The sequence below is a fragment of the Rattus norvegicus genome, chromosome 1 (assembly GCF_021556685.1).
Source record: "Rattus norvegicus strain SHRSP/BbbUtx chromosome 1, alternate assembly SHRSP_T2T, whole genome shotgun sequence".
Taxonomy (NCBI): Eukaryota; Metazoa; Chordata; class Mammalia; order Rodentia; family Muridae; genus Rattus; species Rattus norvegicus.
In genome coordinates, this window is record NC_141534.1 from 248,336,787 (window position 1) to 248,605,000 (window position 268,214).

The following is a 268,214-nucleotide window of genomic DNA, read 5'->3' on the forward strand; positions in this document are numbered from 1 at the left end:
GTCATTAGCCCTGTGCCATGTGAAAAGAGTCACAAGCTCATTTAATTATTCCTTGTTCTTCTACTTCTGCCCCTCCCCCCATCTTCTTCTTTCTGCCTTCTTCCCCTTCCTAAATGGTAATACATTAGAATATATCTACAGGGAAAGGATTGAAAACTCCAGAAATGGAGACATTGTCAAGTCTACCGCAAAGGGCAGAGAGGAAACAGGAAAGGGGCAAGAGGAGCAGGGAGGGATGGATTGCTTCAGGACATTCAGAACAAACCAATAGCGATATCAGAACAAGAAAGTTATCAGAGACTCACTGTGAGGACCTGAAAAGAACCAGCATGGACCCCCACAGCACGGTGGATGTCAGCTATCTTGTGCCATATAAAGTGTCAACATGTTTGCAAAAGGCTTCTTGAAACTTTGCGTAAAGAGACCAAGGTAGCTGAGTGTGCTGGTTCACAGTTATGTTAATCCTAACCCTTGGGAGGGTGGGGTGAGGATGAAGCAGGAGGATTGCTGCAAGTTTCAGACCAGCTTGGGCTTACATAGGCCAGCCCTAGCTACAATGTGAGGCGTTGTCTCACATAACAAGCAAGAGGCTGGCAAGATGGCTCAGTAGGTAGCTTGCTGCCAAGCCTACTGACTTGAGTTGTTTCTGGAAGCCAAAGAATGGAAGGAGAAAATCAAGTCCCTTAGGCTGTCACATGACTTTCGTAGTGTTGCCGAGGCATGAGAATGCCCCGCCCCCCAACAACTGAGTAAATGTATAGGATCAAACATAAATAGAGGCATAGAAATATATTCACAGACAAGATCAGAGGCCAAATATACCTTCTTGGTACGTAGACTCTCTGGTTTCCTTCCTGTGATGAGGTTCAAGTTCTGCTGCTTAAGTGAGTTGCGGAGAGAGCATTAAAGCCGTTCGGATGCTTGTCTGCCTTATGCAAACATTGGTGAGATACCCCTGTAGGCTTTGGCTTTCCAGAACTTACATTGCCCATCAAATAACCATCTGGTCATTATATCAGCCGAAATGAAAGCCAGGCAGATCCGGATAGCTACAGCATCCGAGTAGCCTTCCTTCGGAGATAAGCTCCCAGACACTAAAGGCGGAGAATAAAAGTTATAAAAAAGGTAAGAAAACAAGTTGGGGAAACCCATGTATAATTCTTAAACACCTACAGTTCCCAAAGTAATACCAATTCCAAAAGTGTGGAGCCACAGAATGAAATGCAATGTGTTCCCCAAAATCCACTGGTTCTGGAAACTTCACGTTGCTCCTTTTTAAAAAAAATGCCCAAAAGATTTGTGATTAAAACAGTCTCGGTTCTGTGTAGACATCGTCTCTGAAAAAATAAAAAATAAAAACGCAGGTGACTTTCAAATGACCTTCATCTTTGAATTCCCTTCTGAAAACAGAGATGTTTCCATTAAGTCTGACCCAGAAGAAATAGAAAGCCAGCGCCGGCTGTCAAGCCTCCTCCCACCCTCTGGGCCAGGCATTCTGCCTTGCATCCTTGGTCATCATGGTGAGATCTTCGTTCCAAACCAGGGACCAAGGAGGCAATGGCTCTGTTCTCATGAAGGCCAAGATTAAAGATTAGACACTAACTCTGTGGACGGCGAAAGGATTCTGAAAGGTGGGCTCTGGGTTGTCTAAACAGATTCCCATCTTCTTTGTCAGTCTTGGTGTAAAAATAAGCGAAAGAACCGGGAACTAAGTTTGAGGTCAATGTGGGGAAAGTGTCGTGTGGATTCAACTGGAGCGCTGATTAGTAGGGCTGACTGGTTCGGCAGAGAGCCTTCTCTTTCAACCAGACATGCGCAGAAGCTGACTTTTTTTTTTCTTTTCCTTTTTTGTCTTTCATATTATTTTTTTTCCCCTTCAAGCCTAGCCAGAGACCTCACGGAGGTCTAAACCCAAGCCAGGCTTGATCTGTTTTAATTCAACCACTGTTGATTTATGGCTTAGCAAAAAATGTCTGAGACATTTTTTTTTAAGCTACATTTTTTTTTTTAACCTCAACTTAACTCTCACATCCCAAACGCAGGTGAAGGGGCTCAGACGAAGCCACTTAGTCGCACAGAGGTGAGCCGTGGTGCTCCAGAGCTCAGTGAGGAATCCCACAAAAACTCATAGACAAGTGAGCGCAGATGTATGGGGGACTGTGGGTATCACACAGTAAATGTCTGCTTGGTTCCCTTAGAATCTAATACATTCTAGAACTGAGTTTCGAATAAAATCGAGGCTAGGCTGGAGCAAAGGTCTGGGTGGGAAGGGGAGGGGAGGGTTTGAACTTGGAAGGACACCTAAGTTCTCTCTTTTTCAACTTTCTCTTTCCTCTTCTTACTATTTCCTTGCCTTAAAAGCAAAGTTAAACAACGAAAAGGAACAGATACACACACACACACACACACACACACACACACACACACACACACACACACACACACACACAGTGTTCTTCTTGTCCAAATGTGATGACTTTTCCTCTCTACCTAATTCTGGAATGTAACTCTGTTACACAACACACACAGGAATTGAAACTCACAAGCAATTACCAACCACAAATAGAAAACCAAGTCCAGGCCACTGGTGCCTTCTAGCTCCGGCTTTTAACAGAGCCAACGGGGCTCAGAAGAGGAGATCCCGTGCCTCATGTATACAGCTCTGGGCTGTGAGACTTTTACCCGTCCTTAGCCATGGGCTCAGAGTTTTTAATTTGACTTCGTTGCCTTTTTCCTGGGAGCACCTACCATCGCCTTAAGGAACTGAGTTCCACTCATTGAACCAATCGTGGATTGGCCTCACTTTTCAGCTGTGATTTCCGGTCAACCTCCGTTCTCCGAAAAGCATGCTCAGGAATGGAGAGATAATTTGTCTTTCCGATGATGCAGAAAACACACACAGGCTCCCCAATAGTTGCAATGCACCGTCCTTTCAGAGATACGTTTGAGAAACTGGGAGGGGCCCTTCTCTGTGCCAAAGTACACATGTACTATGATTCTCGGCCTGCCGCCTCTCTTCGTGGCAAACATCCTGGGTAAGCAGCACTTCGTGTGAGTGCTTATACACATCCCAAACTGGAGTTGCCTTGGTTCAGACTATAGTTACTCATTTTGCTTCTAAAGCTTGAAGTGCTTCTAATGTTGCCACCACTTTCAGTTTTTCAGTATGGAGGTCATGTTTCCACTCCTTCCTCCTGGGACTACAGTTAACTCTTCAGAGACCAGGGCATTGTGTCCACCACACATCAGGTTCCCATGCCCCAGGCATTATCCATTGCACATTACATAATGGACTACTGGACAAGAAGTAGACCTGACCATGGAAAGGGATAAAATGGGGGAATCAGAACTGTGTCCCTGCTGTGGTGGCTTGAATGGGAATGGCCGCCATAGGCTCACTTGTTTGAATAATTGGAATGTTGGGGAAGGATTAGGAGGTGTAGCCTTACTGAAGGAGGGGTGCCGCTCAAAGAGTTTTGAGGTTTCAAAAACCCAGGCCAAGACTCTATGTTCGCTCTACCTTGTGTTTTCGGACCAAAATGTAAACTTTCAGCTAACCAGTGGTGGCACATGCCTTTAATCCCTCCCACGTGGGAGGCAGAGGCAGATGAGTCTCTGAATTCAAGGGCAGCCTGGTCTACAGAGTGAGTTCCAGGAGAAACAAGGTTTCACGAAGAAACCCTGTCTCAAAAAACCAAACCAACCAACCAAACAAACAAACAAAAGTAAATTCTCCACCATTCCTGCTGCTTGCTCTGCCATTATGGACTCCAACCCGTGAAACTGTAAGTTTGAGCTAATGCTTCTTCTTTTTTTTTTTTTTTTTTTTTCTTTTCTATTTTTCGGAGCTGGGGACCGAACCCAGGGCCTTGTGCCTCCTAGGCAAGCGCTCTACCACTGAGCTAAATCCCCAACCCCCTAATGCTTCTTTTATAAGTCACCTTGGTCACAACAATAAAAAAGTAAATAATATACAAGCTTCCACCGAACCAGGACAACAGTACTGATAAACGAATCTGGAGACCAGCCTTGACATTTGTTTAACATCCACCCTATCCTATGTCCTCTCATAAGAGCATTCCATAGCTACTTCTCGTGCTACCCTCATGGTAAGCCTAAGGGCCCTTGCTATGTGCATCCAGATTCCATCACTGTTGAATGTGGACTGCCTGCACGGTCTGCTCCTTATCTGGGGTTATGGTGGCTTCAGTGTTGTTTCCTATTGTGTGAAGAGTTTATGGTGTGTTTCTGTATGCCGTATCTGTGTTTCCTGCCTTAGTTGCTAAGGAGAAAGAGAGCTTCAGGACCAGCTACTTCAAGAACAGAAGCATGGCTTCTTTTCCTTTGTAAGAAATCCCAAGGTAGGTGACGGTTTGGTCACTAGCTACTCTCTACAGGGTCACTCTCTGTATTTTTTTTCTTCACCATCTCCTGGTAGGATTAGTGTTATCAGACCAGAAGCGGCATGTATCCTGTAAGGCCAGGAAGTGTTTGTGAAGCCCGAAAGACCACCTAGGAGCAGTCTCAAGTACAATAGCACGAGGGACTCTTTATTTCAAGCCTGAGGCTTGGGCTCTCCTCCAACCCAACCCAATACAACAGGACAGGAAGGGAAGGCAGAACAGCCTGGGACCCTCAGCAGGACGAGTTTTTATAGGAAAATAGAAGCAAGTGAGGGGGGTGTCCAGTCTGGCAAGCATCTAATAGAACGACTATAAGCTAACAGGTGAGGGCTCTGAGGCAAGACCGTATACAATCGCAAATGGTCTGAAAGTACATCTGAAACAATCAGACTGATCTTTGATTAATTGTTGCTAGGAAGTAGCTAGCGGGTAACTCTGGCCAAGGACAAGTCATGAAGTCCTTTCTGGAACATGGGTGCAGCTTGAGTTCTGCTGCAGGTCAAGTTCTCAGGCATTTTTTTTTTCTTTAAGATGGAGGCCAGTCCCAAGATGGAGTATGTTTGGCCTCTCAATCCCATTTCTTCCTTCAGGAAAAAATTTGACACCTGGGCATATTTAACTTCAAAGGAGGCTGTGTGGTGGGCAGTTAAGAGTCCTTAGTGGCAACAAAGAGCTTTGACTGGACTCTAGTGGACGCTCATTGTGTTCTTAACGGTCATCAGTAAGTATCTGTAAACGGTAAGAGAGCAAGGTCGGGGTCCTGTGTGCTCCTATCCAGGCTTAATCACCTGCCGCTGAAATAACAAACTCTTGCCTCCTCTCCCGGCCCCACCTCCCATGGCATTTATGGCAGAGATCACTGATTAACCATAGCACTTTCCCCTGCTGATCTTGGCTGTGACTCAGAGTCCTTCCCAATACCCTGGAAGCCATGAGCAGTAAGTGGGAACTGACACGGATTCGGAATCCAGCTAGCCCTTCCTGACTGTAGGTATGCAAACATCGACCAGAGAAGAACCATAGTCATCTTCCTTCTGTTGCCAAGGAAACAGATACATTATTTGCTGTTGCTGATTCTAAAATGAGTTTCCAAATACTTTGACATGATTTCCTTGAAAAGGTGGAGTTCATTCCCCCCGACTTGAATGCTGGCCACAGATGACTCATGTCTAACAAGCTCGATGTGGCAGAAGTCTTACTATGCATCTTTTTAGACCAGGGGTTCTCTACTTTCCTAAAGCTGCGACGATGCTTTAATACAGTTCCTCGTGTTGTGGTGACCCCCAACCATAAAATTATTTCGTTGCTACTTCATAACTGTAGTGTTGCTACTGTTTTGAGTCAAAATGTAAGTATCTGATACATGACCCAAAGGGGTCATGACCCACAGGTTGAGAACCACTATCTTAGACCATCTTGAAAAGAATACAACTTCTACCTGGCTCTCTCATTTTTGAAATTCTTACTCTGGGAAGGGTCAGCTACCATGTCCTGAGGACACGAAAGCAGCCTTGTGACATCCACGAGGAGAGGAACTGAGGTTCCTATCAACAACCAATCATGTGACTGAGCTACTGTGGAATCAGACCCACCAGCCTGTCAAACCTTCAGAGGACACAGCCCCAGATAGCACCTGACTGTGACTTTACGACTTCAGTCAGAATGGCTTACTGAGCTGCCCCTCCCCTCCTGCAAGTCTCCATCTATAGGAACATAGGAGAATAATAAATGGTCATTATTACTTGAAAACACAAAGTCCTGGGGACATGCTATGCAATAAATAATGGAGACATATAAATACAATGTGTGCTGTGTTAGAATTGAAGCTTGAAGCTTAGACAGTGTCATGAGAGTCTGGGAGGAGGGGCGGGATGAAGACGAAAATGATCAAGGGCGCTCTCACAAGTGGCTCTGGCCTCCATGGCACACGCACTTACCCACACACAAGGAGTACATGCTTCTGCTTGGCTGTTGGGCTGCTGCAGTGAGGACTATGCCTGACTGGGACTATGCTAGCAACAAACAATCTTTATTAGCTTACAATCTAAGCTAATACCATCTTGATAGCTAAGGAAAAACCATGATACACAAGAGGAAGAAGCACCTGTCGTGTGCTTTTTTTTTTTTTTTTTTTTGGTTCTTTTTTTTCGGAGCTGGGGACCGAACCCAGGGCCTTGCGCTTCCTAGGTAAGCGCTCTACCACTGAGCTAAATCCCCAGCCCCTGTCGTGTGCTTTCTACCAGCAGCTAGATCACAGGAACTGCACAGATCCAAGACTTCTCTTTTTGGCTCCAACACATCTACCACACTATACTCTTAACCCACATTCCCGCAGGTAGGTCTTGTGGTAGCCTTCTTCGACTGCTCCTGAAACAGCCGCTCCTCCCAAGTACTGTCTGGAGATTCTAGTCACCCACCTCTTACAGTAAGTTCTTCAGTTTTCTATTCTAATCATCCAGCAGACTTCACCTGGATGAGCAGGGATAAACTGGCTCTCCCACCACCCTCTCTCCTCCAGGGGTTCATGACCTGGAGCGGTGTTGTATATGAGCTTTCATTAGCAACTCCTTAGGAAACAAATAACTGATACATTTGTACTCCCTGTGTGTGGGTAGGTGTGCATGCGCGGTGGAGGCCAGACCCACTTCCAATAGCGCCCTTGACTACCTTTCACTTTTATTAGTTAACTAGTTAATTAATCAATTAACTAAATTTTTGGACAAGGTTGCACTACGTAGCCCCAGGCTGGCCTGGAATTTACTATGTAGACTAGGCTGGTCTTGAAATTGCAGTAAGCCTCCCACTGTGCCTCCTGGATGTTGGGATTAAAGGTGCACGCCCTGATGCTTGGAATCCATCTTTTTGTTTGTTCGTTTGTTTGTTTTCAGTGATTTGTTATTTTGAATTATGAGTGTGTGTGTGTCTGTGTTTGGATATGTGCACATGAGTGCATGTGTCCCCTGAGGCCAGAGACAGCTGACCCCTCGGGAGCTGGAATTAACAGGTGGTTGTGAGCTCCCTGGTGTGGGTGCTGGGAATTTAACTCAGGCGCTCTGGGCACTCTCTAGTCCTCAACCCCCCTTAAGTTTTGAGATAGGTTGAACCTGGAGCCTGTTGACTTAGTTAGGCTTGCTGGACAGTGAACTCTAGAGCTCCTTCTGTCTCCATATCCCCAACCCTGGATCCTCCTGTCTCCATACCCCAAACCCTGGGTCCTCCTGTCTCCACACGCCCAACCCTGGGTCCTCCTGTCTCCACACCCCCAACCCTGGGTCCTCCTGTCTCCATACCCCCAACCCTGAGTCCTCCTGTCTCCATACCCCCAACCCTGGGTCCTTCTGTCTCCAATACTGGGGTTACAGGGATATATTGCTGTACCCATCTTTTTACTTGGGTGCTGAGGAGCCAAGCTTGACTTCTCTTGATTGCACAGCAGACATTTTACAGTCTGAGCCATCTCCCTACTCCCATTTGAATTTTAATTTTTGTAGTTACGTTTTAAAAATCTTTTGGCCATTCCATACACTTTCTACAATGAAATTTTAAGTCATTTCACCCTGCCTTTTGACCTTTTGCATGCCCCCTTTTCCCATTGAGCCCTTCTTTCCAACAAGTCTCCTCACTACTTTTGTGTCTTATGTTTCCCACTGAGTTTAATTGGGGCTGCTTACCTGAGCGCGGGTCAGAGGTTATTTACTGGAACATGGGCAACTTGTTACTGGCTGCAGCATGAAAGAAACAGATACCACTCTCCAAGATACCATTAACTGTCAACAGTCCCTCAGGGAGGGGTAGGGTTTCGTGAGCCCTTCCTCTTCTCATGATGAATGTTGAGGAGCCCAAGCTTGTACAGGTCTTGTGTGCACCCGTGCAGTGTCCATGTTATGCCCAGAAGACGTCTCTTCGCACAAGTATCCTTTTCTCCTAGTTCTTTCTGGTTTTTCTTCCTTGATGTTCCTTGCCCCTTGCAAGGTGTAATATACACGGTCCATTTAGGACCAAATACGGCACCATCCCTTATTCTCGGCCCTTTGACCACTTGTGAGTCTCTGCATAAACAGCTGACTACCTACTGCATGCAATATGAAGCTTCTCTGAGGGTGGCTGAGAGCAGCGGACGTGTATGGATATAAATATGTGTAATGAGATGCCATTTCACCTGTGGCAACCATTTTGCAAAGTGTTGGTAATAGAGTCCCTTCTGGTGCCTCGAATCTCCTCAGCCACTAGCTCTTGATCAGATTTGCAGGGCCAGGCATGAGGACTGTGGGACAGTTGGGAAATCCAATCAAAACACGGCTGGTTTCCCCCATAATCCTTAACCACTATTCCACCAATGGGCAAATCTTGCTGGGCCAAGAACTATTGTAGTTTGCAGGGTTCACGGCTCTATAAGACTGTTGATAACTTTTCTCCCTCCATGGCCTACATAGCACCTTCTGGCACCATGAAAGTTAGCCAGCAGGAGAATGCTTCTAGCTTGGTTCCAGCCAAATTTCTCCATGTCCTGTGACCAAAGTATATTCCTCGTCAACAATGGGGTCTTACTATTGAGTGTCGGTGGGCCACCAAAAGCAATGACAGTAGCTTGTTTTGTTTAAAGGCTGTCCAGGGCACCTGGGCCAACAATTTATAAAGCCATATCCTGCACCAGCCTCTGGAGTTTTTGTTTAATTACCTGTCTTTAGGTAGGAGCACTTGTCAAGGAATTCTTAATATATGAGCCAAGCTTCACCGAGGGTTGGAAACCTTCCTAGCTGGGAGAAGGGATGTCCATTCCCTCAGTGACTAAGTCAGTGACAAGTTGCCCTTGCTCCTCTAAACAACCTCCCACCCATGCTCTCGAAAAGAATGATAATCTCAGGAGGTGGCACACAAGAGTATCCTGGACAGAGGAGGGAGACTTCTGAGAGAACTAGCTCAGTCTGGCAGGAAGGTCATAAAGACTTTAAAATATACCCACAAAGCAATCAAGTGTCAGTATGAAGGGATGGGGAGAGGGGGATGAGGTTCACAGCAAATCAGCTGCCTAGTGTATGTGAGGTCCTGGTTTTGATCCCACACCACCCAGAGAAAAGAGGAAGGGAAGGAAGGAAGGAAAGGGAGACAGGAGAGGAGATAGCAGAGAGGGAAGAAAAACAAACAAACTCAGCGTGAGTCTCAGAAGAAACAGCTCATACTCAAGTCTTAGCCCTGTATCTACATAGGCCTGATGATGCATCCCAACTAGTGGCGATGTTGGCTGTGTACCCACAGTTTGAAGACCACTGACTTAAAAACCCTTGTGTGATATTCTATTTCCAAGTGGTTATTTGGGGGGGAAACCAGGGCTGAGAGGGTCCACAGGGTGTCAGTGCTAAGCATTTGAATGCAAAATGGTGCGAACCAGTCTCCACAGGGACCATATTGCCTTCCTTTGAGCGCCCCTCCCCCCCACATCCGTACATCTGCTTACCAGCAGCAAGGTCCATGCGTCTAAGACCAAATCAAAGTTCCCCAGAGCCCCCCCCCCCCCAAGCTGTGGCCTGTGAGTCAGGGACTAAACTGCAGAGCAGATGTAACAGGTAGGGTGACAATGGGCCGAGGCTTAATTCCTGCGGAACTGCTTTGCAGGGGTCTGGGGCTGTAGAGGGTGTGCAGCCGGCACATGCCACCCCCCACAGGCACTAACTTTCCTTTCCCTCCTATAGTTTGTTTGGCATTCTCCCTTAATCCTTACTTAAGCCTTACTCTCTTTTAGGTGGAGAGAGAGAGAGAGAGAGAGAGAGAGAGAGAGAGAGAGAGAGGAGAGAGAAAGGGAGGGAATGAGTGAGTTTTCTGCAGTGTTGACTTTCCTTTTAAATTCACGGTGATATGTCCCCAGGAATGGTTGTTTCCCTCTCCTTTTCCTCCGCAGTCGTGTGAATTCTCAAGTAAGTAGCAAATGATTTCGAATGCATGCCAATTGCTGTGGACAGCTGCCAGGGGAGAAGTGAAAATAAACGGGTGACAGGAAGTGTCACAGTTCACGGAAAGGGCAGCGGGGATCCAGCAGAGAGAGCCCGTGACACCTCTGGGTCCGCAGGCTGAAAGACGTACCCGCCGCCGGACGGGGCAGCCACAAATCTAGTAATTCATTAAGTAAGGGGAAATGCTCCCAGAAACAGCTCCCTCTTCTCCTAACACCCTTTGTCTCTTAATTTTCAAACTCCCGGGTTCATTCCTATGTCAAACAAGCCTGGCTGAGCCTCTCTAAACAGCCTCTTCATTCCTGATGATCACCCGAGGCCGATGAGCTTTGACTCCTAAGTGATTTAACAGCCCAAGGCCTGCAAGCTTTATGATACATGACCGGGGAGGACACAAAAATAGCACCCAAACCGGCATGAAGGATGGTGAGAACTGGAGAGACCCGTGTGGAACTCCGCCCAGGGAAAGGGATTGAGAGACTGCCAGGGGAGCTTCGGGGATAAAAATGATATTAAAAGTTAATCATAAGATAAAATAAGATGTCAGAGCTGGGGTCAAACACATCAGTCAGCCCAGTAAATGTAAATGGACTTCATTTGCACACATTGCTTTAAAAAGAAAAGAGAGAGAGAGAGAGAGAGAGAGAGAGAGAGAGAGAGAGAGAGAGAGAGAGAGTTCCAGAAAAAGATTTCCAGTCTGGCTGGGAGCAAAGTCTGACTGTCTACCCAAGAGGCTACTCTGAAGGCAGAGGGTAAAAACAGACAACAGGCAAAGATCTTAAGACAAATGCAAATTAAAGTTCAAAAGCACAGCTTTCAGTCTTGATTTCTGACAAGACAGGGTTGCGACCATGCAAGTGTGGGTGCACATACCTGTGTACCCATATATGCAGAGGCCAGAGAGACACATGTGCACATGTGTACAAAGACCAGAGAGACACTTGTACACCCATACATGCAGAGGCCAGAGAGACACATGTGCACATGTGTACAAAGGCCAGAGAGACACTTGTACACCCATACATGCAGAGGCCAGAGAGACACATGTGCACATGTGTACAAAGACCAGAGAGACACTTGTACACCCATACATGCAGAGGCCAGAGAGACACATGTGCACATGTGTACAAAGGCCAGAGAGACACTTGTACACCCATACATGCAGAGGCCAGAGAGATACATGTATGCATGTGTGCAAAGGCCAGAGAGAGACATGTACATGCTGAGGCCAAAGAGACATATGTGTGCATGTGTGCAAAGGCCAGAGAGACACATGTACATGCTGAGGCCAGAGAGACACTGTGCACATGCGTGCAGAGGCTAAAGGGTATCTTTCTGCCCTGATGTAGGGTTTGTCACTGGACCCAAAGCTAACCGCTTTCCAGCTCCACTGCCCTGCCATGAGCTCTCAGGCAGTGACTCTTAGGTCAGTGCTCCAGTGCTAGGTTACAGGCATACACAGCCCTGACTGGCTTCGCACATGCTGGGGATTTGAACGCAGATTCTCATGTTTATAGAGCAACCTGCATTACCCGCTGAGGCCTCTTCCCAGCCATGAAAAAGAAAATTGATGTTAGGCCACTGCTAGATAGACAAGTTAGAAATACAGAGGTGTGTGTGTGTGGGGGGGGGTGATAGCAGGAACACAAATAACTAAATTTATATATTCCGCTAAGGTAGTCAGTAGAGCGCAGTGACTAACATTAAAAGATGTCAGTGCCGCTCAATATAAAATTAAACGAATCAAACGTCTTATTTAAAAAACAAGACCAGGAGAATCCTGCCAAATAGTCCAAAAGGAAGGGATTGATGAATATGAAAATAGAAATGAATGAATTAACAAATAGGATGAATGAATAAACCCAAGGCCAAAATAATGAAAATAATGAATAAAATACACAAGATGGTCACGAGAACGGGGAGAGGACACAAACCCCTAAAGTTAGAAATACTGGCCTCTCGGTATGCAGCAGTGACTATCAAAGCAGAGGGAATTTGAAGAGCAAACACAAGGGACTGTTTTTCTCAGCGCCACACAAAATATTTGAAAATGTAGATGAAATGGATAATTTTCTAGAATAATACAGCCTACCTAAAATGACAGAGCCATTAGTGGGAGAAAAAAAGAAAGTTCCCCACAAGAAAGCACCTCAGCTCTAATCGTTTTACGGGGAAAGTCTTCCAAGCCTCTGGGGATTGAGTCATATAGTGCTGCTTTAGGAGCCTTTGGGCATAAATAAAGTCACCAAGCAGACGAAGTAAATTTATCCACATGGTTTAATATACAGATACCGACAGAGTATTACAGAACGAAGCAGCAAATTGCACTAATCCCCTTTGAATTATGCCAGGGATTTATTTATTTGGTTGTTTGATTTTTGTTTGTCTTCTGTGGTGTTGAAGGTCAAGCTAAGGACCCACATGTGAGGCAACCGGTTTATCACTGAGCTAAGTCCCAGTCCTGGCTCTTTATTTTGAAAGTTGGCCATAAAGAAAAAAAGAAAAAAGAAAACCTTACACGTCCATCTTGTTTTTTTCTTTGTGAATTGTATTTTGGGATGATGGTACATTTTTCTTCACAGGAAATCCCAGCTAATAAATGGAAAGTACTCATAAATTGAGATCCACAGTCTGTGGGGCTCCTGACACACCACTCGGATCTGAGCTATGCTTCTCAAAGGCTGCTTCCTTCTCAGAAGAAGAAATCAAGAGGCAGACACATATCTCCCAAATGGAAATCCATCGTTTTATTCATAATACAGTTTGGGTCCTAAATCGAATCGGAATTCGACTATGCCTGCAAGACTACAAACTTACAAGAAGCATGTAGGTCAGCAGAGACTACTGGGAAAACCGTAGGGATGCCCTCGGCAATACCTAGAGATGAAACGTCTATAGAACAAAGGACTCTGTATCCTAAACAAACACACTGCCAGGAGAAAGAAGAGACAGAGGGAGACCTGCGGATTAAAAGAAGTTTAAGAAATATTGGGCGGTCCAAAATGTGGGTGCAGTGAACATCTCTGTGACAGCAAGGGAAACATAGACACTGGCAGCATGATATGGGCATATTATAATTTTTAAAGTTGTTGTATTGGTATTATAAAGTTTAAAAGGACAAGGCACACATTTTGAAGGAATATAGCAAACATAGAGAAATGAAGTCACGAGGGGGCTGGAATTTGTTCCAGAAGTTTGAAGGCAGGAGTAAGGGGGATTTACTGAAAAGGGTTGTCCAAAGTCCAGTAGGCATCTCAGGACACCAGGATTCTCCCATTCTCACCATTTCCAGCCTTCTATGTGTGAATGTTTTCAAAGTAAAAAGTGCTTTTGTTTCATTTGACTTAGCTACCATTGGGCCAGCAGATGCGAGCCCGATGACTTAAGGTTTGAGCTCTATAACTGATGTAAAAGTGAAAGAATGGGTTCCACAGATCTGTCCTTTGACCTTCATGTGCACGCTGGGGCATATATAACACCCCTCCCCACCCCCGAGACTGCCTCCAATACTGTGTTGGTTTGAAGTGACTCTCCTATAGCCTCTGGCATCTGAATGCTTGGTCTCCAGTTGGTGGACCTGTTTGGGGAGGATTAGGAGGGTGTGGCCTTGTTGGAGGAAGTGTGTCACTGGTAGTGGTTTTTTAAGAGCTTAAAGACTTTCACTGTTTTGAGTTTGTCTGGTGTACATTCCTCTTTGTGGTAGGAGATGCAAGCTTTGAGCTCTCAGCTTCCAGCTCCAGCCATCACATCTGCTGTCTGCTATCCCCACCATTATGGACCCTAATCTTCAGGAACCATAAGCCCCTCAACCCCACTCCACTCCATCCTCCCAAATTCTTTCATCTATAAGTTGCCTTAGCCGTGGCGTTTTATCACAGCAATAGAAAAGTAACCAATACATACATATTTATACAATGGAAAGTTGGTTTATCTTAGTTACCACCATAGGTGACTGTTCTTGTTCTTTTGACTTACTTGTCTTGCCCAGATTTTTCATGCTGACAGCAATTTACTTTAAGTCAAGAGAAAAAAAAATACTTCCTGCAAGCCACTGCCTAATTCTCAGTAGCTCATTGCGTGAAATTTAGCTCACCTACTGTTTCCCGAATGCTCAGTGTGCAGGGGTATTCTAAGTGGCTTTGTAAATTAGCTAATTTCTCCTTAAATATATTTTCACTTTTTTCCTTAAAGAAAATAAAGGAATGGCAGGGTAGATAGTAACAGTTTCTGGGATTCAAATCACGCTTTCTCTCTTACCTTCCTCCTCTGTGCTTGCTGAGAATTTGTATCCTGTGTGCAGCAGGGTCTTAGTGCTAACAGAAGAGTGCCAAAGTCAATAGTCAAACAGATTTTTTCCAATTATAAATTAATTCGTACTCAATACGGTAAATAAAAGAAAAAAACCAGGCTGGGTGGTCATTGTGCCTGCCTTTAATCCCAGCACCCAGGAGGCAGAGGCCAGCAAATCTTGCCTTTAATTTCTTTAAGGAACAAGGACACGGAAGCCAGAGAATGCAATTAACAACTGGGGGCAGAGGATAAAGGCAGATTTGTTTTAACATGAATTTATTTGTAGGGCACAGCAGCGGGGGCAGGGGAGGGGATGTGTATGCACCGTGACTTATGTATAGGGGACACTTTTCAGGAATCAATTCTCTCCTTCCACTGTGTGAGCTCAGGGGATCGAACTCAGGCTATCAAGCTTGGTAGCAAGCACTGAGGGCCTCTTTGTTGGTCCAGGGGACAGAATATAACCTCAGTTGATCTGCTCTAGATAAGAATACCTGCCCTGCAAGCCTAGTGATCAGAATATGAACCCCAGAACCAGCATAAAGGTGGAAGGAGAGAACCAGCTCCACACAGTTGTCCTCCGACCTCCACACATGCATATCACACACCACACACCACACACCACACACACACACCACGCACACACACCACACACCACACACACACACCACACACACACACACACACCACACACACACACCACACACACCACACACACACACACACCACACACACACACACCACACACACACACACCACACACACACCACACACACACACACCACACACACACACCACACACACACATACACACCACACACCACACACCATACACACACACCACACACACACCACACACACACACATACCACACACACACACACACCACACACACCACACACACACCACACACACACACACACACACACCACACACCACACACAGACACCACACACACAGCACACACACACCCCACACACACACACCACACACACCACACACACACACACACCACACACACACACACCACACACACACACCATACACACCACACACCACACACACACACACACACACACACACACACACACACACACACACACCACACACACACACACCACACACACACACACCACACACACACACACCACACACACACCACACACACACACCACACACAGACACCACACACACACATACACACCACACACCACACACACACACACCACACACACACCACACACACACACCACACACACACACCACACACACACATACACACCACACACACACACACCACACACACACCACACACACACACATACCACACACACACACACCACACACACACACACCACACACACACCACACACACACACCACACACACACACACACCACACACACACACACCACACACACCACACACACACACCACACACACACACATACCACACACACACACCACACACACACACACACACACACCACACACCACACACACACCACACACACACACACACACACCACACACCACACACAGACACTACACACACAGCACACACACACCACACACACACACACCACACACACACACACACCACACACACACACCATACACACCACACACCACACACACACACCACACACACACACACACACCACACACACACCACACACACACCACACACACACACCACACACACACACCACACACACACACACACACACACACACACACACACACCACACACAATAATAAACAAACAAACCACACTGTTATCCTGACTTCAACAATCCCTTACTGAATTGTCATCCCTTTCCCTCCTCCTCAGGTGAGGGCACCACTGAGACGCCACGAGAGTGTTGTTCAGCACAGCTCTGTTCGTTGTGTGTCCTCGGGTATCTTTTTTTTATCACCTGTAAAGTTGGACAGTAAAGTGGATGATTATTTGGTGATGCAGTTAGGCTCTTTGATGCTGACTCCTGAAAGGCTGTGTAGCCTTGGTGAAGCCATGTAGCCTCATGGAGTTTGGGGTTTTGTCTCTGAAAAGGGGATTACTGTTCTGACTCCACAGGTGGTTGAGAAGAAGAAAGGGCACTTGTGACAGATGTGGGACACAGTAGTAATGACGAATGGTGTCTGCCACCATCTTCTTCCTAGAAGGGTGCTAGTCTGGAGGAGCTAGGGAAAAGAGAACGCCTACCCAGGGAGACCCTAGAGGACCTTCCAAGGGCATGCTGGTGACTAGAGAGTCACCGACAGGCAGGGGAATGAATCTCGAGCTAGCTCAGGCTCCATGGCTTGCACAGCCTCAGTAATGAAAGCCTCGCTATTCGGTGTGATTCATAATTATCCCCGCACTTTCCTTTGGCTCCATCTGGCAGGGATGGAGTTCTGGGATTCAAACCATGCTTTCTCTTTTATCTTCCTCCTCTGTTCTTCCTAGGATGTGCACCCTGTGTGCAGCAGGGTCTTCTTATAAACAAACAAACAAACAAACAAACAAAAAGGTGCCAAAGTCACTGGTCGAATAGATTGTTTTTTCCATTCATAAACTAATACATACTCAATAGGGCAAATAATGGAAAAATCCAGACTGGGTGGTGGCTGCTCACACTTTTTCTTTTTTTTTTTTTTCAGAGCTGGGAACCGAACCCAGGGCCTTGTGCTTGCTAGTCAAGCGCTCTACCACTGAGCTAAATCCCCAACCCCGGCTGCTCACACTTTCAATCACAGCACTTGTGAGGCAGAGGCAGGTGAATCTGAATTCAAAGCCAGCCTGGTCTACAGAGCAAGTTCCAGGATGGCCAGGGCTACACGGATAAACTCTGTGTTGACAAACAAGAGAGAGAGGGAAAAGAGAGAGAGAGAGAGAGAGAGAGAGAGAGAGAGAGAGAGAGAGAGAGAGAGAGAGAGAGAGAGAGAGAGGAAATGGAAAGAAAAACAGAAAAAGAATCCAGAAAAGTAGACTGCAAACACAATTCACTTAAAAATCTACTACTCAAAACTCAAGACAATGGAAATTACCATGTTCTTCTAGTCTCTTCTCTCCTCTTTGTAGGTTTTTTTTGTAACCAACAGGAGATGGTTCTTTAGAATCACTGAAGTAATAAAATAAAATGACTTTGGGCTTTAAGATCTCAATATAAAGAGTCGGTGTTCTTTGAGGTTGGTTTAGCTCAGTGGACCTTGACTGTGTTCAACCCTGCCACGCCCCAGAGGACATTTGGCAATATCTAAAGACATTTGTGGTTGTCATTACTTGGAAGAGGGCAGTTGTTGCTTGCATTTAATGTAGAGAGGCCAGGCACGCTTCTGGTCGTCTTGCCATACACAGGACAGTGCCCGCAACAAAGAGCTATCTGGCCCTCGTGTCATTAGTGCTAGATTTGGAAGCCCGTGCTTATCCGATAATCTTAGGTGTAATGGCTTTTGTCGGTGTTGAATACAGGCAACCTGTAGCCCGTGCGTCTCCACAGGGGGGAAAAGTAGAGGGTTCGGTCTGATTATGTTGTGAGAGAGCCTGAAGTTTTGGCCTCACCTCCTCTGAAGCCAGAATCCCATTTCGGCATCTGGTAGGTGTTTGGTGTGGCATAGCACGAATGCTTTCCTGGTGAGACAGTGTCCCACTGCTTTGTCAGAAGTCGGGAGTAAGCCCAGAGGCCTGAGAGGAAAGCCACAGCGCCACTCCCACAGACCACGGGAGGAGTCTGGGGTGATAAACCTGAGGGCAGAGACAGAATGGAAATTAAGACCAGGGCAGAAACACACACGTGAACTCATGCCGCTGCTACTGAGGGGTCACCGGAAGTGGTGGGATCCCAACAAAGCGAGGCTCAGTTCCTACTGTCTTTCGCCTCCTTCCATCCTCAGGGAGCTGCTTCAGGAACGGAATGGGGCTGTAAATAGAGACTTCACGCTGTGAGTTCATCTGCCAGAGCTGCTGGAGTGGAGCGCTACAAGCTGAGAGGCTTACCCAACAGACCCAAGTCTTTTCTCACTTTCTGGAGGCTGGGAGTCTGAGATCAAGGTCTCGGCAGGGCCACGTTCCCTTGGAAAGCACTGAGGAAAAAGCCTCACTCCTGGCTTCTGGTAGATCCTTGGCTTGTGTCAGGGTTTCTCCAATCTTCACATGGTGTTCTCCCTCTGTGCATGTCTGCCTCCAAATTTCCCCTTTTTATAAGAACACCAGTCATGTTGGGTTAGGGGCCCTCCCTGCTCCAATATGACCTCAGCTTTGCTTAATTACTTACATCTGCAACAAACCTTTTCCCAAATAAGGTCATATTCTGAGGTAGGGGGTTTAGAACTCCAGCATATAAACTCTAAAGGCACAGAATCCAATCTATATCAGGCTCAGTGCTGGGAAAGGGGTTTCAAAGTTGCTAGGCAGGAGGGAGGGTCTGAATCAGGCTGGATGCTGAAGGATGCTTTCCAGTGACAGGCACATCCTGTATGGAGTTCTGCTTCCTGGAGAGAATCACAAACCTTTCTGAACCTGGGGATCAGAATAAGGGAATCCGGGAATGACCAAGGGGGACTTAGATAAGAGGACTCTCAGCCATCTATAGAGGTGGAAGATTTAACTTGCTGCCAAGAATCCAGGTGACCTAAACCAAAGTGGAAAGGGTGGATAAAAAGAGGAAGGGTAGACAGTGAGGTAGAGATAAAAATGAGAGTCATCACATCATACTCTGGGATGGAAATCTTACAGGTTGGACACGCACTGTTAAAAATGATTTTATTTGAAACCTTTCTGGTGCCATGAGGCCCCAGGCAAACCGTACCCAAAACAACCCCCAGCCAGGACCACACAGCCAGACAGGGGTCAAGCCTGAGAAAACCCCAAGTCTAGCACCATGGAGTCCAGTTCCAAGAGGACCCTGACCCCAGTGCCATGCAAGCCCAGGTGGGCAGAGAACTCCCAAGATCACCGGCACTCAGGGCCATGTGGCCTGGGTGGGCAAATCATACCCAAGACAACCCTCAGCCCAGTGCCCCCAGGCCCAGGTGGGCGGAGTATACTCAAGATGGCCCCAGCTCAGTGTCCCATGGCACAGGTGGAGCTCTTCTGAGACCGCTCCTGAGATGACTCCAGACACTCATAGGCCCTGGGCTGAGATGAGCCAGTAAGTGGTGGAATAGACGAGAAAGAGAAACAGAAGGATGGGGGCACAATAAAGAGAGGCAGAACTGGAGACTCCAGGGTAGTGAGGAAGGGCCTGATGTGAGTATCTGGTGATGCTACCTCAGGCCATGGTGAGGTCCTGGCCCTTGTTGCCTCCTAGGGCCATAGCAGGAGTCAGCTACCACTAAAGGCCAGGCAGACGTCCCTGGTCTGGGCTGTGGTTTGGGGGCCATGTTGACTTTTGAGGGCTGTGCAGAACTGGCTTCACCCCTTGCCTGGGGAACATGGGAGAGCTGGCCCCAAAGGCATGAGACCAGGACAGTACCTTGTACAGGAAGCACAGTAGAACTGTCCCTGGCTTGGGGAGTTGCAGATGAGTCAATCCCGAGGATGTGAACATGGGAGAGCTGACCCTGCTATTTGTCTGCCATGCAGTGGCATAGAAGAGGGAGAAATGTCACCCCCACCAGTCCCTCACCACATATGGCAGGTGGGAGAGCTGGCCCCAAGGCAATGAAAGCCAGAGAGCTGTCCCTGTCCCTCAAGGGCTGCAACACTCCACAGAGAGGGCCCTGTACCTTGCCTGGGCAGCACAGAATAGCTGGCTCTGGTTTAGAGGGTCTGGGGTGGGTTGGGGTGGGGGTGGTTTTGGGCGAGCCAGTCTTGAAGCCACGAGAGCAGAGAGCTGCCCCAGCCCCTTGCTGGCTGCTGCTTTGGGTGAGTTAGGGAGGGCGGTGCCGGAGGGCTCTCCTGCTGCTGTGGGTGCAGGAGAGCTGGCCGGCTGACTAGCTCGGCTACCACCCAGGCCCAGAACCAGGGCTCTGATTTGGCCCACCCCAACATCTACCCCATCTGATCTGCTGGAGCTCATGAAGGGGCAGGTCCTGCAGATCCAAAGCTGTAGGACCTCCATAACACAGGGCAACAATAGGATATCTGAGAAGTCCCCAAGAGGATCCAATATTGACAACGTAGCAGGAGCCAGAGACCTCGAACCAGACCAATGACTCATTGCAAGTAAAGATGTGTGGACAAAGGGTATACTGTGTGACACATTGTGACACCCCATAACTTTCACAAGATTTTATTTTCTTTTGGGGAGAGGTTGCAAGGGTGGGTACGAAGGGACAGGGAGGTGAATGGGGTTGGGGTGCATGATGGGAAATTCACAAGGAATCAATAAAAAGTTAAATTAAAGTTAATTTGATTTGAAATTTTCTATGTATGTGCCCGACATTTTGTGTGTGTGTGTGTGTGTGTGTGTGTGTGTGTGTATGTATGTGTCTGTCTGTCTGTGGGGTGTGTGTATGTGTGTTTGCGTGTGTGTGTGTGTCTGTGTCTGTGTGTTTGTGTGTGGTACATGTGTGTGTGTATGTGTGTGTGTGTGTGTGTGGGTGGGTGGGTGTCTGTGTGTGTGTGTATGTGTCTGTCTGTCTGTCTGTGGGGTATGTGTGTGTGTGTGTGTTGCATGTATGTGTGTGTGTGGTGCATGTGTGTGTGTGTGGGGGGGTGTGTTGCATGTGTGTGTGTGCGCGTGTGTGTGGGGGGTTGTGTGTGTGGGGTGTGTGTGTGTGTCTGTTTGTGTGTGCACGTGTGCATACCATGTGAGTTCAGGTGCCTGTATGGGAGCAGGAGTTGTAGGCCATCGTGGCTTCCCTTACATGGATGTTGGGAACTGATCCCGGTCCTCTAGAAGAGCAGCCAGTACTCTTCACCTCTGAGCCACTTTCCTACCCCTTGGGAAAGCACCTTTACACACAGGCTGGTTAAATAGAGTGGGGTTTCCCAAAGTGGACCCTGTTCAGTAGCGGTTCTGTGAACTTTCTGTAAAGAGAGAGTCCCATGACAGGATGAGCTGGCAGCAACATTAAACCTGATTTTACTTTCAAGAGCAATATTCCAAAACTTTTAATATGTATTCTCAAAAGAGAGCAATAAATATTCATCCATTTGACTGGATAGGAACTCTGTCTTAGAAAAATTTTGTGGCGTATATTTTAAGAAATATTTGGAGCTGGGGAGATGGGTCAGTAGTTAAGAGCACGTGTTCTTGGAGAATGTGTGAGATTCAATTCCCAGCACCCACACAGTAGGGTTGCAATCCTTACAACTCCAGTTCCAAGGGATCTGAGACTCCTGCAGGCACCAGGCGCACACATGGTGTGCATACGTGCACAGGCAAAAATACTCATCCGAGTAAGATAAATAAATATAAAAATAGAAAGAAAGAAATATCGAACTCGGTGACAAGTGAATGTGTTGTGAGCCAACCCATGGTGGTGGTGGGACTAACAACCGAGAGTCCTGACAGATCGCCCTCACAGGACCACCTTTCCAGCCCCGTTCTACATCTTCCTACTACCTCCATCCCTCTTTTCTCCTGCTTATGCTTCTCCAACTGTCTTCAATTGTTATGTAACCCAGATCAGCCTTGCTCATAGGCCTCTCACTGTAGCCTCCAGCATGTGGAGATCACAAGCACGAAACCCGACACCTTGGGTCGAGTTGGGAAACATTGCTCGTCGATGAGTAATCAGGACTAATAATCCAAACCCTCAACACTGAGTGCAAAACCAACAGCAAAACTATCCCATACATCAGTTTTAAGGCAGAGCCCCTCGCCCAAGCCCAGCCAAGCCCAGCCATCCCTAACAGGTCAAATGCAAGGTGTCTGTGGGTCCCCAACAATCCACTTACATCACGGGAGGGAAAGTGGCCATCAGTCGTTCATCAAAGATCAAAATCTACCGGATGCCCGACATGAGGAGGCCTGAGAACAGACTTAAGGCCCGAGATTCTTTTCTTTCCATCTGTAATCTAAAATGAGCCACTCATTTGAATTCTGACCACCAAAGAGAAACCAAAACCTGGAGAAGGTAGTTTCCACGGGAGATGGTGCTACAGGATGAAGGAATTAGGGAAGGTGATTGACACAGAGAAATAAGGAAAGCCAACACCGGGTGCATTTTAATCAGTCTCTTGTGAGGTTGGAACTCGCAATGTAGACCAGGCTGGTCTTGAACTCACAGAGCTACGCTTGCCTCTGCCCATTGCCTGTTAGGATTAAAGGCATGTGGACTACGCCTGGCTGCACCATGTCCTCTGTTTAGTAACCATCACCTGATGTTATTATGCATTATGATAGAAACAGTGCCAACTTTGGAGTCCATTCTACTTGATTTTTAAACAGAAAATGTGTAGTCATCTCTTTTTTTCTTTTCAGTAGGATCTCATGCCCTCCAAGCTTGGCCTCATTAGTGATGTAGCCAAGACAGAACTTGAACAACCGTTTCTCAGGCTTTCACCTCCTGCATTCTGGGATTACAGGCAAGCACCACCACACCGGGCAAGCCTTAAATTTCAATTCAGTTTTGTAGCCGAACGATCTTGAGCAAGTTGTTTATTTGAATTCCATTTTTCCAGGAAGAGAATAACACTCCGCGATGGCCTTGCCGTGCCCTTCCCCGTCTCCTCCCTTCCCCAGGAAGCATAAAAGGGTCATAGAGATGTCATTAAGAGCATCCCATCAGTGCCAGCTCTGAGGTTCCAGGTAGAATTCCTGTAGTCTAGAAACATCCTCTAACTGTGAAATTGTAAGGCGCCGGGGGCAGACGTGCCCTCCGCTTGACTTGCAGCTGGCGCTAGTGCCTGCCCAGTGTCCCCTGATTCTGTGCACCTCACACTTTTACACCTGGCTCCCATGACTCTGCGTCTGGCTCCCAATAAAGTCCAAATCCCCAAAGTGACACGTAGAGTCTGCGATGCAGCGGGCCGGCTGCCGGGTTGGCATTCCTTTGAGAGGAAGCGCCGACGCCTGCCCTGCATCTGCCCCGTGGCCTTGCGTCTGATCTGGAAACATGGCCACCACCTGCGGAAACGTTGGCAGTCTGCGATGGAAAGGAGCTGGGAGTGTTTCCGTGGGTGCGGTGAGCGGGTCTCTTGTCTGGCTTCTCCTTGACGTGCCAACAGTGAGGTGGTGCAGCAGGTGTTTCCGGGGATGACTTTGCCCCCGGAATCTTTCCAGACTCATCTAACTCTCGCTAGCATTGGTCCAGTGAGACGGAATGCCTGCAGAGAGGGGAGGAGAGTGAGGCCCCTGGGCCCCACACTCTGCCATTCTCCAGATAATGTCCAAAATGGTAGCCACACACTACGATCGAGCTCCTAAAATATGGCCCATAACATCCACTGCACAGAGATGTTTCTGGCTGGCTGGGCCAGGTGCAGAACACCAATTATCCCAGCACTAGGGATTATGGGAGATGGAAACAGGAGATTGGCGTTCAAGGCCAATCTTAGCTGCGTGGTGAATTCCAGGCAAGCCCAGAGTACAGAGAGAGGTTCTGTCTCAAGCAACATTTCCATCAATGACTTACTACATGTATGCAGGTGGTCCCATATGATTCTCATGGAGCTGAAAATTTCCTACGGCCTTGTGTTGCTCTGACATCATAGCATAAAACAAACGAGTGTGCCAATTGTAGAAAAGTCCAGTACATACTTACGCAGTATATAAGGTTTGACAACAAACAGCTCTGTTCTTGCCTGATATATCTACCACGCTATCTTTCTAACAATTATTTTAGAGTTCACTCCTTTAGCTTATTAAAAAATATGGCTCAGTGGGTAGTGCTACTTGATCCCCAGAACCCACATGGTAGATGGACAGAATCAACTCCAACTAGTTGTCCCCTCACTTTTACACATGTACCATGGCACACTTGCCATTCTCTCCAAAATAATAAATGTAAAAAAAAAACAAAACTGCCGTTACATTGGTAGTAGTCCTATACATTTGTGTTTCTAAACATGCCTACTACATGTGTAGTAGGGTGTTCCGCTTTGAACATGGGTGTTCCACTTTGAACATGGGTGTTCATTCAGTGTGGTTCCACCATTGTGAGACCTAACAGTGCACTTCTCAAAATGTGCTCCCCTCATTAAGTTATATGTGGATGTATTTAATTTTAATTTAATGTGGGCTCGTGATTGACTCAGACTTTCACTTTTTTTAACAGTTTTTTTTTTTAAAGGTTTATTATTTATTTCATGTGAGTACACTGTCGCTGTCTTCAAACACACCAGAAGAGGGCATCGGATCTCATTACAGATGGTTGTGAGCCATCATGTGGTTGCTGGGATTTGAACTCAGGACCTCTGGAAGAGCAGTCAGTGCTCTTAACGGCTGAGCCATCTCTCCAGCCCCGGACTTTCACTCTTACCATTGCGGTGTAGAAAGTCAGAGGGCAGGTCGAGTATTCCCAGTGGGATTTTAGCCCAGGAGTGGATGCTCACTGCCAGCATTGACTACTCATTTCAGAAAAGAGCACAAAGCATCTATAATTTCTCAACCCTTGATTACTAGTCGATATGCTGGAAAGGTGCATATAGAGGGCTAAATGAAATATGTTTGAATTATTGTTGCCTGATTTCTTTTCTTCGTTTTTCTTAATGTGATGACCAGAAGATTTGAAATTGCATACATGCCTCACGTTGTATTTCTTTGGGCAGCTCTGTCCCATAAACTCGGGCTTTCTCACCCATGTCTAGGTTCCCAAATAATGACTTGGAGGCTTGCTATTCATTAACAGATTGGCTAGGCCTTAAGCTAGGCTTGTTCTCCAACTAAACGTTTGTTCAACCAAACGGCTATACTATTCTACGCCTGCCACATGGCTGGTTACCTCTCCTTGGTTTCATATGTCCGACTTCCTCTGACTCTGCGTGGCAAATCTCCAGTACCTATTTCCCAGAGTTCCTCTCTCTCTCTGCCGGATGTCCCACCTTCTAATCCTGGCTTATTGGCATCAGCTTTTCATTGACAGTTGATGTTTCCACACAGCACACAGCACACAGCACACAGCACACAGCACACAGCACACAGCACACAGCACACAGCACACAGCACACAGCACACAACACACAGCACACAGCACACAGCACATAGCACACAGCACACAGCACACAAGAGATTGTCCTTACACTATGCTAGATTGTAGCAGGATAAGATGCCACAGACTGGGTTTGGAATCACTGGAATCTGATGCATCTGCTGGGGAAATAGATAGCAGCAGGCATAGAGTCCACTGTGCTCAAGGCACCTGACTGTACAGCTGCCCCTATTCTCCTGTTCTCATAAAAATGACCCACAGAGGCACGTTCCCCCAGCCCTTTCCCACACTCTTCTTCTGAGATTGGAGCCACACCAAACAGGACTTAGGGAGGGGACAAAATCCTTCCAGTCAGGGCACAGTAAGACCCAGTACCTGTGTGAAGCACTTTTCATGGGAAAGCCATGCAGTGGAGGTCAGCCACCAGGCTGCTCTGAGGGGTTTGTTTCTGAGGGAGAAGGCAAACGAAAATCCCAAGCTAGTACCTGGATTGCCAGGAGTTCTGAAATCCTGAAATGAAACCGAGAAAAGGAGGAGCAAAAAGAAAACAGAACAGAAAGGAGTGGGGAGGGGAGAGGGAGGATTAGCAGAAGGATTCACGTGAAGATCAGTGAATCTCAGTGACACAGACCCTAGCTAGCCCTGGTTTCTACTAGTTGACACTTGGACTCTAGAGTTTATGGTCAGAAGGACTTTTTACTATTATTATTTTATCTTGTTTGTACATCGAGCTGTGTACATAGCATACTCATGGGCCCTAGTCAGATGAGTGGATGTGTAATTTGAGAACGCCATGCTAGTAGCTGAGACCCATCAAGGTGGAGATGGTCATTTGTCAGGGTGAGTGATGTGAACTGAAGTTCCCAGGAAGTAACCACACCTACAGTAAAAAATCTATAACGGCTGATTAGCTGATCAGAACTTCTTGGAAGTAGAACGTTGGAATGTTGCAGATCCAGAGACAAATTATCTTGGGTTATTTTTAGTCCTCTCAGTTCATTGCCTACTGTTAGGTAAAAACCCTTTGGAATTTATCAACAGACCAGTAGCTTTCACCAACCCAAAAGCCAAGAATGTCGGCAGACAGCCTGAGACGAAGAGCGTAAGTTGCCTTGCTTTGTTGTGTGTAACTCAACCACCTGAAGTCTGCAACAGGACACTTGGACAACGTCTTGATTTATGACTCCATCTTCTTCTGTGATTACAGATAGAACACATAACCACACTTACACACTCTCTGGGACAACCTGAATCCACATGGTCACACATACTCAGCTCAGAACAAGTGATTTCCTCTCTCTCTCTCTCAGGGCAGAGGGGGAAGCAGCAGGAGTCCAAGGTGACCTGAAACAGTCCTACAGACTTCTGGGACCTTGAGACTGTCATGTGAGGTGAGGGTCTACTGGTAGAGATGCTCTGATCATTCTGTCTGTGTGTCTGAAGGTCATGCATTCTTGTGGTGTAGAGGACTCTTAATTTCAAAACTCAGGACATTTACCCCTGACATTAAAGTATGCAAGACCCCAGAGTGAGGTCATTAGCACCCGCTAATCCTCCCTCTCTCCTCCCCACTCCTTTCTGTTCCGGTGTTTTTTTTTTTCCTTTGCTCCTCCTTTTCTAGGTTTCATTTCAGGATTTCAGGACTGCTGACAATTCAGGTACTAGCTTGGGATTTCCACTTACCTTCTCCCTCAGAAACAAACCCCTCAGAGCAGCCTGGTGGCTGACCTCCACTGCATGACTTTCCCATGTAGTGCTGGGTCTTACTGAGCCATGACTGGAAGGGCTGGGATTTTATCCCCCCCTCTAAGTCCTGTTTGTTGTGGCACCACTCCTGTCTCAGAAGGAGAGTACAGGAAAGGGCTGGGGGAACTTGCCTCTGTGGGTCATTTTTTATGGGAACAGGGGCAACCATACAGTCAGGTGACTTGTGCCCAGTGGCCTCTGTCCTTGCTGCTGTCTAGTGTCCTGGCACATGCACTAAACTTGAGTGATGCCAAACCCAGTCTGTGGCATCTCAAGTCATGATCAACTGCCATGTTTGGCCTGGCCTGGCTCATAGGCCAGGGTTTGGATGTCTCCTACTGAGCCTGTCTCTGCAGCCCGGGCCTGAACACCCTGGCTGCCTATGTTTTCACATGAGTACCAGACCCTAACTATAGGGACTAGAGATTTACCACAGGACATGGTGGGGGGTCCTTGCTCTCCCTTTGAGCCAGAGGCCATAGGATCATTTCTTTTCAATTTTATTTTTATCATATGTGTGCATAATTTTGTGCGGAAGAGGCACGTGCTTGCCACAGCACATGTGTGGCAGCCAGAGAAAAAAACCTAATGGATTTGGCTACCTCCTTCTAACTTTATGTGGGATCTGAGGATCAAATATCTCCAGGCTGTGCCATCTCACTGACCCCGCCATGGGGTCATTTCTGTCCTCTTGGGCTTCTGGATGAGGTGTAGTCTGTAATCAGCTGGCTCTCTGGGAATGAATTGTAAGGGTACCTGAGCCATGGCCATGCCCCTCCCCATCCCCCGGCTGTGTACACTGTTTGCCGTCTTGCCAACCCTCAGCTCAGCTGCAAAGAGCTCACAGACAGCTCTGAACAGGAAGGGGAACTCTCTCTTTCCCTGTGGAAACCTTGAGGCCTTGACCTTCAGTTTTTATACCTAACTCTTTGGGTGCCTAAATCTCTCTTCTGACACAGGCATCAGGGCCTAGAGAGATGTCTCACAGTTAAGAGCACTTGTTGCTCTTGCAGAGGACCCAGGCTCAATCCCCAACACCCATGTGGTAGCTCATAACCATCTGTAACTCCAGTTCCAGGGGACCCAATGCCCTCTTCTGGCCTCCAAGTGCACCAAGCGTGCATGTCCCAATTGCCTTTGTTTAGTCAAAACATTCACGTACGGAAAAAAAAGAATAAATCTAATTTTAAAAATGCTTAAAGGCACCAGTTCTGTTGGGTTAAGATTCACATCTAGAACCTCAATTTACCTTAACAGCACCTTTATAAGTCCTATCTCAGTATACAGCAACATACTGAGGTACTGAGTGTTAGAAATTTAGTATGTTAATTTAGGGACGTGTGATTGGTCATACACTATATTGATGCAATTAGTAAATGATACTAATTAGTACTAATGATAAACTAACTGGACAGCTGCCCTCCTGCCATGTCTGTCTCTCTGATGGGGGTGACTGACCACAATTGGGAGGAAACAAAGCAGTGCTGGAACGGGGGGGGGGGGGGGGGAAGGGGGGGGTGGTGCATAGCAGTTCCTGTTCACTTCTCTGGGTGTGGGGACGGGGGATGCCAGAGAGGCAGCTGAGAGGTCTAAGCTCCCCCTCAGTATGTCCACCAGGAAGGAAGGGGAGGAGGAGCCTGGGACACGCAGGATCCAGTCTGATTGAGAGCCAGGGCTGAGTGGACCAGAGGGACTGGAGGGAAGAAAGACTTCCTCAGGAGTTGTAGGTGTGGGTCTTTAGTTGAAGACCTTCTGGGTACAATCATTAATGAAGCAGCTCTGAGGTGATCCTTGCTTGTTCATACTGGTTTATTTGGTGGCGGATGTAAATGCATACACTTTATCGGAGGTGAACCAGGGACTAGATACCTTTTGTGAGAAGGAATACCCGGGAAGGGAAGCTCATTGGCTGAAGGCTCAGGGCTCTCTAGATACAAGGGCTAATATCGAAATATTGGCACGGAGAACTCAAGGTGCTATTCTAAGTGACTGAGTGCCCATGGTCCTCAGTGGGTGTCATGGTTATGTGTTCTAGGGCAGGAGTCTCTGAGATTGCTGGGGTCTGAGCTCACCCGACCTTACTAGCTCTTACGTCTGTCTGGTAACATGGTACCACATGTGCCTCAGACAGCTATTGTGGGTACCAGTACTTGTTCTTGAGACAGAGTATCGTGGAAGACACTGGAAGATCTATAGCACTCCTAACCCTATAGCCAATTCTGGAACATTCTGTGTTTCTACAGGTCTTGGGTTTTCAAACAGATAGAGCATCTTCTCAGTCACTGTGCGGAACTGATGTCTGGGTGAAATGAACCCCGAGTGTGAAAACATTTCACAAAAGGAAAGAAGGGGGCAACTGCTTATTTGCTGCCTTCTGCATACCCTTGAGACTACATCTCCATTTGGACTCTGGCTCTGGAAACTGTTGGGCACCACAGCTCTACGAACCTTCTCTGCTCAAACTCTGTATTTTTTTAAATATTTATTTATTTATTGTATGTATATGAGTACACTGTTGGTGTCTTCAGACACACCAGAAGAGGACATCAGATCCCAGTACAGATGGTTCTGAGTCACCACGTGGTTGCTGGGAATTGAACTCAGGACTTCTGGAAGAGCATCCAGTGCTCTTAACTGCTGAGGCATCTCTCCAACCCCACACTCTGTGTCTTAACAGTTCTATTCCCTGGTCTGACTGCAATGGTTCCCAGGAAGCGCCCTAAACAGGAACATTTGCAATACCTAGATAATTCCTCCTCCCCTCCTCCAGCCCCCCACCCCCCATGTAACAGTATGGAATTATTGGTGGTTCCAGATCTTGCAGAGGAAAGAAGTTTGGCAATGGGCTGCGGGTGGGTGGCAGGTGGTGGTTGGGACACACCCAGCAGGATGGAGGAGAAAGCTTTGGGCAGGTGAGAAGCCAGGGACCTTCTCCCAGTCCACATTAAACTTTAGTTCTCTGGGAAGGAAATCTGTTCTTCAAAATGCTACTAATTCCTTTCCTGCAAAAGATAGATATTTCCCCAGCCAGAGGCTCATGAACTTTCCCCTCCCAGGACATCCCGTATCCTGGGCACCATGCATCAGACTCCCTGGGAGCCTCAGCCTAGCACTGTTTCAGAGTCTAGGATGATCTGCTCCAGCTTCAACACAGTGTTTTTCTCACCTGAAGACGGCTCCACATCTGCGGGCAGTTACAACAGTGGTTCTCAATCTGTGAGTTGCTACCCTCTTGGGAGGCGAATGATCCTTTCTCAAAGGTTGTCAAAGAAGAGGTCAGGTGGCCACTGGAAGACAGATATTTACATTATAATTTATAACAGTAGCAAAATTATGGTTATGAAGTAGCAATGAAAATATTTCATGGTTGGAGGGTCACCACAACATGAGGCATAAAGAGTCGCAGAACCGGGACCCAGGTTCAATTCCTAGCATCCAACACAACATTTCACACCTGTCTGTAATTCTTGTTCTAGGGTATCTGACACCTTCACACAGACATATATGTAGGCAAAACATCAATGCACATATCATATAATAATAATATTAATAATAACAGTAGTAGTAGTAGTAGTAGTAGTAGTAGTAGTAGTAGTAGTAGCAGTAGTAGTGACAGACACACACAGTCTGTCTAGGGCTGATCATCTACGAAATGTCCTTCGGTCACTGCTCAGACCCTAAGAACCCTGATCCTTCCAATTCATGATGACGAGTCATCTTCAAGTCATCCTAAACTGAAAGAAGTTGGATTGCCATCTTAGCTGAAAAGATCTGCAGACTAAAACCCTGTCCATTAATCTAGGTTGCCCTGAGTGGGGAAAACGCAGCCCACCAATGTTCCTGATGTGCTTGAGCCCAGAGGAATGACAACTTGGGGTGTTTTCATTGCCTTCTTTTTGAATATGAAGGCTTTGAAGAAAGGAGCTTAGAGAACGAGTCACAGGACATCAGGATGTAACTCTGCCAAATGACACTCTGAACTCAGACCCCCACTACTTTAAAAGACTGGAGAGGTTTCTAAAGTCACTAAAAGCTTTCAAAGTAACTTTCTCTCAAAATACTAATTGAACGCAATCAAATTAAATAACGCTAACAAGTTTACAGTATCAAAAAAAGCAAAACACAGTTAATTTTGTCTTATGTTGAGCCAAATGGTGCACTATCCCGATATTTATTTTCTTGTATTAATTTTCAGTTTCCTGGAACTAATTATTGTTGGGTTTTTTTTTCTTTCCTTTGCTTGGTTTTCTTTGAACTTTTGAGTTACTCTCCTTACATCCTTTAATACCTTTTTTTTCTCAGGGCTAGTTTCCCCATTAGTAGACCTGTCCGCTCAGCCTCTCAGTTTGACATATTCTGGAGGAGAGCACTTCTAAAGTCACCCTTCCTTTTAGCACCTGTGGCTCTCTAGGCCTCTTGATTACCTTTAACATAATGAGAGCAAGCTAACAGTGGTTCTCAACCTTCCTGATGCTGCTACCCTTAAAATACACTTCCTCATGTCATGGTGGTCCCCCAGCCATAGAACTATTTTTGTTGCTACTCCATGACTAATTGTGCTACTATTATGAATCATAGTGTAAATATCTGTTTGCCAACACCCTTAGGTGAGCACCTTGGAAGGGTTGTTTGAGCCTTAAGGGAACGAGACCCACGGGTTGAGAAACACTGACGTAGAAGCCAACCATTCCATTCCGGCCTGAGTCTTCAGTTTCCATGCCTCTGTTCAGCCACCTCCTCTCACGTTTCCTTAAGAGGATTTTGCTGATAGTAAAAGACAGAGCAAAAAGTGAGTGGAGGAAGAGATGTGTTATTAACTTTGCCTGCACCCTGGCCATGTGCAGTTTTGACACTGTTGGCGTATGAGGTGGTTGAGGCTGAATTTTGAGAGATTTTTTTTGGCCAGGTTGTTATTGAAAGAAATGTTATGGTATGTCTGATTTTATTCAGAATCAAAGGTTCTATGATAGCTCGAAAGAGCAAATTAACTAAGAACCCTTCGCTATCTCTCAACTCTCGCTTCTCTATTCTGAGCCAGGCTTCTGTGTTGTCTGCAGCACTGAAGACCGTTCTGAAGACCACCTGGCCCTGAATATAAAGTCAGGGAAAGGCTGCCTGAATCTCTTGTCGTGCTAATGGCTGGACCTGCAGATTCCTTATGGAAAGTTAACATTTCTCTTGGAAGGGTCATACTTTACCATTTCGTTTTAACTTTAAGAATGTATTCATAAAGACATATTTATATTAATCTCTAGAAGATGCCATACAGATGTCTTTAATCATATTAACCCCCTGAACTCCTCCACCCCAACTCCCCTACCCACCCCAAACTTTGTGTCCTTTTTTGGTTAGTTTTAATTTAATAACCCATCAGCTACTATTTAGAGACATACCACACTTTAAATTGCCCTCGAGATTTTGCTTTAGGGGAATAAGTGTTAACTGCTTTCTGTAGAGCAGGGTGTGGGTGTAGAGGCAGAGGAAAGAGCTATCCCACAGGCCAGCAGTCAGCCCCTCAGCTCATACAGAGGGCTGACAGACTTCTCTTGGCAGGCTTGTCGGTGGGAGTGTGGTACCAAGATGAGGTTGATGCATATGAATGTCTCCCTGATGAGGTAATAGTTCCTCTGTGCCTCTTCACCCTCACCTGGGCTTTCTCCTCACCAACTCACCTTTGGAATTGTCTGGCTTCTTTTTATGCCGTGGCAGCAACAAAACCAAACCAAACCAAAAACCAGATCCCAGAGTGAAGAGATTGGGTCCTTTGCCCCTGCCCAAGGCAGGGGCATGACAGTGAAGAGCCCTTCTTAACCAGAGTTGCTTCTCATCCAGGAGAATCTCACCCTCATTCTCATCCTGCTGACACAAGGACTCCAGCACCACCCTGTGGCACCTTGGTAACAGGGAATCCACCCAGTGCCCACACGGGAGAGGCTGCTGAGATCTCTCTGGACAGGGCAGATCTGGTCAGTGTTGGGTATGGTAGAGTACCTGAAGTCTTTAAGCGGCTCCCAGCTGTTGAACTATCCTAGACAGGAGGAGTCATTCTCCCAGTCCAACTTAGTACTTTGCAAAGAGAACTGAGAAAGAGGTTAGATGGGGCTGAGGCAGTATTGGCTTTACAGGGTACCACACGCCCATATGTCAGATGCTTTTCCTTCTCTCCTTCACAGCAGCCCCTCTCTTGGCCCCCTTTTCTTCTCTATGGGAAGCTCTAAAATAACGGGACAAACTGACCTCTGAAGGTGGAAGCTGGACACTTTGCTTGGCTTAGGTTCTGCAGGAGTGTGATATATAGGGTCATTTTCCAATATTTCCTCACATTTTCACATCATGTGGCAGAGGAGGAGGCCTGGGTCACCTCCCCAGTGGGCTCCACTGCTCCATCAGTGACCTAAAGAGTGGGTTCACATCGAATTAGCCACACACATTTTTATCCTCTGAGAGAGACTGCCTATGACCCTGAGCTCGTCCTCAATAATAAAAATAATCAAACTCAACACTAGATCAAAGTTATATGAATGTGAAGAAGAAAGACCTAATCAGAAAAGGTCGGGAAGACAGTCGCTAACTGCCCACCCTGTGGGAGCAGTGCTGCCAAACTGTAGGAACCTTTACTTTCTCTAGGTGTCTTGTGATAAAAGGTGGTCACGATGAAGTTCTTCCCAAACGATCCTGTGCATACCATAGCCCATGAGTACGCAGATTGGTGCCAGGAGAAACTAGGGTTTTACTGTGGGAGAAGATGTGGGAATGGAATGGGAAGAGAAAGCTGGGAGGTTTGTCAGGAATTAGCAATATCAACGGAAACCTTTAAAAATAGACTTCTATTTCCCAGTTCCGCTCACATCAAAGGCGATGACAGGCAAGGGACGATAAGCCCAATGACTCTGGAGAAATGACTAAGTCTGGGGCTGAGAAAGGGAAAACACAGGCAAAGCTGCAAAAGCACTCAGACCTGCTAAGATACCAAAAGACACCTTGAAGCCCTCACCCTAGTTAACCCTGAAAGCACTAAGACCGTTGAAGGCTCTGAGCGAAGCTCAGGTGCTAAACTGCTTGCCTAGTGTGCCTGAAGCCCCACGGTCTATCTCCAGCACTGTATAGACTGGATTCAGCGGTTCACAACTACAGTCTCAGCACTCAGGCAGGGGGATTGAGAGTTTCAGGCCAGACAGGGACATACGAAACCCTGTTTCCAAAGAAGGAGGAAGGAAGAATACTGAGAGAAATAAGTAATGATATAGGGGAAAAGCAGAATGTTTAATAAGATTCCCAAATAACACTAATCAGATACCGAGGTGTGAAATCTCTTAACGGAAGAGCGCCATCGAATAGTTGAAAAAAAAATAATACTGCCGTTAGAAAGTAGTTGTTTTCCGACCATTTCAACAGTATAAGGGTAAAGCTGTCGGGTAAAGGCACTGGCTGAAACCACTAGGGAATAAGATAGTTACACAGTCTCAAAATAGCATCCTGCTGAAGTCTGTATTAAGACGGAAAAATAATGTGTCAAGTGATCAAACTCGCACGTCACCCACAATCAGACAAACTGACCGCGTACGCCTCCTGATGGAGAGGCGTTGTGAAAGACACAAGGCCACCCCTCTCATGTCCTTGCCAAAGTGTTCTCCTTGAACCTCCTCACAAAGAAGCAATCAGACAAGCCCAAAATTGAGCATATTTTACAAAATAACTTGTCGGTGTGGCTTAAAAAAATCACAATGAAGAAGGGGGGGGAGAGGCTTTTTACATTAATTAAATGTGAAGTGTGTCTCCAAGTCTTGTTATTTATTTGATTTTGTGACAGTGGATTCACTACATAGATCAGGCTGACCTTGAACTCATGGAGATTCATTGGCCTCTGCCTCCTGAATGCTGGGAATAAAGGTGTGAACCCCAACACTTGGTCTGGGTTTTCTATATTTACATACATTTGTACACACACACACACACACACACACACACACAGAGAGAGAGAGAGAGAGAGAGAGAGAGAGAGAGAGAGAGAGAGAGAGGGAGAGAGACAGACAGACGGATGGACAGAGGGACAGAGGGACAGCTGGGCAGACAGAGAACATTGTGGAGACAATACAGATTTGAATAGGAACCCATATTATAGAATAGTGGTATATGCTATTAGGTTTCCTTTTCGGCAGGGATGACAGAAGCCTGTGCAAGCAGTGTTTGACTGTCGAGCATCCTGCGTCTCTGGTCTCAAATGAAATTTCTTAGTCCCGTGTGGTAGCATATACCTTTTATCCAGGTACTGGGGAGACAAAGGTAGGCAGATGTCTACGAGTTTGAGGCCAGCTTGATCTATATGAGTCCCAAGCCAGGGTTATAAAGTAAGGCCCCGTTTCAAAAGAAATCCTTCTCTTTTTTTTTCTCTTCAGTGTGCTTGTTATACTTACAAACAAAAAACGTTCTTGTCTTTTGGAAAGAAATGCTTGAGTTGTTAGGAGAGTGCTGTGGTGTCTGCTACTTTTTTTGCTGTGGTAGAGGGAAGAAGCATTTATTTGAAGGGAACAGAAAGTAAATATCTCAGAAGACTATGCTACACGTTAACCAAGATTTCTAGGTGAAGAGTTTCCAATGTAGGCTGTCCTTTCCCCACACACAACTTTTCTGTAGGCTCCACGGTGTTACTATTGATTTCGTACAATATTTTCTGAACAGTTTGCACCTCCAGCTCCTCCCAGATCTTCCCCACCGCCCACTCCCTAATGTCCTGCACTTTCCTCTTTTCTTTCTTTCCTTTTCTCTCTCTCTTTAAAAAAAAACAAACAAATAATTAACTAAGAAAGGCACACACGAAAACTCCAGAAACCAAAATACATAAGCAAAAGACCAAAAAGAGAAATGAAAAAAAAAATGCTACGCCAAGCAAAACGTCTACAAAAGAGGAGACAAGTCTAAAGAGAAAGAGACAAAAAGTCTACAAAAGTACTATTAAGTTCACTTTATGTTGGTCAGCTACTCTCGGGCATGCGGCCTACTTTGAAATGTGGTTAATATATTCAGTGAGACCCCGAGAGTAAAAAACCAGTTTTTCCTTTGCAAGTAGGCATCAGTTAGTTTCTCGGTCAGGGGTGGGAGCCCAGTTACATTTTCCCCCCTCACTGCTGGGATTCAGTCTGTCTTGAAGCTGCGTAAGCCCTGTCTGTGCAAGCCACCAGCGCTTTCGTGAGTTCATGTGTGCTCAGTCTTGTGTTTGGAAGATACTGGTTCCTTGGAGTTGTTTATCACCTCTGGCTTCTAAACTCTTTCTGCCTCCTCCCCTTCTGTATAGATTCCCTGGTCTTTGAGGGAAGGAGTTTGGTGAAGACATCCCCTGATTGATTGATTAAATTCTCACTGTCCAAAGTCTGGTTGTGCGATCCTGTGTCATCTCCTACCTGCTGTAGAAAAAAGGCTCTCTGATAATGACTGAGCAAGGCACTGATGTATGGGTACAGCAGAATGTCACTGGGAGTCATTTGATTGCTGCATTCCTTTACTAGAGCAACAGCATTTGATTTTCCCGTAGGTCCATGGCCTGTCTAGTCTCAGACGCTCGGCCACTGGAGCAGCTTTGGTATGTGTTCCTTCTTGTGGAGTGGGCCTTAAATTCAACCAGAGAGTGGTTGGTGACACTGACAGTGTTTGTGCCACTATGGTACCTCCAGAGCATCACCCGGGCAGGCCACAGAGTTTGTAGCTGAGTTGATGATTACCCTTCTTTGGTAGTGTGCAGTAGTACTATGAATGCTAGCCAGTAGGGATAAAGCCTCTAGTTAGGCACTAGTTCAACTTAATGATATATGAAAGCAACCAATAGGCTTCATAACTTTAAAAATCAAAAGTCAACCAGGAATGTAGCTTATGATAGAGCACTGGCCTGAAATTTCCAGCACGGTGGCGGGATTGGGGGGAGGCATGGAATGACAAGGTTCTGGGAAAGTGTAAGTAGGGCTACAGATGACTCCATAGTAGCCTGTTCTGCACGTGGCAGGTTATCTTCGTACAAGGCCGGCAAGGGTGTGCGGCACCACAGACACACTATATAAGAACAGAGGAAAGATCTAAATCTTCCCATGGATGAGCCCCCAGGTTAGAGCTCCTCAGGCTGACTCCCTTCAGTCTGGAAGGTGCAGAGAGCCGTCCTCGGTGAGTGTGTCTCCTTCTGCCCAGCACAGGGACATTCCCAGGTGCTATGTCACAGTGGGTTTCTAGAAGTCTCATCTCTACTGCAGAATGCTGAAACTATCCTCTAGGGATATCCCCATAATTTCAGGATGACAGCACTGGCAAAGTGTCTTTATCCCAGTTGGTCTCAGGATCCCTTACAGTGCCCTTAAAGCAACCACACATCACTGTGTTCTACACTGTGTTTCAGTCATCCTGAAGTAGGTCCCAGAAGTCACGTAATGAAAGAAATGTCCAGGTCCACTGAACTTGGTAATGGAGTATGGAAACCACAGGACATATGACCTTGCGGGAGCTGCCTTTTGCTGGATGTAACTTATAAAACAGCTATAAAGAGGAAATAGGGGATTGGTATGGCCATATTTCATTGCATATATGTATGGAATTATCAACTGTAAATAATTTTTTAATTAAAGAGTATATACTATTATATAAAATAGTAACAAATGAATAGTAAACCACGATTTAAATGAAAAATAGGGAATAAGATAAAGACACACGTAAGAAGCAAGAAGAGAGCCTGAGGAAGATACCCAACATCAGCCTTGTACCTCCGTGTGCATGTACACATATGTGCAAACACATACTTGTGAACATGCATGCACATACACATGCTTGAAGCATGTATACCACACACACAGAGATACATACAGAGAGACATACACACACACACACACACACACACACACACACACACACACACACGAAGAAACGGGCCTCATTCTAGCCACACAAAGACAAACATCTTCTGCCTACAATTAAGGCAGCTGTATAAAGTAATACTTAGCGCTTCTGAGTAGGTTAACCAGTCAAGCCTCAACTTGGGGCTTGAGGCTGGAAAGGTACTTTCCTGTCGCAGACACTGGGTGTTTGATCAGGAGTGTGGTCTGGGAGCCTTCCAGGAGAGACTGTGCCAGGTTGGCCGGTTCTCAGCATGGCCCAGCACCTCTCTCCCCAAGCTTCTTGGAGGGAAGGAAACATTTAAGTCTAAAAACACCTCAAAGCACTGGATCTATCTGTGGACACAAGGAGTCTGGACTGAGAGGCTATTAGAACTCACTCCAGACTAGTGCTGGCCTAGCTTTCCTCACTGCATAAGAAGTAGGGGCTGAGACATCCAGAAAGCTTCACAACATTTATGGGAAGCATTAAAATTGGGTCGAGCCATGACCAGTGCACCTCATACTCCATACTCTATACTCCATACTATCTTATCTCTGGTCCCGACATGCCTCTGGCTGGGCATAATAAAAGCAAAGCTTTGGTGGAAGTGGAAACTGCTGAGAGCGCTTAAGCCAAGGCAAAGGGACCATAGTCCTACAGCAAAACTGTGCTTTAGTACGTTTTGGGATTTTCTCCTCTCTCTACTTCTGTTAGTCTCTGCCCCAAGATCAATGTTTTGAATGTCCGCTTGTCCTCACAAGGCAGCAACATTTATGTCTTTGCGATAATGGAAAAAGCTTACTTTTTATCAGGTTTTTCCCTGATTCGGATGAATTAAAATTAAAACAGCAGTGGATATGGTAGCGCACGCCTTTAGTCCTGGCACTTGGGAGGCAAAAGGAGAGGCAGCGGGATCTCTGGGAGTTTCAGGCTAGCCTGTGCTACATAAAGAATTCTAGGCCATCCAGGGAGGCATAGTGAGACCCTGTCTAAGAGAGAGAGAGAGAGAGAGAGAGACAGACAGACAGACAGACAGACAGACAGACAGACAGACAAAAAAGCCAAAAAAAGAAAGACAAATCCCAAAGACAACATCATGTATAAAATCTTAAATTGTTCATTAAACTGCATTGAAAAATAATTAATCAAATAATTGTGTTTTCAGTATTATTTTAAGTACTGAGGATACAGAAGCTAAAAACAAACAACCCTAAAACCTAAAAATCTGAAAGCTTTTTAACTTTTAGATACTGCAATCCACTAGAGAAAAGGTATGAATACATCTGACAATTTGTAGTAATTGTCTAGATAAATAGAACTTTACCTGTTAGCATCAAACACAGTAATACTGTGTGGAAACTGTACCACAGAACACGCTTTCTTGTCCCTTATTTTTGGTTATGTGTGGGTATTGAATCTTCTGCAAAAACGGTACATGACCCATCTCTCCAGACTCCATTTCCTTGTTCTGAAACAAAGCTTTGAAATTGTAAGATGCTAGATAAAACTGTTGAATAAATTTGTACATCTCTGTTTCTTTTTAAAAAACTATTAATTTTTAAAAATTGTTTATGTATGTGAGCGCTTAATTTACATGCATACCAGTATGATAGAAGAGAGTGTCAATCGTGGTTGCTGGGAATTGAACTCAGGACCTCTGGAAGAGCAGCCAGTGCTCTTAGCTGCTGAGCCATCTCTCCAGGCCCTGTCCCTTTTTAAATAAAAATCAAACAGAAGAAAAACTGTGGGGTTTTTTGGATTCCTGAAAATATTATTTCTCTTAATAAGACTTGTGGGATTTAAAGAGATGGATAATGCGTGCTTTGGTCTGTGTCTCCTAAGGAAAGACACTTGTCTTTAGAGCTTAGAGGATCCTGGTCAGCATTCATCTGTCTACAGAGAACAGAGACCCACCTGAGTCTGCCTAAGAAAGGAGACCCGGCCATCACAGCCCCAAAGGAAATACTGAGACATCTGTGACCAAGGGTCCAGCATGGGGTCCTTCCTTGACCCCTCTTGACCTCTCAGCTTTCCCTCAGCAGGTTACTTCCTCTCCTGTTCTCCCTTGCCTCTGTCTGTGTTGTAAATTCTGTTCTCCCACAGTCTCACAATGGCTGCCCACACTCAGCTCTGCTAGACAAGGACACCGTCATCTGATCTTAATAACTTCCTTTCTCTCTCTCTCTCTCTCTTTCTTTCTTTCTTTCTTTCTCTCTCTCTCTCTTTCTTTCTTCCTTTCTTTCTTTCTTTCTTTCTTTCTTTCTTTCTTCCTTCCTTCCTTCCTTTCTTCCTTCCTTCCTTCCTTCCTTCCTTTCTTCCTTCCTTCCTTCCTTCCTTTCTTTCTTTCTTTCTTTCTTCCTTCCTTCCTTCCTTCCTTTCTTTCTTTCTTTCTTCCTTCCTTCCTTCCTTCCTTCCTTCCTTTCTTTCTTTCTTTCTTCCTTCCTTCCTTCCTTTCTTTCTTTCTTTCTTTCTTCCTTCCTTCCTTCCTTCCTTCCTTTCTTTCTTTCCTCCTTCCTTCCTTCCTTTCTCTCTCTCTTTCTTTCTTTCTTTCTTTCTTTCTTCCTTCCTTCCTTTCTTTCTTTCTTTCTTTCTTTCTCTCTTTCTTTCTTTCTCCCTTCCTTCCTTCCTTCCTTCCTTCCTTCCTTCCTTTCTTTCTTCCTTCCTTCCTTCCTTCCTTTCTCTCTCTCTCTCTCTTTCTTTCTTTCTTTCTTTCTTTCTTTCTTCCTTCCTTCCTTCCTTCCTTTCTTCCTTCCTTCCTTCCTTCCTTCCTTTCTTCCTTCCTTCCTTCCTTCCTTTCTTTCTCCCTTCCTTCCTTCCTTCCTTCCTTCCTTCCTTCCTTCCTTCCTTCCTTCCTTTCTTTTGGAAAGTCTTGTTTTAACTTCTCAGTAGGGGAATGCTCTTCCTCATTCAGTCAAGCTCAGCCATCTAAGACGGAGGTTTCCGACTGACTTATGGATGACTTATGGCCTCCCTTTGGGTTACACATCACTTCTTGTTCCATTAACTGTGGTCAGAGGCAGGTGGTACAGAACGCCCACTAAGGACAACTGCCACTATGAAAGAGGGTGATTCCTCCACAAGGCAGTGTTTAGGGACATGTATTATTATGTTAGCTACTTTTGTGTCACTTTGATCAAACACCGGACAGAAAGAACTTCAGAGGGCGATGATTTAGTCTGGCTCACGGTTTTGTGTGGTTTTCGGTACCTTGTGTCAGAGAAGGCACAAAAGAAGAGTTCTACCCATGGCAGCAGGATGCAAGACAGCTGCTGTTAGCATGGCGGCAGACCAGGAAACAAAGAATGAAGGAATCAGAAGGCCCACCCTAGTGATCTACTTCTGTCAGCTAAGCCCATTTCCTAAAGCTTCCATGAATTCTCTAGACAGCACAACTAGCTGGTAAACAAGTGCTCAAAGCATGAGCCTTTGGGAGGCAGGGGCAAAACGTGGTTAGAAACGTCCACTGCGTGCTCATGTTTCAAGTCTTAGTTCCCTGGCTGGTAAGGTGATGGAGCCCTTAGTGGACCCAGAAGTGGACCGGTTAGCAGAAGTGGTCACTAGGGAGGGAGAGGCCTTTTGGGTTATAGCTCTGCTCCTGGTTCCCATTGCTCTCTGCTCTCTGGTCCATTGTAATGTAATAAGCCCCTTCTCATGCTCCTGTTACTATAGACAAATCTACTTTTCCATGTCCTCCCAGTTAGGATGGACTGAAGTCTCCTGAATCTATGAGCCAAAACAACTCTTTTCTCCCTCGGGTGTTTCTCTGTCCAGTATTGATGACAGGGTTACAAAAGCAATAAACTAAAAGTGGCTTAATATAGTATTGGCATTGATTATTGAATCGGAACCTTTGGGGATGGCTATGCTTGCTCCTGGATCCCATGATGTTTAACTCTGTGTGTGAGAGTACGAAATTAGGAGATGGGGGTCCTTCCAAGAGAAAACCAGAAATGGAACCAGGAACCCAGTCTTCTTTCTCATTTTAAAAAGTCCTCATTCGTTCATGCCCTTTGTGTGTGACTCATTGACAAAGCATGGATTTTGTAGACACATATGAAAACAAAGTAGGAAGAGAGAGGCTGCCTGGTTGATATTCCCTAACATCCTCAATATTTAATTACTTATTTTATTATAATTGTGTATATGTGTGCATGTGTGTGAGTATGTATGTGTGTATTTGTGTGTGCATGTGTTTGTGTGTGTGTGTGTGTGTGTGTGTGTGTGTGTGTGTGGGTGTGCATACATGAGTACAGGTTCCCATGGAATCCATAAGAAGGAATTGGGTTCCCTGGAGCTGGAGTTACAGATTGTTGTGAGCTATTCGCCGTGGGTGCTTGGAACTGAATTCAGGTCCTCTGTAAGATAAATTCATGCTTCTATCCATTGAACCATCTCTCCAGCCTCTTCAATCACTTTGGAAAGCACAGATTTATCTCAAACATCTTATTCAGAGTAAGATGGGGCCAGGGTGAACCCTTGTTGAGGTTAAAAAAGTTACTTCATTAGGTAATTTTTAGGCTGAGATCATGGTAGATGGTCAGGGTTGTCAACACTGGTATTTCTACTAAGAGATTTCTGCTTAGAAATGGGAGCAAGGGATGAGATAATAGAGTTTACAAGGTCACAGTATAATCAACCTAGAGAGGATGGTGGGCCATGGCAAAGTATAAAAGACTAAAAATTAAGCTCTGAATATTCTTCTTGGTGGAGAGAAAATAGCTGAGTATTTCGTCCCAGAAACCCAAGTGATCCAAGAAAAAAAGGAGAGATGATGAAAGGGCTGTAGTGTATCCCTTGAGGGAAGGTGACAGACAGCAGGCTTTGAAGATCTGGTAATCAAGACCTGCGCAGACACTGGGGGATGCAGAGCCAAGATGAGTGCTAACTTTGGGTCAGACAACATATATGTTACTGAGGGTCATGTAGGACTTAGACTCCTTTTCTGGAAAGGCAGAGACAATATCCACTTGTTAGAGTTGTTTGAAGGGTTAAACATGATGTCATCTGTCAAGTTGAAATCTTAGCTCTTGCTCAACCAACTACAGACTTCAGAATATTTGCCCTTGTCTTCGACAAAACACATCATCTGACAGTATTTTACTTGGCTTTGGCCATTCAGATCTGTAGTTCTTGACACAACAATGAGCAAAAATCAAAAGGGAAGGAAAACATTCATGTTACTTCCTTTGAGGTTACCTCTTCTTTGTAGAAACCTCTTTAATCTGGGCTCCAAGCTTTACTCTTGAGTTGAGGGCTGAAACCTCTGGGAAAGGCACGGCTTGGATTAAAAGGCACACTGCAATTCTAAGTGTCTAATAAAACCATTATGAGACTTTTTTCTCATAGTAAGAACATGGATGGTGATGAGGAAAACAGCGTAAAGAAAACAACAGTAAATGAAAATACGAACTGGAGCCCAAGTCTTCATCTTCTCTTGAGACAGCTTGGCCTTCATGTTTTTTTAAAAACTATTCTTTGAAGTTGTGACCTCTCTCAGAAGTCCATAGCATGGGCTGCTGCAGTGATGCTTCTGAGAAATTCTGCAGCTAAAAGCGACCTCTGGATGCTTCAGCTTAGATGGCCCAACTTGCTGTCCACAGAAGCCCTTTTAGCAATGAGTTCTCTCAGCCCCTGAAGGAAGTTCTGCTCCATGTCAGAATAAGGAGAAAAATGCATACAATTCCAATTCTCTGTCCAGTTCATCTTCTTGAAGGGCATTGGGTAAGTAAGCCAACTGCCTTCAAACTCATGTCGGGGTGCAGTATTCCTGTCTGCTCCACGCAGCATCAAAAATTCAGTGAAGGCCAGTGGTCAGACTTAGGGAAGTAGATGCCATTTATTATTATTTTTTAAATATAAAACACATGATACAAAATTTAACAGTTGTTATCATTAAGTAAAATGGGGTTCATGATGCATTTCTAAATGGCTGATAGAATAGCCACATGGAAAAGCCACATATTCCATAATTCAGCTATCTCTAGGCTTATATTACCAGAGAAATTCTTCTATATCTGTATCATAGGTGCACTAGGATGCTCTGGGAAAAACAGTAAGCACCAGATGTCTTCCAATGGGAGAATGGGTAAGTAAATTATGGTATTTGTATAGAATATAGTGGTATATAGCAATGAGAATGAAAACAGTAGACACAGGCAACATGGAGACAGGGTTGCTAAGAGACAAATTAGAGCAGCTTACAGATAACCTATATAGTTTTCTCTTTGTTTGCAGTGCTGACTGTCAAACTCAGGGCCCAAACACATGGGGCAAGCCCTCTGCCACTAAGGTACATCATCACTCCATCATGTAGGTTAGGTTTATTCTGCTTTTTGAAACAGGTTTTCTATAACCCAACCTGATCTCAAACTTACCAAGTAGCAAAGGATAACCTTGAACCTCCTGGCTCCACCTGAGTGGCTTTCCCATTCAGAAATGTATTTCTTAACACAACAATGATTGCATTGCTAAGGTTACAGATGTTTGCCACAAGGCCTGGAGGATAGTTTTAATTCAAAACTATCCCAAAATGAAGCAGATAAAGCAATACATTACATAAGGATGTTTATATAGTAAAAATTATTTTTGAAAGGCAATAAGAAACATTATTATTTGTAATGTGACAGAGCAAGACAATGCAAAGTTTCTTCTATCTTGCATTCTTGCTGAGGCCATTTCAGGCTTAACTAGAATTTGATCCCCTTGATGGAGAATCCCATGGAAAATTACCAAACTCTATTCTAGGCCCTAAGGTCAGGATGCCCTAGCTAGCTTATCTTTGCTTTCTAATAAAACTGACTGCTTATGTATAATCTCCCCCTCCAACTAGCAGCTTGTCTAAGCTTCTGTTAAACTGCTGTCTTGTGCAAAACTCCCTGTGTGGCTGCTGGGTGAGATAACAGAGGTGGCCTGTCTTTAAAAGCTTTGCTCTAAATGCTTGGGGTTACACTTTGGTCCCTGAAATTCTCAGTGTAATCCTAGCGGTCTAGGGTAAAGTCTTTCAATTGGCTATAAACTGTGGCAGAGTAGTTATCTCTGGTGGGCTCCCTGTAATATTAATAGTTCCAAATTAGAAACTATTTTTTAGTTGTTGGATGGATGAATAAAATATGATCTAGTCACAAATGGAACATACCACAATGTACATGAACATTCAAAACATCACACTTGATATGACACAAACAAGCTAGTGACAAAGAACCATGACCTAGCACATATATTGCTAACATTCTGCTGAAGATAGCTATAAATGCAGCCCAACCCAAAGCCATAAAGTTACTCAAAATATTGTGAGGCGTCTCAGCAATTGGGGATGTGTGTCAGATTAATCATACATAAGATTATCAAGTGTACACTTTATAGATGACAATTTTGTTTCATAATGTCAAGAGGCTGGACCCACCTAGCACATGGGATTTCTGATTAAGAAAGAGAAAAATAGATTCCTGTTTGTCTTGATGGCTGGTTGTGAGGATATAAAGGTGACTACTGTTGGGCATAGCATTTCTTGGAGTCGGGATGTAAGGATCGAAATTTGATTGTGGTAACAATTGTGCAATTGTACAAGCATTCTAAAGACCATTGAACTATGCATTTCAAATGGGAAGATTATGTGAGATACAGCTGGTTTACATCTCAGTAAAGCTCTAAAGAATAGCAAGAGACTCTTAGACAGGAAATATAGAAAGGGATAGTGAAAGGATTGTTGTGGGGACAGGCCACATGCAGAGATGAGACAGGGTAAAGAGAGGTGGCAGATAGGCATCTGTCCTACACATTCATCAGGAGTAGGTGCTAGCCTTCTTGATTTTTTTATAATTATACCACATAACTTATACATATGTTGTGTGTGTAAACACATATAGGTATAACCTCTGTAGTTAAATAGTCCGTAATAAAATCCTTTTATAACATGGAATAAGTAGGAAAGCGAGTCTCCTTCAAGTCTGCCCAGCCACTCTTCTTAGTTTCCAGCATGTTCTTCAGGAGTGTCACTCACTGTCTTCCACAAACTACACAAAAATGTGCATTTCCAAAAGTGGCTGTGTTCTCTGCAGTCCACCGTCCCCACTGTTTGCTTCTCATAGGCTTTGTAGAGCTTTCCAAAGCTGGGCAGAGTAGCCTCCGTTATGCTGATGGGCAGGACACTTTTACTGTTCAGGAAGGATGTCTGGTTCAGAGTCAGTCTGTCCTGGACAACCCACAGCTTGCCCATTTACACCATTTATATTTAAGAGACAAAAAGTCTACCCGAACCACAATGGCACGTTCAATTATTCTCTACCCTGTAGCCAGCATTGTTTCTTCCTGGAATAACTTGCCCCACAGGTCTATGTTTGCTCAGCCAGTTCTATGACAAGTCCCTTCACCATGTATACACAGAATAGTATACTGGCCACACATATCAAGTGCATCTAGACACTGGAAACTTTTAGAACAGGGCCTGGCACAGTCACATGCACATATGTGGGATCTTGCTACCAGAGGACAGGGGTGTCTTGGACTCTAACTGGCCTTCTGGATAGATCGTTTATGCTGGGGGGGGGCTGCAATTCAGATATTTATGTATAATGCCACCTTGTATATGAACAGTCCTAGTTGTTGAATACATTTCTTGAAATGAAGTAACTAGGGCCAGAGAAGCACAGACATTCAGTTTTAAAAGATAAGGCCCGAGAAGGTCGAGGTGTGGGCCTCTGGTCCCAGCACTTGGAAACCAGAAGCAGAAAGATCCTAAGTTCAAGGTCATATTCCCTTATATAGTCAGTTTCAGTCTAGCCCAAACTTTGGAAAAACTTGTCTCGAAACACCACCACATAGAGAAGATGGGTAGTCAACTGAAAAGATAAGGTAAACAACGAAAAGAACCAGATCTGGAAAGTTCTACCTGACAGGAGACATACTTGATCACTAGGCTACATGGCCAGGTCTCTGGGCTGTGGGAGTAATTCCTTCTACAGGTCTAGACTGGACTGTGTATTCAGCAAAGCTCCTTCACATCCAGATGTAAAGGAATGGTCCTTGCTACCTCAGATCCAGATGTAAAGAAATGATCCTTGTTACCATTGGCCGAGTGCCAGATCTGTGTGTACAAAACTCAAGGCTACTACATTGTCTGTCCAACTTGCAGTTAGGAAGAGAGAGAATCTTTTAACTTAAGCCCATTCTTATTCTGAATTTTACTGTTTTCAAATTTCTAAGCCTTTTTTTTTTTTTGGACATTTCTGAAGGTATTTGTTGTAAAAAAAAAATGTGAAAACATCCAACATGCCTTTAAAAAGAAAGTGGGTTCTATTATTTGAGCTTTCCCTATACAAATTAAACTTTTATATTATGTTTGGGGTGGAAGGTAGGTCAAGGAATACTGTATTTCTTTCTCTCTCTTATTTTTTACTTTATTGGATCTTTTTTCCTGTTGAGTCTAGTCAATAATCCACATTCTTCAGCCACTCAAATGTCAAAATGTTTCAAAAAATATATTAAAAAAAATAAAGAAACGAATAAAGGCAGTCTTGTTCTTTAAGTTAGTTCTGTGTTCCCTTGAACTGTAGGTGAACCCACCCTGTTTATGAAAGAGCAGCTGTCCCTGCAACTGAAACCATGGCTCATTACAAGCTGACCTCGGATTCAGGACTAAAACTTCCTCTATTTTACTACGACTATTCAGACAGGGACGGGAGATAAACAATAATCAAAATCAGGATGGAACTTGACTGGGAAGCCCTCTATGTTCTTTGGCTGAATTATAGCAGCTCGCGGATTGCCAGGAGTGAGGCAATGTGAAATGACCCCCCGAACATTCCCTTTTGAAACGCCGTGGTCCAGGCAGCCAACTTGAGCACACAAAGACTGATTGTAGCAACTGCTTAAGCATATACTTATAGAAACATTAATTATCACCAATCCTATTTTAAACATTCATAGAGTTGAGATGAAAGGACTCCTTTATATAATGTGTGTGTGTGTGTGTGTGTGTGTGTGTGTGTGAGTGTGTGTGTGTGTATCCCCCCTTGTTAAAAAAAAAAGTATGATTGCAGAGTGTTTGGGGTTTGACTCTCCTCCTTGGAAATGTCTTGTTTCTAGGTCTCATTCCTAAAATGCTGAGCTCAGTGTGAGGCGTACATGCTATTCAAGTTAGAAGTGAGAAGGCGGCAGAAAAGTGAATGGGGAATCAGGTGTGATGAGGGGCACCGGGTCGGGGCTCATGCAGTGTGGGAGGTACGGGCACCTTCCGTGTGGAGAGTCCGGAACTTCAGGGTCCTAGTTTGGAACTGGAAACGTTCAGTTTGTTACGAAGATAAATCTAGAGCAAAGACAATGGCTCTCAAGCATTAGAAGTTCCTTTACAAATCACATAATAGTCGGGTACGATGATGCACTACTTTAAACCCAGTACTCAGGAGGCGGAGGTGATAGGAGCTCTGTGAGTTCCAGGTCAGCCTGGTCTACTTAGTGAGTCCCAGGCCAGCCAGGGAACTGTAATAATTCTTTCCCTCCTTCTCTGTGTATACACTAGCATGTTCTCTCTCTCTCTCTCTCTCTCTCTCTCTCTCTCTCTCTCTCTCTCTCTCTCTCTCTCTCTCTCTCTCTCTCTACCAGGTTGATGAGATGCTTCAGTAGGTAAAGGCACTTGCCCTGCAAGCCTGCCTACTTGAATTTGATCACTGGATCTCTCATAGAAGACAAAAGGCAGAAAATGACAGAACAGACTCAAAACTGTCCTCTGACCTCTACAAGTACAAGAACATGTTTTGTTCTCCGACAGATAGATAGATAGATAGATAGATAGATAGATAGATAGATAGATAGATGATTTGAAAAGATACACACTATGTAGTCTGTCCTACAGAATGTGTTTTGCTTGCTTGCTTGTTTAGGATATGATGTCACCATGTAGCTTAGGGTGGTCCAAACTGACAGTCCTCCTAAGTGCTGAGATTACAGGTTCATGTTAAAGTTGGCTTTAAAAATGGTCTGTGGCAAGGTGCATACAAGGCGTCTTTACTCTTAAGGAATATCTTGGCCTCCTGAAGTCGATCATTACCCATCACGGGGTGAGGGAGAGAGCAGCCTGAGCTATCCACTGACAGGGGCTAGCTGTCCTTGTCGTGTACAATGTGGAGCTGGGCATGGTAATGCTGATGGTTTCGTGATCATTGTGTGGCTGTGGAGACCTAGATATAAGTGGAGCTGCTTGAAGATGTCACACAACTGCACAGATTGCTCTGAGTTACAAACTGAGACCTGGCTCTGTTTCAGTTTCCCAGGGACCTTTGCTTCCCTTCCGCCTTCCTTTCCTGTCCCTGCGTCTCCAGAGAACATATGTCTGCTGAAAGATTTTCATCTCATCCTTGGACCTGAGCATGTGAACATGAATGATTGGAAAAATAAGGTGTCAGGAGGCCAGGGTGAAACACCATGACCAAGGCAATTTATGAAAGAGGGCATTGAATTGGGGTTACAGTTTCAGAGGGTTGGAGTCTGTCTTAGTGAGGGTTTCTGTTGCTGTGATGAAAAACAGTGACCAAAAAGCAAGTTGGGAGAGAAACAGTTTATTTGGCTTACACTTCTGTATCTCTGTTCATCATCAAAGGAAATTGGGACAGAAACTCAAACAGGGCAGCAACCTGGAGACAGGAATGGATGGAGAGGCCATGGAGGGATGCTGCTTACTTAGCGTGCTCTCTTATAGAACTCAGGACCACCAGCCCAGGGATGGAACCATGCACAGTGTGCTGGATCCTTCCCCATCAATAACTAATTAAGAAAATGCCTTACAGATGGACCCTATGGAGGCATTTTCTTAACTATGGTCCCTTTCTTTCAGATAGCTCTAATTGTGTATCAAATTGACATAGACTAGCCAACACAGAATCCATGATGGCGAAACATAGGTATGGTGGCAGAAACAGCTGAGAGCTTGCATATTGATCCAAATGTAGGAGGTAATGAGTTAGCTACTGGAAATGACACTTCAAAGCCCATCCGTAGTGACACACCTCCTCCTACAGGGCCATACCTCCTAATCCTTCCCAACCAGTTCTATCAGTTGGGAACCAAGTATTTAAATATATGAGTGTATGATGACACTACTTTAAACCCAGTACTCAGGAGTCGGAGGTGATAGGATATCTGTGAGTTCCAGGTCAGCCAAGAAATTATAATAATTCTTTCCCTCCTTCCCTGTGTATACACTAGCATGTATACTGATGAGATGCTTCAGTGGGTAAAGGCACTTGCCCCTGCAAGCCCGCCTACTTGAATTTGATCACTGAATCTCTCATAGAAGATAGAAGACAGGATGACAGAACAGACTCAAAGCTGTCCTCTGACCTCTACACACACCAGAACATATCTTGTTCTCCGACAAATAGATAGATAGTTAGATAGATAGATAGACAAATAGATAGATATTCAAAAACCACATATTCATTCCATGGTACCCAGCTTCAGACCCTTCATTCCACAGCAACCAAGGGTGACCACCAGACCAAACCAGCACAGGCTGCTGCTCTCTTCCCTTCTTCAGCTATCTGCATGGGACACCAGTATTAAATCAGATGGGAATCTGTGTCATTCCCTATAGGATCAAGTTCCTTACCATTATTGCCAAGGGCAATAGGTTCCAATTTAAGATTGAGAGAGGCAGCTATGGGTTATACCCTACTTAACTGGGTCAAGCACATTGTCTTCTGATTGAATTTAACCCTGACAATAAACCTGCGAGGTTATTTCTGTCACAAGTGGGGAACATGAGAGGCCGGGATGTACCTCAGCTGGTGGAGCGCTTGCCTAGTAAATACAAAGTCCAGGGTCCCCAATGCTGAATACATTTAGCATGGTGGTATATGCCTCCAATGACAGCATTCAGGAAGTAGATGAGAAATTCAAGGTCATCTATAGTTACATAGCTAATTTGAGGCCAGACTAGGCTACAGAAGGGTCTCTTTCAAAAAAAGGAAAATATGGAAAAGGCTGTGCCTTTTCCTGGGTTGTATCCTTTGAAGTAGAGTAGGTCTGGTAGAGGGAGGACTTTATGGTTTTATTTCACGTTGCTATTTTGGGCGTCGAGACAGGGATTCTCTGTGTTGCCTTTGCTGTCCTGGAAATCACTCTGTAGAGCAGGCTGGCCTCGAACTCACAGAGATCCGATTGTGTTTGCCTTCTGAGTGCTGGGATGAAAGGTGTGAGCCACTACTGCCTGGTTCACGTTGCTTTTGTGATGTGTCCAACTCATACCTTCCCTGTGGTTTTTTTATTTATGCCCATTTAGGAAGTGGTATAGAATAGGGAGGGTTCAGGGTGTGCTCTGGAGCAGAATTCCTGGGGCCATGATGCTTATTTACAGGTTATGTGTATTAGCTGCTCTTACATAGCTGAGAAAAACACCATTGAACACATTTACACAAGGGAAGCATTACTTATTTTTGCTCAGGGTTTCAGAGATTTCAGTCCCCGGTCCTGGTGTTGTTTGTGTCCTCATGGTGAGGAAGGGAGTCATGGTGGTTTGAGGAGCACATGGAAGAGGGGACAGTTAACTGTACAGTGGGCAGGAAGCAGACAATGAGGAAAAGAGTAAGGGCCAGGCATCATCTACACATGGTCCATCTTTTTTACCCACCTCCTCCGACTAAGTCCCACCTTCTAAAGTTTCCGAAGTTTCTCCAAAGCACCTACCGGCTGGGACCCAAGAATTGAATTCACTAGCCTGTGGGAAACCTTCCATGTTTAAACCACGATACTACTCAAATCCTGGCACACCTCCCTCTCCTTTCATTTCTGGGGCAGCAACAGCAGTAGCAACAAGACTAACGCTTTATACAGTTAACTGGCCAGGGGCAACTGAATGCTTAGCACAGGCCCTAGACCAGGAAGAGCTAATTATCTTCATTCATTATCATCACTATCATCTTTGCAAGCTCAGTGCAAGTTGAAAAAAAATGGAGAGCCTTCATGGAGCAAACACTTGAACAACACTTGTAGGAGCAGAAGAGTGCAGGTAGTAGTTGGCCAGTGGGAGGAGACTTGGGTCACAGGACGCTCAGGTGCAGGGCTGGGCTCAGGCCTCCTGAGGTAGCTCCATCTCTCCAGTACAAAGAACACAGCAGGAAGTCTAGATGATGGAGGTCAAATGAGGCCAGGTCCCTGCAGGGGTTATTCCTTGGGGCCTCAGGAGTCTAGCACCAGTTAGGAGTCTGGAAATGACCTCCACAGCTGGAGTTTCAGGTTCTTGCTGGGCATCTGGAAGTGGGGGGTGTAGAGGTGTGTATGGGGGTGATTCTTAGAGATTGAAGGGATAGGGAGTGCCTGCTTGCCCCACTGGGCAGATCCTGGGTCAGCTTTCTGTGTCAGAGATCTACTGTTAAGAGACTGAGTCCTGGCCCGGGTACCCTGAGGAGGAAGACCCAGACAGAACCAAGAGATTCTTAGTGGCTAATTAGACCAGGCAGAGAAGGTTTGCTGGGTAAAAGAATTGTGATTTCACATTTTTGTTTCATTCCCCAGGTGGCAAGTCAACGATTAGAAAACTAAGTCTCTTACTCAGAGAGGCAGAGCCCTGAGCTGGATGCTTAGGGACCTTCCAGCCCCTAGTCTCACACTGCCCAATCAGCTGTATCTCTCAATATCACCCACTAGAGATTTGTGAAGATATAAATTCTCTACCCATGGTTTGAAAGTATTTATTGTCTAAGACCAATTGCTGCTTATTACATTTCTACTTTGTTCTGGGCTAATTAATTAGATGTGCTTATGATCAAATGAATTGTTACAATTGTAATGAAGTGACTTGTTTTCTGCCAATTTGGTAGATAAAGAAATAAGTTTAGGGTGGCCTGCTAGCCACTGAATACATGCAACTTTGGGTCAGTGCCAAAGTCACGATTGGTACCCAGATTCTGGCTAACTCAAAAGTTCTGTTCTTCATTATTGGTTGGCTGGGGTGTACATACATTGGTTGGTAACCAAAGGTGGAATTGTATCTGACTCTGAAGACAGCTTTGTACATTGAGAAGGATGCAGGAAAGAAAGGCCCTGGAGCTGAGAAAAGATGAGTTTGACACAGAAGAGTCGGTGAGGAGGATCAGGTCAGGAGGGACAGAGAGGATGACGACAGATGCTATGGCCTCCACTGATACATGTTTAGTAATGTGGTGGCATGATGCGGTGGGAGGGGGTGCCTCAGCGGGCCCATGCTGAGGCATCCTCCCACCCCAAGTACCAGCCACATGACCAATCTAGTATGAAATGAAATTTATTGGATGGGGCATAGGAAGGGAGGGTGAGAAGGGAATGGAGGCAGAGAAAGGGTTAGGGTTAGAGAAAGAGGGGGGACAGAGAAGAACAGAAAGAGAAAGAGGAGAGAAACAAGGGGAGAGACTGGCCGGGAACATGTGGAGAGAGAGAGAGAGAGAGAGAGAGAGAGAGAGAGAGAGAGAGAGAGAGAGAGAGAGAGAGAGAGGACACACAGAGAGAGTGCGAGGTGAGAGGACAAGAGCAGCCAAACGGTCCTTTTATAGCAAGCCAGGCTCTTACCTGGCAGTTGGGCAGATGGAGCCTAGAAGAAATGCTAACACCCACTGATTTCCCCACCAGTCCCAGGAAGAGAAAAGATCCCCAGGAACACCTGCTCCTGAAGGACCACAAGCTTAGAGACTGTGTAATTTGCCTTTGGGACCTAGCAACTTTGTGATGGAAGTCTGACTCCCGGACTTCTAGCTGCAAGTCCCTGAGACAGAAGGATCGGTAAATTAAGTTCACCCTCAACTTAGTGAGTTTAAGGCTAGCCTAGGCCTCACAAGACCGTGTGTGCATGGTGTGTGTGTGTGTGTGTGTGTGAAGGTGAGGTTAATGACCTACTTGTATCATTAGATATGTATTTCTCGCATTTCTCTAAGAACATTTTTGTTAATGTTGTGTGTGTGTGTGTGTGTGTGTGTGTGTGTGTGTGTGTGAAGGTGAGGTTAATGACCCACTTGTATCATTAGATATGTATTTCTCGCATTTCTCTAAGAACATTTTTGTTAATGTTGTGTGTGTGTGTGTGTGTGTGTGTGTGTGTGAGAGAGAGAGAGAGAGAGAGAGAGAGAGAGAGAGAGAGAGAGAGTGAGTTTCCTTTGGCAACCTTAAAATTTATGGATCTTTGGTCAAAAATTTGTTTTAAAGCCCTGATAAACATGATAAGATCACACAATCTCAAAACTGATGAGTTTTTTTTTTTTTTAGCCACTTGGGCTCATGGCTCCGGGCAGGAGTTTGCACCTTGTTCTTGTTCATTCAAAGCTCCTTTGTTTTGCAAAATTGAAAGTCTCACCCAGGAGACAATTTCCAGCACCCACCACCACCCAGTCTCCCTGGCAACCATCATTCTATTTTTGGTCTCCAGAAGGGTGATCGCCGTGGGTGTCTCATCTGAGTGGCATCACACAGGGTTTGTCCTTTGGGGCCTTGGTTCACTACACTTCACATCAAGACCGTAAGAGACCTCCATACTGTAGCAGGGGTCAGAATGCCCTTCTTTCTTAGGCTTGAAGAGGTGGGTATTGTGTCCCACACCTGTAATTCCATCACTGGGGAGGCTGAGGAAAAACAATAATGACTGGTTTAAGACAGGTCTGGGTTCAGGTGGGTATACAAAGAAAAGAATGTGTTAGGATGAAAACAATAAACTAGGACCCCTTGGAAATCCCCCCCCCCCACCTAGAACCTTTATGACAACAGCAAACTTAGAGTCATGGTGGAATGTAGCCCCAGAGCTTGGAAGATGGTGGCTCTATGGCCCAGGTTTATCTAAGTCACCAACCTCATCTAATGCAGAATAGAAGGCTTTTTACACCTTTGGTTTCCAGAACCTTGTTTCTTCCTGCCTTCTGGGATAAACAAAGCAAGGAGTCCAGACCCAGCCTGTTCCTGCCAGCTCAGAGCAGTCTTTTGGCATCCCATTGTCACAAAACCTAGATAGTATGAAAGTTTTACATCTGGGAGGAGGAGGTGGCAGAGACATAGGGCGTCTGGTTTCCTATCAAGAACCATAAAAGACCAATGGCTACTGAAGATAGGGCATCAGCAGGGAGAATCTTAAACAATGGGTGGGGGGAGAAGCCACAAAGGAAAAGTAGGTGACCAGGCATGTTATGCAACCCTCCCCCAAGATAACTGACATTAGCTGCTCCCAGAGAGTTCTGGTCGGCTCCTTTTAACATGGGATGTTTCACATTGCAGTACATCCTCACTGCCTGTGAAATGCCAATAGCAACTGTTCAACAGAGATGGTGTTCGTGTGAGCCGCTGTCCCGGGATGGGCTGGGACGAAGGAACAGTTGGGTCTCTCTGGCCTCCTCACCCCAGGCTGTTTGCATGAGTTGATGCTCGTGCCTCACTTGGACTCCTGGAGGAAGGACACTTCTTTCTCGGAATGCTTGGAGAAGGAGGAAAGAAGGGAGGAATGAAGCTACTGTGCTTCAGGGACAGACGAGTACTGAACAGAGAGGGGGCTGGCCTTTTTCACACATAGCCCTTCCATTCTGCCCTTAGAGACTACCAGTAGACTCTCTAGGGATGGCCAGAATGTAGTGGGGACTGGACATGGCAACTCAGAGAGAAATGGCATATACAGTGCTGTATATGTGAAGACCAGACTCCCCTGGGAATTCTGGAAGATAAGTGTTGAGAGAGCCAAAGCCGAGCAAGGCCTAATTTAATAAGCAGATGGGAGATGAGGAATGGCAAGACTCAACCATAGGCATCATTAAGTCTAGGGATGTAGTTTAGTTGGGAGAGCGCTTACCTCACATATACAAAGCCCTGAGTTCACCGTACTAACTATTGAGACATGATGACCTGAACCTATAACCCCAGCACTGGGGAGGTTAGAGGAGGGAGGATCGGAGTTTAAAGTCGGCTTTGGTTTCAGGCTAGCTGGGGCTACAAGAGAATACCTTTAACTCTTTTCTTCTCCGTCTCATTTGCAACACTTTTACTTTGAGAGTAGGATCCAATAATAAAGCATGATTTCCATAGAATGCATGGAAAACGGGCTGAGGATATAGCTCAGTGATGGAGCACATGCCTGGCAGGTATGAGGTGCTGGGTTTGATCGGAGGTATCACTATACATGCATGGATATACACAAACACACCAGCAAACACACATATACAAACATTCATACGTGTTTGGATCTAATCCTCAGCTTGTTTGTCTAGCCTATCTATCTATCTATCTATCTATCTATCTATCTATCTATCTATCTATCTATTATCAGAAATCCAGAGAAACTCCTTTCCATTTGTGAGTGTGGTATACAGTAATATATAATATATTAATAACTAATATATTATATATTATATTATCTATGCTTCCTAGTAAGGTTGTGGTTACCAAGGTATTAAACTTGTTAAAATTACTTGTTTGTGTGTGTGTGTGTGGGGGGGGGTACATATGAGTGTGGACTTACGTGAAGATGTTGGTTCTTGCCTGTCTCCATGCTAGGACAGGTTCTCTTCATACTCCGTGCTAGCTGGCCCATAAGCTTCCTGATTATTTTCTCATCTGTACCTCTCATCTCAGGTTAGCAGGGCTGGGGTTACAGATGTGTGCTACTACATAGGGCTTGTTCATGAATCCCCAGGATCAAATTCTAGTCATTAGGCTTGAGCACGTTGTGGTTTCATCTACTGAGCCCTCTGGATGGTCCTTAGTCTTTTATCACTGGGTAGTAGACAGGCTAACAAGGTCAACAGGCTGCTGGCATAAAAGCTGGAATTTGATCAGGAAGCTCTGGTCCCAAAGGCCATCTCTCTTCATTCTAAGATAACTTTCCTCTTAAAACTTCCTTCAGGCAAAAATAAAATATCTTCCACAGTCAAATGGCAAAATATAGTCAGCTGTACAAAGTGGCCAATGTCTCTGGGCTGATCCAAAGCCTGTTGGGAACCTTCATACCTAGCTAGAAGGCAAGGTCAAAGTCAACAAGGAGACCATCCGGTAGCTCCTGGAGGAAAATGATTGGCTGGTCTGCTGCTGCCTGGATGATGAGAAGCAGGGCTGAGTGAACAAGTGCATACAATTGCCAATGTGTGTTACACAGAAGTTGTGTATGCCAACATGACTGGTACTTCAAAGGCAGTGGAGTTATTTTCCCGGAGGCAGTTACAAGGATTCTCTATTTCCTATGGAGTAAAGACAAGATTGCTGCCTGCTTAGCTGGTGAAACATAAGTGAAAATTCTGTGAAGAAAGTTACTAACTTCACTGACTTCTCAACCATTTTATTTATTATATTATTTTAGCAATTAAACAGATCTCTCAATAAGATGTAAGGACCATCATGTATGTGACACCATCATTATCAGCACGAACAAAGTTAATAGTGATTCCTAATTGCTATATAAAAATATTATGAGATAGTAAATTATGTACACTTTTCTTCAACATAAGAAAAATATAGAGATACAATGTGTATTGGCAATTCTATTCCCAGGATTGTAGCCAAAAGAATAGATAATCAAACAGGAATTGGTTCAGTGGTTGAATATATGCCTGGCATGGGCAAGGTCTTGAAGCTTGACTTCCAGAACAGCAAACACCAGAACTTGCTCACTTGTCAATAGCCACTCTATTCGTAATAGTCAACATATGAAAACACGGCTGGTGGGATGGTTGAGTGGGTAAAGGTACTTATCACTAAATCTGTCAAACTGTACCTCTTCCCAGAATTCATATGATGGAAAGAGAAACCTATACTTGTTGGTTTGTTCTTTGACCTTCACTCTAATGACATGGGTGTACACATACACACACACCAACACACACACATACACACACACACCAACACACACACACCAACACACACACATATATGAACACACACACCAACACACACACATATATGAACACACACACAAACACACACACATATATGAACACACACCAACACACACACACCAACACACACACACACACCAACACACACACATACACACACACACACACCAACACACACACACCAACACACACACATATATGAACACACACACCAACACACACACATATATGAACACACACACCAACACACACACATATATGAACACACACACCAACACACACACATATATGAACACACACCAACACACACACCAACACACACACACATATGCACACACACCAACACACACACACAAATAATAAAGAAAATGTAACAAGAATTGTGCAAATAACACAAGTATCTAGAGAGGAGTGGAAAGCAAAAATGTAATATATCCATGGTGTAGAATAATATTCATAAAATGGAACAAAATATTGACACTTTATACAATACAAGTTAATTTTGAAAACATGCTAAGTTATCAATCCGGTCCTGAATGATATGCAATAGATACATAGTTCTAAATATGCTTTGCCCAGCACAGGCAAATCCATAAAGACCAAAAGCAGATTAGTGTTGCCAAGTTCTGGGAGATGAAGAATAGTGAGTGACTGCCTAGAATTTCTTGTGGAAGTGATAAGAATGTTCTAGAACTACACACTACTAGCATGTCATTGCACAACTTCTAGATATACTAAATGCCATCAAACTGTACACTTTAAAATGGTTAAGATAAGGGCTGGGGATTTAGCTCAGTGGTAGAGCGCTTACCTAGGAAGCGCAAGGCCCTGGGTTCGGTCCCCAGCTCCGAAAAAAAAAAAAAAAAGAACCAAAATAAAATAAAATAAAATAAAATGGTTAAGATAACAGAAGTATAACCTGTCAATATAAAAAAAAAAACATAGCTCTCACCTTAAGAAGAATAAGAATTAGGTTTTTTCCTGGGACCGTTTTGAGTGGCCATGGCCCAGGAACACAGATTCAGGTCACCCCAAATTTCATGTTCCGATATGGAAGCAGTTTTATAGTTTTATAGAACAAAGAAACTCACAAGTTGAGACAAGTTAAAATGCACTGGTAGATACATCAGAGGCACAGTTACAGCAAGATGGGGGAAGCTTTTCTGTAGACTTCAGTTGTTATCTGATGATGTGCTATAGCCAGAGAACAAGTTGTGGGAATTGGTTGTCTCTCTATCACCTGAGAACCAAACTTAGGTCATTGGGCTCGGAAGCCGTTGACTACCTGCTGAACCATCTTGCTGGTCTTATTTTTTTTGAATTATTCAGGGATTTTGAAGAAGGTGTCCAAGTTGTTCAATGTCCTGGAATCAATACTCAAAAAAGCTGAGCTCCTGAATTACCTCAGAGTACATATCAACTGCCTTTAATCTGGGTGTGCTGTGATCTGGGTCACTGTGGCGGAGACCCAGCCCGTTACTGTCCCACCACTCCTACCACTACTGCCAAAGACAGTCCTGAGCCTAGAGCCCAGCTGCTTCTTGTAAGTAAACTCTTCAAAGGTTGAAAGGAACCTTGTAAACATTGTGTTTTGAAAACTGTAACATCCAAACACATCCATGTGAAACCCAGGTTAGGAGAATCAGGCATCACTACTCTGGGGGCTTTTTCCATAGGTCTACTACTATCCACTGGGACTCAACTTGAGGGTTCATGACCTCTATAAGCTTCCATTTTTTTTATTTTTTCCTTTTTCCAGAGATTAATGAACAGTAAGTCGTGAGGATGCCCCCTGAGAGCAGCCAAGAGGAAGAGAAGACAAAGCTGAGGCCATCAAGATCATAACATTGGAAAAAAAATAGAAACGTTGTTTGAGGCTGACAGAGGGAAGAAAGAGTAAAAGGAAGAGGGATAATAAAGTCAGGGGTTGTGTTGCTGTTGTTGTTGTTTTGTGTTGTTGTTGTTGTTTTGTGTTGTTGTTGTTGTTGTTGTTGCTGCTGCTGTCTTGTCAGTATTTCCCTCTGAGATCCTCAGGTAAGCAGCAAGGTTCTGGGAAAAAGAGTAGGAAGGCAGGAAGACTCTCTCAGGTCCCATGTCTAAGAAGATGAAGAACTGAGCATCTGGCTGCATCATGGAGACCAGAGTTCTCCCCGGCAGTTGGGTGGCATTAAGGCCTGCCTGTGACCTGCGTGTTTTGTATCTCTCCACTTATCCCTTTATAATCACACCTCTTAAGCAATAGAGAGCCTTCATTCAGAAGGGTAACATTGATTTCTCATTTCACTGAGTTTAAATAGAGATGACAGGGCCTATTCTTAACATTTAACAATCAAAAGCCAAATGTGACTTTCTTTGCCTCCTGCAAAGAACACACTATCCCTTTCAGAATATGGCATTCCTCTCTGTGCCATCAGCAGGCTGTGAGAACAATAATAAAGTAATAAAACCTTCCAGGGAGATACTAAATATACTCAGGTAAGCCCTGAGTTATTCAGGACTGCGGAATAGCAACATGGACGTGAAATAAAGAATAAAAATAGTTCAAAGGGCCATGCTTGCATGGACATGGGTCAAGCACGCTTGGCTTCAGCCCAGTGATATGCCACTTGGAAAATCTTCACTTCTGCTCCATGGAGGGCACTGGCAAACCATTGGATACTCCCAAGTTCCCAGGACTGTCTAAGCCATATTCTTGCTATGTAGTAGAGGAAAACTGAGTCAATAGCCATTCTGAGGGTTTGGGAATGTAACTTAATTGGTGGAATGTTAACCTAGTTTGAGTTCTTCATAAACCATTGAGTGCCATTCCCAGCACTACCTAAAAACTAGGCCTAGTGGTACATGTTTGTAATCTCAGCATTTAGGAGGAAGAAGCAGGAGGATCAGAGGTTCAAGGCCATCTTTGATTTCCTAATGATACTTTAGATTCTGTCCAAAGGGGGCGTGAGGAGGAAGAGGAAGAGGAGGAGGGGGAGGAAGAGGAGGAAGAGGAGGAGGAGGAGGAGGAAGAAGAGGAGGAGGAGGAGGAAGAGGAGGAGGAGGAAGAGGAGGAGGAGGGGGAGGAGGAGGAGGGGGAGGAGGAGGAGGAAGAAGAGGAGGAGGAGGAGGGGGAGGAGGAGGAGGAAGAGGAGGAGGAGGAGGAGGAGGAGGAGGAGGAAACAACCAAGTTTAGCCAATTGCCCAGTGGTCCTTTGAGTGACACCCACTTCTTTCTTCTGCCATCTATTGTTGAGCTCCCATCCTGAAAGCTCTGTCCTACCCTGGAGTTTACTGCTCTTTGAAGCAGATCTTCTTCAAGTCAAGAAAAATTGCACTTGTGCACCTTGAATTTAAATAATCATATTTAGGCTACAGTCACAGTTCATTAATAGAAAGAGAAACTATCACAACCGGCATACTTTGGCACTAAGGAGTAAATTTGTTCGTGTAGCATTAAAGCTCTCGTCTGAGGATTAGACCAGTTGTGAAAGCATTTTCCATGCAGAAAGCTGTCAAGATTCCTGAAGACGTGGTGGTGGGCTGTCAGAGGATGAAGAGACAACCTGCTCCTCAGACCCCAACCAGCGTGAGGGCAGGGATTCCCTGTGTTATTTTCAATAGAGCTCACACATCTTTGCTTAATTCATAATAGCTTTTGATAATAGCTTTTGCAGTCTGCCTGTGAAATATTTGTAGCCCCCAAACTGCCAAGCCATAGAAAGCATATCAGTTTTGAAGTAAGGAATCTGAAGTCTGACTTCTGGCATGCCTGTTTACTAGGTATGAGCTGTGAACATCAGTTTTCATGTCCTTAAAATGGAATCAGTATAAATTCCTGTTTATCACTATGCACAAAACTCAACTCTATGGATCAAGTGCCTCAACGTAAGACCAAACGCCCTGAATCTTATAGAAGAGAAGATGGGGAATACTTTTGAACTCATTGGCATAGGAGAAGACTTTCTAAACAGGACTCCAATAGCACAGACTCTAAGACCAGCAATCTATAAATGGGACCTCCTAAAGCTAAAAAGCTTCTATTTAACAAAGGACATTACTATTCATGAAAAGTGGCAGCCCACAGAATGAGGGAAAGCCTTTACTAATTATTCATCCCGTAAAGAATCAATTATCAGATGCCATGATCAATCTTCATCAGAAAAGTATCCTGCAATGACACACATATGAACTCGCAGAGACGATGGCAGCATGCGCAGGGCCTACACAGGTTCAAGCCAGATGGAGTTCCGGCACTGAAAAGGGCAAATAGAAGCTGGGTTCCACCCATAACAAGAAGCTACGTATACTTGATACCTGCTGACAAAGGGAAAATGTCCATTTTCTCTGGTGGGTTGTCAATGGGAATATCAAGTGTATTTCAGGGTAGGTTCCATGCTTAGGAGCTGCTGGCCACAACACCAAACCAACTTTTTTGTTGTTATTTTCATTTTGGCATTTTGTAGTTGTTGTTTTATTGGTTTTTTGTTTGGTTGGTTGTTTTGGTTTTAAGACTGTTAGAGGGGCGGGGCAGAGGGAGAGGGAGAGAGAGCAGGGAGTTGTGGGGTAGGGAGGATCTGGGAGGAGTTGGGAGAGGGGAGTCATGATCGAAACATTGGGAAAAAGAACACATTAAAAAATAGGATCGATGGCATCCAGCTCACAGAGCTACTGGCAGAAATAAGAAGGCTCTGGCACACTGCCTGGGGCAGTGGCACGTGCTTAAGGGATGTGGAGTCTTTGGAGAAACAGTGAAGGACTCTTAGTGACTCTGCAAGGAGGTACCAGGCTGTGAGTTCCAATCCGTGGTGGAGCATTTGCTTGGCTTAAGCAAGGCCCTGGGCATGACTCTGAGCACAGAAACAAACAAAACCTCAGCGATGGAATAGTAAGAATGTACTAGCTGCACTGGGCCTGGTGACACAGGCCTTTAGTCCCAGCAACATGGAGACAGAGGAAGCAGATCTCTGTGAGTTCAAGGCCGGCTTGGTCTACAAACTGAAGCCCTGTCTTAAAACACACACACACACACACACACACACACACACACACACACACTGAAAAAAAGAGCTGAAATTTCACAAGTTTCAGCTCTTTCTGAATGACAAAGACATCTCATCTATAATCCTAGCACTCAGGAGGCAGAGGCAAGCAGAACTCTGCCACCAGAGTCTGACACCAAACTGATCTACTGAGTGAGTTTGAATAACCAGAGTTACACAGAGAAACCGTGTCTTGTAAATGAAGGAGGAGGAGGAGGAGGAAAAGGAGAAGGAGGGGGCAGGGGGAGAGGGAGGAAGAAGTTAAAAAGGGAAATCAATGGATACAATTTTGTCTGTGTCTTTAGTAATTTTCAATGTTAACTGATATCATGTGGCCAACACAGCTTTCCTGAGTTATAAATGATGAGTCATTATGACTTGCTTTCCAGGCAGAGTATAGCTGGGCTGTAGAATCCATGCTTAGCATATGTGAGGCCTGGGATTGATTCCCAGAGTTCTCGTTAAGAAAAATTAGCCCAAACTTGGGAATAACCAAAAAAGTTATTGCATGCCTTTTTTGAAATGACACTGGAGAACTATCTGACAAGCTCACCTGTATACTTCCTGATGCTATGGGAATTCTCATTTTGTTTAGCTTACTGTTGATTCTCTGCTCAGGTCTGGATATTTGTATTTCTCTCCAAATTCATATGCTGAAGTCGTACCTCTCAGTGTAATTGCACTTGGAGGTGTCCTGGTTTGTTCTCTATTGCTCTGATAAACACCATGACCAAGGGCAACTCAGGGAATAAAGGGTTTATTTCTTCTTACAGCTTATAGTCCATCAGAACAGGAAGTTAGGGCTGGAACTCAAGGTAGGAACTGAAGCAGAGACCATAGAGGATCACAGCTTACTGCCTTGGCTCACTCAGCTTGCTTTCGATGCAATCCATGACCACCTGCCTAGGGATGACACTGCCCACAGTGGGCTGGGCCATCCCACATCAACCATTAATCAAGAAAATCGACCCTAAAGACTTGCTGCCTACAGGACAAATTCTCAGTTGAGTTTCCCTCTTCTCAACTGACTCAGGTCTGTGTCAAGTTGACAAAGAACTAACCAGCACGGGAGGTACATGATTCTAAGGAATCAAATTAAGCTGAGTAAGGCTGAAAAAGAAAGGCTCTGATCTAACAGGACTCAGTCCATACGAAGACTCCATTCTGAACAGACTGAAGAAGGACTAGGTGAGGACACAGCAAAAAAGCAGACACATGAAAGGAATAGAGTCCTCACCAGAAACAGTCACCAAAACCTTGATCTTAGAATTCTGAATTTTTTGTGAGGGTGCATTTCTACGAGAAGCCACCCAGCCTTGGAACCTGGTCTTGACGGCTTGTGTCGACAGTGCACTATTGCTTAAGATTTGGTTAGAGTGCTTTGGATATTAACTTGTTGAAAATTGATAAGTTGTTTGTGAGCTGTTCCAGTAAAGACATAAATTGTTTCTGTTTGTAAAATGAGAGCCTCCAAGGCCACTCTTGATGTTTTGGTTGTGAGCCTAACCTTTAACAGATGAGTCATCTCTCCAGCCCTGAGGTCACTTTGATCGGCATGTAGAACATTAACCAGTGTATCTAAGTTCGTAAACTAAGTCTGTTTTTCTGCTTTGTGAAATGCCATTGACAGTCTCACAGGACTGGGCACAATGGTTTGTAGTCCCAGATACTGGAGCTCAAGATTTCCTGGGGCCAGCCAGGTCTGCATGGTGAGCCCTTCCTCTACCTCTTAAAAAAATTAACAAATAAATGGCTTCTCTTTTCCAAGGTTGCTTTAAGACTGAGCAGAGCACATACAACACTTGCTGGACACTGTTGCACTCAAAGTAAGCTCTCAATCAAATGACAGCCACTGTACCATTTAGAGAGGCACACAGGTACATTTACAGAATTCTGTACTGTCAAAGATATGAATGGTCACCAGGTAAAAGTTAGACCATTTCATAGTTTGAATTTCAAGCTCTTTAAAAAGTAAAAGACTAGGGGAATTCCAGGCTCAGTTATTGTCTGACATCCTACAAGTCTAAGTGGGTGGCATCTGGGATGGGTAGGCCCTGCTCTATTTGCTGCCAGTCACACCTAAGTCCCTTTGTTCCTCTGCATTACCTGCCTGGCCCTCGGGGTTTTGGTGCCCAGTGAAGAGCATCATCTTGTTTCCTAGTTGAAATAACCTTTGGCACAGATTTCAGAAGCCGTGGAACCAGGACCGCCTAAATGGGAGCCTCAGAGCTTCACGGTTTAACCTGCTAATGTGGAGTGTCTTCTCATTACACTAGCTCTTCTGTTCTCCACGAAGGGCATGAAGGAGTGCACAGTATACTTAGACAAGGCACAAGGTTGGGAAAAGCTTCTTCCTGGGGCACGCTAAGGTCAACTCACCTGTGAGATACTCTCCATGACTTGACAGTTTAGGAGGTTGTGGAGCAGCAACGGACTAGCCAATAGTTAAAGTTGACTTGAATATAGAGATCCACCCAGCCTATCAGTGCTTAATGACTGAAGGAAGACTTTTGTGCCTGTTTGTGTGTGGCAAGGCTCTAGAAACTAAATTCAGGGCTTTGTATATGTTGGGCAAGCACTCTATCACTGAGCTATACTTCTATCTCCTTGAACTTTCCCTTGAGACAGAGTCTTGCCAAATCATCTGGGCTAACCTCTGACACATGATTCTCAACATTTCTGGTAGCTGGGGTCGAGGGCATGTACCCAGAAATCCCATGTCATTTGGAGCTTGGTAGGTAGTTTTATAAATTTATAGCCTAAAAATTTGAAACTGCAAACATGCACAAACACGCACAAACACACACACACACACACACACACACACACACACACACACACACACACACACGGCATGGGGGGGGGCAGTCTCCTGTAGCTCAGATTGGTCCCAATTTCAACTTACTATGGAGCTGAGTATGACCTTGAATTGTTGGTCCTCCTGCCTCCACCTTCAAAATGCTGGGCTTACAGATGTGCACCACTGTACCCAGGTCTAAAATTGTCCCAGTCCCTGTTGTGAAGACTAATATAAACCACACTTTTCCTCACCACACCACTCACCTTTTATTTTTCCCGCTTCATGTAACTGCCTCATATTTTCCTGAAGAAATACTGATGGACTCGATCCCTGGTCTTGCTCTGGCCCTTCTACAGGCTTGAAACCCAGCTCTGAGGGCTTCAGAGAAAATATTGGCAGTATGTATTTCATAGCCCTTCTGCAGATGAAGACACCAAGTCTTTGAGAAATGGACAGTGTGCACAGTGCTTCATCGTGACACTGTACTGGGCTTCAGTAGTGTTTCCCGAATGCTGGGCAGCGTCACGAGCTGTGTGCCATACATTTACAGGACTGGGGATGGGGGATCATTCCATTCTTTTAACACCATACTACAACAGGGGCATTACTCTATCTTTATTTTATGAATGAAGAGACAAGTTTCCTGAGGTTCTTCTGCCAGTCCTGAGTGGGAGAACTGCCCCATGGACCAGATCTACCACCTTTGTGGTCACTGGGTCCATGGTTCTCATAGGTATGAAAGTAATCTTTATTAAACACATCTGCACCAGACTTCTTCACTGAAAAATTAAACACCTGGCCCATTCTGTCTCTGAGTTCACCCATGCCAGCAGCCAGGACTCTGACAAAGGGGATGGGACATCTTTGAAAAGGCTGTTTACTGTCTCCTACCTGGTGCCTCCAGGGGGAGGGTACCAAAATGTCAATTTTCTGGCTATTGGCAGCATTTTCTAGGACTTCACCTCAGTGGCCTGTCTCTCTAACTTCCTGCTGTAAAGAGTTCTACAAGTAGGTGTGACATTTCTCTACAGGCTTTTAACCCCAATAGGTCTGAACCCAATAGACCCAGGCTCCTGTTAATGAGGTCTGTCCCTCCCCCTTCCTCCCATCTTTCCTGGATGATTGTCCTCACCTCAGTTGGGGGACACAGGAGAAATCACAAGAGTTTCTGGCTTCCAGGTCTCAGGGAACCCTGGTTTCATTTAGAAAGAATTGAGCTCTAATTCTCAAACCATTTCAGCTGGCTAAGGCAAGGTGGCTCCTTCCATCAGCAGCCTGTCTTCCAGCCCAGTGCCCAGCAGTGCCATGATTTAGGAATTCAGTTTCCTGTATCATGAGCAATGGGAATCACCAAACCAAGGAGGGGCCTGGGGCAATGGAGGAACTCATGGGACTAGCATCCCTGTTTCCACCCTTGACTCTTCTGACTCTGGGCAAGACATGCCTTTTGTGGGCGGGCTTCCTTGTTTGGCAACAGGTAGGCAATAGGGGGATGGCATTAGTAAGGGTTTTGACAACTTTATATATATTACATACAGTCATCATGTAAGCCTGAGGGCAGGAAGTGAACTATGGCTCAGAATGGAAGAGTGAGGACCACAGTCAGCTGCAGAGTCAAGATTAAAGCAGTAGGCTGAGCTGCAACAGACTTTGATAGATTATTCTGGGGTCTGACATGTGTATTTTCAAAACTTTTTTTTTCCTGCTTCAAGATGACTGAATGGTCAAGACTTAAGAATGACCAGAGAGTTTTGTTATCATGAGTCATTTGAACACATTTTGTGTGATTTAAGATTGTGGCTGGGGCAAAAAAAAAATGTGATGAAGCTAAAAATTAAGGGGAGTAACACCAGAAGCTGGGCTAAAGTTTAGTGGTGTAATTTTGCCTAGCATAGGCCCAGGCCCAGGTGTGTGTGTGTGTGTGTGTGTGTGTGTGTGTGTGTGTGTGTGTGTGTGTGTGTGTGAAAAAGAGAGAGAGAGAGAGAGAGTGAGAGAGAGAGAGAGAGAGCATATCTACTTCTGATAGTTGCAAAGATGGGCTACAAAATGCTTCTTTACTGTACAAATTACTAACTTGGACATATCATAAAGGACTAATGTGTGGAAAAACAGTTGTGAAGTCGCGAAGAAAACAAAGATAAATGGAACTTCCAAATAGAACACAGAGCCATAAGTACGTCTGAGGCTTTGTCTTATTCGAAGAAGATGAGAGGCAAGGTCCCATCATAAGAAAGGCCTGGTGTGACTGGAACTATTGGGGGAGCAAGGAAGGGAACATGGATGAACTAAGGATATCCCAGGCTAGCCTCATACCCAAGATCCTCTTGCCTCTGGAGTGAGGATTGCAGGTGGAGGCTTCCACAGTTGTTTTCTAATTTTAGATGCTTAAAATTGGAGCCAGGAATTCAGGAAGTTCTCTCAGGAGGCAAAATGGTTGTGAAACTGAACATTTATATCAGGTCCTGTCTGGCCTTTGGGTGGAGATTTAGTGAAGTGAACAGTTGCAATGAATGAATGGACACACACACACACACACACACACCACTTATATGGTTATCTATAAATTGCAATCTATTTGGTGAATGGTGAGTTGGTAAGAGTTAGTTAAAGAACAAAAATGTGAGCCTGCTGGGAAAGTCTTAGAAAAGTTGAATGTCAAAGCATACTATATCCAAATACTAACCTGACTAGACCCTACTTAGCTTCTGAAGCCAGGTGAGCTTGACCACTTTCGTTGTCTCCCATTTCTATAATAAAGTACCCAAGGCAGTGATTTCTAAAGAAGAGATTATTTTGGCTTATGTTTCAGGGGGATGGGAATTTCAAAATCATGGTACTGATATCTTGTTTTCTGGTGAGAATTTCATGATGCTTCAATTCATGACAGAAAAGCCAAATAGGTGTGTGTGTGTGTATGTGTGTAAGACAAAACACAATTGATAAGCTTGTTTGCGTTTTCTTTCTTTCTTTCTTTCTTTCTTTCTTTCTTTCTTTCTTTCTTTCTTTCTTTCTTCCTTTCTTCCTTTCTTCCTTTCTTCCTTTCTTCCTTTCTTTCTTTTTATATGAGTACACTATAGTTGTTCAAAGACACACCAGAAGATGGCATTGGATCCCATTATAGATGGTTGCGAGTCAGTATGTAGTTGCTGGGATTTGAACTCAGGAGCTCTGGAAGAGCAGTCAGTGCTCTTAACTGCTGAGACATCTCTCCAGCCCCCTTTTCCTTTCTCTTTCACTTTTTCTTGTGGCAACTATTTCAGTCCTTACATAATCAATCCACTTACCCAAGTAAGAGGACATTAGGTCTTTCTTGGTCTAAACATCCCTCAAAGTTCCCACCACCTTTGAGCATCAACATGAATTTTGGAGGGGATAAACCAAGTTTTGACTACAGCACATAGTGACCACAGATTATGTGAAGAAACAGAAGTGTTCTTCAGGTTGGGAGAAATGTTATGAGCCAAGGGAGAAAGGCTCCACAATTGGTGAAGCCCAGACATTTACTCAGCCTGCATCCTGGATCAGGCTCAGTTCATTATCCTGGTGGCTGGTAAGGGCATAGGAGACCGGACTATCTGTGAAAATTCCATGACAAACTTTTGAATACTTCTTCATATATTCCTGGGGAAGAAGACCAGTGAAATGGTCTGGCAGACTAGCAAGGACAAGGATTTCCAGCTGTCAGTCTTGTTAGAAAGCAGAACATATCTGGCCTGGGGTGTCAAAGACAGGTGAACCTTCATGTCACATCAACCTTCCTATTCATTCTTGGCAGCAAGATTCTGAACTGGCGATAATGTTGTTTCAGTACTAAGCCCCTGATGAGAAAGCTCCCTTCCTCCTGACATTTGTGGTCCACAGACCAAACAGATCAAAGTGATAGAATTGTGGATACCTTGGGATTCTTCTCTCATATTAGCGTTTTCTACAGTACCTCTTAGCTATTCATTGCTTTTGAAATTAGTAAAACAAACAAAACTTAATTTTATAGAGCATTTAAGCTACTGTCAAACACATTGCTATAGAGCAATGTCCATAGTGTAAAGGCACACAGCACCATCTCATTACTGTAAGAAAAGAGCCTGCCCTGAACTGTAGGGGTGGATTTCTGCTCTCTCATCCTTTTTGAAACTCGAGTGTGATTCTTGTGAATTTTAAGACACACACACACACACACACACACACACACACACACACACACACACACGTTTTGTCTTCAGGAGTCCTTCATTGCATTTGTTCTGTCAAGGGCTGAATTAAGTCCCTGCACTTTCTCCTGGAGGCTTCCTCTGGTTTCCAGCCTTTGACTGGATTGGACCATCTTCCGCCCTTTGGATCTTCCTTTACAAAGCTTGCACATCCTCCAGGTGTGGTCATGCTTGAGAAGCAGATGACTTGGGCTGGGGAGGGGTGCTAGGGGTTGTGTATTTTTAGGCCTCCTTTGCCCCCTGACCAAACTTTCTTTGCCTGGAGACTTGTTTGCAGCGAGGAAGGTGCGTGGAGGGAGCCACAAGCACAGCCTCTGGCAAACCCAGATTAGAGCAGGGGAGGATTGGAAAACTGCCCTCACTGCTACCTGGGCCCTCACCTCTGGTTAAGGGTCTTACCAGGCTTTGTTCATCAGAGTCCTTCCCAGGAAGGAGGTGATCGTAATTAACACCTAAGTGGAAATACTTTAGTGAGGTTAAACTCCTCCAGGAATTTGCATTTGAAAGCCTGGCTGTTAATTGCAAAATGCCAGGCTTTATCTTCCTGAGAGGAAAGGCAAGCTGGAAGTCTGGTGAAGAAAGGAAAGGGTCCCCCTACCTCTCCATCCCACTTTCACTAAGGTCAGTCTACTTCCAAGCCTGGTGCAGGAGAAACTGGGGAGCAGGTGATTTCCCCAAGGAAAATATTGATTGTCCTCCCAAATCCCAGAGTTTCTGAAAATGAAGTCTATTATAGAGATAGCCTGTCTTTGTAACCGGGAGCCTTCAGTTCTACTCCCAAAGCAAGCCGGGCCAAGTGTGGCACCCAGCCCCTAGATAGTCTATGGTGTAGATAGTAATTATTATTAATAGTAGTAGTATACCTGAAACAGCAGCAAGAGGATTGCTGTGGTTGATCTGCAAAATAGTGAAAGTAACAACACAGAAACACACACACACACACACACACACACACACACACACACACACACAGAGTCACTAGAGCTGATTTCTTCAGGGTAAAATATACCTTTTGTTTGGTGTTTTGGGTCTTGGACAGCCCTGCAATCAGCCATTCCCTGTGGCAGACCGGACCTTGTCTGCAATCTTTAGTGTGCAGTTCTCAGAGGAACCTGCAGACACAACGTTGATGGAAGTGTATATAGAATTAGGCAGGATCCAGGAACATCAGATCAATTCTGCTAAGTAATGAGGACCACCCTTTGGGAGAAGGCTTCCTGTCACCACAATCCTGGGTTCACAGGGCTCTAGGTAGCCGAATCCATGCAGAGTGTGAAAATCACCAATTTCCCGGGGTGCCAGGAGCCCTGGGGTGTTAACAAGACTGGGTAAAGATGCCATAGAGGATGGGCTCTCCCTTTTCAAGTGTGGATAAGACAGCTATGGTCCTTTCCTCTTCTAGTCTACATGGGCTAGGCCAGGAAGCTCTGTGTTGTGCAACTGACCATTTCCTTTAGGCCTAGCTGTGGATTTCTAGGGAGGCTTTTCTTCCTCAGGAAATGCCTAGAACTCTTCATACTGAAGAGCTGGTTCACAGAGAGCAAAACCAGCAATGAGCACCCTAAGCAAATGCAGAGTTAACAATCCACCAAAATATCAATCACAAGAGACATTGCCTAATACGCTGGAGTGGTACCTTTGAAAATTCTGCCCTGCAGCCCTGGTTCTTTTGTTTTGTGAACAGCCTGATCCCACACTAATTCTGCTGTTCTTCTGTTGAGCTGTATACATAGATCTTACTGATCGGTGTGAGTTCTTTGTAAACCAGGAAGCCCTTTTCTATGAAGCCCCCAGCCTCCCAAGTGCTGGGATTGCCTGATCATGGAAGACAATAAATTCTCACCAGCCTCAGATTATAAACACGTTCCCTAGTTTTATTTATTATCATTTTGTTGATTGTATACATTGCTATCATATAGACATTACACTTTGTTTTTTGTTGTTTGTTTTTGTTTTGTCAATCCATCAGTTTTCTGGGCAATGGTAGCTGAGGCAAAGACAACTTTGAATGAGTTCCAGGCCAGCCTGGGCTACATAGTAAATCTCTAAGAAGAAAAAATGAGAGAAAGAAAGAAAGAAAGAAAGGAAGGAAGGAAGGAAGAAAGAATGGAAGGAAGGAAGAAAGAAAGGAAGAAACAAAGACTGAGCATTCATTCTTTTGGGTTTGTTTTCTTGAGATCAGTGTAGACAGCTCCTTTCTACGCTGAATTGACCAAATTGACATATTTTCACCGGCACATTTTGTTTTCATTTTTAAGATTTAAACTTTAATCCATCTAAAGTTTACTTGATGTTGAAGACTGAAAAGTGTAATTTTATTTTGTTCCCTGAGATTATCAATGAGCCTCAGATAATTTCTCACTAAATATCTTCACTAAATGTACCTTTCGTCAGAAGTAAAATTTCTAGATATGTTTACTCTCCTCTGGCCCCCTCTATTTTGTCACACTGCCCTCTCTCTTCTTTTCATCTCCTCTCCAGGCTGGGCCTTACTATGTAGCTTAAAGGGGCCTGGATCTCTCATCTTCCCTGCTTCTGTCTCCACAGGGCACCATGATGCCCAACCGTATCTACATTTCCTGTTCTATATCCTATTTTAATATTTAGTAGGAAGACTCTTTCCTCATTATCTCTGAACTTTTTCTAACTGTTTCATACATGTTTGTTTTCCCAGTTAAGTTTAACACCCTTCTATCAAGACCTCGGTTCTCTTAATATTTAACTGGAAGGGAGGTAGGTGAGTTGCAGGTTAATTCCAGGAGTGTGATCTGAAAAGGGGCTGCTTTCCCAACCACCTGTTTTCTTTTTATAGCCCATTGGACCTTTAAAGTATCCCAGACCCCTGACCCCAGCTCCTGCACACTCCTTATGAGAGGCATCCCTGGGACCCTTGATCTTTTCAGCTCCTTCAACAATTCTGTGTCTGTTGTGTGGTGCCAGAGATCTGAACCAAAGCCTCTTGCACAGCATTTGAGGGCCCTGTCTGAGCTGGGTCTCCCATTCAGTCATGCTTCTCTTGTTTTCTGACTGGGATGACTTTAAACAGGTCACTTTCTCTGGGGCCTCAGGATCCCTCCCTTGTAAGGAAGGGAGCTTAGAGGTTATGTACAGGTGCTGTTCTTTTAGAGGACCAGAGTTTAGGCCTCAGCATCCCAGTCAGGTGGCTCACAACTGCTTGTCTGGCCTCTGTGGATACCTGCAGTCATACGTCACACACACACACACACACACACACACACACACACACACACACACACACACACACACACACACACACATCCCTGAGGGATGCTTTTCAGCATCCCCTGAAGCTACCTAGTCAGGAGCTCTGAGGTGGTCCCTCTGATGGGATTTTTTAGGGATAGCTTTGCCCTCATTGCATTTTCATGAGAAAGACCCTGGGTCAGCTCAGTGTCTCTGCTCCCAGCTGTGCAAACAAATACCTAGGTCAACCTTAATTGGAGCCCTCTGTGAGTCACTTTCAGGGACCATACCCAAACTCTCCCTCAGGGGCACCCCAGCAGGATGGTCAACAGCTTCTCCTGTGGCTACCATCCGTCAGGTACCAAGGCAGCCTCTGAGTGAGCCCATGGGCAAGATGAATGGCGTAGGGTCACTTGGACTTCCAAGTGTAATTTGTGTTTGGGAGTTGGTTTGAGATTGCTTTTTGTTTTGATTTTGTTGTTTTGAATTTTTTTTTGTTTGTTTTATTCAAAAGACCCAAGTAAAAGAAACTTCCAGGTGTTTCATTCAGGGGAAGACACAGACTGGATTCAGGAGACGCTGCACCTTAGTAGGCCTTAGGAGAAGATGCCTTGAGAGAGTATTTCTCAGAGAAATTAAGAATGTCGGTTGGCCAGCTGGCCAGGTCACCAGTTCAACCTCCTACCCAGAGTGGAATCTCTTCCTTGCTTTCCCGCCTGCCTACCGTTGCACCCCACCGTGTTGATGGCCGGGTGACAGGCTCACACTCCCGGCTAATTCCAGCAGAGACACATTTACCATTTAGTCTAATTGTCTCCCTAATTGAAAGCCAGCAGATAAGCACCGAGTTCTTTCCCATGCAAAAGAAGCTTTAACCAGAAGAAATGGACCAAAGGCAAAAAGAAAGCAAGGGCTGGCCCGAGCTGGCTTTGGCGACTTGCATCATAATGCATTTGAGTTAATTTGACTGGTGGGGGTGCTTAGTTACCCAAACACTTTAATAGGATTGAGGTTGGCTACTCTCAAGCCTTGCTCGGATAAGAATGGACTAGCTAAGCCCTCTTTTCTTTAAGCAAACAGCTCCCACACTTGTACAGGCCAAAATAATTAAGTAATTAGCTAAGGCATTTGTCAAAATGCCCGGTGGGGCTGACCAAAATGACAGCTTTGAGAAGGCTGAAGAACTTGCAAATGGCATTTTCTTGGAGCCCCGAGTTGGGGGTCAGGCTTGGGGTTCCTAAGTGAGTGCTTGCCTGGGACTTTGGGGTCCCAGCACAACCTTTGGGGTTCAAGTTCACTTCCCCATGGCAAAAGCCAAGCTCCTATTTCTAAGGAGGCCTTCTTGAAAGGCCTTTGGAACATCAAAGGCCCCTCACTCTGCAGAGACTAAGTAAAAAATAAGGGAGTCGTTTTCCTTTTCAAAGGATTGAAACCGTTAGGCAGCCAAGTCCAGGGTGGAAAAGAACATTTGTGGTTTATTAAAATTAAACTACAGGAAATGGCCGAAGGTTACAAAGCAGTCTGCAGCACTCATTTCATACCTACTGTGTGCACAGAAAGCCCCTAGGTTTTCTGGGGTACATAAGGGTCTCTACACCAAAGGGGCTTGTGTGTCAAGAGAAATTCAGGATCAGGGAGAAAAGTAACACTAACATTAGTGACAATGGTACTGTGCACACAGCGTCTTCAGAGTTCACAGTAACCCACTGTGTGGTTCTTTCACACCCATCATGAGGGCCTCAGCCCTAAGACAGGTCAACAGGGATAAAAACCAGACTTTGGGTAAAACTCATAGGATACAAGAGCTTTGGCTATGGAGACCCAGAGATTAGGGAAAACTCTCTTTTTGTGCTTGAGTTTGACGAAGAATGTACAGCCATATTGAAATGTGGTTGGGCAAAAGATACATGATCTGCTGGGCAGAGCTGTGGGTGTGTGTAATCTCAGCACTTGGAAGGCAGGGGGTGAGTTTTTGCTAGCCTGGGCTATATAATAGGAAGACCTTGTCCAAAAGAGGGGAGGAGGGAAGGAAGGGGAGAAAGGAGGAAGGAATGGAGAGGAGAGGAGGATATGACGTAAGGGAACAGACAAGGGGTCACATTCTCCTAGGTCCCTCTGGGTGCCATTTCTTCTACCTTGTTGGGAAGAAGTGAGAAGGTCGCTAGGTTTAGGCGATGAGGTTGAAGAGTGGTATTTCTGGAAAGTCAGGATATACAGACAATCTTCCAAAGTGGGTAAGGTGTGCCTGTAACCCCAGGATTCAGCAAGTTCAGGCAATAGGATGGCCAGAAATCTGAGCCTAAACTTGGGCTATACCTAGCTGGCTACGTAGTGAGACATAGCCTTGAAAGAAACCCAAGCCAAGCTGGGTATGGTGGCACACACCTTTAATCCCAGCACTCAGGAGGCAGAGGCAGGAGGATCTCTGTGAGTTTGAGGCCAGCCTGGTCTACATAGAAAGTTCCAGGCTAGCGGGGATTACATAGTGGGACCTTGTCTCAAAAGAGAAAGAGAGGGGAGGAAGTTGGGGAAGGGCAAGACTGACAGAGATGGCTTGGTAGTTAAGAGCACTTGGCTGCCCTTCAGGAAGATCCCGGTTTGATTCCCAGCACCCACACAGAGACTTTCAACCATTTGTTGTAACTTTAGTTCCAGGGTATCAAACACCCTCTTTTGACTTCTGAGGGGCACCAGGTCATGGTGCACAAACATACACTCAGGCAAAACACTCACGACACATAAGATAAGAGCAACTAAAGCTTTAAAAAAGGAAGCGGAGCAGCTCCGAAAAAAAGAACCAAAAAAAAAAAAAAAAAAAAAAAAAGGAAGCGGAGGAGTAGTTGGTCCGCATAAGCTTTGGGGCAGGCAAAAAGAGACGAGAAGCCTGAGGCAGGGGCAAGATGGCGGATGTGAGTTCTGCGGGCGAAGGCGAGGAAGGACTAGGAACCATCTGGAGCTCAGGGTGGGTAGGCTGAGAAGAACAACCGAACGACAGGTGATCAGCAGGTGGTTCAGGGATGGGGCGATAGGGGCTTACACGCTTGGTATTCTAAGTCTTGGAGGTAGAGTTTCTTCATAGGACATACGTGGTGTCTGGGCTGGAGGGGAGGGAGGGGCACGATTAAAAACTGCAGGACCTAGAGGGCCGGAGGTCAAGGGGTCACAGAACATCGCCATTTGTTTGGTTCTGAAGTTCTCTAGAAGCAAAGGCATGCACGGTGGAGAGCATGGTGAGGCGTGAGATGGGAGAGCCGTGTTGGAGGGCAGAGGAAGCCTTTGCGTTTAAGCTCATTTTAGGGGAGGTTGAGAAACACTGGGCTTCTGAGAGTGGGTGTTATGGACTGAACGTTCATGTCCCCCCCCAAAATCTACATGTTGAAAACCCAACCCCTGACACAAGGATATCTGCAAATAAGGCCTCGGCGGAGGGTCTCTTCCCCTCAAGAATGGGGTTAGTGCTCTGTATTAAAGTGTAACCTTTGAACCAGGAAGCCGATTTGTAAGGGTGCTTTACTCAGAAGTCATCCCCCACCTCCTGAAAAAAAGACTGACTCCTCAGCTGGGCTCACAAGGTAACTGAAAGCAGGATGACGTAAATAAAGCCAGCTCTGCCTGCATTTCGCCCCTGACTCCTCTGCCCTGGGTCCCGTGCTTACTTGCTTACCTCGGCACATCTGCCTGTTAATCACTCACAGAGCATCTATCTGGGAACTGGTTTTACCTAGCCTATCTTAGTCCCCCTCCAGGTTGAAAGCACAAAGATAAGAGTAACAGAGGAATCTTACAATGTCCTGTTCCAGACCTCCAAAAGGTGCCTGAAGGTCGCCAGTCCAAATCCTAGCCCTGCAATCACCATGGATTCCAGAAACAGCAGATGCTTGCAGGATGTACTGCCCCAGATGACCGTGATTATCTTTGAAGGCAAGACCGGCCTTTGGAGCAGGGCTAATCATCTCCCAAGAAGGACAAGCACTAAGGGCTGCCTCAGACCACCTTGCAGGAACAGATATGCCATGTCCCACGAGACCACACTTTGACCAGGGCTGCTTAATTTCCCATGTTATTTGCTATCTGTTTCTTGTCCCTCTCTGATACATTGATCAAATCTCCTTTCTCTGCTAATTTTGACATTTCCCATCCCTTTAATTGATATATTGGAATTAGAACAGGACAGAGCCGAATCCTCTGGGACTCCTGAAGCTGAAGTTTTGCTCAAACACTCTATCAACAAACTCTCACTAGTCACAGAGAACCACTCTCCTCCCCATCCCAACCTTGGACCTCCCAGCTCCCAGAACCTTGAGATACAAATTTCTGTTGCTATAAAACCACTCAGTTTTTGGGTATTTTGTGCACTAACCCAGAAAGGCTCAAAAGGGTCATTCCAGTTGGTTTCTGCTGATGACTTTCAATTTGTGCGCTCCTGGAGAAGTCCTGGATTCTTATCTCTAAATCTTGTTTATCTACAAAGCCCTCACTGTGTGTGTGGGAAGAGGGAGAGAGACAAAGGTTGTGAAAACCTAAACCCACCCACCACCTACCTTGGTGCAAAGTACATGGGTCATAAATTGTAGCCCTGAGAGGTGTCTCAGGTCAAAGAGATCTCAGGTCATCTGACCTGATAGACCAGGTAAAGGAGACTCAGAGAGGTCACAGGTTAGGACAAACAATGACGTTCCAGTGCTGGTCATGAAGTGTAGGACTCTGATCGAAGCCACATGCACAACTTCAGGTTTGGGAAGGAAATTCTTGATTCTAGAATCTTTGAGGTCCCTAGTCAGTCCGGCACCGGATACAGAATGGTGTGAGTGTGTGCGCATGTGCACGTGCATTCGTGCGTGCATGTGTGTGTGTTATTATTTTTAGTGATGTGATTGGCCAGCTAAGCATGCTGTCTGCCTGTGAAGACACTGACCATTCATTTGCAGTTCATCCGAACACTAAGGACTGGCTTCCCTCCCTGGTGCACGGGAAGTGCAGAGCCAACCTAAGTTGGTTTCCAGCTTCTAAGAGTTAAGTTTGCCTGAGGACAAGTCTCACTATTCACCTCTGTAGTTGGCTGTCTGTATGGGGCAGAGGAAGCCAGGAGTTTGACAAATGAGGTTCAAACCCCACTCTTTTCTTACTCCAAAGATCCCTCATCTATGATGACTGTAGTGCCGTCTCTTTCACCATAGAGGATCGGATGCTGTGTCTACATCAGCACCAGTCTGTCCAACACTTTCATCCCAGGCCAGGTATGACAGCATACACAGACTCACCTCTCGATGGAGTCTTTGAGCTCCATTCTGCCCTGCCACATTCTAGAAAGTGCTACAAGAAGGGGACTAAGAAGTTGGGCTTTCAGCAGCAAACCACTGAACTGAGAACGGGGGGGGGGGGGGGCGTTGAAGGAATCTTAGAAAGGACTGGAAGAGCTTGAAGGGGCTCGAGACCCCATATGAACAATGCCAAGCAACCAGAGCTTTCAGGACTAAGCCACTACCCAAAGACTATACATGAACTGACCCTGGGCTCCAACGGCATAGGTAGCAATGAATAGCCTAGTAAGAGCACCAGTGGAAGGGGAAGCCCTGGGTCCTGCTAAGACTGAACCACCAGTGAACGTGATTGTTGAGGGGGGGCGGTATTGGGGGGAGGATGAGGAGGGGAACACCAATATAGAAGGGGAGGGGAAGGGGTTAGGGGGATGTTGGCCTGGAAACTGGGAAGGGGAATAACAATCGAAATGTAGATAAGAAAGACTCAAGTTAATAAAGATGGAAAAAAAGAAGTTGGGCTTTGCACTTCCCTCTGTACCCCACTAACACCCATCTGGTTTGGCACTTCAGAGGGAAGACAGCCATTCTTGGCAGCTCCAAGGTGCATCCTACCAACCTCAGGTGTGGTGGCCCCGAGGATTGGGAGACAGGTCACAGCTTGCCGCAAACACCCTAGTGTTTTGGGTGCTCACCGCCAGCAGAAGAAACCTTCTGCGTGGAAATTACTTTAATTTGCAGTTGACAAAAGGCGAATTGCTGGCATTTTTCTGCTAGGGGCCTGGAATGTAAGCTTGCGCTACTGCCCCAGACATTCCAGGTGGCCACTTCCATTAGCCGGCACAGATTTTTAACTTCAAGCAGGGCTACAGAAAAAAAAGAACTTAAGTCGTTTTACAGGTGGGCAAACCTGCAGTGGTGGATTTAACTCCACAGGTTCTCTCCCTTTGAAGCTGTTCTTGACAGCTTAGAGAGCAGAGTCCTTGTGAGCATTCCATCGCGGGGTAGGTTTCTAGTCTTTATTGTGCTCTGCTGCAGTCTGCAGGATGGTGATTTTGAATTGGACGGAAGACCCTTCTGTTTTGCGAGGCGGCGGGAACAGGTCTCTGCTGCACCCCTTTGCAGGAAGCATGGGATTCAGCAAGATCTCAGAACGCGTGAATGAATGGGTAGTTTCCAGTTTTTCTCAAGACCGGAGCATTTTTTTGTCTGTCTAGTCGTAAACTTCCAGAGCATTCCAGAAGAAAGGGCATCCTTTCGATGCGGTGGTGCTGGTCACCTTCCACTTAAAATATGTCCCAGAGATGCCTGTCTTGGGTGGGGTTCCGGGGAATGCAGACTGAATGGAATGCCTTTTGTGCCAACTGAGAACCTGAGGATGCGGCTGCCATCTTGTGGACAGTATGTGAAATACACGTCTGTGTCCTCCCAAGACTCTGGCCCATTCTGCAATGGAGTGTAGAGTAGTTTCCTTTGCAAAGCATCAGCCCATGTTTCCAGAGCCATCCTTAACTTACTTCTGTTCTATCTCTTCATAGTGATATCAATAAATATCATATTTTTTAAAGTTTAATAAGACCAAGATCTGACCCAACCTATCTGCTTTGACCTAACTCTTGTCCATTTCTGCCTCACTTTTCCTTACTGTCTCCTTTTCCTTCTTCTTGCACTAATTATGTATAAGGTCCTGTGTTAGATTAGAACAATGCAAAATCTGTTAAAGTGGGGTTTGGAAATGCCAGGTGTGTGTGTGTGTGTGTGTGTGTGTGTGTGTAATCCACAGGAGAGGTACAAAACAAGTTCCTAGAATATATTCTTGTGTAGCTCTGGCTGGTCTGGAAATCAATATGTAGACAAGGTTTGTCTCAAACTCACAAAGATCCGCTGCCTTGCCTTGTATTGGGTTAAAGACATAGGCTACCATGTCCAGTCCTTCCAAAATATATTCTAATTGAAGATTGATATAGACTTTTTAATGGGGTGTAAGCTCATTCAGTCTCCCCAGAACTGCCCATTTGAGCTGTAACCCTTATTTTAACTGTTATTTTATTATTTTAATTACATGTATAGGTCTCTGTGTGGGTATAGGCACTCCGCAGGTACCCAACAGCCCAGGGGAACTTGTGAGTTGGGATCACAAGTGGTCATGAGTCAGGTTATGTGGGGGTTGGGAATCAAACTCAGGTCCTCTGGAAGAGCTAAGATGTGTGCTTAACCACTGAGTCATCTTCCCAGCCTGAGCTGTAACCATTATTAAATTCAGATCTGTACCCCTATTGGAGCTCTTGACGAATGATTGTTCTTGTGAGAAGCCATTTGGATGTACCTGGCGGTGGGAGGGAGGAGCAGCAGCCCATAATGGAGACACACAACCAGTCTCACATATACCACAGAGTCTGCATTTTGATCTGAACTACCCAAGGGCAACCTCTGTGTTTGATGAAGACTTTTGAGCAGTTTTTTTATTACACTAAATGGAGTCAAATGTTAACTTTTTAAAAGCCTTTGGAACACAAAATTTAGAATATATTTATAAACGAAAGATACAGAGAAGCTTTAGACCTTCAGGCACACACATTGTGGGTATAACTGTGTCCCTGGTGTTAGTGCATCTGGAGAAAGCATTTCCAAAGTGAGCCTATAGCGTGCTGTCTCCAGTGAGAACTGTCTTGGTACAGAGGAGGCTAGGTCCCCTCGGAGGCCAGTCCCAGATCACATTCCAATCTGCACACAAGCCTCATGGAGACGTCTGTAATCACCAGCAACTTGACCTTGAGGCTAGGTCTTCCCGGAGAGCGAGGCTTTGTTCTCCTCTGTACCCTCCTCACCCGGTGAAAGCCTGGTGGAAATGAACAGTACCTTGGGAAGAATTTAGAAGATGGGCTCTTCATCATAGGATCAGCAAAACCCTTTGAGAGATATTTTGCTAGGATTATACTCTTTGTTAGTATGAAGCCCTTCTGTACTGTACGTATAACATACCAGCCAGCCTTGGAACTGTAGGAACTATCTGGAAATTTTGAGAAAGAAATCTTACCTTTCGTGTGTGTATGGGTGGGGGAGGAGTGAGGGCTGTGCCAGCCTGTGTGCCTCCATGTGGAGGACAGAGTTAGACATCAGGCGTCTTTCTACCTAATCTCTCTCTACTTTAGCTTTTAAGCCAGCTTCTCTCACTAGACGATTTAAGTCACTTAAAAAAATCTAAGACTGAAGAATTACATCCAACTGTTGTACCCACAGTCACTTCTCTCTCTCCTCCTGCCTATTTTACAGTTGATTCTGCCCCGCCCTCTTCCTCTGTGCGAGCTAAGCAAAGGGAAGCCCCCCCTTTAAAAGGAATGAGCACCTTAATTTTTGTTTTAAAAATAAAATGTATTGTTTTAATAATTGGTCAGACAATAAGACGAGTGTGAAGATCTTAGTATAGTGGCTAGAGTCACTTCCAGGGCATTTAAAGGACATTGAAGTATTCTTGGGGTGGGGATTGTTGGGGAATCACATTTTTTTTTTAAGTGAAAGAAGGCTGCATGCTTCCTTTTGAAAGGCGTTAAAGGATTTCTTTGCTTTTCCAGATGAAGGGAGACCCCAGAGGCCATGGAAGACCCCCAAAGCAGCCCCAATGGTTGCTCTGCTTTTTAAGATGCTCTTGAGGTCCAGCAATCAGGTCATGGGGCAGGAAGGACTCACGGGATGGAGCAGGCTCAGGAAAGAGCACCGGGTCTGGTTGGAGGGTTGCAGACTCTGCTGGGAGCTGTGTGCACACAACTGCCAGGAAGCAATTGGCAACTTGTCTTTAGGGCTTGGGCATTTCTCTTCTGGAGATTTGCTATCTTAAAGAATGAATGAGAAAGTCATTCACCCCTTCAACAATGACTGCTCCATCTCACATATCAATTGGACATCATCTCTGCGCTTGTGATATTAATGATTTAAGAGATCCAAAGCCATCAAATGTAAGTATTGATCTTTGGCCATGGAGTTTAAGGAGGGACTGTAAATAGCAAAGATTGGAAATGAATATGTCTGACAATAGAGAAAGTAGTTAGCCTGGGCAGACCAGTATGAAAGAATTAATATTTTAATAGTTCTAGGGATCGATAAGATGGACTATTAAGCTACTATTCTGCATGCTGTGGAAAAACGCTTATGAAATATAATTTTGAGAGGGGGAAGAAAAACAAGACATAAAACTAAAGTATTATGAAAACAAATCCTGTAAAGTCCTGGCGTAGGACTCCAATTTTATGTCTTGAAAAACAGAATAACAGAATAGAAGGAAGTACTCTATATTACAAAATATTAATGTGATTACCTTATATTAATGACATTATGGGCATCTTAATTTTCTTAAACTTTTTTTTTTGGTGTGTCTTTTCAAGTTTCTGCAATGACTATAATTACATTAATTTAAGCATTTATTGTGTATTGTATGTGTGGGTGTGAGTGTAGGCGGGTGTGTGGGTATGCATATCTGTGTGTGAGTGTGTACCTGAGTGAGGGCATCCACAGAGGTCGGAAGAGGCCTTCAGGTTTCCTGGAGCGGAATTTACAAGTGATTGAAAACTGCCCAGGGGAGAACTGACAGCTCTCAGCCCATTGGCTCTGCTGCGGAAGTCCCGCCCCTACACGGGGACCAGTGTGAGCAGGACCCATGAACAGGACTGAATGCAAATTACAGTAGAACTCAGAGATACAGTGCTTTGGGAGAATTGTCCAAGGTAGTTATGCGGTAGCAAGCTGAGCAAGCTGAGGGAGAGTGAACCAGCGAGCCGCGTTCCTCCACGTCTCTGCTTCAGTTAATGCTTCCGGGTTTCCGCCTGGAGTTCCTGTCATGGTCTGCCTTGATGATGGACCGTGACCTATAATCCAAGCAAACCCTTTCCTCCTCAGGTTGTTTTCGGTCACAGTGTTTATCACAGCCACGGAAAACAAAGCGAGGTAGTTGTTAAGTAACTGAACTTAATCTTTAGATTGTTTTTCCTTTTGTTTGAATCTGTTAATAGTTCATCTGACTTGACTATGATTTCAGAGTGGTGTTAGCAGATGAGAGGCTTTGGGGCCGGATTGTTCAGGCCCAAGCCTTAGTTTCACAAGTAAGAGGTTTATGAAATTTGTGACCGCTTGTGTAATTCCTCTTTGTGTGTAGGACGGGGATGGGGGGATGTACTGACACCATGTACACCAAGTGGCTGGGCTCTGTAGCTGCTCAGGTGCTCCGCGCCTGGGCGTGCTCAGGGCATCCTTACTCTCTGTCCTTACCCCAGGCAAATGTTCTCAGGGTTGGTTTGGCTGGAGGGGAGTGGGTGGAAGGGAACCCAGGGCATTTCTTGCTCCCTCCCACTGCTGTGGGCATTGTGTCTGGCAGTATTTGCAAGTCATCTGAAGTTCTTGTTCCTACGAAGCAGTACACTTCTGTCTGTCACTTTCTCTGCGTGGGGGAGGTGCCTTTTGTAATCAGTTACTTCTGCTGAAGTCCCTCATAGGACCTCTGCTTCCTGGCCAGAGCTGACACTCTGGTCTGTCTGTCTGTCTGTCTGTCTCTCTCTCTTCCTTTTATTGTATATTTTATTTACATTTCAAATGTTATCCCCTCTGCAATAACCCTCCTATCCCATTCCCCCCCCCCTTCTATGAGGTCCCCCTCCCACTCACCCACTCCCTCCTCACCACCCTGGCATTCCCCTACACTGGGGCATCGAACCCTCACAGGGCCAAGGGCCTTCCCTCCCACTGATGCCAGATAAGGCCATCCTCTGCTACATATGTATCTGGCCTTTCATCTGCCTGTAGCTTCAAATGATCACAAGACCAAAGCTTGTGGTTTATTTTGTTCTTAGGTCACCTATGTAATGTATTTGTTTACTTAAAAATTAAGTATTTATTTGTTTAGAGGCAGGACTTCACTATGTAGCTTTGGCTGGCCTGGAAGTTGCTTTTCTAGCTCAGGCTGGTCTAAATTCAGAAATCTGCCTGCCTCTGCCTTTGAGTTCTGTGACTAAAAGTGTGTATCGCCATACCTTGCAAGGTCTTTATTTCTAACCTTAGTGTACTGTTCAGAGACCCAGTTGTTTTAGGAAGCAACTCTAATCTTCTCAAAGCTGAAAATTGGATGCAGACCGCTGCAGGATTCATGCAGTATAAGAAAACGTCATGATGCAGGAGCTAGCCATGGAGGTGGGTACCTATAATCAATCCCTCACTAAGGAGGCAGATGCAGAAGGCTTGAGGATTTAAAGTCAGACTGAGCTACATAGTGAAACTCTGTATCAAACATTCCAGGCCGGTGGCTACAGTTCAGTAGCGGAATGCTTGCCTCATACATGGAAGATCTCAGTGGCGTTGATTCCCCAGGCCCATTCCTGATATTCATGCAATTTGTTAATTTGTGTGATAACTCTTTGCCATTTACATTTTTCTCCCCCTTAACAAGATTGGGCATCTGATCATATTGATCATATGAATTTGCATGCTGACACACCTGCTGGACTCAGTGAACTGCATTTCCCTGGAACCTGAGGTCATGGTCCAACTGGGGCGCCTGGGAGCAGACTGAGTGTCTAACAGGAAGGGAGATACTTCTCTGAAGTCTAGAGTAGATTGATGCAGGAGCATGACTGCAATGGCAGAGACAGGCTGAGAGCTGCCTAACCTGGGAGTTTCCAATTCATTCTGCCTTGGATGGAGACCACTGTTCTGTGATGCTGTGAGCAAACTGTGACTGAGTCCCACACCCAGAGTCCTGAGGGCTTGGGTATCAAGGGTCCCTGGTACAAAGGTCTATGTTGACCTGGTGGCACATTTCTCTAACCCATTTTGTACTGTGGAGTTCCGGCAGATCTTTCAATATGTCAGAAAATTTTTAAAAAACAGTCTAGTAAGTGCTTTTATAAATGTGACTTTACCCAATTCTTAAATACCAGCAGCTGTCTTTAAAAGGGAGAAGGACAGCTGGGGTCAAACAAAGAGTATCTGTGGGTACTGCATTTAGCCATTGAAAGACCGGCAAAGACCTGTGTGTTGAAACAAGATTCCTCTCAAGTCAATCAACACATACCACCTGTCCTTGGGAGCCTGAACACGGGCTTTTCTGTAGGAAATGAGAGAGTAGATTCCTGGATTCACAGAGGGGTATGAAGAAGAACTTTTCATCACTTATAACGATTTGGGGGAAAATACACATAGGGTAAGATTTACTGTTTTCAGTGCATAGTTCAACCGCGTGAAGCACAGTCATTCAGGTAAACCATCACAGCCTAGCCACAGAACTCGGAATCTTAGAAAACGGAAACTCTATCACCCAGCTCCCTCATCCCACTTCCCCCTGCCTCCGGTAACCACCACTCTATTTTATAAATTTCCAGTTTAGCCCACCAGGTATTTTATCTATGAATATTTGTCCTTCTGGGCATGGCTGACTTAGCTCTCTCAAGCTTCGTCCCTATTGTAGGATGTCACAACTCCCTTGCTTTTGATGGCTACACTATGTATCATTGCACGCGTATGCCACCTTTTATTTGTCCATTCATTCATCAGTGGAGAGTGCAGCCCCTTGACTTTCTATATCACAGCACCATTGACTTGGAAGCTTCTAACCCATAGAAAATTTTTTCTTACAGTGATGGAGGTTGGGAAATCTCTGCTCAGGGCACCAGCAGATTGTGTATCTGCTAAGGACCTACTTTCTGTCCTTAGCTGGCCATCTGCCTGCTGTGTCCTCACAAAAGGAAGGGAAAGGAACCCATTCCAGACTTCTTTTAAGATGTATTTATTTTATGTATATTAGTGCTCTATCCACATGTACACCTGTGTGGCAGAAGAGGGCATCAGATCCCATTACAGATGGCTGTGAGCCTCCCTGTCATTGCTGGGAATTGAACTCAGGACCTCTGGAAGAGCAGCCAGTGAGCTGAGCCATCTGAACTGCTAAGCCAGCCCTGGATTTCTCTTATAAAGACACCGATTTCCACCCTTGCAACCTAACTACCTCTTGAAGGTCCCAACTACACCCTGACCCTACCTGCTTTCTTTAATTAGGACTGAGCAGTCAGAATTTGGGGGTGGTCTCACTTGGAAGAAAAAAAATGATTTTGCATGACTTGTTTCTTAGAGACAGAATCTTACTAAGTAGCCCAGGCTGGCCTCCTCGACACCTCTTGCCTTTGCCTCTTGAGTGGCTATCTTTGTGTCACTTTCTATGGCAACACTTGCCACATGTGTCAGTTCTGACTTATATCTGTTAGGCAGATCTGTTTTCTCATGAAGGTGCCGCCCAGAATGACAGCTAAAGGACAACGAGGGCTTACTCTGTCCCAAACACTTCTGTATATTAAATCTTTCTGTCTTCACAATCTAGGAAAACTGTTGTTCCAATTTCACATACAAGACAACCGTGCCCCAAAGAACCAGATGTCTGAACTGATGTGGGCACAGACAAGAGCATTGACCTCCAGACTCACTTTCTCAGGGAGGGAAGCGTGGACCCCTGAGGGAGATGCCCCAATTCTTGGGGTTATGTTATGACCGATCTGTGCTGAGCTCATGGGCTTGCAGACGTCTGGAATCCCCCGGCCCCCTGTTCTTGCTGCTCTAAGACAGGATTCCATCATTTATTTTGTTTATCCCGCTGACCCAGGTGAAACCTTGTCTGAGAGGCTGCCGTGCCGCATCTGGATCCAGCTGGATATCCCTGGTCCTCCTCCTGGTAATTACCCAGGCAGGACTTCGCTGAAATATGAGGGGAGAGGATTACAGGTTTGGCTCTCAGACTTTGCGAAAATACATGGCAGCGGGACATTAATACTAGTCGGAGGCTGAAAGAGCCTTTGTGAGAAGTTGAGATGAATTTTTGGCAAAATCAGGTTGCCCTTAGAAGCGTTTCGTGTGCTAGGAAGGAGTCCTTCTGAAATTTATGATTTTTTTTTCCTTTTCATTGCTTCTCAGCCTTTTGGTTGAGATCAAATGCAAAAGTTACACACACACACACACACACACACACACACACACACACACACACACCCCTTATCCAGTTTATTCAGATCATTAAATCCTAGGGCTGAGCCTCTCTTGGAAATTTGCACCCTCGTCATCAGAGCACCCCACACACATGGGCCTGCGTTTCCCATTATATCCCCTCACTCTCTAGGCCTCAAAGTTAGTCCCAGCTACATGCCTCTCTTGTGTTTTTCTTGAACTGCATGAACTCTGGCATTTCGCTTCACGGATGTGTATCCAGGGGGAGAGTGGCCCTCTCTTTCATCTTCCTTGGGACCTCATCATGTTTAACTGAAGGAAGATTAGGGAGTTCCCATTCAATGCTGAACAAACACAGTACTCAGCTTCGAAGATGGTGGACGCTTAATCTCTTTACAACGTTGACTCATTATGAACTCATTCCACATAAGCAGCCTTTACAAAGCACCCCTCTGAATGGAATTCCCATCTGCCTGCAGACTCTGCGGGTTTATGTTCCAGAGTGCTCTGTGAATTGGCCCCGCCAAAGAAGCTCTTTAGCACAAAATGTCTTTGCTGTAGAGGGTTTAAAACTTTGAAATTGGGTTGCTTTCTCATATTTGTCGGCAGTTTGTATTTTCTGCTGCTTCTCTTCTCTCTGGACTGAAAGGGAAGTTTCTAGAAGGCTGTCTCTCTGTCTCTCTGTCTCTCTGTCTGTCTGTCTGTCTGTCTGTCTGTCTGTCTGTCTGTCTCTCTCTCTCTCTCTCTCTCTCTCAGCTTTCATGAAATTATTTGTTCTTCAGTCAAATGAGACAGCCCCAGTCCTTAGGCAAATGACCTTAGAGGCAGTGTGGGACTCAGGAGTGGTACAGGGCTGTGGCATGGCCAGAACCTGGGAAACCAGGTGGACCATCTCCTTTCTGCCCCATGATGGGTTTCAGAACTTTGCCCACTTCTTACATAGCTCTTTAACTAACGGGAAAGATGACATTTTCCAACCTTAAAATAAAAAAGTGAAAGATAAAATCAAACCAAGCATTAGCCTGTCAGAACCTCCACTTCCCTCCCCCTCCAGCTCCTAATAAAGGATCCATTCCTTAATGGTGGTACTGGCTTCATTCAGTTAGGACTGAGTGTTATTTAATTCACAGTGAAGGGACTATCTGACTGGATGGGGATTAGTTCCACCTTTTAGCTGTCATTTATAGGTCACCAGGCCACTAACAACCTCAGCTGAGGGACCATTATCTTTTGACAAGGTGACGCTTTTTTTCTAAGGGAGAGAAAGAAGAGGTCTTCTATCCAGAAAGCCTCCTCATGAGTCATTTCATTCCAGCCGACCTCTGCTGACATTTACTCCAAAGGAGGACGCAGTGACTCCAGGTAGGCATGGCGAGGGCAAGGAAGAGACTCTCCTGACAGCCATTCACTCATCTAGGTGGCAAGTGTTCACCCAGTGAGGAATTATGGAGAATATGGTGGCATGAGTTCCCCTTGCTGGCTGTTCTGGAATGTTAAATACCTTGTAGTCATCATGACAGGCAAAGACATTCTTTCTGATTGGCCCACGCCAGTATTATACTAATGGTGATGTCAGGAGCAATGAAAACTCTTTTGTGAATTGACTTTTCTTTCCTCTAAGGATATATCACCTTAAAAAAAAAAAAGTCTTGAAATTAGATGAACGCCATGGACCCGCATCTAGATCTAAACAAGACGATAGGATGACGCAATTGTCTGGTTGTGAGTTCATTATGACTCGAAAGGTTGGAAGGCAAAGTATACCTAAAGCCCTCCTGTGGAGTGGAATTTATGGAGTCAAAGGGCACAGAGTCTAGGTCTTTCCTTGTCCATATTTCTCTAGACAGGTTAAAGTAACCAGCTCACATCTGAGACGGAAGAACCACTTGAAGCCTAGGTGTCAAGGACAGCGTGGTGGTCAGGAGTTCTGTGGATGAATAGGAGGGGTGACCTTCTTGAAAGGGTGACTGCCATACCATATGCAGCCTCACTGGGGGGAGGGTTCAGGCGACCTGGGTCTGAGAAGCGTGTCAATTCAGCCAGAGCTGTCGTTTCTTAACAGTTTGTTGTGATTGAGTACACTTGGACTGCTAGGAATTTTGGCAGGACACCAGAGGGAATTAAAAAAATCAAAACCATGTAGTGAGGTGACAGTGAGGGTGACAGTCACCCTTGCTGTGCAAACTGGCTGAATTTCTAAGTACATGGAATCATTGCACCATTTCTTGCTCTTTAGCCTTGAGCTGTGGCTTGACTGCACTTTAGTCCTTTGCGACTTTACGACCTCCTCTTAAATACAGATATGAACGACACAATGTTCCCACTTGTTCTTGCAACATCTTTGGTGTTGGCATGCAGTCACACTGTGATGTATCTGTCTTTTCTTTCTGTAGTGTGGGTTTAAGAGATCTGCATTTTTGTTGTTTTTGTTGTTGTTGTTTTATTTTGTTAAGACAGGGCTTCTTTGTGTATCCCTAGCTATCCCTGGAACTTGCTCTGTAGAAAAGGCTGTCCTTAAACTCATAGAAATCCACCTGCCTCTATCTCCCAAGTGCTGGGATTAAAGGTGTGCGCCACCACAGCTCTGCAGTGTAAGAAACCTTAAGAGAGGCTGGGATGTGCCCTGGTTGGTAGAGTACTTGCCTAGTAGCCATGAAGTACCATATACATCAAGGTGGCAGATCTGTAATTCCCGGGTGTCAATCTTGGCTCTATCATTTATTAGTTGCGTGGCCTTGGAAAAGCTACTTAACTTCTTTGACCCTCAATTTCCTCTTCTGTTAAATAGGACTAATGGCATCCTTGGCCTAAAGTTGTGGGCTGTCTTGCAGATTCACCGAGCAACACACACAAAGACGTGAAAGGCAGTCGGCTGTTACAGCGCTAGTCATCAGTGTTAGCTTTATCACTGGACACACAGGCTCAAGTTGGCAGCATAAAGAGCTTCTGGTTGTAAAGGGCTTGTGGTCAGTTGGAATGCTGAAACACTGCCCACTAGGACCAGAGAAACTGAACCCACCTCCCTCCCAATTTGGTCAGAATAGAGGACAAACATCTGTGTGTACAAGTTTGAGATAGTTTTATTTACACTCAAGTTGCAAAGAGTCTCATGACATCTGTCCATACAAAATACCGTAACAATGGTTACAGGCACCGGTAAGAGCTACTCTAACTATGAGCCCTGTCTTTTTTTAATGCAGTCTTTTCTTTTGATTACAAATAGGATATATGACATTAAGGTACAAGACACTTCAAAGTCATTTCACCGACTTCCCAAACTTGACTCATAGAATGCAGAGCACATTAAAAGATTTTTCTTAAAAAAAAAAAAAAATGGAACCAGCCACCTTAGAAATACTCTGCAAATATGCTTACAAGTTTAGAAAATAATGCTTTTTTAATATTTCAAGAGATAACATGATAAAAATGTTGCCTGCTGTCTGACTTTCTGGGATTCAGCCCCTCTAGGAGCTGGTGTGCCTTGGTGGAGTCGCCTGAGACTGTCTCGAACGTCACACAGACGTATGTGAGGCGAGAGTTCTCCGTCGCTGGGTGACTGAAGGCTTTGCTTTTATCATGCATTTGGCCTCACAATCTTCATGGATAAATAGTTCTGAAAGGGAAACAAATGGTGTCAATACGTGGATTTGGCTTCTCAGTCAGCCATGTTGGCATTTAGCATGGCTGGGCAGGCCTGGGAACCACTGGACAGTCAAAGCCACTCCTGGCCTCCACCTGTTGAGTGTCCCTAGAGTTCTGGGTGTCTCTAAACACTGGTAAACATCCTCTGGGTGACATCAAATGAGAGGCAGTGGTTCAAATGGGTAGAATTTGAGTCACGAAGAAACGACTATATAGGTTTCTTTTTTTTTTTTAAAGTCAATAAAATTAGAAAACACCAGTCATATAATTAACATCAATTTTGACAATATCACACGGGAGAGAATAGAAGACATCCATGCAGATGCTACTGTGGCTGTATGACCATGCCTCCAAACTCAGAAGGTACAGGGTCAGTAGGATAACGGAAGTGAGTTGGGGAAAAAGTCTTTGGGATGCAGGCTGCTGCTGCATCCAGGGTCATGAACTTCGCCTCTGCTCATGGCTTCCCCTGCCTGCGCCATCTTGTCTCCCGTGACTAAACTTCTCGTAGGCGCTTCCCCAGTGAACATATCCTTAGCAATGGGCTACTACAGGCAACCGTTCCTAGCTCTCGGAGACCTCCCTGCCCATACTGACAGTAGTATGCTGCCTTCCCTCGGGCTGTTTCTTCTCATCTCTGTATTCTGATTAGATGCTCCATGAATTCCCTGAATGGGGGAATAAAAGTATAGCATCAGGGCTGGAGAGATGGCTCAGTGGTTAAGAGCACTGGCTGCTTTTCCAGAGGTCCTGAGTTCAATTCCCAGCAACCACATGGTGGCTCACAACCATCTGTTCCAATGTCCTCTTCTGATATGTCTGAAGACAGCTACAATATACTCATATACATTAAATAAAATAAATAAATAAATAAATCTTAAGTACAGCATCTATGCAGTCAACTCTTCAATTTGGATTCTTGTTTATAACTATGATATCCAAGAGAAATTGTTGGTTTTTTTTTCTTTTTCTGTGATATAGGCTACAAAGAATAAGATTTTGAAATCAAAATGTAGTCAAAAGTGCCCAGAGAGACAAAAGCAGTAACTCTTAGGGGTGGAATGTGAGACCTAGTGTCTAGATCAGAACTCTGAGTACAGGATGGTTTGGAACAAGAAGGGTGAAGGCAGGAGCTGGGGAGATGGCTTTCTGGGTAAAGTGCTTATGGTACAAGCACAAGGACCTGGGTTCAGATCCCCGGCACCCACATAGTATCAGGGCGTGGTGGCTCTGGTGCAGAGACAGCGGACAAGTGGTATCATGCTATCTAGCTCGCCATCTTAGCAGGCAGAGTAAGCTCCAGGTTAGTGAGAAACCTCCATCACAAAAATAAGAGGGAGACTGACAAAGGAAGGCGTGTGTCATTGACCCCTGACCTCCATTCATACATACACGTGGGTGAGCACAGGTACACACACAGATGTACACATATGCAAACCCCCCCCCCACACACACACACGAAGGGCATTGAATCACCTGGAAATACTCCCCAGATCTAGACAAACACTGATAGCATTAGGGACTTTCTAGGGACTTTCTCCGAGAATTCTCAAAGCCAGTGGCTTTTTGTTGTTGTTTGTTTTGTTCGTTTGTTTGTTTTTGTTCTGTTTCGTTTTTAACATAATAACTGTTGGTAACCCGTTAAGGCCTAAGGATGTATCTTCTACCATCGGACATTGTGTTAAACTTTTCAGAGGAAGAAGGGTTACGGCAGGGTCGCTGCCTAGTGGATGTGGTGCCACCGGGCTGCAGAGGCCAAGGCTCGGGGGCGTCATACCGGCAGCGAGTACAGGAGCACAGCCACGAACAGCAGCAGGATGAGCAGCAGAAGCAGGCCGATGATCACCCACTTGAACCGGCGCCACACGATGAAGCGCATGGTCTTGCAAGGGTTCGTGAACCAGAGGAAGGAGGTTTCCGGTCGGCTGCAACGCAAGCAATAGTTTTTCTCCTTAACTCAGGAAGGACTATCTACCAGACCGTAGCAGTTCAGGAATAGTGAATTCATCAATTTGGGACAAGATACAATTCAACTATCAATTTCAGCCTCCCCTTTCTAATATGCCCTAACACCTTCCCAGTCTCTGCTGCGGCTTAGGTCCCCACACCAGTTTCCGAGATGCCAAGGACTCCAAACTCTGGTTTAATGGGGAAGCGGAATAGTTAAAATGAGACCACGACCCCTACCACTCCATCCCCCACAGCCCACCATGAAGAACGAAATTAGAGGGCCAATAATCCAGCCCATTAAACCAATTGGAAGGGGGCTTTCGGGCTGCAGGTGTTTGGGGGAGCAGACAACATGGAGAACAAAGAAGGCCTCTCACTTTGGTGGGTCAAGCTTGGGGTTCATGTTGGGTTCACTCCGCCCTTTCCCGGCTGGCCTCTCGTCGGCCTCCCTCTCGTTGAGGACCTCCAGTGTCATCTCCACTTTCCCCTTCAGTAAAGCAGAACAGGTTAAACACATGACATCACGTTTCACAAATATTTTTACTTCAACCCAAGGAATATTCCCCGAGCCACGATTTTTATTCTTGTAAAACAATCCTTAGATTGCCTCCAATTTTCCTCCAGAGGTTTCTTCACATTTCCCCTCCCATGCGGTACTAAACCGACTCCACGTGGGAAACCGAGAGGACAAATTGCTTCCCCTCCTTTGGCTCCCCTCTTTCAGCATCCCTGTGGCCTCAGCCCTCGCACATCAATCTCCCTGCCTTCCTTCTCACTTCCTTTGTAACTTTACTGCTAAGAACAACACTGGGCATTTGTAAAGGTTCCCAGAGTTGGGGCCATGTTTCTTCTTGCTTATCCCTCAGCCCTACAGTGTGCAGCCCAGATCGTGCTTAGTAGGAACTCAAGGTGTCTTAGCTGCATCGGTGAGCAGGTGGAGGCTGCTCCTGTGCAGATAGGTCCCTGCCTGGTGTATCCTCACAGGGAGGCCCCCTGTGTGGGTAACCTGTGCAACGAATGCTTGTGTGGACAGAAACTTGTTGTCTCCATTTGCAGAAGGGGATGCTAAGGTCAAAAGAGGTCTAACACCCTAACTTTTTTCTTTTGAGACAAGGTCTTACTATGTAGTTCTGGCCTGGAGTTCACCATGTAGACCAGGCTGGCCTCGAACTCACAAAGAGCTGCCTGCCTTTGCCTTCAAAGGGCAGGGATTAAAGGGTGTGTCGACACAGCAGGCAACATTCCAACTTTTATACCCAGCCTTCACTAAGTTGTAGCTGACATCCTAGGACCTAGAAAAGCCCTCTAAGTCCTCAGTAACTTGGGAAACCTGGCACTGGGATTTATTTACGTGAAGGGGCCCAGGCAGCACCTCTGTTTCTACTCCAGGGTGAAACTGGATGCCTGACCCTGCAAAGGGCTTTATCTCTCATGTTTGCTTCAATCCACAAAACAAGGGTTCAGTCTACCTCACAGGTCTGTTGGCAGATTCCAATAATAAGGAGAAAACTAGACTCTATGGTGACAGGTCACCATCAACAGTTTCCTGAAGAACTTCTGGGGATTAATTAGCCAGACATGAGCATATGATCTCATATGTAAAAGCACTACAGCCTCCCCCCATGCAGACAAAAGACTAGAAAGGGTGCGTGGTGGATAAGATAGGAAAGGGAGGTGGAATTTGATCAGTACATAGTATACTGCACTAATAAGCCATTACCATGCTAATATTCAATATATCAAATTCCACTAATAAGCAATTAATATGGACTGGTAAGCTACTGTGGAAACGAGATCACACATGTAAGAGGAAACATGTTACCTGGTTCACAAATGTTAGCTAGTAACAACCCATACTGTACGAGGTTGTATTAATAACATGGCGACCTGACCTGCTGTTTCTTTACAAAGCTGATTTTGAATTCTCCAAGATGCTTATAAAATATGGGTTTTGTTTCAGCACCCTAACCCTCTTCTCTTAAAGGTGTGAGAAGCTCACCTGAGGGGTTCTGATTCTTACTGTAAATGCTCAGCATAAAGTAACTTCCTCGTAAAGGACCCTTAAGGGAATACAAATACCACCACTTGGTTCCTGGGATTTTGACCATTCCGAGTCATGCCTGTCCCCAACTTCAAGCTCATGCCCATGGTGTCTTCTATCTTTATCACTGTCTTGTCTTATTTGGAATCCATCTACTCCTAAGAAATAGACATGATTCCCAACTAGAAATACTCATACAGCCATCACGCGGGAGCCATCTTTGTCTGCGTAGCATGGCCACCAGCCTTTCATGGACTTCTGTTCAAAGAGAGAAGCAGTCTTAGCCTTAAGAGGGTCCATGGCTTTGAGGTCTGGAATCATGTCCAAACTGCATTTCTCCGAGGTCTTGGCTGGGATGATCGTACGATGCAAGTCGAGTTCCAGAAAACCTGGCCAAGAACATAACACGAGATCCAGATAAGTTTCAAGTGGCTTAGCCATTGTTCTTGGGTGAACAGAATGTTCTTGTCCAGAGGAAACAGACAGTGATTTTGAACAGGTGATGGGTGAGCTAGCAAAAGGGATCATGCTAGATGTTTAAATTCTTTCCTAATAGAATGGGAGATGGCAGAAGAAATAGCCATCCACTGCTCAGTGTCTCGCAGAGGACTCCATGCTTCCTTTCTCAAAGACACGAGCATAAACAGTTCCGCTATAAATCCCAAGTGATTAAACATCTACATACAAAAATTTCCACTGAACCCAGGCCTCTGCATTTGAGAGGTACTAGTAGAAGTCATTGTCTTGCGGGAAGGACAATTAGGTGCTTGAGGCATGGGAACCATGCTCCTTGGAACCATTCTGGTACAGCTCTCTCCTGGAGTAACCCCAGGAACGGGATCTTTAAAGAACGTAACACAACAGAAAAGCCCCACCAGGGAATGAGAAATCCCAGCCAGCATCAGGGTGTCTGAAGAGATACGCTTTCTGCTGTGGCTAGGAAGGAGGCATTAAGTCTCCAGCCCCTGAATAGTTTCATATGGGTCTCTGTGAAGGAGGAGAGGCTGGGTTATTTTCCCTGGTTTAGGAGCCACGCATAGTTTGGTGATGGGTGAAAGTCGAACTTTACCCTCAGCTCAAGTGCAGTGTATGCATCACTGGGGTCAGGGGACTGCAGAAGAGCCAGGAGACTTTCCAGGAAAGAGTGGATTTAAGATGTGGAAGGGAGAGAGAGCAAGCCAAGAAGGGGAGGGGTCAGGTAGAGTGTGTGCATTGAGAGCCTCAGGGCCTGAGGAGGGTGGGCTGAGGGAAAAGAAAAGTGTGAGGAAGGAGATGACAAAGAGGCTCTAGGTGACCTTAGTAACTGGTGAGAGTGAGGAGAGGTTTGGTGAAAATAGTTCCAAAGTACCAAGAAGAGAGAGAAGGTAGGTTGCTTGGAAATGCAGGCAGAGCTGTGGCAATCTCTCTGTGCCCAGGCTGGCATCTAATTCACTATTCGGCCAAGGATAACCTCGAGTTCCTTAGCCTCCTGTCTTCACCTCCCCAGTGCTGGGGTTATAGGTATGTAGCGCCATTCCCTGTTCATGAAATCCTGAGGATTGAGCCCATGACTTTGTTTCATGCTAGGCAAGCCAAAAACTTGCCTTTCTAGCTTATTAATGAGGCCTTAAGAGTGAACAGGGGCCATGAAAAGGGGTGACATTCACAAGCAGACCACACAGCTTGGAGGATCCCCAATCAAGGGACACATCCCCTGCCTCCCCCCATTACAGGTGTTAGGAAACTGTTTCCAAATTGTAATTGGTTTCAGCAATTAATTCCAAGTGCAGCGTTAGAGGGGTGACTAGAAGGCAAGCAATACCCAAGTAGTCGTCCAGGGAAAACTTGTCATTGTCCCATATCTGAATGATCAGCCGAGGGGGCACTCGGAATTCTGTTTGATCAATACTCCAGAAATGCTCCTACAAGGAGAAGAGACACGAAGAGGTCAATACGATCACCGTCAGACCTTACTTTTAGCCATAGACACAGCACTGAGACTGAGGCCTCTGCCTCCACACCCTGTGGAACAGCCTAACCCTTCTCTCCACATATTTGGAAGGCCATCCGGCTCCCCAGGTAGTCCCAAGGCCACCAACTGTGTGACAAAAAGGACTGTCCCAGGCAGTCCCTAAACACCAGGTTTCTCACCACATTCCTATCAGTGTGACTTCCAGCTGCCACTCCTGGGGTGGGGAGAGCTTAAGCTTTCCCCTGAAGACCACTGTGACTGTCTTAAAGCTGGTGTTCTAGGCCAGCCCACGGTGTCATTGCTGGGTCTTTATCCCTTTGAGCAAGTTCCCACCCCATTCTCCAAGGTTTGATTGACAGTCTTTCACTCTACATACGGTGGATTTAATCTGGGGCTCAGGTTCTACTCTTGCCTCAGTACAGATTCTAAAATGTCCTGAAATTTTTAGCTTTTGAAAAATACCACGAACTTTCACAGACTTGTGGCCACCTAAGACCCTCCGTTCCTTCCACCTTGAAGGTAGATACACAGAGGACCAAATTCCCACTTCTAGTTTCTGCTTTGGCCCAGAGGCTAGTTAATAATAACCTCCACAGCCAGTTATACCTAAGTGCCTCTGGCCTGGGCAGACCAGGAATTCTCCCAGTGATTTGGGAATTCTAAAGCTCATGGGGTCAGTTCTCACTTTTCCTATTCTTGGACGGGTTCTCTTTCTAGAGCTCCTAAGGCTCTGGAAAGCCCGCCCAGATAGTCCTCACCTGGCTGTCCTATGTGTGGGGTCAGGCTCTAAGCACCACTGAGGGAGTGAGGAGAGGTCTAACCTTAGATGTGGATGAACAGGAAAAGTAACCATCTTCCAGGTCCTCTCTGACCCCAGATATCCCCACCTCTGTCCTGCTCTGCTTCACCTCTGAAAGGATGCACAGTTAGACACCATTCGAGCCTCTGAACCTTTGGAAAGTATCCCCCTCTCAAACCCCTATTTCCCTGTCGACTCCATTCCACTCATCACAGGCAAATTGCTAGCTATAGCAGCCATAGAAAGGAGGATATCAGAGGGCAATTGGGAGTCAGGACGGGTGCATTTTTGTAGGTGTAGGGAGATGGTGTGAGCGGATGGAATAGAAATGGCTGATGGGGTGTGAAAGGCAGGAATGGGGCAGGGCACCGATTGGGATCATAGGATTGTCTACCTAGGTTGCAGGCCCCAGGCTTTCATAGGAGACCTTTTCCTTCCCCAGTTGGTACTGTCTGGGCTGGGGTGGGGCAGGGGTGGGGCAGGGGCGGGGTAGGGCGGGGCAGGGGCGGGGCAGGGGTGGGGCAGGGGTGGGGTTGAGGTGGGGCTGGGGTGGGATAGTGTAGACAGACTGACTCCATCTCTGGCTGCGCAGCGCTTGGCCTGAGCAAGGCATCCTGGGAAACAGTGCTTGGTTCAAGGAGGGACACAAGCCTCTAGATAGACAGACACCCTAGAATGCTCGCTGGTGTCATCCTGGCACAGTTCTGTCTGTGCTGAGGTTTGCTGGGAATACAGGTGATGTCGTGGGATGCTGGCTACCATGTTTTCTCTTCTAGAGAAGAGCCTGCCTAGAAGTGAGGTCCACGGTGGGCAGAGAGCAGAGGGAGGAGAACGTGGAACTAGCTTCCAAAGACATTGCTTCTCCACGGGCTCCAGACGTCCTTAAAATGAGCCAACCCTGGACTTGCTAGGAATGGGAACCAATAAATCACATTTTTTTTTTTTTTTTTGGTGTAAGTTCTGTAACTGAACGTCTTTCTAATTAAGTCCACTGGGGCCTTCAATTCTCCTAGAAGTGTTTCTGAGTGAGGGAACACAGATGCCGAGGCTTAACAAGGGAGGCAAGAAAGGGACACTTCACCTTTAATATCTGGCTTGTGTTTGGCTTAAGGCGGAGAATAGCCATCTATTCGTTCCGTAAGGCACACGTGTGTGTGTGTGTGTGTGTGTGTGTGTGTGTGTGTGTGTGTGTGTGTGTGTGGTGATACAAAAGCCTTTGTTCTATAATGTCTCTCATCTTGCCACCAATCGCTTAGCAGAAAGGAAGCCGCATTCCTCATAGCCCTAAATAGGCAAACAAATGCCTGTCATAGCTATGTGACCATGGGCAAGGCTTTACCCCTCTGTGGGTCTCAGATTCCTGGTCTGTGCCAAAAGGGAGCTGGAGTCAGTGACCTCCCAGGTCCCAAGCATCCCTGACCTCCTCTGACTTAGTCGTGCAGACCTGAAATGTCCACATCCCGCCCACATATTTCAGGGCTTACTTTTTTAGCGACGATACAGAGCTGCTCAGCGGGGAGGTAGTCAAATGGGAAAACAAATCTCCAGTTAAAATTGCCTTCGCCATCCAAGGACCTGTAGTGGACATCTGTTTTCTGTTTGTTTTCTTCGCTGCCGGAAATCCAGCTGTAAAGCAGAGGCAAACAGACTCAGCTCGCTGTGACTGACAAGGGATCTAACTGCAAAACTGCAGTGATTAAGGGGGTGGGGGCGGGGAAGAGCAAAAGTGATGCGATTTCTCTGGGCAGGGTCCAGTGATCCGCAGGCTAGGGGTGATTTATGAAGGGGAGGCACTCGGTTGCATCCAACCCAGCTTAGAGCCAAATAAAATAGAATTCCTTTAAAACCAAAGCAGGAAACCCTTTAGACTGTAGTTAGCAGGGCTAAGGTGAAATTTTCTGGAAAATATCATCAACAATGTAGCTTCTATTTTGGGTAAGCTGCAGCTTGCTGGCTCTGATTTTGGGCTTCGCAACTATGACTCATTAGCATCTGTCATCGGGGCTGGTAGGCTCAACGAATGCAAGCTAGCTCAAAATTTTAGCATTTCCCTCCACCCATTTTACTTAAGCAAACAAAAAGGAGCACCTAGCAAGTAATCTTGCAGCTTCCTTTTTTGTTATTCTCAAAAGTCACTATGATCTCATTAATGAGACGAGCAAGGAAGAGGCAAGCTGTAATTTCCACATGCCGAGCTGAGAACACTCCACTCATCAAAAGCGTCTTAACTGATGTCGCTGGAAACCTTCTCTTCTGCTTGTGCCTGGCTCCCAGTGGATATAAGATAAACCGTCTGTTGATGGAATGAATGGTGTGCGGAAGGAAGCTGCCGCTGCATCTGCCTGCCTCTGGTTTAAAACTAAGAATTTACTTTTCAGCCAGGCATGGTGGGACACACACCTTTAATTACAGCATTTGGGAGACAGACAGGTGGATCTCTGAGTTGGAGGCCACGCTGGTCTACAAAGTGAGGAGTTCGAGGACAGCCAGAGAAATCTACACAGAGAAACCTGGTCTTGAAAGCAAATTTCAAAGAAGAACAAAACAAAGGGATAAAAGAAACTGATACTTTTCAATGAGCAGAGTGGGAGGGCTGCTCAGGCCACACGGGGGAGCTTTGAAAAGTAACGATTCCTAGATCCACAGAGAAGTCTCAGGTCCCACCTGTCCTCTCAGACAGCGTTTGAGATTGTCACTCAGGGAAGCCGATCCTCAACTCGGGCTTACAAGTTTTACCTATGAACTTAGTGTCATTCCATCTCTCCCAACAGCCCAGCCACCGTTTCAGGAACTAGAACTTCAGAGCTGAGGCGAGACTCATAGCAGCTCATGTGGCCAGGAATGGACGGAATGAAGTATTACTCCCCCAGGCTGGTCTAATTCAAAGTGTGCCACTGAGAGTCTCCTCTGAAGAATAAGGCAACACCATCTGCTGACATTAAGTCCTATTGTTAGTGGTAAGAGCAATCTCAAGAGTCAACCATCAGAGCATCCTTTGTCGCTAGTTAATTGACTAGATGAAGATTCCTGGGCTGGGTGTCTGAGATTCAGACCCTCAGGAACGTCCCCATAGCCCTGGACTCATCCCTTCCCCTAGTTTTCCCTTCCTTCTCCACCACAATCCCCTCCATCCTCCGTCCCACCTCACTTCTTTTTGATCACTACCTTGAATATGAACCTGGTAACTTGACCTCTTGGCCCAGCCCTAAAACCTCACCATCACCTGACCCAAGATCTCTAACCCTAACCCTAGCCCTAACCTTGCGATACAGGTGCTTGTGTGTGAGCATGTATCACTTCATAGGTAACACTAACATGTGTCATGCTAGACACTGTACTTTTACCTCATTCACCTTTTCAGATGCTGTGTTGAGAACTGTTCCTCTCTCCTTTTCCCTCTCCCTCTCTGGAGAACAAAACCCTGATTCCTAGGGATTGAGGATGTTGTTCTGTTGGTACAGTATTCGTCTAGCGCGCTTAAAATCCCAGACAGAATATCATGGTGGCCTGAACTTTTAATCCTAATACTTGGGAGGTAAAGGCAGGAGGTATCAGAAGTTCAAAGCCATCCCTGGCTACATGGGGAGTTTGAGGCTAGCCCAGACTGTATAAAATCCTATCTAAAAGAGAAACTAATAAGCAACTAACCACACCCCAGATCCTCAAGCAAGGTAAGCTTTCAGTCTCCGAGCTATGCTCGCAGTCCCGGTATTCAGATTGTAATTGCAGCTCTACAAGTTACATTAGGTTGAGTTTTCTTCTGGTATTAGTTTCCTCTCAGCCCGTCACAGCTTGAGGTTGTTTCCCTTGATTTGAAAAAAAAAATTCTTATAGCAGTCAAATAAATATGCACAGCTATAATTAGCCGGGATTAGTTTTCCTTGGGGAATGGTAATGATGTCCCGAAACGACAAATAATAATGAAGAACTTGATGAAGCTTACAGTGAGTCTAAATGATAGTCATTGTGTCTGTAACTACGTCTTGATTGAGGTTCGCTAGGGATCAGGGGGGAGACTTTGTTCTCGCTGACGAACACATTACATTTCAACGCGCCTTATCTTCTGTATATTAAGGACGAACTTGGCCCGTGTGGAATCACAATAATTCTAACACCCACGTAATGCACACCAGCTGCCAAGTGCTAGCCCACATGCCTGGGGTGGTGGACTCTGCTGGTTATCTCCAGGAAGAAGTACTGTCATTATCTCCACTGAACAGATGACTAACAGTGAGCGCCCGACTTCCCCTAACCAGTGTGGAAGGTGCCAGGATTCTAACGCTATACGGTTCTGGCTGTGTAGTTGAGCCCCTATGCAGGACCATTCTTTGCACCCATGAATCTATGATCACAGCATAATAGAAACTAACATCCACACACAAACCACCTGGAATCGAATTATCCAAGGAGATAATAAGTTTGATATATTGAATAGCGACACTCAGCAGATGTGGGGGCGGGATGCGTTATTTTTTTTTTTTTGGTTCTTTTTTTTCGGAGCTGGGGACCGAACCCAGGGCCTTGCGCTTCCTAGGTAAGCGCTCTAGCACTGAGCTAAATCCCCAGCCCCGCGTTATTTTTTTTTAAAAGCCTGTCCGCATACCCCACTTTTCACAAGCATTGGCAAGTGTTGATACAATGTACAGGAAGGAAAGTCTGAGAGCTTTACTGGGCTTTTGGTGTTAGATGTCTGTAATATCATAGAGGAAAAGAATTACATGGCCGAGGAGTGCCAGGGAAAACTCTGCTCATAACAGAGTTATAATAAGCACAATCTGGATGACTTCCTCTTTTCTCCACTGCCCTATTGGCGTTTAGCTTTCCTGGCACCCCATAAACAGATTGCACTGTAAACAGTAGCTTCCGGTAACCGAGAACATTGGTGGGCACCTCGAACACTGCCAACTGCGGGAAGAGGAGGTCTGCTTTGTCCCCTGTGTGGGGAGTCTCTGTCTTCTATCCTCACCCTTTGACGTAGATGTCGCTCATGTCCTCCCCAGTGATGCTCTTCTCATCCAAGATAACGTCCTTGGTATTCCAGATGATGACACGCAGATAGTACCTGAAACACGCACATTTTAAAAGTCTGCCTCTTCTGCTCCTGGACCGAATCCCCCTGCAGGGAAGCATGGTGTTAGGTCTACTCACGTCTTGGCTTTCCTGGGAGTGATGTTGAAAGGGGGACCTGGTGGTCCTAGACTCTTGGGGAAGACATCCACCCACATCTGAAGTTTTCCCTAAACCACACACAAAGGAAAGAAGGCTGGAATCACGTATGGGAGAAACCACGCTTTTCCTTTTTCTTGGCGACTTGTCTACAATGTCATTAAGGCCACTCACTTTCCATTCTCACCCAAGAGCTGCATTCAGCCATTTGTATCCTGGTCTAAAATGGCCTTCATTAATCAAAGGAGGGTATTCCTATTACTAACCTAACTGCTAGTGCAAACTGTCTCTGTCCCTCCCTGTCTCTCTCTGTCCCTCCCCCTCTCTCTGACTTAAAACTGGTCCCCTTACCCCTGGTGCCCCATTCTATCCACTGTCAAATTGTGTATCCAATACAGTCTCTACCCCAGCAGATTTCCCACTTACCTCAAGTGCTTAAAAGAAATCAGAGAAACAAAATAGCAATTGGCTTTATAAAAGAAAAACAACACAGTTCTTTGAGGAGAGCTAAAACAGTGAGGATTCCCTGTGTAGGCAATGTCACCACCCCAGCAGAAGCTCACATGAGAGGAAGAGCGGGGGCTGGACTGACACTTGTGCAGCCATCTTGAGGAGGCCCTACACTGATCTTTGACTAGTACAGACTCAGCCTGTCTACTTCACTGGAATGTTCTTCCAGACAGGTTATGGATGCCAGTAAAAAAAAAAAACAACCCACTATCCTACCATTCAAATCAATTTATAGTCTCTACTCTATTTTTGGATCTCGTGTGGACTCTGCCTTTAGACAAACATAGACTGGTCTTTGAGAAGTTTGCCAAGGAAACCACTGGATTGGCTTCCTAATGCGTTGCGATCAGGATGAATTACCTGGAACCCTTGAAAGGGAATATATTTTACTATGAGGCTGACTCTATTCCAACTGATCTCTAGGCTTGGGCCTCTACTATACATCAGGCAAACCGCAGGACACTAAGCATCCAGGCGTCTCCTAAGATTAAGCCACAGACTGCAGGCAGAAGCAAAGGCTGGCTGGTACCTTCTCAGGGAGAAATCTTCCTTACTTTGTCAGCTCTTGAGACTCCATCTATGATTGATGGGTGGGAGGAAAGAGAGGAGGATGAATAGGCTTTGAGTAGAAAGAAGAAGGATAGGAGCAAGAAGAAATTGAAATGTAGCACAAGGTAAAAGCGAGCTGTGACAAAAATTACCTACAAGCCGTGGCCACTTCTGAATGATAAGTACGTTATAGTCTTATAGCAGGTACTGATGGTATTTGTTTCTAGTAGATTAATATTTGTAGAACTGTGAGTTCCTGCCTACTTATATCAGAGTCCCTCGAGGTATGTATTAAAAGCCACACTCTTGGCCTCACCCCAGACCTCTGTGGACAGTCTGGACATGGACCAGGCTTCTACATGGATTAATTTGTCATTTAATGTGTCTTGCTTTCCTTCTCTACAATGTCATTAAGGCCACTCACTTTTCATTCTCATTCATTGTAGAACTGGGCCCCATTTTCTCAGAGTTGACTCCACCCCGTCATCATGCCCTATGACTTATAGTTTGTGCACTGTGCTCGAGCTTCCTTGGCTCTCTACACTCGCACGGCTTCTCTGCCTCAAGTGAGGCCAAGCGCAGCTGTTCTGCTAACAGCTGGCTGCTCCATTGGTAGACAACTGGGCCACACTGGGACAACCAATTCCCCGGTATACACAACAGAATTGAAGACTCAGGAGCTCTCTGCCATCCTCGGACTCATAGAGAAGTAATAACAGCAAGAGAGATGGACTAGGACCAGGAACAGGAACAAAGACAAAGACAAGGGGAGACCCTGACTTTTTATTCTGAATCTCAGGTAATCAGTATTTTCCGAGACTCCCTTAACAGCTGCACAACAGGTTCCTTTTGGTGAAGCTAGTTTGAGTTTCTTTCTGTTTCTTGTGCATCTAAAAGTACTCGGACATGTTTCAAGAGGCAGGCACATCGGTGACTGGTGCTGTGTTTGAGGAGTGGGCTTGGGGCTTCCCTTTTTTACCTGGGAAATATTGGGCTGGAAGGTGCTGTGCAAAGTCCTTGTCTCCACGTGCTCAGGGACCAGGCCCTGAGTCCTGAGAATATGGAGGGCAAGACGCTCTTCAGGGGCTCCAAGGTGCTGGTGCAGGATTTTGTTGGCCTCTGGAATGCAAAATGGCATTGGCATAGGAGAGATAATCGGGAACGACGCAGCCAGACGGCTCTCAGCAGCTTGCAGCATGTCATCCCAAACTTTGTACAAATGGGCAAGCATCGCCAGTACGTACAGGGTCAGTGTGGACTTGCAAAGGGCTAAATAGACAACAGCTCTGAACTATGGGTCTTCCATACCGAGGCTCATGGCCACCTTGTAGCCTGCCAATAGCAGACCAGAATATGCTGGAATTGGGTGAGTGTAGGCTGCTTTTACTTCTGTAGTACAGGCTCACAACCATCTTCTTTCCTAGCCTCCCTTGTGACTAGTCAGATGTGGCTACATGACCAAGTTCAACTGGAAGATAACACAGCTAGAATGACATGAGTATCACCCTGGGACTCGGGACTCAGCCCTCTGCACAGGATCCAATCTGAGCCTTTCTCTTCTGGGTGTGGAGGAAGATAAAAGCCTAGACGAGTGTGCTGAAGAATGAATGGCAGGGCTGTGAGAGGACAGCACCCCACTGCATGGTGCACTTGCTCAGGCAGACCATCACCCCAAGCTTCTAAAGCAGAACAAGCCCCTGAGAATCGAAAGTTCATCTCTCGCAGTAGCAAGCACCACCGTAGCATTTAAAAACATGGCTCCCCCCAGTGCCCAGACATCTCTCCCGGGACAAAGTGCATTCTGTGACTTTTTCCCTTTTAATCCCCAGACAGAGTAAAAACAGAACAAAAGAGAAAGGAGACTTTGTGTTTTCTTTGGGGGACCACGAAAGGCCAGGAAGTGCCTGCCTGGTTCTCTTGGGTTTCTCTGAGGGAAGTGGCTCTTTCCGTGACAAGCCTATGGACCCAGAGGCCAGAAAGGTCCGAGGAGGTACTCTGACCATCAGCTCCAGTGACAGGAGGCAACAAGTTTCAGCTACATGCATGACCTACTGTGGCCAGTGTCCACCAGGGCTCTCAGATGACTGCAGCCCTCTGAGAGATGGCAGGGAGGAGTGCTGAGCTGAGCCCTTCCAGAAGTCCTGACCCCTCAAAACTGTTCGAGAAACAAAACAGGTCTTTCTGGTTGCTAAATTTGGAATCAACTGAATAGTCACCATGACAAACAGAGATTTTGGGGGCTATCTGATAATTTTGGGGTCACTTTTCACCACCAGATGGTGATGACTTCATGCTTTTTCATTTACTCTCCTCTGCTTTCACGAGTTTATACATGAACCGTAGCATTGACAGCTCACTGAGCATCTAGTCAGCCCTGAGGTTGACGACACTGTCTTCAAAGCAGAACGTTTCTTACAATGTCAAGAATCAAGTTGAAGATCAGGAGCCACTTTCATTCCCACGTCTTTACTCAGATTCCCCACGCATCTTTGAAGGCCAGACCTACCATGACTCTTTGGGAGCCCCACCCCTTCTCTTTCCCAGAGACCATAGGAGCATCCTATCGTTCATATACTAGGATGCAAATTCCTACCGCTGTCCCAGTGCGGCTAACTGGGTAAGTGTAGGATAGATGTGTCATGAATGAAAGGGCAGGACCGTAGGCTTGCGCTTGAGACCATAGGAGCATCCCCGTGGCTTCTCAGGCAAGGGCTCAGATATGAGTCCCCCCCGCGCCCCCTTCTCTCTCTGTCTCATGGTTTTGTTTTAGTTTTAGTTTTAGTTTTAGTTTTAGTTTTTGTTTTGTTTTGTTTTGTTTTTTGTTTTTGATGCAAGGTTTCTGTGTATAGTCCTGGCTGTCCTGGAACTCACTGTAGACCAGGCTGGCCTCAAACTCAGAGATCTGCTTGTCTTTGTCTCTTGAGTGCCGGGACCAAAGGTGTGCACTACCACTGCTAATTATGAGGGAGTCTCTTCGGGACAGAATTTCTTTCACTGCCACTGGAACAAATTTGAGCTAATTATGCGATACACACAAAAAAATGGCCAATTATTAGAACTTTATACAGTTAAAGTTCAAATGACTGTGGTCTGAAAAGAGCAGGTGAAACGAATGCCAGACAGATAAGAAAACATGTCCACTGGAACAGCTGATGGACAGACAACTCTCTCCCCTCCTGAGGTCTTTGTTTCGGTAAGGATGGACATACGGTCTCACAGCAAAGCATCGAGGTGCTGCCTTGGCTCACGCTCCTGCTCCAAATGCAGCACAGAAATGGGCTATTATATTGTGCTCACAGTTCCCCGGCTTTGTGCTCACCAAACTCATCCAGATGATAGTCTCTTCCTCCATATTGGATCCTGCTTCCATCTTCAGAAAGGACTGGTGGCGGGAAGCCTTTGAATCTGGCTACGTTTTGAAGCAACTGTGTCGGTCTCAGCTGATCTCGCCAGGTGTTCACTCCAGAACTGTGGACGACACCAGAGGTGCATGAGGTTGCACACCAATGCACACGTGTCCAAGCACACCTGTCTAACTGGGGCGGGACGTGTCTACCCACCTCGACACCCGGATACCTATCTCTGAGGTGTGAAACACACAGATTGTCTTCAGGCAACTTATCATGTCTATTTGTGTGTGTGTGTGTGTGTGTGTGTGTGTGTGTGTGTGTGTGTGTGTGTGTGAGAGAGAGAGAGAGAGAGAGAGAGAGAGAGAGAGAGAGAGAGATTTGGTAGTTATGAATCAATCCCTATTCCTAAAGGCTAGAGAGTCCCTGTTATAACACCTGCTAATCCCAGGAGCTCGAGAACAAGAGGAGACTGTTTCTCTGATCACTAACACTTGTGTTACACACAGGGCACTGCACTGTTCCAGGCACCACCCTTTCAACAGACTACGGTATACATGAGGCAGTGTTCTTGCCCTGATTTGTTCCCAGATAATCCTATCAAACATGACACTGGGTGGACCAAATGAGCCATGGTACACTGAGGGAGGCAGAGCCCCACAGCCTCCCCAGGTCTGAGCCTCGGGTACAGCAGACCACCTCCACTCACAGAGAAGCAACTTACACACAGTACTGCTCAGGGATGCCGCAGTGAGACCCGAACCGGGACAGGAAGCGGTTCTCCAGGTCAATGGTTGTCTCTCCCACCTTCTCATCTCGGGTGAAGGTGTCGTAGTCATAGACAGAGATCTTCAGGTCTTTCTCTTGAGGTAAGTAGCAGCTCAGTTCATACATTCTAAGTAAAGGAACGCACACACAGAAAAATCAGCGGCCTTCTGGGCTGCTCCAGAAACCAAGACTCGAACAAAGAGTTGCCAGGCGTTGGCGATGTTGGGGGAAGACAGCTGTGTGGGCGGGGAGCGTTATAAACAGTAGATGCGAGTAACAAGACGACAAGGGAATGAAGGAGACAAGCACGGTGAATACCTGTGTTCAAACCCCAGAACCCCGTTCTGTTTTCTTCTCTGTGAAATGATCAGAACAATGCATATCACAGGCCGGAGAGATGGCTCAGTGGGTAAGAGCACTGGCTGCTCTTCCAGAGGTCCTGAGTTCAATTCCCAGCAACCACATGGTGGCTCACAACCATCTGTAATATTATATGTATATAATAATATCATATATAATAAATCAATCAATCTTTTAAAATCCATACCACCTATTTCATTCTAACACCCAATGAAGAAATGTTGAGACACCATTCAGTAAAAGTGTATTAATTAAAACTTAGTACTATAGCAATAATACGTTATATTGCTAATTTTAATATTATCACCTGGGATACCTTTCTCCTCACTCCAGGAAGATATTTGCAGTCATTTTTCTGTACCCCTTTCTTACTCTGATCATCAGAGGCCCTGTCCCTGGAAACAATGACGTCCCTCTGAAAGGGTGCAGGGACTGGCATGAGCTTGTATAGTATGCCATGCACGGGGCCTGCCAGACATCCGGCCTGCCTCAGACTTCATTCGGTTCTCAAAACTCGTCTATGGATGGAACCTACATTAAAATGTAAATTGTTCTGAGATACAAGGAAATGGTCCGGCAGCCATTCTGTTGGTGGGTGAACTGTGTGGTCCCAGCGGTGGGGAGGTACACGCGTCAGCGGCAGACAGGCGGGGCTTAGCTTTGGTATTTGCATTGTTCCTGTAGATCCCTCTCATTCCAGGTGCTCAGTTTATTCTGCTGACAGAAAAACTGGGAACTCTCTCCTCCCCTGGGCTCTCTCCTTTTCTTGTTGCACTCTGGTGTGAGGACAGGCTTTTTAAAGTCAGGTGAGCCAGGGATGAGTGGCTAATGCACTCTGGAAGAAAGCTTCCTGGATGTCTCCTGTACCAATCTCTGAAACCTCCCTAGATGCAACAGCTACAGGGAAAGGGGTACTTGTGTCACAGTTACACACAAAGCTCCTTGGCCAGTGCGGGCACCAGGTGTGCACATAGTATACAGACATACATGCAGCACCAGCACCCCTGCACATACTTATTTAACTAAAAAAGAAAAGAGCTGGGTATTGTAGCATATGTTTTTAGTGCCAGCAGTTGAGAGGCAGAGGCAGGTGGACCTCTGTGAGCTGAAGGCCAGTCTGCTCTACGGAGTGTAGGGCTATGTAGAAAGACCCTGTCTCAAGACACAACAAGAGCAACAAAAAGAAAACTGGCTGGGCATGGTGGTGCGCTCCTCTAATTGCTACACTTTAGAGGTAGAAGAGGGTTGCTGCAAATAAGATTCCAGTTTGGTCTATATAAGCTTTAGAAGGACCTGGACTGCACTGTGAGATCCGGTGTCAAGGAAAAACAAAAAGCCAACCAACCAACCAAACTGACTCCTAGTACGTTGGGTGCTTTGGTCTGATTAAGGAATATTTTTCCTCCCTTGAGGCATCAGTTATTATTTTAAAGGTTTTAAAGTTTGTTACTATTGTGTGGACGATGCATGGATGAACATGGGTACCACGAAGCATCGATGGAGGTCAGAGGACGATATTCAGGACTTGGACGTGTTCTAGAGACGGCAAGATGAACAACGGCCAAGAATGCAGGAAACTTGGCTTCTTCCTCAAGCCCTGCCTCAGGGTCTCTCTGCTGAGAAGCAAGACACTTCCCAAGACTGAGGTCCCGGCCTGGAGCCACTCTGATGGACTGGCGGAAGTCTGTGATCCCTCTAGACAGCCACTGGCCTCGCTGAGCCTGACAGCATCACTTCCTCCCAGCGTGGCTCTGAGCAAGGCTTTTCCTGCCACTTAATTAAGCTTGTGCTTGGCACCTCTGAAACAAGCCATTCAGACAGGGCCGCCTTTCTCCCTTCAAAGCTGGCTCTGCCTGCTTCCCGGTCTCCCTCACATGGAGCCCTCCTTCCTGCCCTGCGTGCCTTTTCCTGTCTAGACCTTGGGGCTGGATCAGCGGAAGAAAGGGAAAATGATCACATTGCTCTGCCAGAGGATTACTTCCCCTCCCTGGGCCCTGCATTGGGCCTAGGGCTCTGTAGCATAGAGGGTTTTCGAATTCAGGTGTCTGAGTACATGCATGTGTGTGCATGTGTGCAAACATGCTAGGGGCCAACTGGGTGGTCCTTTGTACATGCATGTTCCTGCCTATAGGGATGGCTTTTTCGAACTTTAAACTGAATGACCAAGATTTGAGCCTGTGTATATGCGTGCGTGCATGCGTGCGTGTGTGCGTGTGTGTATAAGCCTGCATGAGTGACACACAGACACACAGAGAAGCAGAGAAAGACAGAGGAATAAACACAAGGCATAAAGTAATGAGCATGTCAAGGGCAGGGCAAACAGGAACAGAGCTCTCCCACTTGGCAACATTTTGAGAGAATAACACCACTTCCCCTTTTGTGCTTACGTGTGTGTATGTGCACATATATGCACATATACAGATGTGCACACTGGTGCACTTGTCTGTGCATGCAGAGGCCATAATGTCTTTCTTTGTCATTTGCTACCTTTTTAAGAAGTTAAGAACGAATATATTTAATTCTTGACTTTGTGGTGAGGAGGAGGACAGATGTGTGAAACAGCTTGTGGGTTAAGGTCAGAGGACAATTTTGGGGAGTCAGTTCTTGCCTCCCGCCCTTTTGAGGCAGGATCTCTCCTGTTCTGCTCTGTACTGCATATTCCAGGCTAGCTGGCCATAAAGTTTCTAGATGGTTCTTCTGGGTCTGCCTCCCATCTAGCTGTAGGAGTGCTGGGGTTGTAGATGTACACTGCTGCATCTGGAATTTGGATTGTCGGAATCATCTGGCCACATCCTGTACCCACCGAGCCATACCCTCTGCCCTCTATCTTACCTTACAGCTAGAAGGGTTGGGGATCCAAACTCAGGTCCTCCTGCTTGCCCAGCCTTCACCCACAGAATCCACCCCCCCAGCCCTTCCTCAAATGTTTTCCCACAAAGAACATTTTCCTCCAGATGGAGGTTTTGCTATGCACATGAAGTACTGCTGCGAGTTTGGAAAAACCTCAGAGTGGTCATGTCATGAATGTATACCTCCTCTGTGTCAATCACTTGGCTTACAGCTTATTAACAGAGATGTGAGGCCCCGTGTCCCTCCTACTGATGCTTGGCTAGTGAGTCTAACACAGAAGAAAATCAGACGAAAGCCTTGACAGAGCAGAATACGGTGCTGAAGCCACGCAGACACTGCTATCTATGGCTTGGGATCACGGCCTCTGCCTGTTATGAGAAGGATGCTAGGCACCCATTCTCTTGGGGCCTTAGTTTCTGTTCCTGTTCTGGGAGATTTCTGAGATGTCTTCTGCAAAATGGCCCCCCAGAGGCAGGACCTGCTCACTCTGAATGCTCGGCAAATATTATTAGATATGGAAGGTGCTCACAGCTGAGTACGGCTGGCTTTACTTAGTAATCACGTTGGTAACAAGAAACAGCTCTGATAAGATTTATATAATACGATTCACGCATGGGCAAAGGCTGCTGCGGTCAAGCCTGACAACCTGCGCTCGGTCCCTGGGAACCACATGGTGGCAGGAGAGAACCAAATTGTCTCTGACCGCCATGTGCACACTCGTGTTCGCAAGTGACAATGAATAAAAATGCTTTAAAAATATACATATTCCAGACCAGAAACAAGTCAAGGCTGTAACCATGAAGGAAACAATGCTGTGTCAAGGCTCTTGGGAGACATTAAAGACCCATAAAACAGAATATTTGTCTTGTCACTTGGCATTCTCCCTCAGTGAAATCTTTACTACATCAAAAGGAGAGAGACCTGTAACAGTTCGGTAAACAGAGACCGCATTATCCCCTGTATGTGCAAACAGGATTTTATAGCAGCTGAGCCCCTCCACAAACTCAATCCTCCCCGGGGTCTTGCTTCCATTCCCCAAGGACTTGGAATAGATCTTGACTCAGAGAAAACCATCTTGTGACTTTTCTTCCTCGTGGGACCTTCCAGTCCTCCTTCCTATTTCCCAGACAAAGGTATCTGTATGTATCCCTGGTATTAGGACCTTGAACGGCGCAGGCACATTTCATGAAGAAGGAAGGCTTTGAACTGTACGTTACCTGCCGAACACTGGGTTGATAGTGTTGGGAATGTAATGGTCTCTGTCTTCAATTACTTTTTTGCCCAGGGTTATTTTTATGTAAGGATCACACTGTGGAGACAAGACAGGTGAGATGTTATGTCATCCCGGGTGCAAACTGAAGTCAATTTCGGGGATAGACTTGACTTGGCTTCTATACTCCCAACTGATGACAAAAGTGGCCGCTGGAGGACCTGAGGGCCTAAGATGAGTTCAGTGCAAGGTTGTCCTTTGGGTGGCAGTGGGCCAGCGTGCCTTCGAAGCTGCTGTGTGGGTGAAAAGCTGGGGTGGGATGGAGGTAGGGACAACCTGATTCTGTTCATGCTGGTCCTGTGACTGGAGCAAATCTTGTCCTGGGTCACATCAGTAACAGGAGAAGGATGAACTAGAGAGCCCTAAGCACACCCCCCCACACACCCCAGCCAAAGCTCTTGGGTAAATCCCCATGGGGACAATCCTTCTGTTCACATTGTTTTGATAGAGTATCTTTCTCCTTGTGAGATAACAGACGCCCAGAGAGAAAGAAGGTGACAATTACCACGGCTGAGGACTGTAATTATCCTGCTACAGGAGAAGGCCCCACACCCAAACTCTTACCAGGCCATTGTTGTCCTGGGGCTGGAGCTGTAAGCCTTGAACAATGTAAATCCTAACCGTGCATTCCTGCGGGACACTGTCAGGCAGTTCCCGAAACTGCCTGGGAGGGGCCGGCACACTGGGGTCATCCGGCAAGGGGTAGATTCGGAAGGAGCCCTGAGAGAAAGAGAAGAGACATGTACTGATGACTTCAAGGGCCCTGGCTACTGGGTAGAGGGTGCTTGGGAAATGTGCACCCTATATCTCACACGGTTGGGTGATGTGGAGCTGTCTTTGTGGAAGACACAAAACGTATTGGCTCTTGTGGGACTCCTATAGGGAACATGCCAGCAATCTGTAGCCATCATTTCAGAAGAGGGCACAATAGAAAGTGACTGATAACCTGGGCGGGAAGTGGAGGTGATTGGTCAGTGTCGGGGGAGGTGGTGGCAAAATGAGGTAAAGAATTGAGATTATTTTTGGAGACTGGAATAAGTCCTGAGGTGATTTCACTGCTGTATCTGCCTGCCTGCCTGCACCCCACTCCCAGGAAAGTCCATGCTCTGCTTCAGGTCTCAGCTAAAAAGACTGCACACTTTGTCCTGAAACCAGCTTAACAGTATAGGGAAAGGAACTGAAGTTGGGATTAGGATGTTTGGGCCTTTACTCTGCCCAGCTGCATTCAGAAACATGTCATGAAGCCAGCACCCACAGAATACTGGGTGTGGAGCACCCCAAAATCAAGTGTGGCATAAGAGGCTAGATTAGCTTGACTCTATACCCTATTGTGGGCTTAGTGGGAGGTTGGGGTGGGGAGGATTTGAGACCCTGTGTTGGGTGTAATCCCCTGATCCATTAGCCATGTCTGCTATTGGTAAAGGATTAGGAAGAGGCAGTGTTAGGTGCCCTGGCCCTGCCAAGTGTGCTTGGGAGGAGAAGCAGCAATCAAACCTGACAGGGGGTGAACCCAGGCCTGTGGGAGCCCAGAGCATGGGTGACTCATGCTCCCCAAAGCAACCAGGGGATGCTTGACAAACACTGACATTTGAGCTGTCTTAGGGCAGGAGCAGGGTTTTGTCAGACTACAGAGAGGCAAGGAAGGGCACTCAGGGAAGGAAGAGTAGCCTGACCCAAGGCTCCGTGCATCCATCCAGAGGACTTGCAAGGTGTGTTTGGGACTTGGGAGTGGTTCTTCCGTGTGTGGGAGGGACCCATAGCTTGTGAAAGGCCATCTCAACTTCAGAAGGAGCTGAGACCTGAGCTGTGAAATGCAAGATGTGTTTAAGCCTTTCAGATGGAGGATCAAATTTGGTTACGGTGAGGAGACATAGCTTGGAAGCAGAAAGGTGGCAAAGATCTTGACCTGGGAATTTGCCACAGTGATTCTGCTAAAACCTCAGCAGGGCAGAAGAACAGAGGAGGAAGGAGGTCTTGGGAAGGTTTGACCCTGGAGGATTCGAGTCTCACTGGCCCAAGCAGGGAAAAGCAATACCCTGGCTCCCCTGGGCATTTTCCTTCCTGCAGAGGACATGTCCAGTTGCAGACATCAGCTTTCTTTCATCAGAGATCAACAAAAGAAAAAGAAGATGGATTTTAAACAGGACACACACACACACACACACACACACACACACACACACACACACACACACTTTACTCACTTTAAACTCTCCTACCACGGACGGATCTTCATTCTCATCGGACTTGCCTCTGTACAACTTGAAGGTATCTGAGAAATCTGTCAGGCCTTCAAAGTCAGCTACGTCCTCCAGTTCACAGTCATAGATCTGAAAACCATCAGCAGACTCTCAGTTTCTCCTTAAAACAGAGGTGGAGTCTCCAGCCAAGAGGACTGAGCCCCAAGAGGAGAGACAGAACTCCCGGGACCCTCATGGGTGCAGCCTAAAACAGCCACTTGGAAAAAATGTCACACTTCCTTTAGGGCGTTAAATATCCAACTATCCTAGGATCCAGAAATGGTGTTTCTAGGGATTTACCAAAGAGAAACAAGAGCATGTCCATGTGCTCAAGACTGTCCAGTGTTGGGAGAAGGAGTCAACAAACCGTGGAGAGGAAAGAGGAAAGAAGGGGAAAGAGGGGAGGGAGGTGAGATAGGGTGTGAGTGTAACCCATCCCCAAACCTAGGCTGAACCAGTTCTACTCAGCAAGAATAAACAAATTTGTGCTACCCACAACAACATGACAAGTCTTAAAAGCAGACTCCTTTGGGACCAAAGGAGCCAAATTCGGAATGAATATGGTATGAGTTTAGTTATCTGGAGCTCACGAGCAGGGGAAGCTATTAGAGTACCATGGTAGCTATCAGATGAGCTGTGCACCAGAGGGGTGCAGTCCATGGAGAGTTGGCTTGACAGGAGCACAGAGGAGCTTGCTCTGTGTGAAATGCTCTTCCCCTTGCTGTGGCGCTGCTCTACACGAATGTGTACAACACCAAAGCTTTGTGAGAGGATCACCTTATGGGGTATAAATTATACCTTGGTTTTGAAAGGAAGTTGGACAAGAGAGAAAGACGGAAGCCTGTCTCCTCACTCCAGTCTCATCATTTTTTCATGTGATCTCTAACATGCTGGCATTCCTTACACAAATACGTTATGCCACCAGTAAGCGAGACCATAGATCCTGCTTTGATAGAGGAATAACTTTAATAGCTAGATGTTTCCTATTTAATTTCATTTTTCTCCTCTACCTGGTTCTGACTACTTTGGATTGGTAGCTGACAGAGTTAGCAACTGAACAAAGAACTGGGAAACTCAGAACATGAAGAGAATAATCCAGATAGCCACCCCTGGTCAGCCCCACAGCTTACTCCTGCACACACATGCCTCATGGCCACGATGTGACGAGGCTTACATGTAATAGAATCAACTTTTAATTTAGCAAAACTGATCGCTGTTTGGAAGACAAAATTAAGCACGTTGACATCTTTTGTTCGTCAAAGGGCAAAGTGACTTCTGGGTCTCCCTGAGCCAAACAACTCTGGATAATGGTTGGCCCAATTAGTATAGTACTAACCCATTCCTAGCCCTCTGCCAGATGCCCCCAAGCCCCAACGTGGCAGTCACGCAACCATAACTCAGCAACTTTCCTCAATCCCTGGTGCTTGCCAAACCTGTTGCAAGAGGGCTCTCCAAGGAGAGCAGAGGCATGCTTGGCCCCTCTCCATCGCCATCCACCAGGAGGCCTTGTAAAACCTAGGGCCTAAGGCATGCTGGAACTGGCTTTCCCCACCCATAAGAACATAGGTCCAAGTACCTTGAGTTTGGAATAGCCTTTCTGAATATACTGTCCACATTTTTCATGCTCCCCCGAGGAAGCATAAAATTTACTCCACCAGTCAACGATTTCTTCCTCCTAAAGATGCGTCCAAATGGAAAAGACATTTTATTGACAGTCTGGATTTCTGATATTTTACAGAAAAACTGCTATGGAACAAATGAGGGAGGGAAGGCTACCAACGGCTCTGAGGTTACCTTACTCTGTTTATGTGCATGGGGGGTGGGTGTGGGGGCAGCACATCTACAACTCTGCTCAGAAGCAGGAGACCTCAACCAATGGCATGGATGTGGTGTGTGTGTGTGTGTGTGTGTGTGTGTGTGTGTATGGTGTGTGTGTGGTGTGTGTATGGTGTGTGTGTGGTGTGTGTGTGGTGTGTGTATGGTGTGTGTGTGGTGTGTGTGTGGTGTGTGTGTGGTGTGTGTGTGTGTGGTGTGTGTGTGTGTGTGGTGTGTGTGTGTGTGTGTGTGTGTGGTGTGTGTAGATGCCTGTGTGTAGAGGAGTACACCCATATATGTGGCGGCCAGAGAACGGCCTCAGGTGACACCGCATGAATGCTGTTCACCTGCTATGAAACAGGGTCTCATTGCCTGGGGCTCACTGTTTGGGTTAGACTTGCTGACCAGCAAACACAGTCATCCTTCTGTCTCCGTTTTCCCAATGCTGGAATACAAGCGTGTGTCACAACAACACTCAACATTTTCATGTGAATTCTGGAGAGAGAACTCCAGTCCCTGAGCTTGTGAGCTTCACCCATTGGACTATCTTCCCAGCCCCAGATGAAATGTGTCTGCTTCAATGCCCACGTCCATATTATGTATTTTTCTTAGACCTGATACATAAGATCTATTAATTTGTCTCCAAATTGTTTCTTTACTGTTAATAGTGGTATCCATAAATCAATTAGAATGGTACTTCTAGCATATGCTTTCTATGATCTCATCTCCTTAGCTCTTCTAGCAACAGTACAGATCTCTCAAGAGTTAGGTAAACTGACTCTAGTTCTGGCCCATTATGTTATAAGCCACAGGGCCTCGGGCAAGTCCCTCTCCAGTGCTAAGCCTCAGAGTCTTCATCTAGTGACGACTGCCTCCATCTGCTTCTAGAATTGATTTGGAAATCAGAGAAGATCACTAAGAGAAAGGACTCGGAAACCTTGAAAGTGGGAAGCAAAGGTGTAGCGGGGATTGTGGTTCATGTACACGAGTGGCTCCAAGCCCATCCCTTAGATTCTGATTCAGTCAGTGTGTGCTGCAAACTGGGTATTCATTATGGTTGCATAAATCCCCCAGGTGATTTCATAGCCAGAGTCGTGAACCTCTTGTTTTGATGAGCGGTTCTTGGTCAGGCAGAAGAGATAATAAATGAGGCACTCGTAGGCCAGTGCCTGCATAGTTCCTCACATTTTCTCCTTTTCTATTTCTTTCCTTCTCTTCCCTCCTTCCCTTTTTTCCTTTCCTTCCTTCCTTCCTTCCTTCCTTCCTTCCTTCCTTCCTTCCTCCCTCCCTTCCTCCCTCCCTCCCTCCCTTCCTCCTTTTCTGCACAGGATCTCAATATATAATTCAAGCTTGCCTCAAACTAATCATCCTCCTGCCTCAGTCTCCTATGATTACAGGTGTGAGGTACCACACCCACCCTCCACCCTGATTTATAACAGGGACATATCTGCATGACACTCACTTACTGCTTTTCCTAATCTGCCTTAGAAAGTGATGCTCTAAAAATAAGCATCACCTCTTGTAAGCCTCCTTGTTCTGTAGGACGGAGAGGAACAATTCATAAGAAAGGCCATTTCAGGTTGGAGAGATGGCTCAGACATTGAGAGCAACTGTTGCTCTTCCAGACCATCAGAGGCCAACCCCTAGCACCCACACAACTTAAACGCCAACTCCAGGGAATCTGATACGCTCTTCTGGTCACTACAAGTACCTGCGCAAATGTGTGCATACCCCCACATATACACACACGTACAAATGAAATAAAAACAAAAAAAGGTTGTTTCTCATTTGTGCATGGGGCAAGATTTATAGATGCATGTGTATAATTGAATGCTCACATACATGTGTATCTTTGAATATGTCTTTAAATTTATATGCATGCATACAAGTGGGTGCATGCATTCATATGTTTATGTGTGTGTGCATGCACATGTGCACGTGCACACACAATTATAATGAATTAAATGTCCTTTGCAGATCATCAATACATCCTTAGAGTTAGGAAAAAAACCATTACACTCCAATTATAGGAGGAAATACAAATACTGAAAATTGGACCAAGAACCTTGCACATGCAGAAGACAAACTCTACTCCAGATCAGTATCCCTCACCCCATAAATCTTAGACACGCAAACATATATACAATAGTTACCTTTTCTGACAGCTATGCATATGAGGTCAGTAGCAGGAGACATCGTACATATGAGTCACATGGATATTTGGTTTAGGATCCCATGAACATTGGGTTTGGAGAGAAAGAGAAGAAGAAACATTATTTTCCTGCACAGTTATTACCAACATTTAACAGATTGTCTAATTGTTCTAGCTAAAATCCTCTTAATTGCCCAACACTTCTTAGCTTTCTTCTCTGAAAACACACAGAATTTAACACAGCACTTGAATGGCTTGGGTTTTTAGTGGGGTTGGACTACACTGTGATCACCTAACACAGTGGGTGCTCAGGACGGATGTGAGGAAGCCACTCATCTTCCCACCCACAACCTCTCATTCCATGTAGCTCCCACACTACCATGTTCTAATCCCTTCAAGATCTCTCCTGTCACAAATCGTGCACGGCTGCAGGTCATCATGTTAGTATCTTTCCTGTGTTTCCCCCATGCCTATGTAAGAGTGCCACTTAAATACTGGTGGAGGATTTGCCTCTCCTGGTGTCCAGGGACTGTCTAGGAGTTTGCTGGAGTTTGAGCTTTCTCCTGGGACGCTGGTAAGCTAACCCCAGGGCTAGTTTGAGAACACAGTGCCCCTTTCTGAAAAACCAATCTCTCCCTACAGCACTTCTGAGGCTGCTCTGTGGAGTGCCACGCGGCTTCTTCAGGTCCTCGGTATTTCTATCCAGACTGACCCTTGTTGTAACAGAACTGCCAAAGGAGGCAGAGAAAGAGACGTATCAATTCTTCCGGTTAACTCCATTCAAGCAAAGCAAGATTAGGGTTAAGGAATAGCAGTTTAAGTGAGATTTTGGAGAGAGGAATTTTTAAAAAAAATCTTTTGATATTCTCAATGGTTTTGGATTCTTATATTTTAGTCTGTTTCTCCACGCTTACTTTCAGTTATAAAGAACTGATTTAGGGAAAGGAACAGGCCATGTTTAAAGAGTATTCAAGACAAGTTGCTGACTTTAAATCTCAGGGTTGGCCCGGGAGGATTCCTTCATGCCTGATTGCTCACCATCCCCTGTGGAAAAGGAAGGACAGCAACTCGTTGACTTTCTTTTTTTTTTTTTTTTTTTCATTCTAATAAATGAACTTGAAAATTCAATTCAAAGTACTACATGGCCTCGGGCCAGTCTTCCCTTTGGCTTAAAATGACATTATTCATCTAAATATCATCTTTCACTCCAAAATCTACTAGCAGAACCCAGAGGAATTCAAGCCCTTAGACCAAGCTGCCCCAGTCCCGTGCAGCTTTGTGGGTCACATTGTATACATACATGCACTGTCCTTGGAGAAGCCATTTTGCTGAGTGCTGTTGACATACTGCTTAAGCACTGGAATTGGAAGGTAACTGTTGAGACGGCCATGAAGAGTGTTCATGCTGTCTGCCTGGCCCTTGACCAACCCGCTCCATTTCCTCATCTCCTGCTTTTCTTCAGATAGCTCATTCGTTACGAGTTCCCACAGACATCACAGATCGTGACGCCACCATGGAAAGACTCGGCCTCCAGCCCTCAGCAACAGCAGTTAGTGTGTGGACTCATTCGGTTTATCCAGATTAAGAAGTCTAAATCAAGTTAGTGGTCACACGTGCACATTACATGTACACGTGATACATGTAATCACGGACGTTAGTAAGCTTGCCATTGGTTCTTCCGAAGTTCCACCTCGCTCATTGGACTTTATAGAGAGATGCAATGTCTGCCCTGACAGAGGGACTTGAGACTTTAGAGGAGACCCCACCTTTTCTTGTTGATACAGTGTACCCCAACTGGGCATGAGGGGAGCAAGATGATTATAGTCATTTATAGTGTGGTGGAAATGACTCGACATTATCCTCTCCAGACCTGCTACTCCTCCCGGTTAAAAGCTGATGCCCACGGACCTTCATAGTGTGCTGCTAGAGTGGTTTAGCTCCAGCACTGTCAAGAAAGTAGTCGTACTGACATTATTTCCCTTGTTTCCCAGTAGTATGGGGGATGACCGAGTATACAGAAGACACACAGGAAGGACTGTTAGGCATGTTATCGAGTAGGATCTTACATTGCCTTTTCCCAGAGTAATTGTGAAAATCACCATGAAAAAAACCTTAAGTTTATCATACATAACTTCTCCTTAGGTAACTACTGTCTTATTGAGACTAATTGGGGTTATTTTCAATAAGTGAACATAGTCATGTTGCCCTATGGGCTTGGGAATTTGATATTGTCATCTGGGACCGTGCAGAATTGCCACACAGTAGACTCAAACACACAGCAAGCCAGTGCTGGCTGTGGAGCCCACATTTAACATGGTCCAATTGTGAGTGAGTTTAATGCAGTGGGGAAGAAGTGGTTTTTTAAAGAGGTACCGTTTATGGACATAACACATTAAAATGCAATCATGTGAATGTTCCAGTCAGTTTGCATATTAAAACATGCTGTGAAAGTTTACCGCAAATGCCAAGAGAAACAGTAAGCTATTTGGTGTTTTCTTTTCTCCGGGTTGGAACTTTCTTGTTCCTTTCTGAAGAGGTGGCTGGATGGTGGGAGTAAGAATTCCCACGAACTTCTTCCACAGTGAATATGAAAACCCAGGGTGTTCTTTATACTGACAAATAAGGTCATTTCAAACCACGACAAGCCTGCCTAATGCAGGCAAAAATGTTGACATGCATGTTCGGATCGATGCAATGTTTCGATTTTCTCTAGAAACTTTTAACCGATCACTTGGACCTCCTCCTGATTGGTTCTCAGTAGCTTTTTAAATTGTAGGTTATGACCTCACTTGGGGCTGTGTAACTGAATGTGTAGGTAGCACAGTGTGTGTGTGTGTGTGTGTGTGTGTGTGTGTGTGTGTTTGTTTGTGTGTGTGTGTGTTTGTGTGTGTGTGTTTGTGTGTGTGTGTGTGTGTGTGTGTGTGTGTGTGTGTGGTTACAGAATGAGTGACAATAATAAAGGGTTCCTGAATGTGCAACAGGTAAAAATTAACTAAGAATAAGGTGTGTAATGAATCCAAGTGCAGCATTAAAGTGCAGTCAATGATTTGCTAGGACACCTAGAAAGGGGCTCACCCATACTGACCAGGCAACTCCATTGCAGCCTTGGTTTTGAACCCACAACTCATGCGCTTTTGCACTGTGCATGTAGTCACACCACACAACACCAGCGAACACCACCCGAAACACCTCAGCTCAGATCTGGGTCTAGTGTATGCTACAGACTGCAGTAACCAAACATATCGAGTTTTCTGCTCTCATAGAAACACAATGGTTTAATTATGGAAAATAAAGATTCGATAGTTTCCACCGTCATTCTTTACCATGTAAGTATGAGGTTAGTATATCTTCAGATCAACTGCATTCATTATGTTAGAGTGTTTGATCCCTTAAAGATTTCTCTTGGAGTTTCTGATTTAAGTCTCATTAGAATGCAAGTTTGATTTTGTTTTAGACAAATGGTAAAACTATATCTAGCAAAGAATTATTCATAAAATGCTTTGTAACTAGTTATTGGTATATGTTTGATTTGTACACCTTATTTTATATACCCACATACCCGAGATTGTGTAAAGATTTCTCAGGTCTTTTCACCTGAGAAATATAAATGGAAAACTTAGGAAGCCCTGGTTGCTACAATTTCAATGCTAACTGTGGATGAATACACGGTTTGGGTCTTGTGTCTACTCAGTCCTTGTACGTTGGTTTGATGAGCAGGGTTTTAATGGCCTTGAACGGCTGTTGGAGTTCACCAGTCGCTCAGACATCTGGGGTACAACCTACCTTAGAAGCCAGCAATGGTTTGGTGTCTTCTATTTCAATAATGACATCCCGGCATGGGGGTGCAGACATAAGGGAAGCTGCAAGGCAAAAGAGCTTCATAATCCAGGACACTTAGAAGAACAAACTGGAGAATGTTCTCTCCCACGGTCAAGTTGAGCAGCCACGGGATGGATGAGAGTTAACCTGGGTGGAACTTTTCAATGGAGGACTACACCTGAATGTGGAAAATGACCCAGCCACTTGCCACATTCTCAAGTAGGATAGGGTTTTAGACATTGGGGACCATGTGGCCCATATTTCTTGGTTTGAGGTAGTTAAATCGGTTCCTACGCATAACGAGTACTTGGAAAAGAATTGTGTTGAAGACCAGAGAGATGGCTCTTCAGGTAAAGGTGCTAGAGGCCACGCCTGCTGACCTGAGCTTGATTCTCTCAGCCTACACAGGGGAAGAAGGAGAAACTTGATTCCTGCAAGTGGCCCTCTACCTGCCACATAAACACACACACACACACACACACACACACACACACACACACACACACACACTCACACACTCACACACTCGCACACTTTAAAAGGTCATGTTGATCATGTAGGAAATAGGCATGGAGACAGTGAATCTAAAAGAGCCTCATTTTCTTGGGAAATGAGAGAGAGAAACACAGAAGACGAGTGGAGGAAGACGGGATAGAGAAGGTGATTAGAGAGTGAAGGGAAGGGGAGGGGAGAAGAGAGGAGAGGAGAAAGCAGGGGCGAATCTCTTCGGCAGTCTGAAGCTGCTGTTGTCTAAGCAGCGCTTGCTCTCCCATGGCATGCAGAGGTAGAAGACCCATGCCCTCGTCTTACGTGCAGTTTCCCAGATGTACGTAACTCTGGACTTTGGAGTGTCAGCAATTGCTTGGGAATGGGCTATGGAGTGACCTGGTTTATTCCAGTTTAAGCTGGGGGCCAAGGTCGAGCCTGATGCAGGGGTGGGGTCTCCGGAGCATCATTTTTTAAAAATCGATATCCTAAGAGATCCTAGGTCAGAACCCAGACAGAACAAACTCCACCAAGTCCAAAGACCTTCCCGTAACTCACCCAGACATTGGACATGTAAGACACGAAGGCTGGGGAGGAAGCTACTTTTGGGGTGAGGCTTATCTACTATCCTTACCTATTGGGCTAAGTAAGCACTTCGTTTATATGATCTCACTGGGTCCTTTGATGATCCTTAATGTGCTATACTCTCCATTTTAAAGATAAAAACATAGACCAAAGCTACAAGGCCATTTGCTTCAGGTTAAGCCCTGGATGGAAGTAAGTTCATAGCCTAGATCTGTCGGACCCTAGTTTCTTCATTATCACTCACCCCAGAGCCCAGGGAAGAGTAGGTACTCAATAAGCGTCAGAGAAACAGTTCAGGTAGAAGAAGGAACCTGGCATTTACTGAGCATCTATGGTATACTGGTTGTTTTGAAGTGGAGTTTTGCATTTACCCCACACCTTCAAATAGCTGGGTTGCTTAGAAACTTCCAAGATAAGCTCATCTGCAACTGCAGGCCACTTCAGTCACACAGGACTCAAGGGCCAAATGGACAAGGATGCATGAATACCTCCACATGCAAATTTATTCCTAAGCGACAGTTCTCCTCTATCCTTACTATCCTCCAGTAAGCGAAGTCTGAGGGACAGGACAGAAAACACTGCCTGGGCCTGGTTTCTTTTCTTCATCTTGTAGATAGGTTTTAGAGTCTCTGTTAATATCAATACCACGCCTTCTGGTGGTTTAACCAGGACTGGCTTGTGGCTTACCTGCTTAAACAGAAGATATCCGTTTCAATCTTGATACCTTGAATAGAATCTTCAGTAATAAGTGAATAGAACTTTCTAGTCCTCCCTGAGGTCTAACCTCATGAAGCCAAACTGTCTGGGTTTTTGGACACTAAAGCTTGAGCCTCGAGCCTTAGCACAATGTTAAGTAAGTGAAAAACAAGTGTCTATTGAATGGGAAGGAGCAAAACACTGTATCACCAGCTATTAATTATAGACTCTAAGATAAATATTATAGCCTGCCCTATCCTTACACAATGACTATATGATCTAAGGTAAATCATTTAATGTTTTCCTGTATGTGTAACAATGGAATGTCTTTCAAATGACCTCACAACATCTTCGTTAAACATGGATGGAGTGGGCCCATAGACACTTAACTTGGTACTGCAATCTCCTCCTTAGAGCTGGTCAAGAAAAACAAACCTAGCATTTAAAAGGGAGAAGTAGGAGGAAGCAGACTCCAAGGCCTTTCTGTACTATATAAAAAACAAAACAAAACAAAGCAAACAAACGAACAAAAACAAAACCAAGAACAAAACAAAACAAAAAAAAAAACCCAACAAAACAAAACAACAACCCAAACCAAAACACCCCTGCCATTTAGAATGAAACATCTTTTGAGGCTCATGGATGGGATCTGTCTCCACACATAGGAAGCCCTGAATCTCTACACCAATGTATCCAGACCACTGACCTATACATCCTCATGTTCTTGCTGGCCTCTTGCACTTTGAGGGCAAGATTGGTTTGGTCCCTTGATCTCCCCAGCACTTAGATCAATGAACGACATTCTATGAATGCTCATTAACCACTTGTTGGAGGCTGAAGGCCTCCATCCCTGTTGCTGATGTGGGAACAGCATCCTCTGAATTTTGAGAACCTTTCTTCAAAGGCAAATAGGAAAGGTCATCATGTGGCATCAAAGGACATCCTGTGTTTATGCAGGACGAAGGCATGCCAGAGGGTGGCCTCTTAAGCACTGGATTCTGCCCCTCAAAGTACCTCAAGAGTCCGGGCTGGCTGCACCACTGACTATCAGTATTTCCCTGGAAGAATTACCTAGTATACTATAAATTGGACCTTCCTTTTTCTGTAGCATCTAGAATATTGTTTGTGAAGATTCAGTCAGACCAGGCCTAACCAAAGCTAACCGTAACATATGGACTTGCCTACAGACTTACCTTTTAGTTGCGGTACAATGTCCTCCTTTCCTGCATATGGATCACACCGAAAGCGGTCCAGGTGGTCAATGGTGCATTGGCCGACCACAGGCTTCCGCCCGAACTGCCTGTGATCAATGACCTTGATCACCAGTGGTGGCATGTACAATTCTTCCTTGGGCAAGAACTAGGGATCACAAAAACAGATGTCCTTTTTCTTTTCCAGATCTGATAGGAGCAGCTTTGCCAGTCAGTTCCCCCAAGGGGTGGACCAACCCAGATTCTCTTTGCCCATTAAGTACAACCCAGGGGGGACCTTCCTTAGGTATTTCAGTGTCTGAGGTGCTTGGTAATTGGCTCAGAGCTTATAGCATCCTCTTTCAGCTCAGGAAGAGCAAATCCTACCTCTGCTGTCACAGGGTGCATGGCCTCAGGGAACTTTTCTAACCCTGTGTGCCAGATCACCTCATCATTAATAGTAGAGTTGTGGGATCCATGTGTGAAGCGCTTAGACTGTGTTGGCAGGCATAATGTAGAGTGAGATTTTTGTCACTGAGCCCATCCCCCTCCCACAATCTTCTTCCTGGGGGAGAATTTCAAGGGACAAGATCATTTTGGTCCATGGATCTTGCCAACATTTAGATGAATTGATTACATTCCATAAATGCTCAATAGCCACTTGCTGGAGGCTAAAGGCCTCCATCCCTGCTGCTGATGTGGGAGCAGCATCCCCTGAATTTGGAGGATCCTTCTCCAGAGGCAAATAGGAAAGTTCATGCAGCAGGTAGAACTTTGGTCATTTACTAGCCAGGGCTTAAGCGGAATGGCAGAGCTGCAAATGATCCTTCAAGGGGAGTATTTCTTATGTGCTAGAAGCTCAAAGTCAAAATGGAATGTTCATTTTACCTTCAGTGCTCTTGGCCTTGAAGACACTGCCCTGATTGGAGAACATGGGCTGGCCTGGAAGCTTGACTATGGTTTAGGTTAATGTCTGTCGCTGGCTTTGCACTGGAGTAGAGGATGGGCCACTCCCCAGTGCCTCCTCTCACGTCTGCTGACCACAGCTAGGTTCTATACTAGAAGTGGGAAGGGGTGGGGGGAGTGAATGAGGATGGGCAGTTTCTTAGCGGTAACTAATTAGGGATTCTGCTTCTACCTGTCCATATGGCTTCTCATCTGCTGCAGAATCATGAAATGGAAGGACCCCAGTCCAAGCTCTGGCTACTCGCTTACTGGGTCCTTCTGTACACATTACTTGACTTTTTCATTTCCTCCAAAGCGAAGAAAGGAGTTGTAGCTGAAGTTGTACCACTGGGCTGGAGTTGTAGGTGAAACTAGACCATGGCCCCCAAGCACGGAAGGATGCACACTTGCTATGAGGCCAGGCAAGCCATCTCTCCTTTCTCGGATAAATGAGCCTCAACTGTCTCAGATGCAAACCGAGAGGTTAAACCACATGGCCCCAACGTTCAAGGGCAGTGTGGTGGGGACATGAGGGAAAATGACTGAGCTAGGGAAAGGAATTGGACAATTCCGGTCTTCACTCAGTAAGTTAAAGAAAAAATCCCTATTGAGATATTTTGTACAGCAATGTAAAGACGATTTTTCTTTTTACTTCTAAAAGCTAAGGATTGCTGGGTAGTGGCACACACCTTTAATCCTAACACTCAATAGGCAGAGGCAAGCGGATCTCTGAGTTTAAGTCCAGCCTGGTCTACAGAATGAGTTCCAGGACAGCCAGGGAAAACCAAAAAAGTTAAGGATTTAATTTCTTTCAAAATGGACAAGTTGGGTGGTTTCCTCTTGCTCTAATTCTAACAGGTGGAGCTGCGAGTCTCATCTGACACCACACAACTCTGATAACCAGAGGCAAACTTCAAAGGAGCAGAGAAGGTTCCACGCCATGGACTCAGACACAGACTACTAGGGCTATGTCCCATCCCTGGAGTCCCGCACTATGACCCACACTGGAGTCCTTCACAGCTGTTTCTTTCCTAGACATCCAGACCCTAGCAGGAAGGTTCTGGTCCATGTGCAGTTACACTACTCGGAGTCAACAATCTGGCCTTGAGGGGTTCACCAAGGGCCTATAACAGAGGCCCTGGATAACTGGATAACTGGAGAAACAGGTACTGCTCATAGACACATCCCCATCACTGGGGCTGTTTGGAGCTTTCAGTAACTGGCTACAGATGATCTAAGGAGAGCGAAGCCTCTGACCCGTTTACTGAAAGGCTGGGTTTTTCTGTCTGTCAGATTCTGGAACTGAGACAACTGTAGGGAAGCATACGTTCCCAGACAAGCATGGGCTCACGCAGAGTCTAGATTCCGTACCACTTTCATGAAGAGAACAGAACTTGGGAAGTTGGGTGTCTTCTTGAGGCTTTTGATCACCACCGATTCTACTCTCTCTCCTCCGCACTCCACCACGAGGCTGGGCGAGGTGATGGAAGCCATCTGGTAGTTTTTCATATTTCTTAAGCCCCAAGCTAGGATCTGGGAAAACAAGTTAAAGAGAAGGGAAGGAAACCTGCCACATCACACACGCACACACATGCACACACATGCATATGCATATGTGTACACATGCATACGCCTACACACATGCATGTGCACACGCACGCACACGGTCACACACACATGGAAAAATCCAATCTCCATCACAGTACGGTCTTTAAAATGGAGCAATGCATGTTCGCCTAAAATACCAGTGCGTAGCATCTTCAGGGGCCTGTGGGAGTGCAGGGAAAGTGGTTTTGCCCCTTTCCTCCTGCCAGTAGCTAAAGACAAAGCAGAGCAGCAGCTGTGAACGCTGATCAGTCAGTCAGCATCTCTAGATCTCATCAGCAAACGGGACCCATGTGATCGATCTACTGTGGGGCAATTAGGAGGATCAAGTATAACCTCTTGCACGGTAAGTGACGGGCAAGCATTCCAAACTGGTAGCTGCCGTTTGAAGCTCCCTGTGTCTGTTTTCGAGAACACCCAGCAGAACAGAGGAGCTAACAATGCTTCTCTTATCAGGACCACAGTTATCACCACCAGCCTGTGTCTGCCCTGATTATCTCCCATGTCGCCACTGTCCAGATGCTTCCCCAGCCCCGCTCCTTTGCAGACCATCTTGTTTGCACATCACTTTCTCTTGGGTCACCTTCTCTTTCTCTGGCGAATCCCCCACCCCCCAAAAGATAGAAATCTCAGAAATCTGCTTCTTGAAGCTTTGTTAAGATTTCCATTTCCTGACAACTATTTCTATTAGGGAGGGAGTGGATTTTATAGAAAGTTAGACACAGTGAGACAGCATACGTCTTGATGGTTGCGTGCCCTGCATTAATGGTCCTTGCTCTTAGCCACACCCTTTGGTTTGGTCAAGTAAAACTCGGAGAGAATACATACCTCAATAGCGGTGAGCTGAACCACGGGTCTGATCCCTTGAGGGACCATGTATAAGTTTGGTGCTCTTTGAGAGGGGAGGATGGGAAGGTTGGAGCCGTCCTGTGAAACAAACACACGCTGTCAATTCTTCCCTTTCATTAGAGCAAAGAGTGCCTGGCGTCACTGAGGTGCTATAAACAGCTCGAGGAATCCAGGAGCAAGAACCAATCGATACCTTGTTCCTCAGAATCAGTTCTGCTGTTACAAGGACATCCCCACAGGCCTTATCTCCATTCATAACCGGGTGCCAGAGAAGCTTAGGTGTGATGTCTGTTTCTGAGTTCAGTTTCACCAGAGGAGAGCAAATGCTTCGACCTAAAAACTCATCTTTGCCCTAGAAAGGAAACCACATTCAGACTCCTGCAGACTCCTTTCAGGCCCCCAAGTCGTCTAAAGCTTTCATATTACCTACCACTTGGTCACTGTCAAAAAGTTCGATGATGACTTTGGGCGGGTTCTGCAGAACTGTTTGGGGCTCCCCAAAGATTTCAACGTCATCAAATATAATGGTTTGGTCCCAGGTGGGATTCAGGGTGGAGTGAATGATCTCAGTGGTTTTGCTTCGATGGAGGAAGGAGACATGAGCATATGGGTCTACAGACAGAAAAAAATATTCACGGTAGAGCCTCAGAGAAGTCTAATTCCTAAGAGCGCATTTCAACCAAAGACTTTTCTTACTGGACGTAGTGGTCATTCGCCTCCACCACCCCTTTGAAGACAAGGAGTCCAGGAAGCGGGACGCCACGGAGGAAGCTATCATAGTGAGGGAGAAGCGTCTAACGGGAGGCCCCGCTGTGTGCACAGGATCGCCTCTCTGGAGTACACTCACCCTCATCGAGATTCCTCGGGCACACGGTCTTTTATATGCATCATCTAGAATACAAGCTTTGCAACCAGACACATTGCCCCCATGGCTTTGGAAGAAAAAGATTTCATCTTCCTAAGCTTCGGCCCCTCCCTCTCTGTCAGGGAAGACATTTCTGTTTTCCTATTGGGTAGAAAATGGCGTGATGTGAAGCCCAGGAACTGCCTAGAACAAAGCCTATTGCCCGTGTCGCTGATAAACAAGTACCAGCCATTATGTTTTTGTTCCCACTGTTTTGATAAACCGACAAGGATACATTGATTTCATGATTTTGTTTCTGCTGTTGTCTATACAGAAAGTTTTGTGTTTGAGTGCCGGGTTTCCAGAGTATAGCCGTAAGTAGAGATGAAAGGCTTAGTTACTCTCAGAATTTACAGCTTGCAACCACAGAAAACTGTTGACAGGCCCTGGAAATGGAATGGAAACTATCCTATGCACCAAGAAGTATTCTGTGATGTCGTACAGGACAAATAACTACACTAAACCTTTTCACGGTTTATCTGAGAGGTTGACCTACTCCGGCAGTAAACAACGTCTAACTTGAAGTGCTTGTGTATGCGGAGTGGGGAGGTTATAACACTGCAGGCAGCCATCTCATGACTAAAACTTCTTTTATTCTGCCCCATCGATAAATCTCCTATCCAGCTGGGAGAAATAGACTTAGAAATGCACTTTATGCAAACATCGGTGAAGATTTTTCTAAGAATTCTGGTTGGATCTACAGTGAGAGAGTGCCCCCTGGTGGACACTATTTGAAGATGTTTTCAAGAAACATTTTGTAGTTTTGTTCTACAGAGTGGGATAACCTTGATCGAATTTTTAGACCAGATCTAGATAATCTGGTCTAATTTCATTAAGAAAGGAAACAATCCATAAATACTGGGTAAGAGGAGTTCTTGGGACACAGATTAGAACTAACACAGTGTGTGATATTATCAGACAAGTGTTTTAAGAGCTGATTCCATAGAAGAACCAGGGAAGCCTTGGTGGCTTGCAGGTCTCACAGTGGAATGTCCCTAAATAGACCAGGGTGGCACCTATTCTATCTGCACTGACAGAGCACAGCCAGAAGCGCATGTGCAGTACCGACGTGAGGGCCAGTGTTGGAGACTCAGAGTTGCATAGTGCTAGAAGTTTGCCAGGGCGGAGGTGGGGGAAGGGTGGGGAAGGCAGCAGAGGAGGCAAAAAGCAAACAACACAAGACTCACAGAACAGGTGCCACGAGCTGATGGGTTAAAGGATCTCTTTTTTATACTTGAGAGTATAACCAAAACATGTAAAGACTCTTAATGTACCAATCGGCCCAGGGCTCGGGTTAAAAACGGAGCCACGCACACAGAGAGAGCTCAAAAGTTGCTCTTCATGACACTTTACTGCTCGACCAGGGATTATTAGTGTTAAAGAGCTGTGTCTCCAGCACCCACCAAAAAACGGTTCTTAAAGCAGTTGGTAATTTCTCGAGTAGTGACTGGGTGGTTTTCTTCAAGAATACCAACGTCGTGTCTATATGGAAAGGGACTTATCGTAAGGAATGAAAAGAAAACAAGACGTAAAAGCCACTCGATGCACAGTGGCTCCAAGCCAGCCTTGCTGCGTCATAGAGCATTAGGGGTTTTTCCCTCACCTGAAAAGCTGTCTTTGTCCAAAGCCATGAGGTTCCGGGCTTGATAAATGTAGCAGCGTAGGTGGTAGATGTAGACTCCTGAAGAGAAGGTGATGAGAAACAGGACACTGCTAAGATTTTTCTCAACTTTTCTGAGGTGACACATGTTGCAGACACAAGGGTCGATCGATCCACTTCCCCATAGCAGAGAACACACATGTTCTCGACCCAGTGGCTTCTCATAAAAGGACACTCACGCAGTCCTCTCACCCACGGCTTTGCTTCTCCTATTTCAGTTGCTCGTCGTCAATGTTAGGTTACCAACATTAAATGGAATAGTCCACAAATACATCACGCGCAATTCCATACTGCAAGCCCTACGGTGTGATTGGGCTCAAAGCACCCAGCTGCGCCTCACTTGGGATGTGGATGGTGCCTTTGTCCAGCGGATCCACGCTGTATACGCTGCCTGCCTGGCAGTCACTCGGTAGTTCCTTATCTCAGTTAGCACTGGTGTAAATAACACTGCGGTGCTTGTGTTAAGTAACTCTTACTTAATCAAGGCCCAAAGCACAAGAGTTGTGATGCTGGCCGCTTTATTGTAGTGCGTTTTTAATACTGCCCACATTTACCATTGGTAACATGATTTATCTGTTACTGTGCCTAACTTATAAATTAAGCTTCATCACATGGATGTATGTGTATTGAGTCAATTTAAAAGTAGGGCTGGCGGGGGGGGCTACTTTTATTTTATCTGTATAAATGGATTTTATACAGAGGGGAGTCAGGCGAGTGTGTAATGGGAGTGTACTTTAAACTACTATATTCCGGGTGTGGTGCTGCACATCTATAATCCCAGTGTGCGAGACAACAAGGCAGCCTGGGTTACACTAGGAACTCTGCCTCCAAAGATAAAATAAAACCAAATAAAAACTGCCAGAACAACCCCAATGCCAGCATGGTGATCAGAGGAACGTTAGTCCCACTCTGACCTTCCATTAGTCCCACTGTGACCTTCCTGGGTTCAGTGCACAGCTGTTCATCACAGACTTTCACATGAGCCTGGATCTCTAGCGGTCACTGAGCAAAATCTCAGTACTATGTGAGATTTATGTCTGGGACAGTGATCTGCTAAAACTTTCTTTGACTTTTAAAAATGTTCAAACTCCTCTTATTAATGCACACACTGACACATACTATATCACCTATGTGTACACATATAGACCAACATGCACTCATGCACACACACACATTCACATGTATGTACACACATATGCACACACACATGCATACACAGATACGTAGATACATACACACACACACACACACAATTTGAGGGGTAGCAGAGAATTATGACCAACTGCACGGATTTCAGAACTGTGAATGCCTGAATGTCTGGTACATTTTAAGTCCTAGATAAACATATGCCATTATTAATAACATTCTGAAATTCTTGAAGGCTGATATTGAGATCAGATCTCCCTTAAAATTTTAGCCTTTTCCCCATAATTAAAATAATAATTTAGTGTTTTCTAGCCATTATGAGTGTATTTTAAACAGAAATTAAGACCAGTAATTTGGTCATTTTTCATCCCAAATATGATGTAGTTTTTTTAATGCATTTTATGAATCTTCTTCATGAACAAATTGCAAGTTATCTTCATCTGTGTAGATGTATTATAATATTTGATGGTTCGAAGAGTTTTCTAGAGATAAAAGTGACAGGTGCAGAATTCACAGTCATACTTAAAACTTACTGTCGAAATTACAGGAAACAATGGGTGTGTTTGCTCCAAACACAGTGGTGGCACTGTGCTTCTGCTTCTCTAGGCTCTTTTCATCTCCATCCTCTGTGGTGTCTGCCCCCTAAAGTAGGAAGAAGTCGTCGTCACCACCACCACCACCACCACCACCACCACCATCATCATCATCATCAACAACATCACCATCACCATCACCACCACCACCATCATCATCAACAACAACAACATCAACACAACATCATCGTCCTTCTCAGTCATCACCAATCATCATCATCATCATCATCATCATCATCATCATCATCAACAACAACCAAGCCATCTGTGCCTACAAAATTACTAGATGCTTCCTGAAACCAGGGTCCTGGCAGACATACTAGAAAATCTCTGGGAGAAAGAGATGTGTCCCTACTGTTTCTGAGGATTTCTCATGTGGTCGTGACTTCTTCCTAAGATGGGCGTCACTGGACACTCAGGGCACTGGGGTTACAGGAGCTTTGAGGGACTTGGCTGTGCTTTCTACCTAACTCACACACACTTCCTTTTCATCATTAATTAATCACACTTTAGCTTCTGGTGACTTACAAGGGCACCTTCAAGTTTAAAGATGGCCGCTGCGCCATGTGTCTCTGAAGGAGCCATTTTTCTCCTCCAGCGCCTGCGGCGAAAGGTATCTGAACTGCGCTGTTTCCAGTGGAATTTCCAGCCAATTAATGAAGCATATTCCCAGCCCTCCCGGTCTTCAAGTTCTTCCATGGCCTAAAACAGAAGTACAACGTTTAACGATGAATAATGATCTTCCTCGTAGACCACTTGGCCAATGGACAAATACACAGTCACAGAAACCCACTCTCTGTCAAGCACTGGGTGAGGAGCCAGGGATACGGCAAAGACAGAACAGAGGGGATCTCTGACTTGAGAGAGCTGAGGGACTATAGAAATACAGGGAGGTACCAGGCAACTGTAGGAACCATTTAGACACAGGAGTGAGTGAGAGTGGGTGGGTTCTATCTTAGATTGCTCATTGTTTGGACAGAATTACTACCTGCATTTTATATATGGGTAAAATGATAGCATCCCTGAAGATTTAAATGTCCTGTTTATGCTCACATCTACGATATTAGAAATGACATAATAAACCAGACTATATTGTTTCCATGATAGCTAATCACTGAGTCCAATACTTTTAAGTTAAACATGATTTTTACATACATGCTCAGTTTTCAATGTTTTATCCGATTCCTTTAACACGCCTGTGCTCCTGCACAGGACAGAGATTGTCTTCAAGGCTGAGGCATCACTGAACAAAAATATAGTATGGTTTTGCCTCTATGTATTTGACAATTGAATGGTCAAAAATTTATCTAAGTGTCTTACAAGCTAGCCAGGTGGAATGAATGGAAGATAATACTACTATGGATTAATCTAGAAATAAGAGCCTCATGTAGGGCTGCTCTTTATGCATGGTCTTTACTTTTTTTCCACTTCAGATAAACATGAAGTGCACATTTCACGTGATCTTGTGTCTTCCTTTGTGATAGTCTGGATAGTGATGATGTCATATTTTGTGTGGCCAAGAATGATGCACATTAGAAAATATGAAATCCCAGCAAGCCTCATGGGTAGAATTAGGATTCTGACCAGTGGCCCTGTGTTCTTCCGGAGTCATGTCAATGCTCATGTGGAAAGAGAAAGGGAAGCAAGTCTAGAAATGTCTCGCCCAATCAGGATGAGACGGTGCAGTGTTTAAGACTCGCTGATTCTTCCACACCCTGTCTTGAAAACGTGCTTCTAGGTGAGGAAGGCACTAAGATGATGTCTCTCTATTTTCACTCTGGAAGCTTGTCATGGATAAAATGCAATTTCATAGCTCCTACGAGAGTTGAACCTTTAGAGCAATAGCTAGAGTTTCTGTTTAGAATCAGTTTAACCTGAGTTCAAAGGTCATTTCTGTTACTTCCTGGAGATATGACCTGAGGCTAGTCTAGTCTATTTCATGCCTATGAACTCCATCTCTGGAAAGAGCAACGCTCAGATCTTACAGCGTATGCGTGATGTGTATGTGTGTCAAGTGTTCTGCATGATGTAATGTTTATTATTAATTTCATATTATTACTCCACTTACTTTACTATGCAGTTTAAAGCCGTGTGATGTCCTAATTAAATTAGGGTATGGATGTTTTTATGTCAACTACATACAAGCTAGAGTCATTTGGGAAAAGGGAACCTCGAAATAATGTCTCTACCAGGTTGGTCAACGGGGAAGCCCGGAGGGTATTCTTAATTAATGTTTGATGTGGGAGGGCTCAGCTTACTGTGGATGTTGCTACCTCTGGACAAGTGGCTCTGGGCTCAAAGAAAGCAGGCTGAGCAAGCCAAAAGGAGCAAGTTAGCAAGCAGCATTCCTCCATGGCCTCCGCACCAGCTCCTGCCTCCAGGTTTCTGCCTTGAGTTCCTGCCCTGTTTTCCTTCATGGCGGACTATGGTCAGGACATGTAAGCTGAAATATTAACCCTTCCTCCCCAGGCTGTTTTTGGTCATAGTTAAAGTCTTGCTCCCAGGGTTCGAATTCTGCATCTTGTTCCAGGTTCTGAGGTAACAGCACCTCTGTCCTATTCTGCCGGCATAATCTCTGGATTTTTTTTCTTTTTTTAATCCCTTATAGAAGTCTCATCCTCCAGGCTGCCTCAGCATCTCTGGAGGGCTTGTGGGAACACAGAGTACTGCTCTCATCCCCAGAGTTGCTCAGTATGGGCCTAAGTAAGGGATGTCTAACATCCCCAGGTTCATTTCCGGAACCCAGGATCAAGTCCTTGCTTTATAAATGGCTCTGCAGAAACAGCCCTGTAGCTGGAACTCTGCACAGTGTGGCAGGCAGAGCACCAGGTCCAGCTCCCTGCTACCACCCCTCTTACCCTCGCAGTGCTGGAAGCCGTCTGTGTCAAATCTTTCTTGCGCTTTCGGACCAGTCTCCGCCGCCTGTGAGTGTGATACATCTTCTCTGCTGCGACCCAGGATTTGGGCTTATTGTCAGGAGGAATGGTAATTCCGTACTCCCAGCCTGCAACAGAGTTTGAGAGTAGTTACCCAAAAGAGGTACAGCTGTGTGATCAGCTCATAGCTTGCTAGGGAAGAATGCAGCTCCTCCCTCTGCTCACAGATGTTCTCTGCTACTGTCACAGACAGGGTTGAGCGTGCCTAATCTGAAAATATGAAGTATGCCATGCTGAAATTTTTGGGACCCATAATGCCACAAATGTGAAAGTATGTATGTATGTATGTATATATGTATGTATGTATGTATGTATGTATGTATATGTATGTGTGTGTCCAAATATTCCAATATGTGAACATTTCTCAAACCAAAAACCACTTCTTCTGTGCCCCAGCATTTTGGCTAAGAGTTAACCTTTCTGGGGTTGGGGATTTAGCTCAGTGGTAGAGTGCTTGCCTAGCAAGCGCAAGGCCCTGGGTTCGGTCCTCAGCTCAAAAAAAAAAAAGAGTTAACCTTTCTGCTCCTTGGGAATTGAACCCAGGACCCTGTATATACCAGGCCAGCACTGTGCCATCAAGCTGTATCCCTAGCCCTTCGCTAATGTTTCCTTGTTTCCTGCACATTGGTAAACCCACTTGTGTTCCAACATGACAACCTTTTAAAGGTAAAAGGCACTATGTGGTTGATACATAGTTATTACTCAGTAACTACCATTATGGATATCATCATCTGGTGTGTGCATCCCGACCAATTCAACATCCGTTTGAGTGTTAATCCCACTCTGCTCACGTATTATCACATCTGAGAGGAACAAGTCAATGTTACTTTTCCTTTTGATAGTTCCCAAAGGTAAGTTCATTTGGCCCGACTGTCTGTGAGAGAGGTGAGCACTACTGTACCTGGAAGCAATGTTAATCACATGATCACAAGTGGGATGACGGGTAAGACATTTTGCCATTCTCCTGAGTTGTAGAACCTCTAACTAAGATTGATTATTTCAGATTATGGAGTAGTTAGGAAAGAGAAAATCCAAGCCCCAGATCTCACCTATATTCTTACTCTGGATTTCTAGGTACCCCAAAGTCCAGCTGGCTGGCCCTAGAATCTCCATTTTCCACTCCTAATATCTCCTCACTCAGCATCGGTCCATCTGTTTGTTTGAGTCAGGTACTCAATTGAATGGGTATGGATCACACCACATGACCTAGGTAGAGCTAGGGACCTTCCTCCCATGGAACCTTTGCTCTAGTTAACCGAGGCCTTTCTGCAGATTCACACTCAGGCAAGTAGATGTACACGTTACCTTTCTCGTCCACTGCTCGATTTATGTCATATGTCCATGCGTCATCTTCCCACTCCCAACCCGGAGGGCAAGTCATCTCATTGGGTGATGCTGCTTTATCTCCATTCTAACAGACAGACAGACAGACAGACAGACAGACAGACAGACAGACAGACAGACAGATGCAAATGAGAACCAAAGGCAAGGAAAGTTTCCTGATACTTAACTAAAGAATCTTCATGTCTTTATAGATACATCATTGAGATCCATTTTATTCAGAAAATCTCTTATTTTTACTTGCATACAAATGCTACATTAAAGTCACATGTATCCAGTACCTTCTGTTTTTACTGTTAGAGAATAGTATTAAGTTGAACCATGTGAAATTCTTAGTTTTGTAAGCCAAAAATGGTCAAAGAGTAGCAGTTTCCTATGGCATCACTTAATACTATTGAACGGCACCATTTATCTTCATGAGAGTCTATTCAGGAAAAACAAACAAACCAAAACAGAGACCAGATCAAGCGTTAAGATACACGGGTTCAAGTTCAGAAAATGCTCCTGGAGGCTGATCATGTGAGGGTGAGAAACGTTTCTACTAAACATAGACTTGGGCTTACATTAAAACTCAGAGTTATGATAGCAACGTTCATATGTAAACGATTTAAAGGTGGCTCACATGGAAAGCACCAGCTTCACTTAGGATCAAATGAATGGGAAGGGGAACAGTAGCAGGTACTGCTTGTCTATGGATCATAAAGACACTTTAGTGAGACAAGATGGAAACAATGTCCCCTCTTGAGCTGCTGCTACTGAAAGTGTGTAACCACTTCCCTGCAAAGCCGTTTGGCAAGATTATCACCATGCCTTTATGCATTTAGAATCTGGCACACCGTCCCAAGGATATTTTTCTGGACGTAAGCTTTCACTGACTGTGTAAAAATGGTTGTTTAAAGATATTCACCATCTGGCTCACAACCATCTGTAATGGGGCTGGATGCCCTCTTCTGGTGTGTCTGAAGACAGTGACAGAGTGACAGTGTACTCACACACGTTAAATAAATAATTTAAAAAAACGATTTTCACCATCACATCTTTTATAAAATCTGAAGATGAACCAAAACAGAAGTCACCCCAAACTACCAAACCCTAAATATCCATGAGATAAACGAATAGATGACAACAGGGGCCTATAACCAAGGACATAGCTCTGTGTTACGGTTATCAAAAGATGACCTGGACTGGGAAGATGGCTCAGTTAATAATTACTTCAGAAGCCCAGCATGCATATGAAAGAGTGGAATTACACATCTGTAACCCAGCGCTGGGGAGGAGGGGATGAATAAATCCCAGGAGCTTCTTGGCCAGACAGCCCAGCTCGGTCAGTGGGGCCCAGCTCAGTCAGTGGGCCCAGATTCACTGAAAAAATCCTGTCTCAAAAAATGGGGGCAGGGAGTAGTGGAGGAAGACATGGTATGTTGACCTTGTCTCTACATGCATGTGCACACAAATGTATGTATGGCCCTATCCACATCCACATGAACATGTACACACACAGGTGCTCAAATATATCGTTATGTGAAAATGCACCTTGTAGAGATGTATGTACAACATGCTTCTAGTTAGAAGAGGAAACCACACACACTTGTGCGTGAACAGAAACCAGCGACCGTGGTTGTTCTGTGGAGGGCAGAGTGTAGGGGGTGGGGAGAAGTAGCTACTTCTCATTTCCTTAAATGCCATTTGGATTTATTTTTAAAGCTTTTCAAAAATGTGTTTAAAGTTTTTATTTTTATTCATGGGAAGCCCGTGCATACGAGTGAGCGCTCCCAGAGGTTTCAGGAGGACATCGGATCCCATGCAGTTGCAGTGCAGGTGTTTGCGAGCTCCAGTTTGGGTGCTGGGAACTGAACTCTGGTCCTTTGCAAGAGCATCAAGCACTCTTAACTGCTGAACCATCCTTTCGGCTTCACTAAAAGAAATTTGTGTGTGTGTGTGTGTGTGTGTGTGTGTTTGTTTGTTTTCCTGTTCATTTCTTTAAAGTGAGCATTTCATTTGTCACGATTTTAAAAACAACTTAGATAATGAATTTTTACCTGGAAAACATGTACAATTCAAACCTGACCACATAGCACGGTCCAGTCAGAGGCCTAGCTTTGACTGGACGTCAGTAGCGACCATGCACTTGTGCGGCTTCAGTTGTAAATGGGAGATTATTTGGAACAGGGGCTGTAGCTGAGGAGAGGACGGAGCATGTCCCATGATGCACCGCGTCTGGGCAGGCGCATCCATCTAGAGAGCAAACGACTCACCGCATCGGTATAGGTGTCCTCTGCCTGCTTCCACTCGCCTCCAGGATAGCGAGTCTCATTCTGGTAGACTTCATCAGTGAACTCTGTGTGACCTGCATCAGCCTCAGTCAGGAGGCTGTGGGCGAGAGAGGGCTCCTATTACCGAGGTGGCGGCAAAATGGAATTGGGACCAGCAACCCTAGCTATTTTACACTGTCAGGAGGCTCCTACAGCCTGGAAGGACACCAGTTCCCTTCTTGCTTGAGCCCTTTCATTTTCCCATTCCAAAGTCGACTTTGAACTAAAAGCTTCTGACCTTCATTCGGAGAAGGGGGATGGTGGGGGCAGTGAGACCTAAATTATAGAGGACTTTTCACATTGGCAAGGTTGCTCCCTCCTCATAATTAGGATGGAGCCAGGAAAACCGTGCTGGGAGCCGCTTCCTACAGGGACCAAGAGAGTGTCTTCTACACTTCTACTTTCAGTGTAGGCTTTCCAGCACTTTCTCAGTAAAACCCTTGGCTGGTAGTTCAAAGAGCAAGGAAATACTCCTCTATGGCCTCTCTATTTAAAAAAAAACTCGGAGGCAGACTCGAGGCTGTGTGGAAATGTGTGCCCATGGACTGCTCGCTCTACACGACATAAACTGATGGTTTCTAAGCACACAGCCAAGTCGGCTCATTTCAGACTCCAGGCCCTCTTGGGCCTCTAAGTTCTCTATACAGCCTCTCCTCCGCCTTGCCAGCTTTTGTTTGGATTTCAAACACCCACAGTTGGAGCACAGAGGCTCCAACCATGTCTTAAGTTTTCTGCCAGGGACCCTCAAATGAGGGTTCCTTTTTTTCCTTTACTTCCTACCCTCCCTGAAATCAAACACTGGAGGGGTATCAAAAGGGCAAACGGCCCTGACCATTTGTATAAATTGAAATCATCCATCACTCCTCTGTACCCCAAAGGAGACTAAACGCTTTGGCGGCTGTCTCTGGCATCCCAGCCTTGTGTTTTTCCAGTCACAATTCTCTCTACCTTTCCCCTGTCCTCGGCTCCTTTTCTTCTGTCCAATCCAGCACTCCCCTGCTCCCTGCCCTGTCCCCCCACTCCACCCCCAACCCCATGTGCGTGCAGGTGTACACACACACACACACACACACACACGCGCGCGCGCGCGCGCACACACACACACCAATCCCCATAATTCCAAACAAAGCAAACAGTCTTACATCAGCAGCAAGTGTGGGCACTGGGTCAGGCAGAAGAGCATGCATATTTCCCTCCTACTTTAAGGTCCACACAGTGACTCCAAAGACCAAGCTATCTGTAATCAGAGACCTTACAATACAGGTCCCCGAGTGTGCCATACAAGGTGGCCAGAAGAGGGAGCTCTGGGACGAATGCTGCCAGCAACGGTTTTATTTATTTACTGATTGTTGAGACTTATTAGGCAGAGGATGAATCCCTGATCCTCCAAGTGCTGGGAATCCAGATGTAGTGTGGATGACTGAGGACTAGAGCTCAAACCTAGGGCTTTACACGTTCCCAGCAAGCATTCAACCTGCTGAACTATGTCCCCAACTCTGCTGGCAATGTTTAGAAATCTGGGATCCCCAAAACCTCAGGAGAAGCATTTAGCTTTCTATTCCTCTATTTTTTAATTTTTGAGAGTATTGAGACTCAAACCCAGGACCTCGACCACGCGAGGCAAGCAATGGACCAAGGAGATATAATATCTCCAGTATACCTTTCTTTTCTTTTTAATAACAACTTTTGAGATATAATTCACACACCACATAATTCACCTCTTTGACATGCACTCCGTACTGTTTCTTAAAGGTGGGCAAGCACGGCAGACTGTTGGTTCGTGAGCCCTGTCATTTGTGGGACTTTGTGTCTTTGGACAAATGCTCAATCACTCTAGGTCTCAGTTTCCTTGCTGGAATTAGCTCTTTATGAGTTTATTGTGTCTCTGCGCATCTCTTGAGCATCGATGGTCTTTGTGAGGAGTTAGCTTCTCCACAATGCTGTATGGGGAATGGTCACGAAAGGTAGACGTAGTGTCTTTGCCTAGGTCAGGGGACAGGGACAGCGTGTAACCATGCTCATTACAAAGGAACTGGGATCTGACATCCAGGCTTCCCCTCCTCAACACTAGCCCACTGCAGGTACAAATGTCATCTGGCCCTCTGTGTCACTCAGTGGGAGGAGCACAGTGAGCCAGAAAAACAATGCTGATATCCACTCTCCTTGTGGCCCTTGTGTCCTTTGCCCCTGAACCAGGGGTCATGTGTCCTTTTGCCATGCTCCAGGAAATGGTGGCCAATGCAGATAGCCTTCATGTTTTTTTTTCTTCAAGACATAGTTTCTCTGTATAGTCCTGGCTGTCCTGGAACTCATTCTGTAGACCAGGCTGGCTTCGAACTCAGAAATCTGCTGACCTCTGCCTCCCAAGTGCTTGGATTAAAGGCATGAGCCACCACTGCCCAGCTGCCTATCTGGGAGGACTGTAGTTAAGGATGAATTAGATGCTATCCTGCACACTGCCTAGTAGTCCCAAGAAATTCCTTCTCCCAAAAGTCTGGCATTTAGATGAGCCAACATTCCTTCAGGGACTTGAGAAAATAGTCCCTGTTTGCTAAAACGACGTACTGTCCTCTTCTCTGACAAAAGGGTCCCACTGCTCATCTATAAACACATGCAGCAGATGAATTTAAAAATGAGAGTAGGAGATGATGCTTCCAGGTATGGTAGAGGAGATTTATTGTTGATGTGAGGGAGAACATAGGTAGAAGCTCCTGAATGATCCGGACTGAACCAGGCTGGGAGAGGAGGGGGTTGAGGGCAGAGCGAGAGAAGAAGAGAGAAGGGGAGGGGGCTAAGAGAGGAGCCTTGGGCCAAGTAGCCAAGTCACCAAGGGGCAAAAAGACCAGCGTGGACGAAATGGTTGGATTATATAGGAATCACAGAAGCTGGGGGAAGGGAAGCCCAGCACTGGGCTGGGGAGTAGGGTATGACAACCAGGATGTCTCTGTAACAGGTAGATGCTGAGAACCTAGCAGCCAGAATTGATATGTTAAATGGGCATCTCAGCGAGCTACTTGGGGTTTGAGATCTAACACAGCGCATGTTTGTTGTCAGGCTGTATCTGGATCTAGGTGTGGAGACAGGGTTGCACTGAGGATTGAATCTACAGCCTTGTTCGTGAGAGGCAAGTAGTCTACCACGGAGTTACACACTCACTCATCTCCCTGACTGATTTTTACTCTGTATTTTAAGACTGGGTCCTGCTGAGTTGCCGAGCTTGGCTTAGTCTGCCCTCCAGGCATTCTTCCAAAGAACAGTGCTACTTTAGGCCCCAGGCAGCTGGGGTTTACAGACCTGCACCCTACATTTCCTTAGGTGCCTCTTCTTCTTGTGTTTCAGGACTGATGGTATCTTCCAACCTCCTGGGAGTGTCTATGGACTTAGTCCTATCCGTGGGTAAAGTTATGTAAATAAGAGTAATGATGGAGGGGCTGGGGAGACCGTGCAGTGGGTGAAACCTCCAGCCAGCACTCAAGCCTGACAGCCTGAGCTGGGTCCTAAGAACCCACAAAAAAGCTGGATGTGGTGGTGCACAATAATCCCAGCATCCCTACGGGAGTGAGAAAACAGAGATAGGAGAATCACCCAGAATCCATGCACCATCTAATATGGACACAGGAACAAAACCAGCAGAAAAGAAAGACCCTGGCTCAACAAAGTGTAAGGTGAGAACTGACTCTTATAAGATGTCTTCTGATGTTCACATGTGTGTTATAGCATGCACACACACACACACGCACAGACACACACATGTATAGACACACATACAGACATACAAGCAGGTTCAGACACACACACGCACAGACATACACACACATGCAGACATACATGTGTGCTATGGTATGCAGGTACCTACACAAACATGCACACATGCACAGACACACACATGTATAGACACATGCACAGACACACACATGTACTCACACGTGTATAGACAGACAGACAGACAGACACACACACACACACACACACACACACACCTAGACAAAACATGTGACGTAGAAATTCAAACACTCACCTTCGTTCAGGGTCAACTACCCAGTCTCCTTCCCATTCCCAGCCTTTGGGAGGTAAAAAGAATTCTCTTTTGAGTTTTATTTTTCCTGTGACATCAGAGAATTTATGGCGTCCCACCAGTCCAGAGGTGCCCCACTTCCCAAACACGAGGGCTTGGTTTTCATACTGTTAGAAACAGACAGAGTTGGAGAATCACTATCAGAGATAGAGAAAGCAAGACAGCCATGAAGTCCAGGTCTATCCAGGACTGAGGCCAGATGATCACAGAAAGGAAAAAAAAAAGCTATAGGCATCTAAAAATATGGACCTAAACTCAGGGCCTGCCAGTGGTTAGGCGACTTTGGGTGAGTCACTCATCTTCCTAAGATTCAGTGTGCTTATCTGTAAACAGGGCACAACACGTTTCTTACACTTATTCTAGAATTTGTGTGCAAATGGTTGAGTGAGTTCTGCAAACATCTTGTGAGTTTCTTCCATTATTTGAGTGACAGTGAGCAGGAGGATATCATCGGAATATCCATAACCATCCTCGTGTGTGTGCATTTCATAAGGTTTACTTGTAAGTCCACTGCTTAGATCTGGGCACATTTCTCCAGGGACAGAATTAATTGGTGGTGTTGCTACCCCAGGCAGTACGGGGCCTTACAGGCTCTGAGTCTCTTCTGGACTGTGGCAGGTAGAACAAGAACTTTCTGGAAAGTGATGGATGACTCTGGTTTGCAGAGTGTTCATTTCTAAGTCAAGAAAACTGGTTACAATTATTTGTGTGTGCAAGCCCTGACAACTTTTGGTAGTGGGTTCTTTTCTTTGACCATGTAGGTCCCAGGGATTGATCAAGGTAATCAGCCTCAGCTATAAGCACCTGTAACCACTGAGCTGTCTCGCCAACCCTGGCCGTTCCCTTCTGACGTAGAATTTATAAATTCAGGATGGCCTGCTGATCTTCATGTTCTCAATCATGGAAAGAAGAGAGACTTCCCAGGGTGGTGGGTGTCCTGTTTGGTTTCAAACTCTTTTGTCTATTATCTGATGTTGACCCTACAGAGGAAATGAGTTGTCCAAGGCACAGGTAAGATCTGCCTAAAAGGGAGGCAGGAAATGTATGTGCCTGATGCATCAGAGCACGAGCTTGTATAGTCTCAGGTGCGGGTTTGAGCCTGGAAGGGAGCTATTCCTAAATTGTCTTCTCAAGGATCCATGAAACTAGGACGTGCATGGCAAGAGTACAGAATAGAGGAACAAGGTTTTCTTGTCCATTCTGCTTGGAGGCCAGCATGACACTAATAAAATTCAAGCACAGGCCTCAGCATGGGCAACAGGTCTACACGAAGAGTGGAGGTGGAGACCTTCAGTGGCTTTGGGGGTGTCGTCTTGAGATAGCCACACTAGAACAGGATAAGAGGAGGTGTTCATGGACAGGCACATGTGAAGTACCCCCAAAGACACCCAGAAACATGTGCATGCATGTATGTGCCTACTATTTAGTGTGTCTTATGTTGGCACCGGTACGAACAATTGATACAGTTTCTGGTGCCATAAGCTGGAAAAGAATCCACCTTCAAGGCCACCAGCTGGTGTTTGGTCACCTCTCAGAATTATCACACAAAGGGGACAGCCACTCTGAAGTGTTCTACTGTTGATAACCCTCAGGCAGGGGGGTGAGGGAGGTGTGGGTGGGGATGGGTACGTGTGCCTCTTCTCATCTGTTAGACTAGGAGGTATCTCAGGCGGTAGCGATGACTGCTCTAGGTAGGTAAAAAGAGAAAAGACAGGTCTGTCACCAAAGGTACCATTTCAGCAAAGACGGTGAATGTGCCTTCAGCGAAGCTATTGAACTTCTTTTCCACGGCGCTTAAACCCAGCCAGATGTTCACTCGCAATTCCACAGGCACTTTGGGCCCATTGTTCTTTTCTTGTGGATACTGTGGATGAACAATAACATCTTAGGTGTCATGGGACAGACACCACACAAACTGTGACGTAAGCTAAAGCCCAAAGCATGCACAACCTCTACCCTTTGCTCCACCTGAGCTTGTATTTGCTCTGGGTAAAACTGATCAGTGACCATCCAGCAAAGGCTGAAATGGCAGCTAAAGCAATGAGCTCCACGCAGCCTTTCAGAGTGCCTGGCTTTTCCCAGCTCTCTGGCTCACGTCTATCCTCAGAAGCATCCTTTTCTTCATTGATAAACTGTCTCTACTTCAGTCATTCAATCAACCAATCGAAGTGTGAGCCATAGATTCCGGCCTGTCCCAGAGACCATTTCAGGGGTCTCCAAGAGAAGAAGACTTTATAGTAGCATCAGTGTGAGATCTGTCTTCTTTGTTACGTTGACATTTGCACAGATTGGACAGCGGCATCCCACTGCCCCCAGCTGTAGTTAGAGCACTTAATTGTCAAGCACAGGAGATGAAATGCTTCAGTTACACTAAAGAATCCTTTTGACTTAAACAAATAAACAAACAAACTAAAGAACTAAAAAAAATTATACTGGATTTTAAAACCCAGTATAGACTACTAAATTTGTTAAATCCCCATCCTTGGGTGAGTGTCTTCTTAATACTTAGTGTGTTAAAAGGAAAAGCTCTCACAGGTCGCTTTACACATTAACAGGTGACAGTTGTCTTGACAAAAGCTCTGCTATAAATTGACAAGGTGTGTGTGTGTGTGTGTGCGTGTGTGTGTGTGTGTGTGTGTGTGTGTGTGTGTGTGTGTTGAAACAAAATCTTCTGCATCTGGTGTTTGTTTTTCTATTTTAATTTCTATTGCAACAAATATTGGGCCATGGAAGCCATATAAAAAAGCCCATTTGTAGTCTTAAATATTTTTAATGCTACAAAGAGATGCCCAGACTGGAAAAAAATTTACTAAACCAAAAAACTTCTAAAACTAGATAATGAGAATTAACAAGGTCAATAAATTCATAGTTTCTTAAAAGCATTTCTTTTCTGTTTATCCACTAGATTCTGAAACCTAATGTAAACACAGCCCTCTGGCCTCTCTGGTTTCCTGTGAGGCTTTATTTGCTAATAAACTACTGACAGCAACTATAATTGTGGTTCTAAATCAGACTCATGCTGCAGAACCTTTGAAAGAAGATGATCACTCCAACACTATTTATGACCTCCTGGTTAAAGAACAACACATTAGAAGCCAGCAGACAGCTCCTTGATTTAGACAGCACACTGCCTTGACTCAGCCTTTTCTCTTTTTTTTTTTCTTTTTTCTTTTGTCTTTCTTTTTCGGAGCTGGGAACCGAACCCAGGGCCTTGTGTTTGCTAGGCAAGCGCTCTACCACTGAGCTAAATCCCCAACCCCCATCCTTTTCTCTTTTTTAAAAAATTGTTATTTCTTTCTGAAATCTAAGGAGCTCCGATTGGGGTCGGCAGGATAGCATGCCAATGGGAGCTATGCTGGGTTCTCAGATGTGGACCCAGGCCTCTATCAGTTTTCAAGACATTCCCGGAGAAGTTCCTCATGGGGGGGTGTTCTAGGATGGAGTTATGTGTTCTAGGAAGTTTGCAGAGAATTGAAGAATATCAGATACACACACGACCTAGCCAGAAGTAAAGGAGCCTATGACTCTAAAGTATTCAGAACTAGCACGGCATTGTGGCACATGCCTTTAATTCTAGCCCTTGGGAGGCAAAGGCATGTAGATTTCTGTGAGTTCCAGTTCAACCTGACTTACATAATGAGATTACGTCTCCAAAAACAAACACACAATAATTGATGATGATGGTGATGATGATTTTGATGATGATGATGATGATAAAAATGTTCAAAACTTCTGCTTAAAGTAACAATTATGGAGACTTTCCTACATTAGAGAGCCTTCTGAGGCTGATAATGGCTGTCAACTTGACAGGATCTGAACCAACTAGAAGTCAAGATGCTAGACATTCCTGTCAGGCATTTTCCAGATCACATTATTTGAAGTGTAAACCTATCTTAAATGTGGGCAGCACCTGCTGTGGCAGCCCACATAAAGGAGACAGAAGGCTTTCTCTTCTTGCCTGCTTGCCTTCACTCTTGCTGCCAAGTACATCAACTTCATTGCTGTTACTGCTGCATCATTTCCCCAATACTGGGGAATATTATCAGTGGAAACTGAAGACCAGGGCTCTCTAGGAATCCTCTGAGCCATCAGTGTCAAACTGAAAGTGGTCAGCATCCAGCCTCACAAACTAATAAATTCCTAAGTCCTTGGCCTTTCTGTTTGAGACATTCATTATTGAGCCACCCAGACCATATCATATAAACCAATCAAATAAATCCCCTCTTAATGTGTTTTTATCTTATAGGTCTGTTCTTCTAGAGAACCTTGAACTACAACTGGCTATACCATCCCCCCTCCCTAAACACCAATCAATGTAAGAAATATATTGCTTATATGAGACATTAAGAGTAGAAAGTTCACAACAGAAAGCAAATGACAATGTCATGTTACTATTAATGTCAGAGACATCTAGAAAGGTGTCTGTGGTTCAATGTCAACCACCCTCACATCACTTTAAAAATTACAGTCCCAGAAGAAGAGGCTGGAACAGGTTAGAATTGGTCTTACACATCTTAGCTAGACAACAGGCAGACTGTGACAAAGCAACCCCTCCTTCAGAAGAGAACTTTGCATGTCTTTCCCATTACAGAATGAAGACATACTGTAGGATGATATCATCACACAGGTGAAGGCAGGTACAAGATAGAACGAGGCCTGTCATTGGATGAGAAGGAAGGATGGGCAGGAGAAAAGTTTTAGAAAAAGGAGGAGACTGGAGCGAGGGGAGGAGAAGCAGTGGAGAGAACATAGGGGCAGATGTTAAGATTCCTCTCTGCACATTTACGGGTTGTTATGACAATTCTTAAGGGATTGACGTATACAGGGCTTTGTATGTTTAGGTGGGCAATTATATCTTATCAATTGGATCAGAGGTTATTGTGTTGTGTGTTCTTTCATGTAGCGATTTAAGTTTAAGAGAGTGTGCAGTGGCTAGAGACACTGGGCCACCATGGAATTGGGATGTGTATTTCTGGCATGGTGGTAACCTGCCTTGGGAACTAGATGGTTAGAGAGATTGTTGCCAGGCTCAGAAAGTAGCCATCGGCAGTGTGATATGGGATAGAGCAAAGCGGGTGAGAGGCTTTGCTGACTGAGATGAAGATGTCCACCAGATATCTTGAGGCACTACGGTGCCACATCTGGCGCGGGGTAAAAGACAGCATTCATTATAATTTCACAGCAACAGCATACCTTCAGAAGGATGGTTTGGGTTTTCCCACAGTATTTTCCGGAGGCATTCCCACCACTGGTGGAGTATAAGACTTGGTGGGCAGGAATCCGTGCATAAGCCAGTCTTTTCTCCCCGCGGATCATCCAGATGATGATGTCGGGCATACTGTTCTGAGGCTGCACAGTGGGGCAGATGGGAACGAAGGCAAACACCGTGAGTCTGTGTGCGGAGAGACCGAAGAAATAGCACCTGCCTAGACACGAGGGGCTGTGGTCAAGACCACGTCCCGAAGTCAGGAGGCACTCATCTTCTATGGCAACACTGTGATTACAGGGAGCTAAGAAATGGGTTGTGGGTGGTGAGGGGAGCAGGAGGGGAGGCACGGGAGAGCAAGTGAAGAGGTGTAATCCACTCTGATCGGAAAGGTATTTTAGGAAATACCCTCTGCCTCTCAAGCATCACTTGGAGAAAGTCATCAGAAAAGCTTTATTCCGAAAGCTCTAACAGCCATCCACTGCTATGGTGGGTGTGTTTGGATGTGCCCCTCGAGGTTATTTGTCTGAAGCTTTATTGCTTTATTTGTGTCATTACAGGAGTGGGTTACTTATAGGAACAGGCATTGTGTGAGAGCAGGCCCAGTTCCAGCTGATCTCTCTCTCTCCCTCTCTCTCTCTCTCTCTCTCTCTCTCTCTCTCTCTCTCTCTCTCTCTCTCCCTCCTTCCCTCCCTCTCTCCCTCTTTCTGTGTATGTGTATGTATGTGTGTGTCCTTCTGTCTCTCTCTGTCTCTCTGTCTGTCTCTGTCTCTGTCTTCCTCTCTCTGTCTTCCTCTCTCTCTCTCTCTCTCTCTCTCTCTCTCTCAGTAAGAAAGAAATCTCTGCTCCTTCTAACTTCCGCAGCCTGTGCTATTCTGTTACAGCAGCACAAAAGGAGCTAAGACACTACCCCTAGATACTCAAAGGACAGGAGGCATCTGTTTACTCTTGTTCTTTCAGCCGTGGAGGTGAGGGGCATCCCATCGACACTTATCGAACACCTACTGTATACCCCACACTGTTCAGTCCTTCCTTATGATCATCATCTTTAAATCTTCCCACAACAGCTCTATGACCTAAGTACTGTGTTTTTCTCCATTCCACTGGTAGGGAAAATTGGCTTAGGTGAGTTAAAGAGCTTGCCCAAGGTCACACGTGATTTAATATTTAAATCCAGGCTTTTTCCAATCCACCCTACAGTGGCATTTTAATTCTCTGTGTTGTGTTCTACTATTCCATCACTCAAAAATACTCCGTGACAGCGGTGTGGACATGATGCTTCTCCTGCAGGTTCCTCTGGAACCCAACTCAAAATTCGGGTGGCTTTCACCTCTGTCCTCAGTAGCCTCCTCAGCCCACTAAGTCCTTGGTTTTTATTATTGATCAGATCCAATCACAGTGGCAGATATTGTACCAGATGCCCCACCCACCACCTGCCCCACCCTTCCTGTCATGCGCAGAATCCTCCTGGAAACAGATGACGGCGTAATCCCAAGGTCTACCTCTTCAGTAAGTTGCATTAATTTATCAAGCCACTCCTCGATCTCCAGCAAGGTGGATTTCACATCCGTGGCTTCAGATCTCATCCTCAGAGCCGCCTCGTGTATCTGCGAGAGAAACCTCAGCCGCAACTTTCGGATCTGAGTATCCAGAACTGTGACGTTGGCTTTTCCTTCAGTGACAGGCAAGGTGTATCTATGAGAAAAGGAGAGAAAAGAAGCAAAAACCTAAGAGCGACACTCTAGGCCTCAAAACTAAGTTCGCTTGGTTTGCCCGCGTGTTTAATGAATGTCTGCACGCCATTTCGCGTAGATTGAAATGCCAGCAATCTCCTGATCCTACAGGACTGCTTGGTTTAAACTGTAGTTGAGGACGGCTCTGTGACTTTGGCAGAACAGAAAGGGGAACAAAAATTTGAAAGCAGCAAGGTCTAAATATTCCCACCGCCATCATCTTCATCACTGTTGTCCTCTCAGAAGGTTCTCAGAGAGCTCCAGAGGGTCGGAAGGACCACTTGTCAAGGACATTTTCCAGCCAAGTTAAGACTCCCCAAGAAAAGCAGGAACGAACGAGATTAGCCCCCTGCCAGCTGTGTTTTCCCTCACTGTGCAGTAGGTGAGATCACAGGGCAAGACTCTCGCCCGTACTAGAAAATTCGACTCATTGTCCCCACTTAGAATTTACCACCATTTGCATGCCACCTAACTTCTTATATGAAGGGTATCCTAGCACAGTCCCCCTCAACCATTGAATTTCCGGCTACAGCTTGCCTAGCAAACGCAAGGCTCTGGGTTCGGTCCCCAGCTCCGGAAAAAAAAAAAAAAAGAAAGAAAAAAAAAGAAAAGAAAAGAAAAGAAAAAAGAAAAAAAAAGAAAGAAAGATGTCTTTGAAGACAGATTGTGTTCTCAAGCCCGTGCCTTCTTCAGCAAATCCCACAGTTCACAGGCGTTTTCCGAGTGAAAGCTGTAACTGCATGTCTTTGATTTTATAAACGACTGCAGCAGCATGTGAATAAAGGGTTAAGATCCTGCGTGTTCGTTGTCAGGTAAGGCAAACATTCCCGGGGATGCTGTGAGCTGAGAAGTCACACTCGAGCCTTTCGAAAGCGAGAGGCTGACCGTGAGAGGAGCACAAGGGCTCCTGGGTAAATCGTTCTCAGTGTCACTGGGGCCTCCCTGCTTTCTTATCTGTAATTAATAGAATTCCTTAGAATCCCTAAGTCTCTCCGTGTGAGCTTTGAGTGCCCACAAAGCCAGTGGCGCTTAGAATTTTAGCTGTTCGTCAATGACCTGACCGAACCACTAGGAGGCGCAAGAGGACGGGGTGACTAAGGGCCTTACCCTAGAGGGGGGACGAGTCTGCTTCCTCTGAGTGAGCGGGAGTGCTGCCTGCTCTTTTCTTTTTGACCTTCCCTGTCCACAGCTTTATTAGGCAATCTTTAAAATGAGGTTGGGATGAGTCACTTTCCCTTCTGATTTCTAAATGCCAAGAGATCTGAGTTACTTCTTCAAGTCACAGCTATGAATATCCTCTGGCTAAGCCTGTGTACTGGCTTTGTCTAACCTGGCTTGGAGTGTGTGTTTGTGTGTGTGTGTGTGTGTGTGTGTGTGTGTGTGTGTGTGTGTGTGTGTGTGTGTGTGTGTATGTGTGTGTTTTGTTGCTGTTATTGTTGTTGTTTTTGTTTTGTTGTTTCTTGTCTATTCCGTAGCATATAAGGAATTTGCATGTCATTCTTGTTTAGGGGCCGTTCTAACTATTGCCGTTCTAACTATCACTGTTGCTCCTGTTTTAGTGTTAAGTGTTGAAGTGCTGCTGAAGGAGTGCAGGGTGCTTGAAAAACTTAGTAACGACAACAACAGCAACAGCAACAGTAGCAACAACAACAAAGCAAGCACTGTTTCCACAGACATGGACTAGGAACATTGTTCTGAGTGGTAAGCCATGCTCCTATCTCTCTATGGAAGTCAGGAGTCCTTCTTCCGGAGGGTAGCTCTAGTAATTACTCCTCCTCTTCCTCCAACCCCTACCCTTTTCCTCAGGCTGCTGGCCCAGCTTCCCCAAGTCCAGCCTGAGCCTCCCTGGGCTACTTTAGACTTGGCACCAGAGAATGGAGGTTTTTCAGGTGATTCAGAAACTTCTCCTGGGGTGGGGTGGGGACTTTCAAGGAGCCCAAAACAATGCTCGAATGCATTTCTTTTTTCAGAGAACTACTTGACAAGATTCAAGAAGCACTTACAGTCTTAGAAGCCAGGGGTAAGGGCATGCTGGGGTGTGGGGACAGGAATACTGTACCTTGTGTCTTCTATAACTTCGTCTATTAGCTTCAGCCACAGCTCTGCCAACTGGTTTGTGGGAATTTTACCTTGGATTCCTGATTTTACAGCCTCGATGTTTGATTGCTGAAGAATTAAGAAAGAGGAGAGAGAGCTGATAGCTCTGCCATTATTACCAAGAAACGTTATTTCCAGTGAAGGGTAGAGAGTGGATATAGGGGTAGGGACATAAAAAGGTTTAGTTACAGAAAGCCAGAGGGCTTTGTTTCTCACTTGGTAATATTTACCATAGCTTTGCTATTTACTTTTATTTAAAATGCAACCGACACTGGTAAGTTTAAGCAATAGAGAAAATCTCGTCCTGTATTTTGACCTTTGAAACCATGTAAATATTTTATGTACTCGAAAAATAAACAGAAAGAAACCACCAGGAATGGGTGAGGGAACCCTAAAAAGAATACACGTGGAAATAGTATGGACTCAGTTATGTTTCAGATGGACAGTTGAACTAACCCACACAATCTATGAAAGTAGCATTTTGACTATCTATCCTTAGTGACAAAGCAAAGACAATCCAACTGAATCAAACTCGAATCAGTAGGCTTGTTGTTCACAGTGGCTGATGTATGGAGCTCAAGTTTGAACAACTGAATAATTACAGTTAGGATGGCGGAAGCTGGAGTCTCACTGTAGGAAACATAGACTAAGTTCCTGATGGTAGATTAAAACTGGAGGCACCATTCTGGCCTTCAGAATTTCAACAGATATAGAAATAAGTGTGCACATCTCCCTGTGTGTACATACATGTACATACATTAAGTGTGGCCATGGACTTCTTGACTGGCAAGGCCTATAAGTGACAATATGCCAATAGCCGTGAGGTACCCAGATTTTGCTTTTCAAATGTTACTTCCTATTAAAACAACCACAGCATCCTAGAGAGATGGTTATTTCAGGGCTAGAGTGGAGAAAGCCAAACTAAGCCCAGGACACACTGATGTGCTAGGGTTGAGTATTGCCAACAGAGAGAGAGAGGGAGTGCCCTCTATGCTAGCCAAAGTCCTGGTTGTGGAAAGCCACTCTCTTTGTCAAGATGAGCCTGAGCTCAGACAACTTGGTCAGTGGAGAGAGATGATAAGAAGAACCAGGGCAAAAAACCTTGAAGAATGCCCTCAACATAATTAGAAGTTTGGCCAATTCTCCACCAACTCCCTTGAGGAAGGGGATTGAAAAACTAATAAAAAAATATTGTATTTTGGGTTGGAGAGATGGCTCAGTGGTTAAGAGCACTAATTGCTCTTCCAGAGGTCCTGAGTTCAATTCCCAGCAACCACATGGTGGCTCGCAACCATTTGTAATGGGATCCGATGCCCTCTTCTGGTGTGTCTGAAGACAGCGACAGGGCACTCATATATGTTAAATAAATAAATTAATTAAAAAATTGCATTTCAATTTCAACTTTATTTATTTTCACAAATATTAATTTTAAAATATTAAAATTAAAATGTATAAATATTAATCTAAAATTTTCATTTTTATTTTATGTGCATGGGTGTTTTGCCTACAGGTATGTCTGTGCACCACACATATGCCTGGTGCTTTTGGAGGCCAAAAAAAGGGCAACAGATCGCTTGGAATGGGAGCTCCAGGTGGTTGTGAGCTGCCCTGTGAGTTCTAGGAACAGAACCCAGGTCCTCTGGGAGAGCAGCAAGTACTCTGAGTCACAGAGCTGTCTATCCATCCCCCTCGATCTCATCTTCACTAAGTGGGAAATCACACTGAAGTTCAATTATCCTTCTTTATCGGTGCCCCACCCCTGACACGTGGAGGCATTTTATTTATAAGTATGTTTGCTTCACCATGGCCTGTGATGCTCCCCGGAATTGTCAGCAAAATGAAACCAAGTGACGGGTTTGAGCTGCATGTTCAGTCTGGGGCTGATTGCTCCACACTCGTGATCACTGGCTGCCTGTGAGGTCCAGGACCATCTTCCCAGCTCTGTAGTCCCCAGTGATTTCAAACTCCTTAATGTAACCACGTTCCCTCACCACAGACTATGACTTTGGAATTCAATAAGAACCTGGCACATGCCTTGTTGCTATTCTCGAGGGCATCAGCCAGGACATTGACATGCGCCATTTTGGTGGTATAGAAAGATGGTAGAGATATATATGCCTTTGATATAAAGCTGCCTGTATATCAAAATCAATGTTTTTATTTTGCTAGAGTTTTTCATCAGGTATTTTTCATATATCTTGATCTAGCATCTATAAACATAATATTAATATAAACTGAAATTATTTTGTTATTAACTTATTTTAGTCACATGTTAATGGGATTGATGTGATATTTCCACACATATGAGATGGATTGATTATGTCCAAATGCCCCTTTCCCCGCCACGCTCTACATTAATATTAATGCTGGATGGATTCTATCCATACCCAATGGAAGTAACTTAGTATCTTAAATGAAATAGAAATGTCTCAAATGTGGCACCTTCCTCTTCACTACTATAACCTACCAAGATCAAGATGACGATCATATGTCTGTTCTTAAGCAGCTCTACCCGAGGGACCCCCCTAACCTTCCCCAGGCTTCAGAGAAGGAGTGTTTCCCCAGTTTGAAGCAAGAGTAGAGACTGGGAAGCCCAGATCTTTCCACAGCAGAAATTATCTCTATAATAAGACCAAAATGGTACAAGTTGCATGGGGCTATGGGAACAAAGCACCCTTTACGTGCAAACCATACTGACACCATGAGTTCCCTTTCTTCTGCCCTCCAGCCCTTTTCATCCTCCTGTCTTTCTCAATAAGAAAGCCTGAATCCTGGCGTGTGCTCACGCAAATCTAAGGCTAGCTTCCTTGTGGTGGGTTTGGCTGTGCGACTGGTGACAGGAAATCGGGCAGAGATCTGGGTATGACTTCCGGGTTTTTCCTAATGAGAGGCTCTTTGCCACCTTCTCATGTGTTTTCCTCCTCTTAGGCTGGAGGGTGGGTGTCCTGGTGAGCTCTCTCTATAGGGTGGACTGAGGTAACTCCTTAGCAAAGGGTAGAGCGACCGGGGGAAAGGGTGAGCATCACCCCGTGACCTTCTATAAGCTGCAGACCGTTTTCCTCCGTTGTTAGTAAATTGCTCTGTGGTTGACCGTTGTGTTTTAAAATCTTGTACTACCATTGTCAAGCTTGCAGACTACCCCGTGCTTACCTTACTGTCTGCTAAACGGAAACGCTGGACAGATAACTCACCAGCCGTTCTGCCATGACTAGGAGAGTGTTCACTGCATCCAGGCGATGACTAATATCCTCCCAGTAGGAAGTCAGGGTGACAACAGGCTTTGTGCGGGCCCAAGGTAAATAGTAATAGTAGTTCCCTGTCAGGGAAGGTTAGGAGTCAGTGAACATGGACACTTAAAATGACAACATATTTGCTACATAGAGGTGCTGACAGAGCTACCCGTTAATCTACAGGCTTGGGGAACGGTCTTGGCTCAGGTTTGCTTTGGGAGGTGGAGATTAAACCCAGGGCCTCATACAAGCTAGGACAGTTCTCTACTACTGAGCCACACCCGGGCACTGCTCTGACACATCGATTCTATTCAGTCGAGCAACAGAGGAATAGATGGTTCTGTTTTGTAAATCTTTCTAAGACACCAGCAAACCGAGGACAACGACCTCAGGATCTGTTTGTGGCTCAGGATCACACAGCCGAACATCCACGGTGGTCACCTCATATGGCATTGTAGAGTAGAGAGCACTGGAGGTTAGATACACTGTTTCTCCATGGAAACTGTTCTTCTAAATTACTGCTTTTGCTGGAAGAAGGGCAACCCCACCCCACACCCCGTTCTTCTCAAACCTCAGCTGCGTGCATCGGGTTGGCATTACTCAAAGGCTTCCTGTAATTAGGACTCAAGGCTTCACATTTTCTAGGGCGTTTTATGTTTTAAATCGGCTTGTACAAAAATCTAGGTAAGCACATAGCAATACTGTTGGACTGCTTATGTGCACAGAGCCATATACACAAACACACAATTAAAAAAGAAAACTGAAGTCTTTTAAAAGAGAACTATGTGATAGGACTGGGTGTGTACTAGCGAGAATCAGAAGCCTGGCTTTTCCAGTGTCTGAGCCAGAGTGTGATCGTTGTCAACTACTGACTCTAAGGGGGACTTGCACTTGGTGGGTACAGCTGCTTTAGGGAGCGTGGTATTTAGTGGGGTCATCACCTTGGGATTTTATGCACTCTGGTGCACAGCCTGGGCATAGGATTGGGAAGGTGAGATTCAGCTCCTGGAAATGGGGTCTGGATATGGCTATCCTCGACTGCTTCTCTGCCTGTGGGCTAGCCTGGTATACCTGCGTGGGATGAGTAGAGAATAACTTGGAGGAAGCAGTCTTCTGCTTCCACCATGTGGGTTCTGAGGACCGAATTAAGGTTGTCTGGCTTGGTGGCAATCTCCTTTATCCACTGAACCATCTCACTGGCCCACAGGTTTAGCCACTCGTGTGGGAATCTAAAGTCCAATCCTTTATTAACCAACGAGATGCTGGGGCTAATGGCCATCAGAGCAAAGATACACTGCATGCCTCTCGTCCTGAGGTGTGCCCACTGTAAGCATGAATAAGAGAGAGAACTCCACACCAGTCTTACCATCAAATACTGCACGGCTGTATTGAGTTGTTGATGCCAGAGGTTTACAGGTTGCATCAAACTTGTTGCCATAGTTCCCAATGCTGACTTCAAACTGAATGGCCTCGCCAACATCTTGCAACATGGTGGCTGAATGGAACACGGCCGACAGGCTGTACTTCCGCCGTCGCTGGTATTTCTGAAGAGGAGGAATAGGTATAAGGTTCAGTTCCCCTTCACGTGTCTATCCGTATGTGGATGTCCAGCAGATGCAATTCTAAGCCTAGTTAATTAGTGCTGTACGAAACACTCAGGGCTATGCTCTTGGATCAATCAACTCTCCTTCTCATGTGGGTGGGCAGAAACTCTAAAGTGGTAGGATTATCACCATGGAAATGATTAGCGGCGGGGGTGGGGTGGGAGGCAATGCAAGTGTCTACAAGTCATGGTTTAAACAAATTATGTTACTGCTATAATAGGATGAAAACTCAGAACAACATAGAAAAGGGGATATTTTATTTTATTATTACTTATTTTGCTGGTGCTTAATCTTAGACCCTTATCATGCTAGGCAAGTATCTATCAGAGAAATAGGTCCCCTGCTCCAAAAGGATATATTTAAAATCAATTAATTAAATAAATAATTTTTAATATTGATACACATGAAGAGGGTCTGAATATAACAGCAATACTATCACAGAAGGCAGAGAGATATGGCAACTTTATTTTCTAACTTTCAAGTGTTTGATATTTCGAGTCACTTAAGTATTACTTTTCTAATCAAAAATAAGAATGAGGATGTTAATTTTCAATGTAAAAATGAGTGAAACTATATTCTGTCTCTTTTCTCTTGCGCCCTCAGTCTCTCTTCTCACTCTTTCTCTCCATTAGTAATTAAACTGATCCTTTCCTTCTCTTTCTATCTATACCATGGCCTTTATTTGATTGGATGAATCACTAATTATGGGTGGGGCTTGCTTGTCTGAGGCGAAAAATTGGACACCTCTTTACAGAGATACCCAGACAACTGCCTCGAAAACATTAAAAAACAAAACTAAACTAAACCAAGATTCCTTTTATTAAGTATAACCCGACGTAATTATTTACAGGATTTTTGAGGTATCACAGCAGTCACTCCAGTTCCCTGGAGAGCATCTATTCTACATCACTAAATGAAGTACTTAAGACAAACATCACGTTAAAGGGAGAGCCTTCCCCATGCACCTTATCTACCACAGTGACTGGAATTCCTCTGAACCCTATCAGTATCCAAAGACATTTCCCCCCTCAATTCAATCAAAACCAAGCAAATATCATGTTACCGTCTAGTCATTGATCATGGCTTACCTGTTTGTCATTGCTGTAAGAGTTGTCGAGAATTTTATACAATGTGTCTTTGCACTATTCACCCCCTCAACTCCTCCCAGGTCCTAGGCTGTATTTAAATTGTCTTTTCTCTGTTGAAAACATGTTTACTTCAGTGTGTGTGTGTGTGTGTGTGTGTGTGTGTGTGTGTGTGTGTCTGTATGTGTGTGTGTGTGTGTCTGTATGTATGTATGTGTATGTGTGTATGTATGTATGTATGTATGCATGTATGTGTGTGAACCACATCTTTACAGGAGCCATTGGGGTCATAAAAATGCTGGGTACCTTAAAACTGGAATTACAGACAAGCGTAAGCTCTCATATGTGTAGCAATCAAACCCTCTGTAAGAGCTGTAAGTGAGCCTAAATGCTGAGCCAGCTCTCCAGCCATCTGTCCCCCAATCAATGACCTTTTTCTAACAAAATATAAGTGTATGTCTCCATCACTATATAGAGGTTACGACCCCACTCCACATCACTTTTTAAAAACCATCACACACACACACACACACACACACACACACACACACACACACTCCCAAAATTCCTAAAATTACCATTTTAGGAATCTGGTTCAAGAGCATCAAGCAACTTTACATTACTGTGCTATAATCACCAATCGCCCAGGCACAGAACTCTTTGCAAAGTTGAAGTTTAAATAAAATCTCTCCATCTCTCCTTCCCTCCAGCCCCTGGCAACTACCATTCTCTTTCTGTCTCTGAATTCATCTACGCCAACTTCTTTGATGCATGGTATGTGGTTATCCTGTGCTTCGCATAGTTCACTTAGCACAATGTCTTCTATATCATGTACTTTCCCCTTTCCTCAGTACTATTTTGTTATATGAAAACATTTCTCCTCCTCCTCCTCCTCCTCCTCCTCCTCCTCCTCCTCCTCCTCCTCCTCCTCCTCTTCCTCCTCCTCCTCCTCCGCCACCTCCTCCTCCTTCTTCTTTAATCCAGTCATCCAGTAATAGACTCACACACAGCTTCCACCTTTTGGCTATGGTGAATACCATTGGCTGTGTAAGTTCCTGCTTCCAAACCTTTTGAGTCTGCACTCAGAAGTACAACCCTAGATTCTATAATGATTCTATTTTTATTTGGGGTGGGGCTGCTTCAGGAGTTGTTTTGTTTTGTCCTGAGGCAAGCTCTTACTATGCCTAGGCTGGCTTTGAAATCACAGCCCTCTCGGTTCAGTCTCTAGGTGCTGGGATTATAAGTATGCCTTCCCATGACTGGCTGTTGTGAGAACTTTTAGCATCTCGTAGTCTTGTAGAGTTAGATGGAGAAGGGACAAGTCCCCTAGATAGCTCATGACCATGAAGTCGCCATTTTGGCGAAAGGCGATTTTGATACAGCAGATATGGCAGAGCTCTCTAAGAAGGTTCTGTCAGACACTCCTCTGAGCTCTTGCAAAATTCTAAATTATTGGCTGCAACCTCAGCTTCACTTTCAATTTCAGTCATAATTTTATATGCAACATAACTTCTTCTTTATAAATGCTAAGCATGATTTAAGAAAAGGGAAGTTGTTTTTAAAAAGAGGAAATATAATTTGGGCTCTGAGTCTGTGATGGAATTTCTAGACTTGGTTAGCTGAAGTGAGACAACCCACCCTAAATGTGAGATGGGATTCTGGGCAGATCAATAAGAAAAAGGGAGCCGATCATGACATTGACCTTGTCCTGGTTTTCGATGAAGCCATAATAAAAGAGTATGACTAATACAAATAACTTCCTTCTTTTAAATCCTTAGAAAATTCACATTTAAGCTTCCAACTCTCCCAGTATTCTTGAATAATGTATAACAGAGGTGGCTTCATTGCAAGCATGCATGCCTTACCAGCAGCGGGCTCCTGATGAATTGCTTCAGTGTCCCCAGCTCCTCCAGTGCCAAAGCAGTGGACTAAGATAGGGAAGCTTTAAAGACCAAATATCCAGGCTAATTCCCAGGTAATTGGTGCAACCAACCACCACAAGCACCTGCTACTATGCCTTTCTTACCGTGATGGAATGTGTTCTCAAACTGTAGGCCAAAACTGACCACTCTTTTAAAGGGCTCCTTTTGTCCAATGTTTTGTCACGGCAATAGAAACAAACAAACTATCTAAAACCTAATACAGGATTCAGAAGAAAGGGTTGTGACTGATATGGTACCTATCAATTAAGCCAGGGACTGCAGAGAACAAAGAAAGAGCATGGGGTACTCGTTGAGTGGGGAAGACGCCGTATCTGGCTGAGTTTGTCCTGCACACAGACATCTAAGCCAAGATTCCGTCGGAAACCCCAGGATGCTCTCATGCAATGCCTGCACAGTTGCCCGCAGAAGCCTTCCCAGGCTCCTCACCCTGGGTACCTGGCCTCTGGAAAGAAGTTTGGGCTTCTTGCTCTCACCACAATTAGCCAAGACTAGCATACACAAGCCAATGCTAAAGATGGAGCCCCCTTTGGACCACTTTGCAAGTCCGAGCACCACGAGGAGCCTCCCTACCATCTGCTCACCTGCTCCAGAATCCAGCTGCTCTAGATGAGGGTAACTGAGAGCTCTGCCAGGACTCAATCCTTTCCTGCTTTCCCTGTGACCTCAGGGTAAGGAGAGGTAGAAACAGGGCATGATTTAGAGAAGCAGGATGCCTCCGCTTTGGTTCTTGGACCTCTCTTAGTAGCAAATCTTGGGGGCAAAACTGCTTACAATCAAGGAAATTACAGAAATATAAAGGCCGACATTGAGGATGAGGATGGGATTCCTCAGGCTCAGCCAAGGCTGATCTTTGCTGGTAAGCAGCTGCAAGACGGACACACTTGGACTACACATTTAAGAAAAGCCTACCTTTCCTTCACCTTGTGTTGAGACTTTGTAGAGGTGTTAAGAAAAGAGGAAGTCGGGACTGGAGCGATGGCTCAGTGGTTAAGAGCACTGACTGCTGTTCCAGAGGTCCTGAGTTCAAATCCCAGCCACCACATGGTGACAACCATCTGGAATAGGATCTGATGCCCTCTTCTGGTGTTTCTGAGGACAGCTTCAGTGCACTTACATATAATAAATAATCTTAAAAGAAAAGCAGAAGTCTTACACCACACCCAAGAAGAGAGGGCAGGGTTAAGCGGTCTGTCCTGAAATGCTCTAAGATAGACAGAAATGGCAAAATTAATCTCCTTTATTAAAAATGTCTGTTGTGCCTTGTGCTGTTCCCAGGAGAGACAAACTGAGGGGTGAAGAGGAAGGCAACCTCAAAAGAAGATGGAACATTATCTCTTGAAGGAGCCAAAGGACTGAAATTGGTGCAACCCAAAGGCTGAGCTCCAGATATCCCAGTCTCCAAACGTGTATGATGGAGAAGTCCATCAGTACTGTTTTAGGTGCTAGCCTGACCTAATTGTCCTAGTGGAAGTCAGTGAACAAGGCCAAGGAGGGTGGGGAAGAGAAGACACAAGCTGGAGTCAGCACAGAGAAAGGAGCCTCCCTTGAGGAAATGCTCCCATGTAGTCTCTGCTACAATGAGTAGATGTTCTTCCCATTGCCCCTCCTAAAAGGGATCAGATTTTATAACTGCCAGACATTAGTTGACTTCGAGGAAGGAAACTGTCTCATCTGAGAACTCACGAGAGCTGGACCTGAAAGCTCGGATAATGTGTTCAAGGCATGAACTGGGGCCAAGCTGTAAGAAGGCAAGTTGGAAATGGACCGGAAGGCTGATTAAACAGACTTAGAGAGCTGCCTGAGTCCATGGTTCTGAGAGCAGCCATTTCACGTCAGCCACCCTACTGTTTACTTCATACAGAGCTCACATCCTCTGTAAAGTTGCTGCTTAGTTTCTCCATAACATGGGAAAAGGAAAGAAATGTCCAGTTCTCAGATTGAACCGTGTAGTAGCCTAAGGGAGTTGAGGACAATCTGGAACAGGCCAGGAGAAGCCCCGGGCAGAGGAGTGTCAGTGAGTCAGATGCTCTTCCAAACAGTTCAGATTTATGTGTCCCAAGGACATTGACCCAAGGGTCTCAGGAACAGAGAGGTGGACTTAGAAGACTTCCTGTCACGAAGGAAAAAGGGACTTAAAGCCATTGTAAAGTCAGCAGAAAGCAGGCATGTCCTTATCTCTATGGTGCCTGAGATGTAGCTGCTGCCTGTGAAACAAGGTAACTCTGGTATCTAAGACGTCCATGGGAAGGGATGTTCCTCACAACCTCTCCGCCCAAGGGGACTGTCTGAGCACTCTGTTCTTATGAACACATATGCGGTGGTCAGACTTTATTTCAAGATTGACTGGATTAACAAACTGAGATTAGTCATGCCTATGGGTATTTCTTGGTGTTTCCAGAGACATGAGGTCTTGGATATAAATAATGGATTATCCTTTGCTGAGTTTATATCATGACGCCACTGTGAGGAGTTGGTGACAGTGAGCGGTGCAGGAAGCACGTCGTGAGGGACTGTAAGATTCTGGTGTCCCTTTTCTGCTCCCTCTCACTGCTGCCTATCCATAATGAAGAAGCTCCTCGGTCACACATGCCTTCCATAATCCTGTTCTATCCAGTTTGCATAGAACTCTTCAACCATGGATCGAACCTACAGAAACAGTGAGCCAAATGAATCCTTTCGCCCTAAAGTTGTCTATTCTTCAATTTTGGTCAGAGTAACAAAGACTAATACACGGATTAACATCTCAGTGGCTGAAGCAAGCCTCATTATCTTCATAGGGCTGACATGGATATATCAAGGGAATGCTGGAGGGACTTACTATGAAGCAGATCTTCCTCCAGGTCTCCCGTAGACGACCCCTTCCATCCCATGCTTTGTTCACACTGACATTTACCTCAACAACCAGAAGGTCATCATTTGAAATGGGCTCAAGCTTCTTTTCTGGTGGTTTCTTTTCAAGGAACGTGTTCAGTTCAACCAAGATCCTGCCTCTGTAGGCCACCCCTTCTCCCTGAAATACAAGAACACAAAATCATTCCCACAGGCAGGGACCACAGCTGAAGAACCCCTGCGTATCTAATCAGGCTGACATTTCTTTAACAAACAAACGAGTCTTTAATACCTAAAGGAGGAGTCATTTACTTTTAGATGGATCCCAAATGATGCCGTGAGACGCTAGGGTAGACAAGGGTCTTAGCTTGACTAAGGCTGGAGGCTTTGAAGCCACACTCTGGATCAGGAAGGAGTTTCTGAGGCAGGGTAGTGAAAGAGAACAGGCTCCAAGTCTCCTCCATCTGAGTTCATCGGAACAACCCTGCATTTTTGCCTACTTATTAACTTGGATCCCTTTCTCCTCTTCTCATAATAAAGAAACTGCCGTGCGGCAACCAGACAAGTCTCAGAATGGCCAGGAAGCAAAAGATCAAGATGCTCTGGGCAGGCCAAAATAGTCAAGGTCAAGTCAAGAGTAGATGCTCCTCCCACCCCACTCAGCAGTGGTGGCCATAGAATCCCCTGGAGAGAAACAGAAGACTCCCACGTCCTCATCTGTCCCCTACCCACAGCTTTCTCGCTGTTAAGAGACATTTGCATCTGCTGCAGTCAAAGGAAGATTTTCCATCTGTGAAATTCTGCTGAGGCACAGCTCAGGGTCTCTCCAGTCACATCACTGTAGATCCTGGAACATGCACTGGAGAAGGAGGCCAGCACTGGTCATTCGCTTTGCCGATGCTTTCCATTTATGTAAAGTGGAAGAGTGGGCCATTGTGGGATGCTGCTTACCCCACTTTATTACTCAGTTGCCAGGACCTTTTTCTTTTTCAAACAGAACCTTGTTATACAGCTCTGTCTGACGGAGAACTCACTGTATAGGCCAGGCTAGCTTCAAGCTCGCAGAAACCTACATGCCTCTGCCTCCTGAGTGCTGAGATTAAAGGTGTGCACTACTATGCCTGGCCTCCCAACCCTTTTATCCTTTAATTCTAAGACTTAAGAAGAGTAAGACTTCTCTCGTTTAATACTTCATCAGCCGAATGGTAGGTGTGTGTTAGGGGTGGAGAATGTAAGTGCCTCTTATATGAGATACTTATTACTTTTATAAGAAGGAATTCCATTAACCAGTGTCCATCAATCACAGTCCTAACTGATAAACCAACCTTTCCTGAATTCAGCTCATCGTAGGGATCTGGAAATCCTGTGTACTCTCTGGGGCTTCCATAAAGGTTCAAATAACAAGGTCCAAATGTTGGGACGAAACCCACCTCAGTCTCTCCTGTATTTGCTGAGATATAAACATCATTATTAGATTCCAGGTCTTTCACATTCAAACTATGGAAATAAATATTAGTTATTAGTCAGTTAGGTGAAATGAAGTTTTTCCTCTAGTTTGTGAATTAGTTGCATTAGTGAAAATTATGAATACTGTGGGACCTGTCGCATTTTCATTTCACTATTGCTTTAATATTTTAAACAAAAAAAAATGGGATAATTCAGACAAACTTATCCTTACAAAAAGAATGCTATTCAAATGAAAGAATCGTAAGATTTTCAAGTTGTTCTTCACATTTTTTGCAAGTTTATAGCTGACATATTAAGTATTTTGTCATATTTGGAGTAAGAGATAAATGTTGTTTTAAGAAGCCATTTAGAAGATGTACCTGATTTACTTAGTATCATCTATAAAGATGCCATTTAACCTTATGTAGTATGGTAGGTGCTATTAAAAATATACTAAAAATTTAACTCAATGAGTTCCTTACAGTTGTAAGACTGTATTGCTATTCTGAAGTGTTAAACGGATTGCCATTCATTGCTTTCTCTCCCCAATGATCATCTGATCAACTCTTGTCTCAGCAAGATTACCCCTCAATAAAGGGTACTGGGGCAACGCAATGAAACAGCCAATCAGGAGGAAATCGGGGGTGACCATAGTGGATAGAAATGTTTTCTTCATCAAGCTGACAGGCTCCCAAATGGGAGAAGGATGTGATAGATTTTCCTCCAAAAAGCAGAGTTAGGAGCATTCTTGGGTGACACATGGAGGCCAAAGTTTGGTTCACTAGTTGGATTTTATGTCTTTAACATGCAGTGATGAAGGGCAGGGTGTTGGGCAGGAACAAAGGACTGAACCAGGGCGTCTCAGAGATAGAATGTTCGTGCTAGAAGGTTACTTAACCCCCAGTGCTTCTCCACCCCAGAGCCCTCATCTAGAGAAACGCTAACATCTGCCTGAAGAGAACTGCGATGGTCAGCATTGAGCAAACTTGCAAAAAACGGCAAGGCCTGCACAAACCCAGTGCACGCTGTCATATTCTGCACTGGGGAGGCATGAAAAGTGCAAAGTACGCAATCTTCCAACCTAGAGACTCACGTTGAAACTGGGCAGGGATACTTCACACATTACTGTTATAGATTTAATAGTGCCCGGTGTCTCTACCCATTGAATATGTGCGATAACGGAAAGTATTCTATCTCACAAACAATTACTTGCAGTAAAGCTGCACAGGATGCTGTGCATCTAGATGAAAATATTCAACAGGGCACAAGGGCTGGCTATCGAGTGCGTTTTAAACGTAGCCATGCAGGACCAACATACATCACTCATGAAGCACTCTAACGCTTAGCCCAACGGTATTTGAGAGGGTGAAACATCAAGGAAAAGGTTTTTAAGGTGATGAATTAATACGTTCTTAGTAAGAAGTCAGAGGATAGGAAGCTGTGGAGGACAGCAAAATCACAAAGCATAAACCTGTATATGACGCAGCCCCAGTTCCCGAGGATGAGAAATCTATGTAGTAAAAACATGATTGGTTATAAAAACAAGAGAAACATAGAGAGTTTAAAACACACACCGCAAAGTTAATCGTGTTCTGTGCAAACAGCAAGGAATCCCCAGTTCACACCCACGTCCCACAGAGCCCTTTACATGTGTACTAGTTTCAACAGTCAAACGTCAACTGGCTCAAAGCCATGTGAACAATCCGAGCTTGCCTGCTTCAAAGAGCCCAGCGTTTGAGAAGAGCTGGCTTCCCACAGCCACAGGAAGCGAGTGAAGTTACGGACACAGCATGCTTTTTTTTAAATAAATCATTTACATGTCCCTCGCTGGGACCATGGCCAGAAAACGCAAGTTATTTTGGTTTGAGGCAATAGAAGCAAACACCTGTAGTTAAGCTTGGATTATGTGACTGACGCAGAGCATGGTTGTGTGTGTGTGTGTGTGTGTGTGTGTGTGTGTGTGTGTGTGTGTGTGGCGGCAGGGAGGGGGAGTTGAGGGAGGAGGGGTCTGCTCCTTGAGTTTTGCAGCCCTAAAGGAGGCTCCTTGCAGGACCTATAATGTCAGAAATTCTCAAGAGAAGGGGGCTGGAACTGCCTCTAACAATTTCTGGATTGGTTCTGATATCATCACTGAGTAAGAATACGTTTAGCGGTATTTCTTGAACCAGCACCGTTAGATATTGCTTAGTGACTCTCTATAAGTGGGTTGGATTGCTTTTGCACGTTCTCTATACAGATGTGGTACTTTCTAACCTCTACTGGTTCTAACCTATATTGGACGGATCCATATTGCCCACTTATCAAGAAGAGGCTCTGAGCGTGCCCACCCTTTTTCTGTCCATTCTTTATCTCTATTTTCTGTTCTACGTTTCAGAAGGGTGGTGGCATTTGTATTCTGTTCAGAACTGGGGCTGTGGGTTTAAAAAAAAACCAAAACAAATAATTCTTATGATATAGTAACCATTTTAATACTTGTTTTCTGCAGAGAAAGGGATAGCGATTCCACTTCCTTCGCTGAAGCTCCCCAGTCTTATGGTCCCTTCAGCAGAGAATGTGAGGATGGAATCTCTCTCTGACTTTCATTTGTTTGCTTAAAATAATGACACATTTGGCTTTGTATTTGAGCATGCATTTCTGTCAGGCTCTTTGCTTTCCCTGAGATTCATACTTGTCTTTCTCTTTAACACTTTAAGATATGAAACCAGTATCTTCTTTAGACTAGGATCTTCCAGGTTTTTGACTTTGGTTGGGATCGATTCTAGTTTTTTTTCTTATTTTACATGTATTAGTGTTCTTGTCTACATGCGTGTGTATGTGTGGTTCACATATGTACAGTGCCTGCAGAAGCCTGGAAAAGGCTGCAGAGCACCCTGGAACTGGAGTTGTGGATGGTTTTAAGCCACGTTGAGGTCTCTGTGCAATACAATAGCAGTTACGTCTTCTTAATCCCTGAGCCATCTCTGCACTCCCATACCGATGCTCTTCAAACACCGGTGCTCTTAGAACACGTAACGACGATAAAAGGAAAAAACTTCAGTTCCTCCAGACAAATTTTCTTCTAAATTACTTCACTTTACTCAGTATAATATAATATAATTAATATAATATATATAATATATAATGTTTAATATACTGTCCCTTGCAAAACTCAAGCTGCAGGTATTGGTGTGCTTGTGTTCATTTTTTCAATTATTATTTTAGCTGCTTTCCTTTCTTTACTTTAGTCCTTAGATATGCATCGCTCCATAACAATAGGTACAGCCGTCTGAGGACACTCTGTGCTGACAATCGAGACAGTTCTAAAGCAGCTCCTGGCAAAAAGGGTTTGGATGGGAGCAAGAGAGCTAAAAATTTGTAACTTGGCATTTGCTTCCATTCTTAGTCATTTTGCTGTTTATCACCAAGACATCATTGGCATGGCTCACTGGCCTTACCGTGTGTGTGTGTGTGTGTGTGTGTGTGTGTATGTCTATGTATGTGTGTGCATATGTGTGAATACTAGGGATCAAACCCAGTACTTTATTCTCTAGGCATGTACTCTAATGATTGGCTACATTGCCAGCCTCATTCCTTATCTCTCATTCCTATTTTGAGACAGGGTCTTGTTAAGTTGCCAGGCTGGAGAGAGACTTCCTGTGTAGCACAGACAGGTCCCAAATGTGTGATTCTCCTGTCTTAGTCTCCTCTGTAGCTGGGGTCACAGTCCTGGCCATCCAACCCACATGCGTTTTCCTTTTAAGGCATCAAGCCTATTTCTAAGTGACTGCCATAGCCCGTGCTTTCCGTGTAAGTATTGCTCGCTAACCATTGCACTGCTGGAGCACTGTGACTGTCATTGTTCTGTCCTAGAAGCTTTGAGTCCTGCTTGGCTCTGGTCCTCAGGTCGCTTACCTTCCACTTCTCCCCCAGAGGCAGCAATTTTAGAGAGGTACAGGTATGTCGTCCCAACTACATCATTTTTGGTAAGCCGGTCCCTGTGTAAAACAAGAGGTTACATCCTCCGCCTGTGAAGTTATAGCTTTAGTTCAATAATATTAACCGAGAGTTAGAAGACTCCAGACCTCAAAAACTGTCTTGTCCAGTGGCATCAGACCTTATAGTACTCAAGGATTGTGTGGAAACTTGCCACCCTCATCTGCCCAACCTCCATTCAGGAAACCTCAGCTAGAGGCCAGGAGTACACACAACTACACCTGCAGGTCTAATGCCGATGACTCTCTCGCCTCTCTAGACACCATGGTCCAGTCAGACCAGGCATTCTGATGTCATGAAACTGAGATTAGCCAGAAAAGAGGAAGGAGATTTTCAAATGGCCCCAACTGACGTCACTGTTATAAAAGGAATGGATTAGTAATATGATGTTACATTACGAATTTATTAATGGGCCGTAATTATATTGTGTAAAATAGTCAGATATATCTTACCATATCTATGGCAATTTTTATGGTGCTTAAAATGGCTTAACGAGTATTATGGGCTTTATCTAAGGATCTATCAAAGAGAGAAAAAGTTTCTCTTTAATTAAATTCAAATGTGTATTGAGCACCTACTGTATGACAGAGGTTGCTTACCAGAGCACAGCCGCTTGACTAAAACTTAAATCTTCCCTACATTGTGGAGAATTTTTGCCAATATTCACTACAAGTACAAAAATGAATGTGTACCTTTCTTTAGGCGTCCTAGAGAGGCTTCAGGTTTGGGAATGTACTACGAACATTGATCTGTTTCATTCCTTTTATTCCTTAACCATAGAGTGGTATGCCCTTTCTGAAGCCTAAGGCTCTGTGTTTGCGGGAAAGGACATAGAATAATATCTTATAGGAAGCAACCAAGTCAAGTAATTTGTTAGGAAACCATTATGTACAGCTATTAAATCATAAACATGGGCTTGAATGTTTTCTGCCTCTTCAGATAGGTTTAGGGCCCTTAGCCTCCCCTTTGTTTTTCAAATACCCTTCAGTATATGCAATCTCAGATCTGGTCCCAAGGATCCCCCAAGGACACTGGGACCCTCTGTGTGCCCTCAGCTATTCGCATGCTCTGAAGGGGGCAGCGAAGGGCAGGAATGCCCACATTCATAGAAACCATAGGAGATGCTGTAATGGTTCACCCAGCAGACACCCAGCTCTAGAATCAGTAGGCCAGAGTGGATACCTAAGCCATTAAACCAGAGCTAAACCCAGACTCCCAAGGATCCCTCTGGCCCTGGAATCCCTTGTAGTATATAACCTGGGGATCCCCTATGCCTTGAAACTTTAATGTAAATTAAAGAAGGGGACATTTTGTTCTCAGATCTCAGTTGCAGCTCTGTTATGATGTGGTCACAAAGTCTCTCCTTCCCCTAGCCTGTCATCCTAACATGAAAGTCAGATGCATTTGACCAAAGGAGAAACGTGGGGGTTACCACGCAACATATGAGCCCAGCCGGGTCCATTTTCACTATGTGTTTGTGGACAAGCTACGTGGCCCCTCTGAGCCTCAGTGTCCTTGTTGTAAAGTGAAGTTGAGAGCAGTCCCTGCCCCACAGCGCTACCATGGAGATCAAGATGACCGTGTTTGCACCTCTCCCTCAGAGGGCTGAGTGCTGTCAGTTAAACACCCCATCCAACAAGGACATTCTATGAATGGTCTTATGGTGACTGGTTGGTTCTGAGAGGTTGGTCTAGTAAGAATTCTTCAATAAATTTCCCCCTTCCTCTTTCTTCCCTCTATATTCCCCTTTTCTTGAGCCTTACTATGTAGCCCAGGATAGCCTAGAACTCACAGTTCCCCTCGGCCTTGTTGGTACTAGGACCACAGGCATGTGCTACCATGCCTAACTTAATGAATTTCTCCCCACTTCAAGGCCTAACTTGATGAATTTCTCCCCACTTCAGGTAAGCAACTTTCTCAATTTTCCTTTTTAATAATAACAAAGAGTTGTTTTTAGATATTTTGATGATTCTTCCTAAAACTTGGTTTACTCTAGTTCTGGTCTATTTTGAATACCCTAAAGGATTTGAGCATTTTTCAGGTGACTATCTCTTTTAATTGGTTTATGAACAACTGATCCAAGAATTCTACAACTTTCCTGAAAAGTCTTTTCTATTGTTACTATTATTATTACTATTGCCTTATTGTTTTTATTTTTTAAAGAACCCTGTGTCACCCACTTCCAGGTTTAGCCTTCCTGTAGAAGAATGGCAAATACACCAAAAGGGACTAGATAGGTCAATGCGATGCACTTGGTTCCCAGATGTTTAACTCGTTAATGCTAAATCCAACCCAATTGCAACTCACCAGTCATACACTGTTAGTTTTATTTTTTCACACATGGAAGGAAACTGTTAAAGAGAAACAGAAAATGGTAATTATTTCTCCATTAATTCTGTAACTAGTGGAGTCAATATTCTTAGGGTTTTTTTTATTACTTTTAAAATTTTCATTTTATTAATGTATTATTTATAATTATTTATAAATAATGTATAATTAATAATAATATAGTTATTCTATCAATTTAGATCCCAAATGTTGCCCCCATCTCCAAGTCCCCCCTCAAAGAGTTCTTCTCCCCACCCCCACAGTCTTAGTTTTTATGAAAGAAAAGAAAAATCAAACCTTGATCTGAAGATTGACAACTTGATTCCATTCGGGGTTTGCATTTCTCTCAATAATATTTGTACACACCTGCAAAAATCACCAAAGAAAACAGTAGGTAGTCACAGTTCTAACTGCTAGCAGCTCTGTGAGTGTGTGTGTGTGTTGTGTGTGTGTGTGTGCATGTGTGTGATTATGACTTTAGTGGTCTACTTTTTAGTTATATACTTAGTAACCTGTAAACCTTGTGTGTGTGTGTGTGTGTGTGCCTGATTATGATGCTAATGGTCCATCTACATTTTAGTTATATACTTAGTAACCTGTAAACCCTTCCTCCACTCATTCTTCAGTCCCTTTCTTCCTTCTTCCTTTTCCTTCTCCTCCTCTCTCCTGTCCTTCCTCCTTCCCTTTCCTCTCGCCCCCTTCTTTCTCTCTCCTCCTTCCTGTCAATTCCTCTCTGTTTTCCACTCTCCTGACCCCTCCCCTTTGTCTCGGTGACTTGGATTGAACCAGGGCTTTGTACACACAGAGCATGTACATCCACACTTCAAACCTGCACTTTATTTTTTTTTCTGACAATAAATAGGTGGATGTAACAGGAACTGAGGTTACTGAGCATCTATTAGACAAGAATCTCACGATTATTAATTGACCAGCTTCCAGATTACTCCTGTCTGGCATTTCCAGTCAGTTGCTTAGGCTTACAGCCAATCAGAACAACACCCTCCCCAACCCCGGATCCCACCCACCTGTCAATAAATCCTGACCCTCATTTCTTCATGAAGCTCCTGACATACTTGCTCACAAGCATCCACACATGGTTTCTATGACTCCCTAATTCCTTCCTGCCTTCTGACTCTGATGCCACTCTACCGTGAGCCCTCCAAGTCCACTCAGGATGAGGTTCAGAGCTCTCTGCCTCATGAAGCCCTCCCTAGCCCACCCCTGCTGCCTGAATGTCTCACTTTCCTCCTGGCTTGCTGTCCTCCAGCCACACAGGCTTTCCTTCCCTGAAAGGAGGCTTCCTTCCTGGCCTCTTCCTCTGCTCCTCTTCCTGCTTGGAGCCCTTGGGATCAGTACACATCCATGCCTCTGCTCAAATGTTACTTCATCCAAGGCGTCCTAGTTGGTAACTTCACACACACACACACACACACACACACACACACACACACACACACACACACATTCATTACAGGCAGATGAATGCGTATTCATACATCTATCGCTTGCTGTCACTTTGCTTTCTGTGTAGCTCTCAGCGCTGACTAAAATTGTTCAATTCTCCTTTGCTCATTGACTGATCACGTGATGATTTCAATGTACTCCCCAAAGCTCACAAATTGAAAACATAATATTGAAATTCCTAAGTGCATAGAATTTTGAAGTAGGGCCTTTGGGGGGGGGGAATTGAAACAATGCGCTCAGGAGAGTGGGGAAATCTCATGGTGGCATTATTAGAGAGGTTTGAACTGTCACATTTACCCTCTCGTGTCACGGGTCCTTCTGCCACGGTACAGTGAAATAGAAGGTCCTTACCAGATTCTGAGCAGATATCTACATTGTGATCATGGACTTTCCAGCCTCAAAAACATGATCCAAATAGATTTCTGCTCTACAAATTGCTCCACCTCAGGTATATTGTTCCAGCAACAGAAAACAGATCAAGACAGTCTGCGTCTTCTAGGTTCTGTGAGAACTAACGCTGTCCATGCACTCATTTCCACATCCCCAGGACACAAAGCAGATGGCTTCTTAAACTAATTAACCGACTCAAAGACCCTACGAGATCGTTAGCACTCACATTTACAGTTTAGGAAACTCAGAAGTCAGGGACTGTGGCTGACTGTGAAGTCTACAGTTCAAATCAGACTTCGCCTTATCCCAGGGGCAGGGGCTCCCACTGCGTCTACAACAACCCTCCTAGGAAATCCTGTGTGCTCACATGGGTACTGTTTAAGGATTCCTTAAAGAAAGTCAGCACAAAGAAGGTGCTGACTCTTGGTTCCTGTAACTGTCCAGGGCATATCACTCTATGGGATAGAAGCTCCATCTTGGACCGTCTCTATGGTGGATATGGTCTCTTCTACACCAACGGTCACTCTACTTTTTCCAGAGAGGGCTTTTCTGCTCTATTCTGTCTCAGCACATGTTAGTGCATGGAAGGTAAGTAGCTCGATGAGAGTCAGGAGTTGTGGGTGTCCTTATAAGCTCTGACTGTCACAGTGTAGAGCAGTGTTTTTTTTCAACCTGTGGATGGAGATCCATTTGGGAATCGAATGACCTTTTCATAGGAGTTGCCTATCAGTCATCCACATTATAATTCATAACAGTTGCAAAATTAGTTATGAAGTGGCAACGGAATAATTTTATGGTGGGGGGAAGTCACAGCATTACGACAGTATGAGAGCCATTGGTCTTCTTTGAGGAATTATGTAGATCAACCTGGCACATGAGAATGTCTGTGGAGGATTGTCTTGATTGTTAGTTGATATAGAAGGGCCCAGACCACTGTGGCAGCACCATTCCCTGAACAGGTGATCCTGGGCTATGTAAGAAAGCTAGCTAAGTGTAAGCCTGAGGACCAGCCAGAGACTGAGTCAGCAAGTTGTGTTCCTGTGTGCTTTCTGATTTGAGTTCTTGCTTAAATCCCTGTGTGACTGCCCTCAGGCATGGACTGTAACCTGTGGGCTGAAACAAAACTTTCCCATCATTATGGTGCCTTTGGTCAGATTTTTTTTTATCCCAGCAACAGAATGAAGGCTAGGAATAATTAGTGGCTGGCTGGGATTTTGCCCAAGATTGAGGAAATTAACCTGAGAGATAACTACAGCAGTCCAGTGTTGATCTCACTATTCTAATCTTCAAAAGATGAGAATTTCTCTAATTTGAGTCCTGTATACTTTTTACCCCGAAATAAGATTGTGGACGAGCCTGGCATAGCCAGCTTCAGATAGCCAGGGTCTCTGCAGAGTGGTTCACTGACCAGGGACTATTTACCAAAGATAACTAGGAATTCACTGCCAGGAAAATCAAAGTACTTTACATGTCTGTCCTAAGAGATGCACACATTTAGATCACATACGAACCTTTTTCCCAGCAAAGGAGACCTCTACGAAAGGGTCCACGAGATTTTTTTTATCAGCATTGCCACCAAATATTTCCTTCACTGTCTGTGAGAAGGCATCATCCACTGGAAAGGAAGGAAGCACACAGGGACATTAAACATACTCTTCTGAAACAATGAAAGTCATCCAACATGATTTAAAATTACCCCAATGCATCGAAAGAGATTTAGGAAGAATTGTTCTCCAGGGTAATTAGAACTAGCAGCAAAAATGTTCTTTGTCTCGTGTGTGTGTGTGTGTGTGTGTGTGTGTGTGTGTGTGTGTGTGAGAGAGAGAGAGAGAGAGAGAGAGAGAGAGAGAGAGAGAGAGAGAATTTTTACCTGTGAAGTTTTAAAATAATCAAGAGAGCCTCGAAAATAAACTAATAAATTATTATGTTAAGAATAGATCATTCGTGGAAGATGAAATAGTTTTCCCAACATCCATTTGGTCAGGGTAAGAAACAGTTGTCAAACTCAGGTCTTTGTACAATTTGGAGAATGTGTATCAGGTCAAAATGTTACAGGAGCAACTAACATTTTATATTTTTGGTTGTGAGCCTAGCCTTTAACGGCTGAGCCATCTCTCCAGCCCGCAACTAACATTTTAGAGAACTTACAAGAAAAGCCGATACACTTACAGGTAGCATAGTTCTCACACGTGATGCATTACAAATGTAGTGTCTCTGTTTCGACAAACTCCAAAGTGCACAGAATGAATTGAATGGGCCAGTGTAGGAAGAAGAATGTGAAGCTGAATTTAATCTATTGAAGACATTTCCAAGAGAAAGATGGAATGGGAACATTCTAGAATCTTTGAAAAGACAGACGGGTTCCCAGGGAAAGAAGCAAATCCTGGGGCACCAGTCGTCGGCCCCCTGGAAAACTTGGGAAAGGATCCTGCTCCCTAGAGCCCAGCAGAGAAGGCAGAAAGGACGCTGGGCTGGCAGCTTGGTCCTTAGGAACGGAATCTTTCTAACTCATTTGCTTAAAAGTGTCCAATCTCCCAGATATAGATCTCTCCTGACAGACACATCCAGAGCATGTCCAATACAGAGGTCAATGCTAGCAGCAAACCACTGAACTGAGAACAGGACCCCCTTGGGGGGAATTAGAGGAAGGATTGAAAGAGTTGAAGGAGCTTGCAACCCCATAAAAAAAAACAATGCCAACCAACCAGAGCTTCCAGGGACTAAACCACTACCCAAAGGCTATACATGGACTGACCCAGGCCTCCAACTGCATATGTAGCAGAGAATAGCCTTGTTGGGGCACCAGTGGAAGGGGAAGCCCTTGGTCCTGCCAAGGTTGGACCCCCCAGTGCAGAGGAATTTGGGGGGGGCAGTAAGGGGGATGTATGGGGAGAATACCCGTATGGGGGAGGGGAAGAGGGAGGGGAAGAGATGTGGGCTTTGAACAGGAAACCAGGAAGGGGAATAACATTTGAAATATAAGTAAAGAAATATATTTAATAAAAAAATACAGAAATTGTCCAATCTCTCAGTAAACATGTCTCGTAATACAGTTGGGACAAATATAGTTGTCAAGACTATACTTAGCTCAACACTTCTTAAAACATTTTTTGCTTACTTTTGTTATATTATGTATGCACATACGTGTGTGTACATGTTTTGCGTGCGAGGGCACATGCATTCCACAACATGTGTTGTGTTAGAAGGTAGAAGTCAGAGGACCATGCTAGGTGTCGATCTTTAACATTTGTCTTGTTTTTGAGGCAGGGTGTCTCCTGTTGTTTGCCACTATGCCATGTACTTCGGGTTAGTTGGCCCACCCAGCTTCAGGGGTAGCACCCTGTCTTCGCATCTTATCTTGTTTTAGGGGTTCTAGCACTGCAGACACAAGCCACCACACTTAGCTTTTACATGGGTTCTGGGGACCTGAAATCAGGTCAAGCTTGCAAAGCAGGCAAGACTACTTGACCTACTGAGCCGTCTTCCTGGACCTGCTCGGCTATATTTTATAGTCCAACCATAAACATATTTTTGTTACAAAATTTTACACTTTTATTAGGTAGGGCCAGAGAGATGGCTCAGTGAATAAAGCACTTGCCACTAAGCCCTACAACCGGAGCTTGATCCCTGAGGTCTGTTAGGTCCAAATTGGGACCCCCGAATGGCAGTGCTGGTGACAATGTCCTAAACAGGACTTTGGCCAAGTAAACAGAAGGATCATTGTTGGGTGAACAGAGGCCTACAGATGGGCTTCTGCTTACCAGGAATCTCCCTTAGTCCCTGTGGCTTTTATTTGTTTGTTTTGCTACTTTGTGTGGGTTCTCCTGTGTCCTAACAGTGTCTTTTCTCTGGCTCAGTTCAGCTTCTCCTGGATCAACAGTCTCTTATTTTCACTTTGCTCAATCTCTTTTCTTCTTTAGCCGGACTCAATCTTCTTTATTCTAGGACCGTCTTCTCTACCTCTACTCTCTCACCTAGACTACTCGTCTGCCTTCTCCAATTCTACTCTTCCCTACTCAATCTCTCTCAGCCTCTACTGACTTTTTACATCCTCCTCTGTTCCCAGAGGCAACAACTATGTCTCTATTGTATTATGAGATTAGTTGACTAGACATTGGGGAACCCTTAAAGGGCCAGGCACACAAAATAAATCACACTACAGTCCACCTTCAAACATCGCCTCCCAATGGCAAGGGCATCTAGTTCTGGGTCAATCTGTACAGCCTATATCAGCTCAAAGACCCCACCCTGCTGACAGCATAAAAAATATGCCTGCCTTTCTGACATTTCTTTCCTGAGACAGCTTTTGCAGTTTGTTCCCAATAAATCTTTCTTTCTACCCACAGAGTAGTCCAATTCAGTGGTTTCACTGCCCCCTTGTTTACAAGACCCATATGATGGAAGGAGAGAATGAACTTAGACAAGTTGTCCTCTGAGATAGAAGCACTGACTGCTCACCTCTTTAGCAGTCTCTAGAAAAACAGAATATGGAAGGAAAAAGTGACAGAGCAAAATGGACCAAAGACAGAAACATAGGTGAGCAATGGCTGCCCCAGAAGCTGCTCAGAAACTTTCAGTGGGGCCAGAAGAATGGAAATAAATCCATGAAGGTCTTTCAGAGGTGAACCTTATAGAAGGAGCATCCATCAGTATTCAGAGTACGAGTTCAACACATACCATCTCAAAGACTACGGAAACCTCCCACCTCACCTCCATGCGTGACTAAAGCAATACATACTCTGGGGGATGTCCTCAGCTCGGTAGATCTTCAGCAAGAAGGTTACCCACCGGAGGGCAATGCCAGCTGGAAGTAACAAGTTGCTCTCGACGTCATCACTGTCATTGTCCCGGTCTCGTTTCTCAGACTATAAGAGACACATGATCAAAATCACACATAAAGAAGAGGCAGCTCTAAAAGAAGCCAGCGCTGCCTCCATTATGATCTCTAATGTTTGGTGCCTAGAGGTTCAGTCATTGATTTTCTTTCAGCCTCAAAATCCTCTACAATATCAATGCTTCAGTGTTTCCGTATCCTCCTGTAGTCTCATGAGAGCCAGCATTGAGGATGTGTGTGTGTATTCCTGTGTTCTGGTTTCTCTCTGGCCTATTCCTGTTTCTAGCCTGCCGTCTGATTTCTTAAACTATCAGTAACCCGTCAGGTGGAAGAAAGGGATGAGGTAATGAATCTTTGCATGCAAGATGATCTCAAGCCTTTCTAATGAAAACAATGAAGTATTTAAAAACACATATTTCTTGAATTAAATACTTACTCCTGGGTCCTGGGATGCACATTTGTAATCCCAGTACATAGCTCGTAGAGGCAGAAGATTAGAAGTTCAAAGCCAACCTTAACCACAGAACTATATCTGAAGGCAGCTTGAGCTGTATAAGACCCTGACTCAACACCCCTGCCCCCTAAAAAAAAGACCACAAATACCAGGAAGCACCAGGAAGGAATCCAAGCTGCAATGACAATCTGTGATCTGAGCTCCATTTCCCAGCGCACTGCTTAGCTACGTTTTTAAGAAGAGAAAGTAGAGGCCGAGGCACTCACTGGGGGTTCGTCTCCGGTTCCCAGGACAAACATGCTGACTTTCATGTACCCCTTTGCACCTGAGCTGGTGTCTTCTGGGTCATTGAGAAGGAGCCATTTCCTCATGACAGCATGGCCTAACAGAGGAGCAAAAGGACAGGGACACTCTAAAGGTGTGCTGGCAGGATAGTGATTTCACTCCAATTCTCCAGGCAAGCCCACAAGTCGGTATCTCCTTTTCATGCTCTGCTCACACCTTAGCCCCGCCTTCCCATCCTAGGGTGACTGAGATCATCACAAGACAAAGACATCGCCTGTTTATGCGTGTTAAGACTAAGAGTGTTAGACATCCACGTTCGTTTTCAGCTACTGTTTGTTCTTGTTAGGCATCCTCCACATTACAGAGACTGTTTTCTCATTCCTGTGGTGTGCTCTATGGAAGAGCCTTTTCCTAACACTTACAAGGCCCTTAGCTTGAGCCCACCACTGAAAAGACATTTCTTCTGAGATTTCCTAAAGCTCTAGGATTTTCTTCTGAATTAGCAGGAGTTGAGACTTCAAGTTGATGGGGGAGGACATTACTTACCAGGTTCATCGTAAACAAATCCAACATCAATCTGGGGAAAATTTAAAAATGAGTTAAATAGATTTTAGAATCAGTCTTGTCACTTTAAAGAAAAAAAAAAACCACAATGCATTATATTTAGATTCGATGCCCTTACTTTTTAAACTTTCAAGACCTAAATTACCACCTCACCCACTTTGTATCAGCATCTTGCCTGATTACAACATGTAGAAGACTCTTAATGGCCATCCCATAGGCAGCCACCAACCCAGACACTATTGCTGATGCCAAGAAGCGCTTGCTGACAGGAGCCTGATATGGATGTCTCCTGAGAGGCTCTATCTGAGCCTGACCAATATAGATGCAGATGCTTGCAGTCAACCATTGGATTGAGCACAGGAACCCCAATGGAGGAGTTAGGGGAAGGACTGAAGGAACTAAAGGGGATTGCAACCCCATAGGAAGAAGAACAATATTAGTCAACCAGACGCCCCCAGAGCTCCCAGGAACTAAACTACTAACCAAAGAGTATAAATTGAGGGACCCATGGCTCCAGCTGCATATGTAGCCGAGGATGGCCTTATCTGGCATCAGTGGGAGGGGAGGCCCTTGGTACTGTGGAGGCTCGATGCCCCAGTGTAGGGAAATTCTAGGAAGGTGAGGTGGGAGTGGGTGGGTGGGGGAGCACCCTCATAGAAGCAGGGGAATGGGGATGGGATAAGGGATTTGTGGAGGGGAAACCAGGAAGGGGGATAACACTTGAAATGTAAATAAATAAAATATCCATTTTTTTTAAAAAAAGAAAAGTCTTAATGGATCTTTACTGAATGAATGAGATAGATTTAGGGTTGGAAGAAACCATGAAAGCAGGGTGACTAGCATGTCCCAGGTTGCCTAAGACTTTCTTAGTTTCCACGTCGAAAGCGCCAGAGAGACTGGGACCATTAATCACCCTACAAGAAATAACCTGGCCTGATCCCGTCCAACCTTCCTTCTTCTTCAGTCATTCCTAATGTGAATATTAATCTAACCGGTGGTTGGACGGTTCCATGGTGTCTTCACGTGTCTCCATGATGATGAATCCATCTTGCAGATGAAGCAACCAAGAATCAAAGCGGTTAAGAGAATTAACCCAGGTGACAGGCAGAGTATGACCAGAAGTCTGCCTGGACCAGACCGTCTTAGAAGCATGTTAGTGACCAGATCTTCTTCCTCCAGAAGGTAGCTCATCCTCTGAGAACTGCTGAGGTGTCAGTCAAGAGCCCACACAGTGAGGACTACTTGAAAACATGTAGCTTCTCTTGCCCGATTTCACTTTTTAGACAGAACTCTGGGGCCACTGGTAAACAGAGCTACTTGTGGGGCTTTTTGTCAGCATCAAGCTAACCCGTCCTTTGTACGAATGACTTTGCTTCCATTCACAGACAGAAACCAGCAAAGGCCTCCAGGGACACACCAATGCTATTCGTGTTATACTTTTAGGGTGGACAAGACCCATGAAGCCTTCAGCAAAAATCATGGTGTCTGCCCTTTATGGAGAACCCTAAGATGTCACCGCCATGTGTGTCACCGGCCGTGAATCAGATTCCCTACAGAGTTCTCATTTTTTACATAATTGAAAGAAGAATGCTGTTACTCACCTTAAATTCCCCCATCAGACTATCTGCCCTCAGAGAGTGGGAATTATAAACCTGGAAGAAAGGAGAAGGGTGAGCGGACAGTGTCCAGTGCTCAGTGAGCAGCGTCCTCCTCCTGTGTCCCTTACCCGGATGCTGATGATCTCATCCATGAGTTCAGAGGGTGTGATGTGCACATTGTAGAAAAATAACTGTCAAAACAACACAGAACACATCAGACATTATTAGCTAGTGACTCCGGTCCAGAGGGGCTGGCTTGTCTAGAAAACTGCTAAACACTTTCAGAATTAGGTATGGCTGTGTGAGCACTTACCCATCTCCCCGTGCTAGCAAAGGAAAACCCAAGGAATAACGGGCATTAGCTAACTTGTTCACTTAGCCCTAACTAAAGTGAGGATCTAGATTATTCCGCATGGCCTCTTTGACCAAAGTGTGTGCTGACGGCTGGGATGCCCATTCAGCTCACTAACATTCCTAGTTCTATCATTTCTGTCTAACGCCTTTAAGGAAAATGTTGCCCATTCACTTGTGGTAACTCCTTCTCAGTCAGGCCTCATCACCCATTTCCCAGCACATGAGAAGCTGAGGTGTGAGGACTGCCATGATGGAAGCCAGCCTGAGTTACGCAGTGAGTGTAGCCTGGGCCACAATGAGGACCTTAACTCAAAAACAATTTAGTATTTACTAAAACAAAACCACTTTCTCCAACTTCTTTTGTAGAAATATTTTAAATAAAAAACCGATACTTTTTATCTTTGTTACTATCTTAGGACATTTGTTTCGTCTTTCTGGTTGGTTTGTCTTATTTTTTGTTTTCTTTTTTTGAGACAGAGTCTTACTATGAAGCCCTGGCTGTCCTGGAACTCACTCTACAGACCAGCCTGGCCTCAAACTCACAGAGATCTGCCTGTTTCTGCCTCCCAAGTGCCAGGATTAAAGGTGTGCACCAACACCACCACCCAGAGGTCTTGTTTTCCTTTTAAGGAAAATAGATTTATAATAATTTTTACAAACTGGAAAGAGAAATAAGTTCCTACTCTGACTATGGCCATCTTAAAACATCCAGAGAACCTAAAACAGGGCTAATCTTTTTTTATTTTTTTGCTTTCTTTTTCTTTGTTTCTTTGTTCCTTTCTTTCTTTCTTTCTTGATTTTTAACTGAATCATTTGAAAGAAAGGTTAGATATCATGGTAATTTCTTCCTTCAAAGTGTATTTGTGCATGTCTCATAGGAGCAAGGGCACCTTATTTTTTTTATAATCACAATGGTGTTATCACATCCCCCAAATCAACACATATGTAATCAATTCTAAGATTTTTCTGTATGTTTCAAAACAAAAATTCTCGGATTTTTTTCCCAAAATCTAGGATCCACACAAAGATCACAGCTGCATCAGGATATCCTAGCTTCTCAGTTTCATTTTATCTAGAATAGTTCTATTTTAGTGCTATAGGGACCAATTGCTTTATAAAATATTCCACAGCTAGTGCATAATACATACTGTTACATGCCTGTAATCCCAGCACTTGAGATACTGAGGTATAGAAGTCAAGATCTCAGGCCAGCCTGGGGTACAAAGTGAAAGTGACCAAAAAATTCTGTCTGTTTGTCCATCTGTCTGTCTGTTCATCTGTCTATTCCAATAGTTTGATAGCTGCTGACATATTATCCACAACACACAGTGGGTTGGTGCTTTTTTGTGCTATCAAGGCATAGGTGTCCTATAAAAGGGGGAGGGGCCTGGGAATATAGCTCAGGGTACACCTAGTACAGATGATGCTCCAGGTTCAGTCTCTGGCACCACAGATACATATAAAAGGTATCTATGTCATCTCATTGTGTTATTGATGATATTCAAGTTAATGACTTAGTTAAGGTGATGAATATGAAAGTCTAAGGAAGATGGAGATCCTTGCTGTACTCTTCACAGGAGCTTAGCTAACACAGAGCCCATATCACGAAAGCCTTAACCGACATGTCTCGTTCTAAAGCCCCAGTCACTGGCAGCTAGAGGCATCTATAAGCTTTTGTTTGTTATCAGTCTAAGATGTATAGGTTTGAAGAAAATGGGGTCCGTCCCTTTCCTCACTTGAATAAGACAAGACACAGGGGGCAGAAGAGAAGAAACTGGTTTCTCTTATGAACATAGATAGGAAATAAGGACAAAGCCAGAATCGGGACTGGGATTCAATGCTATAGGAAGAAGAGAGATTAGGAAAGGCCCAGGATGGGGAATCTCAGAGCTGAGTCTCCCAAGCATAGCACAGCTAGCCTCCGAGGGGCTCCTACATTGTTTCTGTTCATGCCCAGTTGTGGTTTTGTGGCGTCTGAGATGACCGGCAAAGCGTTAAGCACTTTTGAGTGTGTCACAGAAGTCAACAGAACCAGGCTGCATTGTTCGTTCATGTGGCATTTCTTTCATATGAAATATTTTTGTAGCCAAGCAAATTTTGACACCTCTTGAATTGCACAGGGATACAGTCAACATTCAGAGTCATTCTGTAATGTGAAGGAGCAAGGATGGATGGAGGTAACATCACACTTAAAGGGACATCACCAGGCTAAAGGGACCCAGGAGGAAACTAGAAATGACAGGAAGACATGGGTAATTGGAAATCAGTAGATGTTAGTTAGGTGGTGTCAAGCCCACGCGGCTCTGACCGCTCTGTGCTTAACACCAGATGCCTGTTCTATAGTTTCTAGTTCTTAGCTCTTGTGTTTCCCTCTGTGAACTGGGTGAAATTGGCATGAGAAGATGTGTACAAACAGGACAGACTGGGTGAGCAGGGCCATGCATTCTCAACCCACTCACCTCATCAAAAAATGGATTGTTCCCTCTCTTGATTCTCGTGCGGTGTGTCTGACCACAGACGTGAACTTTCACCACAGGCCTTATGTTGTTGCCGCATAACTGACGGCCTTCAATCACTCTGACACGGATCTGCAAGCACAAAGTGGTCCTGTTAACAAAGCTTCTCCAGTGTGTGGTTCAAAGGAATTCCTGGGTGTCATTTCAGCCCTCTGGTTCATAAGGATAGCTACCTCCCAGTCTGGAAGGGGCCCGTCTCTGATCACTGAGCAGGAGAACTGGCCTGGGAAAGCAGGGCAGACTGAGATTCCAGTACTGTGGCCCATTGCCTGGTCTTCAAGTGCCCTGAGATGCACTAACACTGAGAGCTAAGAAAAATGCAACAGGTGCCTGAGCTGCTGTTATTCTTTGCTAATTAGCCCCCACCTACTTCAGAGGAAAGGAAAGTTCCCATTACATCCCTCTGAAGCTGCTTGTCTACTGTGACTAAACTTTTCAGGCTTATAGACAGGAAACTCTCCTTTCTGGGTCCATGTCCTTATATTCTTTTTCAGTAGATGAACCCCTGCCCATAGGACTATGTCTATCATGATGTCACAGCAGTGGCTGGGTCTTGGGCTAGGGGGTGGCGGAACAGCAGAGCCCTTCCCACCTGGAAATCCTGTGGCTTGTTGGACAGCATCCTCCGGCTGCTCTTCCCTTTGGTGATCCTCCGAGCAAGCTGAGCTTCTGACATTGTCCCAGATGGCCCCTTGGGTCCAGGGCCTCTGACCATGCCATCTACCCTGTCTTCATCCCCCTGGTCTTCTTCCTCTTCTTCTGAAATACAGAAAGGGGAACCAGTTAGCGATGGCCCTTAGCCTGCGACTGTCTATCTAGCACCCTGGTCTTCTGGACTTGTCCTGTTCCCAAGGTAGCAGGTAAAGGAGATGATTTGGTGGCACAGACTGGGACCTTGGTGTTTAGACACAGTTTCTTTCAGAAAATGCATTCATGGTGTATTAGGAGACCTTTGATCAGATCGTCTTCTCAGAGACAAGAGAACGCCAGACAGCACAAGGACAGTGAGAGAGATATTGTGGCCTGGACTGGCTAGAGTGGGCAAGTGCTTACCTCAGGAGCCAGCCTGAGAAAAGGGACTAAAGAAATGAAGATAGCCATGGAGAACCAAATGCATAGATAAACTTCAAGCCCCCACCTCCCACCCCCCATGCCCTGCTTCTCACTGCACTTCCTCTAGAGACCGACCCAGGAGCCATGTTGGAATCCCACCTGCTCAACTTCTTAAGTTCATAGCCCTTTTCTTGCTGAGCACCATGACAGCCACGTCCTCCTCTTGTCGTTCTGTTTGTGACATCAACACCCATCTGTCCCTTCCTTTACCCCCCAGTCACTCCACAGATTCAAGGGAGAAAGTTATTCCCACACAGCAGTGTAATGTCCTCACTCTCTGCTGTCCTTTAGATCCTTCTCCACAAATGTCCTCCAACTCTGAAGGTCTCCCAGTGGCTCCTTCTCACTGTCACCTTCCTCCCACCTTCAACCCTCAACTACATGTAAACTTTTCTTTCTCCAAACAAACAAACAAACAAACAAATGCACAAAAAACACAAAACAAAACAAAAAACCTCAACTCTGTCTATCACCTCTTCCCTCTCTTTCAGTCACTAAATCTTTGATATCTATTGACAAACTTTAGCCTCTCTTTTCTTAAGAGACAAAAAGGGACTGGGAAGATGACTTAGTCAATAAAATACACTCGTGCTGAGGGACTCAAAGACAGACATGGTGAAAAACTCTCAATGTGAGAATCCCATCTCAAAGAATAAGATAGAGAGAAACTGAGGAAGTCCTCAGGCATTGACCTCTAGCTGTGCAAGCACACGCGTGCGCGCGTGCACACACACACACACACACACAAGCATGGGCATGCACACACACGCACACACACACACACACAAGCATGGGCATGCACACACACACACACACACACACACACAAGCATGGGCATGCACACACATGCATACACGCACACACACCAAAACTCCAAACTCCTGGTTATCTACAGATTATAATCTAAGACATTTTAGAGGATGAAAACAAGCAGCATTTGTCCATTCCACCTTTGGATTCCGAAGATCTTCTTCAGGGATGACCATCAGTAAGTGTTCCACGAAGGAGAAAGGAACACCAATCCCTGCTGCACACACCCCTTCTGCACAGCCGTCTCCTCACCAACGTGCTGGTGCCTATGCTGGCGTGACACATGAATGAGGCCGAGCTTTGGATATGACCCAGAGCTACAAACAGTGACTGTCTCTGTCATGATGACAAAGAACAATGCCAGGCTGGGAACTGCTGACTGAATGGGTGTAGGTCTTCCCAGCACTATCCTAACGAAGATCTGCAAACTGGGTGGCTTAAAGCCATGTTCTCTGGCAGCTTCTGACTCTGAGAGTGAAATCTCAGGTATTGGCAGATACTCCATGAAGCATCTGGGAAAGAGTCCTCCTGCCTCTTCCCACACAGTGGCTCCTAATGGTCCTTAGCAACCATGCCAATCACTTTAATCACTTCCTGCAGTCATGTGACCTACTCCCTGCCTATCTGAGTGCCCTTATTTCATCTCCTAAGGACACCAGTCACGGGATTTAAAGTTTGCCATAATCCAGGACAACCTCATCTTGACCAACCACATACGCATAGTGTTTCCAAATGATGGGTTCTGAAATTTCACATACTCATGGCTTTTCAAGGGACATTACTCAACCCACCAGAGAAGGCATCTCTTGATTCTTCCTAGTTTGGTCAACTCTTCCACACAGGCAGCCCCAGTCCTTACCACCTATACCACCTTCCTGCCTGGTACCCCCTTCATTTCTTCAGTATCTCCTAGGTTCTCAGAGACTGTGGACTGCCATTGTGGCTGTTCTGCGTACCTTTCAGCCCCTCTTCTTCTTCATGCATGTTTACCCGCATGCATGTTCAACTCTGTGCATCATATTCTCCCTCTGCACCTAGACAGCTCAACCCCGCTGAGAAGGGCACACACCATCCTGACCAGTCTCACAAGCTTTAGTCTCAGGGACTTCCTGGCTATCTCCATCACTTCCAAAACTTCTTTTCATGGCTCCTGACCTGAGATGGCTACCATAAGCCACCAAGGTCATGTCATGTTTCCAACCCCTATGATTTGCATTGCGGAGAATGTGCCTGGGGCAGTGCACAAACTGGGCAAGCATTCCATCACCAAGCTACACCTCCAGCCTCAACACCCACCAGTTACTCCTCCCTGAAAAGCATCATTCTCCATTAACAATCCTGCTCATTTCACTGAGATAACAAAGCCCTGATGCAAATTTCTCCCTGTTTTTCAGCTACAAACAAACCATTCTATTAACATACATGTTCTCTCCTGAAATACCTTTGACTCCCAACTTCAGACCAACTATCACACTTAAATAGATCTCATCTCCTTTTGCTATTAAAAGCTGGCTTGTACTGCACAGTGGGTTCTAGGCCAGCCTGGACTAGAGTAGAACCCTACCTTAAAACAACAACAAATAGAACTACCTGGTTAGAGACCCCTCTGTGTCATTTAATCCAGTCCCCCTGGAGTTTCAAGAACCAGAGGGTCAAAGAGATTGACAATAGAGAATGGATCACTGCTTAGAGTCTGATCTGCTGACTCATCGTAGCTCAGAGTGCTCATGGCCCCCCTTCTATGTCTCTCTGTGTCTCTATCTCTCTGTCTCTATCTCCTTCTTCCTCTCCCTCTCTCTTTGTGTCTCCCTTTTCACAGTTCCCTGTGCAAATGCCATCCTGCTTCCTAACATGACAGTGCTACTTGGTCAAACCCTTCCTCAAATGCTAGTAGCTCTTTATCTGACTCCTACTTTACCAGTGATGTTTCCATTCATACCCGGGAACGGTCCCCCATCATGACATCAGCAAGCCAATCAAATGAATTATCTTCTTCCCAGAAACTCAGCAGTACTGTTTTTGAAGACTGCCACTATACACAGTCCTGGTGACGGGGACAGTTCCTACTCAGCACAGAAAAGCTGGCAGAGCTCAGACACCTTAGCTACAGTCACATTAGCTTTTGGCACCCTAACTATCTCCTGAGGGATGACAACTGCTCTGCTCTTTCCGGGCATCCTGCTCTTCTCCTCAAGGAAACGATGGCACACGTTATCACAACTGCAGGCCATCCCCTGCCTGCTTCCAGCATCCCCATCTGCCCTCACACTGCTAGGGTGGGAGAGGCTGACAGCAGCTCCCAGTGTAGACTGGCCGCCTAGGGATGAACTGAGGAAGAGTGTTTGCCCAGTCACCTCGGCCTTCTTCTGTCTCCGTCAGCCTCTCACTTCTATTCTTTCTGTCCAAGCACTCACTGGTCCACGACCCACTTAACTTTCTGTTCCTAATGAAACAGCGTTTCTGGAAAAGCCTCTTCTCTGCCAGCCCTTTGGTCATCATTTACCATTTCCCTATTGCTACCATGTTGCCTTTCTTTGCTTATGATAATAATCCAGCTTCTTATGATGAAGTCTGGTTAAGTGTCTGTAGAAGTTTATGACTCTGAAACGAATGTCACTGTAAAGCCAGAACCATGGGTTGGTAACATTATCTTTAGAGTAAGTTTTAAAATACAATACACAGGGGGCTGGAGAGATGGTTCTGTAGTTAGGAGCACTGACTGCTCTTCGAGAGGACCTGAGATCAATTCCCAGCAACCACAAACATCTCACATAGAGGTCTCACAAACATCTGTGATGGGATCTGATTTTCTCTTCTGGTATGAGGAAATACATGAAGACAGCACATTCATATACACAAAATAGATAGATAAATACATACATCTTTAGAAAGAATTATACCAAAGAAATGCAATACAGAACATGAAAAGAGGAAACTTGAAAGCACAAAAGTGTAACATGTCAGTGGATGTTTAACTATAGTACTTCTGGGTTTCTTTCATCATTGTTTTATTTGTTTGTGTGTTTGGTTGGGTTTTTTTTTTTTTTTTAGATATAGTCTCATGTATCCCAGGCTGGTCCTAAACTCTTTATGCAGTCAAAGCTGGCTTTGAAGCTATGATCTTCCTACTGCCTCTTTAAACGCTGGGATTACAGTCCTACTCTACCTGGCTTTTTATTATTGTCATTGTTTGTTTGTTTGTTTGTTTGTTTGTTTGTTTGTTGAGACAGTGTTTTGCCATGTAGTCTTGGCTGACCCAGCACTCTATAGAACCAAAGCTGGACTTAAACTTGTGGCAAAGTCTTGCCTCTTGAGTACACCTCTTACAGTGCCTCTTACAGTGATCATCACTGCATCTAGATTATGTGTTTGGGCTTCTAAAATGTTAGAAGTCATATCTGTGTGCTACCGTAAGATAGTCATTATCTTTCCATTCCAACTCTTGGGTAAATAGCAGTTAAGTGCCCAAGAAACTTATGACATGTTACCTTACACATACATACACACAGGCACGCACACACACACAGAGTATTGAAGAAAAGAATTTAACAAGCATAAAGAGAGACCCAGGCTTAGGATTCATCTTGGAAGCATATGCCTTTGGTAGCACAAGCTGTAAGCCAGTGGCAGACACCTTACCTCATGAGCCTGTAAATGTAAGGTGACTGGATAAACAAGCAATAACTTGTTTGGCTCTCTTTGGAGGAGAATTTATTATGTTTGCTGGGCTGCTGTTACTAAGTCTATCTTATCTTTCTAGTGACTGTGAGCTCTTCGGGGCCAAGCACAGCCTTTCTATCTCTGCATGCATCATGTCCAGGTATCAGTAATTGTTTTTCTGAGGTAGACCAAATTTACCTTCCAGCGAAAGCACATTTGCTATTCAGGAATGAGATAGCTTTGAAATGCCAGAGTCAGGCTATGAATGAATCTCGCTTCTCTTTAGTTGGGCAAAGTACACATCGAACAGATGGTTCTTTAAAAATAGATGTGAGCTTTTAAAAATAGCTCATTCTGGTAACAGAAATGTACACTCCATTCGAGCTGACTGGCGGAATGTGAACAGGTTGCCATGGTAACAAGTCTCTAGGCTGCCAAATCTTCAGACTGGTTCATCCCATTTTCCTGGCACAGGACCAGTTTCTAAGGCGGTCGGTCTGTAAGGGGACATCTTTGACACCACACACTTTCAGTCACTCATTAACGCACCAAGCTCTGAATCCTCTGCCGTTTTGACCTAAGGGCTCCTTGAAAGCATTCTTTCAGAAGAAACTTCTAAAGTGTTCAATTCTCTGGTCAGAACTAGTTATTTTTTTTCCGACTTGCAGAGGGCACCCTTTGGCCATCTAACTTTTGTGCACTAAGACGTCACACTCCCAGCAGCAGCCACCATGTGAGTGGACACCTTTAACGCCACTCATCACTGTGGGCAGATGCATCTCAGGAGAATGAGATCCTTTTTTTCCTCCCTGTGTCTTCCGAGGTCTTTTCTATGCTGCTTTGCATTTTAATAAGCAGATAATTTCTTTTGCATTAGAAAAGATAACAAACTACATTTTTTAAATTTTGAAAATATTTATATAAGAAAAACATTCATTACTTTTATACAAAATGATAATTCTTTAAGAGTTAAAGGGGTGATGATCTGGGCCCAGTACTCTGTGCATATCATTAAAGTGTGCAAAAGTGAAAAACAATGGTTGTTTTTCCTAATTAGTAAAAATTAGTTCTCTCTCCTTGTCTCTCTGTGTCTCTGTTTCTGTCTCTCTGAGTCCTGTGTCTCTATGTCTGTCTGTCTGTCTATCCCTTTCCTTCCTTTTTTCTTCCTTCTTTCACTTTTTTGTATTTCCTCAAATAAGTGACTTTAAGCCTGAGTCAGACTGTTACCTTCGACCCAGACTTGGTGAGTAAGAACTTTATATAACAAAGAATGTGAATACATATAGATTAATGAAACATTTTTTCTAAAGGAAAAAACTTTACCTTGTCATATTACATTTACATTGTCCTCTGACACAGCCAGCTCCTTTGCAGCTCAGTGATGCAGTAGAGTACAGCACAGTGATCCCATAGAGTATAGTATAGTGATGGTCTTTAAAACCCAAATTCAAGGAACTCATCTCTACCACCGTCCAGCCCTTCAAGCCAATTGGGATGGTGGGAATCTCTGTGTTAGGCCTGACCAGTGTTTGCCCATGGCCTGCCATGGAGTGTCAGGGAGACAGCTTCTTGGGCCTGTGTGATCCTCTAGACTACAGTGCTGCCAGGACACCAGGCTTCCACAGATGACATCATGCCAAGTGTGAGAATCAGCCTCGGGTAAAGGGAATCTTGGGAGAGGCTTATTTCTTCTCTGAGAGGGTGGCTCATTTCTAATGAAGCAGAGACTTGCTATGAGGGAATCGTATTTGTGGCACAGAGTATTGTAGGTTCCTATGGCCAATGTAAATAGACAAAATCTCCCTCCACTGTATTTAACGTAATAAACAGCTTGTTCCGGAGACTTCCCTGTCTCGTTGGGACAAAACTCACTTTCAGCAGCACTGTTACCCTGTAGAAAAACAAGGGAACTCAAATTCAACTTTGTGAAAGGGTGACTTGTTTGGTACAGGCTTGAAGCCCATCCCAGAGACCCCAGGCTAGCCCTGTCTAGAATGACATCTGATGTCAAGTGACCCAGGAGGACAAGTGGCTTGTGCTGAAGCAAACAAAGTGCTATAGTACTGAGGGGTGTGTGAGGCAAGGAAAAGGGATCAAGGCTCAGAGAAAGAAAAAGAGAGCCAGTCCAAGGGTATTTATTGGTCATGAGACAGGTGCCTGAGAACACATCCCAGCCATCACAACTTTGGGAGCTGTAAAATATGAAGGTTCTTGAACTCACAACCCGAGACTTTGTATTCAGTGGAAATCACAAAGCTGAAGCAAGACCATGATGGTTCTACAGTCTGTGTGCCCTGGACAGCTCACTGCCAGAGTGCTCACCATCCTCCCCTCTGCTGGAAAGGCGTGTTGTAAATAATTGCACCTGTCTGGTGGGCAGGGAGCTATGGGCACTATAAAGGCAGCATTTCTCTAGAGACTCTCTTAGCGTGTTTAGCAGATTCCCTTTGGGGAACAATCTCCTGGGGATGAGAGGGGCCATCAGGAGGGGTCAGCTTACCTCCCACGCCTGTCACACTGGTCCCACTCGGATCATTTGGATATGGAGCTGAAGGTGGGGTATAGCCAATCACCAGGTCAATGGTGGCCTGAGTAGAAAGAATCCATTGCATAGAGAGTCAGTGCAGGGAAGAGGACATTACGGACTTAGTGTGAACAGTTCATCATGGGTAGGAGTGTTGGAGGGGTTGGGCATGAAAGTGAGACCACAAAGGTGGGAAGGGCGATGATGTTATGTTCGACTTATGCCTATCTTACTCTGGGTGAGCCAGGGCAGAGCTGGAAAGAAGATGCTTTCTCACAGGTTGCCAAGGGCAACCTCAAGGACTAAAGTAAAGCTGTGACAAGCAAGTGTGAACCTGTAGCGAGCTTCTGTCCTGCAGTAGAGATGGCCTCTGCTCATAGCACAACCAGAGATGTTCATTAAGAATGAATAATTCGGGCTGGAGAGATGGCTCAGCTGTTTAGAGCACTGACTGCTCTTCCAGAGGTTCTGAGTTCAATTCCAGCAACCACATGGGGGCTCACAATCATCTGTAATGGGATCCGATGCCCTCTTCTGGTGTGTCTGAAGTCAGCCACACTGTACTCATATAAAAAATGAATAATTCATTGGTTGCCCATGAATACTAATTACTGAGATTTATTTTGATAGTTCTCCAGAGGGAAGAATTTCGTGACTAACAAAACGGTATTATAATAGCACAGTCGTAAGAGAATGGAAGGGGAACCGAGTCTGATTAAAGAAAAGACAAATGTACAAACATAAAGTTAAACTTGATGTCATCCCCCACTACGTTAACTGTGATCCCAGGAAACTTAGGAATCAAACAAAAAAGGCAACAAAGCAATGCTTATGTCTTTGTTCTTCACTAACCTATAACACTTCAAAGAAGTTTGGTAGAAAATTAAAAAACAAAACAAAACAAAAAAACCTGGGCTGAGAGGTGGTTCAGTGGTTAAGAACACTGGCTGCTCTTCCAGAGGACCCCGGTTCAATTCTAAGCACCCACATGGCAGCTCACAGCTGTCTGTAACTCCAGTTCCAGAGGATCTGACACTCTTACACAGACATACATGCAGGTAAAACAGCAATGCACATAAAATAAAAAAGAAAGAAAGAAATCTTAAAAAACCAACCAAACAAACAAATGAAAAAAATTTGCTCTTTGCCCTAAAGTACCAAGGATGGGAACCAGGACCCCAAATATGCTAGTGTTCTGCCACTGAGCTATATCCTCAACCTTGAAGAAGGGTTGCTAATTTTTATTTCACCAAACACATGCCATTGACTATCACGATCATTTAATAAATGAAAGGGATATTAATACCCGATGTGGGGAAAGACAAACTCCAAAATTAAGGAAGCCCTTTGCAAAGGGGGATTCTCCACTTCCAATCCCACACACACTGGGTTTGAAGATAAAAATGCAGGGCTGGAGAGATGGCTCAGCAGTTAAGAGCACCGACTGCCCTTCAGATGACCCAGATTTGATTTCTAACATTCACACAGCGGCTCTGAAACTCCAGACTCAGGTGATCTGACACCTTCTTCGGGCCTCTACGGCCAATGTATGCAGGTAAAAAACCCACACACATAAAATAAAAAGTAAAAAAAAAAATTACAGAAGATGAAATACAGGATAAGATATTCTAATATTTAGGACACAGCTACACTAAAAGTGACTCATGATTTATCTGAAGTTCAAATCTAAGTGGGCCCTCTCCCTCCATTCACTGGTTTTGCGGTGGTTAATGACTCTCACAAAAGCATGTATAGACACATCCGTCTGTATTGCTCTTGTATTTCTTGTCTGCTGATCAGTGAGTGTTTCCTTGTGGATCAGCACGTTCGGTGCCTGAGACTTGTCTGGGGATGCTGAACAGGTCATGAACTAATATGTTCTTAATATTCATAATATACATATGGGTATGTGTAGCAAGCAGCAGTCACAAGAGCAGCGTCTGCAGCTACTCATTCACAGACCAAGGTTCAATATGAAGGCTGTGACCACGGGGCTCAAATATAACATGAGAAACTACTTTTAAAACCTAGCACATTGCTATTTTACATGCAGTGGTCCCAGTTGTTTCAGTGCAGTTAGTGATCTCAGTGGGGGTGAGAGGACTCTGGGGGCAGTGTTCATCCTAGCCCCAAAAGTTCAGCTGCTTTAGAACAGTCTATGAAATCTCTTGTGCTATATACATGCATGGATATATTTTTGTGTGTGTGTGTGTGTGTGTCTGTGTGTGTCTGTGTGTCTGTGTGTCTGTGTGTCTGTGTGTGTGTGTATGTGTCTGTGTGTGTCTGTGTGTCTCTGTGTGTGTATGTGTCTGTGTGTGTCTGTGTATGTGTATGTGTGTCTGTGTGTACATAAGTACCAAAAACCAAACAACACCAAAAATTCCAGCAAGCCAGAAAAAAATATGGCATCTTGTCTTGCCATGACATCTTTTCTCTCTTTGGGTAGTCCAATGGCAAAGAACATTTTGAACGTATGTGTTATGATCAGAATCCTGACTTCTGGCTGGCTGATATAGCCTTGGAGATCAGCATAGCGTCCCTGGCATCCTCTACCTTGGATTCTGAGAGGCCTCCCCTATGTTCGCGCTTACGCTCTAGTATAAAAATATTGCCCAGATTTACAAGTAAAATAAATTGGTTCGAAAATGAAGGGCTCAGAGGTCATGGGCTGATCATGATAGCATTTGAAGACTTCTTAGTAGCCATATAGCATCTAAACCTTAGTTACTCAATCAATTTTTAAAATACATTTTGGATTGTTTTTTGTACACAGGGTATCATTATGTATTCCTGGCTACCCTGGAACTCGCTAATAAATGAAGCTGAAACTCTTAGAAATCATCCTACCTCAACCTCCCAACTGCTGGGAGCTTTGAATTCTGATTTTGTGTCAGACAATATATACTCATATAGAGGGGCTGGGATCAGAAGACATTCGGTAATCAATGTGGTGATAAAGATGGTGATATTACCATCATAGCACAGACGGCAATACAAACCTTTGTCTGGCATGTTAGATACCCGACCTGAAGGCCTGATATCCAAAGCCAAATGCCAACACCCATGTGGGTAACACTGAGCTTCAACCATGCTTACCATGTGGAATTCTGTCGAATAAAATCAAATCTCAAATTTGCTGATTCTGTGACTGAAAATTGAGGATAAGGCCCATATCATTGGCAAATGGATCCATTTATCGTGAAACCAAACTTCCAGTAGTTTGTGTAGTGAGCTGATTGTCAAACTAAAGTCTTTCCTAAATGGGTTGTCCCTTAACCATCTTGCTCTGTCTTTCCACAGAAAAGTACTCACCCCCGTGTCTTGTCCCTTCTCGTTTAGCAGGGAGATCTGTTTGTAGGGCAGAGATCTGTTCTGGTCCCCGATCAGGTCCTTCAGGGACACAGTTGCTGTGCCAATTAATCTGCAGGGGAAACAAGAAAGCACCCAGCAGCTTAAGTGGGGGCACACATCCACCGGCCATTAGAACATCCAATACCCTCACATGCGTTTATCCTTGTATCTGCCCCAGCAGAAATGCAGATACTCTAAAGAGACATACATGCTCCTCTCTTTGGCTATCAGACTACAGAAACAATGGTGCCCAAGGAATTGAAATTTCTCTAGGAGACTTGTGCGAAGAGAAGAAAAAAGGTTAGAACATCATAGCAGCCAGAAGAGGAACTTGTCCCCTAGGAAGAAACTTCCCATAGTTGTGACAATTGTCAGACTACCTTGTATGAGAGTAAGAATGAGAGGTCACTGATGGATGGGACTGCACCTTGATCAGGACTACTTAGTTCTTCATATCTGCTGCCCCCAATTAGACCTAAACCTCCCATTAACACCCCAAAGATGGAGTCTATTTGTCCCTCTTCCCACTGTCGTCCCTTCTCTGCCTTTCACTATTATGTGTCTCTTTCATTGGCTTCCTGAGGATGAGTGGCTGAGCCTCACTTGTGAGGGTTGCCAGAGCCCAGGCTTGGACCCTGACATCTCCAGTAACATTGTCAACAACACCACCACGTAACTAATGTGGGCCGGAGTATTTCACAGCGAGCAGAACATGGGTTACTTCCCCATGAGAAAGAGTCATCCGAGGGTCAAACTGTAGTGTCCCTGAAATTCTGACGATCATGAATGAGGGAATGAGGCTACAACTGAATACTGGCTCCCAGAATCCATAGAGAGAGAAAGATGTATGGAAAACTTCAGTAGGCAAGGAAAGCAGTCCTCTGATGGGGACCCAGAAACTGCCCACTGAACATTTTCCCAAGTCAATTTTCCTGAAGCGTTACTTTAAGACCAGGCTCCTAGATTACAATGGGGTTGACTTGTTAGCTCATACTCTCTGTAGCAGCTTTTAAATGAGGGTGTACTTCCTGCTCTCTCTTCCTGGCCCCTGGAATCACTACAAGTCTCTGTCAACTCATGCTCCTGCTCCCTGCAGCACAAGACTGAAAACAGAAGCAAACTCAGGTCTGTCTCTAGCATACGCTCCCCGGACACACCCGTTGCCTCTGTTTTGCTCACTGCTCCAATCCCACGGCAGGGACTTAAAAGGTCTTTGGGGAATGGTGGAAAGAATGAGTAAGTCTTCAGTTACTGTTAATGAATATAGAAATTTTTATTTAATTAAAGCATGTTTTAAAAGGTTTTTTTTTTTTTTTAGAACACACATCCACTGGGATTTAGTCTATTTAACATGTGTAAAGGGGGAAGATAATCCATGGAAAACTGTCTAAACTTGGAGGAGGTGACCTGGAATGTGGGTGGAGGAGGGGACCAGAGAGGCTCAAAGCTTGGGGTGTGCTTTTAGTTTAATGTGTAGGCCACAAATTTGTGATAGAGAAACGGGAAGAATGATGTCTGATTACTTACAGCTCGCTGACGTTTCCAGTGACATACTAATGGGGAGCAATGTTATAAAACAGAATATCACCAGCATTGAAATAGGAAACCAAGCCCCAAGCCCCAAGTGGTGGAGTAGATGATTTTTGTGTGCTTGTGATGCTACTCAGGGCCTTAAATGGTACCAGACAAGCACCCAACCACTGAGTTACATCTCCGGGTCAAAAGACATTCATAGTTCTGTTCATTCTGTTTTGTGCTGGAGACAGGGTGTGTGGTTTGAATAAGAATAGTCCCTATAGGCACATATGTTGAAAAACTTGGTCCTAACATGGTAAGGACAGAGAGATACACCCCAACCCCCCTCCACCGGACAAACAGTTGAGGGAACTGTTTGGGAAGGATTAGAGGGTGTGGCCTTGTTGGAGGTATGTCACTGGGGGCGGAGCTTTGAGGTTTCAAAGGACTTACTATTCCTAGTGAGCACTGCTCTCAGTCTCTTGCGTATAGACTAAGATGTGAGCTCGCAGCTGGTTCTGCCATCATGCCTTTGCTCAACTACCATCTAACCTCCTGAAACTGTAAGCCCAATAATGTTTTGGTTTATTATATCGCCTTGGTCATGGTGTTTTGTCAAAGCAATATAAAAGTAGCTAAGATACGGTAACTAACCCAGTATGTACTTGAACTCAGTATATAGTCTACGTTGGCCACAAACTCATAACTCCTTCTAATTTTGCATCCTAAGCATTGACATTGCTGTCATGCACCACCATGCCTGCCAAACATGGCAGTACATACTTATAATCTGAGCGCCCAGGAGACAGAGACAGGGGGAATCAAGTGTTCAAGGCTAGCCTGAACTACACAGGAAAATTCTGACTCCAAAAAAAAAAAAAAAAAATCCCCAACAGTAGCACATGATGAAGAGACTAGTTGATTATTTTCATGTACCTCTAGGCAATGTATACTCATGGGCATAAGTAATAAACAGGAAAATTCATTTTCTAGAATGCTAATTCATCTTAGGATGCATTTATTCTTTAAAACTCTGAAAGTGGGTGTGGCGGGCAGTCCTTTCTTAGTATGCACAGGGCCTAGAGCTCAATCTTTTGCACCATCAGGAGAAAAAAAGGAAGTGAAGGCTGAGGTCAGAGGTCAAACAAGTCATTTTCGAGGTCCCGCTGTTGGTGTAGGTACGCCATACTTGGAGGTACAGGTGTGTTTCCGGGTCCTCAGAAACAGGACCAGGTGTAAGTGTGGATCTGTAACTCACCACATCCCTCAGGGAGTCTCAGTGTTAAGCTGCTTTACTCTCTGGGAATAGTAGACTCCATTGCACAAGACCAGAATGTCACTGCAGTTTCAGACAGTTTTCCCAGTAATCTGGACTACTTGTCCATGGATTCCTGGAAGAGTGAACACTCTGATATGGAGCTGTGTGTACTATCGCAGGTTCCCGTCTTTTCTGACATGGCACGAGGCAGCCCCTTGCCAGCAACAGAAAAGGCATTTGCCTTCAGAAGGATGAGAGCTTTACAGCAGTGAGGTCCACTAGACAGGGCTGAGAACGCCTAGAAGCTTTATACAGTACTTTAATGAATGTTAGCATATTAAGACAACAATTATATACTGTGAGCTTCATTTTCTTCTTCCTTGGTTTGATTCCTCTATGATGAGGACAGAGAGATACACCCCACTCCACCTCCACACAACAAAACAGCTACTGTACGCACCCATCTTTCTCCTGCAGCCCCTGTGGATACCTCAGGAGAGCTTTGATTCATGGTTTTTAAAAGGGGCTATTAGCTATGGGATGGACCAGTTGAGATTTTTAAAAATAACGAAATGGGATTTGGGGTCAGTAAAGTGCTTGGTGCAAAAGCACAGAGAGTTAAGTCCAAGCTCTGTACCCGTGTAAAAAGCTTTACAAGCGGGGTGCAGATTTGTAATCCCAGTGCTGAGAAGGTGAAGATGGGGGTAGGGGCCTTGGGACTTGCTGTCCAGCCAGCCTAACCAATCAGGTAGCCTGGGTGCCAGTGAAAGAGAGAATTTATCTCAAAAGCATGATAGCTTGCTCCCGGGGAGTGACACCTGAGGTTGACCCCTGGTCTCCCCACATGTGTCTGTCTGTACACATGATCACTCACACAAAAGTTAGGAAGACAAATAAGTCATCTGGGAGGGTTGGGGAGTAAACCTAGAGACCTGAATTTGATCCCCGGGACCCATGTTAAAAGCCAGATGTGGTAGCCCACACCTGTAACCCCCAGCACGGATAGAAGGTTGTGGGTTAGCTGACCTGTGCTGTGTGGAGATGCAGCAAAACCAAGAGAGACCTTGCTTAGTGAGGTGCAAGTGAGAACCGACTCCCAAAGGTTGTCCTCTGGCCTCCACATGTGCACAGTGGTATGTACACACACACACACACACACACACACACACACACACACACACACACATCACAGACACACACACAAACACAAACACATCACAGGTACCTCATACCAAACACTCACACACACACACACACACACGCATCACAGGCACACACATATATATCTCAGGCACTTACACTATATACACATACACACACACACACATCACATACACTCACACATACACAAACACACACATATGACAGGCAAACATGAATTTATACTCTCACATACATACATCACAGGCATTCACACCATACACACATATACACACACATACACATATATATATCTTAGGCACTTACACTGTATATACACACACACACACTCCATAGGCATTCACACCTTACACTCAACACCCACAAAGAACAAAATGTGTTCTCTTCCTTTTCTTCTAAGGAAAACCTGTCTGGCTTTGTCTAAATGTGGTGTCTGTCTGGTAAGATGGGAAACACATGTTATTCTTCAGTCTGTGATTTGTGGTGTAGTTCTATAAGTAAGAAACTGACATCACACACTTGAACATGTACTGATTTCCTTTTGTTAAAGCCAGCTAGAGCCAGAATGACCTGGGTCTCTTGTCAGTGGTAAATCAATCTGAGAACAGGCAGGGTGCTGTGGCTAGGCCATGCAGAACTGAAAGAGGCCTGGTGTGGGACTGAGCCATCACCTGAGACCAGATCAAAGCGTCGCCCACATTACCTAGTGTCCTAGAGGACAAAATCACCTGGGGGTGGGGTGGGGAACAATTCCTTTGGTAGCCCAAGTTCAACAACTTGGTCAAACAAATGGACAGACATGAATAATTTCCCAGGTTAGGCTTATAAGTAAGAAATATCTCACACAGGTCTATTTAGGAAATTATAGTGTGTGACGTATTTCTTTTCTTACCTTACCAGTTTTTGAGCTGTGTGTATAAAACTAGAATTGTTTCAGAGACACCATAATGAAAGACAGGGTTTCTGCCTTCAAAATTATAACGCACAGATCACAACTAATTCACACACAGTGGAGAGGCAAAGAGGAAGACAGTAAGAGAATTACAAAAAAAAAAAAAAAAAAAAGTAAAGTTCCACGACACAGTCGGGACAGTGGGGTCTGTGGTAACTGAAAGAAAGGACTTGAGTACACACAAAGCCTGACTGCTCATCTTTTTATGCAAGGTTAGTAACCTGTGCTGACTCAGTTTGCTGGGTTTCCTTCCCCAGAGAGGATAGTAACAGATGACTGTGCAGGAACTGGGCGGAGTAAAGGGAGCCAGTTATATACTCTACCCTCAATCCCTTCTTTAAGAACCTTGAGTCCCGTTGCTAAGGTTTAATTTCTCATCCTAAAATTCTGATGGTTTTGTTGTGGGGGAGGGCATGTAAAAGAAAACTTGGTGTGTGTGTGTGCGTGTGCGCACATGTGTGCGCACATGTGTGTGCACATGTGTGCGCACATGTGTGTGCACGCGGGCGGGTGCACTCATGTGCGTGCGAAGTAAAGACCGTGTTTTGAGAAAAGCCTGGAGAGACTAATCCCGAAGATATGTTGACAGTGAGGCTGAGTTGAGAAAGATGCAAACACAGATACGGCTTCTGAGACCTTTGACTGGATTGAAGGAAACACTGCCTGCCGTCAGTCCGTCAGTCCGTCAGTCCTGCAGTCCTACGCCTCACCTCTCAGGTTAGCCAGCCAGGCCTGTTTTCTGGGGCGTTGCCTAGATACAGAAAGTGGTGAGAACATGGGGAACAATAACTTGACCTCCTACACTCGGGACGGGACTATATGCTCACTTCCTTTAAAGGAGGTGACACTCAGCCTGTTACTAACGGGATACTGTAAATGAGCCAAGATGATAAGACGTGAGGGTAACGGGGACGCTTTGCCCTGTGGTTCACAGAAAAATGAGTCTCCCATGGACAGCTCCCAAGGCTCTAACAGATGGGCCACAGTCCCAAAAGGAAGCTACAGTAGAAGAAACGCCAAGGTCTTGGCTCTGCAGCTCTCCTTGGGGAACTAACTGCTCCTTCAGTCTGTGACTGACATAGAACTCAAGAGTCAGGCCTGTCTGCACGGCACGGAACTATACCTGGGGCCTGGGGGAGCTGAGAGCCAAGCTCGCTAACGCAGTTAAGCAGTGTCAGTTAAGAATCTCTCCATCTCTGTGTTCATCTGGAAACATACAACTGGGTTTAAAAAGAGGAATGGAAATGTTTTCCCCACAGCCTGGGCCCCCACTCACAGCCACATGCCTCTGTGGTGAGTAAGGATCCTGCTGGCTGAGGCCTCAGCAGGGACGCTCACATATACAGCTCACCAGGTCCTTTCTTGGGTAACAGGCATCACCACGGAGATTGCTGAAAATCCCCTTCTGTTGGAGGCCTGATAACGAACTGGACACTCGCGGCTTCTGCTTCTAGGGACTGTAAACGGATAACCCAGCCACTCTCTGGGAGGAATCGTGGCCTGCAACTGGGCTGAGGCCAAAAAAACTTTCCAAACCTCAACAGTTCCCAAATCCCCTGTGGAGATCTTAAAAGACCAAGCTGCCCATTCTCTGAAGGCCCTGGCTCTGGCTACCTGAGTTTGTCATTTTGGACAGGCCTGTACCACTTCATATGGATTCCCCACACTGCTCCCTCCTCTGGGCCTGTGCCCATCAAGTTCCTCCCTGGTCTTGAGAATAAGGAGTGAGCTAAGCATGCTCTTTAGGGTAAGCCAGACTGCTGGGAGAAGCAAGGCCGCGGACAAAGGTTTTGGGAGAGCCAAACTTTCTCCTAGGAACCTTCTCCTACACAGAGCGTGTACTTCCGCCTCAGGTTCAGCTCTAACAAAGGTCCCTGCTGAATTTAACATGTTCCCCACCCTGGATATCTGATTGACCACCTTTGATAACTGATCAGATTCTTTATTCCCCCACATGACTGGGGAATCACCCAGGCCTGCCTTCAGCAAGAATCCTGTTAGGTTGGTTTAGCCAGAATTTCCCTATCCCGGATACTTCCTTCCAGGAATTTTCTATCCATCGACCCCTCCCTGTCCCTTGGCTATAAGTTCAATGTGGCTGAGCTGCGTGGGGTCTTGAACCCCATCTCTCTCTTCTACTGTAGTTCAACTGGTACTGACTCCTCTACCTGTGGTGACGGCTCTGGGTACTCTTCCTCAACAAGCATTGACAAGTGACAATGAGGGGTGTCTTCTTGGACACAGTTGTAATAGCAGGTCATGGTACCAGGGTCCCTTACCAAGGTGAAAGCCCCCCAAAAGGCACTCCCTCAGTTCTCTGATTCACTTGCATCAGAGGGGCCCATCCTCACTGGTCTCTGGTTTTTTCCCACTGTCCCTCAGAGAGCACCCCTCAAAGCTCCCAGCAGCAGCAGCAGCAGCAGCAGCAGCAGCAGCAGCAGCAGCAGCAGCAGCAGCAACAGCACCAAGTACATGCAGATTCCCAGAGATTAGAGTTGGACTGTTTCTTAAGGGGATTCTTTTTCTTTCCTTTATTTATATTTTATGTGTATGAGTGTTTCGCCTACAAGTATATTAGTGCACTGTGTGCATTCATATTGACCATGGAGACCAGAAGAGGAAGCTTAGTCCTCTGGAACTGGAGTTACAGATGGTTGTGACCCACCATATGGATGCTGGGAGCTGAATCCAGGTCCTCTGCCAAGCAAGTGCTCTTAATCATTAACCACTCCAGAGCCTTGGGATGATGCCTATATCCATGGCCATCCCAGCAACTCTCGTGGGAGCCCGGAGACGGGGGCTGGCAAAGCAGGATCAGGAAGTGAGGGACCCCTGGTATTTCAAAACCATTCTGTACGATCTACAGGGTCACAGCTGAGAAATGGGTATAGAGATCTAATTCTTTCCCGGAATAAACTGTAGTCAACAGAGTTGCATCTATATCTAGACACCTTCTTACGGCCTTCCCGTCTTACTACAGACCAGGATTCTTAAAGACAGGCCTGCAGCTCTCTTCTTGGCCTTTTAAAGGCTTCGTGGGCTTTAAAAAAAAAACAAACCAAAAACCAAAATGCAGGCATAGTGGTGCTCCACAGTGTTCCCAAACCTGATGTGAGCAAGCCTCCTGCCTTCTCCACAAACTCCACACCCTCAATACTATTTCCTAAATACGACTGCAGTCAGGTAGGTGAGATGGCTCAGCAGTAAAAGATCCTGCCTTCAAATAGGATGACGGATTTGGATCCCTGCTATCCATGTGGTAGAAGAAGAGAGCTGATTCCTCTGGTTTCCTCATGTGCATTATGGCATGGGTACACACACACACACACACACGCACACACACAAAATAAGTAAATAAATAAATATTGTAATGAACGACTGTATCCTGATACTTTGCTCCTTCTTCCTGACCAATTCTGACCTCCAGGTCCTCAAGAATGTAATCTATGCTTGTCTGATGCAATAGGTCAGTGGAATTCCCAGACTCTGGCTGCCTAACTCCCTCAACATCATAATCAGATCTATCATTCATAAACACATTCCTTCATTCAGTCATATGTGAACCCTAGAAGGTAAAGGGACAGCGAAGACAGAAATGTAACTTGGACTCAGCTTTGCACTACAGGCTATGTACAGACTAACTCCTCCGGGCTCCCTGATTCTGTATCTAAAAATGGGGCTGACAAATCTTATCTAATAGTGCTGAGATAGGGATTAAAGGAATAGCAACATACCAGGTACATTTAAAAAAATGTGCTTTAACTATTTCAGATGCTACTCTAGAAAAAGGAACCTAAGAAAAGCATAGGGAGATACTTACACTGGACCCATGCCCAGCCCAAATCTCAAAGATGTGGGCAGAGCAGCTGGGTATAAATAAATGCATAAGATTTCTTTGAAAATGCTGAATATCATAGCCCATGTTATAATCCTAGCCCTTCTGGATTTGAGACAGGATGATTGCCATGACTTTAGTCTGCCCAGGTTACACAAGAGTGTCTCAAAGAACAAACAAGGAACTGGAGAAAAAGTTCTGAGGTTAATAGCATGTCCTCCACAATCATGAGGACCAGAGTTCAAATCTCAGAACCCACATGACAGTAGAACACTAGGGCTTGCTGACTTCTTGCTTAGTCAAGAAAACAAAGGCCCGAGATTCAGGGAGAGACCCTGCCTCAAAGAAATGGGCAGAGAGTGATATAGAAAAACAATGATACCCTCCTCTGACCTCTGCACAGACATGCATGCAAGCACTCACAGAAACACATGAATAAATAGATAAATCTTTAAAAACAAGCGAACATGAAACTGCTAGGAAAAAGCTAGGGAGCATACTTATAAATACAGGTATAGCTAAGGACTTTCTAGACAAGACTTTGACCGCTCAGGAAACAAGTCCAATAGTCAACAAACGGGATCTGATGAAATTAAAAAAGCTTTTGCATTTCAAAGTAAATTATCAATAAAATGAATGCTATGAACTTCCAGGCCTAGAGAGGGATCTACTATTGTGATTTTTGCTAAACAGCATGCTGTCAAACTGCCCTCTAAACATTGATGCCATACCCATAGATTAGTGTGGCCATCAACCTTGGCCAGAAACTTCTCTCTGCAGTAGGGGACAGTTAATACAGAGATGCATAGTTGGTCCAAGTACTGAAAATAAGTTCTATGGAGTGCTCAGCCAACTGGGACATCTACACCAACCCCACAACCCCTACTAAGACCTTCCTCTGATGCTACTATGTATCTATTTACTTGTTGACAATCCATCCCCCACCTTCAGATAAGCGGGTAGGAGCACTTGTTGATTTCTTTGTTTTGCAGGGCTGAAAATCAAACTCACACTTTGCACCTTCCCACTGACCTGTTGTGATCTCTATAAAAGATGTGGAGTGTCCCCAGTGCCCCCAGCTGTTGCTGACACACATGAGGCATTAGTGAGTGTCTGTGGGACCAGTGAGTGAACTGGCATTATAACTGAAGATAGTCCAGTGTCTCTGAAAATTGTTTATTAAGTTCTAAAGCTTCCTGGCTGCTGTTATTATGAAATGTTTTCCTTCTTTAGCTCTCCACACATCTTTCTCCAGGTCCATGCTCCATGCTGACCGACTCTCACAACCACAATGGAGGCCTCAGGACTTACAGACACTTCTTCGGTCTTCATCGGGTCCTGTAGTTCACTCTCTTCTTTACACTGCCTTAAGTTAGCCCCATATCATGTAAGACAGTAGTTTCTTTAGGCTACATCTTGCCTGGAGAGATTCCATTCCCAGGCAGCTTTTGACCCCATTTTGAGGAAGCAGGATGACCCTGCATCTGGGTGGACCTGTGCATGGCACCGTCTGTCTGACACCATCTTCACAGCACAGACTGAAAAATGACCTATTCCTGGGAGTCCAGTGGGACTGCCCTATACATTTCTCAGGCCAGTTGAGACTGTAGGGGCAACGGGCATGTTAAAACCACAGTAGGAAAACCGAGAGCTCATCGGACACGCCAGACCAAAAAAGGATTAACCCTTCACCTGGAAATGGATGGACCTCTAACACTGTGACGGTGACCTGTCACCTGACTGTGGTCTAGGAACAGATAAGCAGGGAACGTCCATCCGTCCCCAGGGCTTCAGCTTCATGGGTCCCCACTCCCACCACTGGTGCTGCTTACAGGAACTGCCCGTCCATCCGCTCACCCATCTAGACCTGCTGTCCGTCCGTCTACTCAGCTGTCTGTCCACACAGACCAGCTCTTGCCCTTCTCTTCACCTCACCGTTGCAGCTGCACTCAGATCCCGCAGCAGCACCGCGATTACCAGCAGCCAGGAGTCTCACGGCCTCTCCAGCTCTGCTGTAGCTGGGTTTGATTCCTGTCTCGTGCCCGTGAAGGCACCTTTGCATGTCTCTCAATTTCCCAGCTTTGGCCTCTGGAGTTCTTTGAAATGCCTCGCCTCTTTAATTTTTTGTAGCCATTCTGCAAAGTAACATGCATGCATGCATATACACATACATACATACATACATACATACATACATACATATGTACAAAATCAGGTAGACCTTTACTGTGTAATGTATAACATGTGATTTGAGAGCTAATATCAGTAATTAAGGTTGGGATAAAAGAACCTGTGATTGGTCCTAGCTGTCAAGGAAAATGGGATCATCTGGCAAACTGCTGCCAAGGAGCCACCACACCTTATGACTTTACTGTTATTCCATAAATCCTGACATTGCGGAAATACGCAGACGTGTTCGTCTATGTATCGGACATAGGATGCTTACAACACCTCTCTGGTATTCAAAGATACCCAGCAGCAACAGTGTTGGTCTTCGTATACTTGTGCTGCTCTGATGGAAATGAAGGGCTTGTTTTGAGGGGGTCGTTTGTTTAATCAAAATGAGGGATTCCACTGCACAGTACCCCCGGGTCTGCTCAGGTTTTCACACAGCTGGTGGAGCTGCTCCTAAACCATAACCCACAGCTGTCTGACCTCTCACGAAGCCCTCTCAGGAGGGGACTGAGGACAGAGCATCTACATCATTCTCAGGGGGGCGCCTCAAAGCTCTGCTGCATAACAGGACATAGGCTGAAAGCAAGGTTTCTGACACACAGAGAACCAACATGTCTCACAAGCAGGACCACACTTTTCCCCAGAAAAGAATCCTTTTTTCATTTTAAAACAACAGATTTCCTGTTTTCTCCAACTGAAAAGCACTTTTGCTTGGGAGGTTTGTATATTTCACAACTTTGTCATCTTCATTTTCTATTTCATCGCTCCCCAAACCGTGTGTGTGCGCACACACGCGTGCTCGCATACTATGTGTGTGCACACACATGCGTGCTGACATACTATGTGTGCACACACATGCCTACATACTGTATGTGTATTCATGCATGCTTACATACTATGTGTGTGCACACACGTGTGCTTACATACTGTGTGTGTGCGCACACGGAGTGCTTACATACTGTGTGTGCACACACATGCCTACATACTCTGTGTGTGTGTGTGTGTGTGTGTACATGCATGCTTGCATACTTGTGTTTACTAGGCCATCCTCTCACCCTCTCAGCTTGAGAGTGTGTGTGCACATACTCACATACACATAGAAGGAAAACAAACCTCAGAGACGCTGGGCTCTGTAAATGAGGATTTTAGTGATCCCCAGTTAATTCCATCCATTTCCACTTAAAGGAGCTGGGTGACCCTAGTGATTTGCTGAACCTCTTGAGCCATATTTCTCTCATTTGTCAATTGAGGATATGACTGTCTGACTGGGTTGTTACAAAGATTAAAAGCAGTTACATGTGGGATAGCTGTACCCTAACCCCTAGATTTCTGAAGCCCCACAAAAACAGAGATTGCATTGTTTGTCAGGAAATTAGCCTTTCTCTAATTACATCAGATGTGCCCCAGCTAGCTTTCACTGAGGAAGTACTGTAGTTCCCATTGTAAAGATGAAGGAACTTCTCAAGAGTTACCCAACCAGTGATTGGCCAAATGAAATCCCAGAAAAGGGATCAGGCAGCTGGCCCCTTGCATTTTCTTATGCAAGAACTTGGTAATTTTCCTTTTTGGTGTATGACTCCACTTTCCAATATCTCCTTCTTATGCACAATATAGCAAACCAGAGCCTTGCCCAGAGGGAAAAGAACACTGGAAACACAGGTTCTTGCAGACATAATTACAGTCGTTCTGTCACAGACATCGTCTTTTTCATTCTCCAGCAGCCCTATTTGGCTCCTGTTTATAAATTCTCATCTCTGCTGCCCACACCCTCCTCCATCTTTCCTAACCTACAGACTGGAGTTCCACAGCCTTCCACCATCCATATCTGGTGACAATGCCGTCAGGGTCAATCACTATTCTTCTCTCCCTGTCTTCTGTGGGTCTCCCCCTTCTTGACTCCACAGCTTACTGGCATCTCTAGAACCCCACCTGCATCTCTCTGACTCTGGGAGAGAGCCAGAATCTACCTGGGACCCTTTCCCTGCGCTGTGCTAAAATGCGTAGCTGGCTCGAGTGACTCCCTCCCTCTCTCAGGACCACAGCACGATGTCGGGAGCATCTGATATCTGAAAACTACAGCCCACCTGTGTTGTGCACAGGTTGTTAATTGTGTTGGGTGGGAGAGTAAACATAGACCCTGTAACAATGTCTTCCCTTAAGCAGATCCACTAAACTATGGGTACTTTAAGGCTGAGGATCCTGATGCTGGAAGACAGCAAGCAACTTGCCCTAGGCCACTCCCTGATACCTGAGAGCTGGGTTTTTAACTAGCCTCACTTTGTCTCCAGAATATCAGCAGTTAGCATCCATCCTCTTGCCTTCCTGAGAGCCCAGTCTTCAGTTCTACATCTCTTCAAAAGAGCACCACCTTTCTGAGGGTGCTGTGTCCCTTGTGGTTGAACTGTCCAGAGCCTTTTGTAGCCGAAACCAACTCATCTGAGAACTGCTCCAGAGAGCTGATGTGGATGGATTCTTCACAAGTGATCCGCTAGTGGTCTGTCATGACAGTCACAAGGTGACTGTAGATGTTAAATGGCACCCATGTAGGAGTATCATAAACACACTTGTTAACTCATTCCTTCAACAAACGTTGAGAGCCCTATGCATGCCAGGCACTGTTACACTGTTCATGCTATAACATCGATCAAGATGCATGTGGAGTCCGCAGTCTAGCACAAGGGAGAAGTAAACAAATAACTTATACAAGAGCCTTGAAGATGAAGCAGAGTGCCAAGCTAAACACAGCACCTGTGGGCAACAACATATGCTGAGTTCTTAGACTTGGCCTAATATCTTCTTTCTCACATCATTCCTAGGCTCATTAAGAGCTTTATAGAACAGTGTACCAATATGGTGAGAGGCCTGGTGCCCATGCTACGGCTCGGGGGATCTGAAGTGCTAAGGACCAACGACAAGACGTCACATTTGCAATGTAAGGGAAAGAGCATCCCAGGCACAGTGGGCAGATGTAGAATCCCTGCCTGGTGCCATCTCCCCCCTGAGCTTCTTGTTCTAATGTGCATGGGTGTGTACATGCATGTGTACATGTATGTGTGCATGCACATGCACATCCGAAGACCTAGAAATCTCTCTCATTCCTGCCCATCCAGGAGCCCCGGGCATTGTTTTATAGGAACTCCAGTGGATGACAAGGACCAGGGTCTTCAAAGTCTCTGAGCCTTGAGTCTCCTCTGCTCTCCTAAGGTCAGTATGAAGATTAAATAAAATGTGAAACTGTCTTTGAACACACTTTGGCCCGTGCAGTGTAGGAACAGAAGTGACTTATTATCTAGCAGTACTAAAAAAAAAAGAGAGAGAGAGAGAGAGAGATTTCTTTTAAGAAAAGCCCAGGTAAGGCACAGGATTACTACATTGAGAGTGTTGTTTTTGTTGTTGTCGTTGTTGTTTTGTTGTTTCTTATAATTACAGAGAAAACCTGCTTCCATTTTAGCAAAGAATGAATTCATCACTCTACCTACGGTCTTGTTCCAACAGGTCAGAGGCTTCCAGAGTAACAAAAATGTCAAGACATTAAGTCCGGATGTAAATGACCTGACTCCCTCTCAGGCTTGCTGAGTGAACCTGAGCAGGTTCAAACCGCTTTGAAGAAGAGCCCCTGGCTTATTGGGTTTCTGACTGCGGGTACCGGGGCTAGCCAAGACTCTCCCCCAAGTCCTTAACAAGTGAGCTCATCGCTTGTGTGTAGAGGGAACTATCTTTTGTCTGGACAAATCCTTCCACTCCCACATCTCCAAATGGACTTCTAAAAATACCCATTCACGTGTCTCCTCTAAGCAGGAGGCCTTCCGCTCCTCTTCCACCCTCATTCAATCTGAATGGCTAGTCAGATGACCGATGAACCACCGACAGAGGCCATGTAAAACAACCAACAGGTTCCCAGCCTGGAGCAATTTCCCTGCAGCTGCTGAGTCAAAGCCCAGCAGGCAAGGCTGATCCCTGTGGGTGTGGCCACCTCACACAGGCCAGCCCAGCAGCCTGGCACTGTTTGCTGACAGGCCCTAAGCAATGGAACAGCAGAAGCCAAGTGGGAACTTGTGTTTGGACTGCCAGTGTCCATGGCAACAGGTAAGTCAGTCCAGAGAACATTCTCAAACTGGTAGAAAAACCTCAGCCCCGCCTTGAAAAGCCATTCCTCCTTGGGCAGCCAGTAGATCCCTGAGGCCATATCTCTAGCAGACAAACCAAACACGCAGATACTTTGTACAAATAGACAGTTTATTCCCAGGTGGCTTTTACCCCTAAAATGTACAGGTAATTTGACTGGCATAGATTCGGATTGGTGGAAATGTCTAGAGAGCTAAAGTTTCTGTATTGTCTCCAAGGTATGCTCTTAGTAGAGAAAGTACGGGAACATCGGAGACATACCCTCTGCTCCAAGCTAAGCTGACTCGGGTCAGACTTTCAGGACAGTAGTAAGTAAGTGTACAGAGAAATCTTTAGGGCAGAAAGCTGATCTCATTAAAAATATTTGCTCCCATGATGCGGCCAAAGAGCCTAAAATTCTTTTTGTTCATTTTTTCAGTGAGTAAAACTTAGTGTGTCTGGGATGGTGACATGTGCTGGTGAGTTTTATGTCAACTTGACGCAAGCTAGAGTCATCTGAAAGGACTCAATTGATTTTAAAAAAAAAAATCTGGCTATAGGACATTTTCTTAACTAGTAATTGATAGGGAAGGACCCAGCCTTTTGTGGGTAGGGCCATCCCTAGGCTGGTGGTCCTGGGTTCTATAAGAAAGCAGGCTGAGCAAGACATGAGAAGCAAGCCAGTAAGCAGCACCCCTCCATGGCCCCAGCATCATCTCCCACCTCCAGGTTCTTGCCCTTTGTGAGTTCCTGCCTTTACTGCTTTTGAAGAAGAGCTGTTATACGGAACTGTTAAGTGAAATGCAGCCTTTCCTCCAAGTTACTTTCCATTAATGTGTCTCGTCACAGCGATAGTGACCCTAACAAAGACAACCCTGAGGCTCCTACCACCCATTTACCACTGATTAGCTGAGGTTTTCAGATAGCACCTGATGCAGGACCTTGAAGGACATGGAGCTACAGGCCAGGTGAGTTTCTCTGAAGAAAAGAACTAGCAGAAAATACACTGCCTAACTGGAAGGGACAGGCTGAGTGGGTATCCCATGGGAGCCCTGGAATGGGAGGACACACAGGCTGAGTGGGTATCCCATGGGAGCCCTAGAATGGGAGGACACTTGGTGCCTTAGTCAGTGGTGGAAAGAAGGGGAGAGAGATGAAAGAGTGATGAGGACCAGCTTCATGTTTTGCCTAGTTTCTGCTCACATGAGCACCAGAAATAAGAGCAACATATCTCAGCCACAGTCTGGAGATATAGTTCAGGGGGTAGAGTGCTTGCCTAGCATGTATTAAATCTGGATTCAATCCCTAGCATGGCATAAGCCTGGCCATGGTGGTACACGCCTCTTATCCTAGCACTTGGGAGATGAAGGAAGAAGGGTAAGAACTTGACAATCAATCTTGGTTACAGAGGGGGTTGCAGAAGCCCTCTAGGAAAGGCTATGGCAAGCAAGTGACCCACCATTTTGCATTGACTGCAATGGGTGAGCTCTGGAGAGGCACCGTCCCAGAGACTTCATCCCAGGATTGCTTCTCACTGCTGATATGCCTTTCCTGCTACTATTACATAGCCTAATGAGTCCTGGGCATTAGCTCACCCTATTGGGGAAATTTCTTGCAATTCAACATGAAGAAGAATTTTCATGAATTAATGCTACATGGATTAATAACTTTATAGAATTCCTGGTTTGGTTCAAATAATTTTAGGAAGAAAGTTTAATGGTTTTGTTGTTTTGCCAGAAAGATGTAATAAAGTTAGAATCAAGAATAGAATATGCCCCCTCCTCATAGAATAGTAAGTAAAGGCTTCATAATAAAGAATACGATGAGCTTTCTTTCATAAATTACACTAAGAAGAGAGATAGGCTCAGAACAATTTGTGATCAAGAAAAAAAACATTCATTCTAGGTCAGGTCCAAGGATGAGGCCTCAGGTGTGCACTATGATAAAGCCAGGCCATGTGAAACCGTTGCTCTGAACTTATAATGAGCTTAAAGAATAAAACACTGCTTTGAACTTACTATCGACATCCTTCTGTAACTCCCCTTTCGTGTAGCATTCTATCTGTGAGGTAATTTTACAAAGAACTTTTGTCTAAAAAGATATAAATTGCTAGAGAAGAAATAAAGTGTGGCTTTTGGGGCTCTGTTCAATCCACCAAATTGTGTGTGTGTGTGTGTGTGTGTGTGTGTGTGTGTGTGTGTGTGTGTGTATACACATGTACAGTTAAAAGTTAAAAGAGTTCTAAACTTTTCACTGGGCATTCTTGCCAGTCCCAGATAATTAAGTTTTGTTCTGCTCTAGTACTGACCCTGTTGCTTTCTGCAAGGCCTCTATCGGCTGCTATCAGCATGACCCCAGTCACCAGTGCCATACCCCTTTTCTCTGCCTGCCTTGGCTAAACTCTGATGTCAAATATGGTTCTTGACAAGGGATTAGAGGTTAACCTGGACTACATGAGCTCCTGTCTCAACAAAACAAAAACCAAGGATGAAGAGAAGGCTCAGCAGATAAAGGTGCGTTCTGCTAAGCCTGATTGCTTGAGTTGGATCCCTCATACTCATGAGGCAGAAGGAAAGCTCAAACTACTGAAAAATGCCCCTTAGCCCTCATACAGTGACATACCATGCTGTCCCCAACCCTTGCAATAAACAGTTGTTATGAACCTGTATTGAGCAAGATATGAGAATTCCAAAATGTAGGTAGGTCTGCTTATAACAAAGGTAAGTCCTTTGTTCCGACTAGAGAAAAGAATGTAGAGATCCAGAGAGACTGCACAACCACTCTACAGAAACGCACAAACACAAAAGAGTCCTACAGAATGCAGATTGGATTCCATAGGCCGTGCAAGCACTATCCTGATGATTTAGGGCACATTGCTCCCATGCTGAAGTGACGCCATCTCAGATATGCTGGATTAAAACAGTAGGATTAACTTCTCTGCTTTCATTCACATTTTGCTAGTGTAGCCACTAGAAAATGTTGTGGGGCATGAGAGCGAGCCCTCTAACAATTCCTAATGGGGGGGGGGTCTTGTCTAGAACACTGAAAAATGTCTCCATTTGTGGAGAGAGGAGCACAAGGAAGAGAAGAGTGAATACACAGCTCGTGACAGTGAGAGGCTACTGTGGGGCTCTGCTAACCACTTCCCCAGGACGTTGAATTATGGGAACCAAAACTCTCTTCTGGAGGTTGGGGCACAAGATTACTCTTCACATAATGGCTCAAAACTATGATGTGCAACATAACCTTAAAAGGTTAGATTCCAGCTGGGTGTGGTGGTGCACCCCTATAATGCTAGCACTTGGGAAGTTCAAAGACATCTTACCCCACACAGCAAGTTTGAGGCCAGTTTGAATTACCTGAGACCCTGCCTCCAAAGCAAACAAATAAAATATGACATTAATTTTTAGTTTGTAAGTGAGTAGAACCAGACCATTCTAGAATATATAATTTAATAAATAATTTAAATAAAACTTTTAGTCACAAGGGGCATGAGTAAGTGGTAGAATACTTACCCATAATTCTAGGGCTGGAGAAATGGTCAGTGGGTAAGGTGCTTGGTACACAAGCATGAGTCTGGATCACCAGTACTCATATAAAAAGTCAGGATTTGTGGTACAGTGTAACCCTAATGCTCAGGGTCAGATACAAGTGGATTCCGGGGCTCACTGGTCAGCTTGCCTTGTCTAACCAAACCAGAAAGCCCAAGATTTAGTGAGAACCACTGCTATAATAATAATAATAATAATAATAATAATAATAATAATAATAATACCACACATACACGTAATACATACACCACACATACACACACTACACATACATACACTACACATACATATGGCCACACACTACACAGTACACATATACACAATACACACATAAACACACATATGCACACTACACATACACACTATACATGCATACTACACACACATACTATACAGTACACACACACACACACACACACACACATTCTAGCAAAGCACACACAAGCAAAGAAAAGATCTTTGTTATACCTAATGTAGCTGCAACTCAGATAAATGACTAGAGGTAAGGGCAAAGAAGGTGTGAGATCAACAGACTTGTGATGGCTGAGTGTTGAACACCGTATAGTCCTGCAGGGAAGTTCTGTGGTTGAATAGCCACATCTGACGTGGCTCATGAAGGGGTAAGAGCATAGGGGCATGGAAGCCCTAGTATATTAAAAGTACTGCAGATATGTCAATAAAAATGTTATAATGTGCAATTAAACAATACAAATAATAGTAAGATGATATATAAAATGTTTTTAAAAAGTTCTCTGGGAGCAACTTACTTATTTTGTCCAATCGTCTCAAAATCTTTGACAACAATCACCAGGGAAGATGAAGAGTCCAGTGGTATCCCCCTCAAGTCAAATTCCAAAATCTGTTCACAGAAAGGTTGCGGAAACGAAAAGGACATTAAAGAGAATGGAGGACACACTGGACAGTAATCTTCACTAACACCCCTTTAAATTACTAAATTCCGTAGTTCGGATGGTGAGAAGTAGATAGAGATCCAGGGAGCCAGTGGGCCATTCCTGGCTTCGCATTTTCTAGATCTTGGGGCTATAGTTGGGTCACCAAACCTCTGACTCATAGTCAGAAAAATGAACTGATGCCTACCAAGCTTTGGGAAAATACTTCCTTCAGTGGTTATTTTTAAGCCCTGCTCTTCTTGTACATTGCTGTTGGATGGTAATGAACAACTGGAACCCCATCTTCTAAGATGCATTTCCTTGTAAATCCTACGGTGGCCAGTGCTCCTATCCAGTTGTTGTTGTTTCTCGGATTCTTGCTCTAACTCGGTAACTTGTTTTCTAGCAAGAGATGCAAAAAGAGATAACAAAGCATCTGGGATGCCTTTGATTGATTGGGTGATCAATGGGTTACTCAAAGTGAGCAACCTGTTAAGCCACCTCGTATGGCTTTGGAGTAGAAGAAGTTAGGCTCACAGTTCTTATGAGAACGCATCCACCAATGCCAAAGACCATGGCAATGGCATTTCACTGAGGTTTGGGTTCAACTACACAAGAGCAGGTAAAATGTTCACTTGGTCGTTACATTTGTAAAATAGAGGGGGAGAGGCACACATTGGGAATAAGATGGACTAAGGTGGGTAGTGCCCTCAGGGGACAGCACACCTCTCCCCTTGGGTCCTGAAGATTGAGAGGTATGTCCAACCCAGAAGGGATAGAAGTCTGCAAATGTGTTTTTGCTTTGTTTTAGCCTTGGAGTTCCATGCTAGGTGTCAGGGGTGCACAGCAATGCTCAAAGGGCCTCATAGGTCTTAGGGTCCAATTGACTGTGCTGGGAGTTATAGGGAGCAAACTTCCTCACAGCCTGCAGAGCAGCAGAGTTTCCCACGGAGGCCCCAAGAGGCTCCACAGCACCCCTCATTGATGATCAGATGTGGCCCCACGTTAAAAGAGGCTGGCAGAGGGAAGGATTTAGGATGGGCGAAAGGGAAGTCGCCCTCGGATGACTCAGGGAGAACAACAAAGACATTGCTCTGGTCCAAGGATGTTTAGCCCAGCAGTTGAAAGAAACAATGGGTCTGGTCATCAAAAAATTAGTCAGACTTGGAAAATCCCACTCTGTGGGTTGAATGAAACATTCGGTCTATCTGTAGAAACACTGAACTCTGAGCCACTTATAAAAATAGACGTGAAGTCAACAGTGTGAGTGGTGTGTGTGTATGTGTGTATGTGTGTGTGTGTGTGTGTGTGTGTGTTTATGGGGGGAGGGGTCAATCTAAAGAAGCTAACATGATTTCCCTTCAGTAAAGTATTACACAGCCATGAAAATACTTTTGAGTTGAATGACAGGAATACATGTGTAGTGTATAATTGTAAGAAGAAATAGCAGCGATGAGGTCACCTCATTCCAGACAGGGTTGAGTTCATTATCAACTTTCTTTGTTTTCTTTTTCTCATCTGCAAATCAGAAAAAGAAAAAGCAAGAGATTCAATCAACTAGAAATAATTAAAGATAGTCTACCATCCATTTGGTTCCCCTAAAAACCATTCCTCAGAGCCTCCTATGCCAACCATTAACCCCTTTGTCTGCCAGCTATGGGGGACACCCGAGTCAGTTTTACACAGGGATCTCAAAACATTTCCCCCACCTTAAGATCTACATGGAGATAAGGGATAAGGATCCAACATCCTGGAAGTGCCTTTCTGCTCCCTTCTCTCTCATGCAGGCTTCTGACTGGCATCTCCATCTTGTTGCAGAAAGAATCCAAGGGGACTGACCTTTGAGGCCATTTTACAGATGAGCATACTGAGGATGCAACATGGGCAATGCGCTCACCTGTGGCCTGATGGAAGCCTGAGATTTCAACTCTGAAGCCCTCTTTGCTCCGAAGTTGCTAAGACAACACCATGGCTTAGCAGTTAAGCTAGGCTCCCTCCCAAAGCCTCACCCACACCCCCATCCAGAGAGGATTTCTGTCTAGCACCAGTGGAAAACATGGAGGTTCCCTTCACTCCAGGACCTTCTTGTGAAACCTAAGATCTTTTTTCTCTGTGTCTGAGCCTGGACAGTCCATCTACCTGGAGAAGAAGACAGATAAATCCAGCCAGTGCCTACAGTTTTCTTCCACTCCCTGTCCCTGTCTTCTAATACTTACCAAAATAAAAGCTTGCCTTTGACCACCGTACGCATTGAAAACGTTCACCTCATCCCCGGTAAGCAGTGTATCTTTTACTACTGTCATCTCTCCCTTTATGTCTGAGGTAAATGAGGTTATACAACATATTCACAGTCACCCAGTCAATATGTGGAGGGGTTCTGGTTTGAATGCAGACAGGGGCACATTGGCAGCCACACTTCGAGTCATGCCTGACCATTGCTTTTGCTCAGCTGCTGAGGAATGTGGGAGGTGGTGGGTTTTGCTCAGCTGCCTGCCACATCTCTTCTCCCAGCACACAGTCTGCTTGGGGGAGGACGAACTACCTCATTCTTCCAAGACCTCAGCATAGCAACGCTGTGAGTCATGGCCCTCACTCTGCTAAGCATTAACTTTTCCGATGGAGTGGGCATCACATGATCCAACTGGCTTTCTTTTCTAAGCTTCCCTCCTAGAGCAAGAGAATTAATGGGAGAAGTGACCGGGCAGCTCAGGCTAAGGCACCAGCAATGAGCTTCTAAGTTTGGGTACCAGAAAAGATCCCACAGAGAAAGAAGAGGCAGAGTCAAGGTTGGCTGACAAGGTGGAATTGAAGGAAAGCTCACTTGGAGAAGTGACCATGGGGCAGGGAGGCCAGCTTGGGGACAGGAATCAGTCACATCTGGGGACTCTGCACAGCACAGTTGTCTGAGGCGAAGGTCCATGGAAGGAGGTAAAGGCTGTGTGGGAAGGTTATGGCCAGACACAATGCAAAGCCTTGGATTCCATGCTAAAGTTTATTTAGCTGATACCAGCCGATGAAGGAGATGAGATGTTAGAAGCCAGCCTTAAGGCCTTTCAGAAGTTAGTAATCGGCCAAGGAAAACCCAAAACACCCAACGCACGCTGCTGGGCACGGGATCCAGGCAGATGCGGAGAACAATGGGTACTCAGTGAATCCAAACAGAAGGTGGCTGACCACAGCCCAGGTGGAGCTGTTCACCTGGAACTCCAGTAGATTCCAGGCTGCTCACATGACCCACATGCTGAAGGCCTCACCTTGGGGTCGGGGATGAGGCTCCGTGAGAGTCAGGCAATGTTGAGCATTTACAGAGTCCTTTCATGAACTCTACCGAAGATCGCAGAGCTAGCAAGAAGTCCTCTAGCCAGGCCTAGTCTGGTTCAAAGACCTTATATTTAAGCCATGTTCTCTCCTAACTTCCCAGCAAACCAGGAAAGAGGAAAGAGTGAGCATCAGCTCCTCCCTTTCTGGAGAAACTCAGCTTGATCACTCTTGAGGAAGAGGAGGTCCTGATTTGTATCAGAAGGTAAACACATTGTATTTCATCAAAATCCTACTCTCACACATAAACACATCAGTCCAAATAAGAAAAGAAAAGAAAAAAAAAAGAAGCAGAAAAATATTTTTTTATCAGGCAGAAATTTATCCTATTCTATAGTGTATTTTACCTCCTTTCTTCCTATCAAAGGTCAGAGTTGCAGGCTCTAGACATCAGATTAAATGACCGGAAGTGCCCTCTCTTGTCTCCCTATCACCTACGTCGGTAGGCTGCCACCTCTGTAGTTATTAAGATAACGGTTCCTTCCTTTGGAAAGGAACTAAGCACTTTCATCCCAGAACAAAACAACGGACTCAAAAGCAGAACACTCTGGACCGTGGCTCAAGGCATTCTTAAGGACGTTTCCTGTTTTCTGATTAGTGGAGCCTGCCCCTGGCTCAGTTCTGAAAGGCTCAAGCAGTGTGCCAGCCTCAGTGCCAGAGAACTAGACACCCCTGTCTGTTTTCACAGAATAATTCTTTTGCTGGGCACTGGTCCTACCTTGTCAGACCCTGTGGTTAACCCTGTGTGGGTGTGTCTGTGAGGAATTCGCTTACTAAGTTCAATGATATAGGAAGACCTAGACATCTAGAAGCATTCCAACGTGTATAAAGTGGAGAAATCTGGCAAATAAGCAACATTAATTTCCCAAGTGTTTGACCATGGATGTGTCATGGCTGCCTCAAATTCCTGTCACTTAACTTGGCCTGCTGAGGTTGTGATCTAAAATATAAAATACACCCTTTCTCCTCTGTGATGCTTTTTGTCAGGATATATGGTAACAGAAATGAAAACAGGCAAACAGAAAACAGGTAACAGCATACAAGGCCTGAGAGACTCCCATACTCAAGACTGAGCAGCTTGCTCCAGCTGTGCGGAGGCCAGCTGTGCCGTGTACATGGCCTTTACATTTTACAGTCAGTTGGCTCTGGGTAGAGAAGACTTACTTTCTCTACTAGTTTCTGTTTTGGAGTACAGTCCAGAGACAGCCAACCCATCATGGTCACCAGAGGTGGTTGGTCACACTGCTTCTGCAGTCAGGAAGCAGAAGAAAAATAAATGGATGCTGGCGCTTGCCCTCATTTCCCTTTTAAGTCATTCTGGAGCTACACGTATGGAGTAACACCATCCACATTTAGTGTGAGTGTTCTCTCCTCAATTAACCCAGTCTAGGAAACCCCTCACAGTTATACCCAGAGGCTTATTCCTAGGTAATTCTAGATTCAGTCAAGTTCCATCACACTGTTCATTGTGTAGGTGGGCCTCATCTAGACACTTCAAAGTTCTGAAAGGAGATCTGAAGTTTCCCAGAGAAATTCTACCTCAAGATACAACAGAAACCCTGAGCCTGAGTTTCCAGCACTTCCTTCCCTACAGACTTCCGCTCAGCAGCGCTGTCACCCTGTGTCGAGCTTCATACCTGTTAGTACATAAGCACATAAGAACTGTCTCTGCTCTTTTTCTATACACGCACACACACACATACACATACATGCACGCATGCACATGCATGTACATGTACACACAGAAGTACATACACATGGGGACCACACAGGCACACACATACAAACAGTCACATACATGCACACAGAAATACACACAGGGCATGCAAGCACACATGTATACACACACAGGCACACAAACACATAGACACACATACACATACAAGCTCATACATCCCTCAACATCCTATTGTTTTTACAGAGAACCTGACCTACTAATAACTAATAATAGTCATTGTTCTTAATAATAGTATTGACAATGGTAAGAGGTTTTTTTTCTAAACACTTTCAAATGTACGTCTCAGCGACCCTAAAAGTCCTGCAGAGAAAGGACAGTTGTCAGCCAACTCTTCCTACAGACTTTCAAGTCTCAGAGTGTTATCTTGAGTTCCTTGAGGCCTTAGGTTTGATCCCAGTACTGCATAAACCAAGCTTGGTGATACACGTATGACATCTCAGTACTCAAGAGGTGGAGACACAAGGATCAGAAGTTCAAAGTCACCCTTGGCTACAGAACAAGTTCAAGACCAGCCTGGCTGCATGAGGTCCTTTCTCACAAATGACAGCAACAAAAGAATTATGGGGCTGGTGAGATGGCTCAGCAGTTAAGAGCCCTTGCTACTCTTGAAGATGACCAGGGCTCTGTTCCTAGCACCTACAACCATCTGCAACTCTAGTTCCAGGGTATCTGGTAGTCTTTTCTGGGCTCCTCAGGCATCAGGCACACACATGGCACACAAACATACATGCTTTCAGTCAAACACACATATGTATACGATAAAAACAATTAAATCTAAAAACACAAACAAAAAACAGAAAAGAAAAAATTTCTTAGGTTTGGCCCTGAATCTAAACTTGTCCCATGCATAAGTTTCCAGGTTCTTGGTCCAATGCCCATTTCGCCTGAGAAATGACCAGCCATGGATAAATTCATCCCCCACCTTGCTAAAACCTGTCCAGAGCTTTCAAGCCTTTATATGTAACTAACAACATTAACTTTTCAGAACTGGTCATTACTACCACCATTTGCCTGATTTCATCTTAACAACTCTCAAAGGCTAATTCTATGATGATCACCAGGTATAAGACGTCACACAGCAAGCCAACGTTGGACCTGGCATTCTAACCGAGCAGTTAAAACACAGCTCCAGTTCCCAAAAGCAGAGGATTCTTGCAGAGGACCTGAATTTCATGTCCACCACACACCAGTTCTCAGGGGCTCTCCCTCTCCTTCTCCGCACCCTCTCCCACACAAATAATCAAAATCAATCTTAAAAGAATATGACTCCTTGACGGTTATGATATAACTTATTAGTACTGCCATTCAGGTGTCCCCCACAGAGTGCTTGTTACTTAGTAGCTTCTCTATGGTTTGAGAGACTAGACTTCTTGAGTATGCACAAGTGTGTGGGGTTAGTTTAATGATACGAAAAGAGCAGGAACGTGAAGTCTTCAGTGCTGAATCTAAGCACTGAGCACGTAGCAGCCTTTAGACTGTTTCTTATTAGGAGAGTAGCACACTGTTTTTGCCTTCCCCCAGGGCGTTCCCGGGCCTCAGCGCTCTAAGGGACAGGAAGTGCCTAGTGAAGCAAGGGACAGCCCTGGTGGAATAACTCCTTCATAGCTCCATTCCAGATGTCAGTGGCCATTCAGGGGAACTGGTACACAGCAGTGACTATCCTGATTGCCAGCCAGACTGGCAGCCACAAGAATAGGGTAATCCCACAAGGACCAGGGGCCAGAGTTGTCCGTAGGGGTGAAAAAGGAGACTCCTCAGTCCCCAGGAGTTAAAGGGAATCCTGGTGAGCTACCCAGAACTCTGGAGGCATGCCTGACTTTTAAATTCCAAAGTCTGACTGCCCCAGTGCTTCAGAGAGATGTTGTCAAACAAGTTTAAAGAGCCGTGCATGGGCCAAACAGCAACCACTCTACAAGAGAAGCCGCTTTTGTGTGTTTTGAGGTAACACGGACACAGGAACAGCCCAGGCCAAAGCAGGCTGGGCTCCTGCCCCTCCTTCTGCATCCCCTGACCCACTGGCCTTTTGGCTTTCAAGTTCCTAAATAAAAGAGTAGTCCTCCAAGGAACTTTTGATAAAGTCTGAAAGATTCACAAAAGTCCCCTACTTAAAGCCAACCCTGGGAATGGTATCTAGGCTGATTTTATATACGAGTTTCCACCATGTGTGGGCACTTTAGATATACCCATGCCTAACCTAACCACTGGGGAACGAGTGTGTCCACTTTACAGATGTAGGAATGGGTACCCATTTTACAGATATAGGAATGCAAGCAGGCGAAGTTAATTGACTTGCCCAAGACTTCCTGAAGGGAAAAGGGTAGGACAGTCTTTTGCCCCAAGTTAGCCTCATTTCCTAGCCTGAGTTCTTAGAGGCCACTATAAACTAAGGAATCACGCAATCGGTGGCTTTTTCAAGTCTTCCCAGACGAATGCCCTGCTTCTTCCAACTCCATCTAGATGTCCCCACTAGGAAGTCCTGGTACCTAATATTCAGGAACACTAGCTTTCATGTATAGGGTTATAATCTGCCAGATACTCTGGTAAGGCTGGCTAGAGGTTACCTATCTTTTTTTTAATTTTAATTTTAAATTTAATTTTAAGTTTTTTGAGATAGAGTCTCGTGTCCAGACTGACCACAAACTTGATTTATAGCCAGAGGTGACCTTGAGGTCATTCTGCCTCAACCACCTACACTGTAGGATTACCTGTATGCCTTTAGGCAGAAATTAGGCAGGGCCTCCTTCGTGCTAAATAAGTACTCTACAAACACACACACACACACACACACACACACACACACACACACACACACACACACACACACACGGCTGACCTATTCTCCTTACCCTCATTTCAAGGCACAAGAAAGTTAACCAGTTTATCCAAGTACTTTATTCACCCACTAGTAAGAAACAATGGTAGAATTTGAATACAGCTGTTTCAGCTCTTGGAACACTCTGACTAGTGAATATCTGAGGCACAGTTTGCTAGAGAGTGAATCCAGACTGGTCCTCAGCAAAGTCAACCGAAGACATGATTCTTAGGACCCCTTAGAGCCTCCTTAAAAATGGGGATTCAAGGGGTTGGGGATTTAGCTCAGTGGTAGAGCGCTTGCCTAGGAAGCTCAAGGCCCTGGGTTCGGTCCCCAGCTCCAAAAAAAAAAAAAAAAGAAGCAAAAAAAATGGGGATTCAAAAGCTCACCACACACGGAGGCGGCAAGGATCCAGTGAAAGAGTAAAACTGTGCCTAAGACCAAGGGGCTGTTCCTGTGATTTGGAATTAGTAATTGCTTCTACCAGCTGGTCCCTACCCAAGGCATTGTATCAAAAAGAAGTCAATAACCCCAGAAGGGAATTTCTGAAAATGAAAGTAAAGCAAAGTAAAAATTGTGACCATCAGATCCTGTTACTCCCAGGAGGAAAAAAATGGCTGAAATTTACCCGCAGCCTCAGGCACCATGTTCCACAATAGGCTATCTCTCACCCCACAAGTACTCTATCTCTTTAAGGAGAGAATCATCATTGGCAAGAGTTTTAATACATTCTCAGCCCTCCCTCTAATGGTGCAGTTGACTCTGGCCTCTAGCTCCTGATTAGGCTGGTTCTTGGCTACAGATCTGAGGAAGGACGGAGGCGGGGGGTTGTCAGGGGTGGTGGTGGGCTGCTCTTGGTCAGTGGAGCCTAGGAGGGATCAGAGGGTAGAATTAAAGTTCGAGAGTCCATGTGGAAGAGAGTCGTGCTCTGAGCTGAGGGGATGGTGATGACTATGACCCCAGAGGCAAGTCCAGGTTCTGTTCCTTCTCTGCCTCTTCCTGCCTGCATGGCTTTGTTTTTCCTCCATCTCACTGAGGTGCACATTGGCACCTACACAACAGATGTAACTGTTCCCCAAGCAGCTCCTGGGGACGTGAACATCAGGTTACACCACGCTTACGAAATGACTTCGGGCATGTAAATGTTTGGGGGACAGGCTTCTTCTTCTCCAAGGCATGTTACTCAGACATTGTCACGGGGTCAGAAGTGTCCAGACCAAAGGCACCAGGGTCCAGGGTCTAAACCCAGTAGGGTAAGAAACCCAAAGGCTGAATTTCCCAAGGTGGTTCATGCTTTTCCTCCCAGAAACTCGAGACATGAAGGCAGGGTGATCTCTGTGTGTTAGAAGCCAAGATGGTCTACATAGTAGACAGCCAGGGCTGCATAGTGAGGCTCTTTTAAACAACAATAACAAAAAAGACCAAGAAATTAAAAAAAAAATCAGACACCTCTGTGCCAAATCAGACTGAGGAGGAGAAAACTGAGCTGGGAATGAATAGTTTCCATGGGGCTCCCTCAGGCCCGGAATGCCTAGAGTGTTATAGCTCTTAGAAGAGAAGGGAGAAGGTTTGGGCAGCCTGAATGGTGCAGGCAGCTGAGGTCCCAGGTCCCTTGTCAGTATGGAGACAATAACAGCGGCAGAGTTAGAGGTGGAGGTAGCATGAACTTGACCAGTCAGGGTCCAAGATCCAGAGGCGAATGTTTTGGGAGAGAGAACTCTTCCCCAAGTGTTATAGCTCAATAAAGACGGACCCTCTCAGACGGTGCTCCTCGGGGAAATAACTTCTGTGCTTTATTCCTTATGGACAGGGACTATATAAACCTTGAGCTGTGGGACGGGATTTAGAGGGTAGATGTTTCCCATTGGCTGAGTCTGAGATGTTGATGATGCTCCATTTGCATGGTGAAGGGCTCACTTAAGTAACTGACTGCCCATGGTGGGGTGTCATGGTTATGTGTTGCACAGCAAGTACCAGAGACAGGTGGGGAGCAGCTCCACTCCTGCCAGTCTCAGATCTCTGAGATTCTCAGAGCTCACTCAGCCTTGCCAGTTCTTATGCCCGACGGCTGGCACGGCCTACCTGCCCTACACCATACTCCTTTGGAAGAGATAAGAGTGCCCAGAGGGCCGTGGGCAGGAGAGTGTCAGGCACAGGCAGACATTGCTGAGATAACAGTCAGCTCTGCCTAGGAAACAGAAGGATGGCCTCAGCAGGGGATAGTGTGGTGATAGAACCCACCTCTGCCTGGAACCTGCTAGAGACTCTCGCCTAGGTACCTAACCCACTCTACTCAAGACAGCTTCTCCAGCTCCAGATTTCACTTCTGGGCTGAAGAGAGGCTCAGTGGCTGAGAGCACATGCTGAGCCAGCATGAGGACTTGAGTTGGGATCTTCAGACCCTTGTTTAAAAAGAATGGATGTAGATGCATGCGCCTGTAATCCTAGCCATTGGAGCTGCAGGTGCATGACCCTGTGATCCTAGCAGTTTAGGTGGGAAGACAGAAAAGGCTTCCAGTCTAGCCTAGCCTAAAAACTTCAAGGTTCAGTGAGAGAGCCTGTCTTAAAGGAATACGGTGGAGAAAAGAAGAGAGGGTCTCAGTGTTCTCTTCTGACCGCCACATGCTCGTGCAAGCATCCTTACCTGTATATACACATTAACAAGCATACACATACACACACACACACACACACACACACACACACACACACACACACACACACATTCACACCTTAAAGAAAGACTTTATAGCCAGAAGGTGGTAGTGGATCTTACCTTTAGTCCCAACATTCCAGGGTCAGAGGAAGGTAGATTTCTGTGAGTATGAGGCCAGCTTGGCCTACAGAACAGCCAAAGTTACACCTAGAAATCCTGTCTCAATCCCCCCACCACACTATATATATTTTCACTGATTAAAATTGATTAATTAAAGTGAAATTCATAAATAAAAGTAAAGCAGTTATGCAGTTCCATAACAGTTGTCAAGTTCTCGTCATCAACATGACCTGCCAATGAGGACAACTTTCCAGTCTTAAAACATTTGATTCAGGGGCTGGAGAGGTGGCTCAGTGGTTTAGAGCACTGGCTGCTCTTCCTAAAGACCCAGGTTCAATTCCCAGCACCCACATGGCAGCTTACAACGGTCTATGACTCCACTTCCAGGGAATCTGACAAGCTCACACAGACAATCAACACGTGCAATCAACACACCAATGCGCATAAAATAAAAATAAAGAAATCTTTAAAAACAACAAAAAATCGACAGGATCCAAGCCTAGCTTGCTCCAGACACCCTAAAGAGTTAGAAGATGCCTGACCTAACATCCTTCGTCCAGAGTTACTGAATAATCATGTTTGTAAGGCCCAGGCAGAAGCCATCAAAAGGATGCAGAGACAGGGCAGTGAGAAAGGGTGAGCAGAAACATAACTGTCTACATTGTTAATGAAAAGAAAGATAGCAGAACTGTTTTCCTAACTTCTATGCAGTATACCTGGGATGAAAAAAGATGGCGTAGGTTAAAAAAAAAAAAACAAAAAACAGAAATCTGTGGTAAAACAGAACGGGGCCTCACCCTGCCAGTTAAGTATGAGATTAAAAAAAAAGTCTTTGTGTATAATAGGTTAGTCCTTTATTTCCTGCTAGTAAAATAGCCTGATCTAGATTATCAGTGGAACTGATTCGCTGCTAAGCTATTTCACCTCTGTGCCTCTGAGTCACGGCCTGTCATAAATGCTTGCATTACCTTGTGGCAAAGCCCAGCCAGGAGGGCTGGGTTTTGTGCTCTCTCTCTCTCTCTCTCTCTCTCTCTCTCTCTCTCTCTCTCTCTTAAAAACATTCTTTTGTTCTTGGTAAACTTCTTCCTGCTTTCTCACTAGATCCAAATGATACCAGCATACTGAACAACTCAACCCTTGTAGAGGGGCCGCCAGAGTATTCGTTCAGCCTGGCGTCATGGTCCAGCTATGTGTAGTCTCCACACAGGCACCAAGCTCCCCAGACTGGAATGCAAGTAAACCCTGCCCAAGTCCTCAGCACGGAACATGGAGGTGAAAGAAGAGGTCCCTAAGAGAACACCGAGGATAACAGTGGAGGTGTGTGTGGCGTGAGCACTGAGTAAGGGGCGGGAGACTGACATGAGCTGATGCCTCAGGCTGCTTCTAGTCCAAGCTTCCTGAGGATTCAGCAGCGGTCAGCACTCAGGGCCCTCTGCTCCCACTGCCCCAGTGCGAATGCTCACACCTGCGCTGTGTGAGGCAGTAACTTCCACTTGACAGACGAGGCCACCGGGTCTGCAGGTGCTGGCAACCATAAACACGTGGAAAACCTGAACTCTCAGCCACCGCAGCCGTCTCCTGCAATCTCTGCTACAGGCCTTTAGTGACCACAGGCAGCTATGAATATTTAAACGAGTTGCAACTAATAGTAAACTTTCAATCCCTTGGTCATAGTGGCCTGCATTTTGGTGATTGACAACCACATGTGGCTAGTGGCTTCCTATCACACAGGGTAGATCTTGACTATTTCCACACCACAGGAAGCTCCATTCATTGGACAGCGAGTCTCTGGATAACCCAGAAAATGATTGCTGGATGACTTTAAAAAAATTATGTATGTATGTATGTATGTATGTATGTATGTATGTATGTGTGTATGCATTTATTTGAGGGATTCATCTGCATGCATGCGTGCATTCCAGAAGGACAGCATCAGATCCCACTGCAGATGCTTGTGAGCTGCCCTGTCAGGGCTGGGAATTGAACTCAGAACCTCTGGAAGAACACCCAGTGCTCTTAGCCACTGAGTCATCTCTCCTGCTCCCTAAATGACATTTTTAAAATTAGTCAAGTACTCTGATTTCAGCAAGCTGACTGGTCTTTTTTCTTCGTTAATTAATTTCTTTATTTACTTTATATCCTGATCTAGGCTTCTCCTTCCTCTCCTCCCAGTCCCTCCTCTCTTCCCTCTCCTCCCCCCAATCCTTCCCACTCTTCCTCTTCAGAGAAAGGGAGGCCTCCTATGCATATAACCAGCCTTGGCATGTCAAGTTGCAGAAAGACTAGGTGCATCTTCTTTTGAGGTTAGACAAGGCAGCCCAGTTAGGGGAAAGGGATCCAAAGGCAGACAGCCCCTGCTCCTGCTGTTTAGGAGTTCCACATGAAGACCAAGCTGCACCTCTGTTACATATGTATTGGGGGCCTAGGTCTGTCCCATGATGCTCTCTGGTAGGTGTTTCAGTCTCAGTGAGCCCCTAGCTGACTGGTCATTTTAGCTGGGTGTGAAAATCCTCTCTAGTCTCAGGCTAGCCTTCTAAAGGAGAGCTTGCAGCTCCTGCCAGTTGTCATCACTTCGCTCACAAACTTCCCGTCTCTTTTAGTCCCCAACTTAGCTCACTGGATTTTCACTTGGCCATGAGTGAAGAAAGCCAGACGTCAAGAGGTGGCGTGAAAATAAACATTCTTTTAAGTCCAGACACCTTAGCTACATCTTGATTTATTGTTATAAAAAGATCTTAGAACAGCTGGGGAAACTGAGACTCGGAGAGGTTCCCGAGATTCAGAAAATCAACTCTCTGGAGCTGGGCATGGTGGCAATCACCTTTAATCCCAGCACTCAGGAGGCAGAGACAGGCAGTCACCATGAGTTCAAGGCCAGCCTGGACAATGGTATAGCGAGTTCCAAGCCAGGAAAAGCCTGTCTCAAAATAAAACAAACAAAGGCTCTAGATCCAGGTCAGAAGCGGTCTGGGGCACCCGCCTTTCAGTTTTCTTTGAGATACCACTTTGTGGAGCCTGTAAAACCTCTAAAGTCCTAAACACTCAAAATCAGGTGTGTAGTTGTGGGGACAGAGACCTTGTCCCATTTAATCCCTGCGATCTGTACCTCCCTGGTTCAGATAAATGAGAAGAGACAGAACCATTAATTCAGAAGCTATTTATTGCTCATTTCCTGTCTGTCAGAATACACAGCTAGTTTCCAGAGAAAGAGACCCAGGCCCTATGTTCACAAAATGTACTGTCAAGTGTAGAGGGCAGACAAAAAGCCAACAATCCAGCAACCATGGGATGCACCTGTCAGTGAATGCTGCCAGGGAGTGTGTATTGTGAGGAGAGAACTCCAAGATGGGATTTAAGGATAATCTGATTTCCCAACATATATTTGTGGGGTGAGCTTTGGATTCAGCACTAGTGGAGGAGCCCTGACCAAAAAGACCTACCATTGCAGAGGACCAAGGCTGTTTCCCGGGAGCCTTCCGAGCCATCAGCTCTGCTTTGGCTCCCAGCGAAATGCTGGCCACAGTGCATCGGGAGTCAATTACACTGCAGCCATGGCCATTGCGCTAATGAGGCAAATGAACTGAAAGTTCAGTCACATGGGAGGGGCCATGAACCTGCATGGCCCAGTCACTAAGACAGCTATTATCAAACAGCAGAAAAGGCGCTGTCAAGGATGCTGAGAAACTGGACCTGGTAGAGTGGCTGCTGCGGAATATGGCAGTGAATTAGAAACAAAATGGTGGCAGGATCCAGGGATTCCAACACTGAGCTCATACCCAAAGAAGTGCACCTAGGCCCATGCTTCCATACCACTGTTTACAGCTCCGTTGTTTACAATAGCTTAAAGAGAAGAGCACCACTGTGAATAGTAAAGAGCAGAGCTATGGCCTAAAAACGTTGAGGTGACAAACGTTATGTCTTCCACCACAATGAAAAACAAAGAACTTAACCTTGTACGTAAGAGATGCCCTGACACACGCTCACTAATAAATCAGACGTATGCTCTGCTTGATTCTGGTACAATCATGGTTAAAGGGCATTCTACTTATTCTAAGCCTGGGCTGCCCCCTGAGAAATGTCCTCCAGGATTCTGTGCATCCCCAGAGATGGGAGGAGGAGAGGTCACAGGGAGGAAGGGTATGAACAATTCAAAGTACTTTAGATATTTCCCCTCTACTGCTCCTTATAACAGCTTAGTAGGTGCACATCACTCCCAACATTTTATGGACAAGGAAGTGAAGACTAGATATATAGCTGCCCATAGATTTTTTTTCACTTCCTAGGAATAAAACTAGTGGCAAAACTTCACTTCCTTAATCCAAAGACCAACCTTTTCTACTTACTGTGTTGATCACAGAAAGACTCTTTATATAGAGGGCTAGGTCAAGTGGTTGCTGAAAACAGGTCTAAATTCACTGAAAGGAGATGAGCCAAGTGGGTCAAGTTCCAGGTTTTTAGGTCGCACACTGCAGTAGATACATCTGGTATACCTGTTTTGTGTGTCCTGAGCTACTGTACGTTTGGGCCACAGCTGGTTGGGGCGAACCAACCTCACACAACTAAGCCAACTGGAGTCACTCTCTTGAGGTCTCACCAGGCGACAAAGAGGAGGGAGGGAAGGAGGGAACGAAGGAGGGAAGGAGGGAACGAAGAAGGGAGGGAGGGAGGGACGGAGGGAAGGAGGGACCACGAAGGGAGAGAGAACACACTGGTGCATGTGGCCCTTGCCTGATCTAAGTCTAGCTCTGTGGAGGCCATAAACTATATTCTCTAAGATTTCCCTGTAGCTTTAGAAACCTCCACGGTTTCCTTACACAAGCTTGAATGGGCTCCTGTTCCTTGCAGAATAACTCCTGGCTGTGGCACCTTATCCTTCCAGGGGGGACAGGTCTGCAGAGAGGAGGGAATGAGATCCACATCTCAGCTTGTCTGAGGAAATGCTCCCCATTCGACCTTTGGGAGGTCAGCTATGTTTGTTTTCAAATATCACTTTCACGTTCTAAGCTGTTGTCTCTTACCGCCTCCCTCAAGATGGTCTCTTTTAGAGCCACCCCACCCAGCCTGTGCTCACCCACAGGGTAAACACTCCGAGGGGTCACAGGGAAGTCTGGAGTTCCGTTTCACAGTGAAGCTCAAGAAGGTTGGTCCCATTAGCCTGCTAGGTGTGGTTTTCTCACTAATTTGGCTCAGTCAGGCTGCTTGCCTAGTATCTTTCATTAGTTCCTCCCTTCAAAGGTGACTCTGAAGGAGCTGCCTCTGTCCTGTGGAGCAATTGACTCAATCAATAAACCTAAGTAATCTCCCTGACTACTGCTGATGCCGTTCCCAGAGAGGCTCCCCCGTAGTTACCAGTGAATCACAATTTCCTAACCATACGACTCTTGTTAATCTCACCACATAAACCCACAATTCTCGCGTCCTTTGTGATGGTTTCAAAGTCTGGAATATCTTCTTCCTCCATCCCTCCTTTCCTTCCTCCCTCTATCCCTCCCTTCCTTTTTTCCTTTCACAGGATCTCACTATGCAGCCCAGTCAGGCCTTAAACTTGTGATCCTCCTGTCTCAGCCTCCTAGGTGTTAAGATGACCCAAATGTAAACCATGTCCAGCTACTTCCTCCTAATCCCATCTTCAGATATCCTTTAAGACCAAATTAAATATTAACATCTTCCTCTCAAAGCTTCCATTCTTCTATTTACTCTTCTTGCTTGCTTGGTTTAATTTTTGAGACAAGGTCTTCCTGTATATGCCTGGTCTAGAACTAGCTATAGACCAGGCTGGCCTTGAACTTGTGGTGATACTCTTACATGTTTTTCTCAGGTCTGGGATTACAGGCATATGCCACCAAATCTGGCCTCTTTTTACTCATAAATTACAACTTCCCCTATGCTTCCAATGAGATACAAGCTTGGATTTCATTTATCTCATTCCGAGGACTAGAAGAACAGTACATTTTGTGTTCAGTACGTTTTTCACCATGGCTCCTGACACTGGTGCCCTGTACAACACCATAAAAGCGACAGATCAAACAGGAGAGGAAATTTAGAATTCCTATGTGCAAGGCCTTCTGCATTTCCACCTGATCCACAAGCCACCCTGCAACATAGGAGAGGTCAGCCTACTTTGCTTTTCTGTTGCTGTGATAAAACACCAGGACTAAAAGCACCTTGGGAGAGGAAAAACTATATTTATCTTACATGCTCTGTTCACAAATGACCATAAGGAGAAGCCAAGGCTGGAACCTGGAGATGAGAACTGAAGCAGAGACCATGAAGGAACACTAATTACTGATTTGTTCACCATTCCTGCTTGGCTTGCTTTTTAATACAACTCAGGACCGTCTGCCCTGGAATGGCACCACCCACAGTGGACCAGGCCCTTCCATATCAATCATTAATCAAGAAAATGCCCCCCCCCAGCCTTGCCTGCAGACCAATTTCATGCGGGTAACTCCTCAATTGAGGAGTCACCTTCTTCCCAGGTGGCTCTAGTTGTGCCAAGTTGAAAGAAACTAACCAACACTGGGTATTATTTAAAACACTGAAACTGAAGATTTTATTTGTTCATAAGCAATTAGGAAACAGGACGTGGCAATCAGAATTCCTCAGGCATGGCTGGCTCTAAAGCCCAGGGCCTATGCTCTTCGTTAGCCAATTAGAAATCAGGTGATAAAGGCTTAAGGTGACAGCTGTCCCACAGCTATTTTCTGAGTGAGAATTGTGCTCAAAGTACAGCCCTGTTCAACAGAACAGCTGTTCGACGGAAGTTTGCCGGAAGCTTGCCGTGAGTAAGGAGACTGTTGTCATGCCACAGTGTGCTGGGTCGTGTCTGTGCTACAGACCGGTGCATGTTCCACATATAAGTCTTCAGCATGAAGGCCAGAAGCTTCTCTCTCGTAGTTCTTTTCAGGTATAAGAATGCAAACACATCAATTTATCTGGATAACAGGTGCTACGAACCAGTTACGCTCAGTTCAGTATAGGGAATGTGAGGAGTAGTAATTCCTTTTCCTAGATCTACCCACCGGGCACTTGAAAGAATTTTAAGTGTAATTCTTCCTGAGCACTGGAACATGGACCACTCGCTGTGGCCCCCTTCAAACAAGCAGAGGCTTCATTACTCCAAGATGTCTCTCACCTCCTACCATCTCTTTCTATGGCCAACACTGAAAACACATATCTAACATCCGACAATGTGTCAGATGTTGGAGAAGGCATGAACATGCTACTTGGACAGGGGCAGAGAGAAACCAATGGTCAGAAAAGAAGCCAGGAAAGTACCAGTGTCCTGACTGAGAGCATATGGGTGAGCTATGTGGAGGAGGGAAGGAAAAACAGGACACGCCAATTAATTGCTAAAAGCAACTGTGGTTTTGTAAATGACTGAGAGCCAAAGAATGTGCCTTTGGGAAATGTACAGTCCCCATGCTTCGGCAGGGTGGGGCCACCATCCTTCAAGAGTCAGCCTCCAAGCCCTTTTCTCCCGGAAGTGAGGAGAATGACTCAGTAGATTAAACAGTTTTGCTTTCCGGAGTATTTGCCACTATAATAATATGATTCTATTGAAATACCCAAGTTCCATGACCATCAATGCCTGCAAAGAATCGTCTAGACTCTACAACATACCATAGGTAGGTCAAGGTTCTAAATGGGTAGCTCACCGTCTTAGACTACAATGAATGAGCCCTATGAGAGCTTCCATCATTCTTAGTGGAATCTCACAGCTTCTTAAAGCTTATCAAAAGGGCTGGGGATTTAGCTCAGTGGTAGAGCGCTTACCTAGGAAGCGCAAGGCCCTGGGTTCGGTCCCCAGCTCCGAAAAAAAGAACCAAAAAAAAAAAAAAAAAAAAAGCTTATCAAAACAACGGTTCTTTTAAAATTTATCTCTGCACAGTAGGGGGATAGCTAAGTGGGTAAAGTGCTTGCTGAGCAAAGGCAAGGACCTGAGTTCGAATCTCCAAAGCCTATAGAAAGCTGGACACAGTATGATCCTATAATTGCAACTCTCTTACAGAAGAGACAAGAGAATCCCCAGAAACTTGTGGGCCACCTACAAACAAGAGACCTGCCTTATACAAGGTGGAAGATGAGAAGTGCCATTCAAGGCACTGACCTTGGACTCCATACATGTGTACCACTGGCATGGACATTGTACACACGTACATACATCGCACACAAGCTGATGCATATACACAAAAAGAAAAAAGGAAAAGGAAGGAAGGAAATATCTCAGGATTTTGAATGTTTCTCACACAAGGAACTACAAAATCTTGAGATGGTAATTATGCCAAATTGCCTTAATCTGATCGTTTTACACACACACACACACACACACACACACACACACACACACACACACACTTACTATGTTCCCCAAGCTGGTTTTGAATTAAATTCAAACTTGCAATCTTCCTAACTCTATTTCCTGAGTTCTGGGAGAGCAGACATGTTAGGATTAGGGCTAGGGCTAGGGTTAGGGTTAGGGTTAGGGTTAGGGTTAGGGTTAGGGCTAGGGTTAGGGTTAGGGTTAGGGTTAGGGCTAGGGTTAGGGTTAGGGTTAGGGTTGGGGTTAGGGTGCAGCTGCACTTTACCTCATATACATAATCTATTACTGTGCTACTTAAAAATAAATTATACTTACAAACAAAATAGAAAATTGTAGCTGAAAATCACATACACACACAACACAAGACACATGCACGCACACATAAACACACTATATTAATACCCCGAATTGAAAATAAAATCAAGTTACAAATTTCAGATAGTAGTTACTTTTGACTTATTTGATTTTTTGGTTCATCATTGTTTTTATTTATTTATATTATTATTATGAAACTATTTGCCTGGCTGTTGTATCTAGCAGTAAAGTTGATGGAGAGGCACACATAGACTTCGTATCTGGTTAATTTGGGTGTGTGATGTTTCATTTGCAAGTTTTTTTTAAAGTCTCGAATAGTATTTTCAAACAATAAAGTGGTTCTTGGTAAGAAATATGTGTGTGGAGCCCAGAGGGCAAAGGCCTTTCACTACCAAGACCGGGATCCACAGGACCAAAGGAGAGAAATACTTCCTACAAGTTGCCCTGACCCCACCACCGTCCCCAGCACACATGCCAACCAAACACATAAATAAAACAAAAGAACCGAAAAGACTTTAAAGTTAGATGTGCTAATTGGAAGAGGCACCCCAAATGTCTAGGCTTGCACACTAAATAAAACATGTTCCAGAGAAATGAGAATAATATAGAAAACTATATTCTAACACAATAATTACCCAGTGGACATCTGGACAGTAGCAGCAGACATCCCACAAGGAACAGATCTGCAAGTGGCAATAAGACAGGAAGCTTGGGTGCAAAGTGATCCTATCACAAGGGCAGAATAGGAAACCTGCTGTTGTGGTCGCCATGTTGCCCTATGAATAAAACACTGCCACACAGTAAAGGTACTCCAGAGTATGATTATACAAGAAAGGTTTCTCTCCACTAACCTTTTCAAGAGACTTCTTTCACACAGAAACGAGGGATGAATCAGAGAGGAAAAGGAAAATATATGGTAATATCCAGCTAGCAAAATGACCTTTAAAAGGCTACAGGCCAACAAACAAACCAAAAAATCCCCACAGCACCAGCCCTTCAGAAACTCACACGCTCACAAGACTGGAGCAACTTGTGTGTCTACAGCAAGAAGCTATAAGAGATTTAAACCTAACACTGTTCAGATCAATACGCCAGGCTTGATAGCAAGTGCCAGCACTCAGGATATGGAGAACTGGAGAATGAGGAGGGTCAGAGGTTCAAACTCATCCTCAGATGAGCTATGGATTTGACCATCCTCCTGGGCTACATGAGCCCCTGCCTCAAATAAAACTGATTAGATCAATGGCTCCCAGCAAGACTGCCAACATAGCAGGAAGGGCTGGAGTAAGGATTGTCACTTTTCAGTTGCGTAATCCCTTCTACAGTGTGCTTTGGTTTACTTTATCTTGCTGTCATTCAAAGAATCAAGGTATTATACTAATGAAAATTAAATGAGATTTTATTTTTTTCTTTTATTGTTTGTGCTTCTCTCTCTCTCTCTCTCTCTCTCTCTGTGTGTGTGTGTGTGTGTGTGTGTGTGCGTGTATTGGGGGTAGTTAGGGGACAAGTTACAGAAGCATGTTCTCTCTCCCCATGTGGGTTCCAGGGACTGAACTCAGGTTACCAACCAGGCTTGGTAGCAAGCATTTTAAACACTCGAGCTTTGACATCAATGGTTAGGTCGGGGAGTTGAGAGGTTCGGAGGCCTGTACAGTCTATTCCTGCTGAACCCAGCTGCACCCTCTGGGTTTCTACAAGGAGCTTGAGGTAGTCGGCCACCAGTAGCTGTCAGGCAGGCTGGCTTAAAGTTCAGAACCGGTTCGTGGAACCCAAGAAGCAGAAAAAGACATAAGCTCTGCTGCCTTCATAATCCACTCCTGAATACCTACATCTCGGCCAAAGAAGCACAGCCAGTCTTTCCAGTTCACACGAGGCCGGGAGCAACAACTCCACAGCCAGCCCAAGGCTATACAAAGGACTTGGGTCAGCTCTGTACCAGTTGGAGTCAGAGATGGGGCCCTCAAAGTCCCAGCAGTGAAGGGCATGGTCTCCAGCCTACAGTGGAACCTTTAAGAGGTGGGGACTTGTAGGAGGAGTTAGATAATTGGGGTGTGCCTTTGTCCCCTACCTCATTCTTTCCCTCTTTATGGCCTTGATGTGGACAAGATTGCTCTGCCAGAAGGTGCCCCACACCCCTCCTCCCCTCGAGGCTGAAAAGCAATAGATCTGCTCACTTATAGACTGGACCTCCAAAGCCCTGAGCCAAACAAAAGCAATGTCCTCTGTTCTGGGTGATTCTCTCTGTCCTTGTCACAGAGATAGAAGGCTGATGGACAGACAGAGCCTCACAGTACCCATGCGAGCGTCATCACCCCCATGTCCCCCTTCGATCAGCCATGGCTCCCGTCATCCCAGGAGGTGGGCCAAGCTATTTTCCACTCTTGCTCATTTATGAACATTGATGCCACGATATAAGATCCCTAGTTCTATCAGGACTTAATCCAACTTAATTTTACATAGTGGTCAAAATTAGGCACTGGGAGGATTTACTGCCTCCAGGGTTTTCAGAGTGCTGGGGGAAAAAAGGAAGGCAGGAAAAGAACTCATGTCCATGACTGCCTGTCCCATACCTGCTAAGACCATGGCTTTCAGACCTCACAAACGATCTGAGTCTGGTACTAGAAAGTCGAAGCATCTTAAAGCCACAAAGACAGTATTCTGCTACTTGCCACAGCTAAGGGAGCCGAGACCTGACTGGTTAGAGAAAGGACATGCAAGGCTATTAGTTATTTAGGTAATGCTGACTAGTGTCCAGATGTGCAGGACAGAGATGGCTCAGTAGTAAAGTGTGCTCAAGGTAGAGTGTGCGCTAGGTTTGATCCCCAGGGCCAAAATATGTGGAGACCCCACCCAAAAGAAATGCTTGCCAGAGTTTAAATGTTCCCACACTGGGTTCAATGATCTTCCTTGTGCCAGATAGATGAATGAATGAATGAATGAATGAATGAATGAATGAACCACTCAGTCTGTACAACCAAAGGGAACCAGAACTGTGGCTGTTTGGCTAGACCACATTTGCCAGTTTACCTGAAGTTTTCCCCCTTTCAATGGCGTGTTTTCATTCATCAACATATTGTTACTCACTTAAAAAAATTCAATTATTGCATATTATTCCTGGATAATAAATTAGATTTTAAACACTGTTAATTCAAGATTATTTCATAATCTGTTCAATTGGCCCTACACGTGACTTCTCAGTCCTAGCACCTTTTTACAATGATGAAAGGTGCAGTTTCTCCATGCTATGTCAGTATTGTGAAACTGCTTTAAGTTAGGTTTTTAAAATATACCACATGCCAATAAATTTAATACGATTCCTCATAACCTAGAGTCAAAACTGCAAACCACACTGTCCAGTAAGAATTTGAATTTTGTTTTCTAGGTCTTTTCTTTTCATCTTCCCTCCCTCCCTCCCTCCCTTCCTCCCGCCCTCCTTCCCTCCTTCCTTTCCTTCCTCCCCTTTTCTCTTTCTAACTGAACAGCCCTTTAGCAGCTTTGAGTTTCGTGTGTCTTTCCTTTGCTTGCTCGCCCTCGGAAGAATAGATTTGAGAACAGAAATAGAGATTTTCAGAAATGGACACAAGAGTGGAGAAAGGGATGAACTACACAGTACTTGCGAGGGAGAAGTAGTCAAATTCCTGGGTTTGGCAGGAAATGTGCCAAGGTGTGGTAAGGAAACGCCTGCCTGTCGAAAGCTCCAGTTCAGCACGGTGCCCCCACGAAGTGAGCTAGCAATCTTGCCACGACCGACAGCGACCAAAGGGAAAAGACATGAAGCCCCAGGTCCACGTTTATCCCAGCCCTCCAACCCAAGCCAGGCCACCTGTTCCACTAGGGCGGAGGGGGAATCCTATGTTAACAGCTGCTGATCCCCTCCACCACCGCTCCCTTCCACTGCACTCACAGCTAGTGTCATAGATAATCTGCTTGGAATTTCAAGAGGCCTTTTAAAGACCAGCCAGTCTAAACCTTCCCCCTTGTTTTGCAGAGGAACGAGGAGACACAGAGGAATGATGATGTCATTTGCCCAAGGTTATCCAGTCCTGTAGAGCCAGACTCCCAAGCTGCAGACGTGCTTCAGAGCTCCTTCAGGGTGGGCAATCCCAAAGTCACCGAGCATATCCGAACACCCCAACTCCTGGAGATTCAGAACACCAGAGAGAGTACCTTCATACCCAAAGCCCAAATGACAGTAAAAGCAGCATCAAGCTGGTTAACAGTGTAATGGTGCCTCCGGCAATTAATGAATTGCTCCTCTTGCTCCGTTTCTCATTTCTCACCGGGAGAGGTTTTAGGAAAACGCACCCACTATGGACACTGACTTTGAATCGACAAAGACCTTCATACTTGAAATCAAGGGAGTAGCAATAGAGGTTCCCCGAGCGTTTACAGAAACGTCAGACCGTCAGATCTTTCAGTGAGTCTCTAAGCCCTAGGGAAAGTTAAATTCCCTCAGTCGTGAGTGGCAGTGACCTGCCCAGGTAAACCAGGGACCGCCAGGGGAGCAGAGAGGGGCTTGGCTTCTCCAGATGCCAAGAGCTGACTGGGACGAGATCCAGACGTCTAGCCTTCCAGAAAAGGGTTTCAGGAAAAAAAAGAAAACGTCGCCTTACCCTTAAAAATGACAGAAACGATAGGATCCGGTTTCCCAAATTTCGTTTTAGGGATGTTAGTAGCAGATTCCACAATCACTCGAAGCATGGCTCTTGGAGAAAGCAAGTTGCAGCCAAGAGCGGACTAGACGCGGTGCTGGCGCTGGGCCCTCCGCCCTGGGAGGAGGATGTCTCCCAGCTGGGGGAGGGCTTCTTCGAGCAGGGGGAGGGTTTCTCCGGCCGGGGTGGGGTGGGCCTCTGCAGGATTATTTGCTGAAAGCCAAGTGTAAACGAATAGCCATACTCCGAGAGTCCACGCAGGGCCGCAGGCGCGGCTTGCGAATTCAGAAAAGTGTGGACCTGAAAAAGGACACCGCGGCGAAAAGAAGTTTTGTGCAGCCAATGAAACCGCGGTGGATTTGGGACGAACTGCGGGCGGTTCAGGAAAACCACAGAGATGTTTGTTACCTTTTAGCAGTAACTGGTGAGACCTAACTGCTGTCGTTCTACCCCCTCTTGACCTGTTTGACAGAGTCTCGTGGAGTTTTAAAACTATGCGGTCGGGTTTTAATTTTTTACTTTTGCCTTTTTTTTTTTTTTTCTCGTGCTGTTGGACACGCCCCCCTCAGCAACTCTAAAGATTTTTAAAAAGCTGCCAAGAGGCGTCCCCTACTGTATATTACAGGAATAGTTGAGTTCATAGCCAGGTACTGGGTTAGATTTACTGTCCTTGGTTCTTTGCTTTCCCAACGGATTTGACACGGGAACCCTTCAAAAGGAGGATCCTGGCTTCCCTAGACTACAGATGGATAACAATCTTCAATGGAAATGGAGAAGGGGCTGTCCACTGTTCTTGAAAACGCATTGTCTGCTTAAAGAGAATGAAGCAGGCTATGCAGCCTGATGGTTAGAGCATATGAGGAGTCCTTTGCCACTTTGAACTACCCTCACCACCTTACCCACTCTCTCCTTCTGTGCCCTTATTTGTGAAAATATTTATAAAATGTGTTGTAAGAGGCAAGTCCTATGGGGCCTGGCAGGAAGCATGAAGAATATCTCACACATCTTGCTATAGTTTCATGATTTTCATAGTCTTACTGTTAGTGTAAACCAGTAATTCAGATTATTGTGTTTCAGAATGGTCAAATCAGGCTGGGGAAACACAGAATCTCTTTTTTGCTTTCTGTCATACAACCAACCAGAAGCAAAGAGTTAACTGTATCGGGAAAGTGAGACTAAACTTTATCTCAGTAAGTTTCTCAAATCCTTATACAGAGTAAGGAGTTATATACAGAATTATGTTTAGTGTGCCCAGAGAGTCTAGGTGGAATTTGGAAAGCATTATTTTTGGTTAATTCGACTGATTTTCCTTCTTTTTACTGTGAAACAGGTTGTTTCTCTAAAAATGATTGATCATAAATGTGAACACTTAATAGCCCTCCTCATCAAGACAGAGGATGTCACACTTCAATCCCAGGGTATACTCTACATACGACAGACATTTTTGTCCACCATGAAAATCACTTTGATTTTTCTTTACTGTTAGTTCTTTGATAGGTCCATACATGTAAATAATGCATCTGGAGGTTCTTCCCAGCCCTTTCATATCCCCTTTCAAACTCTCATCCGTTCTTCCTCTCCCCTTCCCTACATTTATGACTTTTAGTTTGTGACCCATCTAGCTTACCCAGAACCCCACAGTGATCAATCTAGCTTATTCAGAGCCCCATATGGGACCACATAATTAGGACTTCCCATTAAAGACTCGTACAGTCCCCAGCATGTACACAACTAAAGGCAATGACTCCTCCTCTCCTCCAATCTATCAGCAGCAATTGGCCCATCAAGGAAGAGTCAGGCTTCCTGAAGTCTTCCTCCATCTTGGTTGGCTGATGAAGCTTCTCTCTCATGCAGACCCAGTGCATTCACCTGCAGTTACTGAGAGTTACTGAGTAGAATGGCTGCGTCGGGCACAGGAGACTGGCTTTCAAAGTGCTGCTTCAAGGAATACTCCATAACACACACCTGGATATGAGGTTATAGATGTGGACAATCTCAAGGACACGGCGCTGAGTTTCACATGTCAAGTGGCCTTTGGACATGAGGTGGATGCGTTACAAGATGTCTTCTACTTGTGTTATAACAACAATTGCCCACTTCAAGTTAGGAGGAAAACCCTGAATTCTCTGGCAAGCAGAGGAAGGTAAAGTGAAAATAGACACCCCCCCCCAAATGGGCATGATAGTTTAGAGTACCAACAAAGTCCAGTAAGATACCTATGACGTCTTGGAGAACACATCATTTCCAAAGGCATCAAGACACACTGGTAGAGAGGAATTCTCATCCCCAGAACTTCACTTTTCTGAAGGCCAGGGCTAAAGATAGAGATTCTGTGTCTTAAAGTTTCTATTGGTGTGATGAAGCACATGACCAAAAGCAATGTGTGGAGGGAAGGGTTCATTTCGTCTTACTCATCATACTGGGGAGTCTGGGCAGACACTGATGAGAGGTCATGGAGGGGTGATACTGGCTTCCTCAGCTTGCTTTTTATTTCTTCCAGGACCATCAGTCCAGAGATGGTACCACCCACAGTGACCTGGGTCCTTCCACATCCATCACCAGTCATGAAAATGTCCTATTTCCTTTGTGTGACAAAAAACAAACAGCATATTCTGGTACAGAACAGGACTAATACCAGAGAGGATGACAGAACCCCAGAAAAACCAATCATAGGGGGTGATGCATAATTCTCAGGAGTCAGATAGGAGGAACAATCACGATAAGCCTCCAGGCTGTCGTGGCAGCCAGAGAATGCACACAGAGCCACAACAGCATTCTTAGGAAACAGCATCGCAGAGAAGAAAAGTTGGGTGCAAACGAGCGTTCTATCCAGGGTGGCCCAGGTACTTCCCTTGCAGTAGCCAGGCACGGAACATGGAACCCAAGGAAAGATGAGGACTCTAAGAAGAGCCTCCCATTTCCAGAGCGGGTGCTGGTGAGAATGACTTCTGCAGCTCATCCCTCAGTGATGAACTGGTACCTGGAAGTGTAGGAGAAACACACTCTTCTCCCCAGGGTGCATTTCGGTCGTGGTGTTTTATCACAGCAGCAAACATCCTAACTAAGACACTGGATATTTCATCATAATTGACATATTTTTGTCACTGATACAAGCACAAAATGGCTTGATCACCTGGATAAAAGCCTCAGCTTTGAGAAAACCTTCTCCCCCTAAAACACTCCCTAATAAAAGTCCTGAATTAATTGATGAATGAACTGTGACACATCCAGACTGTGCAGGGCTAAAAACATACAAGCTATCGAGCCATGGAAAGACACGAAGGAAACTTAAATATTGCTAAGTGAAAGAAGCCAATCTGAAAAGGCTACATGCTTCATGATTCCAAAGGTAGAACCTTCTGCAAAAGGCAAACTGATGGGAGAGCGAAAAGACCAATGATTTCCAGGAGTTAAGAGGGGAGAAGGGAAGCAGTGAACAGGCAGAGCACAGAGGACTTTGAGGACAGTGGGACTACAGTATTCTCTATGATGTTATCATGGCCCATACTTGTCTGTATGTACTTGTCCAAACCCATAGCACATACATCAAGAGCAAGTCCTAAGGGAAACTCTGGACTTCGGGTAGTAATGATGTACGAATGAATTCATTAAGTATAACTAATACAAATTAGGGTGTGTGTGTGTGTGTGTGTGTGTGTGTGTGTGAGTATGTGTGTGTGAGTATGTGTGTGTGAGTGTGTGTGTGAGTGTGAGTGTGTGTGAGTGTGTGTGTGAGTGTGAGTGTATGTGTGTGAGTGTGTGTATGTGCGCGTGAGGTGCGCATATATATATGTATATATATATAGATATATATATGCCTCTGTGTGAGGTTCAAACCCAGGACTTGTCTTAGGCCCTCTCTTAGAACATATCACAATGTGCTTTGTCTTTGCCCACGCACCCTAAAATACATATCCTTGATGTTACTAAGATGCACGCCCAGATGTGCATACTAGATGAAGAATGTTCCCCAAATTCAACCTGGAACCTATGAATCTTACCTTATTTGTAAACAGGGTCTTTCCAGTTGAAACCGTATCAAGACAAGGTTCTAATGGATTAAATGGTCCCTACGTCCAATATGACTAGTGTCTTTATAAGAAGATTTGTACCTAGACCATGTTCAAGATGCTATATGAAAAGAGGAACAGTTGTAATGACGTATCTCCAAAACAAAGAACGGAAGGATTGTCAGACATCACTAAACCCAGGGAAAGCGGGAGAGAAAGGGGAGCTGAGCTGGCAGAATAAACAACCTTGACCTTGGTTCTAGACCTCCAGCCTCCAGTACTGTGAGAGAACGGTTTTCTGCTGTTTTGAGTCACTCAGTTTGCAGTGACTTGTTGTGACATCACAGAAATTTAATATGGCACTTTTGTTTCCCTGGTGTGGTGGTTTTGAATGAAAATGTACCCCCTAGGCTCATAGGGAGTGGTGCTATTAGGAGGTGTGGCTTTATTGGAGTAGGTGTGGCCTTGTTAGAGGAAGTAGTCTCTAGGGATGGGCTTTGAGATTTCAGATGCTCATGCTAGACCCAGTATCTTTCTGTCTTCCGGCTGCCTGATTATCGGGATGTAGAACTCTCAGCTACCAAGTCTGCCTGGATGCTGCCATGCCTCCCGTCAAGATGCTAATGGACTAAACATCTGAACTGGAAGCCAGCCCCAATTAAATGCTTTCCTTTATAAGAGTTGCCAATGTCATGGTGTCTCTTCGCAGCAATGGAAATCCCGACTAAGATACCTGGGTACCCTCAGCTCACAAGGTCTTCGTGCCTGAATGTCACTTGCTTCCTAGTACAAGCAGGCAATAGTGGTCACTAGAATTAGAACCTATTTCGTTGGGGTTCCAAAATGACTGAAGACCAACAGCTCTCTTGGAGTTTCCCAGGACTCCAGGACCAGATTGGGACAGCTGAGACATCCAATCTCATGGACTGAACAGCTCTGAATTCTCAGCCTTTCTGTCAGAAGACAGCCATTGAGCATATCCATCTAAGCAGTCCTGTTCCTTGGAGAACTCTCATTAATACAGGTGGCAAACACTATTGTCACCCAGCACTTGGCATATTGGGGCAGAGACAAGCAGATACCTGGGACCATCCAGTCCAGCCAAAGTAGTTCTTGCTTCAGAGGGGTCCCATCTCAAATAAGATAGAGAGTGATAGAAGAAAATTGGGGGGAAATTACAGATATGAAGAACAAAATAGTAGGGACATTAAAGAGAATTCAGCCAGAGAAGGTGAAGATAGATTTACAATATCTGATTTCAATTCGTGTCTCAGCTTCTTAGGAATGTGTTACTTAAGACCATCCATGCATGGCCTATTTTAAGACCTGTTTGATGATATATTTATACGGAAATGATTTCAGTTGGCAACTAAAATGCATTTTTTTATTCAAATACTGTTCGTTATCTTTGCACAGTTGAGTAATATTTTTAAGTAACTTCATGCAGTTGCCCATCGGTATATGTGAGAGATTAGTTCTATATTCCACCGCAGTTACATCCACGCATGGTCATTGCTTGAGCATTTCATACTTAAATGAAGTCAAACAGTATCTGCATGTAAATTATACACAGCCTCTGCTAAGTCACCTCTAGATTGCTTATAATACCTACAGTGAGGCTAATATCATTGTGCTGACAGCGAAGAAAGTCTGTATATTTTCAACACAAGTTTTTTTCTTTGTTCAAATATTTTTTTATTCTATAATCGGTTGAATCCGTGAGTATGAAATCCATGAAAAAGATGAACCCACTGTAAATAGTATTTAAATTTTTTTATTTCTGTGAAGATGTGCTTGGCAGTGACCGAGTCTACACAGAAGTCAGGGGAGTCAGGGGGAGACAAATTATCTCAGAACATTTGGCTCTGTTGTCACTATTCAGGATACTTGGGGAAGCTAAATATCTGATAGGCATGACCATGGAGAGTATTAACCAGGAACTTGGGAGATGGCACACTCTGTAAAGTGCTTGCTCTGAATGTATAAGGATCTGAGTTTGGTCCCTGGAACCTATATAAAAGAACCAGGCATGGTGACATGCACTTGCAATCCCAGTGTTGCTCTGGGAAGATAGAGCAGGACCATCCCTGGGGTTCACTGGCCTGCCAGCCTAGCCTAAGTTTAAATCCCCAGAAAACACAAAGTGGGTGGCTCCTGAGGAAAAGCACCTGAGTTTGCCCCTCTGTGTTCATGGATACATGTGCACACAAGCACAGACGTGTACACACACACACACACACACACACACACACACACACACATACAATCTAAAAAGAATCTCTTTTCCTCCTTCACCCCTTCTATCTTTTTCCTCCTGGGGATCAAACCCACGGCCTAATGCATGTTAGGTAGGTGCTTTATCATTGAGCTATACCCCAACCAATATTGTAAAAATAAACCTGGGGGCGGCACCCTGCAATAAAGATCCTTTATTACATGCACACCAGTGCTGAGTCACACTTGCTCGCCATTTTGGATTTCCTAGTAGTCACACAGTAGTCACACTAAAACATAAGCCCACCAGGCAAGACTGATTTCTATGTTTTATTTTAGCTAGTCAATCCAGAATATTATGGTTTTTTTAAATATGTAAGGACACAAACATATTAGCACAGTCCTTCCTATTCTCTTTTTATACTAAGTCTTTAAAATCTGCTGTGTATCTCAACTTGAACACAAAGTCTTCATCAGAAGTATTTGATCTATATTTAGATCTTAGAGTATTTACAACCCAAAAGACATGTGTATGCCTTTTAAATTACATTTATTCAGTGTGTGTGTGCGTGTGTGTGTGTGTGTGTGTGTGTGTAGGGGGGGGAGAGAGAGAGAGAGAGAGAGAGGAGTATGTGAGTATGTATGAGTATGTGAGTGTGGAGTGTGTGAGTATGTGTGTGAGTGTGAGTGTGTGTGTGTGTGTGTGTGTGTGTGTGCCTGATTATGACGCTAATGGTCCATCTACATTTTAGTTAAATACTTAGTAACCTGTAAACCCTGTGTGTGTGTGTGTGTGTGTGTGTGTGTGTGTGTGTGTGTGTGTGGGTTTTTTTTTCTTTTTTCTTTTTTTCAGAGCTGGGGACCGAACCCAGGGCCTTGCGCTTGCTAGGCAAGCGCTCTACCACTGAGCTAAATCTCCAACCCCTGTGTGTGTGTGTTTTAAGGGACAACTTATGGAGTCAGTACATTTTTCCACCATGTGGATCCTGAGAATCGAACTCAGGTAGTCAGACTTGGTAGCCCGAGCCTTTACTCAATGAACCCTCTCAGCAGCTCCTATACCCAAGTTTCTCAAATATACTTACATTTTATTTTGTAATAACAGAATTAGCTGTCAGTTCTAAAACAAAATTAAGTACAATTTAAAGCTCAGTTTCTCACTCACAGCCGCCACACTTGAAGCAGTCATCAGCCAGATGTGTCCAGTGCTGCCATATTGGACAGAACGGAGGAAGTTCTCAGTCATGGCAGAATGTTCTGGTAGACATGCAGATCTGTGTTGCAGGCAGGGCCCTGTGGACTCATGAAGGGCTTCTTGGAAGCTACAACCCTTCAAATCACATCAGCCTCCTGGTTTCTAATTAGTAAGTCTAAAATCATTGACACTGTTTCCTAAAAACATTTTCCAATTGGGAAGAAAATGAGCTCTCCTGCTAAGATAAAGACTCACTCTGCTGCCTGTCCCATTTTTTCTCCTTACGTGAATAAAGATGAGTCTTGAATCCTGACCTTAGAATATCCCTGAGTAAACTGTCAGGATCACCTGGAGAAGGAGGTCACCTTGAGATGCTATAGAAACAGTTAGCAGCTTGAAGCTTCACGACTGGCAGTGCCTGTCTATAAAGAACAAACACTGATGTCTAGATCCAACATCAGCCTTTACAAAACTAACCAAACCTCCTGGCCATTCCTCTCTCTCTCAGTAGTCGCTATTCATCACAGCTTCCAACAGAACCGTGGTCCTGGAGGGCAGATATAGAACTGCAGTGTCTGGTCCCACAGACCTAGTACTAGGTGTCAGTCAGTCCACAGGGTACCTCCACCATCCCTTCCCTATTCTTCCTCTATGCTCTACTATTTAAAGCCGACACCCTCTGTGTGTATGTGTGTGTGTGTGTGTGTGCGCGCGCGCGCGCGCGCATCCAGGATCCCCCTACTTGATTCCAATTCTGCCTCATATATAGAATTTGGACGATGAATATTCACATCCTGACCAAGCCAGCTCAGACAGTCAATGAGTTCTCAAGGGAGGGAGGGAGGGTTTAAAGAAAAAGACAATTAGGCAACACTATAACATGACTCCAGCCAATACTGAGGCTGAAGTGTGTTTATTTTTTTTTCCAGTCTGCTTTTATACCATTTTAGGTACATGCAAAGCCCAATCCTAAGGCATAAACAGAGTAGGTAAGAAACAAAGCATAAAGGTCCCATGATTACTGTATTAAGAGTCTTAACAAGACCCATCAAGATACAAAGAACACATTCCTCACCTCTATTCAGGAGCCTACTTCCTAGTCCTAGCCCTGTGTCAAATTCCTGCCAAATTCCTAGAAGCAGCCTCCGATGCTCTCTAGGGCATCCTGACTTCATTTTGACAAACCTTCTCTCAGCCCTAATCCTTCCCATACGACACTTTGACACACAGATAAGAAGAAAACCAAAACCGTTTCCTGGAAATAAAAGCATACACAATATCCCCATCACTGTTTATTCCATACTGCACTCTCCAGAATTAGCTGCCGATGAAATTCACCTGCTCACTGAAATTAGCTAGAAACACACCCTACTCCTTCCCTGAACTCCCCTGTCGTCTCAGGCTATGAGAGGTCAGTTTGCTGGAGTGGGTGTTTACCAGAAAAGCTGACCACAGCTATAACCAGACATTTTAAGTTTAGTCAATACAGAAGTGTTGAACTGAACACCTCGTGGCTCTACGTAAAGAAGGTAAGGGGGTTGGGGATTTGGCTCAGTGGTAGAGCGCTTGCCTAGCAAGCACAAGGCCCTGGGTTCGGTCCCCAGCTCCAAAAAAAAAAAAAAAAAAAAAAGAAAAAGAAAAAAAGAAAAAAAAAAAAAAAGAAGGTAAGGTGTTCATACCCAGCACACCAGAACAGGCCGCTCTTCGGAGCACTGGGTCACCGAGGGCTCCACCTGTTTGGGGACCACATACCTTCCCTTGAAAGACAGGGCAAAAGGGCAAGATGGACATTGAAAGGCAAAAGCCTGCCTGCTGCCTTCTAGCGTGCCACCTTGTGGTTAATAAGTCCATTCTTTTCTCCCTCTGACTCTCGGTTCATACATCAGGCCGGAGGAAGCAGAACCCCTTGTGACTGGAGAATTCGAGTTTCTTGGATTGCCATCTTCCTGCTTTAAAAAAAGACAAACTGAAATTCCTTACATGGTTTCTCATCCACTAGATTCGGTAACAAATGGGTGTGCCGTCTTTTATTTAACAGTGCCTAACAACATTGCTAAACCGTAAGAGTATGAGATGGTTATCTGCATCCTCGTCTAGATCGGGAAACTGAGGCTCCAGGAAGTTAAATGTTTTTCTCAAGGTCACTCATCTAATAAAAGAGGCATTCGGGAGTTTAACCCTTAAACTATATACATAACCTTCCTAGGATGCTTTGCTACTGAGGTTTTTTTTTTTTTTTTGTTTTGTTTTGTTTTTTTGTTTTTTTTTTTTTGTTTTTGTCGTTGTAAATGTTTGGCATACGTAGGCTAGGCTAGGTCTAAGAAAGACGCACCCTAAGCGAACAATAAAGTTCTCAAGACGCTAACCAAGACCCTGACGTGGCCGATAAAGACACATCTGCCTGTAGGGCAGCAATCTAGAGCCGCCCGGGCTCACAATCTCAGTTTTCAAACTGGGAGTTTATCAGCTCGGCTCTACCGCGTTCCTCATTGCCCCGCCCCTGAGTTTGACAGGGTAAATGAGTGGTCCACCCGGAAGACTAGAAGGCTGTGCTTCCTTGTGGAATTCAGTACTCAAGGAGTAGAGGGGTTCCATCTCACAGAGAGAAATTGGTTCCCAAAGAACACAGACCAGTCAGTCCCAGGCGACTGTCACAGAGCTAGTCCTATGGAGAACAGTAGGGTCCGAACCCACAGAGAAAAGCAAGCAGGCCGGGATTGCACTGGGTGTCCGAATCTGTCCTTGGCTCCGCCCCTACCACACCCACACGCCGGCACACCCCCATCCACACCATCACACCCGCCTCCTTTCACACCACGATTCCACACACACCCTCTATGTCCACATGGTCCTTCTCAGACCCGGCCAGGCCGAGTTCTCGCCCTTTTTCGGCTTTACGTCTTGCTCGCCCTTACATTTCCCGCTCTGCCCCTACTCCGCCTACCCGCTAGTTTCAAGCCCCTCCCTCTCATTCCCTAGGGGGTCTTCGCCCCGCCTGCCGTCCGGTTCCAGACCTTGCTCCGCCCCTCCTCTGGTTCTAGACTCCGCCTCTGCCCCGCCCTCAGGCTCCTAGGCCCTCCCTCTCTCCTCCATCCTTAGATTCCAGGTCCCGACTCTTTCTCTCAGATTGCAGGCCCCGCCCTCTCCTGTCTTCTCTCAGATTGCAGGCCCCGCCCTCTCCGGCCTTCTCTCAGATTGCAGAACCCGCCCTTCGCCAAGCCGGCAGTGACGTGTCCCGCCTGCAGCCGCGGGATTCAAACTCCCGGAAGCGGTGTCCTGGCTGGAGCTTGTAGAGGGTCTGACGCAGCGACGCGACCGCTGTGTTTGTCTCAGGCAGTGAGTGGTCCGGACCTTGGCCGGGGAGGGAGGGGAGAGCAGCCGGAGCCCGTAGCCCCAGGGCTGGACTGGACCTCTCCGGAGGAGCTTTGGTGAGCAGATAACGCCGCACGACTCCGTCTGCGCTAGTTTCCTGAGAGACACCACGCTGGGTGCCTGTGAGGTCCTGCCGGTTGTCTTTTCGATTCCTTTTAACTTTGCGGTATTCTTTCTTAACAGAGAAGCCGGCGACCTGACCAGGTCTCTCAGGTCTCTCGTGCGTTCGACCTTTTCTATTAGCAAGCGCTTCTCTTTGCAGCTTTTATTTTCATGCCTCTTTCCTCACCCCTCATAGATTTGTGCGATTCACTGAATGGAAATGCTTCTTTAATCTCATTCTGACCAGAATGACTTTGGTCCCTTCGATCCAGTCAGAGATTTCCAAGCAACTGCCTTTATGCTCCTGTATGACCAAAAGGAAAAAAAAAAAATCAAACTACAGCTCTTTTGAACAGTTGTTGACTGAAAAAAAAATGTTGGGAGCAGATAAGAACTGTCTTTAGCTTGTGTATGTGGGGTAAGTTCTGTGTTCCTTATTAAACTTAAGAGAACGCTTCCTGAAGAAGATGCCACTAGGAGATGCCACTAGGACTGAGTAGGTAGGTTCTTGAGTAGAAGAACTTTGTGATCAATGGAATAGAAAATCCTGGGAAAGGAAGGTGGTAGGACCAGGTGGGAAGAGTGTGTGCTGGGTCAGTCTAGACCAGAGTCAGGAACGCTAGTTTTTAGGAGTCCTCTCCAAAAGTTAGGATGCAAATGTCCTGGGGGTTCTTTCAGACTGTGTCAAATCCTCCTTGTGACATCAGCAAAAGCTCAGGGAGAAACTCTTGTGATAGCCAGTTCCTAAGACATAAGAACTGCATTTGCCTCAGCAGATTGGACCAGCTAATTTATTTAGTATTTGTCAAGATAATGGGCAAAAATACACGTTGAATGCATTAATATAGACTTTGTTCAAGCTTGTTTATACAGTTCTATTGTTTTTAGGCTGATTTTATTCAGGACAACCTCACAGTCACCACCCTAAGTAGATCTCCTTGTTTTTATTGGTAGCTTTTATGACTATGAGTATTCCTCTTTGTTTTAATTACAGTTTGTGATACGTGAATCCCTTTTCTTTGGCTGCATTGCTGTTCCTGCAGCACTGTACCAAAGGTTTCCTAGCATCAGGGACAATGTTGTCTCGTCTTCTTCCTGTTGCTTTAACTAGTTTATATCCAGTCCCTATTACGTTACCCAGTACAAAGGGCTTTGTAGTAATATTCAATTATTGTTTAATTATTAATTATCATTTAATAACAAGTTATTATTCGTTTAAACAGTTTTGTGCAGCCCTAGGCTGCCCTCAATCTCTATGCAAGTGAGGCTGACCTTGAACTCCTAGCTCTCCTGCCTCTACTTCCTGAGTGCTAGAATTATTAGCATGCACCACCACAGCTCTGTAGTAATTGTTAAATAAAGTAAAGGTCTCATCTCTGTTTACATTCCATAATCACACTGCCATTGTTTTTATATCAGGATGTATAAGGTAGAAAGATGTTTAGTTTTTTAATCTCCCTAATGGACAGCTATTTTATACATTATTTATATATACAGTATATTTTACTACACATCTGCCTGCCTAGAGTTTGTATTCTACATTTGCTTCTAAACTCTCATCCAGTACTGTCAGCAGTTATGAAACTTGTCCTTATTTCATTTGCCCCTTCCTTTCTTCTACCCTTCAAGTCTCCGAGTATTATACCTCTCTTTCTATAAATATCTCCAGTTGGATTTTCTCACTTCTTCCTACCGTACTCTCCAAAGTTATTAAGATGGAGTTCTAAAACAGGGCACATGTTGAAAAATGACCTTTTCAGGACTATAAACTTATAATTTTTATTCATGAGTATGATATTACCTTGAAAGTGTAAGGCCTGAGGACCCTTCCACTGATTGTAAACAAAAACTTCCTGTTAATTTACAGATGACTATAAGCCCGTTACCTGGGAGGCTGAAGCGGGAGGATTGTGAGTTCAGTGCCATCCTGGTTTCATAGCAAGTTTCAGACTAGCCTGGGCTCTACTGAGAGATCTGTTCTCAAACAATAGCAACTATAAATAAACAAATCGTCATTTCTAGAAGGTGGATATTTCCCTGGTATCCACCACCTGAGAGTTTTAGATTCATTATAACACCCTAGAAATCTTCCTCAGTTTTCTTTCTGGATCCCTCTGATTTGGATAAATCACTTCTATTTAAAACGAAGTACATTATAAGGCCTCTTCTAAACCTGAGATATAAAAGTTTAAACTCAGACTTCAAATGCACTTGAATTTTTAAAACTTATTTTTTTCTTTTTCACAGATCATCTCAAAGATGTCTTCCAGAAGTCCCAAAGATTTAATTAAAAGCAAATGGGGATCGAGGCCTAGCAGCTCCAAGTCAGACACTGCGCTAGAGAAATTTAAGGGAGAAATTGCAGCCTTCAAAACATCCCTGGATGAAATCACCAATGGGAAAGGAAAAGTGGCCAATAAAGACAGAAGCAAACTTCTGGAGGTAAATGGCCCTTGACTCCTTTAAGGCGTACACATTGTAGAAAGCAGTGCATTTGGCTTTTTGATACTTTATTCTTATTCTTCCCATTGTCCTGGCTTAACCTGTTCTTTTTAGTTCTAGAAAGTTGATCTTGAATTTGGTGGTTCTCAACTACCATGTAGGTGCAGGGAATTAAGTATGGTTCCTTTGCAGAAGCAGCAAATGCTCTCAACTGCTGAACCAACTCCACTTCAGGATCCTCACAGTTTTGCTGTTGTTTTGTTTTGCTCTTTCAGGTAGGGTCTCAAGTAGTACAGGTTGGTCTGGAACTTGAGCTATATAGCTGAGGATGACCCTAAATTTCTGATTCCCCCGCATCCACTTTTAAGTGCCATGATTATGTGCTATAACATTTATTATGTTTTTTTTTCAAATATTGAAAACAAACCAATAAACTAATTTGGCATTCACCACGTAACTTCTTGATAATCTATCTTATAAAAATTATTTATTTATTTACTTATTTTTTTATTTCATGTGCATTGGTGTTTTGCCTGCATATATGCCCATGTGAGGGTGTTGGAGCTCCCTGGAACTACAATTACAGTTATGAGCTGCCGTGTGTGTGTGTGTGTGTGTTCGAGCGTGCACGTGTGCGTGTGTGCGCACATGTACACTCTGAGAATTGTATCTGTCCTCTAGAAGAACAGCCCATGCTCTTAACCACTGAACCATCTCTCCAGCCCTTTTATCTTAATTATATTCATATTATTGATAAAATATGTTATATAATATCAGTCTTTTGTGTTGTTACAACACAGTGCTATAATTTGAGTAGGGAGGGAAGGAGAAAGAAATATTTAGCTGCCAAGTCCAAAAGCACAGTGCATCAGGTAAGGGTCTTCAAGTTGTGTTATCCCATAAAAGAAGGCCAGGCAAGCATATGAGGTATATGGGGGACGAGGGCTAAATTCCTTTCCACTGATAAGTGACCCATGACAACACATGAATCTACCCATGAGCGCTGTGCCCCCATGACCCCATGACCTCTAACATTGTTGCATTGAGGGTTAAGCAAATTTGAGGGATCATAGTCAAACCTAGCATGCTGTGTTTAAGATTGTAAAACATACTGACTTACTGTATATATTATATTTTTATTGTCTCTATAACTTGGAAGCGTTCTGTTTTCACTATTTTGGGGATGCCAGAAGGATACTATGCCATTCACTACCCCCTCCCTCTTTTCCTTTTCCTACTGACAGTTGTTTTTATCATGTTTTTCTTGGCTCTTTCCTGTTTTCCCACAGCCATGTGACATTGGATTAGCCTCCTTCTGCTACCCTTGATAGAGATGGTCTTTCCTCTCTCCCTCTCTCTCTCTACCTATTCAGTGTGTATCCATGTTAACTAGAGCACAGATGGCATTAATGAAAGGACCGGTGTGCCTGTGAGCTGTCTGAGCAGAGAACCGAGCTTGAGCTTCATCTTGTATTTTTGGTCCTGATCTCATAAAATCAAAGTTGATATGTAGTAAATACTTCTTAAAGGCTTGTTGCAATATTGTTTAGCTGGATGTTTGACCTGGCTTAGTTCTAAGATTCTTCTTAGTTCCTATCTAGAAAATTCAAGTTCTTGAAGCCGAGAGAGAAAAGAATGTTTATTACCTCATGGAGAAGGACAAAGAAATACAGAGACTCAAAGACCACCTAAGGTCAAGATATAGCTCTTCGTCATTGCTCGAGCAGCTGGAGGAGAAAACCAAGGAGTGTGAGAAGAAGCAGCAGTTGCTGGAGTCCTTATCCAGAGAGACAGATATCCTGAAAAAGCAGTTGTCTGCCACGACGAAAAGACTTTCCGAACTTGAAAGCAAAGCCAGTACACTCCACCTATCGCAGGTGCTGAACTTCCTTTAAACTGAGATCTTTTCCTGTCTGGTACAAAGTATAATTCTATGAAGAATGAGTTTTTTAAAGTTTGTGAAGTGATGCAACACCTTAGTGCACCTGCAGATCTCTTCACCTTCTTTTTGTTTGTTTTTTTTTTTAAGTTGAGTCCCTCTTCCATAAATAAAAATAGTTAATTCGGTTCCCTGCACTCCCCACACAGATGAATAGTCAGAAGACAGTCTATGCCATAGTTTCAGTAGTCAAGAAGATTTTGCTGAGATTTTATTTCAGTAGTTTTGCATTAAATAAACATTAAATTGAAGTTTTTGGTTAGTTTTCATATTTGAGATAAATGGTTATCCCAGTGTATTTTTTTCTAACTGCACATACATTTTTCTTTCTCTCCTATTTGAGAGGAGCAATGTCTCAGAAAGAACAACGATCTGTGTAGTAGTCCACTGGTAATTCTCACCTGGCTTGGTGGTTCACCACTAGTAGAGGCGTGTTTGGGATGTCTTGAGACATATTTTGTATTTTTATGGAACTAAATATAATGAAGTTTGTATTGTAAGGAAGTTGATGATGTCGATTACTATTGGCTTATTTACAGAGCGTGCCTGCAAACTGCTTCAACTCATCAATGAATAGTATTCATGAAAAGGAAATGCAGCTGAAAGATGTAAGTTGTTGGGTGGTTTGGTTTGGTTTGGTTTGGTTAAACAATGGGTAAAGTGGACTAATCCACAGGTTCTTTAAATTTCATAGAAATTGAAATCATTATGTGTTATGATTTAAACAAAAAGCATCTAATGAAGAGGCAGGAGAACTGAGTGTTTGAGACCATGGTATAAAAAAATCCGTAGATTGGAAAGCCCTGGAACTAAACTTTCAACTACCTTGGCAGTATTCTTTTTCACCTGACGCTTTTCTTTTTGTCTATCAATTTGATAATGTATTTATTAAATAAAAAAAAGAAATAAAAAGGAAAGGAAAGGACATGTCTGCTCCTAGGTGTGGTGGAAGAGAAAGTTTATTGTAGATAAAAGGGAGAGCACAGCCAGAGGCAGGGACATCTGGGAGAGTCCATAGTGGACATGACCCTGAGCCACATGAGGAGAGTGGATAGAGGAGAAAGGGGAACCAGGTGTAGCATCCAGGAGGCCAAAGGTGATAGATAGATGGATGGATGGATGGATGGAGCAATGGATGAGTGGATGGATGGAGGGATGGATGGATAGATAAAGAAAAGAAAGAAAGGAAGAAAGGAAGAAAGGAAGAAAGGAAGAAAGAAAGAAAGAAAGAAAGAAAGAAAGAAAGAAAGAAGAAGAAAGAGGTGGGTAACTAAAAATGTCTGGATTATATTGGGAAGAGTCTGGGGGAAGGGCATTAGGGGTGGGGTTTGCCAGTCTTACTCTGTAACCTGTATGGACTGAGGGATGCTGGGAGAACCTGGAAGACAGGTCCGCTTTGATATGTTAGGTAGGCACCTCAGCTGTTGTTCATCTGGGGCTTGAAACCTAACAATCAATATCTTCCCATCTTTATTCGAGAATATTTGGAAAGGAAACGTGGTCTCTATACTCAGTAGTTCTCTAGAAACAGACTTGAGGTCACTTTAGATGTACCAGAAAGCTTTATTATTTCTAACTTATAAGTAGATAACTAAGTTTTGATGGAAATTGAATATAATTATTAGATCACCAGGTAGCTATTCTTATTACAGAAACATGGTGTGTTTACCCTGATACCTGATAAGTGGCTCTTAAGATTCCTATCTATTTGATTTTCAAAAGAAGAATTTAAATATCTTGAGTATCTATACAAGATGGTTTGGTACCTTTATCAAAGTATTTACCTGAAGGTAATTGAAATAAGCATAGTTTTTAAAAATTTACAAAATAGAGCCTTTCCGTAGCATCTTTTACAGGGAATTTGCCTATCTGTGTACACCTACCAATTAGGTGCCTGTATTTAGTTAATTTACCCTACACCCTTTCCATTTCCTTATAGTTTACTTCTGTCTTGCTGGATTTCCAACCATTCCTTAAAAGGAAAAATCTTTTCTCTTCTTGTTTCTCCTGGCTGGGCCCCTTCATTTACATGAGAAAGACACTAGTAAATCTAAACCAATTCACCTTCGAGCTAAATCTAAACTGAGCCTAGAGGCGAATCCACAGGATTTTCTTGAAATGTAGATTTCGGATTTAATAGGTCTGGCGTGGGACTTGGAGTCTGCATTTCCTGAATGCTGTTGCTGCTGGTCCAGGGGCACGCTAGTTACTCCTAACTTCTGAAGCACTTCAGGCTGGTCTGAAGCTCTTCTGGTTTCTTGAAGATGTCCTCAGATCTTTGAGAAAGAGGAGAATTATCCTTGGGAGACCTGGAGAGCAGGAAGGGGACGTTCACTCCTCAGTGTACACTGGCAGGTTTGCCTTGTAAGAGCTTGGAAACTGGTTCCATCTCAGTTCCCAGGCTGATGCTCAGGAGGCTTGTACCTAAGAATTAGTATTTGTTCGGGTAAAATAAGCTCTAGGGTTGCATGAATATGTTTTTTTAAAGTATTCAGTCACCATTTAGGTCTGTCAGGCATTTTGAAATAATTGCCTGGTAATAATTGTTAGATTTCTTAGGGATCTTTAAGAGGCAGAACGAGAAGTGCATCTGACCTTAGGGAGGACCATGTTTATTGGTGGACAGGGTTGTGTGTGTGTTTGTGGGTGTGCGATAATCTTACCCGTGTAGATGGGTGCATCTTCTACTCCTGTCACTCGAGGCCACAGGGCCAGTGAAAGGTTCCTATAGCTTTTGGCTTCCAGTTCTCAGCCAGTCGTAGCCAGTGGGAAGATCTTGGAATCTTTTACTGATATGGGGATCACCAAGATAACAGGGGTCCTGTGACCCAAGACCTAATTGGGCGTCTCCGAGTTAAGGACTGCATTTTGCTGTGCTGCATGGTATTTTAGAGGGGGCAGACACACCCACATGGATGGTTGTGCCATATATCTCACCCCATGAAGGCAGATGAGAGTCCCATGGAAAAGGGTGACCCAGACTTTTTTAGGGGGAGGATGTGACTATCATGCATATGTTAGGTTCCTTCCCATAGTGCTTCCCTTCTGAGGTTGTCTTGTTTGGCTGCAAAGGAAGCTGGGAAGTGTAGTCTTTTGAAGGAAACTGATAATGCCATAAATGTTTTCAAATGTCAGTACTGCTATCATTTTTGTGCAAGCTATACCGACCAGATAACCAGCTGAAGGCAGTAAGACCGAGAAATGGACTTACTGCTACAAATTAGATTTTCAAACAACTTAGAGGAGATAGGTAAAATTTTTTTTAAATTTGGAAGATATAAATAGAAAAGTTCTAAGAATGAGAATGATACATGTATCTCTTTTATATTCTTTACCTAAATTTAACCCTTCATGGCATTTTTAAGCCTGTTTTTGTATTTTTCTCTTAATACCTTTCACCTACACAAATATATAAAATATTTTTTCCTAAGCCTTTCTTTTTTTTTAAAGATTTATTTATTTATTTATTTATTTATTTATTTATTTATTTATTTATTATAAGTACACTGTAGCTGTCTTCAGACACATCAGGAGAGGGCATCAGATCCCATTACAGATGGTTGTGAGCCACCATGTGGTTGCTGGGATTTGAACTCAGGACCTCTGGAAGAGCAGTCAGTGCTCTTAACCGCTAAGCCATCTCTCCAGCCCCTCCTAAACCTTTCAAAAGGGAACTGCATATATATCTCTAATTATTTAACCCTACCTACATATGTATTTCCTATACCTTAAGCAGGAACTGAGTAAATTTAATTTAACATGTACACAATACTTTTAGTTAACCTACCATCCCCAATCCAGTTTTATCAATAAACTTTTCTGTATAACAGCCCTGGCTGTCTTGGAACTTGCTCTGGCTGGCCTCAAACTCATAAAGATCCTCCTGCCTCTGCTTCCCGAGTGCTGGGATTAAAGGTTTGCATCACTAGGTCCAGTGACTGGGTGGTTTTTAGAACTAAATTTGAATATTAGCTAGAGATCCCTCATGAGGACTCAATGCAGAGGAGCTTGGCCAGTGTGATGGAATATTACGCTAAGACATACATCATCATGTATGTGTCTTTCGGGACCCTTCGCCCAAAACATTTAACATGCACATGATATCCGGTTTGGATGTGTATGACCATTTTGCACAAATAGTTGTTAAAACTTATTTCCTGGCCTCTCCGGATCATAGAACAAGGGGACAATCCCATCCTATCAGCCTGAACAAGTAGGTTGGACAGAATTTGTAATCTCATTGCATATTCACAGTGTCTTCCAATTTCCAGACCTTCTTCCCCTCCCTATTAACAGCAGGTTAGTGGTCCTTTCTAGCCATCTTGTTGATTTATTTGTTTTTATTTTTGAAACAGTATCTCATTACATAGCCCTGGCTGGTTTCAAACTCACAGAGATCCTCTGCCTCTGTCTCCCAAGTTCTAAGATTACAGGTGGGTATTACCACACCTAGCTATGTAGTTATTTAGAGACAAAGTCCCACCACATAGTCCACATGGGTCTTTAGCTCATGGTCTTCTCTTAGCTGATGTAGAGCTGGGGTTACAGGTTCCAACCTGACCCTTCTGTAGCTTTTCACTTGAATGTACCATTTTCAGCAGCAAAGCTGCCCACGCTCCCTAGCAAATTGAGGGAAAGGTGGCAAGGAGGAATGGCATGTGTCTTCTAGGAATGGCTGGTCTGCCTGACAGACTCCTTTTATTTTGATTTGGTTAAGTTTCTAAGAGTCCACTAGTAAAGGATGGTGAGTGTTAGTACCAAAGCTCTTTCTAGAAGTGAGATTTGAACAGCTTATTTCTGTGCCTGCCCCAGGGGCATTCTAGCTAACAGGCAAAATTAATTCCCTAGAAACTGACTGTCATGTATTCTAAAGGGATGTGGCATGCAGTGGCTGCCTGTAAGTGATTTATAAGCTCTAAGATTTTTTTTTTTTTTTGGTTCTTTTTTTCAGAGCTGGGGACCGAACCCAGGGCCTTGCGCTTCCTAGGCAAGCGCTCTACCACTGAGCTAAATCCCCAACCCCAGCTCTAAGATTTTATGTGTTAGAAAAGGCAATGTCACGGAAACCCCCTCCCCCTTACGTATTCTCAGTTCTAGGCTTCTTACTATGCTGTTAACTTCTCATTCACTATAAGGCTCTGGAGAAAAATCAGCAGTGGCTTGTGTACGACCAGCAGCGAGAAGCCTACGTTAAAGGGCTTTTAGCAAAGATCTTTGAGCTTGAAAAGAGAACAGAGACTGCCGCTGCTTCCCTCCCACAGCAGATGAAAAAGACTGAATCAGAAGGTACTGAGCTATAAAAGTGTTCTTTGGGGATAAGCTTGACATTTCCAACAGGAGTGGTTCATCAAATTTAGAGTTTTTTTTTTTTTATATATAGATATGTTAGAAAGAAAATAACATCATGTCTTTTAAGCTTGAAGTAAGAAATAGCATTTGGCAAGTCTGTTTCCTTTCCCCTTATTTTGAGATTAAAAGAGGACACAAGCCATAGGTGAGAGCCTCCATCACAGGAATTAGGGTGATTTTCACTACATGAATACCTTTCCCCTTCCTCAAAGTCTCATTCCCTCCAGAGCTGACCTGGGTACCAGTTCCCTTTTTGGGGGGTAGATGATGGATTGATATAAAGTCTTGCTACATAGTCCTGGCTAGCCTGGGACTTACCATGTAGCCTAAGCTATCTTCCAATTTGTTTGTTACAGGTTATCTTCAAGAGGAGAAGCAAAAATATGATCATCTCTTGGAAAATGCCAAAAAAGATCTTGAAGTTGAGCGACAAACCGTAACTCAGTTGCGTTTAGAACTGGATGAATTTCGAAGGAAATATGAAGAAACTCAAAAAGAAGTTGAAGATTTAAACCAGCTGTTGAGTTCTCAGCGCAAGGCAGACATACAGCACCTGGAAGAGGACAAGCATAAGACGGAGAAAATCCAGAAGCTCAGGGAAGAGAGCAGTGTCTTCAAGGGGAAACTGGAAGAGGAGAGGAAGAAGTCTGAAGAGCTTTTATCTCAGGTGAACCAGCTTGGGATCAATCTCCTTACTTCAGAATTCAACCAAGGGTCAGGAAGCCCAGAGCATAGGGGAACCCTGAAGGAGCAGAAGCAGTCCCTGCCTCCTTTGGGCATTCATGTTTTAGCACAAAGGCAGACTGGGAATTAGTACCTAAATAGGTGGATATGCTCAGGAAGATAAAACAGGATGATGTGAAAAGAAACGAGCTCATGGAGGCCTCAGAGAAGTGATGGTATGGGACAGAGGACTGATGGTGGGAATGTGCAAAGTGATGCTGGGAATTTCCTGTCAGTGGAGGAGATCACACTCCTGAGACTTGATTGGAGAGTAGAGCATGTGGGAAGCCAAAGGCAGTGAGGGATCCAGTCATTCCTAGGCTGTACTCGAGTATGCTGATGTTATGCCCAAATGAATATCCATAGCACCCTCATGTTCTCTTTTAGATTTGAGACAGCATGGCTTGGGAGTGTTAGAACTGATTACTACTGTGACAAAAAGTCATTAATGTCACTTCTGCTTGGCAGCATGGAGGAAGAGAAAGAACAATAGAATCCACACCTAGATTCCAGACAGAGTACATGCATGGCCTGCAGCAAATTATCTACCTTCTGATTCACAGCATTCACTAGTCAAATGAATAATGACCTCTACTTGCCTCATAAGACTGTTGGAGGGAGTAACTGAGGAGGAATATAAAAGCACTTTGAAAACTAAGTAGATGCCAGTGGCAGTTATTGTTACTATAACAGAATTTTTAATATCCTGCAGAAGTTGAGAGCTGAGGAAGAGTCATTAATCCTAACATTTTCTTCTGTCTTTACTCTGCTTACTTTGGTATAAGTACTGACATTTAGGAAAGGTTAAATAGAAATAACTAAGTTTCTCTGTCACTAGCATAAGAGATGAGGCTCATCCTCTGTTATCCTACTCTGAAATGATGGCTGACATCAAAGCCTCTGAGTACAGGGCCATGGCCACACAGCTGTGCCCGTCACTCTGGCTGCTCAGGGAACTCTCGGCCGGGATGCTGCTGCTCATCCTGCTTAGGTAGAAAGCCTCTGATGAGCTGGGATGTGCCGTGGCCCTCAGCAGCTGTTGTCCTGGTTAGAGGTGGGAAGAGTGATGTGGGTTCTCTGTCTGGGGAGGACAGGTGACATAATGCAGGCTCTCCTTGCATCTTCCAGGTCCGAATTCTCTACGATTCTCTGTTAAAGCACCAAGAGGAGCAGAGCAGGGTGGCTCTGCTGGAACGGCAGGTACTGACTGTGGATGCGCAGAAGTTCATCCGGCTGGTAACACCGAATTTCCCCTGGTGGTTATGCTGTTCCACAGAGAACTCCTTGAAAATCGAAAACAACTCTGCACCATTCACGTATCTAACTGTCCTTAGGCCCAGCCACGTCTTAGAGGTGTGGTGGCAGTTGTCCTGACAGGTTGCTCTCCAGTGGCTGTAGGAATACTTCTAGCCTAACAGGATCTTTTTCCAGGCTGGCCTGTAAGTTCAAGCAGAGCAGACACCATTTGTCCTCCGAATGAGTATAGAAACTCTTAATATATTTCAAACCAGGGAATAGCCATCTTTCCCCCTCTCTTCCATACCCACCATAAATTCCAAGAATGTGGAGGAATAACTCCAAGCAGCAACTTTTTAAGCTCTGCTCATCCATACCTTAGGCCTTGGCCTTGCTAGTTTATAAACCAGTGCTTGAGCCATAAACATCACTTACTAATAATCTCACTGTGCTCAGGTTTGCTCTTGGTAAGAAGGCCCAGCAAGTATTCTTGTGCTGATGCAGACTAAGCATTCAGTGACGAGAACCGGGCAGCATCTACCAACTCTGACTGTCTTGTCCTGGCATATTCCAGATGCAGGCATGTACTCTAGACTTTGAAAATGAAAAACTCGACCGCCAGAATATGCAGCATCAGCTGTATGTGATTCTTAAGGAGCTCCGGAAAGCAAAAAGTCAAATAACACAGTTGGAATCCTTGGTAAGTTGTGAAAGGCTACTATAAAACTTACCCTTCATTCTGCTTTTGCTCTCCCCATTTATGGGCTAGCTCAGTTCCCAAACCAGTAACATAGCTGAAAATGAACTTTACCCCAAATCAAGAGTTGCCTTCTCTGTGGCACCTAAGGTTACAGCACCACTTCAGAACTCAGGAGAGGCATCACGATCCTCTTATTCATAGCTACTTGACTGGTGTCTGGGATCGTCCCCTACCCAGGTTGGGTGCTGCTGTTCTTGAGCGCTCCACAGTAGTTAGCACAGAGGGGAGAAGGTAGAACAGAGGGCAGTATGGCATTCTGTTTTTGTGTCTCTAATGAATCTGTGTGCATCTGTGTACCCAGATGTCCTGTTAGTGCACATTCATATATTGTCTTAGAACTATAGAATATTTGGAAGTGGGGAAATATAAATATAACTCCTAGTTTCTAAGGGAGAGGAAAGAAATTAATTGCTAAGTAACTTTAACTATTATATTAATAAAATAAATATCTTCATAATGTATTGTAAAATATAAATTTTTAAGGTTTTCTGACTATTTTAAATTCTTTTTTAAGAAAGTGAAGTCTCAAAGCTCTATAGTGCCCTGCTCATCTGTGTGTGTAACCTGTCTGAGCTACTGAAAGTCTTCAATACTCTCGGTTTCACACAGGGTTTGGTCGCTGCTCTTTTGTATTATGTTTTCACTGCCCGGGGTGGGTCTGGTCCCTCCACCTTCCCACTTCAACCTCCCAGGTACTAGCGTCTTTATACTTCTTTAGTACTTAAGTTACTGATGTTTTACAAAACTGGCAGATGGATTCACGTTCTTGAAAATATCATGATAAATCCCATTGTTTTGTACAGTGAATTGAAGGAAAGGGAGAGAAATGGTGTCTTCCCTTTACAGTTGACTCTGCCTCTTAGCCAAGCCTATGTATATGAGAACTAACTCATTACTTCCCTGAGTCATTACATTATCCAAGTTGTTTATGACTACCTTATATGTTATCGCTAAAATATTGATGAACAGCTGAGCGGTGGTGGCATATGCTTTTAATCCCAGCACTTGGGATGCAGAGGTAGACAGATCTCTGAGTTCGAGGCCAGCCTGATCTACAAAGTGTGTTCAGGATAGCCAGGGCTCCACAGAGAAACTCTTGTCTTTTTTTTTTTTTAAAGATGTATTTATATTATACAGAGAGAGAGAGAGAGAGAGAGAGAGAGAGAGAGAGGGAGGGAGAGAGGGAGGGAGGGAGAGAGAGAGATGTACACTGTCACTCTTTTCAGACACACCAGAAGAAGGCATCAAATCCCATTACAGATGGTTGTGAGCCACCATGTGGTTGCTGGAAATAGAACTCAGAATCACTGGAAGAGCAATCAGTGCTCTTAACTGCTGAGCCATCTTTCCACCCCAAAAGAAACTTTTGTCTTAAAAAACAAAACAAAAATATTGATGAGCAGAAATCCAAAATAAACTATCTGTAGGGCTGAGGCTCACAGAGGGTGTAGGAAGCAGTTCACACTGCCGATCCCTCAGTCTTTTTTTTTTTTTTTTAAAGATTTATTTATTTATTATATATAAGTACACTGTAGCTGTCTTCAGATACACCAGAAGAGGGCATTGGAACTCTTTACAGATGGTTGTGAGCCACCATGTGGTTGCTGGGAATTGAACTCATAACCTCTGGAAGAGCAGTCGGGTGCTCTTAACCGCTGAGCCATCTCTCCAGCCCCGATCCCTCAGTCTTATGTTCAAATGGTGTTCAGTTGACATTTGTTTTGCAGAAGCAGCTACATGGATTTACCTTCACAGAGCAGCCGTTCCCACTCCAGGGAGAGCCTGAAAACAGAGTGAAAGCTACCTCACCTAAGAGTCCCACTGCTGTTCTCAACGAAAGCCTAGTGGAATGTCCCAAGTGCAGCGTACAGTACCCAGCCACCGAACATCGAGACCTGCTTGTCCATGTGGAATACTGCATGAAGTAGCAGAACCGTTCTCACCTTTGTACTGAAAAGTCCACACTGTATTCTGTGTTCGTTTATAGGCACTTTAAATCACACAGTACATCTCTTAATCAATCACACAAGAAACTCCGTCTACCCTTGGCACTCTGGCATATAAGGGTGTCCTTGTATTTTTCTGGCCACTTTGCATTTTCCTTGGTAGCAACTCTCTGAGTTGGTGGCCTTCAGGCTGCAGTGACAGAATGTGCTGAGCAGTGGCTATCCAAACTTCTAGCACTTAACACTGTTCAGTAACTAGCACTTCACACGGTTCTAATACTCAATAAACAAGAGCTATTTGGGTTATTGGTTATGACTTAAAGCTACTGACCAGTCAGCAAACATTCTATGCTTTGGGGGTTTTAAGAGACTCAGAAGGTGATTAACCATGGATCTTACTGTGCTGATATTTTTATGTAAGTGCTTTGTATGCTGACGCTTCCACTTGATATCTCTTGCTATTGTAGAACGGTTACTAGAAAAGTTGGGAAGTTTTGTAATCTTTAGTGCTGTTAACTGTTCTAAGCACAAAGCAGGTTTTCTTTGAAGAGTCCTTTAAGTAGCTGTGCTTTTTACTCATATTATCTGACCATAACTTTGACTTAAATTTCATTAGTATAGGTCAGTTTCCAAAAATGCCAAAATGAACAAAACTTGAGCAAAACTATCTTGCCTCCTCATTTGATTTGCAGGGATTTTATTCTGTCTTTTTTGTTGTTTTGTTTTTAGCACTCTTAAAGATGGTTGAGCAGTGTAATTATCAGATGTTTGTTTTCTAAATAGATATTTTTATATATGCTCTATGTGAACCAAAATGTGTTTTATTCTTTCAGATTTTCTAAGATCCTTACACCTGGGCTACTATTATCAATATGAAGGAGGAAATAATAAAATATTTAATAAGTTTTGCCGTGTCTAGTATGTGTGTGTATACATATATATAGTTTCAAGATCTCTAGTCACAGAGAGGTGGTGGGGGTCTGGATTGGCACACATTATAAGGTGATAGGAACTGAGGAGATCCGAGAACCATTCTGTGAGGGAGGTAAAGGAGGCTTTCTGGTACCTCTGCTGCAACTCTTGATCAATATTTTTCTGAGCTGTTTGTTACAAAGGCAAAGCAACAAGCCTGTGAAGAAGGTTCATGTGATTTTGGCTTTTGTATTTTGGGAGCATAAAAAAAATATACAGTTCTCTTATTGTAAATAAAAGTTTGCCTTTGGAGTTAATAATCCCAGTCTCCTAATATCCTCAACCTCAATTGGACAAAAGATACAGAAATACTTTTCAGGTTGTAGTTCTTATTCTGACCCACAGTGCTATCTCAAAGACCACACTTTTAATTCTAAACATGTGTCCTAAGAAAATTGCTCCCTTCTAAATTGTAAGTAAGCCAGACATTGCCTCGACTTTATAGATACAGAAAATGTCTTGCCCATTCGGAAGTAGATACCAGGCCTTGGGTCTTTACCTGTTTGGGTCAAGGGGTTCCCCTGGACATATGGCCAGAAGGTAGGGTTAGCAGCTAGGTAGACCCAGCAGGTCCTGAGTCCAACTCCTGGAGTACATTTATGTAGTTCATTGGAGTTTTGGAGTTGGGCATTTTCCCTGCACACTTTATCCACGGGGCACCAATATAAAAATGTACCTTGGGAGGATGTCAAGAAAAGGAGCAGTTCTCTGAAGCATTCCCTGTATTCAGCATATTTCCTATATTTTTGCATATTTTCATTTGCTGATAATTAGAATAGGAAGAGTCTTTTTTTGGTTTTCCAGGATCATGTTACAGAAGCAAGGATCTCTCAAGAGTTTAAGACCTGAACCTTTGAAGAGTAGAACGCAGTTCTTTTTCTTCACTATCTACCATTTTTATGGTATGTGGCCACTTGTGCTTAGGCCACAGTTGGCTCTGAAGAACAATACCAGCACTTACTAGGTGTTGAATAGTTATTCCTAGTTGCAGCTCTGTGAAGTATTTACTGATCTCAGCATCATTCAGAGGTTAAGCAATTCACCCAGTGTCATCACCAGTGTATAGGAAAGTGTGGTGTCTCTACAAAAGGATCCATCATCCCTCTCTTTTTCATTATATTGTTATTTCCAACAAACACACTGGGGGTGTCATTCCCTTTGTCCTTTATGGCATGCATGTGAGCACACATCTGTAATCCTAGTGATCAGGAGGCTGTTCTCAGAGACCCCTAAGTTCCAGACCAGCTTGGGCTACATAGCAAGATTGTTTCAAATATCAAATGACCAAAAGCTTACAGAAAAACCAATATTTTACACATAATACGATATACAAAATGAAGTTTGCTTTTTTAATTTGAGATTTTATTTTTATGTGTATGAACATTGCTGGTGGCATGGATATTTGTGCACACGTGTACAATGTTCACAGAGGCCAGAAGAGGGCATCAGATCCTCTGAACTGGAATTTAGGGGCTTGCAAGGTGCCACGTGGTTGGGAAATTGAACCTGGGTCTTCTGGAAGAGCAGCCAGTGCTCTTAACCACAGAGCCTTTCTCCGTCAACCAAACTTAATTTAGAGGTTTGACACATGCATCCTTGTAAGCTTCAGACTGCAGCACCATCCCTGGAAGTGTCTTTTCTCTGGCTCCAGCCCAGAGTCCCGGCCTCATGAGAGGCAGTCTCATGTCTGTTACCGTGCATTGGTTTTGTCAGGCCTTGGAAGTCACGTATGTGGAGCTACATATCTGGATCTTGCTTCTTTTTGACTCATAGGCACTGTCAGTGTTTTTATTTTTTTTAATTTTCGTTACTTCTTTAAAAATTATACGTTAGGCATACAAGTAATGCCATCATGGTATCCTCATATATATATATATGAACCATGCTACTTTTCTTTAATCATTTATTTTCTCCCCCAGATACTCCTGATGACCTCTGCTTTTACACACATATATTGGGTCACTCACTTTCTTCCCTGTCTTAAAATATTTCCCTCCTCTTTCATGATGATTTGCATGTGTGTCGTACTCGCTCGCTCTCATGCACACTCACACGCTCGCATACAAATGCATGCACATCTACCATGTGCACATAACGTTTTAATCGCTGAGTAACATTCCATTTTATAAATATAATTTAGTTTTCTGTACTTCTCTTGGCAGGAATTTGAGTTGTATGTTGCCTGAGTGTTGCGGGGTATTTGTTTGTGTTGGTGGTGTGAGAATCAAATCCAGAGCCTTATGCATGCTATGTATGTGCTTTACGGCTGATCCACACTCCAAGGCTCTTATGCAACTATTTTTTGCGGGGCTATCTTTTCATTTCCACTAGGGAAATACTTACAATGGGCTACTATAGGTGATATTTATCTTTACTGACAACTACCCAACAGTCTTTTTCAGTGACCGAAGGAATTCTTTATGAATGAGCCTCAGGAAAAACCATACACACAGTGCTATGTGCACTCTGCAATAGTTACACTACTGATTTCTTTATGTCTCTATATAAGTGAAAGGCGAAGGTCCAGAGGCCATTTCCTGGGCCTCAGGCTATGTCCAGCAGTCTATTCTTCTGCGTTATCCCAGGCACGTTTTAGAATGGGAGGGGCTTTAGTACCTGCTTCTTGGCGGTCTGGTGGATAATGATACGGGGCGGCAGCAGCAGTGGAGACTAGACATACATTTCTCACGGGGGAACTCTTTGTCCAAGAAGAATTAATACAATATGGCTGTATTCTCAACTTTTCTGTTGGCATAGTAAAATGCCACGACCAAGGCAACTTCTAGAAGGAAGAGTTTATTTTGGCTTATAGTTCCAGAGGGATGAGAGTCCGTCATGGCAGGGAGGCATGGCTGCAAGCCGCGGATGTGACAGGAAGCTGACAGTTCACATTTGACCACAAGCACGAAGCAGAGAGAGCTAACTGGAAGTGTAGCAATCCCATAATCTCTCAAAGTCTGCCTCCATTGACACACTTCCTCCAGCAAGCCTGCGTCTCCCCCAAACTCCCCAAACAGTGCCACCAGCAAATCCCTTAAACCACCCTAGTAGCTTAATATTAAGATTTTCCTGCTAGAAATCTGAATATAAAATTTAGCTT

General features: G+C 44.9%; 2 protein-coding genes and 3 long non-coding RNA genes across 12 annotated transcripts; 3 read left to right on the forward strand and 2 right to left on the reverse strand.

Annotated features, from left to right (window-relative positions):
- Positions 1 to 90,593: 90,593 nt before the first annotated feature.
- On the reverse strand, positions 90,594 to 238,989 carry Myof (myoferlin). 7 transcript variants are annotated; one of them, XM_087564788.1, is made up of 55 exons: positions 238,816 to 238,981; positions 216,383 to 216,438; positions 214,798 to 214,889; positions 195,441 to 195,549; positions 192,105 to 192,192; positions 184,614 to 184,780; positions 183,965 to 184,093; positions 181,280 to 181,342; positions 181,155 to 181,205; positions 179,536 to 179,566; positions 178,971 to 179,086; positions 178,155 to 178,281; positions 174,928 to 175,031; positions 171,860 to 171,928; positions 171,542 to 171,585; positions 169,154 to 169,236; positions 166,734 to 166,772; positions 165,142 to 165,266; positions 163,881 to 163,997; positions 157,722 to 157,899; positions 156,317 to 156,441; positions 153,088 to 153,194; positions 150,798 to 150,990; positions 149,283 to 149,438; positions 145,822 to 145,953; positions 144,033 to 144,196; positions 139,958 to 140,072; positions 137,667 to 137,772; positions 136,284 to 136,429; positions 133,954 to 134,127; positions 133,366 to 133,474; positions 131,630 to 131,707; positions 129,553 to 129,734; positions 129,316 to 129,474; positions 129,102 to 129,200; positions 128,040 to 128,201; positions 125,727 to 125,892; positions 122,731 to 122,807; positions 120,248 to 120,304; positions 118,949 to 118,960; positions 116,557 to 116,655; positions 114,945 to 115,070; positions 113,305 to 113,460; positions 112,688 to 112,779; positions 108,217 to 108,387; positions 107,465 to 107,613; positions 105,125 to 105,264; positions 103,069 to 103,157; positions 102,887 to 102,982; positions 99,405 to 99,546; positions 96,972 to 97,071; positions 95,369 to 95,559; positions 93,507 to 93,616; positions 92,957 to 93,104; positions 90,600 to 91,150 (listed from the first exon to the last, which is right to left on the reverse strand). In XM_087564788.1, exons 1-55 carry the CDS (start codon positions 238,901 to 238,903, stop codon positions 91,112 to 91,114), a joined length of 6,243 nt encoding a protein of 2,080 aa, XP_087420914.1. In that variant the 5' UTR covers positions 238,904 to 238,981; the 3' UTR covers positions 90,600 to 91,111.
- On the forward strand, positions 152,165 to 228,259 carry LOC100911555 (uncharacterized). The gene is made up of 10 exons (XR_015648202.1): positions 152,165 to 152,243; positions 152,588 to 152,729; positions 152,999 to 153,048; positions 209,192 to 209,307; positions 209,486 to 209,579; positions 209,871 to 210,461; positions 216,739 to 217,194; positions 218,342 to 218,443; positions 226,666 to 226,881; positions 228,165 to 228,259. It is a non-coding gene; the product is annotated as an uncharacterized LOC100911555 (long non-coding RNA).
- On the reverse strand, positions 232,091 to 237,172 carry LOC148007901 (uncharacterized). Its single transcript, XR_015648204.1, has 2 exons — positions 233,425 to 237,172; positions 232,091 to 233,308 (listed from the first exon to the last, which is right to left on the reverse strand). It is a non-coding gene; the product is annotated as an uncharacterized LOC148007901 (long non-coding RNA).
- LOC108349463 (uncharacterized) lies at positions 238,897 to 242,936 on the forward strand. Its single transcript, XR_015648203.1, has 3 exons — positions 238,897 to 239,278; positions 240,709 to 240,997; positions 241,355 to 242,936. It is a non-coding gene; the product is annotated as an uncharacterized LOC108349463 (long non-coding RNA).
- A 6,593-nt stretch (positions 242,937 to 249,529) lies between these two features.
- Positions 249,530 to 265,050, forward strand: Cep55 (centrosomal protein 55). Of its 2 annotated transcripts, none has more exons than XM_087551423.1 (9): positions 249,530 to 249,609; positions 251,995 to 252,189; positions 253,791 to 254,066; positions 254,668 to 254,736; positions 259,264 to 259,414; positions 259,834 to 260,144; positions 261,329 to 261,400; positions 262,011 to 262,136; positions 263,924 to 265,049. In XM_087551423.1, the coding sequence occupies exons 2-9, from the start codon at positions 252,007 to 252,009 to the stop codon at positions 264,122 to 264,124; spliced, it is 1,389 nt and encodes a 462-aa protein (XP_087407549.1). In that variant the 5' UTR covers positions 249,530 to 249,609; positions 251,995 to 252,006; the 3' UTR covers positions 264,125 to 265,049. The 2 variants fall into 2 exon arrangements, with proteins under 2 accessions (XP_087407549.1, NP_001020817.1); NM_001025646.1 differs by having other exon boundaries at positions 249,574 to 249,701; positions 263,924 to 265,050.
- The last annotated feature ends 3,164 nt before the right edge of the window (positions 265,051 to 268,214 follow it).

What these genes read in the sequence shown, in the direction of transcription:
- Cep55 (XM_087551423.1), top strand. Translation starts at nt 252,007, where the DNA reads ATGTCTTCCAGAAGTCCCAAAGATTTAATTAAAAGCAAATGGGGATCG. An exon ending in GTACACTCCACCTATCGCAG is followed by an intron (nt 254,067 to 254,667) that starts GTGCTGAACTTC and finishes GCTTATTTACAG; the next exon opens with AGCGTGCCTGCAAACTGCTT. An exon ending in CTGAAGAGCTTTTATCTCAG is followed by an intron (nt 260,145 to 261,328) that starts GTGAACCAGCTT and finishes TGCATCTTCCAG; the next exon opens with GTCCGAATTCTCTACGATTC.
- Myof (XM_087564788.1), bottom strand. Translation starts at nt 238,903, where the DNA reads ATGCTTCGAGTGATTGTGGAATCTGCTACTAACATCCCTAAAACGAAA. An exon ending in AGAAGGGACAAGACACGGGG is followed by an intron (nt 192,193 to 195,440) that starts GTGAGTACTTTT and finishes CTTTCTACTCAG; the next exon opens with GCCACCATTGACCTGGTGAT. An exon ending in TTGTCAATCTTCAGATCAAG is followed by an intron (nt 171,586 to 171,859) that starts GTTTGATTTTTC and finishes TCTCTTTAACAG; the next exon opens with TTTCCTTCCATGTGTGAAAA.